Source organism: Lethenteron reissneri, chromosome 18 (assembly GCF_015708825.2).
Source record: "Lethenteron reissneri isolate LAM-NWPU_2019-01 chromosome 18, ASM1570882v1, whole genome shotgun sequence".
Classification (NCBI taxonomy): domain Eukaryota; kingdom Metazoa; phylum Chordata; class Hyperoartia; order Petromyzontiformes; family Petromyzontidae; genus Lethenteron; species Lethenteron reissneri.
Window position 1 is genome coordinate 3,693,061 of NC_083796.1, and position 207,821 is coordinate 3,900,881.

At 48.1% G+C, this 207,821-nt stretch overlaps 6 protein-coding genes and 2 long non-coding RNA genes across 11 annotated transcripts; 4 read left to right on the plus strand and 4 right to left on the minus strand.

The window, feature by feature from the left end:
* Positions 1 to 3,621: 3,621 nt before the first annotated feature.
* SKIC8 (SKI8 subunit of superkiller complex) lies at positions 3,622 to 11,284 on the plus strand. 3 transcript variants are annotated; one of them, XM_061553480.1, is made up of 11 exons: positions 3,622 to 3,685; positions 5,923 to 5,973; positions 7,279 to 7,306; positions 7,448 to 7,553; positions 8,597 to 8,769; positions 9,559 to 9,707; positions 9,819 to 9,912; positions 10,045 to 10,138; positions 10,520 to 10,612; positions 10,713 to 10,791; positions 10,966 to 11,284. In XM_061553480.1, exons 2-11 carry the CDS (start codon positions 5,962 to 5,964, stop codon positions 11,053 to 11,055), a joined length of 918 nt encoding a protein of 305 aa, XP_061409464.1. In that variant the 5' UTR covers positions 3,622 to 3,685; positions 5,923 to 5,961; the 3' UTR covers positions 11,056 to 11,284. The 3 variants fall into 3 exon arrangements, with proteins under 3 accessions (XP_061409464.1, XP_061409466.1, XP_061409465.1); XM_061553482.1 differs by lacking the exon at positions 3,622 to 3,685 and adding an exon at positions 5,227 to 5,288 and having other exon boundaries at positions 10,966 to 11,283; XM_061553481.1 differs by lacking the exon at positions 3,622 to 3,685 and adding an exon at positions 5,235 to 5,294 and having other exon boundaries at positions 10,966 to 11,280.
* A 118-nt stretch (positions 11,285 to 11,402) lies between these two features.
* LOC133343718 (dnaJ homolog subfamily A member 1-like) lies at positions 11,403 to 19,624 on the minus strand. The gene is made up of 9 exons (XM_061553479.1): positions 19,432 to 19,624; positions 17,439 to 17,599; positions 16,307 to 16,490; positions 15,657 to 15,761; positions 15,024 to 15,251; positions 14,391 to 14,505; positions 14,043 to 14,158; positions 12,734 to 12,834; positions 11,403 to 12,161 (listed from the first exon to the last, which is right to left on the minus strand). Exons 2-9 carry the CDS (start codon positions 17,568 to 17,570, stop codon positions 11,931 to 11,933), a joined length of 1,212 nt encoding a protein of 403 aa, XP_061409463.1. The 5' UTR covers positions 17,571 to 17,599; positions 19,432 to 19,624; the 3' UTR covers positions 11,403 to 11,930.
* LOC133343721 (uncharacterized) lies at positions 13,335 to 17,074 on the plus strand. Its single transcript, XR_009755281.1, has 3 exons — positions 13,335 to 13,907; positions 15,046 to 15,189; positions 16,345 to 17,074. It is a non-coding gene; the product is annotated as an uncharacterized LOC133343721 (long non-coding RNA).
* Positions 19,625 to 23,210: 3,586 nt separating the features above from the next.
* On the minus strand, positions 23,211 to 31,364 carry LOC133343720 (ras-related protein Rab-8A). Its single transcript, XM_061553483.1, has 8 exons — positions 31,173 to 31,364; positions 27,925 to 27,985; positions 27,642 to 27,702; positions 27,371 to 27,448; positions 26,513 to 26,602; positions 25,502 to 25,567; positions 25,351 to 25,401; positions 23,211 to 24,537 (listed from the first exon to the last, which is right to left on the minus strand). Exons 1-8 carry the CDS (start codon positions 31,294 to 31,296, stop codon positions 24,445 to 24,447), a joined length of 624 nt encoding a protein of 207 aa, XP_061409467.1. The 5' UTR covers positions 31,297 to 31,364; the 3' UTR covers positions 23,211 to 24,444.
* On the plus strand, positions 24,447 to 25,915 carry LOC133343723 (uncharacterized). The gene is made up of 3 exons (XR_009755282.1): positions 24,447 to 24,567; positions 25,004 to 25,044; positions 25,781 to 25,915. It is a non-coding gene; the product is annotated as an uncharacterized LOC133343723 (long non-coding RNA).
* A 6,521-nt stretch (positions 31,365 to 37,885) lies between the features above and the next one.
* LACTB (lactamase beta) lies at positions 37,886 to 45,823 on the plus strand. Its single transcript, XM_061553484.1, has 7 exons — positions 37,886 to 38,653; positions 40,202 to 40,268; positions 40,791 to 40,981; positions 41,821 to 42,169; positions 42,650 to 42,815; positions 43,259 to 43,397; positions 44,019 to 45,823. The coding sequence occupies exons 1-7, from the start codon at positions 38,117 to 38,119 to the stop codon at positions 44,421 to 44,423; spliced, it is 1,854 nt and encodes a 617-aa protein (XP_061409468.1). The 5' UTR covers positions 37,886 to 38,116; the 3' UTR covers positions 44,424 to 45,823.
* Positions 45,824 to 47,946: 2,123 nt separating this feature from the next.
* Positions 47,947 to 70,551, minus strand: LOC133343725 (tropomyosin alpha-1 chain-like). Of its 2 annotated transcripts, none has more exons than XM_061553486.1 (9): positions 69,960 to 70,551; positions 64,995 to 65,120; positions 60,461 to 60,594; positions 58,767 to 58,884; positions 57,877 to 57,947; positions 56,199 to 56,274; positions 52,628 to 52,690; positions 52,175 to 52,244; positions 47,947 to 49,981 (listed from the first exon to the last, which is right to left on the minus strand). In XM_061553486.1, exons 1-9 carry the CDS (start codon positions 70,071 to 70,073, stop codon positions 49,899 to 49,901), a joined length of 855 nt encoding a protein of 284 aa, XP_061409470.1. In that variant the 5' UTR covers positions 70,074 to 70,551; the 3' UTR covers positions 47,947 to 49,898. The 2 variants fall into 2 exon arrangements, with proteins under 2 accessions (XP_061409470.1, XP_061409469.1); XM_061553485.1 differs by lacking the exon at positions 56,199 to 56,274 and adding an exon at positions 55,163 to 55,238 and having other exon boundaries at positions 69,960 to 70,549.
* Positions 70,552 to 73,814: 3,263 nt separating this feature from the next.
* Positions 73,815 to 150,888, minus strand: TLN2 (talin 2). Its single transcript, XM_061553488.1, has 57 exons — positions 150,245 to 150,888; positions 122,700 to 122,867; positions 121,688 to 121,785; positions 120,781 to 120,910; positions 120,117 to 120,269; positions 119,351 to 119,493; positions 118,609 to 118,736; positions 118,223 to 118,286; positions 117,953 to 118,057; positions 117,661 to 117,816; positions 117,293 to 117,394; positions 117,061 to 117,137; positions 115,586 to 115,763; positions 114,874 to 114,987; positions 114,474 to 114,582; positions 113,804 to 114,012; positions 113,243 to 113,341; positions 111,170 to 111,337; positions 110,219 to 110,513; positions 109,457 to 109,623; positions 108,612 to 108,740; positions 108,097 to 108,210; positions 107,433 to 107,546; positions 105,245 to 105,379; positions 103,725 to 103,853; positions 102,316 to 102,418; positions 101,909 to 102,117; positions 101,015 to 101,134; positions 100,468 to 100,665; positions 99,986 to 100,125; positions 98,646 to 98,739; positions 97,875 to 97,964; positions 97,629 to 97,751; positions 97,031 to 97,174; positions 95,708 to 95,869; positions 95,452 to 95,592; positions 93,840 to 94,021; positions 93,591 to 93,723; positions 92,751 to 92,852; positions 92,096 to 92,266; positions 91,762 to 91,908; positions 91,470 to 91,571; positions 90,972 to 91,091; positions 89,971 to 90,117; positions 89,527 to 89,693; positions 88,862 to 89,045; positions 88,594 to 88,719; positions 88,150 to 88,266; positions 87,312 to 87,497; positions 85,013 to 85,120; positions 84,379 to 84,484; positions 82,868 to 82,992; positions 79,495 to 79,620; positions 79,289 to 79,351; positions 78,900 to 79,082; positions 77,081 to 77,206; positions 73,815 to 76,948 (listed from the first exon to the last, which is right to left on the minus strand). The coding sequence occupies exons 2-57, from the start codon at positions 122,833 to 122,835 to the stop codon at positions 76,820 to 76,822; spliced, it is 7,626 nt and encodes a 2,541-aa protein (XP_061409472.1). The 5' UTR covers positions 122,836 to 122,867; positions 150,245 to 150,888; the 3' UTR covers positions 73,815 to 76,819.
* Between the last annotated feature and the right edge of the window lie 56,933 nt (positions 150,889 to 207,821).

Below are 207,821 nucleotides of genomic sequence, written 5' to 3' on the forward strand. Positions count from 1 at the left end.
GGGGTTTGAAGGGGGGGTTTGAAGGGGGGAGTTTGAAGGGGGGGGGGGGTTTGAAGGGGGGGTTGAAGGGGGGAGTTTGAAGGGGGGGGGGGGTTTGAAGGGGGGGGGGTTTGAAGGGGGGGTTTGAAGGGGGGAGTTTGAAGGGAAGGGGGTTTGAAGGGGGGGGGGGTTTGAAGGGGGGGGGGGTTTGAAGGGGGGGTTTGAAGGGGGGGGGTTTGAAGGGGGGGGGGGGTTTGAAGGGGGGGGTTTGAAGGGGGGAGGTTTGAAGGGGGGCGTTTGAAGGGGGGGGAGTTTGAAGGGGGGGGTTTGAAGGGGGGGGGTTTGAAGGGGGGGGTTTGAAGGGGGGGGGGGGGGGTTGAAGGGGGGGGGGGGGGGTTTGAAGGGGGGAGTTTGAAGGGGGGGGTTTGAAGGGGGGGGGTTTGAAGGGGGGGGTTTGAAGGGGGGGGTTTGAAGGGGGGGGGGGTTGAAGGGGGGTTTGAAGGGGGGGGGTTTGAAGGGGGGGGGTTTGAAGGGGGGGGTTTGAAGGGGGGGTTTGAAGGGGGAGTTTGAAGGGGGGGGGGGTTTGAAGGGGGGTTGAAGGGGGAGTTTGAAGGGGGGGGGGGTTTGAAGGGGGGGGTTTGAAGGGGGGGTTTGAAGGGGGGGGGGGTTTGAAGGGGGGGGGGGGTTTGAAGGGGGGGGTTTGAAGGGGGGAGGTTTGAAGGGGGGCGTTTGAAGGGGGGGGGGTTTGAAGGGGGGTGTTGAAGGGGGGGGTTTGAAGGGGGGAGTTTGAAGGGGGGGGTTTGAAGGGGGAGTTTAAAGGGGGGGGGAGGTTTGAAGGGGGGGGGAGTTTGAAGGGGGGGGGGTTTGAAGGGGGGGGTTGAAGGGGGGGGGTTGAAGGGGGGAGGGGAGTTTGAAGGGGGGGGGTTTGAAGGGGGGGGTTTGAAGGGGGGGGGGTTGAAGGGGGGGGGGGGTTTGAAGGGGGGGGGGGTTTGAAGGGGGGGGGGTTTGAAGGGGTGGGGGGTTTGAAGGGGGGGGTTTGAAGGGGGAGGGTTTGAAGGGGGGGGGGTTGAAGGGGGGGGGGTTGAAGGGGGGGGGGGTTTGAAGGGGGGGGTTTGAAGGGGGGGGTTTGAAGGGGGGAGTTTGAAGGGGGGGGGGTTTGAAGGGGGGGTTGAAGGGGGGAGTTTGAAGGGGGGGGGGGTTTGAAGGGGGGGGTTTGAAGGGGGGGTTTGAAGGGGGGGGGGTTTGAAGGGGGGGGGGGTTTGAAGGGGGGGGTTTGAAGGGGGGAGGTTTGAAGGGGGGCGTTTGAAGGGGGGGGGGTTTGAAGGGGGGTGTTGAAGGGGGGGGTTTGAAGGGGGGAGTTTGAAGGGGGGGGTTTGAAGGGGGGAGTTTAAAGGGGGGGGGAGGTTTGAAGGGGGGGGGAGTTTGAAGGGGGGGGGGTTTGAAGGGGGGGGGTTGAAGGGGGGGGGTTGAAGGGGGGAGGGGAGTTTGAAGGGGGGGGGTTTGAAGGGGGGGGGGTTGAAGGGGGGAGTTTGAAGGGGGGGGGGTTTGAAGGGGGGGGGGGGGTTTGAAGGGGGGGGGGGTTTGAAGGGGTGGGGGGTTTGAAGGGGGGGGTTTGAAGGGGGGGGGGTTTGAAGGGGGGAGTTTGAAGGGGGGGGGGTTTGAAGGGGGGTGTTGAAGGGGGGGGTTTGAAGGGGGGAGTTTGAAGGGGGGGGGTTTGAAGGGGGGAGTTTAAAGGGGGGGGTTTGAAGGGGGGGGAGTTTGAAGGGGGGGGGGGTTTGAAGGGGGGGGGGTTTGAAGGGGGGGGTTTGAAGGGGGGGGGTTGAAGGGGGGAGGGGAGTTTGAAGGGGGGGGGTTTGAAGGGGGGGGGTTGAAGGGGGGAGGGGAGTTTGAAGGGGGGGGTTTGAAGGGGGGGGGGTTGAAGGGGGGAGTTTGAAGGGGGGGGGGGGTTTGAAGGGGGGGGGTTTGAAGGGGGGGGTTTGAAGGGGGGGGGTTGAAGGGGGGGGGGTTTGAAGGGGGGGGGGTTTGAAGGGGGGGGGGTTTGAAGGGGGGGGGGTTTGAAGGGGGGGTTGAAGGGGGGGTTTGAAGGGGGGGCGGGCAGTGACGTCACTGCGTGCTGAATTGGCACAAAAGGTCAACACAGATGCGGTCCGTTCCGCCTCCTGTGCCCCCTGGCACAATAGACGCAACAAGGGCATTCGTTGGTTGAAATTGTAAGCAAACCATGGACCGGTTGTGAACTTTTTTTTTTCGATTTAAAGCTTTCGTGACTGCAGGGATTCATCTTCTTGGTTATTTCGGTAATAAAAAGAAAACATAATAAAATAAATTTTATTATTTTATTATTTCCCTTCTACGTGACTTTACCGAAAGAACCAAGAAGACGTGTTTCAACTGTCAATGTCTCATCAGCATTCCATTCGGGCTCGCTTGAACCAATGCTGATGCATTGCCAGACGTGTATAGGCACAGATGCTCTCTGTTGGATATATTGGACCACAGTTCGACGCAAAACTTTAGGCTGTTCAGTAGTACATTGTGCAGTCTTCGCGAGTGTCGTTGTAGATTGTATAAGTACTGTACTGTAACTAAGCGAGCAGACGAGCCAGCCTGCTTACTTACTCAATGTTGACCTATGGACATTCCCTTTCCCCAAGTGTCCTGTCCCTTTTACGATTCACGCTTAACAGATTAGATCAAACCCATTAAGGAATGGATAAGAACATAATGTAGTTGTGATGCCGCCGCCGCGAAGCCGTTCGGCAGGCGCCAAATCCCCGACCTCACCACCACCAAGCAACGGAGCCGACCCCTCGTCTCCCTCACCTCACCTCACATGAACACACCCGCACTCATTTCCCCCCCCATAGAGCTCCGAGGGGAGGTCGCCTGGCCGACCGGTTTTTATCCGAGAAACCCTTATCGGGATCAACTCTCACGGTTTCCGGCGATCAGGGAATTGGATGACCTCCCCCGTGCTACGTTGCGCCGCGGCGCTGCGACCGGCCTTAATATTGTGTGGTCGCGGCGTGGGGCATTCGGCCACCGCGGTTGAGGCGCATTTCCCCCCACACACGCCAGTATCGACGGGGCAGGCAGAGGGAATAAGCATTGTGATGGAGGAGCATCATTAGAAAACACGCAGCGCATCTGAACTGCATAATCCGGCACCCCCGCACCGGCAGCGGAGGGACGGCATAATTACGCTCGGGTACGCAGGCACCATTGTTAGGGGAGTTAAAGGATAAGGCTATTAGTATAAATAATCGGGAGAGGGGAGGCGCGCGAGGAGCCATGCACAGCTTCCCACGACGGGCCTTTGTGATGGACACCGCCGCATGAACCTCGATGATGGGGGCCTGCGTGAGAAAAGGATTGATTGGAATTTGCGCCGTGCAGGTCGCTCATTTGATTAGCGGAACAAAGGCACCGCGGAGTTGCCTGGCCCGGGCGAGGGGGGCGCGTGCCATTGTTTGGAGTTCACGCCGCGCGGACAAAGGATTAATTAGCATAGCGAAGGCGCACGGTGCGTGGGAAGGGGGTAGGGGTCCGGGAATCAGGATAAATGGGGAGCGCAAGGGGGAAATCGCTCTCTTACTCCAGCGCCAGGCGACCAGACGCAGCTCCAGCCAGCGACCCGGACGTCCGTGAGACGCACCGAGGCACGCGGTGAGCACAAGGATCAGCGGACCGCCGTGGACACTTAACAGTGAGTAAGAAGGTGAATTAGAATCATAGCAGATAAATCGGGAATAGGTATAGAGGTATCAGCGTAGGCCAGCCTCGTCGACTCACTGATTTAACATCTAGTTCCAGGTAGCGGAAAATAAATCATTAATAGCGAAGCGTGGTCTCGCGTGATCTTGTCGTGCAGTGTGAGTGTGTGAGTGCGCGTGTGTACTCAGTGATTCTGTAGTGCTGCGGCTCGCCTAGGGGGAGCGCTGCGCAGAGCGGTGCGAGAGTGGGTGTTGCGTGTGTTCACTCCGTGTGCGATACAGGTGCGCGATCATAACTTGCGTAGTCGGTGTGGAGTTGGAGTGCACGGAGCGGTGTGTGTGTGCATACGTTCGTTACGTGTCGGATACGGATGCGCATTGGTAACGTGCCGCACAGGGCTATACTGCGAGCACGGCGTTTGATTGACGATGATGTGCGCACGTATGCGCGCAGGTGGGAGCGCGGCGCGAGGCTGTAACAGTAGGGGCGTCGCGTTCGAATGCCGGCGAAACCGTAGCGGGTAATAGGGAGGTGGGGTAACGTAAACGGAATAGGGGATGCAGGCGGGAGGGACCCCGGGGGCCAACGGCCTCCACATAGTGAATGAATAAAATTGGTGGTGCTCATCTGTTTTCACGCATGACGCATTTCTGAAAATTCCACATTCCCATGGGCGGGGTCGAGTTCGTCCGTAAAGCGTGCAATTTGCACAGCCCAGAAAATATGAGTCAATGCCGTAATTATAATCTATATTGGGGGGGGGGGACACATCCCCCCAATAATTCAAATATGCTCAAAATGTCCCCACCCCCCATGTATTGCTATAAAATAGATTTCTGTTTATGATTGTGGTTATACTTTATTAATCCCTAATATCTGCCATTACATACAATGAAACAAGAAAAGGTAAAAAAGAAAAAAACAAGATCAATGTAATACAATACACTATTTGACATTATTGTAAAAAATTAATAAAAAGTCCATCCTATGTGTTATAGAATTTTTTAATATTTTAGGCAGGAAATGGTAGGAAATTCGTTTTCAAATTTAGAATTTTTTTTCTGGGGGGGGGCCCCCAGACCCCCTGAAAGATGTGGTCGCCCCCTATGTTGACTCCATGGCTACGGCATTGAGATCAATTGTCAAGACTCCACGCCGATTTGCAGTGCATTTCATCACGTGCAGTAGCTTTGATGTTACCACAACACGCCATCGCTTCCTTCTGCCAGACACCCAACCTCCAAACGTCTTGCTCTGGTATCCCAACCATACTTTTACACCAATATTTTACCATCAGTTGGCTTTCACGCCATTACATTAAACGACTGATGAATTGACGAGTTAATCTAATACACGGCTTAATTTCTCAATTAATATTTTCCGAGTCGTTGGTAGAGCGGTAGTAGCAACAGCGAGAGATATACTCGATGTGGTGTGCTGGCTTCGGGAATATCGAGCCCTGAACACTGAATATCGATCAGCTGAATGGGATTGGTCCACGTGACCGCAAAATCACGCGGTGCGAGATCTCGCGAGACATTCTCGAAGTCTCGTGAGAGTTGGCGGCGTGGAGGTGGCAACGAAGTCGCCGCTTGGTAAATGTGCGAATTTTGTTTATATAAAAATACTATTGTGTTACTTCATTGGGCGCGCTAAGTTATTTGTTTAGCATATTAACTGTTTGGCGCCGTATTGTCGCGATGTTTGTTTGGATTTAATTTAAAACGCGGGTTACGTGTCAGTTGAGCTGGTCACTGTGGTGGGACTAGTGTAACTAGGCCCTCATTGAATTCCAGTTGACACTCGTGTAAATGTATCAATAAACAAGGAATATTTACAATATCTCCTTTTTTATATCGAGGAAAGCCTCGGCGAGTCTCAAGACTTGTATTCAGGAGGGCTCTGCTGCTACATTGGGGTACTTGGCCGATGCAGCTCGTATCGCTTGTTTAAGCCCCAACCAGCGGTAACAATTTCACATTCATTTGGGCGATTTTTTTTTACTGCACACATACCAAATTTACTTTACCACAAAGTGGTGCTCATGATATTAACCCAGAATGCAAGCCATACGCCTGGGTAAAGGGTTGCAATAGGTGTGTCTATGCGGTATTTTTAGTTGGCCCCATCCGCACACCTCCGATTAGCACGGTTGGCTACGTATGGTGAGAAAAAAGTCCAACATACATACGTATTTATAGACTTTGGTTAATTTGTGCTGTCTTACAGACTCGACCTGCCCGATAGAGTCACGTCATTCAGCCCAGCATGACCACGCAGGTAAAGGGGGGACCATGTTTTAATTTACAGTGGCACGACAATAGAGCGGTTTTGTTTCATGGATGAACAGGAAAGTCGATTTTTCAAAATGCACTTGTGTCTTTGGAACCCAGGTCTGTGGTTTGACCATTTATAGCTGCGTGACTTGATATTAACGTTCAAGACTTAAAGCCCCGAATCGGGTGGAATTCGCTTAATTTTAACTTTCAAACGAAGACCGCGCCTATATTTCAAGACGGCCCTATCTTGTTACCTTAGCAACAACACCCCCTCATCTACCCCTCGCACTTTCCGAAAGATGAACAGTCTGATCTTGATTTGAAGCTTTCGTGACTGCAGGAATCCATACTCTTTGGTTCTTTCGGTAAAGTCACGTAGGTATAAAATAAAATAAATCACGTTTCGGGCGCAACACAAGCGTCCGTCATCATTATACCTACGTGACTTTTCCGAAAGAACCAAAGAGTATTAACAGTCTGAGCAATATATGACATTACTGCAGTCCACTACATTTGTACACAGAGCAATACGAGTTCCTGTAGTACTACAGTATATTACATATAAATAAAAACAATAACTGCACTAAGTACAACAGTGTTACATACCAGAAAATGACATAAATGTATTACATAGTGCAAATTAGAGCAATAAACACATTAGTCCTGTAATACATTACAATAAATGTTAATTGCACTTACTGATAGAATTGACGTGTGGCTCCCTTAACTCTTGGCTGTGTGATTAGAACACTGTGTTTAGAGGTCGGTGGTTTTACCTCGCAGTGCGGCAGTTTAAACAATGGACATGTCTTAAATCCCTCTCCTCTGTCCACCCAGCAGTAGAAATGAACCACAGTCGGATGCCAGGTCCGTATGTGGTGGGATAATGTGTACTGATAACTTTTCCATCTGGCCATCGTTAAAGAGTAAGCCAACTAACCCTTTAAGAAGCGCTATCTAACGTTCGCGGTAGTAGACGACCTGCCTGTAATAGAATAAGCGAGCAATTGCAGGGCTGCACCTTTCTGTAATGTATGCTATACCCATGGACCAAATACTTCTGAGAGCCGATGTTTGAAAGCCTCAAATGGATCAGCATTGTGGATTGTGAAACTCACTTCAAGAGGTGATCACATGGGGGGAAATAATTCATTTTAGCTGCGACAATGGTCATTTGTTTGGCTTGGTGTGTAAAATCCTGACTGGTGCAATATATAGTATAGTGAGAGTACTGTAGTGATGGATGTTATTGCTCTTCAAAAAAATTGGTTCAATGTATATTTACATACTAATTTCCCCATTGCAGTACAGCATCCAGTTCAAGCAAGAACAAGGTGGGTTTATATTTTTTTCTGTACAATCATAATTCGAATGATATAATCGTATTTGCAATACACATTTTACACTGTGCTATACAAGTACAACAAAATTACATGGCAGTAGCCAAGTACAATGTTTACCGCTTTCCGCCGCAGCCCATGAGGATGCCATCTGGTCAGTGGCGTGGGGAAAGAACGAAAAGGACGGCACGGACAATATCATCACAGGCTCCGTGGATGACCACGTCAAGTGCTGGAAATGGTGCGCGATTCACAGGAAGAAAGAGAAGGCAGTCCAAGGGAGTTTAACTATGATGCACTGCCCTTGCTCTAAAACACAACCATGCCAATGTCTGGAGTGTCATAATAAAAGTCTGATAAAGCATTGCATTTTGGTAACACATTTATTGTTGAATGGATCATTTTTACAAGGCCAAATGCCCTTTCAACACAGTAAAATCACAGCAAGCCACTGACAAACCGGATTTTGCATTTAGCCACACCATGTTCGTTAAATAATAAAATAATTGCGGTCTCCACGACTCTCATTGGAGCACGTGTAAGCAGTCCCTACCACCCACCTTCTTGCATCCCATTAGTGAAAGGATTAGGATTTAGCACCCGTGTTTTTTTATTTTACAGTAATTGTAGAGTGTTTTTGCTTCGTGTTTTGTTTAAATCGGTGTTAGCATTTTTACTTTCCTTGGTTTTAATATTTTTGTCTATTGTTATTTTCAGGATTATGTTTATCATTTTTCTCCCTCTTAGTTTTTTTCATGTTTTCAGGTTTAGTTTATTTTTATCCCTCCACTTTCATATTGATTGCTTTTTGAAGCTATTTTGCACTAGTTATATAAGTCTTGGAACACAACATACTACAACGGTGAGGACTGTGCATCTCAGTACAATAATAAATGTAACAGTACTGGATAGTCATGTAGGTTATATTACATAACCTATATCACATTTTACTGTATTTGCAGTAGAATGCATGCACAATTCCTTTTTTTGTGTTTGTAATGTTAGGTGTAATGTAGTGTTCTTAGCAATATATTACAGAAGTTTTCATTGTAGCAGCTAGCTAGACGTTTTAGCTCGCTGGACCAGTATTCATATTAGCCTGGCTCGCCAATATGTTACTGTATTTGTTTGAAACAGCTCTAAGCCTTAATAGCCACAATAAAAAAAACTCTTGACAGGAAATATCTTTAATTCAATCCGTTTCTAGCTCTTTTCCCCAAGCTAAGTCCCATCTTAAGCCAACTAAGCCATTAACAGGGCATTTTTCCTCTGGTTGTCGTGCAGGGCGGATGATAAGCTGGAGCTGCAGTGGACATTGGAGGGCCACCAGTTGGGAGTGGTGTCTGTGGATATCAGCCCTACAGGGGCACTAGCAGCCTCCAGCTCCCTGGATGCAAACCTTCGCCTCTGGGACCTGGAGTGTGGCAGTGAGCTCAAAACGATCGATGCAGGACCAGGTCAGACACATTATTTAAGCTGGGACACTTCCTAACTGTTAATGTGTTCAACACTTCACGCAACTTTATTTGTTCGTAGGACAGTTAACATTTCACTTTACTGACAAGACAGTCCATGATAAATAAGCAGCATTGATCACATGCAACATGCACACATCGTACTTCTCAAAAGTCATATCATCTGAAATTGTGCAATTACCTTCCACAGACTTGTCTAGATTGGTCGACTGCCGCATGCTTGCTTGCTTGCAATTACATCCTCCACCATTTTTGCACTGTCTCTGCTTTATGAAGTGACATCTTTTCATGCTACTTCAAATAAATGAATTCATCCTGTTGTTTGAGTATATACCCTTCTAAGCAGGTATCTTTCTCGTTTGGTTACAGCACCATGTAAATGTAAAACAAATTATTTCGTGATACTGCATTGGCAGTAGTCCACAAGCACAAATAACAAAAACTCATCACATTTGTCAATAACACTTCACAGAGGCTAGAGGTAGCTTGTATTTTGTTAGCCAAGCAGGCGGCCTGTAGACTATAGGATATCCCAAGAATGGTACTACTCTTCCATACTCTTCCCCCTTGCTTCTGGGTCTCACACCATGAGTCAATCTTTTGCCACTTGTGTTGTCAGAATAACTGCTACACCTACACCCGTCCCTTTCTGTCAGTATTCTGCTACCATTGTATCAAAGGAAATTCAAGTTGGATAAATGTCAGGGTATCAGGATACTGTGTGCATCTTAGAAACAGGTAATTAATGATCTCTTTTCTTTTCCTTGACAGTGGATGCCTGGTCAGTAGCGTTTTCCCCAGACTCAAGGTTCTTGTCTACAGGCAGTCACATGGGGAAAATAAATATCTTCGGCATTGAAAGTGGCAAAAAGGAGTCCACTCTCGACACAAGAGGAAAATTCATTCTCAGCCTTGCCTACGTAAGCGTTGCCATCACTTCGTAACTTGAGGCACATTACAGTTTTCAAAATTACGTGTGGCCGATTCTCAGATGTTTTGAGTTCATAGATATGTTTTATCTCTTTTGCTAGAGTCCCGATGGTAAACACTTGGCTAGTGGTGCCATAGATGGCATCATAAACATTTTTGACATTTCAACTGGCAAACTTCTCCATACGCTAGAAGGTAAGGAGCACTTAACATTTTATGAGGCATATGCATATACTGCATAATTGTAAAAAAAAAATTGCTTGACCAATATTGAATGTTCTTTTTGCTAACAATGAAGTTATTTCCTTTTACCTTGGACACGTGGAGGCCATGCTATGCCCATTAGGTCTCTGACCTTTTCTCCGGACTCCCAACTTCTGATCACTGCCTCGGACGATGGTTACATCAAAATATATGATGTGTGAGTAGATCTTCAATTCACCTTCTTGTGAATGTTTACCTTCTATGTTTGGGAATATACAGAGGAGAATTTAGTGTGTCACACAAGGAGATCTTCTTGGCGGGACAATTATGAGATGCCATCGTTTTGTGAGCAACGTTTTAAACTCACCCTTAATTGTTGAACAATTAAAATGAACATTTTCATTGAATGGTTAATTTGATAAGTGTGGTATTGATTTTCTATCATCAAATATTGTGCGGGTTGTAGGAGCTTTTAGTAATGCTCACCCAAGCTCTGCCAGCATCACATGTATTGTATACAACAAACGGCAGTGGATACTAGCTAGTTGTGCAAGTGGAATTAAATGTGTGTAATTCAGAATTACGCAATTTCTTGCAGACAACATGCAAAATTGGCAGCGACTTTGAGCGGACATGCCTCTTGGGTTCTGAACGTGTCCTTTTGTCCTGACAATACCCACTTTGTGTCCAGGTGAGTTTGTTTCTATACAAGCTGAACATTTTATTTAAAAAATTTGGTTTATTTCCTCTGAAGCAAGCAAGCTTGCTTATTAACCAATTCTTTTTTACAGCTCTTCGGATAAAAGCGTAAAAGTGTGGGACTGTGGGTCCAGGACATGCGTGCACACATTTTTTGACCATCAGGACCAGGTAAACCTTTAAACACAAACCATTGTACCATTGCCCCTTTGTCCTAATCTGTAAATCACTGTGTATCTGCATCACCTCCTACTGCTTTGTCTAGTATCCATGGGTATTGCCAGTGACTTTGATTCTGGTTGCCCATGCATTTCTGCTGTGCCTTTTTACCACCCATTTCTGTAGGTGTGGGGTGTGAAGTACAACAGCACTGGCTCCAAGATCGTCTCTGTTTCTGACGACAGGGCAGTTCACATTTACGATTGCCCCATGTGATGACAAGGCACATTACAGCAACTGGCAGCGATCAAATGGACTAGACAAAGGTCTACAGTTGAGCTGTAAATGTAAAAAGTATTTTTCGATTTCGTGTATAAAAATGTAGACCTTCTGCAAGCATTGTTCTAATCCAAATTTGCTTTCACTCATTCCCTTTCCACTTCGTTTAATATTGTTGCGGCATGTATTTGAAATTCCTGGAACTGCTTCGATTATTGCATTAAAGTTTATATATTAAATTGTTTTAAAAATACTCTCAAAATATTGTCATATATTCACGGTTTACCGAACCTGGAAAGACATCCATAATGCATTTCATAAAACTATCGAAACGTCTCAATATGTCACATCAATTGTTTTATTGTGCTGCTGGTAACTTTTGAAGTCAACCTTATACAGATTAACCCACAACCAGTGTAATACGATTTACATTTGTGGGGACATTTTTGGAAATACAGAAATGGAATATCTACCTGAAGCTTTTCCAACACAAGGGTTTTTTTGTACAATTAAGGGCATATTGACACAAATTCAGATTGCACATTTACATAAAATACATTGAAAGTGAAGGATAGCCACACCCAGATGGGTTGAGAACCCGATAGAAATCACACTTGATGCATCCTAAATCTACACAAACGATCAAAGATATTAAGTTTTTTGTTGCTGGCATTTTGTACAAACCTGCTGAGAAAGTTATTTGCAAAGGGGCCTGTTGCCCAACTGTACAAAAGTGGTCATTGCTTTGCAAGTCTCAAACAAATGCACCAAAGTCAACCTGATCTGGGCTTGGTCGTGCCCCCACGTAAATCCGCTTCTATATTTGGAAGGCAACGGAGGGGGGCGAGTGCTGAACGTGGAAATAAAAGTGCTCATGAGGTCTGACATGGCATGCCACGTGGCTGATGGTAGTCTGCTTCATCGTCCTCCATGTACACCTGTCCGGCGTAGTGGCTGTGGTACCGCCCGTGTGCCGGGTCCAGCTCTGTAAGCACCACCACCTCGGTATCGTCTGACTGCACGTAGCGCTCACGCCGAGGCAGCAAGGCTTCCAGCTGCGGCAGTTTGTGCGCCGGCAAGAATCCCGCCAACGGGAACTTCACCTGCACGACCACGAGAAGACGAGAAACGTCAGTTGCTATGGTGCAAGAAATCGATGGTTATAGCGACAGTGTAATTGTGTTGTCATGATTGTAATTTGAAATGTGTCAAATTGCCTGACGTGACAAGGAGGTGGTGCGCCATTAATCCAGAAATTGTTGGTATATTACAGATTTGTGAAAATCCCAAACCTGTTATTTGCCCAGAAGAAGCATTACAACTCATGGGTGTGTCATGAACGTTTAAACGGACTTTCTAGGTACTCTGGTTTGCTCCCACATGCAGGACCATCCTAAAAAAATAATCGAGACTAGACGAAGCCTTCTTAAATCAATTTATCTCCGGTATATTATTTCATTTAGACCAAGAGTACATAGTGGACCCAAACATTAGTAAAGAGACAATGTATTTTTAACTAAACACCAATTGGCCAAGCTTGTTGAGAAAAATGGTTGGGTTTCCAAATTGTGTGATCAAGCCTGCATTTAAGTTAATCTTTACAAAAGTACTTTGCAATGAGTAGGTTTATTTGCAGTTGTGCCAACTTTAGTTTGTACAATATGTTGTCCCTTACACTGAATTGGATGATGAGGCGTCCTTTCTCAAATGGGTCACGATACAGAGGCATGCCTTCATTCAGTATGCACTTGACATCGCCATCTTTGATGACCTCACCTGTAAGGAAAGTGGGAAAATTAGCATTTGCAAGTGTTGCACAGGCGTAATGGCAGGGGCCAGAATATAAAAAAGTATTTTACGTTTTGTGGCAAGTACAACAAGTTACAATTGCCACAACAGAAATAACAATTCCATTGCAGATGCAACCTTGTATACTTGAAAAGCTTTCACGCATGGTGTAGTGACATGACGTCACTCCTGTGTTGGGACTACGAGTGTAGTGACATGAAGTCACTACTGTGTAGTGTCTGTACGAGTACTGTAGGCGGGATGTCACTGAGGTCGCGTCAGGCCTTGACACTGCGTGAACCCGACAGAACACGTGACCGGACGAAGGGGGGCCAGGGGCCCCAGTGGGGAGCTTGGTGGTCACGTGGTAAGGAGCCCGGACTTTCCCGAAGGATCGGGAAGGGGGGCGTTACCAAGGGTGGGGCTGGCCACACTGCAGCAGTTATAAGCAGGGTGTGAAGAGACAGAGTGGCTGTTCAACCCCGGGATGAAGATGCCATCAGCAGTCCTCTTATCTTTGTCCGTGACCAGGCAGCCCGTTAACCTGCCCTGGTCACGTTATATAGTATTCCCCCGAGTGTTAGTTAAATTAGGAACGGTGGTCACCACCTTATATATATAGTGTTCAAGTTGTTTGTTACGTTAATAAATAGTGTTGCCTCCAAGTTGGGTGTGCGCCTCAATCGAACCCATTACACATGCATAGGTTTAATGAAGGCCTAAAATAACATTTAATATGTAATTGAACAAGTACGCAGTATGCTAATTGTAATTTTTTTGAATAATGTTGCAACAACTAAGTTGAAAGCTTGCTGACAAGCTTTAGTGAATAAAAGCCTCTACAAGATAAATTAACTACAGTGACTAGCACACACCCTACCTCTAGTGATGTCAGATTAGTGGTGTTATTTGTACAAGTCGCCGTGTATTTGACAGCGGTGCACGATGGCTATTGGAAGAAGAGCTGAACGGTGCGAATTAGTGTTCCTGCCAGCGCCACGATTTTTTTCAGACTGAAAATGTGAGCACGTCGTTCTGCGTGATGCCGTGACCCAAACAAGGTGAGATCCGTTGAATTGGATGGATTTAACAATAAAGGGAAAACATAAATGTTAGACCACTGCAAAAAGCTGGCACATTGTGGTATTGGAATGTCTTAGCGCAAACTCATGACTGCATTAGATCAGTATACTGACCTTGATGAGACGTGATGAGGATTGTTCTGTTGTCGAGAGTCTTGATGGATCGCTGAAAACCACACAGTGCCTCAACTAGCTCAATTTCCATTTTCATCACCAGATCGTCTTCTCTCCTGCATAATAAATGGCACAGTGGCAATTAGAGTACATTGTGTATTGGGTTTGTAATAAGACAGTAAACTAGTGCAAATTGTAAAATATCACAAGATGCTGCTTTAACACAGACTAGATTTACAGAATCAACATTTGCCACTGTATTCCCTAAGAGCCATTTTAACATCTGAGTTAGTATTTTTATCGACTGTTTTGTGAAGAATGGTTATGAATGTCTGGTCTCCAATATACCTGTGAAACACAGGGTGTTCTTTTTGGTCGAGAACGATGACGATGTGCCCAGGTTCGAGGTCTGGATCCTGGTCGCCCTCGCCATACAATGTAATTTTCTGGCCATCCTTCATGCCTGCCAACATATTTCATGTTTTTATTAAGAAATTCCAGGGCACACATTTGGTTACAATGAATACGTTTAATTTATAGCAAGAGACAGAAATATCAATGCAGCACTCCATTAACCACACTTAATTAGCACAGATATTGGGGAAAAAAAATCGAGGGCATTAAAATAAAACAACCATTTAGGAACTTGATGACTATTGTAAACAGGAGGGATGTAATCATTCTGTGCCTCCATGATTAGATGAATCGCCACAATTCGATAAATACATGTTTTTGCTCTGGTAGGGCAGTGGAAAAGTGCTACCCCCAACTGTATAGATCACAAATCACTTGAAGGGATCTCAGGTAACTCTGTGATATCCGCTGCCATGGGCCTTCCCTAACACGAAGGGCTGCACTGCTCTGCACGAGATCTAAATGGATTCTTCATCTCATGACATTACACTGATAGTGCAATCAGGAAAATATTTGTATTCAAGTCAACATTTAAGAGAGATGTCAATTAACAAAACACAGCCTCACCCTTACTGATGTGCACCTCCAGGATCTTCTTCTCGCGAACGATCTTGCGCCCGTTGCAGTAGCGGCAGCGGTGCCGCGGGTTGATGCGCTCGCCATGGCCGTGGCACTCGGGACACACAGACTGGATCTGCTGCACCATGCCCAGCCCAATTTGCTGGATCTGCAGGTACATGCCTGTTCCCCGGCATGGCACACAGCGTTCCACCGCACCCTTGCGGCCCCCACGACCTGCCAGGCACGGCAACCACGCAAAACCCCCATTTGTTGTTAGAAACTCGGTGTGGCAGATCAGCTTCAACATTTATGTGTCAGGGTTAGAAAGGCTGGCATGTAAGATACTGCATACACAAGAATGCTTATTGTACCAAAATACTACTGTAGATGTACATTAAACCTTGTTTTTTTAATGGAGAAAATATGCTAGATCATATGCCTTAAAGCAGTTGCGAAATAATGAAATCACGAGTGACGCAATTTTGCAACATGGTGATTAAAATGGAATTCCAACAATAAAATGTTCACTTTCAGCTTATTTCATCCAAGTAGGGGTGGATTGGCCAATTTTTGCAAAAGAATGTAAATATTACTTGTTTCAATGGACAATCAAATGTCATGTGCTGGCCCCTGGCATACCTTCACACTTTGCACACAGCACATTTTTTTGAAGTGCCAGTTTTCTGGTTGAGCCATTGTACATCTCTTCCAAGCCCACAGACAACTGGTGTACAGCATTCTTGCCTGATGGAGACAAGAATGTCAGACAAAACTTTTAAACAAAGAGCTTAAACAAAGGGAAGAATCTAATAGCTGGTTACATACAACTCCTTAAGCAAATATTCATTTAACCTTAAACCATTCACAATGATAAATGAAAGGATTTTTTTAGTTAAAACATGTGATTCAACCTGATTTAAACCATGTGACAGCACACCAAGTAAATATTTCTCATTTTGCAAGTGAAAGATACAAATACACTCACATACTAGAGTATTTTATAAGTCGTATGCGCTTACACGCACTTTACACTCACGCAAATATTTATACACGCACACTTTGGTTTTACGTGCCAGATTGATTATTTGCTCAAACCAATGTATAATTTCAAAGCTGCTGCTTGGAATGACATAGGGGCATAATTCTGTGTGGTGAAGTAAGAAGTCACACATATGCCCAATTGCTACTTTGGCTCTAATCCTGAAATAAATGGAGGTGGCAACGCCACAAAATCTGCTGCGAGGTCTCATGCCCGCTTGTCCAATCGTGATGACCTTGACAAAATGTACCTCTCCTTTCCCTCTGCATGCGGGTGCCGCCATTGAAGAAGAGGTCAAATATGTCCATGGGGCTACTGAAGCCGTTGCCACTGTTGCTGCTGCCCCCCTTGAGGGCTTGCTCCCCTCCCATGTCATAAAGCTCTCGCTTCTTGGGGTCCAGCAGAACCTCGTATGCCTGGGAAATCTGTTTGAACTGTGTAAGCAAAAACAGAAGACAAGCCAACACACGCACGTTAGTGCCTGTCGGTATCTATTTTACAAGCCCATACGTGCAAGTTGCAGTGAGAATCCAAGCAAACTTTTGTATTCAATTTCATTAAATCTTATGATGGCTGGCAGCGCTCTAAATAGATGCCTATCTAGTGTGGCCAACTGCTGTACATTTACAGCTGACTTTTCAGCTACATGAGATTGCAACGACCCTTCTGCGTCACCAAACGCCATATAAAATATGATGTACCGTGTCACTCTATTGTAAAATTATGAAGTCACACATAGCTCTCAGAGTTCACGTATCACTATACAAAGTGCACATTCATATCTTGCTTAGCAGAGAGTGCTGAGGTTACTGGTCGCTGACCAAGGAGTTTTGCAGTTTTATTTTTGTCCTGGACAGTAAATATGTTGTCGAGAGCTGTGGCTATAATGTTGTTATGTGGTGGGTGAAGGATGTCCTCAGTGTCTGGTTTTTCACTCGGCATGTAACAATTCACCTCCAAAATTCAACATGTTATGTTATTATTTTATTTCACTATTATATTAAATATTTTCACCTACTTAATAGTCTAATTTGTATTTTTTCGTATGTATCGTCTCATTCGCTTTGAGCTGAAACCTAAAATTTGCATATCATTCATGTACATTTTATTTTCCTTTATTTCCCCTTTGTGTCTCAGTGCATTGTATTTTCTGAATATATTGAAGTGAATTCAGTTACTTTTTGTTAATAAGTGAAAAATAAATGCAAATTGGTATCCTTAATTTATTCTTACATGCGCAAATTGATGGGTGTGCTGTAAGCATATTAATCAATTTTAATGGTAGAATCGATGAAGATTATAGATACCTCCTTTGTACTCCACCTCTCAACAAATGGCGTGTTTGAGAAGAACAAGATGAACTAAAAAATGAAACTGCTCACTTTTTCGCCTTCATTGGGGTTTTTGTCGGGATGGTACTTTAAGGCGAGTTTGCGGTATGCTTTCTTGAGTTCCTCGTGAGTGGCGTTTGTATTCACGCCCAAGGTGTCATAATAAGCAGTCTCCTTCACCATGGTTGCTCAGGCTGAGGTTGATGAGGCACCTGTGGACACACGCAGTCACGTCATGACACAATGGCAAATACCACTGAAGGCGGCTTGTCATTATTACTATCAGAAAATTGTGAATAGTTCCTTGTTTCCGTGACAGGTAGGGTTTTGGACAGTAAACTAGTGTATTTCCCAGCACAATCCACTGCTGTCTGAGGGATTCCACAAGCTGTGTCGGTTGTGGGGGTTATTTGGCCATACATCAACACACTGATCAGTGCAGACAGTGTACGCGTGGGAGCATAGTACAGCATGACAATTAATGTTTCTTCACTGACCCCTGCTGCCCACCACGTAGCCCCCCCGCAGGCCTTTGACAACCTGTTTGTGAATGGTGGCCACCCATTCAAGCACTATCCAGGGTCAACCCTGCTTAGATTCTGAGGTCTGGCAAGATTTGCTGCATTATGGGTGACTTGGCCACAAACCCTCAACACTTGCTAATTACCATCAATTAAAGACTTAAAAGATATCCCTATAACTGTGCATTAAAAAAAATTACCATTCCAGTGTTTCAATGAATACAATCAATGACATCCTCTTATTACTGCAGGCTCTGAACAGGTAAAGCCTGTTTAATAAAGACCATACTAACGGGATCACACAAAGGGCAATGGACTAATACTGATAACCATATCACGTATTTAAAAGAGCATTTAAACTGAATCTCAATGGGTTATCTAACGATTACATAACTGAAAATCATTGTGTGTGGGCAGGCAGGGGAATGAAGCCATCGCTTATATAAACACCGGCATTTTTTTGTTTCCCGAAATGTGGATCTCGCAGGCTTTAACACACAGAGAGTAACCAATACCTCGCAGTGGATTCAATGGCAACGGATTGAAACGAGCTTCAGTTGTGTATCGATACGATCATCTCCTTGCATTTCACGTTGCACCACGGGTTATTTATTTGTGTGTGTGTGAGCAATCACCCCACACCACACCAGGCATTGCGAAATGGACCAGCCGAGAAGACGCAGAGCCGAACAGATGAAAAACAACTCAGGTTTAAGGTTGTTCTTGTTGTTGCTTAGCACAGCGTATCACGGCGTCTCAATTCATCACGATCTCGTTGGGTTTTAAAGTGGCTTTAAAGCCAACACGTGCGGCATCTTCTCGGCATTTTCTTCTTCTACCACCACCATCACAACCCACCAAGATCGTTGCAATTAAAATAGCCTCAGGACGTTCAGCATAATACACGGCACACCAAGTTCTGCTAAACATCTGCGGGGTACATTCCGTACTTAGTAGTCTATCACCACATCCCCGGTGATCAAACATTTGGGATTCGGAGCCAGTTTCGAACGCTCAGCCGAAACTGGGGACCGGCACTCGTCAGCCCGTCAACCCCTAAGGCTGATGCGATCATTATCAATCATTATAATCATCAATCAATCAATCAAATACGTGTGTTATAGAGCAATAATCCGTTTTAGTCGTGGGGGTAAATATTTCGAATCGTGGGATCGTTTGGCTAAGAGATGCAGCGTCGGCATGGGGGACGAGGAGGAAGGCCTTCATCCAATTGCGGATATTGACGATAATCAATCAACCTTTAGTATCGATACGCACGCACATTCGAGGCCACGTTTCAAACGGGCAAAACCTTTTTATCTCCTCGCACACGTCCCTCTGTTCACAGTACAACCACATAAGCGGTGGTGGCTAGAGGAGGAAGAGGAGGAGGAGGGTAATGGTTGTCAGCGGGTGTCGCCGGCCGGCCACGGGGTCCCGTCAACCGCCCATCGCTGACCGGGGCCGTCCGTCACTTTCCCCGTCGCCGCACACGACACGACACGAGAGAGAGAGACACTTACCGTCTCACAACAAGGGGAGAAGCCAGCGGTGGTAGAGCTGTTGCTGTTGTCGTGGTGGTGGTGGTGATGGTTGTGGTGGTGGAGGGGGGTGGTTGTGGTTGTTTCTGCCGGTGCCCGATTTTTTTTCGCCGCCGCTTCGTGTGACAGCCACGCGGGGTTTTGTCTTTGGAGGTAGTAGTGGTGGTAGTGGGGGGGGGGTTGTCCTGCCGCTCTGTCTTCACGAGAGAACGAGGGGGGGGTGGTGGTGAAGCAGAAGCTTCTGGAAGCCGGCACTGTGACGTCATAGGCGCCACGTGAAGCGACGGGAAAAAACGAGGCGGTGCTCCTCCCACGGCGCACGCAACGTTCGCCCCTTCACCCCCTAAAGATGCCCTTACAGCTGTTTAATTATAGACCACCCACCACCACCCACCACCACCACCCTACTCCTCTCGCTGTGTTGTAACCCACCGGTGGTGGTGGTGAGAGTTGACGCGTCTGTGCTGCCCATGTTCACAAAGCCCTCTGTGTGTGTCGTCTTGTCTGTGTTCCCCATTCACCAAGCCAGCGTGTGTACCACTGTGTCGTCTTGTCTGTGTTCCCCATTCACCAAGCCAGCGTGTGTACCACTGTGTCGTCTTGTCTGTGTTCCCCATTCACCAAGCCAGCGTGTGTACCACTTTGTAGTCTTGTCTGTGTTCCCCATTCACCAAGCCAGTGTGTGTACCACTGTATCGTATTGTCTGTTCCCATTCACCAAGCCAGTGGGTGTACCACTATGTAGTCTTGTCTGTGTTCCCCATTCACCAAGCCAGTGTGTGTACCACTGTGTCATCTTGTATGTTCCCCATTCACCAAGCCAGTGTGTGTACCACTGTGTCGTCTTGTCTGTGTTCCCCATTCACCAAGCCAGTGTGTGTACCATTGTGTTGTCTGTTCACCATTCACCAAGCCAGTGTGTGTACCATTGTGTTGTCTGTTCACCATTCACCAAGCCAGTGTGTGTACCACTGTGTCATCTTGTCTGTGCTCCCCATTCACCAAGCCAGTGTGTGTACCACTGTGTCGTCTTGTCTGTGCTCCCCATTCACCAAGCCAGTGTGTGTACCACTGTGTTGTCTGTTCCCCATTCACCAAGCCAGTGTGTGTACCATTGTGTTGTCTGTTCACCATTCACCAAGCCAGTGTGTGTACCACTGTGTCGTCTTGTCTGTGTTCCCCATTCACCAAGTCAGTGTGTGTACCACTGTGTTGTCTGTTCCCCATTCACCAAGCCAGTGTGTGTACCATTGTGTTGTCTGTTCACCATTCACCAAGCCAGTGTGTGTACCATTGTGTTGTCTGTTCACCATTCACCAAGCCAGTGTGTGTACCACTGTGTCGTCTTGTCTGTGCTCCCCATTCACCAAGCCAGTGTGTGTACCACTGTGTTGTCTGTTCCCCATTCACCAAGCCAGTGTGTGTACCATTGTGTTGTCTGTTCACCATTCACCAAGCCAGTGTGTGTACCACTGTGTCGTCTTGTCTGTGTTCCCCATTCACCAAGTCAGTGTGTGTACCACTGTGTTGTCTGTTCCCCATTCACCAAGCCAGTGTGTGTACCATTCTGTTGTCTGTTCACCATTCATCAAGCCAGTGTGTGTACCATTGTGTTGTCTGTTCACCATTCACCAAGCCAGTGTGTGTACCATTGTGTTGTCTGTTCACCATTCACCAAGCCAGTGTGTGTACCACTGTGTCGTCTTGTCTGTGCTCCCCATTCACCAAGCCAGTGTGTGTACCACTGTGTAGTCTTGTCTGTTCCCCATTCACCAAGCCAGTGTGTGTACCACTGTGTTGTCTGTTCCCCATTCACCAAGCCAGTGTGTGTACCATTGTGTTGTCTGTTCACCATTCACCAAGCCAGTGTGTGTACCACTGTGTCATGTTGTCTGTGCTCCCCATTCACCAAGCCAGTGTGTACCACTGTGTAGTCTTGTCTGTGCTCCCCATTCACCAAGCCAGTGTACCACTGTGTCGTCTTGTCTGTTCCCCATTCACCATGCTAGTGGGTGTACCACTGTGTCATCTTGTCTGTTCCCCATTCACCAAGCCAGTGTGTGTACCACTGTGTCGTCTTGTCTGTTCCCCATTCACCAAGCCAGTGTGTGTACCACTGTGTCATCTTGTATGTTCCCCATTCACCAAGCCAGTGTGTGTACCACTGTGTCATCTTGTATGTTCCCCATTCACCAAGCCAGTGTGTGTACCACTGTGTCGTCTTGTCTGTTCCCCATTCACCAAGCCAGTGTGTGTACCACTGTGTCATCTTGTATGTTCCCCATTCACCAAGCCAGTGTGTGTACCACTGTGTCATCTTGTCTGTTCCCCATTCACCAAGCCAGTGTGTGTACCACTGTGTCGTCTTGTCTGTTCCCCATTCACCAAGCCAGTGTGTGTACCACTGTGTCATCTTGTATGTTCCCCATTCACCAAGCCAGTGTGTGTACCACTGTGTCATCTTGTATGTTCCCCATTCACCAAGCCAGTGTGTGTACCACTGTGTAGTCTTGTCTGTGCTCCCCATTCACCAAGCCAGTGTGTTCCCCATTCACCAAGCCAGTGTGTGTACTAGTGTGTCGTTTTGTCTGTGTTCCCCATTCACCATGCTAGTGGGTGTACCACTGTATCGTCTCGTCTGTGTTCCCCATTCACCATGCCAGTGGGTGTACCACTGTGTAGTCTTGTCTATGCTCCCCATTCACCATGCTAGTGGGTGTACCACTGTATCGTCTTGTCTGTGTTCCCCATTCACCAAGCCAGTGTGTGTACCACTGTGTAGTCTTGTCTATGCTCCCCATTCACCAACCCAGTGTATTCCCCATTCACCAACCTAATGTGAACCAATGTGTCGTCTTGTCTGTGTTCTCCATTCTCCACATTAACATTCTGCACTGGCCAGCGTGGTAAAGTATGGTCAAGTAACCCTTCTGCACGACGTGGAGAGGCGAGGGAAGCCATCATCCAGCAGTGGATTTACACAGGGACTGTAAACGTGTGGTACTCGGGCATGCCGGAGTGATATGAAAAACGAAACCGAACGGCCTTTACCCACCAAGCCACAACGTAAAATAAAAATACCCGCACTGACCAACGTGACGGATCGCCAAACCCCTACGATTGGCGTTATAGTGGGCTAGGTGGCAGGCAGAACAAGCCTGTGTTGCAAAACCCATTGTGTGTATGTATGCCACATGGATTCTCCCCGCCTTCACGAACCCGCTATGACTTGAGTGAAGTACGTCAGAAACCCCACCACAGCACGGGGAGGGCCCTCATCCAGCAGTGGGTTTACGAAGGGGCTGTAGAATTATCGTCGGAGATATACTCACTCTCAAGGATCCATGGAATGCCAAACATGTCAAACACACGTGCGTAGTGGTCGACAACCTTAGCTGATCAATGGCATCAACACCTGTAGATGTTTGAGGAACTGAAATGTCCATGTGAATTATTCAAATACTGTACCTTACTTATTGATACTGAATGTACAATACTAGGGAACTATGGTTAGGGGATTTACCAAGAATACAGTATTAGGGTAGTGTACTTTAAATTTAAATATAATCGTGGGAAATGGCATGCAGTTAGGCTACCATGTACAATGGTCGATTAGTTTTTAGTTTCTGCAAACGAGTTAAACAGGAAACCACGCTGCATTCATTATTTGTGAATCACATGCTAGGAAAACTACATTTTTCAAGGGATTGTTGTTGAAACAGTTTCTACGTGGCTTTACTACTGACCACACTTTCTGGAAGTTTCTCATACGCATAACTTTATTAACATCTTTTTTTTAAAAAGAGACTTTACTAGTAACATCCTACAAAGATTACAGAACAGGAAGTGTGCTAATATTACATTAAAGATGCTTTACATGTGCTTTATATAAAAACAAAATAACAAAAGCCCCTTCACATTAATTTTGATGTTCAGTAAATTGACATTGTGCTCCTTTTCTGTTGCAGACCGCCAATATTATTTAAATAGCTCGATTGCAAACATTAAGTGAGCATGTTTACAAATCCAGTCATTAGCTTGACTCAGAATGACAGCTTGACAAGTCATTACACAATTAAGCTGCCTAATCTGAACCAAGTACACACAGCAGTCTTTTCCTAAGACAACACTTGGGATTAAATTGCCACCTATCTTTTTCATAAAACGTGTATTGAGTGGATGAATCCAAAACTGAGTGGTGCATTTCATGTGGTTTAATCCCACTAGAGTGGTTTTGTACCTGGCTACCACAACATTCATTTACAATGTATAATTGGATGTGCTCAGCTTTTGCAATGCGTGCAGTACAAAACTACGCAATTATTTTGAAGGCATGTGAAATGGCAAAGTGGTTACTCATTAGTCACTAAAATATCTAAATGGAATGTCAGTTTGTAAATACTACTTACGATATATACCATATTTAACAACTTGAAAGCATAAGAAAAATATCAATGTGCATTTTTAGCAAGACCAGGGAATCTTTACAATTATCTTTTACAAAATTCAAACATACACCTCGCGACATCAGAAATGATGCAATGTGCCTGACTGCCCAACTTGGGGGAGAGATACACGACAATCGCCTGCCGTTATACATTTTAGATTCACCCACGACCCCAGTGCATCACGTCAAGTGGACACAAACACAAAAATAATCATTTGGGGGGAAAGGGGACCTAAAATGTTGACAAAATTAGTGGTTAAATTATTAAACATTAAATTACATTTCAACCACTCAATTTGTGGGAAATATTTCTTTTTAAATGTTTGAAATGATTCATATGCATAAAGTAAAATAACAATTTGGTCCATGTTTTAATGTGTGTAGTTAATCGTATCCTCTGCTTTAAATTTCAGATAAAGGCTCAGCCCAATTAAAAAAACACAGCAGATGCTTAAAGGTGACGTTTGGATGATGCAGCCGTTCTTCATTGGAGTTAAAGTCCATTTTCCCAGCCGCTGCTGCTGTCATCATACATTGGGTGGGCCCTGTCACAGCAGGGCACACCTGAAGAAGCTGGTCTTTTTGCCCTGGGATGGAGCCGTGATCCGCACCGCGTTACTGTCAGGGGTGTTGTTTCCTTCCTGCGTAGCACAATGGACCGACAGTCGAAGGTAAAGGTACACATTTGCACGTGTTGTTTCAAAGTAGGTATGATCATAAATAAGTAACGAATTTAACAGCAACCTTTGCAAATGATAAATCCTGCAAACAGTTTAACGATATTATGCACAGTATAACTAAGAAAATAGCGTGATCCCTCCCTCTTAACCCAACAACAAAGCACGTCAAATATTCTTCATCAAATATAATTTTATTTTCCAAGAGTGCCAAGAATAGAGTTTTTAAATATTAAGTTGAGAATATACTTTCATTATGCCATATCTGATCGATGTTCAAAACACCATTCTAACCCTTCTTTAACCAAAGGCCGCAGTGAAATGGATCTTGATGCTGTATCCTGTTTTTGCATCCTGCTGTCTTTAAAATGTAGATGTATATTCCCTTTGTCAATGCATTACTGGATAAGGGCCTCTCCATGGTGTGCAGGTCATGGTGGTAAAAGGACCACACGTCACGAGTCACAGCAGGTTCGTGAAGGTCAGGGACATACATATCATACGAGGGATTTTGCTACTCAGCACGTAGCCCTACAGTTAATAAAAACACAGTTTTGTGCAGTGATCACCCACCCAGACTCAAACCTGTTTAGATTCTGAGATATTAATTATTTGGTGATTGATGAATGTGTTGAGTTTTTTATATATGAGATCAGGTAACGGTTACTGGTGATGTAGTCAAATGCCTCTTCACATAAATACACATTTACGTTCCCATGTTATACTGGAAACGATCAATCTTCAAAGAGAGATGATATATTTAACTTTCAAGCTTACCAGCTTTCTGTCCATTTTGGCTTTGATGTCTCTGGCCAGTGTGAAGAAAGCCTGCATTACAGACATTCAGAAGTAAACCATATTGAAAGAGCAGTCTTCACTTTTGTGCACTAGATGATACAATTGCAAATAAAAATTACAGCACGCTTACCTCCTCCACATTAATGCTGGCCTTGGCACTGGTCTCCATGAACTTGATTCCATATTCAATTGCCAGCTGCATGAACAATATGAAAAGAATCGTTACCATCAATGTGCAGAACCCATAAAATACTCCTCTGAACACTTATGATGAGGGCTCACTAGAGAAGACCACCTTATTTAATTAATGCATGTGTAGTGTAATAGCACCGGCTGGTGACCAGCAGTGGCAACTGCGGTGTACAAACAGTACACACGCCAGTGAGCATATACACGGGTGTGTCAACAGGGCGGAAGAACTGGGGCAAAGGTCATGGGGGGCCCCATCTGAAAGCCCCTGGAACCTGATAGTGGGTTCGAGAAGGGAGGCGCGGCCAGGGCGGAGCCAGGCCACGCTGCGAGGATAAAAGGGGTCGAGAGCGGGAGCTTGAGGTTGCTGGTTTGGGATTGGATCATCTCGTCGTTGTTGTCGTCTCATCGCCATCGTCGCTGCTGTCTGCGCTCGACATTGCGCTGCTAAATAGCCTGTTAACTGTCTCAGTCAGCGCTGCCGATGCTAAACAGCTAGTGTTGTGTCAAGGCTAGCAAGTAGAGTGTGTGCAGGTGAGATTGTGTGTGTTAATAAAAGGTGCCTCTACAAATATCGTTTCCGAAGTCACGACACTACACATGTTCTCATTGACTTAAAATTAAAATGTCATGCTGAAAATACTTGTTGCCAATATATTATAAATCCACAACAAGTCATTACATGCGTGCATTGCATGAAGTCAGAGGGAAGTGCAACTACGTTTGGAAAAGATATCAGCACAGCTAGATCAGAAACATAGGGAGACATAAATATGTAACATGGCAGCCAGGGTACTTGAGTTTCTAACCTCTAACATAATGTGGTGCAATCATAACTCATGCAATGCAATGTGGCTGCTTCATGTCAAGACTCAAGATTGGTTGTACAAAGTGATGTCATGCATGCAGAAGCCAAAGTGACCACATGCAAAAGCTCGGTATTAGAGCTTACCTTCTCGCCCCTTTCCCTGGTCACCTGTCTCCGCTCATTCATGTCACACTTGTTCCCTAGAATCATCTTCTCCACATCTGCTGATGCATGCTGTTTGAAATTGAACAAAATAATGAATCAAACATGCAGATACACGTTTCACATCCTTAATACAGACAATTGTGGCCAAGTTAAAGAGTCATCGTGATTTCTTGCTCAAGTCAGCATTCACTGATATAAATACTAACAATGTTCTAAAAGTGTTAAAAAAAATATTTACAGCTCATTTCAATCCCCTGCTGGATGAAAGCCCACCTCATATCATGTCACTCACAAAGACATTACAGACTAAAATTTCCCCAAATACAGTTGGGTATAATATTTTAGGATTTTGGTCCAGAAAAATTAAGGCTTAAAGGTTGACTGGTTATACTCAGAGTCGTTACCTTAACAGTCTACAATGCTTTTTCTCGTGCTAAATACATACAAATATACAATCCTCATCAGTAAACTGAATAATTTACCCCGTCTAGTGCAACACAACAGCTATTATTTTAGCTAGTAAGTGGGTATTAGCTGCTACCGGCTACTCACTAATAATCCGAGTAATACTTATGAATTCCAGAATTACTCTTTGGTTCTTTCGGTAAAGTCACATAAAAAGAAATGTTATTAAATATTATAATTTAATTTATTTCGACGTGAGTTGACCGAAAGAACCAAAGAGTAATTCCTGCAGTCATGAAAGCTTCGAATCTAGCTAATTCCAGAATCGTTCTATTCATTATTTGAAAATAGACAATTTTATAAAACTACGATTATTACATTTGTACAAAGAGGAACGTCACATAAAACACAAACGGTTGATGTCCATTATACCTCTTCAATATTTCTGATCCAGTTTTTGATGTTTTCAAATGACTTCTCATTGGTAATGTCATACACCAACATGATGCCCTAATGGAGACAAGAACAAAAACATATAATTTCACTCACAAGTGTCAGTTGCAGCATACACATACATAATATTTAAACAAGAGGTCCGTTTAATTTCCTGCAACTGTTAGTTACACAGCTGAACACTTGTGATGCAAGGGCATGTTGTTGCCGTTTACAAAAAATGAACGGAACAACAGCTGTGTGTACGTACCATAGCTCCCCGGTAGTAAGCTGTGGTGATCGTCCGAAACCTCTCTTGACCTGCTGTGTCCCTTTAAAAACGTCATAGTGTACGCATTAATAACAGTTATACTGTACATGTATTAATGTAGACAATATGTAGCCACCCTGTTTCACAAAGCAAAGCACTGTAATAGCCTTAGGAAATTTCAAAAGATGTGTAATATACCGAGATCTAATCTTGCAGAAAATCTTGGCAGCTTGTGAGGAGTGGTGAAAAATGTGTTCACTCAGAAAGCACGGAAGCCGCTTACCATATCTGAAGTTTGATTTTCTTTCCATCCAAGTCTACTGTTCTGATCTTAAAATCTATGCCTGCAAGAAACAATAGGGGTTAGGAGAAACTTAAGGTGAAGCAGATCTTGATAAAGCTATTCAACTAATCGTTGCAGCCACAGGGCATCTCATGGTTGAAAACGGTAATCAGATTACGAACTGTACATAGGAGTGACCATCTATGGCTCAGCTCAAATGCGTTTCTGGAAATAGCTTTCCTGCTACAGAAAAATGTTTGAATTGAAGGAGATCATTTGGGGTGTGCCTTCTCAAATAATCATTAGTGGCATGCATAGCTCCATGTAACACCCAGGCAACCTGACCCGTAAAACTTCCTGTCCAGAGCCGGAAAGCCACTTCCTGGAATTGTACTGTATGGTCCAAAATGCGGCAGATGAATACTGCGCACTGCAAGTGGCTCCTGTGTGCTTATCAAAAAGTGTACATGTGACTTATCGGTGAAATATTTTAAGGAATGTGAACAGCAACAATAATACAAAAGGTCTACCAATGCTAGCAGGGATTATCATTTTTAGTGGCTTTTGCCAATCAATTATAGAATAGTGGCCAGAAGATTGTTAGAAGTGGGGTTTCCCAAACTCGTATCCACTAGCAGAAACCAAATGACTGCACTTATTTAACTGCTGGATTAACAAAGACCTTGACTTAAAATAATACAACCACTATACTGCAAATACTGTCAGCAATTACAAGGATTCCACAACAGTAAACATCCAATAATAATGTTTACTCGTATACGTTAGAGGGAAGTATTAAATGATGACATTTCACAACTGCCTATTGACAATCGCAAATATAGGCAGAACTGTTAAATACAGTAGCATGATACTTTGAGAAGTGGACCTAAAGTCTCTTTCTAATAAAACATTGTGTTGGAGTAACTGAGAATTTTGAGGCAGGAATAAGCACACCATGTGTAATAATTTACTAATTGCGAGCCGCTCAAACAATAGTTTAGTCGGTTTAAGGATAGATGTCACTGCACTGAAGCTAAACCAAAATTGCTATTCAGATACCTTCCTAAAATATTTGTGCCAGTCCTTTCCACAAATACAGCGTGTAAGTATATCGTACATGTAGTGATGTAATGTTGACCCTCAATACACGTACAACATTCATATTTGCGATTCACAACTATGAGCATCGCAAGACGCTCGTCTGTTTACTGCCCTAAATCAGTGGTGTAAATTCCATATTCCTATGGCGGACACGAGTCGCACCATATTACAACCACCGTTGACATTACTCTTTGGTTCTTTCGGTAAAGTCACGTATAAAGAGAAAATAATAAATTAAATACTATTTTAATAATACTATTTTCTCTTTATACGTGACTTTACCGAAAGAACCAAAGAGTAATTCCTGCAGTCACGAAAGCTCCAACCACCGTTGACATCCTGTCGAGCACATTTACAATAAACCATACACAGAGATGCAATACATTATAGTCCTAACTTAAGCGTTTGTTGCCTTCGCCTGTTAATAAGTACATACACAAACGTGACAACACGTACAGCTATGCACACCTGTCAACCCCTAATCAGTGACTACCGTATTATAGACCAGTTCAGACCTCATTGGTCACCCCGTGCCCTTATAAATCTCAACGTTTACCCTACAAAGTCCCATCACAAGGGAGAAACACAAATAGGCAAAACATTGTTTTGCCCGTATTGAAACAGTTGTACGCCGTGTGGAGCTAAAAAAACTCAATTTCCCTGTACAAGAATACGGGTAACAAGTATGGGTTGATATGTATGGACATTACTACTATATTGAGCCAAGAATGTCTGTGTGTAACGCGCGTGACGTCACTCCACATGCCGAACCCCCCCTTCATTAATATTCATGAACGGATGGATTTTTACACTCACGCGGGTCGAGCGGAAATACAAATTTTTTTGCAAATTCGCTTTAAGTTTGACATTTCTTTATTATTAAAAGTTAATATAAGAAATAATTATACGCAGCAAAAAAGTAGATTTTGTGTCTTTATTTTTTCAGCACTTGAGACAAAAGGCAAGTCTAATTTATGCTTCTACATTATGGTAATATAGAAATTTCTCGGTGGTTTTCCAGATATTGTATCGAATTCCAATTGATTTCAACCCCAGCGACCGAAAGCAGAAGAGAATAAAGAGCAGTGAATTTTAACAAATTGAAGGTCAGTTACATACAGTGCTACAGTGACATGAAGTAAAGTGTTTGATGACAGAGTTTGTGCAAGATTCACTGCCATTAATACATTGCTACATTGAAATGAAGTGAAGTGTTTGATGACATAGTTTTGTGCAAGATTCACTGCCATTAATACAGTGCTACATTGAAATGAAGTGAAGTGTTTGATGAAATACTTTCGTGCAAGACTCACTGCCATTAATACAGTGCTACAGTGACATAAATGAAAGTGTTTGATGACAGAGTTTGTGCAAGATTCACTGCCATTAATAGTGCTACATTGAAATGCAGTGAAGTATTTGATGACATACTTTCGTGCAAGGTTCACTGCCATTAAATTTAGCCAAGATACAATTATACTCTGCCCAATTCTTTCGTAAATATTACAGCTTCCGTCCTAGGGCGGGCAAACAAGCTAGTGGTATATAGCAATGAATTAACCAAGCACTGCGAATTATTTTATGAACTACGGTTCCATGTCATGTAAATACATGTCTACAAGTGTGCGGACCACAGCTGTAAACATATAAGTATGACGCTGCTAAACACAAACTTGACCGCTACGCAAACTTAACAGACACGCTTCGGACAACAACACTAAGCCCTTGTAAAGCTTTTAGGGGACGACGAACACAATGCAAAGTTAAGCAATCGCGTCTCAATCACTCGTGATGTCAACACAATTGTACTGCAATCTTCAACGTTTCGGCAGCGACGTCGGTAGAGCGTTACGATGTCGCGTCCGCCGCAACTTTATCCTTTTAAATATCACGAAAACTAAAAAGGTGAAACTCGGTTGTCTGCCTGGGGGGGGGGGGATCGTTGTGTTGTTCACGACGATCCTCCTCGTTGCTTGTACGTCGCCTGCCTCTTGACTCTCGAGCAAAGAGGCGGCAGGGGCCTTTGCCCAACGCAGATCGAGGAGCAAGGCGGTGGTAGTGGGGGGGTGGGTGGTAGGGATACTCAACATCATCATCATCGTCGTCGTGCACCGACGCCGCCTGACCGCTCGAACTGCTTCACCCACCGATGGTGGAGATGAATGTGGAGTTGAAGGCGTCCTCGGAGAACCTGAAGAGCACGCAGGTCTTGCCCACGCCGCTGTCGCCGATGAGCAGCAGCTTGAACAGGTAGTCGTACGTCTTCGCCATCTTGCATCTCGCGCCGCCACCACCACCGCCGCTTCCTGCCGCCTGCGAGCGATGACGTCACTCCGGTGATTTTGGTGGAGGAGGCGCGGATGACGTCATCGCGCTCCGGACATTTATGACGTCACCGAGCGGTGCGAGACGAGGGGTTTGAATTTCTAGATTTGAAGCTTTCGTGACTGCAAGGATTTCATACTGTTAGGTTTTTTTCGGTAAAGTCACGTAGGTAAATAATAATAAAAATAAAATAAGAATAAATGATTAGATTTCTTAAAATGTATTATTATTTAGGTAAAAAATAATACATAATAAAATAACAATAAATTATTTGATTTATTTTCACTTTTTTTATTTTATTTTTTACCGACGTGACTTTACCGAAAAAACCTAAGAGTAGGAGGGTTTGAAAGTCAATCCCACCCCGCCATGACATCATCACGCTCTGCGCAATGGTCCCAGCGTGAGTAGCTCTTGATGACGTCACCACGCAAGCCCGACAAGACGGGTGAGCTGATTGCGGTGACGTCATCCACCAGGTTAACACGCTGACGCATTTGCGGCGCTGAAACGACGTCATGGATTGTGACAGGATGATGTCACGTTGCGCGTTGTTACTTTGTAATTATTCCCCTCCCTACTCTACAATTACAGGTGTGACCCTACATTTGTTTACTCTATAAGCCGCAGTGGCTGCATTTTTTTTATTAACTACTCACGACATGGGTAAAGATTCAATTTTGATCAGTTGTTAATTAGTGACGTCATTTAATTGCGCTCATTATCGAAGATCACAAGCCAGTGACGTCGTATGCTGTTTCATAGAACAGTAAATTGTGCGTGGTGACGTCACTGCTCGCAATTGTGCACGATGGCATCACTTATCCCTGGCTGTGCGTGATGACGCCACACTCTACGCTTGTGCGCGGTGACGTCATTGTATTTTATTTTCACGCCACGTGTGACGTCTGTCACGTGAAAAGCCACCCCATGAATAAGCAGGGAATTCCCAAACGCGTCTGACAAATTCATACAGAAGTTCTAGAAAACATAAGTGGATTTATTTTTTTACCCGGGTCCCTCTGGGTTTTCCCTCCGCGGTTAGAAGCATGCGTCTATATTGTTTGTTTCAGGTTATTTTGCTGCTGTAAATTTCCACATGATAAGCTCTTCTATGAGCAATCATTTGTGGCCAGGTAGCTTCTGAAAAAAATAGATTAGCTCAGAAGGCTTTACCTGGTAAGATAAAAACATGGTTTATTTGTTTTTATACGTATATTTTAAGTGATTTGTTTACCTTTTCAATACTTTGCACTGTGTTTTTGTAATGTTTGTTATAACGTTCTGACCTGCCCCAACTGGGCATTTTTGAAAAATTGCTTTATACCTCATTGGATTTCTCCAGTAGAAAGAAATATTCAGATTCTGACGTGATTGTTTCATATGTAATAAATGAGCAATACTTACTGGTCAATGTATACTATTCATGCAACGTTTATATAACGCGGATTCGAATTAAAGCACGCACATGGACATTGAAAAATAAAACTAAACAGCTGAAAAGTGCACGAAGAAACATGCATAAGTGCACGCTTGTATTTATACCAAGATACCAGATGATAAAACGCGTACATTATTGACTTGATTGGTAACAGGCGAGCATGGATAACTTGGCAATGCATACACCAATATAAATTGACAGCTACATCACTTGGGGCTACATGGTGGCCAACAGCAAATCTTATTTTTTTCATAATGAACCGGACTTCAATGTTGCGGCATTTATGCTCCCTGCCTTCACAAACCCGCACCGATCATCGTGGTGAAGTATGGTCAACCCATCCCCACGATTCGCACCCCGCACAACGTAGAGAACAACTTCACCAAGCAGTGGATAGGTTACGGCTGGTGATCTTTCTTCTCTCGCACGTGTTCCTGGAAAACATCACGGGCCGGCAAGCAAACAACACCGAAGTACAAATTCCTGATGAGTAACATGGTGTGCTCGCTCGTGAGACTGCTAAAAATACATTTGAAAAAACATCTAAACTAAGTTTCAGTTGCTTTCGGGTAAATGTTGTGATCAGCGAAAGGCCGTTTTGTTTTTTTGTGATTAATGTTGATCTGCTCCACAATCTCTGGAGATAGTCACGCTGCCCCCCCCCCCCCCCCAATCAAGACATGTTAAGGTCAAAAATAGTTTATATTCTTGGTTCTTTCGGTAAAGTCAATTGAGTAATTTACCGAAAGAACCAAGAATATGAATCCCTGCAGTCACGAAAGCTTAAAAAAACTAGTTTAGTTTTATTTGCACATTTAAGCGATTTGTTTAGCTTTCCTATACTTTTCACTCATATCGTGCTTTTGTATTGTTTGTTGTTGAAACGTTCTAACCCGTCCCTACTGGACTTGTGTAAAACAAAATAGATTCATAGCTCATCGGATTCCTCCCGGATAGTATCAATAAATATTCTGATTCTGAAGACCACTGCTCCAGGTTTAAAAGGCCGCAATGGAGAGAGAACACATGTTCACGCTTTCCTGCATTTGTTCACCCAGAAATGCCTCACTGGGTCTCATATGACTCTTTTTCAACAGGGCCCTGACAAATTTTAGCGAATATTGCTATGGATAATCCCAATTGAGTAATTTACGGGTATTTATTTTATTTTGGCAAATTTTGGACCATAGCAACACAATTGCCCCTACTCAGGCGTAGAGGTTACGGGATCTTTAAAATCCATCGTGAAGCAGACGACGCGTATAATTGTTTATGCTAAAAAACGCATGCAGTATTAACCAGGGCGGCCTCTGGAAATCGAACCGTGAACTTAGCTTGTGCTATTAACGGCATTCGTTTCAAGTTACGTGACGCTCGCCGTGCGCGTTAATATCTTCTCCTGCACGGTATCCGTGCCGCAGCCTACGTCCCATCTCCCCCCCCCCCCCCGTCGCTCCCCCCCTCCCCCGTCGCTTCCTCCCCCCCCCGTCGCTCCCCCCCCCGTCGCCCCCACCCCCGTCGCTTCCCCCCTCCCCCGTCGCTTCCTCCCCCCCCCGTCGCTCCCCCCCCCCGTCGCCCCCACCCCCGTCGCTTCCCCCCTCCCCCGTCGCCCCCCCCTCCCCCGTCGCTTCCCCCCCCCCGTCGCCCCCCCCGTCGCTTCCTCCCCCCCGTCGCCCCCCTCGTCGCTTCCCCCCTCCCCCGTCGCTTCCCCCCTCCCCCGTCGCTTCCCCCCCCCCCGTCGCTCCCCCCTCTCCCCCGTCGCTTCCTCCCCCCCCCCGTCGCTCCCCCCCCGTCGCCCCCACCCCCGTCGCTTCCCCCCTCCCCCGTCGCCCCCCCTCCCCCGTCGCCCCCCCCTCCCCCGTCGCTTCCTCCCCCCCCCGTCGCTCCCCCCCCCGTCGCCCCCACCCCCCTCGCTTCCCCCCTCCCCCGTCGCCCCCCCCCTCCCCCGTCGCTTCCCCCCCCCCCCCCGTCGCCCCCCCCCGTCGCTTCCTCCCCCCCGTCGCCCCCCCCGTCGCTCCCCCCCTCTCCCCCGTCGCTTCCCCCCTCCCCCGTCGCCCCCCCCCGTCGCTCCCCCCCCCCCGTCGCTTCCCCCCTCCCCCGTCGCTTCCCCCCTCCCCCGTCGCCCCCCCTCCCCCGTCGCTTCCCCCCCCCCCCGTCGCCCCCCCCGTCGCTCCCCCCTCTCCCCCGTCGCTTCCCTCCTCCCCCGTCGCCCCCACCCCCGTCGCTTCCCCCCTCCTCCGTCGCTTCCTCCCCCCCCCGTCGCCCCCACCCCCGTCGCTTCCCCCCTCCCCCGTCGCCCCCCCCTCCCCCTCCCCCGTCGCTTCCCCCCCCCCCCGTCGCCCCCCCCGTCGCTCCCCCCTCTCCCCCGTCGCTTCCCTCCTCCCCCGTCGCCCCCACCCCCGTCGCTTCCCCCCTCCTCCGTCGCTTCCTCCCCCCCCCCGTCGCCCCCACCCCCGTCGCTTCCCCCCCTCCCCCGTCGCCCCCCCCTCCCCCGTCGCTTCCCCCCCCCCCCCCGTCGCCCCCCCCGTCGCTTCCTCCCCCCCGTCGCCCCCCCCGTCGCTTCCCCCCTCCCCCGTCGCTTCCCCCCTCCCCCGTCGCTTCCCCCCCCCCCCGTCGCTCCCCCCTCTCCCCCGTCGCTCCCCCCTCTCCCCCGTCGCTTCCTCCCCCCCCCCGTCGCCCCCACCCCCGTCGCCCCCACCCCCGTCGCCCCCACCCCCGTCGCCCCCACCCCCGTCGCTTCCCCCCTCCACCGTCGCTTCCTCCCCCCCCCCGTCGCTCCCCCCCCCCGTCGCCCCCACCCCCGTCGCTTCCCCCCCTCCCCCGTCACCCCCCCCCTCCCCCGTCGCTTCCTCCCCCCCCCGTCGCTCCCCCCCCCCGTCGCCCCCACCCCCGTCGCTTCCCCCCTCCCCCGTCGCCCCCCCCCTCCCCCGTCGCTTCCCCCCCCCCCCGTCGCCCCCCCCGTCGCTTCCTCCCCCCCGTCGCCCCCCCCGTCGCTCCCCCCTCTCCCCCGTCGCTTCCCCCCTCCCCCGTCGCCCCCCCCCGTCGCTCCCCCCCCCCGTCGCTTCCCCCCTCCCCCGTCGCTTCCCCCCCTCCCCCGTCGCCCCCCCCTCCCCCGTCGCTTCCCCCCCCCCCGTCGCCCCCCCCGTCGCTCCCCCCTCTCCCCGTCGCTTCCCTCCTCCCCCGTCGCCCCCACCCCCGTCGCTTCCCCCCTCCTCCGTCGCTTCCTCCCCCCCCCCGTCGCCCCCACCCCCGTCGCTTCCCCCCTCCCCCGTCGCCCCCCCCTCCCCCGTCGCTTCCCCCCCCCCCCCCCGTCGCCCCCCCCCGTCGCTTCCTCCCCCCCGTCGCCCCCACCCCCGTCGCCCCCACCCCCGTCGCTTCCCCCCTCCACCGTCGCTTCCTCCCCCCCCCCGTCGCTCCCCCCCCCGTCGCCCCCACCCCCGTCGCTTCCCCCGTCACCCCCCCCCTCCCCCGTCGCTTCCTCCCCCCCCCGTCGCTCCCCCCCCCCGTCGCCCCCCACCCCCGTCGCTTCCCCCCCTCCCCCGTCGCCCCCCCCCTCCCCCGTCGCTTCCCCCCCCCCCCCGTCGCCCCCCCCGTCGCTTCCTCCCCCCCGTCGCCCCCCCCGTCGCTCCCCCCTCTCCCCCGTCGCTTCCCCCCCTCCCCCGTCGCCCCCCCCCGTCGCTCCCCCCCCCCGTCGCTTCCCCCCTCCCCCGTCGCTTCCCCCCTCCCCCGTCGCCCCCCCCTCCCCCGTCGCTTCCCCCCCCCCCCCGTCGCCCCCCCCGTCGCTCCCCCCTCTCCCCCGTCGCTTCCCTCCTCCCCCGTCGCCCCCACCCCCGTCGCTTCCCCCCTCCTCCGTCGCTTCCTCCCCCCCCCCGTCGCCCCCACCCCCGTCGCTTCCCCCCTCCCCCGTCGCCCCCCCCTCCCCCGTCGCTTCCCCCCCCCCCCGTCGCCCCCACCCCCGTCGCCCCCACCCCCGTCGCTCCCCCCCTCCCCCGTCGCTTCCTCCCCCCCCCGTCGCCCCCACCCCCGTCGCCCCCACCCCCGTCGCTTCCCCCCCTCCCCCGTCGCTTCCTCCCCCCCCCCGTCGCTCCCCCCCCCCGTCGCCCCCACCCCCGTCGCTTCCCCCCTCCCCCGTCGCTTCCTCCCCCCCCCGTCGCTCCCCCCCGTCGCCCCCACCCCCGTCGCTTCCCCCCCTCCCCCGTCGCTTCCTCCCCCCCCGTCGCTCCCCCCCCCGTCGCCCCCACCCCCGTCGCTTCCCCCCTCCCCCGTCGCCCCCCCCTCCCCCGTCGCTTCCTCCCCCCCCCCCGTCGCTCCCCCCCCCCGTCGCCCCCCACCCCCGTCGCTTCCCCCCTCCCCCGTCGCCCCCCCCCTCCCCCGTCGCTTCCCCCCCCTCCCCCGTCGCTTCCCCCCCCCCCGTCGCCCCCCCCGTCGCTTCCGCCCCCCCCGTCGCTCCCCCCCTCTCCCCCGTCGCTTCCCCCCCTCCCCCGTCGCCCCCACCCCCGTCGCTTCCCCCCTCCCCCGTCGCTTCCCTCCCCCCCCCGTCGCCCCCACCCCCGTCGCTTCCCCCCCACCCCCGTCGCTTCCCCCCTCCCCCGTCGCCCCCCCCTCCCCCGTCGCTTCCCCCCCCCCCCGTCGCCCCCCCCCCGTCGCTTCCCCCCTCCCCCGTCGCCCCCCCCTCCCCCGTCGCTTCCCCCCCCCCGTCGCCCCCCCGTCGCCCCCCCGTCGCTTCCCCCCTCCCCCGTCGCTCCCCCCCCCGTCGCTTCCTCCCCCCCCCCGTCGCCCCCACCCCCGTCGCTTCCCCCCTCCCCCGTCGCTTCCCCCTCCCCCGTCGCTTCCCCCCCCCCCGTCGCCCCCCCGTCGCCCCCCCCGTCGCTTCCCCCCCCGTCGCTTCCCCCCTCCCCCGTCGCTCCCCCCCCCCCCCTGTCGCTTCCCCCCCCCCCCTGTCGCTTCCCCCCCCCCCGTCGCTTCCCCCCCCCCCGTCGCTCCCCCCCCCATCGCCCCCCCCCCCGTCGCTCCCCCCCAGTCGCTCCCCCCCCCGTCGCTTCCCCCCGTCGCTCCCCCCCTCCCCTGTCGCCCCCCCCCCCCTCCCCAAATGCGTTCGAGCCCACGGGGTGAGAAGCGGCCCTGGCAAATGAAGAAGCTGCCCGTGCCATTGTGGGCTCACATCATCAGCAGGGGGCAGTGCACCAAAGCCCATTGTTGTACTGCACTTTGCTCGCTATGCCCCAGCGTCTTCACGAAGGGGCCTGCTCAGCGTCTCTGTGGCTACACTAGCCCTCCCTGAGCCCTGAGCCACCCGGCGAATCGTGTTCTTCACTCATCGCCACAATGCAGTGGCGTCTACCCGCTCGTTTGCTAAGTTTATCATTCAGCAAAGTCCGAGCGAAGCCAGGGCCGCCGCCGCTGCCTCTCGGTCTCTGCCCGCAGACTCCCTCTCTCTTCGGCTGCCATTCCAGGACAGACCGTGGCTTCAGCGCGGCCTGTGCGGTCTTTCCGCGGCTGCTGGCAACAAGAAGCCAGCGCTGTGTGTGCTACTCGACGGGCTCCTGGTGGCAGAGACGGAGTCGAGGGACCAGGGGCCGGCAGCTTGTGAAGGTGGCGGCCTGGCTGCTGGTGGGACTCGCTGTGGTGGGCTTCCCCGAGCACCTCCGTGATGGCCCTAGCCACCTCTCAGTTCTTCTCTCCGCGGTGAAATCTTCCAAGAGATGGAACGTCCACGACGATGAAGATGATGATGGTGGTGGTGGTGATGAAGAGAGGATGGGTCTCTTGCCTAGGACGGAGTGCGAGGGGAATTTGAAGAGAGACATGGGACCATGGGGCTCGGCTGTGTGGGCGAGCAGGGATCTACTCCAAAAGGTCAAGGTGAGCTAATTGTTGATGGCCCACAAGTTTCGCTTGTTTTGATTTTATACCGTCGCTTAAGTCCAGAAAAATCCTGAAGTATCTGTACAAAGTTGCGTGTGTGTATTTTTAAGAGGGTCCGAGTTCTGCCTGGGATCTCGGACTCCTTTATGAATTGCAGACACTAAAGTGTTGTTGTGTGGTGGCATGATACTAACACTGTTGGGCTCAATCCATCAGGCAGGTGCATTTCAAGTCGATGAGAGAGGACTATGGATTAGGGAGGCTTTAATCCAGCACAGGTCATTACATAATGATAACAATGATTAATGCTCTTTACTAAGGAAAGCCAAAGTAAGTCCCAAGACCCATTTTCAGGATAATCCTGCTTTGCGATGTTTGTGCCAAATTAACCAATTAGTGGTTGTTTGTGTGGAAGGAATCCATAGTATCCGGGGAAAACCCTGGCATACAATGCAAGGGATAACAATTCAATGGATGTGTACTGCCATCTCTTGGCCACCTTTGATTGAGCTCTTTGATCTACCTCCCGTTGCCTTAAAGGCGTTGAATGACAGCCATCCCGTTGCATAAATTGCCTGTGAGAGTGGCTTGGCCATGCTTTACACTACTTGTCAGTGAGAGTTGGTGAAGGGTTGACCGGTCAAAGTTCCACTCACCGCTGATGTTGGCAGTGGTAAGCGTTCAAACTCGGTTCGCTGAGTTCAGAGTTAAGTGTGCTATCTATTGCGCCACTACTCTTGCCCTACAGAATACGATTAGCACTCAAACACAGGCTCCAAAAATATATTGAGACTCATTGTGGCATTCCCGAATTCATTGCAATATACTGAAGACGGAACTATTATCAGCAATGGAAAGAAGAACCACGGAAATGAAAGAATGCTCAAACTGCTGAGAAAACTCAAATACTAAAGTGTATAAGTCTTCAATAAGGACTTTCCAAACACTGGTATACATGCAGCCTGTAAGAATCCTACTTACCATACTACCAGCTGTAGGAATAATCTGGTTGCCCAACGATCCATCAACCCTTCCTCCCAATAGCTGTATTTGCTGACATGCATCAGACTGCATCCATGATGAGTTGAATCAATTTAATAACAACATCAATTTTTGGATTTTGCCAATCCAATTGTTTGTTAAAACATGTTATTGGAACTCAGATTGGGAACTTGGTCGAATTCCATTAGTAAATGTGATTAAACTTTTGGATGTTCTTTATCAGTTTAAAAAAGCCTTCAAGATGATAATGGTGTATTTTTCAATCTGCATGGTACTTAGCAAATAATGATTTTTTTTCATTGAATGTTTTTAGCATTTACACAAAAACTACATTAAATGCTCAGACGTTTTCAGTAACAAGCTACAAAGTGATAGAATCTGGGTGAAGTTTGTTAAAACATTTTTTACAAGGTTGTATTCTACGCTAGAGGGCAGCTGAGTCGCATTTGTTTTGCAGTCACTGCCCAATCTCAAAAGGACAATAATAATGAATGTTCTAATGGTTTTCTCTTCTTCCCTTATTTGGACATGTTGGGTATTGAGGACGAAGTGGGAGCGCCTGGCATGGTTGTTGGAGTGTCGGTGAATGGAGAGGTTGTTTGGACTGAAGGTGACTGGAAATTCCACACAGTGTAACACAGCAGTATGACGTAAACCACATAGCCGAATAGTGTGTATTCCTCAGTACAAACTTTGTTAGACGTAGTCTACTTTATAAAAAAATTCAGCACAGTTTTCTCGTTTATTTTAGTTTCAAGCATTGCACGTAATATTATCCAATTTCCTGGCTACATAGCATAGCAAAAGCCTACATTTTCCCATGGTTAATGGAAATCTACATTTTAAAACTTAACATATTTTTACTGTCTCGTATTTATTTATTTTGTATCCTACAGTTTCGTTTTCCACATCCTAAATGTAATATAACATATCATGTGTATAATTTCCATACATTGTAATAATTTCTCACATCTGTAATTCGAAGCATGTATGATAAGCAAATATGAATCAATTTAATCAATGTCTGCTTGGATTATTACATGTCTAACAATGAGTTTTAATAATTTGGAGAAACTGAATCATGAGACTCTGTGCCTGATGCCCCTAATCTCCACCTTTCTTTGACTTCCAGGACTGGGCTTCGCTGACCTGGAGAACCGCCTGCCATGTCACGGAAATACGGTGATGCGCGTCGCAAGTGTGAGCAAGAGCCTGACAACGGCAGCTTTAGCGCGGCTGTGGGAGGCCGGAAAGGTTGATCTGGATGCACCCGTGCAGACCTATGTGCCTGACTTTCCCGAGAAGGAATTCCAGGGCCAAAAGGTGAGTCCTGACGTCACCAAAACTTTTCAGGAGTTTTTGCCACATTGTGGCCTTGTCTGGCATTGTGGAATGCCTAAAAGGCGTGGAACATTTCACCATCCCAGTAATTCGATAGTTTGTCATCAAGATGCGGCATCACAGTGCATGACTAAAGATACTTATTTGGTATGCTTCGTTCATTTGCCGAATGAAAATTTAAATAATTATCATAATTTCTGAAAATAATTGATTTATAATTGTGAGCCTAATCAAAGCTTATAATGAATGATGTGATGCATTGTTACATGCCTAATACATAATGTTATAAACTATAAATTAATGTTCTGGTAATTGGTTAGAGTTCCAGGCTTGCAACTAGGTGCAAGGATTGCAATTGAAAGGTTACATTTTAAAGTTATAGTGTGGGGCCGATTCAGGTCTTTAACCATCTGAGGTAAATAAAACGAGTTCCACTTTGCAAGCAGTCAGCAGTGGTTGTCCTGTGGATGGACTCACCCCTGCCATATGAAAATAGAATTTCCAACTCCTGGCTCAGGGTTGTTAATAGGATACAACTGCTGCACACATATATGAGATGACATTGTCATAATTTACAAATTATAATCGTTGTAAATTCTCTTCTGTAAAGCCAGGCTGGCTTTGTGCACTGTTGTCATGAATTTTTTTTTCATCCTTATGTCTGAAATTAAACTGCTGCTTTGTATTTTGGATGTGTGTTTTGTGTTAGCGACTATGCTGCAATTGTTTGGGGCATAGAATGGAGTCGCACATTTTGTGCTGCCAGTGTTTGAATTTGGATTGCAAGAGAAGTTAAGCCTAACTCGAGTTATTCTTGGCAGGTGACCATCACTCCTCGACAAATTTTGTCTCACTTCTCGGGGATTCGCCATTACGAAAAGGACCCACAGAAAGTCCGGGATGAAGAGGAAAAACGAAAAAAAGCCCGAAGTGGACAGAAAGTGGACAGGACCGAGAAGAAAGCAAGTTTGGCCAGCAAGAACAACTCGGAGGACAAGAAAAAGCAACTAGAAGGAAACCCTAAAGAAACAGACAAAGTGATAAATGCACCAAAACTCAGAGGCAATAGTCAGGAGTTTTCAAAAGAGGAATATTATCTGATGGAGAAATTTTCAAGTGTGAGCGACTCGCTGAAACTGTTTAAAAATGATCCCCTCGTATACAGACCAGGTAAGCATTTAGAAAAGATGTAGGATTTTTCAACTATCAAAACTTTCATAATAACTAGACAAGTCCATAGTGAAATAACTATGTAAAACAATAACCTATAGCATATACAAAGCAAAATGTATTATTAATTAATGTACATGTTCTTACTTTACTTTTTATGTCACCAGGTAAGGTTCACGAAGCTAAATAACTTTTTATAGGAGTAACTTGACAGCAAATGATAGCTCAACAAAGTGGCTTATCATGTGGAAATATATAGCAGCCAAATACTCCAAACGCACATTTCTAAATTGATTCTCACGTGCACAATTCAGTGCATGTAACGTAAGCGTAATCATTTCGATCGATGAACATCTGCATCATTAGAAGCCTAATGTGAAGTCGTTGACAAACAAATCAATGTTAAGCTTTTTTTGTTTTTTAGAGCCTGACACTTTTCCGAGCCATCTTTCCCATCGCCCCGTCCCGTGTTACGCCCAGGCACCGAGTTTCTCTACTCGACGCACGCTTTCACCCTGCTGAGCAGCGTGGTGGAGAGCTGCTCAGGTGACGACTTCGTGCAGCACATGCTCAAGATGTTCCGCCAGCTCGACATGCTGAATACTTTGGCCGATCTCAATGAGCCCATCATCTATAACCGCTCCAGGTGGGTCTCCCTGACCGTCAAGCCGGATGGGATGCAGGCGCACGCACTGCCTCGGGCATGGAGCTGACTGTGCTTTGGCCTTCACAGCTGTAGGAATTAAATTGCAATACAAATATAAAACGTTCATAGTTACCTACTTAGGCTGTTCGCGCCATGGTTTGTCTGATGTGCTTTTGACGACGTGAGTCGGGAGCTTCAGTGAATGTATCGTGAGCGTGAGAGTCGGGGTTTTAATTGATAAATATACATGTTGTGTGCCGAGTAATCGTGCATTATGCTTGAGGTTAAGTGTGTTAAGGGTCACTACTGACGATGCGCTCCCCAAATTTCACCAGGCTCACTGTTCATGAACTCTTGGAAGTGCTTGCACAAAGGATAGTAACATCTCATCCTGTGTTTTTTTGGAATCTGTGTTTATGTTCCACCATTCTCCTGCTTTGTAGGTATTACGTGTTTAACAAAAGGGGTCGGATTTTGAATGCACAGTATGTCGACAACTCGTACAAGTGGGCTGGGGGTGGCTTCCTCTCCACTGTGGGAGACCTGCTGAAGTTTGCCAACGCCATGCTTTACAGCTATCAGGTATCATCATGCACCCTAAGTCAGGGGTCAGCAACCATAACAAGAAGAGCCATTTTCGAATTTCTTTTAAAAAAATCACTATAGAGTTGCAATGCATGTAAATAACGTTAGGAAACAATCCTTAAAGAGCTGCTTCCGGTTCCGGAGCTGCAAGTTTCTGACCCCTGACCTAAGTCTTTCACACTGCAGTAGCTTTCATAATTTGTGTTGAAAATGTATTGGACGTACGAGTTTGTGGATGGCATAGTTTTGGGGAATTCCCCACATGCAAATCATCCCAATGTAGGATCGTGAAAATATTCTTGAAACGCAAGAGTTTTTCCTGGCTAAATTAATGAGGTATCATTACACGCTATCTTTTTAACTTCCAGATAGCATATCCCATAGCACAAAACATCTTATCTTGCTAATTGTTTTAACCAATTTATTGTTTCAAGCATCTTTAAAGTGGCCACCATTACGTGCAGCCATTCCTTTTCTGCTGCTGCATGAAAGCCTCACACCGACACCATTATCATCTTCAGTCCCATGCTGCTGCAATCCTCCAGAACACAGAAGCCCAAATTTCATCCATCCAGCTGCTCTCTGTCTCTCGCCCTGTGTTCCATTGCCCCGTTGCAGACGGAAGCCTCGGATGTAGATAACGGCCATCTGCCGGGCTACCTCAAGTCCACGACCATGCGTGCGCTTTGGTCACCTGTCCCCGGCAGCGAGATGTCTTGGGACCGGGACGGTGGATATGGCATGGGGTGGGGCGTGGTTGAGAGCCGGCAGGAGTGCGGCGCTTGCCGGCGCACTCGCCGCTACGCTTCGCAAACTGGCGGCGCCGTCGGGGCCAGCTCCGTGCTGCTCGTGCTCCCTGCCGAAGGGACGCCATCCCCTGAGCAAGGGCCGCACCTCCCGCGTGGCATCGCGGTGTGCATCCTGTGCAACCTGCAGTCAGTCGGCCTCAATGCTGCCGCTTTGCAGATAGCCCTCGAATTTGAGAGATGTGCTCAAATGACTGTGTGTGAGCATTGCCCATGAGCCAAGGAGACGTGAAAGTCACTTTGTGTAATGGACATTTGCGTTCAGGAGACCAGGGTTCAGTAGCCGGTTGTTTAAAGCAGCTTAGGTATATTTTTCCTCCCAGTGTTCTTTAAAACAGTGTTTGACTGAATGTGTAGCCAAAGGCAAATGGGGTTGAGGTCCGATAAAAGCATCGTTAGACGATGTGAAAAAGTGGATGCCTAGGGAGACATCTGTAGCGATTGGTACAAAGTAGCGGTGACTGTAGAAGGCGCTCTGATAATTGCTACCAGAGCCTGCAGTGCTAAGGCAATGGAGGAAAAAAAGTAAAGGGGAAAATTAACTGAAGGTGTTTTATGCAGGTCACTGCATTTTGCCATATGAAGGGAAACATTCAGATCGGCCATGTTACGAGTTGGCAACTGAGTAATTGACAGTATTAGCTTCATAATATTCAACTGTATATAGAAAATATTGCAGTTTTATGGTAGCATAGACATTTAGCAAATGGCTACCTAAGTGTGCCAAACAAAAAAACCTCGCCATTTGATGGCAATAAATGATAACGCAGGTGATGCACTCGTGGCCTAAAAGCTAAACACAAAAAGTAATTCTAAAGTAATGAGTTTTCTATTTAAAAGAGCATAGCTCCAGTGGCTTCCTAATATTAGAAGGAAGAGCGTTCCAGACGGCCGCAGAAGCGCAACTGAAAGCATGTGATGCAGTGACCGTCTTTGTTCGATGGTTAGCCAAAAGCAATGACCAGAGTTTACGTGATGGTTTATGCTCCTTTGTGGCAAGCACTTAGTGCTGAAAATTCGGGTTCACCTTTAGGAGGTGGTAATCTGGTTTATGTTATGTTGAACACAACGTAAGCCACTGATTTAATTGTTGTATTGCTACCGGTTATGAAACGGTGGCGCCATGTAGTGGAAACATGTTGCGTGTTCAAAGGGGAAGGAGTCAATTGCCCCTTTTGTTGTTTTAAAAGGCTTCTTGATTGCAGACATCGTTGATTTTTTTTTAAAGGCCATGGAACACCAGAGCCTTTATTTTCTAGATAATTGACCTCACCTGATTTTTCGTCACTTGCCAGTTTCCAAAGCCAATGTTCTTTGTCCTGTTACAAACTTACGCCACGGGTTTATTACAACAGTATTGTGCAACATGAGTAACTTGTGCTTTAAATTGTTACCAAACCATGTGAGCTGGGACGATCATAGCTGGCCCGTTGCCCATCGCCAATGAACCAACTACATATTCTCACAAGCAATAACATTTTATGCTGTGCATACCAAACCCTGCCTTTTATGGACTTTTGTATTGACTGCAATCTTTTTTTTATGGGCGGGGAGTTTAGATGGTTAAGAATCTTCCCAATTGTAAAATGTTCGAAAAATAAAACAATCCTTGGATAAGGTAGTGGATGTTTTTTTTTTACAAAAATTTTTACCGTCACCTAATTTTAAAATGGGATTCCTTCTGACTGTGTCATGCTTTGTGTGCCCACTGCTGAGATCAACTGATGGGGCACCGCTGCCCACCAACCTGTTTGGATGCAAGCGTGGAGCAGTGGTACAGTGGTTAACTTACTGAGTGACAAACCTGCTGACTTCAGTTAGATTCCTGGCCTTAAATAACATCAGTTGCAAGTGGTAACAAAACTTTTATCTGGGTGTCTCCTACTAGATACATGTGTGTAAAACATCACTACTAGGGGGAGACAAAGTATAAAGGCTAGGCGTGGTGCTAGCCACATCACCCCCTCGTGTTTCTGCGCCATGCCGACCTTAATAGGTGCTCGCGTACATGACTCGCCTCAACAATTTGTAAGGCTATAGACGGTATTTCCTGATGTGTGTGGGGGCGGGTATGTGGTACACCCTTGCTGTCGTGAGGAAATGCGGTAGTAATGCTTCCCTGGGCCCTGGCCCCTCGGCGGCCTGACCAAATAAGGCAAAACTGAAAGCCAGAGCATGACTCCCCAGCGGCACAGTGATCTGCGGAACATCAGTCTTTCTTGCGAACATAAACAGAAATGTATTTAAGAAAAAAAACTGTGCAGCCCGTAGCGGAAAGCTTAATGTACGAAAATATTTTTTCGTGTACCGGTTTTAAAACTTTCTTAGAATTGAGATAACAATACAGCCTTATAACTTTTAAAAGTAGTTTTTTGGTCATGGGTCGGTTGTTTTTTTTTACAAAAACAAGATGGGCTTCACATTGACTTGCCATAATTTGATAATGTTGGTGATTATTGACTGAGCCAGAGCAAAGTACATGCTGCTGCATATAGAGGCACTCGGAAACTGGGCTGAGAGATACTTCTTGGCTGCCGCTTCTCAATACGGGACCTGATTATCTCATCCGTCGGTCAACAATGTTAAACGCATTCCATCGAGATGTGCAAATCGGACCGGATGACAGCAGGACACTGGTGTCGAGAACCCAAGAGCGACACTGACCTCAAAAATGTTTTCCATTTTCATTGCTTTGAAGTTGCTTGCGAAAGCCTATGAAATGACGCGCTACCCATGACAGTTATGGTGCAATTCAATGAATGGTTTCAATAATTGATTATTATTTTAAATATTGAGGTGCGTGTGGGGGCCTCGAGTTCCTGGGTCACTTGAACCCATTCTAAACAATATATTTTAATAAAACATTCCTTATATGATTCGATGCATGTATTGTGAACTTAAAATGAAATTCATCATTGACTCAACGAACCGCAAATGACAGCTGGAATCTCTGGGTGAGGCTCCTTTAACGTGTAATCCTTCCTAATCTGCAGTTTGGCTGTAATCGATGCTCATGCCACTGCATCCAGGAAAACACCTGTACAATTATACCAAAGAGTATGTATGGATTCCTGCAGGTTCGAAAGCTTCAAATCAAGATTGAACCACCTGTACAATTACCCACGCCTGGCACGCGCCACGCCACTATTGTACAGATTGCAATAATCTACAGGGATGTTAAGTCCATTGCATGACTAATCTGGTTGTGCATCATACTACGGCGGGATGCTTCCAATGTTTACGTACGGGCAGGTTCGGCGTTTTCTTTGAACTGCAAATCCCTGCACAACCGGTGTCCGGATATGCAGTGCATCTTGGCACATGGTTCGTGAGAAAATTGTTACCATACTGGGTTTCTTTTAAACTAAACTTTTTATTTATTTAAGGCCCACTGAGATATATTTCTCTTATTCAGAAGCGACCTGGCCACAAATGATGGTTCAACGAAATGGCTTATTACGTGGGAATGTACAGCAGATAATTACTCGTCCAAATGCATGTTTCTAAATGTGGATAGAAAGCCCGGAGAACAGTCCACGTGACCGCAGGGAGAACACGCAAACTCTAGATATACAGCAGGCGTCAAGGGTTGGGAACGAACCCACGACCTCACGTATACCAGGCGAGGCAGTTCACATCTCGCCACAGGTCTATCTCTAAGCAGTTGCCAATTTACGTACGTATCGGGCTCGGTAAAATAATAACTCCCGTGTACAAAAAAACCTCGCAAAACAAAATAATTGCTGAGCTAATGTTTTCATGTGGTGCTCATGCAGACTTCTTTTAATCTTAAAACATTTGTTTGCATTGACAACACCAAAGAACACATCCAAGGCTACAATATGTGAATGCACAATACATTGTGATATTTCAGGTGACTTTATATTATTGCATAGTCCAGATACCTGACGGCTGCAGTTACGCAGATTGCATGTGCGGATGCATACAATTGTGTCAGTGCACATCAACACCGGTTGAACTCAAAACAGCTGTGAATTCAATGTAACGCACGCATGCCTTCCATTCAACTAAAGAGCCTTCATGGGCTGACCATCACGTGGCACGATGCAGTCTGTTCATTCAGAGCGTTTTGCTTGAGCCGTTTCGCAGGCAAGACGGTGAACTGTACGTTGCATCTCGAGGATTGTGGGGAAAAGCCAAGAGAGGCAACTGTATGTTGCGTATAAAGGATTGTGGGGGTGAAAGCATCGCAAATCAAAATAGTTTTACGTTTGATGACGCTGACAACTGGTAAGAGCTCGGAGCAATGTTGGTGATTTTGGATCAAAAGTTCGGATCATATCAAATATATATGTTTTATTCATTGCCCTTAGGCAGGTGATTGTTAATAACATGTGTGGTGTTTAACACCGTTAACTTACTGTTAATCTCAAACGGTTGCTGAAATGGTGAGCTAGTGACAGAAATAGAACTGTGGAATTTGGACAAACCAATGGGGCGCTATGTAGAGTACACTTACCAAATCGGTAACAGGTCGCCCCCTCTCATACAAGTTTATCAACTTTCATTATTCTGAGTAATTTAATTAAAGATTGAGTTTTTATCTAATTTGTCCTCTTGTGTTGTCTCAAAGTTAACAATTGCTTATAAATTGCATACACCGTCAACGTTCTTCTTTTTTGCAAACACTTCAATACAATATGTTAAGAATAACGGTCGTAATTGATGGATCATTGCATACCTATCCTTCAATATTAGGTATATAATGAGCAATCAATGAACATCATGTCAAAATTTGGAAATGCAATGATTTATGCATGAGAATTAATGATCCGCTATTTGACTATCTTTTGACTTCATGCCACGACAATACTGACAGGGTCGGTGACAATCTGGCAGCCAACTCGTGGCCCACATCCAACTGTCTCGGGCTATAGCCCATCCACTTCTGGGAGAGTAATTCCCAGTTCCAGACAATTTTATTTTTCATGTTATTGAGCCTTTTCATCCTCGACTTCCTCTCATCCGTGCTCCACTGGTGCTGCCATACATGAGGACATCAGCGTGTATGCAAATTATATATATTAAAAAAAAACTTCTATGCTAATAAAAACACAGAATAAAGAGAAACAATGCAAGTGAACAGATATGAGATTTTTTTTTACCATATGCTCCACATTACTAGACACAGTTTCCCTTTAATTTAAGACAAAAGTTGTAAGTGCATCTTATAATCCGGGGCCACTTCCTGGAGTCGTTCAGTAAAGCACTCGTTCATGTTGAAGCTTCTCTGCCTCTGGTCTGATTAAGGAGTGAGTCGAGGGTTGCTCTGGAGGGTCAAGACACAACAGTAGGTGAGTGTGTGACCATATTTGTTGAGCTTTAATGACACCTGGCACAAGTTTGGAGGGTGGAGGGGGTCTGTCTTAATTTCTGGAGTGTTTTACAATCTGAAGAATGCGGTCATTTAAACTCAATCATGACATTTCATTGAATTGCTTGAGGGAGATTTATTTAATGACTGTTACCCAGCCAGCTGACCCTAGCTACAGTCCACCACCGCTGGCCAACCGAGGCCAGCCAGCAAGTGGCCACAGTTGACAATGACACTGCTTTGAGGTGCGATGCGTGTTGCCCCGTGGCCCCCCCGGGGCTGCCGAACGCGTGCACTGCTGTGTGCGGTGTGTGTGGAGCCACGCGGGGATGAGGGGACGGCGACAGTGGCGCCCGTTCACATGTTGTTCAGCTCCAGCAGGGTCTGGTCCAGCACCTGGTTGATTCCCAAGTTCTCCTCCTTGGCTCTGGCCAGTTGCTCTGTTGACAGGGCATGAAGGTTAGGAGATCGTCACGCCACTGTCCGGTACATTTTCGAGTTTAGTACCGCGTTGTTTTGGGAGTATGTCCGACATTTACCTCCGCTTGCTCAGAGTCTCTTTAAGTCAGTGAATTGTGCAGCTCATTTACACAATCGAGGGACAAAGTGAGGTGCTCAATTCAGTTCGTCGAAGAAGCTCCCAGTATGTGGAAAGAAATGTTGGATATTGCTGCCAAAACTACACGTGGAGCAACTGAAAACACATCAGAGATCTATATAGCACGACAGCAAAAAAACAACAACCCTGCAGTAGATAGCCACACCGTTCAGTGCTTCTGCTGGCACATGTCTACTTCACAGAGCCCAAGGACAACAGAAACGTGCAGGAAATGGCACACAAATTAAACCGCCGTACGTTTAGTTGGAATGTTGCAACGTTTCTCAGCCCGTTGTCTACGACAGGACTTGGAAACGCTGCGGTTTGCTCTTTTGACTCTCTGACCTTGGGTGTCAACGTGACCGGTCCACTACCCTCTTATGAGTGGTGCAGGGAAATAAATGTTCATGAAATGTGTGGATCGGTTCACTGGCAACCATTTTCTTTGAGTCTCCCTGCCAACGACATAGGGGAGTGAGCAGTCGCGCCCGACTGCGTTCCTGTCTGCCCACCGACCTCCGCTCAACTGTTTGAGTTATCTGGCTGGAATGTTTCACAGACTCAGCCGTGGCCGCAGTCCATTTCCAGACAAATGTTTCACATCAGAAGGTGCGTGCCATTGTTCCGCTTCATCCAAATTAAGTCTAGATCACCCGATAGAGTGTCGAGTCAAATGCACACTAACAAATGGATATTCGCATTGGTGCTTATTTAATATGAAGCAAGCGTAAAGAAAAAAATAGTCTAGCGTTCAACTACGGGTCAAATGCACATGCCTGGCGTTTTTTTCTCACTGGTAGGAGCACAGCTTAGTGCAATATTTTAAGTATGGGCCCTGTCAGAACTTGCAACCTAATCCACTCTACCGAGGGGCTTGCCAGATATTTTTTTTTGCTTTTCGGAAACGGGTTTCCGTTTTGAATGTTCACACAAAGCCGGATGCTCGTGTGTCATAATTTGCAGTTTCCCCGGAAAACTACACACCCAAGCCTCTTCCCAGCGTTTAAGCTTCCGGTGGGATATTATTATTTTGAATGTACTGTACCTATAAAATATGTTATACCAACAAGCATCACTTTGTGGGAAGCCAACAGTAAATGACCTAAAGAAAAACTGGGGAATTTCCACCTCTGATTACCACGGTTGGCTACGTATGGTGCGAAAGAAGTTCAACATACGATAACTTTCCATCAAAGGATACGAGTATTGCCCCATGCTGCTCTGAGCAGGGTGAAACTTTGACCCCACATGGTACTATTTAGTATCTACTGACGAAAGATGTTGGAACACCACAAGCAGCTCCTTTCGTTACCCTCAACCACCTTAAAAAAAGAGTCTAACCACTCAAATTATAGTGTATGGTCGTAGAAGACTTTAGGCGTATTGTTCACTGTCTACTTAAATACATTATATATATAAACCCTCACGTTTGTCAATAACGACATTCCGGGCACTGGCCGTTCTTCATAGCACATAGAGAGGTAGATTCAGTCGACCTCAAGCTTCAGCAGCGGGAAGAACAGGGAAACTCTACCTCTCGGGCCTCTCTATGTGATGTTGAGAAGGGCCGTTGCCCGAAACGTCTCCTGTTATATATTTTTTCCTTTTAGGGCATTGGTATAAACGAATGTCTTCAGTTGTTTTGTTATATGCTGATTCTAGATTTGAAGTTTTCGTGACTGCAAGGATCCATACACTTTGGTTTTTTCGGTAAAGTCACGTAGGGTTTTTTTATTTTTTAACCTACGTGACTTTACCGAAAAAACCAAAGAGTATATGCTGCTTGTGCACCACTGCCAACGCAGTATCACCAAATAGTTTGTTTAAAAGCTAAGTGATGGTCACTTTAAAAGCTACGTCCAGGTGGTGCAGTGGTCGGCATGCCGACCAATTAGGTCCAGTGCCATTCATCAGCTGCACAAATGAGCAGCTCTACCACCCATTGTTTGCACGTGGACTGTGGACACCTTTGAGTCGTGATGATTCCACCGACCAAAAAAAAGTCATTGCCCATCTAAAAGTTCCCCACACTCACCTTCCAGGTCATCAATGCTGTTCTCCAATTTCACAACTGTCCGCTCCGCATACTCGGCCCGTTGCTCCACCTGCGCCGAGCACAGCATGGTGCACGAGACGGGTTAGACTCCGCTTACCGGTTCGCAACTCCAAAAATCGACGATGACAAACAAACACAACGGTGACCGACGAAACTGAACCAAACTCGGATCAAGTGGCACAGGCGAGGCGTCTCACGCGACGCACTTTGGAATCTTTTAGACACGACTTCTTAGACAGTGTGGTTTTTGTCGTGTTGTCACTTTGGATTGTATCAAAAGCATTTGGAAGCCTCATTGTTACACCAACAGGTTTTGCTCTTCTGTGTCTCAAGCAGTTGTTTTGTAATGTGCACCTCCTCAAAACGCACTTGGATTCAACCAGACAATTATCAGCAAACAACAGTCATTCTGTTTACAAATCAAATACTGGCCTCCTTCAGCTTCTCGCTCAGGACCTTTATCTCCTCCTCAAACTTGTCTTCTTTTTGGGAATACTGTGGAGGGAAAGACACACGCGCACACACAGATGAGCACTGCATACATGACTTACAGAAGCCCTAAATACTATTCCTGTTTGCGCTGGTGAATGTATAAGTGTACGGTTGAACAGCGGAGCTCCTGAGTAGCTAAATAATACGTATAGAGCAGCTGCGAATATGAACGCTCGTGACAAGTCAGGGGCTTGGCGTTCTTTTCTTAAATGAGCGAGATATTTTCACTGCTGCATGGTGATCATGGTCATGTTCGGTCTGAAATATCCCCGTGACAGTCTGAGAGAGGCGCAGGCTGAACAAGGCGAGGAGAGTCCGTGCTCATACGTCTTTGCCCCCTCGATGGGTTCCGTGCTCACTGAAGCCCACGCGGACAGCCGGGGAAAATTCAGATCGACGATGACTACGATCTCTCCCTGCTGTGGTCAGATCATCTCGCTTGTTTAACAAAAAGGTTGGTGTGCCCCAAATTGTAGTCAGCTTAACAACTGTGACAATCCGCGCGAATGGGATTCATGCAAAAGCTGTGCTGCCTGGTGGCCTTGAGCCTGGTTAATATTGGGACATTTGATACACAACACTTTACAGACTTGGTACCTGCCATAGGAACGTGGAATTTGTAAATCACTGACCGAGAACCAAAAATGGAGGTGAACACTACCCCACGCTCTAGGGTGGATGGAAGCAATTTGAATAAAAAAAAACCAAGCTTATCTGGACGCGCTTCGCGACTCCAAAACGTTTACCGGATAAACCCTCCGTTGAACACGCGACGTGCAGCCGATGCAATCTTGCCGTCTTATTTACGTTAACCTTTTATCTGCACCACTCAGCTATGCCTGGAACGCGTGTGTAACGGGTTGTGCCTTTTATTATTATTATTATTTCCTCATTGCTTAACGGCTGGGGAGGTCGGCAACATTTAGGTCAGTTACTCGTAGACTTACTTGTATTGTGAGGTAGGTGACAGCTGACCAATCCTCTGTGCCCCCCACCCCACCCCCAAATAGTGTCAGGTAATTTGCTGTGCACCCTCAATACTCTTTTATAGGCCAGGCCTTTGATGCTCAACGTGACCCCCCCTCCAGTAGCTACTTTCCTCAACCCCAACTTCAAAAGTGTCCCCAAGTGCGGTCATCTGTCGTCGGCTTGTTACGAAACTCCCACGATTGTACTCCGTGATGCAAAGGTGCATTTGTATTTGAGACGACTCACATAATGAATGGAGATAGAGTTGCATATGTAAACGTATGTATGCGCTTGAAATGTTTTGCACGGAATTCAAACCCGTAGTTGAGTGCTATCCTGCAGGCAAAATACAAATCCTGGCAGAAGCAATGAGAAATTAACTCCAATCATTCCATCACGTTACAGGAAATGCCGATTGAAACGTGTTTACGTTACCAATTATATATTTTACTGACCGAATGCAGAGTGAATTTTTTTTTCTTCTGGAATCATGTTGACGTGTTTCTTTCCTCGTGAAAGTCTCACTGGGGCCTCACGACTTCTCTTCTGTGGAGTGTTTTGTTTGTGTTGTTAAGCGAGTTTAATTTTATATGCTTTTGTGAATGTAATTTTTGTCAGCAGCCTTTTAAAAGTTAGAATGTTAAACGCTTTACATTCAAACAAACCCTCCCAAGTTCTGTTGGTCATTAGCGCTGGCAAAGACAGAGCCCTTCTAATAAGCTGCAAATTGTCCAAAGTTTTAGTAAATTGTTGGGGATAACTTATCCTGGAGGAAACATTTATTTAAGAATATATATTTTTTTAGTCTTCCTGTTGCAAAGCGTACGGCTGTTGGGTTCAATTTGGTGTTTATGCCTCACAGTGAGCCCACCCAGGCTATGCAGAGGTTGGGTTTGCCTCACTGTCATAAACTACACACTCGACAGTTGACAATACAGCATGTGTGCGTGTGCGTCCGTATGTAGCGTCTAAATGCCACCACATCTCAAGATGCCATGTGCAACAGCGCTTCCCAAAGTCCTGTCGCCTTCGATCGAGCGTTACACCGCTTGCAGCGATCCTCGCTATCGATCGGCGTTCGACGACTCGCACCGCTGTGGAGAGTGGCGGCACAATGTGAAAACCCACGCCGTGGCGAGGCGAAGAGATTTTCCGCACCCGGCCCATCGTCGCGGAACTCATTGGCCGGTCACTGCCCACAACTTGTCACTGGCTGCCAGCCAATTCTGCAGTCGACTCAAGATGGATATGTTCGGTTAAAGCTTACAGAGCCTAAGCGTAGTGCCTTTACAATAGCCTCTGTTGCTATAAATATGAACTTAAAGAGACCAATGTAAAATTGCCACTTGGAGCATTGGAGTTTGGCAAACGCTGCTGCATGAAACCCCGTGGGCGAAGCAAGAGTTTCAAATATAGACGAGAGAAATAAAACAAACAACCCCCAAAATCGGCAGCATGTGGGAACCAAGCAGGCCCGTCACAAGGATCCACGGTCATGCCTCTAACCTCCTCGTTCTGTGCCATGAGGGATTTCAGGTCGTTGGTCATGTTTTTCAGGTCCTCCTCAAGCGCCGAGCATTTGCTGTTGTGGTGGAGATGATGGGCGGGAGGGGGAGGGGGAGATTCGGTATGGGGAAGGGGAGAGGAGAGAAGAGGAGAGGAAGGGATGATGGGGGAGGGGAGGGAAGGGGAGGGAAGGGTTAAGAGCGAGGTAGGTTGAGGAAACAGGAATGGGAGAGGGCGGGAAGGGGGCCAAGGGAGATGCCGTGAAATAAACAGCGCGCAAGCAAGAGAGCGAGATGGGGGAATGGGGTCGTGGGAAGGCAACTCCATGGCTGCGCACAGCCTATAAATGCACACAGGCAAAAGCTCCCAAGAATGCAGGAAATTGTACACGTGATTAATGATGTGATTTGGGACTGAATATCCAGGTTTTCTAAAAATGCCTGTTAGTTCCACTTTGGTTTTCATGTAGCGAGGCACAGCGCGGGTAGCAGCAGGCGGGCACATGCAGCAGTGATCGTCATGACTGTCCTTGCAGCTCGGTTGCGCACTTAACGAGGAAGGGAGGTGCGAGGAGGGAGGGGTGGTCAAAAAGTTTTGAAAACGAGACATTGCTAAACCAAAACCAAAAAACGGCATGGCACCTGTTTGCGGTCACATCGACGCCACGTAACAACAACCGTGCACTTTTTTGGATGATTTTAGCAAGCTCGGAGTTGCCGCACTCCTTGTGTGCAGTTCTCAAAACCTTTTATAACGAATGCTCATTGGTACATATTCGTCCACCCACCCTCGAATGCCCGCAGTATTTCAGCAGCCCTTGAGAGTGAGTTCCAAATTTGATGACCGACGGACATTTTTAACGGACCATCTAGATCATCGACGTCTAGTTCTGCGCACGTTTTACAAAGTTCGCCATTTGCCTTCAAGAGCTGCTGCCCGAGATTGATCGTCGTCAGTTTTTGGGGTAAATGTTTTCGGTGGTGACGCGGTGACCAGGTTCCAGGCGGAGGTGCACGCCGACGCGAGGTTTCTCTACCTTCTCATCGGTCACCAAGAGGGACTTGACACTCTCAAGGGCAACTTGATGCTCCTCCTCCAGGCGTCGTGAGCGGCTGTTAGTGTGGGGTCCAGGGTCGCGCGTGGGGGTGGTACATGCAGGCATTTTTCCAAACCGTGATTTTCATAACAGACGCACGCACGCACACACACGCGCTCTCACACGTACATGCCACCGCGGTGGAAGAGGTGGTGGGAGCCGGTGAGATTATACGTTGGGGCTGCGGTGCGGTAAATATAGGCGGTTAAGTATACGGTGGCACAGAAGGGTCCGCGGTGACGTTACAAACAAGAGCAGAAGTTGGTGTTTAGACGTGCACGGTGTGCGCGCTGCGGTGAGTTAGTCGCACTTGACAAACAATTGCTCAAATTCTCACAAAAAATACATACAGTTAAACTCACCACATTCATAATTATCAACCCTGCCTTGCAACAGAAACACATATGCAGACTGAAGAAGGGCCATTGCTTGAAATGTTAACCTACTTTTTATTTTTCTGTTATAAGGCAGTGTAGATGGTGAACTTGGTGAGATTATTCTTGTTGATTTGTGCTCGGACACCACCACCAATGCAGTTCCTTTTTTATATTTGTTCAATTTGTCACCATACTTTCACAGCTAATAAATAACCAAAGCAGCCAGCAATGCCTCCCCCAGACTGGGTTGGCGTCGTGTTAACGATGAAGTCATTTCCCATTTTTCTAAATATGAGTTATTTGATTAATAAACAAGGAATGTTACTGGTGAGAGGTTCGACTTTTGGACGTTACAAAATATTGTCGGGCAAATTAATGGCCTAAGCACCACTGTAAGAGACTTCCAAAACAGAGGATTGTTTCTTAATTTTCATATCCTCCTTTCCATTAACTTAAAAATATATCTTTGATATATCTTGGATATTTTTTATATCGATATGTTTGATATATTTTAAATCTTTGATAAAAAAAATCATAAATTTGGAATGCATAATGCCATCAGCATCAGGAGTTTGTCCATTCGGAATGATTCCAAAATGTTGCATCGCCCCATGTTAAGAGAATGGCCCAAGGAAGGGTGATACCACAGAACTACTTCTGAAACGCCTTCATGTGATCTTTTTCCACACTTAGGGGCAATACATTTTTCAAACGTTAATTGAATTGGCAGTTGAAACCAACATTTAATTTGTTAGTTCTCAGAGAGTGAAAACGAAATTTGATAGCGAAGTTTTTTGTGGCTGTTGTGGTGTGTAAACTTGAAGAGACAAAGACGGCCGGGCGTGGTGATGACCACACCAACCCTCGCATCCCTTGCCAGCAATCGTAGGTGCTCGCTCATAGCACTTACCCCATCAGCCTACATAGAGGGATCTATGTATTTGTCTCCGAGTCCCTGTGTGACTTGGCTGAGATAAATAGCTCATGACACACGAGAACCAAGTTTTAATCGGTGGTGGCCAAAACCCAAATTTTAATTCAGGATCTCAGCAGCGGTGCCTGCACAGTCCTTGCACCCTTGAGCCATCTGACCACTTTCAGAACAGGAGCCTTGAAAGGGGGCCCTGGGCAGGTGTGAGGCTGTGATAGGGTTAGGGTTAGGAACCATCACAAAGCAACGGTTCTCTGGGTGGGGGGTGGGGGGTCAGAGCCTCCGGGTTGTGCGGTGGCTCAGGGCTTACGTTTCGGCGTGGTCGGCACGCTCTTCCGCCCGCTCCAGGTCGCTCTCCAGCACGATCAACTTACGGGCGACCTGCATCACCAGGACAAATGTTCTCAATGCATACGCGTGCAGCGCACATCTCGGTTTCTATGTATTTACACCATATATACCGTGCATACACTTGTATGGATATATGATATGTATACACGCCAGTGTCGTTGAGGAACGTCAAAGCCAGAAGGTGCAACTGTTTGGGTCGAGAATGATGTGTTTATCCTGGACATCTGCGTTGTTCCACTCTGTTAGCCAGCGTTCTTCCGGATCTGGGTGAGATTCAAACCCAGAAGGGGGATCGGGACTTGCGTTGGCTGCGAGGTGACGTTGTTAAGGCCTTGGTTGACGATGGGTAGGTGGGTTGTCTTTGGCAAGAAAACGTGTCAACTTATTTGCAGTTTGCATGTCTCTGCAGATATTTCGTGGCAGAATATTCACCAAAACAAGGAATCCAGGGGAATGGTGTCAGTGTTCCGGTAAGTGATGCACATTGTGTTATTTAATTGTGCATCAATAAGTTTTTGTGTAGGAGCTCCCGGACCAGAATGAAGCACAATACTCGGCCACCGAGTAGATCGGTGACTTTGCCTCGTTACTTTCCTTCGCTGTAGGTCTACGCAGGGCCTGAATTTCTCGCTCAGTATTTTCCGGGTCGCTGGTCGCCCGGGAGTAGAACACGCGATGAGCAGTGGCCACAGCCATAGCGAGATGTGTAATGGATGTGGTGGGCCGGGTGCGGAAACTATATTCGTGATTTGCTGACCCAGACAGACCCGGCTAGGAACGGAGCACTGGGCGCGAGCAGCAGCAAGCGACGTGAAACAGTGAGCGGCGTCGTCGTAATTGTCGTCTCACCTCCTCGTACTTGCGGTCGGCCTCCTCGGCGATGTGCTTCGCCTCCTTCAGCTGCACCTCTTGCACCTCCAGCTTCTCCTCGTCCTTCAGCGACTTCGTCTCGATCACCTTCATGCCCCTGCATGCAAGTGTCCCGTGTGGTCAGGGTTATTCGGCAGTTACAGTCTTCACCCAGTCAGAAGCAGGAATTTTTTGCCTTTGACTTTTTTGTTTCCGTCTAAAGCAGTCTGACGTGTAGGCCACCCGCAGTTGTTAAATGTCGGGTGTGAGGGACACGCGATTTCCCTCTGTCAATGTCAGGTGAGCCAATCAGTGAACTCGGTACGTATTTATATATAGATATACTGTAAAGACAATCACGATTTGTGTCTTTCTCAAGTCACTGCAGTCTTTAATATTGCTACTAAATTATATTAGTTTGTGTCTTAATTCAGACTATTTTAGTTATTTTTTTTTACCAAATTTGTCATGAACATTTTATCATCGAAAAAGCAGCATGTAAGATACAATGTCGACTTTGAATAAAATGGCCATAATTTTATTCATCTCAATGTTGAATGTAACACGTATTTATAAGTACGATTAGCATTTGTTTAAATCGATATAAACATAAAACACGTTTTTTTTTGTTGTTGAAAACATTGGTCAAAGTAATTTCCACGTAAAAAACCCTCAGATAATGTGGCATTTCCCCAGTGGCTCACGGCCAGCGACGGAGGCAAGAGAAGGAAGGCCCACAAGGGATCTTGGCGTTCCAAAGCAATTTGTGTCCGCAACCTTAACTCTTGTTGTGAAATCAAACAGCAGAGCGATTTGATCCTACAAGGAAGATTGGTGGCAACATGCACGATTGGCTGTTGAGTCACATGATGCCTTATAAGCCCTGAGCCTTTTGAATTATGGTCCCTCTCTCACAAACAAATGAAACATCTCCTTTTTGACCAGGGCCGGATGACGTTTGTTGGGGGTCTAGGGCTGTTATAGTTTTGAGGGGGGGGGGGGGCTCTGTTTATTACATTCCTTCCCTTGACTGCTTGATTTTATCAGCACACAAGCCCGATGCCCAGTACTCCATTGTTATTCACCGTTTCTCTACGAATTGGAAAGCTCGTCAAAGTTAACGTGAACAAAACTATTTTCATTCCGGCACATAATTAGTAGTAATGCACATGGCAGTGATGTGGCTCCAATTGGCAGGTTACGTATGTGATTTACCGTAAAGTTAAGCCAAAGCGATACCCAACCAACTCCAATGAGACAGTGGTGGAAATTCTACTTTTCTATGATGGGGGCCGGGGGGGACTTTACCCATGGGACAAGCGCTGTTGACTTGCACACCACATAATTGGTACACATTCTACCCCCATCCAGAACTAGAACTCGCAGCATTCCGAATGCGAGCCAACTTGCTGCACCGGCCAACAGGATTGCGTGGTCACTGTTACTGTGATCGGCTCATTGTTTTCTGCGTGGCGGTGCCACTCCAGCGAGGCTGCAGCCCCCTGAAGACCTCCTCCCTGCGTGAGTCCGGCCCCTGACCCGGTCCGTGACCCCGGCCCTGTGACCCCGGCCCGTGACCCCGGCCCGTGACCCCGGCCCCTGACCCGACCCGTGATCCCAGCCCGTGACCCCGGCCCATGACCCCGACCCGTGACCCCGGCCCGTGACCCCGACCCGTGACCCCGCACGCTCACCGGTTGCTCTCGTCGGACGCCTTCTCGGCCTCTTCGAGTTTCTGCAGCGCCACGGTGAGGCGCTCCTGGGTGCGATCCAGCTCCTCCTCCTTGAGCTGGCTCTGCCGGTTGAGCCCTGCCAGTTCCGCCTCGGCCTTCGAGTCAGACGCGAAGCGCCACCACCACAACAACGACAACAACGGCCGCCCGTCTTCTACGTTGAGTCTCTCTCCCAACGCTCTAGTCAGTCAGCAGCAGCCCTTTGTTGTCAATCAGCGTGGCTGGATGAGGGTCCCACCCCACATGCCCCTTGGGCCGCGGCAGTTACAGTTATGTGAACATGTTTCACCACACGTAGACTTTCGTGACCAATGGTATTCGTAATAAAGGTTTTTGGGTTAGATCGCGTAAGTAGACATGTGTCGAAAACTTGGCGTTTTGTTTACGTGACAAATCCCTTTACGAATTGGCTGTGTCGGGTGGTGGAGGGTTTCGACACATTTATACTTACGCGATCTAACCAAATAACCTTTATTATGAATGTTTCACCACGCCGGTCAACGCGGTTGGCACATGCAGGGAGCATGCTACACGTGGTGGTGGTGGTGCAACGATGTATTTTGCATCACCGATCAAGAGCCGTTGTGTGCACACTGATCACCCATCCTGGCACTATCCAGGCCGAAGCCTGCTTAGCTTCAGAGGTCTGACGAGTTTGGGTACATTCCAGGTGATCGGGCCACAGGTAGCTCGGCATGTACAGCACTGTACGCTAATGAGACAAGTAACCGTTCACCAGTCCGCCCTTTGCCACACGAGTCGATGGATTGTTGCAAAATTTGGTAACGATTCATTCGAGCCTCCCGTTTGAACAAATTTTCACATTTGCCAAATACTAGTTGACGAGTCGGCACACTTCCCAAAACAACAATTCCAACCCAGGTATTGCCACGGACGGCGAGCGGCACGCCTCCGGAATTTTCAGGTTCGGCAAAGCTGAATTAAGTGATAAAACCAGACGTATTATTTTATGGGGGCGGTTTTTGTGTGTAGCCATCGGTGACGTGACAGAGGGCCGTCAAATTTGGTCGACTTGGGAAGCCAGTTTAATCGCCGTTCTCTGACATGGCCATTATGAACCTCCCAAGAGCCAGCCAGCGGCCCTCTTCACGTGACCGCGTGTTGTTCCTACCGTCGCGATAACCCGAACCAACACACACGTCAATATTCATTATAAGTCACTGTTGCATCTTCAAACACCTGTATAAGACGGTGTTTAAATTAAAGCCGAACAACATCAGGTTTCCATGAGACAATTCGATAAGAGAACCTCCTAAAATGAATGACACTGATCGATCAATGTCCTAAAATAAAAAGCATGTAATTTTAGAGGCTTCCAAATGCTGTGCGCGTGGATCAAGGCTCCTTCGCGTGTTTAGTTTGGTCCAAGTTTGGTTGTTTTTATTCGTCTTATATTTTTCTGACCCAAAGTAAGGCTCTGCCAAGCATTGACAAAAGTGAAAATACCGTTCGTTACGCACGTGAACACACGCGCACGCACACGCGCACACGCACACGCGTGCGCACTAAAACGGCACGTGGACCGCGCGGGTTTGTGTTGTTCCAAGGTCATGTGTCCACAACCTGAGATCTTGCAAAATCAAACGCTGCAACTATTTGATCTCATCAGGTATATCGGTGAGAGCACGCATGCATGCCTGGTGAGTCACCCGATGCCTTATAAGCCCTGTGTGCCTTTTGCCTCGAGGCATCTATCTTATACACAATCACCGTGAACAAAAACACAACTGCCACAGGCAGGGGACAGGAGGTGAGTCAGATGATGAGTGTTAAACACATTCAGTCAACCACACGGTTACAAACACTCACTCACGCAAAGACAAAGATCCCCCCTGAACAGACATTTGGGGCAAGTGCTGCTAGCAAGTACATATAAAGGCGAGCTTAGCACATGAGGTGGCCAGCAGCACGCCCGGCCGCCTTTGTCTTCCCAATGCTGATGTTTACACACAGCACCAGGTAGTGTACACATTTAAGGCTGAGTCGACCTAGGGGAGGCTCAGGACTGGTTCAGATAATCATCAATTGTGTTAACCAGGGTTCGGAGCGCAGAGTGTGCTTGACCACGAGGCTGCCGTTCTCCGCTGACACATCCATACACACACATGTATAAGTGTACGTGCATGCATCCCCTGGAACATTTAAATCGCATTTCACTGTCACATCACATCTCAAACTGTGATCGCCACAAATCTCAATCTCATAGAGGGCATCTCTCTGGAGTCTCATCTGCGGTGCTCGCCATCTCACGACGCATCACAGGTGACACCGCCACGCTGAGTGTCACGTACAGAAGCTCACTTATCGGAGGCGGGCCGCTTACTCCGCATGAAGGTCTCGCGAGGAATTTTAGCCCCCCCACCCGCCCCCCCCCCCAAAAAAAGGAATGTAAAGCAGCATTGAGCTTCAAAGCGCAACTCTCCACCGCTTGCCTGCACTCCACGCATGCCCTTATAAAGGGCCCAGTCGTGCACTCGGTTGTTTATTAATTCAGGGGCGCAGCCGGAATTGCGGCACAAATATTTATGCACTCGAGCCGCACTAAAAGTGAAAAGTGGACAAAAAGTAATACCCCCCAAAAAGGGGGGATGGAGGGGGCCGGTCGAAGCACGAGTTAGGCAGGGCGAGGGTTTACATCCAAGGTGATGATCTGAGTTGGATTCCTGGCCACGGGCTGCGAATGTGATATTTGAACCAAGCCGGCGTGTGGTATTTGAACTGGTACTGGGCCCACCATCGCTCCTTCACCGACCCGGTATTGACGAGCGTGGTGAAGTATGATTATGATACAACAACCCTTGTAACTGGCACGGCGTGGGGAAGCCTTCATCCGGCAGTGGTTTTGACAAAGAACTGTACATTATTTACATTACTACAGTATTGTTATTATTATACGTAAACCCTGCTCACAATGCTTGTTGGAACGTGGGAACATCTCTAGGTGTGGGGCATTGTCACTCCAGATTCTTGCAATTCAACTGCTATTCTATTTAAATTAAGTGTAAGCGTCATCGAATGGCAAGTACGGAAGGGATTGTTCTGTAAACCCAACTACGCCTGCTCAGTGGAGCGAGCATCGTTCTCTCTCTAAGCAAACAATGTCAGGCTTTGGTCGGCATTCCTGCACATGCGGTGACTGGTGATATGCTCAGAGGCTCCTTTTCATTGTTCATAGACAGACAGGCAGACGGACAGATAGGAGGAGAGAAAGATAGACAGGAAGGCAGGTAGACAGGCATGCAATCAGGCAGGCAGACAGACAAGACCACGTGCGTGTCCTGCACCAGACACGGCAGAGATCTGTGGCTTGATTCTTTTCACTTTTGGCGTTGGAGAACTAACCACATCAGCCCGCGGAAGCGGTTTCACTCCTGTTGATTCTATCGTAGGAAAATTAAATCGACCGGGCCAAGCCACTTGCAGCAGGTCTGGATATGGCCATTTTGCAGCAGGGACATGAAAAGGGTTCCTCGGAGGCGGCTGATGCCACGGTCTGATAAACACTCTCGCTCCTGAATCCTAACCCAGCTTCATCCAAACCGGTTCCTGCAGACCACCCACCCCTTACCCTCCATCACCCCCTGTGTACCACCCTCTCGTTCACCCCTCACCTCCCGACGTCGGCACCCTCATCCGGTAATTACTGTCATTTCTAGTTTCTTCACACACACACAAAATCCGGCATGCATGCTTGAGCTACTGTATGTTCGGCGAACGTGTCTGGGTTCGGGAGTCTGTTTGAGCGATTGAAAAATGTTCGCTTTACAATCCCACGACCGCTTTGTGGGCCCTGCGTGTTTTGTCTACAGACTAAATATGAATCGCTTCACTTGTAGTCCGTGCAAGAGCAGGAACTGCTGTCACCTGGGATGGCAAAGCTTTAGTGGTGATCATTTATATGGCCAATAACGGCGAATCAAATAACGATTATGTTATTTATTCATCCAGGAAAGGCACACTGAGTCATAATTCAATATTCAGGGGGGTCCTCCATTCGAATGTTTGGCCAATTACTTGTGGATGAGTGTTTTACATCGTGTGGGAGGAGGGATGGAGCACCTGAAGAAAACCCACCACGCTTATTAGGGGATATCACTCAAAGCCAGGACAGATGGATTACGGTAAATCCATTACTGTGCTGACATCTCAACACTCGGCATTCCAAGGCAGCCTCCCATCCAAGTACTAACCAAGCTTACCCCTGAGGGCATTGGGCATGTTCAGGGTAATAGGGTCTATACCAGATGGGGGAAGATAGTTCACGCAAGCTTCTCAGGATAACCGGTCAAAGTGAGGAGCCCAGCACGGGTGCAATTCCCAAATTATCAACATTTCCAAACTTCATGAAAAAAATCCATCTTCACACATCACCTCATACTTCAAACAATAAGCAACCGTGGACTTTGCTGCTGCCCCCTAAAACCGGAGGCAGGGCCCTCCCTCCTCCCACCCTCATCGCCGCCTCAGGCCGCACCTCAGTAGCCTTCCTGTCAGCCTCCTGGAGTTTCTCCTCCAGTACCAACGCCTCCTCCTGAGCCTTGTCGCGCTCGTCCTCCGTGAGACGAAGTCGCTTCTCCAGCTGCAGCATCTCGTCCTCCATCTGCAGGGAGGGAGGACGGCGTGAGGGCGCGGGGGTAAGACGGCACGCGAAGTGGCGGGGGGGGGGGGGTGACAAATATTTATTTTCCATTATACAACCGAGCCGTGCCAAGCCAGGTCGGCGCGGCTCAGGGAGTACCGGGTTTGTTTCCACTGCAGAAGCCAAGGCATGCTTCGTGATGTCACATGCAACGAATGTGTGATTAGTTCCACCCCTGGCCCTGCTTGGCCCCAAACCAGATTCAGATGTCTCGTGAGGCCAGCGTATCACGGTTTGGTTCTGGTTAGGTATGGCAAATAGCCAGTGGAAAACCACCTGTTCCAGTGGAAAACCACCTGTTCCAGTGGAAAAGGAGTAAGAGAGGAAAAGAGACAGGGTAGGAGGATGCGGAGGTGATGGATGTGGCCTGTTGTATCGGTCATTTGGAACTTGGGAAGATGTCTTTCTTTGATTTCTCCTGCATCATCTAGTCTGGAAGCTAGAGCAGAAGTTGGTGCTATTTGAGGTGACAACATTTTAAATGGTACAAGGTTCTCCATATTGCTAACAAGTGTGAATTCACGTTCGATAAACTGACCTCATTTAACAACATATTTTAGAATATAATTTGCGTGTATTGGTATGGTGGTAATTCCGTAAACCAACGCTTTAAATGATGCAAGAGTTGGTGGAACACGTAAAATTGTGTAACTGACACACCTGTTCGGCTACAAGGTAGCTGAGATACAGCAGAACAGCGATGTGTTGTGACCTGTCTGTGTGTGTTTGACTGTGATTCTCATTGTACGCATGGTAGATGTTTCCGGATACTCTGGTTCATTCGCACACGCTCAACACCATCTAAAATAAGCAATTAGCCAAGCATCCCAATGCACGACCCTCCTGAAAAAGAGGCTTGGGACCCGGTGAGGCTTTACTGGGTAAATAAGAAATAAAGTAAAAGAAGAAATCGGGACCAACAAAAACTTTTACCACCCCTCTATCACAACTGCAAACGTAAAGAAAAAGCGAAATGATCTCAATGTATTCTTCAACTGCACGAGTTGAAGAATGGATATTTGAAAAAAATCTATTTTCACGAAATTAACCTAAGTATTTTACACACACACAGGACTCAACCGTATATTTTAAGCGCATAATTGAGTGCAATTAAAGACATCTTCGTCATCACCTCTCAAAATGGGCACGCTGTAAGGGTGAGATTCGCAGTGGGTTGGAGGCACTGTGCCCGACAGAAGCCATTTGAAAAAAACGGATGCCGAATAATCGATTCAACATTTATATTATATTTTTAAGCAATTTTCACACACTCATCAGCAACGCATCGTCCCCTCAACCTCTCCTCATTTCTAGACGGTGTGCGGCAGTCGATGTCGTGTCCACGAAGAGGCAGAAGCACTTTTAAATCATTTAGATTGAAAACTAAAAATTTGTACAACTACTTAGTTTATTTTCCTTCCTCCACACCTCCGATTAGCACGGTTGGCTATGTATGATGCGAAAGAAGTTTAACATACACTCTCCGCTCACGGCCGTGGCAGTCGGGTCCATTGTGTGTCAAGTAATGTTTCGGCCCATCTCCCTCCTTCATTCGCCACCATCACCGCCCTTCTTGTTAACAGTGGCGGCCACCTTTACAGCTGTGCGAAGTTCCTTGTTAAATATTGGCCGAGTGTGTGGAACATTGCTCGCATCATGTGGTCAACATGATGGTTATGGCTGTGGTAACAGAGATGCCGCGTCCGTGAACCGGCAATTTGAAGGCAAGCTTGGTGGGTTGCGACGTGGCCAGGGTAAGTGGACCTGTGTTTTTGCGTGGATCTTTGAGTGCAATCCCCCCGTGGGTTTCCTCCCATACACAAACCACTCATTGGAAAAAAAAGGATTTGGTGAAACATGCCAAAGCAGCACCCTCCTGCAAACGAGTCTTGGGACTCAGTGAGGCTTTCCTGCTTAAATAAATGACTAGTATTATTACTGTACATTATGCACACAGAACATGGGAGCATAGTTAATCTCTACAAAGAGTGTCTGAGGCTATGCAAAGGCTTCCTGTGACATTCAAGGTACTAATTCTACGCAGCACAGAGGAAGTAAAACTCAAGCACAGAATACTGAACACATGCACACACGCTGCATGCCTTGTCACACTCAATATAAACAAGTCAGAGTGTGTCCTCATGCTGAAACAAGCATTTGGGCATCGGTGAAAATTCCATTCATATAACGAGAACCAGTCAGCAGTCTATCCCGAGGATGGACAATATTGACGATGAACTTCGAAATGCCAATGGACATACGTTGTGCCTCTTGTAAGAACTTTCAATTGTCCGTCTGTGAATTCGTCCGTTGGTAACAGCAATAACTTGACAAATTTGCATCGCAAAGGGTCAATTTAGGACTCTCTCTGACCTCAAAAAACCAGGGAGTCACGGCATTGATGATTAACTACAATACGACTTATGGTTTTATGACCTTTGGCCGAAGTCATACAAATCTTGACAGAATAATGGCATCGTGCGTATCCTATGGGGGTTGAGAATATTCCTGTGATCTCTTCCCGTTCATCTGCTCTTTGAGTTGAGAATCGGGTAATTGAAGAAACATTCGGGAAACTTGGTCGGGTTAATGATAAATGAAGTCTATTCGTGGAAAGAATAGGGGAAGACTTTAGCATGAAATGTCAAGGGCATGTTCTTGTTATACCAGTGAAAGACTGGATAAAAAAAAAACTATAAATGACATGTGTGTTCCTCCAAACATTGTGGACTGGTACAAAATATATTTTGATTGTATCTTCTCGCAACTTCTTGACGGTTATTTTTCGTGAAATATTCTCACAGCAACTTTAAAAGTCTAAAGTTCACACAGAGACAACCCCAGCACTTGTCTTCAACAACAATGAAGAACATTCCGAACCACATTGCATTGGAAACATAATAATCGATTTTAGGGTTGGATACGCCCAAGATGCCCAGCAGATGGCAGCGCGGCAATGGAACATTGAATCTATCTGTGCGGAGCTTTGGTTTTCTCCAGATCCTCTGATTTCCTCCCACGTGAATTCAAACTCTCGTATTAAATTGAGATTGGCCAAACACCCGCATGCATGATCCCCCAAATCAGTTTTCTCCTGAAGACACAGTGAGTTCTCCTGGGTATTTAATGAGAAAACATCCGTGTGAGGTCGCAAGCACCGCAGCTACTACATCTATGATCAAATACAGAGGAGTTGCAGTTCGCGTTATCAGGAATATCCTGTCCAGACCGTGTTTGTCTCTTTCTGATGCTGAAGACGACAACCGATACTCAATTTGCAGTCGGCAGCACGCGCACACATCATCAGCGATCCATCATGCTCGTCGGCTGTTGGGCGAAGTGATGATGTTAGCGAGTGCCTATTAAGGCCAGATTTGAGGATCACACCCAGATACGTGAAAAGACGAATTATCCCCGCATACACCCACTGTTGGGACAAGTGTGGTTTTGGAACGGACCGCGGTCTTGTTCCCATCAGTGCTGCTGTTCACACACCGCGATCGTTATTTAGAAGAGGCCTAAATACCTCCGGCGTAAGCCGTGACCGAGGGGGCACACGCACGCATGAATACGCGCCACGTGCAACGATAAGACCGAGACAAAGACATCAAGGACAAGCTCCCAGCATAACCGACATACACTCTCGAGAGCACCTATTAAGGCCAGCACCACGCCCGGCCGCCTTTGTCTCCCCAGTGCCGATGTTTATACACCGCGCCAGGTACTCATTTAAGGCTGAGTCGACTTAGAGGAAACCCAGGACTGGTTGATATATAATCGTCGCCGATGTTGGCTGCGAGCAGGAATCGAACTCGGGTCGCCGGGTTCGTAGCGCGCTAACCGCTACGCTACCGCTCACACACAAACAGGTACACACGTACACAGGTACACGTACACACGCAAACAGGTACACACGCACACAGGTACACAGGCACACGCACACGTTGACACGTGCGGGTACCGACGGGTATATAATATACAGGTAAAAAACAAACACACAGGTACACTCTTGATTTGACGACCGAAACGTCGTGATTTATTTTAATTTTATTTTATACCGACGTGACTTTATCGAAAGAACCAAAGAGTATACACAGATACACATACACAAAGATCCCCCGTATAGCCCTTTACAGACTGTTAGGACAAGTGCTGTTGGCGAATATGTTTAAAGAGCCGCACGGTGCACAAGAGGATGGGTGGCCAAGACCACGCCCGACCACCTTTGTATCTCCCCAGTGACGATGGTTTACACGTCGCACAAGGTGCTCATTTAAGGCTGAGTCGACCTACGGGAGGTCTATATAATCGTCACTGATGTTGTCCGTGAGCGGGAATCGAACTCGGGTCGCCGGGTTGGTAGCGCGGCACGTTGACCGCTACACTACCGCTCCCCACCACACACACGGGTACACGTATACACACACAGGTACACACACACAGGACACAGGTACACACACACAGGTACACGCGCACAGGTACACGCGCACATGTACACACGCACAGGTACACGCGCACAGGTACACGCGCACAGGTACACGCGCACAGGTACACGCGCACAGGTACACGCGCACAGGTACACGCGCACAGGTACACGCGCACAGGTACACACACACACACACATGTACACGCGCACAGATACACGTATGCACACACAGGTACACACAGGTACACGTATACGCACAGGTACACGCGCACAGGTACACACACACAGGTACACACATACGCGCAGGTACACGCGTACATGTACACGCGCACATGTACACGCGCACAGGTACACGTATACACACGCGCACGTACCTGCTTGGCTTTCTCCTCGGCGACCTTCCTGTCCGCCTCCGCCTGCTCGGCGCGGTCGATGGCGTTCTCTTTCTCCATCTTCAGCATCTGCATCTTCTTCTTGATGGCCTCCATGTCTGCTGCGAGGGCTTTGGCGGTGGCGGCGAACGAGGTGACGAGACGCGTCTGCGCTTTTGGGGCGAGGTGCGGCGTGAGAGTGAAGATTGGGGCGAAGTGGGCGACAGGAGGAGGGGATGTCAAGCGGAGGTGGTGATGGAGGTGGTGGTGGAGGAAGATCGAGGGTCAAGGATGACGAGGGTGAAAGATAGTGGCGAGTGGAGGAGGCTGCTGAAGAGCCGAGAAGGACGAGTTACAGAACTTCAGAAGATAGCGAGATGTGAAAACCAACGGCGGATGGATAACCGGGCGGTGAGAGAAATGATTGACTAAAGGCGTGGGCCGAGGGTGCACGTGGATGGGAGGTGAGCACGACGTGAAGGCAAAAGGTGCAGGAAGACGAAGACGAAGAAGAGGAGGAGTAGGTGAAGGAGGAGAAGGAGCTTGGTGCTTTTCACCGGCTACTCCAGAGTGAGTGTCTGGACGTAGGGGTGGGACCGCAGCCGGGATAAGTACCCCGGCTCCGGCTGGGGGGGGGGGCGGAGAGGGGGGGGGGGGCATTCCCTGGGCAGTGACACAAGTTGCGTGGCGAACCTCTCTCCGTGTCTCCGAATTTTTTCTCTCCCTCTCTCTCTCTCCCATTTGTGTTCCGAACGGCGCTTTAACGCCAAATCGGGGCATATTCGCGTGGCGAGTGCCCCGTGTTGCAGTCACTGCGCTCGCCGCACCCCCCCCCCCCCACCAAAAAGCCTCATCGGCGTCATCATCTCCCGCAGTGGCTCCATCTCCTTGTTTGGAGTCGAACGTTCTCAGCTTGAGATGATCGCGACCGCTAGGTCCCTGGGTCCGTGACTCTACGCGCTTGAAGCGAGCGCTGCCCATTCTTGTCATCATCGGCCGTGATCAATCCACTGCTGGATGAAGGAGTAACCCCCCCCCCCCCCCCCCCCACTTGCCAACGCCAAGTCGTCTCCATCTCTCAGGGTCCTCTTGCGATGTAACGATATAACCAGGACCTGCACACGAGATTATATTGTCGCTCCATCTCCGCGATGGTTGAGATTCCTAGGGTGCTTTCCCTCCATTGCCTGCCACTCCGCCTCTAGTCTCGACCATCGATCATCATCACCTTCCGGCCATGCCGTGCCCTGCCCCAAGTCCCCGATGTCTTCACGGTTCATACGATGGCCATGATGCTGTGAACTTCGCTTTGTGCTCTGATGCGTTCCTCTCCCCGCCATGGCAAGTGGACAATTACTGGACATGTGACAAAGAGCTTCACAGCTTGTCGGATTCCTTCCGTGTTAATAAGGATTCTGATTCTGAAGTAAGAGGCACTGGTAAACAAAACAGAGCTGCCGTTTGCGAGCACCTATTAAGGATGGGACGGCGCATGAGGGGGTAGTGTGGTCAAATTCACGTTCGCTCGTCTTTGTAACCAGATACGAGACGTATCCAAAACGTGTTCCCTGTGTCAATAAACGTATAGAAGTCTGAAATCACACACACACACCTACCAGCGGGATAAGTCGCATCCCCTGGCGAAATACAGGAGGGAAAAAAAGTGCGTCTTATAATCCGGAAAATACGATATGCAGAGCGCAATACGCTAACCACAGCGCCACTGTTCCGCCCAGGAATGTACCATGTATGTGTATACAAGCATACACAAAGATCTCCCCACTGTGTATATGCTAAAAGTCCGTTAGCGAGGACCTTTAAAGGCCCGCACAGCCACGAGGGGATGGGTGGCCAACACCCACCACCATCGTCTTCCCGGTGCTGATGTTTATACCCCGTACCGGGTACTTATTTCAGGCCAAGTCGACCGAGGAGAGGCCCAGCTCATCATCAAAGTGGCAACCGTGATCGGGAATCGAACTCGGGCCGCTGGGTTTCGGAGCGCACTAACGCGCGAACCACTGCGCTCCCCTCCCAACAAACCCCGCACAGGCGCGCGGTGCTGGGTCGAGTTGAAACGCGCGCCGATAAAATTAACCCGTAAAACAATTTTCACTATAAATCCTTTATATGCGTGGCATCGGTTTTATTTTATTATTCATTTCTGTTTTTCTTGAGTAAGAGTTTCATTTGTATCACATTGGTATTTTAAATTAAATATGAAATTTTTTTTTCCTAAAAAGTCGAACATTTTGGGGAAATTTTTTCACGAAAATTGTCACGCACAACGAGTCTGTTTGCAAAATGTCAGCTCGATTGGATCACGGGAAGTGGGTTAAAAAACGAGCGAAAGATTTGCACGGTCCTAAGCAAGCAAGCGAACTTAATATAAAGGATTTAAAAATATATTCGCCTGTGCAGGACGCGGGGATCGATCCCGCGACCTTCGGCATGGGAAGCGAGGGCGCTACCAACTGCGCTACTCCACCACGGCCTGTGAAGGGGTTACGCTCTGGGCTCTTACACTCTGACGTTCAACCAAAGCCATGAATGCGTTCTATTTGAATATATGTAAAATAAAAAAATTTTGCCTAAAAAGTGTAAAATTTTGGGAATTTTTTTTCACGAACAATAATTATCTGGCACAACGAGTCTGTGTGGAAAATGTCAGCTCGATTGGATCACGGGAGTGGGTTAAAAAACGACCGAAAGATTTGCACGGTCCTAAGCAAGCAAGCAAGCACGCAAGCAAGCAAGCACGCGAACTTAATATAAAGGATTTAAAAAATTAACCCTGTAAAAACAAAGTTTTTCACTCTAAATCCTTTATATGCGTGGCGGCTAGAGTCCTCTCGTTCTCTGGCTTGAGATGGCTGCCACCTATGGGTCAGATGATTGCCTGCCACCATTAAGCAATTGGTAATTACATATCATTTTTCTCCCTAAAAAGTGTAAAATTTTGCAAAAAATTTTTTACGAACATTTATTGTCACGCAACGAGTCTGTGTGCAAAATGTCAGCTCGATTGGATCACGGGAAGTGGGTAAAAAAACGACCGAAAGATTTGCACGGTCGTAAGCAAGCAAGCAAGCACGCAAGCAAGCAAGCGAACTTAATATAAAGGATTTAAAAAGGGGGGGGGGGGGCGAGTCATAGAAAGCAGCGCTCCGACTCGAGGATTCACGGGTGCGGTGGTGGAAGTCGACGATGCACGCCCCGGGAGACGAGACACTTCGCAGACGGGGTGGACGGATCACGTGAAAAACGACGACACCCGAAGTTGTCTGTAGAAATATTTTTTGGGTCTTTCGGTAAAGTCACGTAGATAGGTTCAAATTAAAAGAACAAAAAAAAACACTAGTGTAGAAAGCAGCACGCCAAGTGGGTGGCAGAGCAGCGTTTAGGAGGTTCTCCCGTGCGAAGCGTTTCACCAGCACGAATCGGCAGTACTGATGGACATGGGGGTGCTTTTTCCTCCGAATGTGTTGACTGCAAGTGGATTGCCTTCCTCCTGCCTCCCCTCTTGGTCTCACACTTCGTAATTTGTCAGCTGTGATGCGGAATGAATTTGAGCTGCATAAAAGCACATCTGGACCAACTTTGGGCTTGGTTAAAGCAAAGTTCCGTCAATCTTTGTAAGACCCATTTGGAGTTGGATATATCTGGATCGACTCTGTGTCGGATCAGATTATAGTTGGATTCAAGCGACATCTGCATTAACTTCGATCCTGATCAACTCCCCGGATATTCGTGGGAGCGGGATCAGGTGCGGGGGGGGGGGGGGGGAGTCTTCCAAACCAAGCAAACATTTTTTTTAATACAGAAACATTTAATCAATAATTCAAGACGCACGCTATATTAATGGATAGCTTTATTATAAAGAGAAGATTTTGTTGTAAAAAAATGGCAGGAAAAAAAACCATGCTTGAGCACTGCGGCACACTGTGCAATTTAGCCGTGATGTTAAGTTAGGCGAATGGTTAAATTTATTGGGCATTACGGACAGGGAGCAGAAAACACATTTGACCGACTTCCCTTAGCAAGCACATCGAGATACGTTTTCTCTGAATGATACACAAAAACCATGTCGTTTAAAAGCCAAGAAGCCGCGGTGTGCGTCTTATGAAAGCCGTCACCGACACTACCCACGGATGATACACAAGTGCTGATATGCTTAACACAAGGCACTTTTGTTCCATATTGAGCGCGCCGCTAACAATGCGAGGAAACCGCGCTAAGTCGTTTGTTCCTAGACGGGAGGCGGAGCGATATCGCTCCTAAAACAAAATCCAGCAACAGAGCATCGCACAGCAAAGCAAAAACAGCCTAAGCCCAAACCCATTCCAAATACCTGCAACAACAGGAGGCCGTGATGGATTTGATGAAATCATGCAGACCATCAACAAAACTGAAACGATGTCTTGAGCGGTCAAATTCTTACTGGATTCCACCTACAATGGCAGCTTTGAAATCGATTGACGTTATCTAAAATAATGGCCTTGTTTTAAAAGTTACCCTCGACTCGGCTCTTCATTAGATTGGAAATTTCCAACTTGGGATAACTAATTATTCCATCAGTGGCATCTCAAGAGAATTCCACTCCGTCTCATCTGGCCCCCGTGCATATGGGGTGACCTCTTGCAAACTGAGACCATGGCTATTTTACACACACACAGACACATATCTACTCATCATACAACTTGTCCACTTACTTAACGTGCATCTCATGCTCTAGGTAGAGCCTTAAACAGTGCTTGGACGGGTGACCACTCAGCAGCGATGGGTTTGTTAGAGGCTGCGGGCGACGTGGTGTGCAACAGAGCAGTGCCACACGATGCATAGTTGCACTGTACATCTATGCTCCCGACCGTCAACCCCACACTAACCATCGTGGTGAGGTTATGGTCAAATAATCCACACAACTCGCATGGCATGTGGAGGACCCATCATCCAGCAGTGAATTTCCAAAAAAAGGTTTACGTATTCGTACAAAGGGTGTCTGTGCGTATGCATGGCGGGTCCAGCCGCAGTCAAATGTCTCCTCATATGGACCTTGGTAAACTCCAGCGGATTTGGCCTTTGTGGCAAAACCCAGGGCCCATTAACGGCCAGACGCCATGCGTCTCCCCCCTAGCTACACCCCACTACACCCAGCCACATCTCACTTGACCCAGCCACGTCCTGCACGCTTCAACCTCTGTCCACCAATCAACACGCCACGTGCATCTTCTGACGCACTTGCGGAGAAGTAGACCGGTAAACGCAAGGAAGGTTTAAAGCCGCGTTGCAAATAGCGAGGAAGGGGGACAGACGTTTAGGTTTCTGTTGTTTCGTTTAAGCGCAATCCCCTAAGCCACCTTATTCAAGAGCCAAAAGCTGCTACACCTCTTCCGAACGAGGATGAGCTCACGGGAGGGGCCTGCAAACCTCCCAGTTAAATCACCGTGCGCTGCTGGGATTGGACAGTAATGGCGACAACGGCAAAAACGAAATCTCAAGTAGCAACGAACTCGCGACGACTTAACATCTCAGCCAAGACAATCATGCTTGTTCCTTAACATCAATATAACACGTGACCGCACTCGGTACTGAAGACGGCCCCCACGTTGTGAAACCAAAACAGCCGCGGCTGCGGAAGCAGCTCACCCAAGGCCGTCGAGTCCATGACGGGGCGTCCCCATCGCGCTATGGGCACCTCTCACCAGCAGGATCAACTGAAAGTACCGCTGGGCTGACGTCGAACTGATTCACATTAAAGAGGTTTCGTCTTTTAAAGTTGCGATTATCTTTCCTTGCGAGTACAATTACCGTGAAACAAACAAAATGTTAGCTGTTACCAGTCTTTAAACCCCCGAAAAATATATTAATGTGAGATCGTTCATATATTTTTTTTCAAAAAGCCACATTCTGGCTTTGGCTAATGGACCACCTCCCACCATTAACGCTCTATTCTATTGAAATGCAACACCCGCACCCTCACATACACTGATATGTCACATCCCAAAGCACTGTCCGTGCGAACGAACATGCTTCCCTGATAAACCACGTCAAACAAGCCGCGCGCCGATTGCGAACTAAAGCTAAAGATTAGAAAACAATTACCTAGTGACCCACACACACACTTTGTAATTGTCAGGATTGTATAAAAAGAAAATGAAGCGAAAAATAACATCATAATCCATGTTTTTGGTAACTGTCAACTTTTTTTTTAAAGGATACAAAGTATTAAAAACAATCAAGAATAATAAACCTGTACATTATTTTTGTTTTATTGAAGATTAATATGTGCAATGAATGATTATTGTTCAAAATTATATTTTATTACGTGCACTTAAAACTCATGGCAGGGTGGGGTTGGTGGTTGAGGACAGGGCTAGAGGCCCAGGGTCATCCCTCGGCATATCGGCCACACCGGGGCAGAATGTACCATGACCGGGGCAACGTGCGGTACGAGTGGTGGAACAAAGCTGGGGGCCTTGGTGCCGAACCGCTCCGTCAAGAATCAAGAAATGACACGAGGCATTTGAACAACAAGGAATGAAAATCCCCATAAGACTACGTGATTGTATTCAAGAAACATTATCTAGGAGGCTACCGGAATGCAGGCTGCACTAAACACAGGGGCCAACCTCGGCTAATTGGTCACGAGGACAACAGGGTGGTAACAACATAGAAGGCAGCAATGGGGCGGCTGGGCAGGCCCTGTGGGCCAACGGACGGTTATTTGGCGGAGGCAGTGCCGAGTATCGATATATATTATATACGTGTTTTATTGTTAACAATTCTCATGGTCTTCCTGCAATTGCAAGTGGGCGAGCGGGCGGTTTGTGGTGGAACCCCGGCGGTTTCCGTCACTCCGAGCGCTACTGCGGGTCCTCCCGCAGCTCCGTGGGCAGGAACTTGTACTGCTGCTGCCGGATCTGCGCCAGCTTGCGCCGCGCCTCATCCAGCTCGCGCTCCTTCCGCAGCATCTCCTCCTGCGCCGCTATGATCTGGGCGAGTGGGCGGGCGGACGAGGAGAAACCGGCGTTAACGGAGAGGGTGCGCGCCGCTGATCGCACAACGCAAATCATTGCCGTTCCACCTTTGCTCACTCTCTCCTTCCCACGAGCGGAGGCACGCACCTGCGCGATGCCGCCCACGAACTTCTCCTTGACGACGACGTTCTCCTCCTCCTGGTCGAACGCAGCGGCTTTTTGTGCCGCCTTCACGAGGTTCTCCGATGCCCTCTTCACCGCGTTTCCCGCACCCTGCCAGACACGATACACGCGCGCGCGCACACACACACACTTGTAACTTGCTGTCTGAAATGTTCTGTGCTGTCAAATCAATCGTGAGGATTTCATGTGATGAGCAGCAATACGCGTACACACGTACAGCCGCTTCTGTCAATCCACACCACACTGCTGAATGAGGGCGTCCCCCATGCGGTGTGGGTCGCGAGGATTAACTGACCATACTTTCACCGTGCCGGTCAGTGCTGGTTGGAGAAGGCGTGGCGACAGAGGTCGCGGAACAGGCTCGGATATCACTCGCCACTAATGCTAGCCGTGGACGGGAATCAAACTCGGGGTACCAGGTTCATAGGGCAGTACACTAACCGGGATATTAAAGAGGTAAAGCGTTGTGTAATGTAACAAACGAAGATGACGCTTAACCGGGAGCGTGGTTCCCACAGCGCCTCTCTTTGTAATGCGACACCCTGGAATGTTCACCTGAATCTCGTGACATCTCTCCTCGCTTCGGAAACCTAAAAAGTGCAATTGTCTGCAGCCCGCACGGTGTAATGCGACGCCGTGGAACCTGGGCTCGATATCGGTTAAAATGTATGCGGGGAATAAAGCCGCACGCGGTCATCAGGTAACAAACTGATTAAAAGCTCTAGCAGGAGACGATAAATTCTTATGCGCTGAATGATAAATCTTTGTTCAAAACAGCCTTACAAAGTCCCAGAACCTTTTTCAGGATCCTAGTTGTGTGACTAGTTCCTTGTTGGGTATGTGTGGAGGCAGTGGGAGAGAAAATGGCAGAGCTTGAAGCGAACGCACACACACACACGAGAGAAGAACAACATCGCTACACCAGATAATATCCACATGGTCCAAATCGCAAAACAACTCGGGATTTGTGAAGCACCTGACATCTGACCATGAATCCACCGAGATGTGTCGTACACCACTTAACTATTTTTATTTTACCAGGTAAGGCCCACTGAGCGATATAGATAGCTCTTGTTCAGAAGAGACATGGCCACAAATGATAGCTCAACTCAGGGACTTATCACGTGGAAATTTATAGCAACCAAATACTTGAAACGCACATTTCTAAATGTGAAGTGAAAAACCAGAGGACTGGGAGAAAAATCCATGCAAGCACGGGTAGAGACGTGTAAACTACAAATATAGATTTCGATTTAAAGCTTTCGTGACTGCAGGGATTCATCTTCTTGGTTCTTTCGGTAAAGTCACGTAGAAGGGAAATAATCAAATAATAATAAAACATAATAAAATACAATTCTCACGACGTTTCGGCCACAACGCAAGCAGCCGTCCTCAGGTGAAGAACAGGGCTGATTTCAGACGCTGTCTTTCTGACAGCCCTGTTCTTCACCTGAGGACGGCTGCTTGCGTTGTGGCCGAAACGTCGTGGCCGAAACGTCGTGAGAATTGTAATTTATGTTTTATTTTTATTATTTTATTATTTCCCTTCTACGTGACTTTACCGAAAGAACCAAGAAGAGATAAAAATATAGAGCAGGCATCAGGGTTGGGATCGAAACCACAACACCTCCTGCATACCCCACGTGAGGGGTAGTTATAACATCTCGCCATCGGGGCACCGCCGACAAACACAACCGCCCCGCGGTACAAAGCGGAGAGGAGCGCGGTGTGCGCAGGCGGCGATGGGGGAAATGCTCGGTACGGCAGGGGGCGTCGCCGGTACCTGCAGCCGTCGCATGGCCTCCGAGTCGGGGGCAGCCTTCACTTTGCAGGCCACGAGCAGCTGGGCAGTAGAGGCTGCCACCTGCTTGGCGGACGAGATGAGCTTCTCCTCGCTGGCGTGGCCCTGCACCGCCGCGTTGGCCGCCTCGCACAGGTTGCTCGTGGCGGCTGCCACCATGCGGGCCTGGGACAGCAGGGGATGGATGGGCGGCCACGGGGGTCCCGTGCGCGGAGGTGGGGGGGGGTTAGAGAGGAGGGGTGTGGAGTGGGGGAGGAGATTGAGCAGCACGAGGAGGTTTGGTTTATGTTGGGCGAGGATGAGGCATGTGTATAAACAAAAAATAGGTAAGAAGACTTTCGATTCCTTGCTCGCGCAATTAAAAATCTCACCGCTGATATAAGTCCCTGGGACCATTGCCCATCGTCAACCGCGTTGGCAGGACTCGCTCCGACCTGCAAACCGACACGGCACAACCAGACACCTTCTTCAAGAACCATAGCAGCAGCAGCGCTGGCAATGATGAAACTATTCCGACTTTGGGCGGCTTCATTGCAGTCGCAAAGTGGGTGGCAGGTGATCCATCACCCGACCGTACCTTTCCCTGCGCCACCAGCTCCCGCTGCGCGGCCGACGCGGACTTGACAAGGGCGCTCGTGGCTGCTGCGATGGCCTTGGCCGCCTCCAGGATCTGCTCCTCAAAGTTGAGGCTCTCGTCAGCTTGCTATGGGGATGGGGGCGATCGGAGAGGTTGGGAGAAGCAGGGGGGGGACGGGATAGGAGAGAAAGGGATGCGGATTAGGAAAGAGAAGATTGGGAGGTGATGGTTTAGGGTTCATGGGATTGGATGGGCAAGTAAGAAGTAAGATGGGGGATAAGAAAGGGATGTGGGACAGCGGTGGGGAAGAGAGGGTGGAGACAGATGTCTGTGGCATTAAAAGAAACTGGAATCAATCGTCCGTTGCGGGTGCTCCACTAAAGTAATGTCAGCATCAAAGGGTAGGCGCGCTTTGGGTTACAAAATATTACGAGTTACATTCAGCGATGAGCATTGATTCATTGTCACAATTCATTTGCAAATACCGTTGATATGCCAAGTAATATTCACGAAATTGATATATCCAAGAAAGCATCAAAGAACCTGAAGACTGTATGAAAAAATAAGAAAAGGTTTTACCCTTTCTGCCAATAAAACACGTGTTAAGATGTTCAAACACTGAATAGAAACCGTTTGCAAGGAATCATGTCTGCATTAACCACACGTACTTGTGGTGAACATGCAAACAAAAACATGCTCTGATAATCATGGGACCTCCTTTGCCAGTACCAACATATGAGAATAGGTTTTCCCCTTTTTTCTGGCAACAAAACACGTGTGAAGATGTTAAAACACCAAACTGAAACCTTTCACAAGGAATCGTGTCTGCATTAGCCACAATGCTTGTGGTCAGAAGGCAAACAAAAAACACCGATAAAATATGCATTGTCCTTGAAACTGATTGGTCCACACCAGAGACAGCTTTCTTTTGAGCCTAGTCTCAAACGGTGTTAGACCTGACCATTCTGACCACAAGCGTTGTGGTTAATGCAGACATGATTCCTTGTAAAAGGTTTCAGTTTGGTGCTTTAACATCTTAACACCTGTTTTGTTGCCAGAAAAAGGGGAAAACCTTATTCTCATGCTCTGATAATTATAAATGCATTGTCCTTGAAACTGATTGGTCTACACCAGAGACAGCTTTCTAGTCTCACCAGTGTCAGACCAGAGAACGCCAAGAAGGCGTTCGCTTGAACCGGAGACTCCTGCAGTGTGCAGCGATTGGCCAACTCCAGTTTAAGGAGCGCTTTGTGTGCCAGAGGAAAAACCCCGAGTACCCGAGAAAACCCACCATGCACACAAAGAAGGGATCACATTCGAAGATCCACACAGACGGGCCAACACATGAACCCACTTGCTGTACTGCCATCTCACAAACCAGCACGTACAGGAGTTTTACGAATCCGCACGATTCACCAACCACCTCCCCCCTCCCAGCCTCCACTGTGATGCATCGCAGGGGCGTGCGCAAGCAAGACCGGGAAACTTGCGAATCATGAAAACAAAACGGGTTAAAACCGTCATCGCGACAACGCCGGCTACCTTGAAGCATGAGCAAGCTACTGTGACCATATGTTTGATATACAGTTGATTGTTACTGAAACAACCTTATACCAAACATATCAGACAGTGGCTTGCAAGAGAGATATCTTCGTTTCACACAATCCTCGCCCATTGCTGTTCAGTACAAGGTGGCTGGGTATCTTAGGCAGCGGTACACAGTGTAGTCTCCAACTTTACAACTCTTGCCCATTCTGGCCTCTCTATTTGTGTTATAAATAAGGGTCACTGCCCTAAATAGCAACTATTTTCTAATTTTCCTTTTAAGGCAGTATTATTATTATTTATTAATGTTTTTTGTGTGTGTACTTGTGCACCACTGCCAATGCAGCATCACCAAATAATTAATTTCATACAGTGTAGGATCAGAGCCAGCACCATTGGGAGCATGGGTTTAATCACGAGTGCCAGGCACCTGTGATTAAACTGGGATAAGTGTAGCGAATCGATGGTCTCAATATGGTCACCAATGACTACAGAAAACCCATCATGTTAAACTTCGTTTGTCACTCGGAGAATTTCACATTTCAGTTTGCCCAAAAACATTGCGACAACCACCACTCTTTTCAGGGCAAGTAAAAGGGTTGTTCGCTGACACAATGCGAGGTCTCATTGCTCACAGCGAGAGTTCTGAATGAAAACATCTTCATCTTGGGTCACCGTGATGCAGATAGCACACATTTTGAATATCCGTTGGGGAGAAAAAGCAACACAATTCAAACAACCAAATTAATAACGAAACAACCAAATTATTCACGCCATGCCTCTTGCAAACACAGCGAAGATGACACAAACACAATATAATTTGGATTCATAAAGAGTATAAATGTGACCGCACCTCAAGCCTATACAAATAAACAAAAATACTTAGGATAGAATTGTACAGGAGGGAATTGAGATAACATAACGGAACGAGTGAATGTATAAAGACATATTCTTGGGGCTTTTAGTAAAGCCACCTAGATAGGTTCAAAGAAAATAGCAAAAAATAACAAAAACTACGACATTTCGATCGCAACACAAGCGGTCGTCTTCGATCGCAACACAAGATCGAAACGTTGTATTATTTGTTACTTTTTGTTATTTTCTTTGAACCTATCTACGTGACTTTACCGAAAGACCCAAGAATATGAATTCCTGCAGTCATGAAAGCTTGATGTCAAAATTTTTTTCAAGATACTTCAAAGAGTAGTCAGTCAAAATAAACGGGAAGTCTGGAGCCCGGATGTGAACAGGGGCGACGGGACCACCGATCGTGGGCTGCAGGAGCCACCTCCAGCGAACCCATGGGACATGACGAGACCCAACAGGGAGAGGGACAGGAACGCTGGGCAGAGGTCACAAACGGGTTTTGATTCCTTACCCGTACCCGGCCGCACCAGGGTCGCAATCGGGTACCCGTACCCGGCCGTACCCGTACCCTACCCGATACCTGGCTACCCGTACCCGGCCGGGTATCGGGTAGGGTACGGGTACCCGATTGCGACCTCTGGGATGAAGCCATGTTGCAGGCGCGGGTGGGTTGATTCTAGGAACTTGAATTGTGAGAAGAGACAAGACGTTGGGAAATGAGTGACAAACGGTGACTCACCAGTGACTCACGGCCTACCCGTACCCGGCCGCACCAGGGTCGCAAACGGCTACCCGTACCCAGTCGGGTTACCCGTACCCAGTCGGGTACGGGTAGCCGGGTATCGGGTAGGGTACGCGTATCGGGTACCCGGTTGCGACCTCTGACGCTGGGTGGACGGGACTCGGCAGGTCACAACGGGGGGGGGGGGGGGGGACGGGGGGGGACATTGATGGGACGCACCCTGGGCTTGGCCCTCGGCTTCAGCTGCTCCAGTTTCTTGGCCGCAGCTTCGATAGCGGCCGCAGCACCCAGGAGCTCGGCCTCCGCAATCACCGTGGGGTCCTCGGGGTCAACCCACTCCGAGCCTGCGCACCGCCGGGTGGAGAGCGGGAGACAGAGGAGGCTCAAGAGGTGGAAACCGAAAAGCAGAGTGAGCGCAGTGCTGTTACGGTGGTTAATACACCCTCAGTATTAAACAATTTTTTATTTTGCCAGGTAAGGCCCACTGAGCTATGTAGCTCTTTTTCTGAAACGACCTGGTGAAAATTTATTGCAGCCAAATACTCTAAATGGATGTTTCTAAATGTGAAGGGAAAAACCGGAGGATCCGCAGCAGAGATCCACGCAACCACAGGGAGAACATGCAAACTCCAAATATACAAGCGTCAGGGTCGGGATCGAATCGACAACCTCCTGTATTCCAGGCGAGCTAGTTAACATCTCACCACCATGGTGCCCATTAATCAGGGCGGCCAATGGTCCAACCCATGTGAGACTAGGCTCTAAAAAAGCTGTCTCGGGTGTGGACCAATCAACTTCAAGGACAGTGCATACATTATCAGAGTTATGTTTTTTGTTTGCATTTCGACTGCAGGTATTGTGGTCAATGCAAACATGACTCCTTGTAAAAAAAAAAAAAGGTTTCAGTTTTGTTGCCAGATAAAAGGGTAAAAAACCAATTATCATATTCTGCTACTGGCAAATGAGGTTCCAATGGACTACAACTGTCAACCTGTGCAACAAGCGGTCACGCGTTTGCCACTGGGCCGCGTCACGGCCCACTGGGTCTCGGTGCGTGCGGTGCGCACGAGACACAAGCAGAGCTCTTGTGCAATCTTCTACTTCTTCGTCGTGTCTCCTGTCCAACCTATACAGTCTTTAAACCAATATTCTGCACAGGCCACCGCTTCTGGTATTGGCATTGCCAAATCTTAAGGAGTGCATTGTGGTGCTGCAGGGCATCTTGTGCAATGCTGCTGCACTACAATTGAGGAGGTCCCAAGTGTTCACGTTTATAGATGGATCTAACCTACAACCGGAGGCAAATCCAGCAAAATTCATGCTGATAAGTCTTTGAAAGTTGAAACTGGTCCAGGGTTAACCATGCTTCAAAAATACTGCCAGAAAACATTGGGGCAAAGAGGCCCAAGATGTTGATGGGAATGACATTTAATTTAATTTTGGTGATGGAATAATACATTTTTTTATGTTTACTTATTTAAATCTAATAATCATAATAATTTATATCAATGTGTCAATTCACGACTGAGTGAAGGCTTCCCCATACAATGTCAGTCATGAGGGGGGGGGGGGTTTCATTGTAATTCACCACCGCTGGTCAGTACGGTTTAGTTAAGAGTAGCCGTGGTGGGGGATCAATGTCAGGTTGATGGGTGCACAGCGCTGTGGACAATCCCACCCATGTTGCACGCAGTGACTTTGCACTCAGGAGCAGCAGCCAAATCACGCACCTTTCATGGCCTCGGCAGACTGAATGAGCTCGGAGACGGAGCCGGCCACCCGCTTCGACAGGTTGGTCAGCTGGTGTTTGTTGTCAGCCGTTGGTTTTTGAAGAACCTGAAAGTGGGTCAGGAAAGTGGATGGACACAATATGATTTGTATTGGATTAATATAGGTGATAAACAACACTCATGGTTGACGATGTTGACAATGCCATTGATGATGATGATTCTGATAATTCCACTCATTGTCCATCAGGGGTCAGCGGTGAATGTGTTGGCATGTGATGTTCCCCCTGCTGATTTGGGAACCACTGCTTAACATCATCACACCACACTTGTCTTGCCCACCCAAGTCAATGAATAAACTGTCACAATGTGACTCAAGAACCCATTCTTTCCTTGGCCCTCGTGGTGAGTGTAGATCCATAGCATTCATAATTGACAGAATTCATAACGGGGAAAAAAAACTACATGCAATATGAATCGGAAATAATGACTTTTGACACAATTGGATGCTTGTATAATTTGAAGCGACGAATGGTTACGTCCCAAATAAAGACGACAATAACGACGATGACGATGCCATGGCAGGCGAGGGGGAGGGGGGGGAGCCGTAGCCTTGCGGCTGGCGCAGTGGGCTCACCAGCAGCACGTGCTCCAGCAGGGCCTGGTAGCCGTTGGCGCACTCCTTGCCGTAGCGCAGGGATCGCGCTCGCACGTCGCTTGCCACCTCTGGGTGGAACGCGGCTTGCTGAGGGCAGAGACGCGCCAATACCAACACGGTGAGCGACACGCGACGACAGCGATCATGGGGATACAAGAGCCAAACGCGTTGCCCTGCGATGGTGGCAGGGGCTAGATTAGAGGCCGTCTCAGGAGGAGCTTCTTTAAAGGGTATATTGCGAACATTGGTTGTGAGGATTGTTCTCCTGACTTACCGGCGTCGAGCTGAAACAATAACAATTGGCAGGTTCTGAAACGCTCGGTACGCTTGACGATTCATATTTCGGCTGCGTCAGGCGGTGGAGGGTTTTTAACGACACAAATTAAGTCGGATTGTGACGTGGCCAAAACAAAAATCAATTCTGGATCATAATATCGGCTGTGAAAACCTGCGTGTTAAATGAAAAATACATCTACAAAAGCAAATACAACAAATGTCCAACTGCTTACACATGCAGATCCTGTATTATGGAAAAAATCCTGTGTTGTTATGCTAATGATTGATGTTTTATAAAAAAAATATTAAATCAATGTTATGACAGTTTCACAGGGGCACACGGTGCACCCGACAATAATTTAGTTGTGAGCTGGAGATCAAAATGCAAAGCGGAAACTGTAAGCAAGCACAGCTTAGAGGGAGCTCTCCGCAGCTCATCAGAGAGACCAGTGGGGTGCGAGTGGATTCAACGGAGCTTTAGGCAATTATACTTTTCATGTAGGCACAGCCCACTCGCCTTGTGCATTAAACACATGACGCCCACTTATTCAAGCACGTGTCAAACGCAGATGGTGTCTGTGTTGCCCTTACGCATACACACAGCGCGTTACAATCATATCCACTTGCACGCAAAAATACAAAAGATCCCCCTGGATATAGCCTTAAACAGCATGCTGGGGGGGAAGGGGGGACAAGTGCTATTATTGAGCACTTATTTAGACTGGCACGGGGTACAAGAGGAGATGGTGGCCAACACCACGCCAGGCTGCCTTTGTCACCTAGGTGCTCATGTTTCCACTCTGCATCAGGAAGTCATTCAAAGTGGATTCGACCTAGTAGAGGCCTAGAACCAGTGTCATCACACTCGCGTCACTTTTGGTCAGCCACTGCATAGAATTTAACGAAGGTGCACCGGGTTCGTAACACAGTGCCCTAACCTCTAGGACACTGCTCCCCAATCACACACATCCACACTCACTTATACTTACACACATACCCTCTCACATACATAAACACACACACACACAAGCATTTCTGTCACATGCCAAGCCAGAGTCCCTTGCTGATGCCCCCGTTAAATGTACACGGAGATGCAGCGCACAGCTGCTGTGTTTGCCTAGAGGCGTGCGAGCAGTACCCAGTCCATCTTGCCAGTGAGAGCGAGCGGAACACACGGGAGAGGCACAAACGGGAGGAGAGAGGAAGTTAATCACAGGCTCAGCAGGGCAGCACAACGGCGACAAGCAGCGCACAACTCTTGCGCTACAGACAGCGCAGGGGATCATCCAACACAGGGTCCTCAAAACCTTCCCGTACTCAAGTTCTCGCTTTCTTAGTTTGACTCAAAGCGTCCCATCGGTGTCATGCCATCTATGTTGAACTTCTTTCGCACCATACATAGCCAGCCGTGCTAATTGGAGGTGCGGGGGAAGGACAACAAACGAAACACAACAAGCAGTTCTAAAGATCAAAGTGTCCACTCGAGGCTCTCGCGAAGCAGTGCTTCACTGTGTTGGATAACGGCCCGAGGAAGGGGATTCTGATATCTCTTCAAGTGACCTTTTTGTCCGCTACAGAGAAATGTTGGTCGCGTCGTGATCGAACCGATATTGTTAATTATCAAAGTTCGAAATTTATCTAATGAATTGTAAAAGCCAAATTACTTATATCTTTTGTGCGACCATTGGTTAATGCCGAAAAACATTTAATACGATGTTTTTTTGAGGTCACTAGTGACCAGAATAAGACCATTAACTCGCTACACTTGAGAACCCAGTTTAATCACAGGTGGTCTCAAACCTGAATCTGCACCCAGGTTCTCCGAAGCAAGGGCTCAGCGATTTGACCTCGAGCTGCCCGGCAATCTACGCGTGTCGGCAAATGACGGGGGAGAAAAACACTCACTTCAATGACTACGCGGGAGCCGACATTTAATGTAGCCGAGCCGCACGCGCACACACACAGACAAACGCGCGCGGCGCGCCGGAGAGAATGCGTGTACCTTGCATGCGGCCAGCATCTCGGACACGGCCTTGCGGCTCAGGTTGGCGGTGGCGATGACGTCCTCCTGGCGGCACGAGTTTCCGGCAGCGACCGCCTTGGCTGTGGCAAGGGTGATGCCCTTCGTCATGCGGATGAAGTCCTCCGGTGACGCCGTCTTCTGGGGTGGCTCGCGCGTCTCGAACATCTGCCGGCGAGCGCCGCCACCACCACCACCACCGTCGTCGTCGTCGTGACGATGCGTTAGCAATGCAGAAGAACGACGTTGACAACGACGACGAACTGAACCGCGCAGAGCGTGCGACTTGCAATTGTAAATTCCCACGTTTCTACTCTCGCTCAAGTGTTAAATCAACCGACCTGATCCGTGAGAGATCTCCAGCCCATTTTCCACAACGACCTCATTCAAATTTGCATTAGTTCACGTTTTTTTGTGTATTGGGTTTTCTATAAAATGCGAAATGCCTCAGAGTCTTAAGAGCCTTGTTCAGGGACGTCCTCCATTATGACGTTCGGCCAATTCCATGAACGATGGGTGTGTTTTGGGAGAGGAATATGGAGTGCCTGAAGCAAACCCACGCGCATGCGAGGTTGTAACACTATAGGCGCAGCACAGATAAGCTGCGCTGCCATCTCGTGGCACTTCACAAGTGCAAGCCTAAAACAACCTTGCGTGACAATACCCCCGACATTCTCAGGCAGTCTCACATCCAAGGAATAACCAGCCTCAACCTTGCTCGGTTGCCGAGATCTGACGACATCTGATACAATCTCGGTGATTTGACACGATTGTGAGGCTACTGTGGGGTTTCAGCCGATGCTAGTGGCGGTGCCCGTACCATGACCTCCTGCTTGATGCACTCAATGGTTGCCTCTAGGGCGCGTGTGCCCTTGGTGGCCTCGTCCTCCACGGCCTTCACCGTCTTCAGCAGCGACGTCACGTTCGTCACCATGATCTGCTCGCAGATAAATAACAAACGACTGCTCCTTAAACCGTCTCTGTAAGGCCCTCATCCTGCAGCAGACTGACGAACGGCAGTATACACATCAGTTCTAGTATTATGATGGAATTCTACAACCAAATTACGTCTACACGATGAGACAAAGTATAAACGGTAAAAACAAGAAGGTAAAAAAAGTACACAAAAATAATAGATTCTCGAATGGAATTGCGATCCTGAAACATGACAACCGATAGGATTGCTGGTGGGGGTAAGCCACACAGCAGTACAATCGACGTGTGTGACACAGGTGGAGCGGTGCGGGCTGTGTGATTGGGTCACCTTGGCAGCTCCTTTCAGGTTGTGCATGGCCGGGTCGTCCGGTTGTTTTCCGGCGGCGGACTTTGTCGCGCTGATGAGGTCTCCCAGGGCCTTGGCCACATCCTTGACGGCATTAATGAGAACCACCTGCCAACCGACATACGACCACAATGATTATGTCGTCGTCACTTTGTGCCTTTTATCAGCAAACTATCAGCAACAACATCACCCCCCGCGCGTCACCACCACCACCCGCAGTCGGCTGGGACGGATGAACCGCGATTGGCACCTGGGTCTCAGGGTCCTCGGAGCCGAGGCTCGCGGCGCCCAGCTTCACGACGTCGGCGAGGCGGGTGATGGTCCCCACCGACGACTGTGCGGCCTGCGCCAGCTTCTCTTGCGTGGCGCCGGCGCCCGCCACCAACAGTTTCGTGTCCTCCACCAGCGCTTTGGCTGTCTTGAGGATTCCCTCCCTGCAGGGGATTGAGTTCGACCAGGGACCAAGGTCAGACAAGGTGTGTGAGCAACAGCAGCGGGAACTGCAGCAGCGGGCTACAAGCTGTTTCGGAAGCATTGATAAGCAAGTCGGTCAGTGGTCGGTGAATGGAGCCTACACGGCGGAGATCGTGAATTGAATTCTGGGACTGAGCCACCAGTGATTAATCCGGGTCCTTGCGTGCAGCGGGTTCAGCACGTGGCAGAACCATACATCGGCTGGGCGATCAACATGAAAGAAACGAGCGAGGATGAGTGGAACAAAGATTGGAAAAGAAGAAGAGCAGAGCAGACCTTTGGAGGCAACAGTGAAGCATTGAGGCAGCAAGAGCTAGAGCAGACGTGCTCCATTGGTCAAGAAAACCAAGGGATTTAAAGCAGAAGAAGAATTCACGAGACGGATTTCAACAAGTGGCCTCCAGAGAGGCAGCGGATCCAACCGCGCTGCCGTTGCTTTACCGGTGGTCGGCGAAGGACTCGTTGTTTTCAGCGTGCAGTGTGCCGGCGGTGGCGAACATGATGGTGGTGTCGAGGTCGGCCACGATTCCAGACACGGTGCTGGCGGCCGTGATACAGGCCTGTGTACCGCGATTCCCGGCCTGAAGTGACGCGAGCACCATCGACACCTGCGGGCGGCCGAGGCAGCAGTGATGGGAACATTTAGTCAGATAGAAAAAACGGAAAAATACAAACCATGGACAGGGAAATTCCTTTCGTGGTCATGTCAATGATGTCAACGATTTTCACGGTAATGATTCTGATGATGGTGTTGACCAGAATTATGAGGTGCTTGACAATGACCATAGTTATGATGGTGTTGATGACGATGCTGATGATGATAATGACCATAACATAAAAAATCCCAATGACGACGATGATGGCGCTGTGAACGATATAAAGTACCTTCTCGGAGACTTTGCGAGCACAGTCGATGAGGTCTCGCTTGGTGAAGCCGTCTGTGGGGCTGCACTGCAAGGCGCCTGCCTTCTGCACGAGCAGCACGCAAGAGTGGCCCAGATCCTGCACGCGGTGCTTGATCTGGTGGCCGACCTGGGAGGAGAAGAACACGGAGAACGATGCAGTCTAGCGCAGCAGCACTAATAACGCAACCAGTGACAATGACCAAGCTACCATTATCACCAGCACAACCAACACGATCACCCAAAGTAACATCCAGATCAACACAACCGCCATGATCAAACCCTGCTGCTACTCGCACCATCATCGCTGACAGGCCTGACTCGGATGAGAGACTCAAAAAGGCAAAACTAGTCCAAAATGTTCCTGTTTAAAGTTACTGGAAAATAATTTCTCTAAAGGCTCATTGGTCGATGAACTAAATATATATGTGGGGATGCGTACTGTGGTTTATTTGCTTATTCACTACCATCACTACCACTACAAGCAACACCTTCAACCGAAACACCATAAACACAAACACCAACGCCATCAATGTGAAATCAATCGCAAACATTAACTTAACCACCAAGTTGATCACCATCATGAACATGACACCACAACCAACTCAACAACCAGCTCAACTACCATCATCTCCAGCCATGTTATAGCTCGGGTAGAATGTGAGGGTCAGGGTAAGAGTCGTGTTTAGAATTGGGTTTGGGTCCGAGCCAGTGTCGGGGTAAGGGCTGGGGTCAGGATCGGTGTCAGGATCACGGTAAGCGTTGAGGTCAGGATGAGTGTTGGGGTCAGGGTAAGGGTTGGGTTGGGGTCAGGATAGGTGTCAGAGTAAGGGATAGGTTTGGGGTCAGGATTGGTGTCAGGGTCAGGGAAAGGATTGGGGTCAGGATTGGTGATAGGGTAAGGATCAGTGTCTCGATAAGGAAAAAGGTTGGAGTCGGGGTACAGGTTGGGGTCAGGGTTACAGCACGAGCGAGCGGCGATACCTCCTCGTTGTCGGCGGAAGCTGCAGCCGGCCGTCCCTGCTGCGCCAAGTTCCCGTACTCCGTGGTGAGCTGGCTGGCCAGCGATCCCAGATCCTCTGGCCGGCTCGAGGACTTGCTCACCTGGTGGAGAGCAGCAGGAATGTGTCACAATGATGGCGAGCGCAACAACCACCCCCCCATCCACAGGCCGGTGAAGTCAACCGTGTCAGTTTCTCAAACGCTGCGTCGGGTTTTGATATGTTGCACGTCTGTTTTTTTTAGATACCCCACAAACTTTAGAGGTCGTCATTGTACATTATTTTCATGTTCCAAGTACATTTTGAGATTGCGTAAAATTTTAAGAAAAGCTGTTTTAAAATGTTTCGATCTACTGCCGTGGTTTTACTTTTTTTTATTTATAAAAGTATCGATGTTTCAGATTAAATACCATCAAACATTAGAAATATTTTGTGTACATTTTTTAGATAACTCGTGTGTGAATCTGCGCGCGTTTCCCACCATCTCCTGCGCCGTGACGGCAATGGCCTTGGCCGTCTTCACCATGGTCGTTTGGTAATCCACAAACGAGTACTCGGGCGCCGGGGGCGTCCCCTCGTCCATCTACAAGCGCCACCGGAGACAACCCCAACCCGCACATCACATCCGCATCATACAGGACCAATCAACAACACGAGATTTCCCATAAAGCCCTCGTCTACGTTGGCGGAAAGAAACCTTGCCATGCCCCGGCTTGCTCTGGCATCGAGCAAGTGGAAGGCGCGAGTGTCGGGTGGCAGAGGGCGGCGCTCACCTTGCCGATGGCCTGCGAGATGGCATCCACCATTCCGCTGACCATGCCCAGCTCGCTCGCCGTCTCGTTCAGCGTGGCCGTCAGGTCGTCCACGGCCTCGCGCATCATCTGGCTCGCCTCCTGGATCGCCTCGTGGGCATTCAACGCCTGTGCCGGCCGGGCGGATGATTAATGACGAAGACAATCGATGACGCATTGCCGTGACCCTGGGTGTAAGCCACACACCCCTAACTGACCCGAGTCTTCAAGTGTAGCAGGTTGGTTAATAGCCCAAGTCTAGTCCAGTGACAACTGCACATTCAATCTCAGGGATGCTAAAAAATGGCGAACGTACCTTGGGGTTCCCTCCAGCCTCCTTGGCTGCATAGAGCAGCTGCAGCGCCGACTCCGCCAGGGTCTTCGTCTGGTCCAGGAGGTTCATCTGCTGCTGGTGGCTCAAGGACTTGGAGGCCATGCCCACCGCGGCGAAAACCAACGGGTCAAAGTAGCTCGCCATCTGGGACACCTGCGCGGCATCCGACGACGATGAAGGGGGAGCGGTGGGGGGGGGGAGGTGTTGAGGTAGTGGCAGGGGAAGGGATTGGGGGGTGGGGGTGGTGAGTCAGAAATCGTTGTTTAATTAACAGATGGATGTCCTGAAAAAAACATGATAATCCACAAAATCTCACTGTCCAGGAAGCAGGCTTCATTTGAGAATAGGCGGATTAAGAAAGTAACAGAAGCGAATTGTTGAGTTCATTGCTTGGCCACCTGTGGGGAGATGATACGAAGCTAACACTGCTGGATTGTTTTTTCCGCCTGAGGACGACCGCTTGTGTTGCGATCGAAACGTCGTGATATATATATATTTTTTCTACCTACGTGACTTTACCGAAAGAACCAAAGAGTATACTAACACAGGTTGTATATATAAAAAAATATATATATATCGGCGCGGTGTCAAGTTTTTTTCCAGGGTACGATTTCGAAGGGCACACAGCGAGCGGTACCTTGTGCCCGAGCTGCGAGGCCTCCCCTCGCGCCACCGTGGCCACGGGGTCGATGGTGTTGCTGATCTGCTGCACGGTCGAGATGAGCTGCTCCTGCAGGCCCTGCACGCGTCAAGACGACCGCCGACCACCGAACTCCGTCACGCACGCGTCTCCCCAACGGGATCGCAAACACGCGTTGAATGCTAAAAAAAGCCCTGTCGTGCGGCACGGGAGCCGCTGTGGAACTGTCTCGCAATTAAGTCGAATCAGCTCGCCAAGCCTCTGTGCAATGCCACCCCCTCTCCGTATGACAAAAGGCCACATGCAGAAACATCACTTGTGCCACTTACATGGGAAATGATGTCCAAGGGTTGGCAGTAGCGCACAACAAAGAAATGATCTCGCCACGTTTGTCATTAACAACACTGGCAACGACGAACACGATGATGGGCTAACATTTTCCACAAAGGTGCACGGCAACATTTTAAGACATAATACCGTAAGTGTAACCTCAAACTATGAGCTGTCAATATTTGTTGATGGGTGGGACGAGTGTACAGGATGGAGTAGTGCAGGTCACCGGAAGGACAGTTTAGGTGGCACCCAGCGGTTGGCGACTATGGGGAAGCCAAAGGGTGGCAGTGGTGGTGGTGGTGAGATGCACCACGAAGGTCCGGTATAGACTTCAAAACAACTAAAAGCTTTAGTGGAAAGCGATGATGAGGTGTGGTGGCATCAACGGCGCGTGCCACAATTACCTCTCAACCTTTACCTATTAAAAAAGCAATGCTATGGTTCAAAAATGTTTTTTTTTACGATGACGGGTGGCGTTTGCGGGATGGCTGTGCAGGACCCCACCTCAACAGAGACGCCCTCGCGCGGGGCGAGGCTCTGACTGGCGGCCGCCAGGCCGGCCTGGTCCAGCTCGCGGAGGCAGTCGTCTAGCACGGCGATGGCCTTGTCGCACTCCTTCTGCCCGGGGGCGCCATCCCTGCCCGCCAAGTGACAACACAGAACGCACGGTGAGTGCCGGACACTCAGGAACGTGACGATGTGAACAGTATGGCGGTGGCGGAGATGCAAGATCGAGCGCGCGGAGGGCAGCACCTGATGGAGGTGATGAGCTTCTTGATGGAGTCGGACACGGAGCGGGAATGGCCGGCCAGCTTGGACCAGGTCGGTGGGTCCTTGGGGTTTACGGCGAGCGAGCGCGCCGTGCCGATCAGTGCTGACGAGCTGTCCAGCATCGTCTTGCCGGCAGCCACAATGGGTTCTTGAGCACGGCGACCCTGAGAGGTGGGGGTGGTGGTGTCAAGTGGTGAATGCGTGGGGGCGGCAGTCGGACATTAGCACTCCACGGCAGAAAACCAGCTTCTCTTTATAACGTTTTGGGATTGTTACGGAGCATCTCATTGCCAGGTCACAGAAAATATTATTTAAAATTGGTTAATTAGTTCAATGGACCGTTGGGGCAAGGACTGTTAGCAAGATGCTCTTGAGGCTGGTATGGGCCATGAGAGGTTGGGTGAGGATGGCATATAAAACACTCGGGACTCAATTTAAGGCTGAGTCGACCTATTGGAGGTCCAGAACACGTTCTGATAGTAACTGCCACTCTGCTAGATGCAAATGCAACAGAAAAAAAAAATGCTCTTTTTGTGGAGATATGCGTGGAAGCTGAGTGCTAGGTTAACTGACATGAGGTTGAAAGTGATTTATCAATTTAAAGCTTTCGTGACTGCAGGGATTCATCTTCTTGGTTCTTTCGGTAAAGTCACGTAGAAGGAAAATAATAAAATAATAAAAATAAAACATAATAAAATAATTCTCACAACGTTTCGGCCACAACGCAAGCAGCCGTCTTCAGGTGGAGAACAGGTCTGTCGAAAGGACAGAGTCTGTTCTCCACCTGAAGACGGCTGCTTGCGTTGTGGCCAAAACGTCGTGAGAATTATTTTATTATGTTTTATTTTTATTATTTTATTATTTCCCTTCTACGTGACTTTACCGAAAGAACCAAGAAGACGAGTGATTCTTCACATTAGAACGCTAAAACATTTCGGTTAAATTATGCTCGGTGTCATCACACCAATTCCACATTCATAAAAGTTTGGCAAAGTATCTAAAACAGGTTTTCCAAGTTTACACAAGATGTCCGACTTGTGTAATCAACGTGAGTGATGTTTATTTTGTAACCATAAAAGGTCTCCGTTTTATCACCTTTGTGAAGAAAAAAGCCGCCTGTAAAAAATCAACCCCCCCACCCCCAACTCACACCCCAGTGATTGAATGATTCGGCCTTACGATTCTATTGGTCTTGTTTTTTCTGTCTCGTGTCTATTTTTCATTTGTACAGTTTTGTTTACTCCATTCATCTATGTGTAATATTACCAAATCGTTTGGACGACTCTTAAATAATAGATTCTCGCTCGCACGACTTGACACTGGTATTATAACCATGAGAATACATTTTAAATGCTGAACCGATGTATTGTTACAAGCCCAAGTGACAACCCTTCGCTCTGTGTGCCCATCAAACACGCGACATTCTTTAAAGCACTCCCATCCCACGCCTGTGAATTCCAACACCTGTATATCATCGGCGCCGTCTTGTCAGCGGCAAAGTCGATGCTGCTTCCGGGAGGGCACCGAGCGCCGCTTTAAAACCGCAGTGCCGCGTTTCGCAGACGCAGAAGGCCGGGGGGGAGAAAGCGTTCACCTCTTCGCTGATGGACGCGGGGATGCTGGAGAACTCGGGGTTGGAGGCGAACGTCGTCAAGTTCTCCACGGCCTCGATGAGCGGCACCGTGGAGGCACGGCACTTCTCCCGGTTCCCGTCCGAGAAATCTCCGTCCAGTGCCTGCGAGGTTACGAGAGGTCGATTCAGAGCCCTGGCCTTTCGAGTCATGGCGCCGAGGCGGCAGACGAGTGTGGAAGGCAGGCGGCCCGCAGCAGGTCGCACCGCACACACGCACCTTGATGGTCTTGACGAGGTTGGCAGTGCTGTTGGCCACCTCCTTTGCCGACTGCACAAAGTGCCGCTTGGCCACGGGGTTGGAGGTCTTGGACGATGCCAGGCGGCAGGCATTGCACAGCGCCGACGTGTGTTTCGCCACGATGGTAGCCGCCGACAGCACCTGCACGCGTGCGGCCATGGGTCACACGTGTGTGGCCACGATTAGCTTAGGCCCGTGTCTACCAAGCCTAACGTGACCGTGGGCACTGGCCAGAAACGTCACAACCAACGGCGTGTTTTGCTTTGTGTACAAAACGACGCAGAAATAGGTGATGGCCTAAGAATGTCATTAGTTCAATTTGATTACGTAATGTACTTTATCTAAAGTAAAAGTCCTTTAAACTAGTCATCTCTTTTTCTATGGAGACGTGGGTGAAACATATCAACCAAGTAACCATGTAATATATAATTAACGGTACCATTAAATTCAAACCTTGCACACAAAAAACAGACAACAAGTTGTACCCATCACACCACACTTGCTTCCCAACAAATGTTGGCACGCAGCTTTGACACATGTTGGTGGGTGGCACTGTGTTATTGTGTTAAATACATTACTGTACATTGTGTTTAATTTATTTATTATTCTCACTGTGGTTGGTGATTGAGCAGCAGCTGGGCTGGAGGGTGGCCTGTGGTGGTTAAATCAAAGATCCCTCCTTTTAGCCTGAAATAATTTAGGGGGGGCAAGTGCCGTTAACGAGCACCGATGAAGGATGGCACGAAACACGAGGCTGTGGGGTGGTCAGCACCACACCTGACCACCTTTGACTTCCTCGTGGCAATTTTGACACACTACACCAGGTACTCATTTGAGGCTGAGTTAACCTAGGGGAGGGCCCAAGAACGGTTCAGATAATCGTCACTGATATTGACCACAAGCGGGAATCGAACTCGGGTCGCCAGGTTCGTAGAACAGCACGCTAACCACTACACTACCGCTCCTCACAAAAGAGAAAGATCCCCTGGACAGCCTTTACAGACTGTAGGGGCAATTGCTGCTGGTGATCACTTATGAAGGCCAACACGGCACATGCGGGGGTGTGTCGCCAGCGCCATCCCTGGCCGCCTTTGTCTCACTAGTGGCAACGTAATCACACCACTCCAGGTACTAATTTGGGGCTGAGTCTACCTAGGGGAGGCCCGGACCAGTTCAGATACTCGTCACTTGTTTTGACCGTAAGTAGGAATCGAACCCGGGTCGCCTGCTACGAACCGCTACACTACCGCTCCTCGCACACACACACACACACGCGCACAAACACAATGGCGGGCCACTTACCTGAGACTGGTTGCTGGCGGGGTCCACCAGGTTCTGGCAGGCCATCTGGATGGCCTGGTTGGCGCGGGCAAACTGGCCCGGGTCCACAAGGCCCGGTTGTCCCGCCTGGCTGTTGGGGTCGGACACGCCGACGAGGTACGCGGACTGCGGAGCAGAAGCAACATTCACTCAGCGATCGGGGGTAGGATGAATGGGTGGGGGGGGAGATGGTTTGTGGCTTCTGGTAGACTTCACGAGTAGAAAATGGCAAATAGTTGAGAAAAAGTATTTAGACGTGTTCAAAATGAAGTTTAATGTCACAGTGAAATCTGAAGATGCAATGGCAAGTATACGAGATATTGGACAAAGTAGACCTCACTTATCCTCAAGACTTTTAAAGTTGGTTCTGCTTGCCACCTACAAACAAATTCCTTTTTGCATGTTTCTAATCTAGAGGAAATAGAATACCTCAGAGAAAACCCATCGTATATACGAAAATATAACACAAACTCAGGTGCAGAGATGAATTGCCAGAAGCAGCGGTGATGATAATGATAATTATGATAGTTATATTGTTGATTCAATATTCGTAGTGGTGCAAGCTTCACGGAGGAGTCACCTGTGAAGCGGCCTCTGTGAGCCCACAGAGGGCCTTGGAGGCCGAGCTGATGGCCTCCCCAAATGCAGGCAGGTTGCTCGTCTTAGCGTTCTGAGAGACTCCCTGCATGGCCTCACCCAGAACCTGCCGTGGGACGAGCAGCCGCAGACACCACCACCACCACATCAAGGATAGAACCACTTTCAAGGCATGGCTTTACCGACAGGTTAAACGAAAATGTTTTAAACAAGTGAGACGATTCCACACCTTGGAATTTTCCATCAAACTGTCGATGCACTCGAAGTAAGAGAGGTCGTTGACAGGCTCGCTTGGGTTGTCCAGCATGCCCTTGACCGTCTGAAACACATCCATTGCGCGGTCTCTCAACGACGACGACAACAAAAACACACGTTCAAAGCTCATCGCTCGTGTCGCAAACAAAAATTATGAGTGAACTGTGTGGTGACGGGCACTGCGAGGTTGACGCACACACGCACCGTCAAGTTACAAGCCTAGGCTGCAATTCACGGTTTGCTGAGCACAGGCCCAAAGGTGCCAAATGGCAAGTGGCCAAGAAATAAAGAGCACAATTTAAGTTGTCATAGATAACAGTTAATGTACCTTGAATTGAGCAAGGTTATACAAAGTCAGGAATAGAGATGATGGGAGGGTACGCCTCCCAATTCGAGGAGTGCGAGGAAAGAAGCAGATAGAGGAGTGACCAGCCGCATGGTAGTTGAACACGGTGTGTCTAAGGACGCAACAGTCTCTTATAGGGTGGAAATATCGGGGTGGTGGGGTGGGAGTGAACTAAATAGGAATAGGAACCACAGTAGCGGCGGTGACAGAAGATTATTTAGATTATTTGGCTGCTCTAAATTTCCATTTGATGAGCCACTTTGTTGAGCTATCATTTGTGGCAAGGTCGTTTCTGAAAAAGAAGCTAATAGCTCAGTGGGCTTTACCTGGAAATATAAAAGTAAGTTTAGTTTTATTTGTATATTTGAGTGATTTGCCGCACAGGGCGGCGGTCCCTACCTCGAGCTCGCGCAGGGCGTTGTCGCACTCGTTCTGGCCCGGTGCCTGCTGCGTGCACATGGTGATCAGCTGGTTGATGCTGTCCGTCACAGCACTGCGCAAAACACAAGGCATCGCACGGCAGCCGTTGTGAGACATATATACGTATGTAGGCATGATGACCGGAGTTTTGCGTGACGATTTACAGTCCTTGACGAAATTAGCAAGGTCAGCACTTGGTGTGTAATGAGTGCGACACGGGGGAAACCCGTACTCGCTCGTACACGGTTAAATGATGTCACCGTTTGGTGCATATTCTTGTTAACGTAGCCATGCATTTACATATATAGTGTTGGATTTACTTTTAATTTGATGCTGCTTCTCTCTTTATTGCTGTGCTCATTCTAAGGAAGGCACTGATTAATTGAGTGCCTTCATAGGCACTCAATAAATACACACAATCTCCAACGGTTAACTTCCATTTATGTGCCAGTTTTCCATGCCTATGTCTGGGTCAATTGGCCCTAACTTGGTTTAAATAAGTCTAGGTAACACTACTATAATTAATATGTAACGAGTGTTTGTTATACTCTGCATCCTCATATGGATATAAGGTTGGAAAGATGAATCACCAACCTAAAGTTTAGTTTCACATCGTTACTTTTTATTTCCTCTCACATAGCTTTAAGCAGCTCTTCAAGCGTTACGTTTTCATACGCTCAGTAAATTAGGCAATGTGTCTATTAGTAATAAACAAATATATAGTGCATGGACAGGCAGTCTTTTACTTCACGTAAAATCAAATCAAATGTTTTTGTCCATTGGCCTTTGGGTCTTCCAGACCAATGTCTTCCTGCAGCATTTGGTTTGAACTTCAGGGTCTCATTAGCATCAAATACGTTTATTTTAAACTGGAGTTATCTGCTGTCTGTTTAATACGTAAATTTATTTTCCATGCACCTCAACAGCAGCGTATTGAGAATCGTTAATTACCGCTGGGATGATTAGTCACTGAAGTTGCTTATCGACTACTTTTTTGTGGTCGACAACTCGGGGGCCCGTTAAAAAATGGCGGTCACCGCAACATCTTGCCTCTCGAAGGCAGGAAACCCCCTGCAAGTCACGGCGTGATGTAGCTGATGACGCCACTGACACTGCCAAGCCCCGCCAATCACCTCCCATCAAAGCGACACACGTGGAAACGGGGTGACGTGTTTTTGCCCCAACTATTTTCTGCTATCCGATGAATCCAGTAATTGAACCGATGACAGGTAGAGCATTTGATTACTTAAATAATTGGATATCCCAGCTCTATTTTTAGTAACCGAGTGAAGCGTGGACAGGTCTCGGTAGCTCCGCACCGTGCAGCAGCTGCCAGCTGGTTCTTGGCGTTCGGGGCGTTGGGGTCGACGCAGAGGGCCTTGGCTGCCAGCAGCAGCTTGGACGACGACATGGAGATACTCTTCAGGTTGCCCACCACCTGCACTTGGTCCTCCTTCGTCTGTGCGTCAGCATGAGAGACGAAGGCCCACACAAACCCCCATCGGCACGAGTGTTTTTGCTTGCAAGCCATGTTTTACAAAGGCCGATTGTCCATTGCCACAACCACTTTTATTAACGCTATCAATGTTCCTGCCAATTTTTCCTTTTGCTAAATATATTTTGGTTAAATCACCATCACAAGCCTTGTAAGGCCTAATAAACAACAAAAGCCTTGGACTAGTCCATTCTAGTCACACAAGCCTTGGCCTCGTGTGGGCTTTTAGCATCGTCACCGAGTAAGATACAAGAACCTCACTGCATTCGCCGACAAGCAGCACGGCTATGTGGGGGCAATACGCACCTTTGCCTGCCCGGCCATGTCGATTCCGGCATCCAAGAAGCGCGAGAAGTCGTTGCCGAACTTGCGCGAGGCGGAGGAGAGCTCCTGGCTGGAGCCGCGCGAGGCCTGCACCAGCTCGCTGGCCGACAGGTTGAGCCCAGCCGCCGCGTCGTTCAGGTTGCCCTGCGCCTCCTGGAAACTGCTGCCGCTGCGCGGGATCTGGCAGCAACAACGACGACGACGACGACACCGGTCAACGGTTAATAAAACAACGGTGCGGACGGAGGCACCATCAACGTCCAAAGGCTCGGAGAAGAGACTGCGGTCAAACAGTAAAGGGAACACCGTAACAGGGTCCACATGCATTACGGAGCATTAATTTTACATGCATTCGCAATAAATCTCGACTCGCTGCTACGGTAATGTGTGCCCTAATAAAAAAATAAATCAATGACCGTAAATGTGAAGCACGTTACATTTTTTTGACTGTCAAACGAACCCTAGAAGATTATAGCAAATAACGCCGCAATTTGATCCGGAAGGTTGTGCGAAGGTGATTTTTGCTCACCGTGTCGGACAGCAGCTTCTTGCTCTGGTCGGCGAGGCTACGCAGAGCCGTGTCGACGTCCTGCTGCCCGGGCAGGCAGCCTACGCACTTGCCCAGCGCGCCAGACACCGCCTTGGCCACCTGTGCCCCCCAGGCCCCACGGGAACACACACACAAGCCCGTTCGTCCAATAAGATTCCAGAAAGAGGCTGGAGGGGTGGAAGGAAGGACAGTGGTTAAGGAGCTACGGGCGTTGGCCCACTCCTCTGAACCAATGCTCCCTCCCACTACTCTGGGAAACGTGCCGTTTTCTCAAGCTACCCTGCTGTCAAGCTCTGCACAATTTACGGTTTACAACTCCTATGTATACGGCATTACACTCGCGTACACTTGGGGCTTCCTAATGGTCTCACGCTGACACTGGGAAATCTAAAGCATTTCCACAATTAGACAATGATTCTGTGATAGATAAGAAATCTTCCTATTTTCAATCCACTCTTTTGAATCACGCATAACACGGCCAATCTCACGCATTAGCTCTCTCGTAATGGGAGCGCTCGGACAATCAGTTGGTGTGGCGTCAATTCTTCCATGCTGCCCCCAAAGTCAAGAGAAATCTCCCTCATATCGTCCACCTCCCAGATTCTCCCCTCTTTCTAAATCCAAACTACATATTTAATTTTCCTTAACCGCTAAGATAGATTGTTGACTGGTGAACACATACACAACGAACACATAGCGGCAAACAAATTGTTGGAAAGATATCTCTCCCATGGACCGCATGCATATGGCTAATAAACATTCTGGAGAAGCCCATCTAATTTGAACCATTACTGTATAAACATGCGTACACTAACACATGCTATTTCATGTTTGTGCTCTCTCTCTCTCTGCCGAGCACTTCAAGCGTCGGACCTGGGCCAGCCTCTGCTGGTTGATGGGGTCCCCGGGCCGCACCACGGCCTTCTTCGCCTCCTGGATGAAGAGCGACGCCTTGTCCATGAGGTCGCGCGCAGACTCCAACACGGCCTCCTGCGTCGGCTTGTCGGCCGAGTTGGCGGCCAGGCCTCTCGCCGCTGCCGCCAGCTGCTTGAGGGCCTGCGCCGTGTCGCGCGCCGCGATGCCTGCGTCGGGGATACACACGCGTGCCGGGGGCGAGGCGCTCGCGGTTGCACACGGAGCGCCGAAAGCAACGCGGCACGGCCAGGCTGCGAGCGGGTGGCGGAGCAAGAATTTTTGTTGAACCGTGTCCGACACACGCGAATCCTGGCGCGTCGCGGTCTCGTCGTGCGTCGGGAGCGTGCGGGTGAGGTGGACCGCACCTGTGTAGTTCTCGTTGCCCTGGGAAGCTGCCGTCATCACCTGTGCCATGGAGGAGCCCACCGTCTTGGAGGTGGCTCCCAGGTCCTGCGCACACTTCTCCAGCTTTGGAGAAAAACAGAACAAATTAAGGGATGGGGAAACAAGTACACCTGATGCTGTTGCACTGCTGGTGCAGAGGTGCGAGGCTTCATGGGTAAAAATGTGATTAGGATGCCTTTTCCGCGAGAGATTTTTCTGCATCACCCAACCATTCTCTGCAAGGAATATATGCTAATAATCATGAATATGAAGTTACGTTAGCACCGCCCATGACAGAGACAAACATATAACCAAGCAATAAGAGTTAATGAATGTGATATGGTTACAATTTTTGTAAGCCTATTACTAGTTCTCGCTTAATACTGGTAACTGTGAAAGGTAGAAATGTCTCAATTACTACTGAATGATGTTGCCCTGGTAATGGTTTTGATATTAAATTAAACTCCAGCTATGATTTGAGTTTTCTTTGGGTCTTTCGGTAAAGTCACATAGATAGGTTCAAAGAAAATAACAAAAAAACTAGTAGAATATGAATAGAATATGGATTCCTGCAGTCACGAAAGCTTTAAGTCATTATTTCAGTTACTTTGCATATCAGTAAGCAACGACGAAGTGGCTCTTTCGCATGTACAAAGATAGGTCTCTCACTTTATGGTCCCACGTCGACTCTTGCTTCTTACTCATCATCAGCCATAATCTATCCACTGCTGGATGAAGAGCACTACAAGCCACTGCCAACCCTCATGCACAGATGGCGAAAGAAGTTCAACATACATACATGTTCACGCAATGCAAAAATCCATACAGCTCCGGCACAAGAGATGAGCCCATTGCCCTTTCTCTTCTGTGGATGTACCCTCGAGCGTTTTCCCTCCTTTGGCTGCTACGCTCGTAAATTAGCCTCGACCACCGGTCACCATCCCTTGTGGTAACGTGGACTGCCCAAGCCCACTTACTTTTCTTAAAATCCAATACGACGCATTTCGAATTTGATCAGCACATTTGGTTTGCTTAATAACCACATTCGCAGGGGCATTACACATTTACACCTCCCAGCGTCATTAAACATGTTTTGAAAAACACACATCAGACTGTGGCGGCCGTGGATACAGGCAATTGAATATTATTTCATGAGACAGAGGCTTCTGTGGAGGAGCATGGTGATGGGATGTCCGTAAGAAGAGTGGGGACTGCCCCTGCGCAACAGAAAGAGGTACGGAACCAGAAGAGCACTGTGGCGTGAAGCGGTGTGGCACGCAGGATGATGATCAGGGTTATTCCTTCAGGAAGTGGGGATCACCCCTCTGTGACAGGGAGGACTGCGGAGTTCGGTGAGCTGCGGGGTGTGGACAGGGCACGGCACCCGTACCGTCTCGCCGGGTAGTGGGTGAAGTTTCCCGTCGGCGGCCGCCACCTTCGCCTCCTGTAGCTCGGCCTCGAGCGAGCGGACGAGGTCAAGGGCCGAGTCGATCTCCAGTGTTCCGCACGCATCCTGGGCCTGGCACAACACAAACTAAACTATTTAAAACTATTTTTTTTTTACCAGAGAATGCCCACTGAGCTATATAGCTCTATTTCAGAAGCGACCTGACTACAAATGATAGCTCAACGAAGTGGCTTATCGGGGAAATTTATTGGAGCCAAATATTCCGAATGGATGTTTCTAAATGTGGAGGGAAAAATGAGAGGATTCGGAAAAGAATCCACAGGACCGTAGGGAGAATATGCAAACTCCAAATATACAGGAGTTGGGATCAAACTCACGAAGTCCTGCATACCTGGCGAGGTAGTTAACATCTCGCCACAGATGCATGAGGATACGGAACAAACACGGCAACATAATACTGGCACCGATAACTCAACTTCTACTGGCACATCCAAGCATAGTCAGCGCAAGGCCGCCACGTTACAGGTGGTTTTCTACAGGTCACGTTACGTGCCGAGCCGGAACCAAACCAAGAAACTGTGGCGTCGTGAGACATCTGAATCTGACGTGGGGTCATACAGGGCCAGGGGTAGGGACAATGATAAGTTGTCTGATACGAGTTGGCAAATTCCAAAAACATTATCACAGCGTAACCTATATGTGAACAGACTTTTGCGTTGCAAGTGATGGAGTGTAGATTTTAATTTGGTATTTCAACAATTCAATCACGAAATATCCCACAATGTACTCGCTGTCCATTTCAATTATGTAATTATGCAAAGGGCTAATGACAATTCGCCCTCTCGCGAAGCGGTCAGTCATCACGATTTGGAGTCAAGAATTGTTGTTGCTTTTTTACGTTGTGGTAAAAGTAGTACCTCTGGTGGCTGTCGCGATTACTTGAACAAATTACATCCAACATATACACATCGAAAATATTTAGCAATGAATGGAGTCTTCCACATTTCAATATCCGTATCGTGAATATAGACTCAATTGCAATGGCATCGTTACCTGCCCCATTATGGACATGGACACAAAGACAAAGATGCCCCCATATAGCCTGAACACTGTTGGGGCAAGTGCTGTTCGCACATATGAAGGCCAGGCACGGTACACGATGGGTTAGGGTGGCCAGCAGCATACCCGGCCGTGCGCACACACATGCACAGATGTGAACCCACAAACTCACACAAAACCTCTCTGTAAAACCTAGCCGTAAGTAAGTACTGACAGCATTCTCTCTAAATCAGCATGGCCTCATGCCTATATATGTCACATACGAGACAACAATCAGACAGAGGGGGAGGCAGCCGGCTGCCGCATAAACAACACTAAGCGGATTCCACAGCGTCGACATCACACGCGGCCCTGGGGGGGGCAGAACGTCGGGCGCGAGCGGTAGATTTACGATTCACGACGACGCCGCCGCCGCCACGGCCACCGCAGCGGCGTCTCCCCACCTTCTGTGCAGCTGTGCGCAGCTCGGCGAGGCAAGTGGCCAGGTTCTTGGCGCACTGGCCCAGCTGCATGGACGAGGCCTGGTCCGTCACGGTCGGAACCGACGCTTTGGCGGCTGCCACCATCTTAGTACCCGGCTGCAAAGGAGAGAGAGGGGAAACGGGGTAAAAAAAAACACGTCAGTGATCGAGTTGGTGTATCTGCAGTGGCCACCACGGACTTGGCCCTGTAGCGAAACCGCTCCCTCATCCGTACCCCGATAGTCCGCTCTTCCTCTTTATCTGAGCTCCCCAGTCCATCCAAGAAAGATTACAATTCAGTGCAACGTTTCATTACGACCCACGCCTCCGATTAGCATGGTTGCAAAATCAATTCAACATACACACGTACATACGACTTATCGGGCACTGAGGTATAGGTGAATATGTGAAAAGGTCACAAAAGCAAAGTTTATAGGGAATAATACCCATTTTCTATACTTTTTAGGTATAAGCAATTAAAAAATAACACTTAGTACCCAGGAACAAAAATTGTGTTACATAGTGAAATATATATATAATGTTACACCGTGCACAAATACTGCACTGGGTGGGAATGGTTAACTGGTCAGAGCGGATGTGATGGTCAAATATGCGACATTGCAAATGAAGCCTTCCCATTGGCCACGCTTTAAAGTGGTCAAGGTGTCACCCAGAAGTAGCAGCAAACTCTTACTATTATTAGGATGAGTCAACTTAGAGTAGTAGCAATTCTTTTATCTATTATCCGTGCTTATCCACGGATCGCCACATGGACAACAAGAGTAATTTTTCACAGACAATAATAATAGGATCTGCTCAGAAGACCCTCCGCATTATTATAGACAAAGAGGAGTTTGACGGCACAAGGCCATTTGGTGAAAGTGATCTCGGGCGGAGGAGAAACGTGGGTGGACAAATCTGCGTGTCCGGAAAGCCAGAGCATTCCTCAAGAGCCGTGACCGTCACCGCCCACTGGTTCAGTGGTAATGTGCTAAATTGAGTTGTTGTATTTATTGGTGGGCCCGTTTAGAACTGAACATGCACTGTACACATTGGCAGCAGTGAACGTGTGATGGGAAATTCACGATGCATTGCGAATTAGTTGAATGTGATATGTTGCCTGTATTTTTTACGTGATATAATTCTAACACGATTGCCCTAAGTTTGTTGGTGTAATCATAAGAGGAATATGTCTGAAAAAAAACCCCCATTTATTATTGTTACTAATACTTTACCAAACAACCTTAAAAATAGCTCATCTTAAAAAAATAAAACCAAAAGCAAGTCAAAAAAAGTAAAAATAACAAATGTTCTCTAATAACTAACACCGGCTATAGTTATAATAATGGACATAATTATAAATGATTATAATTGTCGAAAGTAACCAGAAGGGAAAAGTAATTGCCTCCAAGGAACAAGCGCAGACATAAACGTTGGACATTTACAGCAGCAGCAGCATACGAACACCAACCACTAACTCTAATTGAATAAACACTGGGGACGTGTAATTGCGATGAACAATGCACGTTGCGTAAACAAACGACCGGCCAGGGGCTACGGGAGGAGGAGGAGAGTGGCCTCATTCTCCAGAAAAACCGCTTGCCCTATAAGGCTCTGAAATAACAGCACATTCCGGATACTGCCACCTCTCCTCCTCCTCCACCTCCTGATGCTGCGATCATTGGCTTGGGCAAAATCCCAACACGGCGCCATCGTGCAAACACACATGCATGCGCGCGCGCACACACACGCACGTCAGAAATCAGAGCGCAGACAAAATGTTAATCTCCCACTCAAATTCTTCGGTGGTGTTGGTGTTTTCACAGAACCTGTTGGAGGCATGACTCGTAATAGTAATAACATTCTTGATTCATGAGTTGTAAGAATCGTTTTCATTGAGATGTTTGACCAATTCCAATAATGGGTGTTTGGCACGGAGGAGGAAACCTGAGTATACAGAGAAAACACACCAGCCATACAAAGGAATAACACTGAAAGCTTCAGACAGTTAGATTTAATGCACTGCTGTGCTGCCATCTCCTGGCCGCTTTGTAGCCTAAGCCTACAGTATTCCGAGGCAGTCACCCATCCGAGAACTGACCAGCCTCAAACCGAGGCCCAGTGAGATGGATTATGGGTATTTAGGGCGAGGTGGTCGTAGCGCTGGTACCTGCAGGAAGTTGTGACTGGCAGTGATGAGGGCCAGCTGTGCGCTGGGGCTGTCGGGCTGGCTCTGGCTCCCACGCCAACCCTGTACCAGCTGCGGGACATGGTCCGCCACGTTCTGTCCGCATGCACGCACACAGCCAAAGCAGCACACACAAGCCTATATGACGATCTCTCCAAGCACACATTAGCACATGCAGTTCTTTATTGCTACGTCTCTAGAATGCTCTGCTTCCTTTGAAACTGAGAAGAAAAAACCACTTGGCTGCTTTTAATAGGAAGCCATAATTGCTCTTTTAGAAAGGTTATGCACTGTCTATGATTTACTGTCTCTCTCTAAATAAAATAAAAAACGCCTCCTCTCCCCATGATGATCATGTTATCTTTTTGATGCTGTTGCTGCTGATGATTGTGGTGGTAGTACCAATTATATTGCTGTTGATAATTTAGCAGTTCCTGTTGGTGCTGCTGCTGGCAATGATGGTGGTGACAGTGGTGGAAATGATCATGAGTCTGTTGCTAATGACGATGACACTGCTGCTGTTATTGCTCCTGTTGCTGCCTTAAAATTTTTAACAACGATGATAACGTTTGCAGTGCGTCAGTAAAAATAATTGTTTTAAATACCGCAGGGGCCTGCGGCAATGTCGCGGCCTTCAAAACCTCACCTTGCTACAGCTGACGAGCTGCTGCTGATTGGCGGGGTTCTTGTTGGAGGCGGCCGCTTGCGTGGCGGCGGCGATGGCCTGGCTGGCGGCCGCCGCAGCCTGCCTCGCAGCCACCTGGCGGGGGGAAACACCCAAACGGCGACGACTAAAGAAAGATGCAACACGCAACAAAAACAACTTGGAGCACTCACGTCATCGAAACGTATCTAGGCTGTGCGTCGGTCATGCTGCTGCACTGCTGTGGTGACCACCAGAGCTGATGCTGTATTATAATGTGGGCATCTTCACCGTTTCCACACTTGTGAGCACCGTTTAAATACAAGCGGCTGCAACCCCGGATCTCAACACAGGATCTCAGCGGCGCAGGCCGAGTGCTCTGACCAAAAAGCCCAATGGCCAACTATCTGAAGAATTAACTTCAACAAATAAATGGATGAATCGGTACTCCTAATGAATTCTGTTGAGTTGTACGGAGTAGCAGCAGGAGACTGGCGAGGGCGCCTTGTGGTGCGCACCTCCAGCCGGTGCACCAGCTTCTTGCGGATGGCGTTCTGGGCGGCGATGTTGGTGGCGACGCGCAGCCCCTCCGCAGCCTCCTGCAGCCGCTGCTGCTGCTCCTCGCTCTCCGGGTTCGCAGCTGCGCCCTGCAGAGCGACCCCACCCACCCCCAGGAAAAAAAAACACAGGCGCACGCTGGTTATGCAATTGGCATGTCAAATTGTCACTGCTAACAGTGGCGAAGCATGTTTGTTGGGGCATAGGCCCTGGTGCAAGGAATTAATTGGGTCGCCCCCCCCCCCCATTTCCCGACCCCCACCCTACCAGATTTATCTCCCTCTCTTCGTAGCTTGGCGCTTGGGTGTTTGCTGAACCAAAGGCCTGGGTTAAATTGCACTGCTTGCACGCTCGATAACGTTTGCCAACCGATTCCTAAACAAATCTCAAATGTTTTCAGAAATTTTAATGGTCTGTTCCGTTCAGGAAAGTCACACCGCTAATCAAATGTGTCAGCAGTGGAAATTCCACACTCCTATAGTGGAGCCAGTCAAGCCAGAGGTCAATGTCCCACAAAGTGGTGTGCCACATCACCATGATCATCTTTAGCAATATGCGCAAAGCACTCTTTGATTACTCATGCATGAACAAGTATATTGTGAAATCTCTACAGTCAATATATTATATTGGAAAAATATACAATTTAGTAATGATTTAAAAAGTCGATTATAAAAAGGGACAGAATCTCAATCCTTAAAAAAAAAGTTTTATCTTCAGTCAATCTGTTATATGCATTATTTGTTGCTAAAATTGTATATTATATATCTAGTAATAGAAAAAAAAAAGTTCTCAAACATTTTCTGACCTTCGCAGCCTCGACCATCTTGGCGGTGGCATCAGCCAGGTACTTGGCGGCCGCGAGGAGTTTACGCGAGTTCTCCTGGTCTCCTTCGGCCTCCGCGTCCACCTTGATCGCGTTGATGAGGTCAGACGTGGCCTGGGCCAGCAGCCGAGCCTGCTTCACCATTTCACCTGCCCCCGAAAAAAACGCGACTCCCGTTCAATAAAAAAGAATGCGGGCATCCAAGCGAACACGACGTAAACACTCCAAACGACAGCCACGAGGTCCTCTCCAGGGGCCCCTCTTATACTGTCAGCGTGGCCTGGCCCCGCCCCCGGCCACGCGCCCTTCTGGAACCTACTAGCGGGTTCTCCATGTGCCCCTTCTGTGACCCTTCCCCGAGATCCCTCTTTTGTCTATCACGTGGCCCGCTGTCAGTCAGGGCTGCTGTAAGCTGCAGATCCCCTTCCCTGCCAGCAGCTAACGCTGTGCTGCTACTGTGACCGATTCTATGTCACTAAACATACATACCACAAAGATAAAACAATTATCTACATGTGACTAATCATTACATTCCTAAAAGGTAACACAAACTCACTCAAACAAAACAGGAAAGCCAAGGTGGACGCTGCAACCTTTTTGGAACAGCGCCACGCCCTGCCCCACCCCCCGATGGCGCTGGCTGCATTGGCAGGGCATTGCAGTGCAGAGGATAGGAAGGGTGGGTGTGTATGTGACTGATTGATTGGGTGAGTGGGTAGGTGGCTGGGTGCGTTGCAGGGTCACCTGCGTTGCCGGTTGAGCTGAAGATGCTCTCGGTGGCGGTGATGATGGTGTCGGTGGCGCAATCGTAGCGGCCCATGCCGTGCCCGCCCGACGCCAGCAGCTTGACGTGCTGCAGCAGCGCGTCGAGCGCCTGCGTGACGGCGCCAGCAGCGCCGCCGACCTGGCGGAGCAGCTCGTCGTCCTTGGTGGCCTCCTGCGACGAGCGCACGCAGCCCTCGACGGCACGTGCCACCAGCTTCCCCGACTCCATCAGCTGCTCTTGGCACACGGGCGAGTCCATGGTGGGGCCCACCACCTGTGCACCGCAGGACGATCGCTCTATTAGCAAAATGACCACCATCACGTGGTGACCACGCCACGTTTCGCCTGTTGGAACTTTCGCACAAATCGTCGATGCAAAAGATGTCGTCGCAAGGCACCCTGGAACTCAACTCGTCGATTCCCCGGTATGAGCAGCAACTCTACAGCTTTGTAGCTGGTGAAGCAACGTGTCGTTTCATTATTGTTGAATTACCGTTTGTCGTTGCTTTAAACAATATTTATTTCCATGCCTTAAATTACAGCTGGGCTATCCGAGTATTTCAGCAACAGATTACTGAACCATGCCATATGCTGGCTGTGTATACTCGGCGGTCATCGATTATAATTCTCACGTTCACAATACAAGCAACAAATAGTGTGTGCGAGATCAAACACTTACAATTCATGAAAGATATGTGTTGACCAGCTGAACCTGGTGAAAGCGACAGGCAGCGAGGACTGACCAATGGCACCGGTGATGAGCACTGGCTAATACGGCTGACGCGGATTAGTCACCGAAACTGCAAATGGGGACAGGCCAATGGGACCGAAAGCAGGGACAGGTTGCAGTGACCCGTGGCAGGGACTGGCTGCAGGGACTGATGAGAGGAGCCTCTGCTAGTGACTGGCAGAAGGCGTTGGTGGAGGCACCTTGGTGCAGGCAACGAGCTGGGACGTGGACAGCGCGCACTGCGTCGCCGCAGCGATCACTTGGTTTTGCAGGGCTTGGTCGTCCGCCTTCTGGGCAACCGTCTTGGCCTTGAGCACCAGGCCAGCGGCTGCATTGGCGACCGCTTTGGCCAGCTGGTTCAGCACGTCCTGGAGACACGCGGAGAACGTGGGACATGTGAGGGAGACAAGGGGGCAAGGAGGATAGCGGAGGGGAGGGGAACTTGAAACCTCTGCTGCGATGGCATAACATGTAACAGGCACACTCGAGTGAGCGTGTCACCACCTGTCTAATTCACTTCCCCCTCTTCGTAGCTTGGCGCTTCAGTGTCTGCGGCCCAAAGGCCTGGGTGAAATTGCACTGTCAGCACACTTAATGAAGCCAACCGATTCCTAAACACATCTCAAACGTTTTATGAAAAGTTATCGGTCCGTTCCGTGAAGTAAAGTCACACCCCTGATCAAATGTGTCTGTCGTGGAAATTCAACACCCCTGTAGTGGAGCCAGTCAAGCCATAGGACAATGACTATTGATGTCCCACAAAGTGGTCTGCACATCACCATTATCATCCGTAGACAAGCGAAATAGGCCCACTCACAGCGAGTGAGCGTGTCACAATTTATTTACCGTTTCATTTGTTTGTTGTTAGCTCAAGGTGGAATTGCGTGGGGAATTTCCCGCTGAGCTCTTCCCAATGGGATGGCAGGCGAGCAAGCAAAGTCAATAACAAACAGGCATGGGCAGAAAGCGTTTTATTTACATTTCAACCGCAATTTGGTGTTATGTAAGAAATATATAAAAACGGACAAAATGTTCGGCGAAAATATTCCACCGCTGTCACTGTCGTTAACACACACAGTCACATATTGCAACTGAAATATTTACTAAAATAATATATTTGTGCAATGGCCCTTATTCAGAGCACGTTGGTTTTTGTGATTTGATGATAAACACCATTGCACTTTTCTGACTGAGGGAAACCGCACAGTGTCACGACACTTTTTTTTCAGGAAGGTGCTAAATTGGGATGTTTGGTTATGTTTATCAATGTAGATTTATTCTAAAGTCAGGGAAAGAATTGAACAAGGTGTTGTCGGTTGGCTGGAAAAGACCATGAAGTAAAATTAAGACACCTAACATCAGAAAATTTCCTTAGATATTAAAAATAATGTAATACACTATAATTCCGTATAAAAATCGGTATATCTTTCAAATGTTTAGTTCTGCAAATTAAAAAAAACACTTACATTCACGGTGTACAGTACAAAAACACAAGTCCTTGATGCAGTGCAAGTAAAATGTAAACAGTCACAGGCCCACACCACAGCCTGGTGTAAATGATGATAACGATAGAGTCCTTTATGCAGCGAAGCCTTGCTGTGTTTCAACACTCCTTCCCACAGCCATACCCACAGTTTTTAAATCTACACGAGCACCGAGTGCAACGCTGTACTGCCAACTCTGGGCTGAACAGCCCCAAGCCTAATATATCTGGTAATAGTTTATAGTTTAGTTTATTCTAAAGCAGTCTCCCTTCCAAGTATTCACAATAACCTGAAACTTGAAATATAGATTTTTTTTTGTCGTTTGTTTTTGTTGCTATGCTAACACACCACGGATATCCCGTCCAAATAGCAGGGACCATCTGTGAAAAAATAAATAAACTCAACAATCTAAAATCATAAACTATTTTCTATTTTACCAGGTAAGGTCCACTGAGCTACATAGCTCTTTTTCAGAAGCAACCTGGCCACAAATGATAGCCCAATGAAGTGGCTTATTGTGTGGATATTTATAGCAGCCAAATACTCTTAACGTACGTTTCTAAATGTGAAGAGAAAAATCGAAGAACCCGGAGAAAATGAAACGCGACCACGGGAAGAACGTGCAAACTAAAAATATTCAGGCGTCAGTCGGGATTGAACTCACGACCTCCTGCATACCAGACGAGGTTGATAAAATCTCTGAAGACAGTGATTCTGTGATTCAGCCATCGGCGGTAAATATGTAGTTTGGTCGTGGAGTGTTGTTTGTGAATCTCACGGGCGCCTAACCTGGAACTGCTGGTCCACACCTTGCTGGCCAATCTGCTTGAGGAGGTTGTTGCTCGACCGCCCAACGGTGCTGGCCGCTGTGAGCACCGCCTGGCGAGGCTGCACACACCACATGGCATGCTGATCGCTCACCATTCACTCACGATCACTCGTCAGACGTAGATCACTCACCACGAACAGATCACTCAACATTCAAGCACCGTGTCTCGTGTGCCAAGACAAACTTGATCCTTCACCATTCGTACAAGGTACCGCGGGCCGCATGCTTAGCAATGACCCATGGATCATTCACCTTTCACACAGAATTGTGCAAACCCACCAGTCACCCACCAATGAGTCACCAACAGACAATAAAAGCATGCCCGAGCAAACGATAACTTTAAAAAGATAATCAAACTGAGCTCTCCAATGCTCTCATGCCGATATCTGGAGGGCAGAGAGATGCGTGTGTGCAATGGAAAGGAAGCCACGGGCACCGTGGTGACGTCACCGCCGTTTAGTGGTGAATGGTGGCTGTTGCTGTTGTGAAGGAGTATTGCCAGGAGAGTGGCGTGGCCTCACCTCTGTGGACGACGGCTGCACGGTCTTGAGCAGGTCGGAGATGCAGTCGATGAGGCCGCGCGCCGCTTGCAGCAGGGCCCTGCCATCGCCGCCCTCCTCCTCCGTGAGCGCCGCGAGCAGACGAACGCCGCGAGACATCTCCGTCAGGTTCGACGAGATCGTCACCACGGCGCAGCCCACCGCCGTGTAGTCCGTGTCGGCTGCGTCGCCTGCAGCCGGGAGGTGGTGGAGGCAGAGGATGAGTGGCAGGAGGAAGAGGATAGGAGTTACCAGAAAGATAATTAATGGATAAAATTTTATTACACAGCGGGCAGCAGCAGAGGTGGAAATGAATCACGGCAGTAGCAGCGGAGGTGGCATTTGAGCGATAAAATTGCGATGAATAGATCGATTGAGGAAATGAGTAAAAATATTTCAAATTGTAAAAGACCCAATAACAGCGGGTCTAATTTATAAGTTGGCCAAAAGACAGCTCTGGGCCAATTTTTTACAACAAAAAAATTAAAATCTCCACTTGTGGGAGTGTTTTATACCAAGACACAAATGGCCATTCCTGTATTTTTTTTTCAGTGAATGGAAAAGATGAATCCACAAGACCATGCATAGCAAGAAAGCCAGAACAGGCGACCCAACTGCTAAGGGTCGTGCGTGGGGAAGAGTAAACGCTGACCGGATGTAAGGTTGATGCAGGAGGCAGTGCTGGCATTTATAGCATCCACTTGTGAATGGATCTCATGCTTTGCCTGGTCCATCTTGTACTGACGCCAGGCCTTGGATGCCTGGAGGGATAAGGGTGGTGGGAGTGAAGATGGTGAACTTAAGGTCACGGGGCTACAACATCAAAAGAAAACAAACGCATTACTCTATGTGACACTGATGTAATGCTCTAATGCTATCTACACTTCTTACAAGAATAAATAACAAACATAAGCCAAAGCCTAAAAAGACCATGCCACCTCCAGTGACATCTCTACAGCGACCCTCAAAAATCCATCCATGGTACCACGTTTTCGGGGTATCACCTGCCCCTGCCCCCCCCATGCCAACCAAGCAATCGGGTGACCCCTGACCTTGTCTTGCCCGAGCGGGGGCAACGCGTCCATTTCATCCAGGCTGCTGCCGGCCTGCTGCACGGCCTGCATGCTTGACGTGATGGTGCCCATCAACGCTTGCTGATTTGTTGACTGTGTGGAAAGGGGAAGACACATGACACGCAGGTATAGATATAAGCAGGCTTCAGCAGCCATATCTCAAAAGTCAGAGCGCTGAGCCAGGCATTCTGTAGATTCTGGGTTCGAATTCGGGTTTCAGTCACCCGTCTTTAACCTGGGTTTCTGAAGTGTAGCGGAGGAGATGATGGTCTCAGCCTCACTAATAATTGGAGAAAAACGTCATTCCATTCAATATGATTTGTTTGCCTAATTTGTATAAATTTAAGATTTGTGAATAAAAATATATTAGTTTGACTGATACGCAAATAAAAATTATCTGTTGCAAGGCGTGTGGTTAAAACATATTTTTAAGAATCTCTTAAGTAGCTCTTCCATGGGCCATTCTCTCATATGGATTGATGTAGTCATCGTCAAGAGTTACAAATGCATCATTTAACCTGACGACACAATTGCATAGAAGATTTTTAATAATAAAGGTTAGAGAAAAGAACACTTAAAAAATGTATATATATGTCCTGGCAGGCAGATTCCAACAGAAAATAAACATCTGCATAATTCGCAAAATAAAACAAAAGAACAACATTTTCACCGACCCAAATCCACAGCTCACCATGGGTGGCAGATGCCCACGGTGCATCGCACCACTAGTGATGACCTTGTTAGCGCCGGGCATGACGCCACGGCCCAGGCTCTCGGGTCCACCGATGCCCCGCATTACTGCGGGCAGGGCCACGGAGCCGTGCTCCGCCATGCCCATGGGGTTGCAGTTTGTCTGGATGACGGTGGATCTGCATGCACGTACGCACGCCCAAGAAAACCGTCACCAACACGCACACACAACAAAAACCGTGCCGGTGATGTTACATGGCGCTTGTGCCAAGATTATGTGCACGGGACAGACCAGGTGCCATGGGTTGATTGATTTAGATGACTTTCAAAGAGAAAGATTCCCCATATAGCGAAAACAGACTCTTGGGGCAAGTGCTGTTAGCGAGCACCTATGAAGGCCGGCATTGCACACGAGCGGGTGGGTGGCCAGCACTACGCCCAACCGCCTTTGTCTCCCCAGTGGCGATGTTCTGACACACCGCATCAGGTACTCATTTGAAGCCGAGTCAACCTTGGGGCAGCCCAAGACCAGGTCAGCTAATCATAACTGGTGTTGGCCGTGAGCGGGAATCGAACCCGGGTCGCCGGGTTCGTAGCTCAGCGCGCTAACTGCTACACTACTGCTCCCTACTGAGATGACTGGCACACACGGAAACAAGCGTGCAAGCGTGTGTGTGCACGCGTCAACGAGCTGCCACCCAAGAGACGTCACCAGCTGCGCTCTCTCTCAACGAGCGACATGATGCGGAGGCACGGGCTGCGTCGACGGTGCCGCTTTTCGAAACCGCCGGCTCAGAGTGGTCCCTGCAGACTGTGCCGACGGCCTGTCCTCAAATTGGTGTTTGCACTCCATTTGGACGCGCGCGGCTATGAGGGGGCCCGGGAGAGATCACATTTATTTGTCATTGTGAATGAGAGCAGCGCTCGATCGGTAACCCTCAAAGGTCGCCGCTAACAGCCCAAGTTCCCCCCTAGGAGCGTAGTAAATTTAGGAAGCACTGGATTTGCAATTGAAAACGGTGGTGACGAGTCTGCAATGCGGCTACGCACTGCGACCACCGGGACCCTCTTACGCCCAACAAAGGAGAGTAGTTGTGTCTTGTATTGTACGCTGATCATTGTTGCTGCAGGACAGGCATCATGGGGCTTGACCGAAGGTTCAAATGGAATGACTCGCAGTCCCCCGACCCCCTACGCAAAAAGGACCCTTGAGCGGAACTCCGTGGAGGATGAACCAAATTATAAACGATGGCAATAGGGGTGGAAACAGACACCTAACTAAATGCACATGGCTGAAATCCCACAAGCGGCTGTTTTTAAAGAAGAAATTTAGGATAATCTCGATGCCAGGTCATCTCATCTTGAAATCAATAACTTGGCTGGAAACGTGCTCATTTGCGTTTTGCGCAGGTTTTGGTCGGCGTGGCCAGCGAAAAGCCGATGCTAAAACAAGCGCAAAGAGATCAAACGACGCACTTTTTTGGGGAGACCGAGTCCTCCAGCATGGTCGACTCTTCGTCTCCCTCGGTGCCGAAGCGATCCTTGCTTTTTTTCTGCAGACAAAAGAGGAAGTGGGGAGGCAGGATGTGGGGAGGAGGGTGGGTGAGCGATGCAGGAGAGGTTGCTGTATCGGATACAGTCTCATTGACTGTCCCAAAGCACCTTAACCGCAATGGATCAAGCTCCAGCGATTTGCTGCGCAGGATACCTTCTTGAGGATGATGTCGATGTAGCCAGCGATAAGCTGAGCAATCTGCTCCCCTTCTGTCGTCTGCACAGAGTAGTAGCCGTCACTGTAATCCCCAAAATCCTGCAGGGAAATGGAATCGATGTGATATATAAACGCGGCGAGCTCCACTGTGAATGACGTGGGCTCGAAAGCCATTGACAATTTCCCACAGGCAAGCACAGGAAGGTTTTGTCCCTGCATAACGAGACACTGCTAGCGCCGTCGTTGTGATGGTCACAAGGCTCACAATGTGGCCGCCTACCAGTCAAGCGACGGGCCGCGGCCTGCACAAGGATCGCGAGATGTGGGTCACAGGGTGACGTACGACTCGCAGCATACGCTCTCACCAAGGTGAAGCTCTTCGGCGAAGCGGCCCAACGTTTGACCGTGGTCAGCGGCCACTCCTGTATCACCTCCTTGGTCCTCTCATCCACGCGCATCACCGACTCTTTGGTGATGCCGAACAGCCGTGGCACCAGCTTGTTCTTGCCCTTCATCTTCTCCTGAAGGAGCAGGAGGAGATGGGACAGACAAGGGAGGTTGCTTAGCCGAGACCAGTCAAGCAGAGCAAGAGAACATTACTTTTCAGGCCTCCGAGTTGAAAGCGAGGGGTGGCGTCGTGTTCATGCCACCACTGACCTTGACGAGGAAGAAGGACACGCCGTAGGTCTTGAGCGATCGTGCCTGCCGTACGTAGCGCACCTTGGCCTCAATCTCCGTCATTGATTCGCATTTCTTGTGCTCCTGAGCCACGTTCCCGAGAACAAAAACACATGCACGGAAAAATACTTTGAAGATTAAAAAAACGGCACAAAACACGCTGGCTCAAAAGTGGTTTTACTACAAATGCGGCACGTGCAAGTTTTTCAATCGCGATAGAAAATTCTGAAAGGAGAGTTCAACGGGCACCTGAAAGAGCCTCTTTTCCGCTCCTCGCTGCTTCACGTACTCTTTTGGCAGGAATTCCTTCAAGCTGTAAAAGGAGACGAAATTTTACGAAGATGCTTTATTGCAGCCATACCGCTATTAAATATGTATGGCGCATTTATAGGGTATGTCAGGACATAAAGATTACTGCAAATTTATTAGCTTGTTCATCCTTTGATGTTCAGAATTTTTTTTTTGTTGCTACAAAACATAATAAAGTGAGATTCATTTTTAAACAACTCATATACGGTCGCTAATTAAAATCTTCTGCTGCTGCAGAAACCAGCGGGAGAGTCAGACACATCGCGACGTTTTAACTCTTGGTTAAGTGTGCGCGTGAATTCGCAAAGCAGTCGAGCGGAACTCACTCAAGGAATCCCGGTTTGTGTTTGAGCTCGTTGTGCGGCCCAAACTGAATCTGAGCCTGGTACCCGGCAAACTCGCACGCCATCTCAAACGACACGGGGTGCGAACCGTTGAGGATGTCATCCCGAGCCTGCAGAGAGAAGGAAAAACACGGCATGGAATCTCAGAGATTTCAGGAATAAATTTAGACATCCCTTGCTCGTACAACTTAACACGGCATAGGGGCTGAAACGAACGTAGATTGTGGTCTCGTTGGTGCTGCTGGTCGTTGTGAAAACAGTTGGTGGTAAAATATGCGCAAATAGCGATTGCTGTGCTGCTAATAATTAGTGGTGGAACATAGCCACTGATAGATACATTGAATGTAAGAATCACTGTTACACAATTCATATCTAGGATATATTTGGTTCAGTGGTGGTGGTAGTGGCAATGGTGGTGGTAATAGTGGTAGTGGTAGTGTTCCAGGTGTGGCACTAATGGTAGTGGTAATGATGGTGAGAGTGGTATAGTGACGATGGTGAGGAACTGATGTTGGTGTGAAGGCCGTCGTGCGAATGATAACAGGAATGATAACTAACGGTGGTAGCAATGATGGTGGTAATATTATTTGTGCCGGTAGTGTTCCGAGACCACGATTGGCCATAGCACTATTGCACAGAGCAGCAGTGCCGGGTACTCCAACACCAGCGGAGAGAACGGAGCGCCACACACTGGGGCACTCGGCTCCTCTGCTGGCGCCTGCACCTGCACGTAGAGAAGGTTGAGCTGCACGGGGTCACGCGAGTCCACGTTCTGGTCCGAGTAGAAGAACTTGCGTCGCAGCAGCAGAGTCTCGACGTCCTCCACGCCCTGCTCGCGCAGCGTGCGCCCGTGGTCCAGCCAGTTCACTGCACGCAGGAAGGAGGGGGGGGGGGGCAAAGGTCAAGTGTCTCCAGCGTCATGGGGAGCAGGGGTCACAACGAGCAGAAAAATAATGTCTAATGGGAAACAACGGCGCTAGCGATGGGCTATTCCCCAAGCGTGGGCTTGAATGAAGGGCTGGATTACTCCAATGGACCGGATCCCATTAGCAATATATAGGCAGATCTCAATTATTCGCACGGATGCTAGCGGTCCCCTTGTGAATAAGAGGAATATGACCCAATTTTGCGAATATTTGGAAGGCTGATTGTGTAATGTTGCAAAACCGACTTCTGCGCACGCAGGCATAGGCACACATCAATCAAGGCTGTATGTAACTGGTGAATGCCCAAGCCAACAATGACCGTCACAATACATAACCGGCAAATACGGATTGGAGGTGGGTAGTGGGTGCGCACAACTTCCAGAATTTGTACGTAAAATGTTATATGATTATAATTCTTAACAAATAAACAATTATAGAACACTTGAGTGAGAAAACATACTAGTTTAAGTTGTGATTCGTTGTTATGAGAACGGGCGGGCAGGGGTTGCCTGTGTATTTAGGCAATAAAATCGCGAGCGAGATGCGTCAATAGCGCAGCCTTACTGTCATCGTCGGTGTGGAGCTTCTGCTTGAGCTTCTCCATCTTCTTCTCGTCGCGCAGGAGTGAGCGGTCCTTCTTCAGCGTCCCCGTGCCATCCATCGCCTTCTCCTCCGCCACCTCTCGCACCAGCGAATACTCCTCGTAGTTGGTGATGCCTTCCGGGTGCGGTGGAAAACAACCGCGCGCGCACACACACGCACACGAAACAAACAGGGCGTTAAAAAGCAAATCCACAGGAGGTAATGTGATTCTTGAAGCAAGAAATTGAACCATTCAGCCGGTCTGATTGTATATAATGACCCCTATATTAAAAGGTGGATGAAGTGTTGGCCCGTGGTGGTTATAGTGCAATGCGCTATGAACCTGGCAATCGGATTTTTATTCCTCGCCACAGCTGACATCAGTGGCGAGTGATATCTGAATCGAAAATGGACCACCCCTTGACCAACCTGCACGGATCAGCTTAGCGAAGGATATCCAAACAACCCGTGACCAACACGATGCAGGGGAAGGCTTTCATCCATCAGTGGCTTGAAAAAGGGACATCATTTAGCAAATATTGTCATTTATCTTACATCAAAATTGTCGCTGTGTTAACTTAGTGACCAGTGGATGGTGGCATGCACGCAGAGAAATTGTGAGATTAACTGCTCCGTGAAAACGCACCGATCCTGGCGCAGACAGCGAGCAGCATATCCCCCACGGTCTTGGAGTCGTCCACCATTGCCGTCTTGATGGTGCCATCCAGCATGCGCACCTTGAGGGGTCGCTGCTTCTTGCGGTACTCGAGCAGATCCTGCGGAAGCGGAGGAGACGTGGCGGTGGAGGAGATGGCGAGGTGGAGCAGACGGGACGGCGTTATGCCGGCACACATGGCCTACTCTTTTTGAATGACCTTTATGGCATCTTGACTGTCTACTGCAAAGCCAAGGGTGCGTATTTTTTGGGGAGTACACCCGCCGTATTAACCTGCGCTATGTCTTCCAATGAATATTTATCACCGTGGCAGTTTTTTTCTCCCATCTTTGTTTAATGGACCAGACGATGAACACATTCATTTCAATCGTCAAACCTTTAAGTGGTGTGTTGGATGCCGAGAATACTCATGTCTGAATGTTTTAAGGTCACACAGCCCGACACGTGTGACCAATAATAATTCCCTTATAAGGCCGATTTTGTCTCAGAACTGCCGCAAATTACAGCATGCGTAAGTGCCGACTCTCAGGTGACACATACGAAGGGACCGCTTGAAAAACACAGCATTATGGAGAAGCACCCATTAAGCTATGCAAACCTCACTAAATATATATAAATAATGTACTATTGTCAACACAATTATTCAAAGATGCAGGAGTGGGGTCACTGGAGTATAAGTGAGAAAATGAGTGGATAAATCAGCGAGGGAATGATTTAGCACGCGAGTGAACGTGTGTCTGTGTGTACAAGTTAGACCTGTGTGTTCGCAGATCCCTCGGCAATTTGTTCATGCGTTTGACAGATGCTCAGATTTGCATAAAGTATAAGAGTGGGGCCCAAGTGGTTGTATGTGCCACGGATTCTGGCTCGTGCTTACGCCATCTCTCAGCATGTAGTAGTCGAGACTCCGGCCGGATTCCAGCCAAATCCCCTTCTTCGAGTCCTCGTCCGACAAGAAGAGGCCGTAGTCAGTAGCTGTGAACACACGCAGCCAGCACGACGGCCTTCCTCAACACGAAGCCAAACACACACAGCTGGATGGGTGATTGACTAAGTCGGTGATGTAGCAAGTGGGTCGGTGGATGAGTGGGTGAGTCAGTGATTTAGTGGATGGGTGGGTGTGTGGGTTGGTGGGTGAATGGATGCGTGTGTTTGAGTGGGTGGGTTTGGATGTGTAGTGTGCAAAGGGGTTGGGTGGGTGAGTGGATTGGCGATCAAGCGGGTGAGTGAGTAATTAAGCCAGTGAACGAGAATACAAGTGAGTGCATGAATATGTAATTAAGTTGGTGAGTGAGAGGCTAGATTGCTGGGTGAATGAGTGAGTGATTCAACAAGGGAGTGACGGAGTGAGTAACCGTGAGAGCGAATGCAGGAGTGGGGTGGCTGGAGCATAAGTCAGAAAATTGGTGGATAGATCAGCGAGGGAATTATTTAGCAAGCAAGTAAGTGAACATGTGTGTGTGCAAGTGCATGAGTGAGTAGAGTGGGCAGGTAGGTGGATGCTTGGGCGATTCACCCGCTAAGTGAATAAGTGGGCGATCGAGTGGGTGAGTGAGTGATTAAGCCAGTGAGCAATCTGACAAGCGAGAGCCTACGCAGCAAGTTATAATGCGAAAGTGTGAACAAATCGGGGAAAATGAGATGAAGACATTGAGAGTGCTAATGAGCAAACAGGTAAATAGAGGATGAGTGAGTTGGTGAGTAGGTAAAAGAGTAAGGGGTCCAGCTAGCCAGTGAACCATTACACAAGCGACCAAACAATTCAGCAATAGAATGAGGCCTTAAGTGAGCAAGCGATGGTTGAATGAGTCAGTCAGTGAATGAGCAAGCGGGTGAGCGAGCGGGTTGAGCGAGCAGGTGAGTGGGAAGAGCAAGCTGTGGAGACTCACGCTGGCCATCCTGTGCCTCCGGGACGCGCTCGCGAATAATGCGGCAAGCGTCGTACACGACCGTGGATGGCTCAAACTGCATCGTCTTCACCACGTTGCAGTGGCGCACACAGATCTTGAGCGAGAGTGCCACCATGATGGCTGCGTGTGCTCGCTACACCGCTCAATCTGAGCTCGCACAAACACACATGCAGACACACACACAAACACCCCCCCCACGTTTAGCCGTGGAAAATGTTGGGGCAATTTCTTTTCGCGATCTTCTATTTAGGCCGATATAAACGAAACTATTTTTTATTTCACCAGGTAAGGCCCACTGTGCTATGTAGCTATTTTTCAGAAGCGGCCTGGCCAAAAATGATAGCTCAACTAAGTAGCTTATCACATGACAATTGATACCAGCCAAATACTCTAAACCAAATACTCTCGACTATGTTGCATGAGGAGGTGGAAGGGCCGGTACCATGTGCAGCCATATTTATCTCACCAAACGTTGACGCACTGCACTAGGTACTTATTTAAGGCTGAGATCGACTTAGGGGAGCGTGCAGGACCAGTTTAATTATGACCCACCACAAACTCAGGTTGCCGGTTTGGTAGGGCAGTGCTTACCACTTTGCAATATCTCCCCACACACAGCAACAATAACCATCGCTTGGCGCCAAGTGGCAGTGATGTCACCAAGGCGCTCGTGCCAAGCTAGGTGCACCTCGAGGTCACTAGTCCACTTAAACCCAGGCAATATATCATTTATTTAATAAAGAACACATTCAGTGTACAGTGAGTGAATTTAGATAGATTTCCTTATTTGAGGTGGAATCAATTTATCCAAATTCTATGTGGAAACGTGATGAAAACACCACCACCACCACCAGTGATGATCATGTAAAAATAGCGCTTCTTAATGAGTCTCAGCACCTTCTGAGACATGAGCAGTGCAATAAGAATAACGCTTAATACAATACTACTACAGCCTTGGCTGTAGTAGGGGGAAAAAATGAGAAAAAAAACTGGATGGTCAAAACGCAATCAGATATTGGAAGTATAAATCTTTCACTTAAATTACATTAGAGTAAATACATCTATCAGCAAGGAGATACTAGATAACGAAGGAACAATCAAAAGTGCATTTTTTTTCAGAGTGGAAGGGAAGGAATTGACGTTCTGGCCAATAGGCATTCTTTCATCAGAGAGGGCAAATACAGCAAAGCAGGTTCAACACTAGGCATGTGGCGATGCATATAAGCGATTAAATTCCATTGTTACTTTTAGGATGCATGCATCACATGTGTGAGGATCCATGAATTACCATTCTTGAAAACCAAGTGAAAATTATATGCTAATATTCGGTATCAGAATATTTATTTGTTTAAAGTGGAGTAATCCAATGAGCTTCCAGTAGGAGCGGGTCAGAAAGCTACAACAATAAACAATAGTAAAACACGATAGGAGAAGTGTAGCAAAGGTAAACAAATTAATTTTAAAAAATACAGATAAAACTAACTATTTTGATCTTATCAGACAAAGCCCACTGAGGTATGAATTTGTTTTTCAGAAGCGACCTGGCCACAAATGATAGCTCAACAAAGTGGCTTATCATATGGAAATCTATAGTAGCAAAATTATCTAAATAATATAAATGCATGTTTATAAATGTGGAGGGAAAAGCCGGAGGACCCGGAGAAAAAATCAACACGACCACGGGGAAAGCATGCAAACTCCAAATATACAGCAGGCGTCAAGGGTCCGGATCGAACCCCCTGACCTCCTGCATACCAGATGAGGAAGAAATCATGGAACCAACATGGCGTCCCTTAAAGAAATAAAGTATATAAGTCACGAATTGTCACATGTCTATTTAATTATTGTATTAAAACACTACTTATTATGCGCATACACACAGAGACAGTGTGTATTGTGAAACAGCAAGCTGTCACTCAATACTAAGAAGCTTATCTAGGTTGGTCACACATGGTGAAGAGGAAATGTGGGTTTTTCAGTTGGAGTCAAGGCATAGAGTGGTCAAGCGTGAAAACAGTTATGGGCCCAGGAAATGTCTCCCCCCCACATTTCAGCGTATGTGCATGCCAGGTCACCACACGCTCTTAGCGCACACACGGAGAAAGAAATAGTCACGAAAATATTTTGCGATTATGACTTTATCGATCTAAACGCCATGTTTGTGTATTTTACAGTTCAAATATGTAGTCAAGTCGCAAAAAATAGGATAGAGCCCACAGAAACAAAATCGGCATTCATCGGTTTTGACCGGTTGCCAAATCCTGTACGGAACATTTCTAATTTCTGCACTTATCCTTCCAAAAAAACACCCAACAGTTAAAATCACTGTAACATCAGTTGTCAAGACAACCCCGACACAACAAGGTTCAAACACGTTATCAGGCCTCGGCAGCTTCACGAAGGGCTCTAGGCCTTACGGGGTCAACCGTGTAGCTTCCAGGTCAGCCGAGGTCTCCCACTTGGCCGTTTTGGCGGCACGACGACGCGAGAAGATATGGGGGAGGTGGCTGCCTTATTTGGAAATCTTAGGCATATGCAAGAGGTCCGGTGTCTAGATGGGAAGCTGGATTCACGTGTTAGCCAATGTTCCTGTTCCTCTGATATGTGGAGAAGATGTTCCCCCGATGCCCTCGTCATCGACAACGGTGGCAAACCGACCAGTAGTGTTCATCATCATCGTTATCATGTAGTTCAGATGGTGTTTCTTGAGCCTTTTTACAGAGCTATGCAAACTAAGTGCATGTTTATTTACAGAAATAACTGAGTTTTGAATACACAGCCCGCCAGCTTCCGCTTCAGTGTTATTCAAGGAAACCCTCCTTAAAAACACTTACAGTAAATACGACAATAATGTTACTTGGGAAAGCCTCGCCGAGTCTCAAGACTCGTACACGGGAAGGTCTCGCATTGTAATTTTTAGCCAATTAAATTCACGAGTATATTGGCATGTGGGAGGATAGCAGGGTACCCAGGAGAAAGTCCAAAGCGTGCGAGAGGGTAACGCTCAAAAACCCGCACACAGTCCAAGCCCAGGGAAACCTGCTTTTCCCATGCAGTCTCCCATATAAGTGCTCGCGAACCTGGCTGCCGCCTGCTTAGCTTCTGCGATCCGATAATATTGGCCGACTTGGCGTGGTTTGGTCATAGATATGATAACTATAGCAAATAGGGATCTAACGATGTGCCAAGATGGCAATGTTTATGATTCCCCGTGTGAAGGTGTTTATATTTTAGTGTTTGTTCAGATCGATTCACTTCATTGCTGCACTTTGTTTGCTTTGCCATTTTGGGTGACCGAGGGAATGCTTGCAAATGAGACTCGTTATGGTCTCTTGAGTTCTCACCTGGTTAAACGAAATACACCTCCGATTAGCACGGCTGAGTAAGTAACGTGCGAAAGGAGTTCAACGTACATACATACACCTGTCACAAATCGATACTTTTTTTGCAATTGTGGCAAATGCTGCACCTATAGTGGCCGCAGAGTTTACTTGGACCAATCACCTACATCACAACACACAAGATGCAAACAATGACCATCTGCACAATTCAATACCTTTATTGTGGCATTAAAGAATAATGCTCTATTTAAATATTTACGAATCATCATTGCATGTTGATTTTTTTTATTCAATTGAATCGCGATCCTGAATCGTGACAATTCATCGCACTGCCAATGGGAGGAAGATGGGCAGGAGTGGGGGGGTTAATGCAGCACTGTAGTTACGAGATTGACAAAACGGGCAGTGGCACCACGTGTACACAGGAGGCAGATACACGTTGGTCTTGCCTCACATGCCACTTCACACCACTTCCTCAAATTCCGCTAGGCTGCCCAGTCCACTCTCCGTCCACAATTGTGCCATTTATGGCGCGCACACACACACACACTGTGTTCTTATGTTTTGTTTAACCACTCCGGTTGCCACCCGCACCCTTCCCCTGCTTCCCAGGCCAGTCCTCCCAATGCAACGTGCAAGTGCCCGTGGGATCGGTCTCTCCGCACACACTTACAGCGAGCGGCTTGTGGAAAAAGCAAAGGGCTCGCGGCGATGATGGTCATGTGCATCAACAACATTGCGATGAGCGCCGGGCAATTCCCAAACAACAGGACGGAAGGTTCACAGGAGGTTCTCACGTGACCGACGATTCAATGCCTGGCCGCACAAATCCTGAACTCCTCCACCGATCCCGCAGGGCGTGAAGCGTGCCACTCCACCTCTAACCCATTTTTTTATTTATTGGCACCAGAGCCGATTCGCTCCCTGCCAGGTTTCTGGCCGATTTCATATCGTACAGGTTTATTGAAGCGCAGCAGGGCAACAGTTCCTCGCCATTTCGGGAAATATTATGTGCCGACGAGCAAACTTCGCTATATTTGCCCAGCTTACCCCAGGCCGATTACAAGGCCCAGGCTCACGCGCGTCACGCTGAACAGACGTGCTACTGTAATGGGCGGCTGGACGCGCACTGAGGGGCCGAATGGAAAAAAAACACAAGCGCCCCGTTATTTACGCATGATATTACGGAGAACGCCTGCTGCCAAAACTTGCCGCGATTGTTTATCTAGCGTCAGCGCGTGTGCGCCGAGCCGCATGGAGCGAGGCCAGGAAGCCCGAGTTTTATACCAAATAAAGCAATGGGCGGCTCAGTGGGGGCCGGCTTCGTCCCAGCCGCTCAACTCAAATTCCAAACATTTGCGCTCGCTTCTTTTTTTGGGAGGCGTTTTTTTTTTCTGTTCGTTCCTGTCCCTCGACGCCCATTTAACATTGTAATCATGGGACCTCCTTTGCCAGTACCAAAGAATGATAATAGGTTTTTTCCCCTTTTTTTGGCAACAAAACAGCTGTGTTAAGATGTTAAAACGCCAAACTGAAACCTTTCACAAGGAATTATGTCTGCATTAACCACAATGCTTGTGGTCAGAATGCAAACAAAAAAGATACTCTGATAATATATGCATTGTCCTTGAATCTAATTGGTCCACACCAGAGACAGCTTTCTAATGAGCCTCGTCTCAAACGGTGTTAGACCAGAGGACGCCAAAAGGCGTACAGCCCAAAGACAATGCACTATCAGAGTAATGAGAGATCGAGGTAAGCATCTACATTATGGGACCTCCTTTGCCAGTACCAAAGTATGATAATAGGTTTTTCCCCCTTTTTTTGTAACAGAACAGTTGTGTTAAGATGTTAAAACACCAAACTGAAACCTTCCACAGGGAATCATGTCTGCATTAACCACAATGCTTGTGGTCAGAATGCAAATAAAAAATACTGATAATATCTGGAATGTCCTTGAAACTGATTGGTCCACACCGGAGACAGCTTTCTTTTGAGCCTCGTCTTAAACAGTGTTAGACCAGAGGACGCCAAAAGGCGTACAGCCCAAAGACAATGCACTATCAGAGTAATGAGAGCTCGAGGTAAGCATCTACATTATGGGACCTCCTTTGCCAGTACCAAAGTATGATAATAGGTTTTTCCCCCTTTTTTTGTAACAGAACAGTTGTGTTAAGATGTTAAAACACCAAACTGAAACCTTCCACAAGGAATCATGTCTGCATTAACCACAATGCTTGTGGTCAGAATGCAAATAAAAAATACTGATAATATCTGGAATGTCCTTGAAACTGATTGGTCCACACCGGAGACAGCTTTCTTTTGAGCCTCGTCTTAAACAGTGTTAGACCAGAGGACGCCAAAAGGCGTACAGCCCAAAGACAAAGCACTATCAGAGTAATGAGAGCTCGGGGTGAGCATCTACATTATGGGACCTCCTTTGCCAGTACCAAAGTATGATGATAGGTTTTTTTCCCCTTTTTTTGTAACAAAACAGGTGTTAAGATGTTAAAACACCAAACTGAAACCTTTCATAAGGAATCATGTCTGCATTAACCACAATGCTTGTGGTCCGAATGCAAACAAAAAACACTCTGATAATATCTGGAATGTCCTTGAAACTGATTGGTCCACACCAGAGACAGCTTTCTTTTGAGCCTCGTCTCAAATGGTGCTAGACCAGAGAACGCCATTTTTAATGCGGACGACCCGCGGCCACGGTTTCAGACCACGGTGCGTCGCATACGAAATGGCAACGTTCTGCAATGAACGCGCTCCGATAGGAGGAGCAAAGACAAACACACAAAACTACACACCAAAAAAGGAATTTCGGTTTTTTGAATCGGTTAAAAACATTTCAAAACAAAAGCCTTTGGACACTGTTTTAGGAAACTGTGTTGACTTTCGGTTCGCATCGTATAGTCTTGTGATTCAGATGCTCACCACGGAGACACCGAGGAAAGCATTTGACGGGCCAATTCATGTTGCTGTGCCTTACGGCCCAAGAGGTGTTAACATCAGACCACACCACCGGTGTAAAGCCTCAGCACATCACAAGCATAAACTATCACCACTGTAAACTATGAGAGCCCATGTCCATTGTAAACTATCACAGCACACCATGAGTGTAATTTATCATAGCGATACTTCCACTGTAAACTGTAATAATATACCACCAGTGTCAACTATAAGAGCACACCACTGCTGTGAAGCCGGAAGGAAAAGATTATGAGTTTCAGAACTTTGAACGTCACCTTCCACCGTATGTGTGCGTTTTCTCCGGTTCCTCTGGTTTCCTCCCACAAGCCAATCACTCATTTACGAAAAGGAAAAAACATGCCAATGCGGGACCATCCTGAAAAAGCTATTCTGCGAGGTTGGCTTTAATACGATTATAAAACTTGTAAGACTCGATCACCAATGTACCAAAGTCTTGGTCTGACGTTTGCCAGCTGCTTAATTACTGATGACGATCTTCCACGAGCGCTTGACCATCACGACACGCTTAAAGTGGGCTCGACTTCAGCCAAACTTGCTGCGAGGAATTAATCTGCACGGATGATAAATTAGTTACGTAATGCAAAAATAAAAGTCAATTACGCGGCAAAACCTTCCCACAGCGCGTATCACAGCCTCGGGCACACATATTTGTGCGGGTTACCATGATCTCGGAGCATCCTCGGACTCTTCTGCGTCGCTCCACGAAAAAGGAATTAAACCCGGACGGCACAATAAATGCATGGCAAGAAACGGTGTACATTCCATGATTTCTCATTCTCACACCTGAACTACAGCATATGGATTGTATGCAGAACTCGTGGGTTGTATTATGGTTACCTACTAACTTTAGATGTGCCTTATCAGACGACCGCAAACATTTAGTAAGTAGCGGGGTAGAATTTTTTCTTGCATGGGAGACCAGTGGGTGGCAAAATTCACAAAGTGAGAGAAAAAAAATTAAGGGATTGCTACTCGGACAATTTCCGCGATTGTGCTGTATACCTCTTTCATGTGTTTACGGGTTGTACGGTGTGTTGTTTGGCACAATATCCCACTGTATCACTCCACATGCTGGGACCTAGTTCAAAATGTTTTACTCTCAAGCGCAGGGAGCTTCCTCGGGAAATAAGTTCCGAGCATGTGGAGAGAAACGAAGGACGTCGTGCTGAACGACGCGTGGCACAACTCCGAAGAGCGAACGGACTGCGTTGGCCAGTGCGGCACCAGCAAACAGACTTCGCCGAGCGGGCGATGATTTGTCATGAGAGGGCGAGTGATGGTGGTTTGCATTGACCGCACTCGCTTTTGTATTTATTCTAAAGAAACCCCAAAGTGGCTTTCCGCACACGGGCCGTGAGAATGACTATACAGCGCAAGCCATGCACTGTAGCACAAGAACAAGTGTCGCAAGATTTCGTGAGCTTTATTACTTACATCCTTTTACTCACAAACAGCCTCAGGTTCCCAGCACGTGCTGGAGAGGGCACAGAGCTGTCATTGGTCCGTACCAGGAATCCTGGAGGGCTTCGGCCATCGCTGCCCTGCCTCCAGGCTTGTGCTTTAAGCACTGACTTTGAGAAATAATGCTTCATTTGCCTGACTTCTGAGAATCCAAGGAATGAACCAGGGGAGAGCCCAGCTCAGAAAGGCAGCATCATTGGTCTTCATATTCAGCACTCCACCCCCGACTCCCGCCCCCCCACCCCTTTAACTCCCTCTAGTGAATAGGGGACAGTCTTCCATCCAGGTACTGTACCAACCAGACTCAACTCTGCTTGGCTTCCGAGCTCCGTGTGCAATCGTGAGATTCTACTCATGATGCACTGGTGTATACTCTGCCACAGCAGAAGCCGCTCCAGTCGCTCGTAAACTGTAATTGATTGCATACATAATTGGGCAATTTTAAAGCAATGCGTGAATAATTCCCATCATGTATTCACGAACTCATTTGTTTATGAACTGACAGCCTAAGTGGAGGGCGACTCCATAAAACCCACTCGGCGGCAAGGATTTTTCTCCTCGTTTAAAATTGGAGGAATTGTTACGCCGCGGATGCCTAAACGAGAGCCTGTGAATCAAGATGAGACGGCGGTAGAGCGGACGGGTACAAAAACACGCAGTAAATATCGATTTAAAGCTTTCGTGACTGCAGGGATTCATCTTCTTGGTTCTTTCGGTAAAGTCACGTAGAAGGGAAATAATAAAATAATAAAATAATTATCACGACGTTTCGGCCACAACGCAAGCAGCCGTCCTCAGGTGAAGAACAGGTCTGTCGGAAACACAGCTGCTTGCGTTGTGGCCGAAACGCCGTGAGAATTATTTTATTATGTTTTATTTTTATTATTTCCCTTCTACGTGACTTTACCGAAAGAACCAAGAAGACGCAGTAAATAATAATGCTTGCTCATGACTCGCGTAAGCAAGCAAGTGTTGTTGCACATCTTTTGCACCTCCAATTAGCACGGGTGGCTACAGTACGGTGCGAAAGAAGTTCTACATATATACATAGAGCCAGAGCAAGCAGCACGCCCCGTTGTCTCCCAAGATAGCGCGATTGTCCTTTTATTCAGTAAAAATAACTATTATTGTGATGTATTTAATTCAGAATCAGATTATTAATTTATCCTGGAGAAATTTTTAAGCTCTTTTTCACAGATGTCCAGTAGGGGCAGGTCAGAAAGTTACAAAGACAAACAACACAAAAAACAATAGGAGTGCAAAGTATGGGAAAGGTAAACAAACCACGAACATTACTTTCTCTAAACTATCACTGACCACTTGGTGAAGTATGGTCAAACAAGCCCCATGGCCGGACACAATGGTGTGGTGAATGAAGCCGTTATCTATCAGTGAATTTATAACAGTCTGCAATTCGTTTCATACGTCTGAATCTCTCTCTCATTCTATTGGGAGGGGAAGCGGTGATGCAGTGATGAACGCAATCGGCGCTGACGCCAGTTACCCGAGCTAAATTCCAAGCCAGGGCTGACATCAGTGGTGAGTGAAATCCGAACCAGTCCTGAAAACACCCATTCACCAACTTGCACTCACCAGGGTGGTGAATTGTGGTTAAACAAACCCTGTGGCCAACACACCAAGGAGTGGCCTTAATCCAGCAGTCAAGTGACAAGGGGGCAAAACATCTGATTCACAAAGGGAATAATCCAGATTTAGATTTTTTAAATTTAGCCATACTTTAGTTAACGGGCCAACACGCTTCAACAATACCCTGTTGTATATCAGCTGACAGTCTTTTTACATGCATCAAATGACGAGGTCTGTAACATCAGCGTCACAGCTTGGGCTGACAACACTCTACACAAAGTTACAGGACACAAGCAGGTTTCAGTGCTACCTCCCACTGCAGCGTAGTAAATGTTGAACGCAGTTCTGAGATACTCGCTTCTGCGGGACGTCAATTCACAACAAGGCCTGCACTACTCTGATGTCACACTTGGGATAATATTTTTGGAGATTATAACATTTTGCCAAAGTGGCGAGATGTTAACTCTCTCGCCGAGTATGCAGGAGGTCGTGGGTTCGATCAAGATCCTAATGCCTGTATATTTGGAGTTTGCATCTTCTCCCCATGATCACGTACATTTTTCTCACGGGTCCTCCAGTTTTTCCCTCCACAATTAGAAACGTGCGTTTAGGGTATTTGGCTGCTATAAATGTCTACATAAGACACTTGCTTGAGCTATCATTGTGGCCAGGTCGCTTCTAAAACGATCTGTACAGCTCAGTCGGCCTGACCTGGTAAAATAAAAATAGTTTATAGTTAAAAAAGAGTTTAATAGACACGGAATCTATATCAAATTGATGAGTCGATGCATCGTTACATACACGCCCACTCTCCAGGAACTCAGACCGCACGACCCCTGGTTGAAGCAACACAGGAGTGGCGAAGTCCCCTGCCACTGGCGATAGGCCTTATCTGGAGGGTAAGTGGTTAAATGTGACAGGGTGTGGAGGAGTGGGTGCCGAGAGGCCGGCATTGTCAACGTGTGGCAGGGATCGTACCAGCCGAGAGAAAACACTTATCGGTGGCATGCAGTGGTGGCAGTGGTGGTGGCTGATGGTGGTGCAACCACACTCCGTGGCGGTGTGATTGACCACACCCCACCCCTCACACAGCAGCAAGAGCACGTGTGACTTGACAAAGATTAGGATAACTTAATATCATTCAGAATTGATAGCAATACTGTATAATGTGTGTATAATTTGTCATTTATTGAGCATAATTGACCATACATCGCCCTGATGCCATGGCTTTCCCCTACTGCCCGTGAGCCATAGTGACCCTTTGCTGCCCCTGGTGAACCACAGCTACCGCTGTAAAAAGCTACCATTGCCCTTTGCAGCCCCGTGTGATAAACAGTGGCCCTCTGCTGCCCCTATGAACCATGGCTGCTACAACTACGGTTTAATTCCCTGGGAGCCAGAGGACCGCCAAACTCCAAACACTGTTTCCTGTTTGCTTTGACAGCAGCCGCAGCAGCAGCGTCCATTCAAGGGCTGTGCAAACTGCAGAGGCCGATTGTAGGCTGTGACAGAGTGACGGGGTTCACCAACGCCTGCTGTGAGTGAAGACAGACTACTTGTTTAATGCCAGGCCAAGAATCGTGCTGAGAGAAGTTGCGTAGTAGTGTTGTTGGAATCCATTCTGGTTGTGCAATTAATTAACTGGAGCCCCCCCCTCATTAGTATGTCACCCCTCTTTGTATCCTGGCACTTGGGTCCCTGTGGCCTGTGGGCTACGGTGAAGTTGCACCGCCCGCACCTCAATCGCTGTGCCACTGTTCGAGACGCGTCGACCTTGCAGTGAACGCGCAATGTTTCTCCCAACTCCTCTTCCCCGAAGAGGCATGAACCTCACTGTAAGCACCCTCCCCCCCATCACTCCCCTCTGCATGGGGCATGAACCTTACTGTACGTTTTTTATGGTCGGTCGGATTTAATATTAGAACAAAAAATTGGATTTGTGTCTCTATTAAACATTTATTGTGTGTAATGCGGGTTTAGCGAATAATTACCACGATGTCTGCTGCAAGTATAATCTGTCTGCAAAGGCGCAGGGGAATATTCAAGAATGTTATCGGTGCATTAGCTTTTATCTCAATGCTAGATCACTGCGAGGCATGCGTGGACACTCACAAGAAGTAAATGGACGCACGCAGAGAGGTACGCACACACAACCCACATGTGCTTATGGGTCAGAGCTCCCAGTGACTCACACAGAACATTGCCATTTATAATTAAACGGCCTGGGAGATGTTTACCAAATATCACGCGTAAACATACATCAAAAATACCCTTCGTGGGAATTGGCCTAACATGCCAAAAAAAACATTTTTAATGAAGACTCGGAGAGACTTTCCAGGCTGCATTTTTCAAATAGTTAAAATTTGATCGTGCGTTTCAGAATCGTGACTCCAAGCTCATGTTTTAATCCATCTTCCATTTCACAAGTAGGAGTCGAACATCGGCTTGCGGCTTTGACATCAGGGTGACGATGGCCCTGACATTTCGTGGGACGAGATAGGTCATCATCAAGCGCCACAAAAGCAAGGGTAATGCTGTTTGCGTATTAACGCGATGTTCCAGCGCTCGGATGCTCTCTCCAGACCGTCTCTTCTGATCGTCACGGAAGCCAACCTGCCCCATGCCACTCCTTTGTTCCACTAGTGAGCAGGGCCAAACAACGTACGTGCGATGAGAATATGAAACTGAGCAACTACATTATGTAAAAAAAATATTTGCTCATCTGTGAGTCAGTCTGTCGGTCACAGCACATATATGAGGAAGGTGCACTGTATAGTCAAATAAGGGCTCATTGGACCATGTCAGAGAATATTTATGAATACTGGTGAAATCCGATGAGCTATGAAGCTCTTTTTCACAGATGTCCTGTAGTAAACCACTGTAGAGAAAAATAGCAAAACTTCAACAACTCTCTCCTGAAGCCATTTCGCGTCTATCAGACCTTGATATTGGAATTTAGCTCCTGAAAATATTGCCATTTGCAAGAACAGCATATAATCGGGCTCATTCAGATTGAAAGGAAGTGGAGACCAAAGGAAATGATGAACTATGTACAACCTCTGACCCTTTGACCCTAGGTCTAAAAAATACCATGACCAAATGTTTTCACAATGACAATACTTATAAACTCTTTCCCTTCCTCTATTTTGTTTTTCAGCAACACCGCAGAGGACAAACGGAGTCGTTGGGAATGCTGCTTGGCAATGTACGGTTCCTGAAGAAGCTCTCGGTAAGTGGGGCGAAACGTCGTGCCGAAGAGCACTGCGGCATGACCCGAAAACCACGTTGAGAGGACAGCTCCACAGAACAACCACGGAAACCTACAAGGTTGTACTGAACGCGGAATTTTCACGAGCATTTTTCGGTGTAACAATATTTTTCTCAACTGTATTTTGTGAAATAAATTGCTGTTGGTTTTTTGTTGTTGCAAATGTTTGCCAGAATGTTTTCAGGCATCCCAAGGATGCAGTCTTATGACAAAGAAGCACCAGGAAAAGCATTGGGTTGCCCTTCTCTGTAACAAATATTGCGACAGCTTGCGATGGATTATTAAAGAAGTCCCTATTACATTATGCAGCAAATCGACAGCCGCAAAGACACTAGAGAGAGAGAGAGAGAGTCAAGGTACAGCAGCAAATCGCTGGCGTGTAAATAGGAATAAACGAACTTCAGCGTTATAAACAAAAAGTGCATGCTTAATAATGCATCTATTAATCATTTACTTTGATTCTTAAGCACAAGATACATACACCAAATAATGCGCATAATGATCACAGTTTTGAGATTCGTTCATGTCATGAATCAGCAACTAAAATGAAAGGAGGAATTTTTTTTCGAATTCGGTAAAAACAAAACTCTATTTCAAGAGTCACAATGCACGTGAATACAAAACAGTCCTTCATAAATAATGGCACTGAGCAGTCCTTAAAAAGCCGCATGCGACTATGGAGCCGCATGTTAACGACACCTGTTTTATGTTGTATGTGTAACAAAGCCACTGGAGGTGCTACCATTCACATACATGTAAATAAATATATATAGCGTGGTTCTAGAATCTTGATTCTCAACCCTGAATAATACATCACCGAAACGCAGAAATTGCAGGTACATTTTTTCACCCCCTACCAAAAAAACGAGTCTAAAACGAACAGGGCATACGATGGCTAACAATATACGCGACTCTGGGCACTGAAGCATTTCAAATGGAATCTTTCTGATGCAAGTATTATAGTCCCATTCCATCGCGCGGCAGTTGCGCAGTGGCACCTGCAGTTTCTCCGCCGTATTCTCCGACCCTAAATCGGCAATACCCCCACGCCTCCTTGGCCACAATAAACCCATCAATTCGTTTTCTTGGCCGGAGAGGCCCGTTTTGTTGCGTCCCATGAGTGAGTGAGTGAGCGAGCGGGCGGACAAGCGGGTTAGTGCGTCTTCAGTCCAGGCTCCCCAGGGCATGTGAAACAGGACATACTTGTTTTCCACCGTTAGGAATTCATTCCAGCGCGGAGGCTGCGGGACGCACATGTCCCGGGTGTGCCTGGAGCAAAGCCTCGTACCCATTTATGGCATCGGGAGGTCGAAAAAAATGAAGCCTTTAATTTTCACTGTGCGCGCCACACCGCATGCTCCGCTGTGTGCCGGGCCAAATGAAGATAACGTCTAAAAAATGAACGTGGTGTTTTTAAAATAAAAATACATTTTCGGAATCTTTCAAGGCTATGTGCGTATTTTACTCGTATTTATCTTCAGCCTAACTTTGCAGCCTTCTTCATTACATTCTTCAGTATTTTCCTATAATTCATATCATTTGGTGGTTATCATGAGTATGTCATCAGAACATCTGAGACGGTTGATACTTTCTCCACTTATATGTATGCGTTTATTTCTCCTACGCAATTTATTAAAAATAGTTTATGTCGCTTTGAATAACTTTGGAAAAGGGCGTCTCTACCCGTACGACTACCATAACTGGCCCTCCAACCAAATCAGTGTATACTACCTACAATGAGCTATGAGATAAGAAACGTGGACATTGACAATGGGCAAAAAAGCATGGAGAGGTCCATGGTTCTACCTACAGTGACAGACCAAATAACCCGTATAGCGTCCACTCAGGTGCAGTAGTGACACATTGATATATCACAACACTACAAGGGATATTGACAACTTGGGGAGGCCTTCATCCAGCAGTCGATAGATCAAGGCTGATGATAATAATTGTGATTACTTATTTATCCAGCAAAGCCACACAGTCGTACGACTCTTTTTGTGGAGGGTCCTGTAATGGGTTTTTATTTTAAGATGTTTTCTGTCAGTGGTTATACAAGTTGGAGGAAACCAGCGCAATCGTAGAAAGCTCACACATGCAAGGGGGTAACACCCACACAGATTCATCTTCTTCGTTTTTTCGGTAAAGTCACGTAGAAGGGAAGTAATAAAATAATAAAATAACACATAATAAAATAACACGTAATAAAATAATTCTCACGACGTTTCGGCTACAACGCAAGCAGCCGTCTTCAGGTGAAGAATGAGACACTGCCAAGCTAGGAGCTTATATATAAGCTGAGTTGGAGGTGGAAGAAGAGCGCCTTAACAAGATGTAAACAAATGCCGATTAGCCCACTTGCTGTACTGCCTTCTCCTGGCGCGCCAGGGTATGACACCTCCTCAACACCCATGGGTAAAGAGCTTCACAACATTTTGGTGATCCATCAACCCTCAGCCCCACGGTGCTGGATTACAGGCCAGGTGCATAGCCACCACCGCTCTGCTAATGATTATTTCGTACATGTTCCATTTGAAACTTGATACAGTGTATGTATAAATATAACATAAGTTTAAGAATCTATTTATAAAACAATTGTTTAAAGTAAAAACTGTAAGTATAAACATGTACACTTGTCAAACCCAGTTTGCTGACCCCCTCAGGAAACTTGTACGTGTCTTTTTTTAAGTTGGAAGTAAATAATCTGCTTCGGAACCACTACTTACATTTCCGTGAACCATAGTCATAACAGCTGCAGACATTCCACAAAGCCGAGCAACACTCTTATACGAGCTCTGCTACAATACTAGCAAAGAATAGCCGGTCTGGCCCTGCGATAAATGTACACAGCCTTGGCAAACTGCTTCACTTTGCCGATTCTTGAGGAATCTTTCAATATGGCACCCTAATAATAAGGCCACTCACACACTGTTACCACACTTGTCCAGGTGGATATGTCCAGCAGTGGATAGAAGGGGGTGGGGAGGCGTTTACAACCCAGCTGTTTTGTTTAAGGAGAGCATCTCTAAAAAAAACACCGTCCACAAGCGAAATTTGGCAAGAGTGGGCGAAAAAAAGGCGACGTTCGACAAGCAAGCGGAGGAGTAATCTCCTAATGTAATTCTTGAGTACAAATGTTTGTGCAAACGTCACGGGCAGTGGCTGATGTTTTTCAAGCAGAGATGCAGACGCAAGGATTTTCATCGGGAACTCCCGCCGCCCCCTCCTCCTCCTCGACTGATTTCGGTAGCAGAGCTGCAATAGTGCTGCTACGGATATTCATATAATTTCATTAACTGTGACTGTGGCAGTCTTCAATGAGTATATCCATCGCTGAATAATTTAACAATGGCTCCCCTCTTCTCCTTTGAAACAGGGGCTTTCCAGAGGGTCCCCGTGTACTGCTTTGTTAGATTAGGTACTTAAAATTTGCATGATCTATTTTGAAAATTATTATTGTTATTCTGCTTGTTTACCCGGGAAAGCCTAAATTAGTCTCTAGAATTTTTTTCAGGATGTTCCTGCATTGTTTTCGCAGCAGGGGCCGATGTTGTAATCGCAATTGTGTATATTTGCAGGTAAACCTTTAGCCATCCATTGGATGTTTGACCAATACCAAATACATTGTATGTTTATTTAATATTGGAGTAAAGTGGAGAACATAGGTGAAAACCCAGAAACAAATGCAAAAAAGGGGGAGAACATACAAACTCCCAACGGTAAGGTAGTAACCGAATAGGGAGTTAAACCCAGGCCCTTCTTTGCTGTGAGGCTTAGTGCTACTACTGGCACTACCCTGCAATGAGACAGGACGGCATGTCCAGTTACCCAGTAGTATGCTTAATGTAAATATGTAAAGCGATTAAATTCTCACAAGTCAGGGCAATTTAAGAAAATATTCTCTTCTGTCTCATTTGTACTGTCTCGTGTGTACTATCAGTCTGGTATGTTCCGTCTCATTCGTGTCGTTAACCTAAAGATACATTTTCATGTCATTTGCAATTCTTCCGGCGATCCGCCATCATGGCACCACAAGACCGTCACGGCACCGAAGTCTTGGCACATTGGGCCTATCGGAAACCTCGCCCCACACGAGTGAAAAAAAGGATGCCCACGGAAAAGTGAAAAAGGTCAACGCCCAGCGCATGCCTAGCAACGTGACCCATCGTCGGAAGGGCACGTCTACGCGAGGAAACAGCGCTGCGGCCAACGATCGCGTTTCTGAAAAAATAAACTAACAAGTTTTCCACCCAACACCATGCATTTATTTAAAACATTAGTTGATTATTTTGTACCATTCCATGGTGGTGATACATAACGCAGTAACGTCGAGAAAATGTAATTACGTCAACCTGAGCTGATTACCGCTGATACATGCGGAACGGATTTGGCAGGGCTACCGAAATCTCATTGGGTCCTCATGTTTTTCCGAAGCTGAAAAATGTCCTGTTCAGCCAATGATCTAAACAACAACAATGACAAAAAGGCAATAAACGGAAAATAATTTGGCACAGAAAATGTATCCCCAGGCTAAAAACTCAAAAATGAAACTGGCAGGACTTTCTAAATTGAGAGGATAATATAAGTTGAGGATCTTGTTTCATCCTGCCATAATGAAAATGAATGTATTTAAAACAGATTGCACCGACTCAATTGAAGCTCCACAGTTTACAAATGCAGCAGCAGCAGCAGCTTTAAAATTTCCCACATTCGATATGGCCAAGCTAGCTTAATATGAATCGCACTAATAAATTATTACTTGCTTAATTAACTCGAATTAACTCGATATGCATATGCCAAGCAAGAAACACCTGCAAAACCACAATTTATTCATATTGCTCCCCCACTATGAAAGCTAACATGACCCCTGCAGTTTAACAGGCTAAACATTACTGTGGCTTCCACTGACCTCCACTTATCCCCACATCGAACAACCACCAGGCACTACCTTTAACGGACATGAAAGTGCGTTGGCGTAAAGGCGATCCAATTTCACGCCGAGCAAAGTGTGTGGGAATGGCTTCGACCCCACAATCATCAAAAATTTTCCCAGTTGGGCAGCACTGCGGCAGGTCACTGGCCTTCACATTCGGAATTTTGGGAGTTTCAGTTCTAGTCGGGGAATTGACTTCGCCCATCATGCCTCGGGGGCAGATAAATGAGAATTAGTACCGCGAGCTATGGGAAAGTCAGCAGTTGTCTTTTTGGCGAGACTGGCGTCTGACACAGGAATGTGGCAAACGCACCCATCTCACCAGTGAGCACAAATTAGTCGTAAAATTCTTGATCGTTGAAAAGATTTTGTTTAATCTAAACAACCATCATATAACAAGCACTGTCTGCTCCTGCCACCGCACCCAAACTTAGAAAAAAGTCTACTCCACTGTAGCCGTAATGTAAACTCATGCCAACTTAACCATCAACGTATAGTAAATTAGACACTATTGCAAAGTAGAAATGCTACAAGAACTAAAATAAAAACCTTCAACTCGAACTTCTGGAACACAACGTACCGTTTCCTCCTGTTTTTGAAAGGGGCACAGGGCGAGACAACCTTGGGAGCACGGTGCAGTTTAGTGACAATCTTCGGCAGGAACATTGCACAGAACACAACTGTAAGAAAAAAAATCGGAACGGCTGCTTACAATTCGCGTTTGTACGCCCACATGGTCGGGGGCGTTAAGTGGTAACATGCTTAGCAGAACAGCGGCTGATGGGCTCAGCAGACCCAACCACAGTTCAGCAGCCCCGCTGAAAAAATAATATATATAAAATACTATTACCTCCGCAACAATACACTGTATACGAGGCATTTTTGCTTTTGAAGGTTGGTGGGTGTATGCATGGTGCAGATGGGAGACGTTATCGGCAACCATCAGACGATACTTCCAAATCGCCCTGAATGTGTCAGATCTTGAAAGATAAGCAGGGATGAGCCTGGTTCGGACTTGGGATGGGAGACTGCTTGGAAATGCCAGATGTTGTATGCTGTGGGCGATAATGTGGCGAGGATTCAGCAGTACAGTAATCAATTGAATCTATCTGTGCAGAGTTTAGAGTGCCATCCCCCTACATATGCATGGGTTTTCTCTGGGTACTCCGGTTTTCTCCAAGATGCCAAGGACATGTATTCATTTAATCGGCCCAAATATCCCAACTAAGTATCCACGTGAAAAGGATTCTTAAGACTGGGTGAGGCTTTCGTGTATAAAAAAAGACAATATATTATGATTACTGATACTAGCGTTGCGTTGCGAGCATATTGTAAACCACTGGTATCTGCGCTCCATCACAGGAGGAATGGAAAAAGCAAACGAACTCTCTCCCGAAGCCCTCTCGTCTCGGCTAACACTCCTCGACATTGGTATTTAGCTCCTGAACATATTTCCACATGCAAGAATTCAATTGATACTATACCCCCTCCTGACAACACAAGCGCCGAGCCAGACTCGCCAACTGAGGAACACTTCCCTGGAAATGTTCTCAAAAAGTGGGAAGATTCCGAAAGTAGGTCCTGGATAACGACGAGGGCCAGGCACCACCCACCCACTGCCACATCTCTCACCACACCGAGGGTAATTGCTATTTTCTATGTCAACAATTAATAAAGGGAACCCAGAAGTGGCAGCAAACAGAGTTTGCACACAACCAACACACAACCCAATTTTTTGGTCTGGGGGTGTGGGTGGGGGAGGGGAGGGTCAAACGCACCTCCCACCCACGACCCCACCCGTAAATGCCAACGCCAGAGTGGACAAACGACAATGATAAAAGTGGAAAAAAGTGGATTTTTTTTTGGAAAATAAAGTGAAACACCAGTTGCACAAAGAGGCAATGCTACGGTTAGTAGGCCTAGGGTCCATGGGAGGACTAGTGCTGAGGACCTGCTTGCCAGTTTGTTATGGTTAGGTATAGGGTTAAAGTCTGGCGAGCATTGTTTGATTGGGTTATAGGTTGTGCTCATGTCTAGTTGACGAGTTTGTCACCGTTATGGTTTGGCTAGTGTCTGGTTCACTGCTTTGTCACTGTTATGGGTATTGCTATTGTCTGGCTGGTTAGCTAATTTAGGTTGTAGACATGGCTAGCGTCTGGTTGGCTATAGATGGAACAAGACAGAACAGGGAACGATACAAGCAGACTGTTAAAACGAGACAATCAAAATTACCGATAGTTCATTTGAATCGCGACTCTGATTCGTAGCACACTATCGAATCGCTGAGAATCTTTACATGCCTACCGAGAACCATTCCACAGGCCGACATCCAGAAGCCTCATCCCACAAACAAACTCATCGGACACAGTCTCATACCTGCAGCATTGCCACCTATGGCAGGAGGAAAACAAAAGAAACAATTTCCCCTTGCTTTCTTTTATCAGGACCAGCTGCACAGGTTTAAACACAAACAGAATACAATCATTATTTATTAATGTTCTTTTTACGTTTAATCTACTCACTCCAGTAACTCCCAGAATTGTAATTCAGCACTATTTAAAGGCAGCCTATTATCCCAAGCAGTAGGCATGCTGTGCATTCAAGAGGGTGCCTTAATTAAGTTTCCTAACACAGCTACGTGGCCACCTGATCTAGCGTTAAGGGCAACCGAGCCGGCAAGCGAACGGGGGGCAGTCCTGCCAAGGTCCATCACGCAAAACAGCGTGGCTCGGTCCGCTGAGAAATTGGATGCCCCGGGGCAACTCTATAACAAGGGAACCCTCGGAGTAATTTAGCGCTCGATATCCACAACCGAAAATCGGGTCACGCAGAGGCCTTCTCTAAAAGGGCACAGTGCTGAGTCAACAGGATCGCAAATCTTCCGGGCAACCCAGTACTGAAGCAGCATGCAGATCGCTGCTCGCAGTACACACCGAGTGGGGAGACCTCTGTCCTGTACGTGGGCAAGTCACTTGAATCCACCATCTGTGTTGAAAAAATATAACAAATGCATTTATTAATACTGTCTAACAGTTGGAGTTTGCACCACGAGAAACAATGTCACTGCAGGTGCATGTGCAGTTTCGCCTCTGATCAGATCACCCTGCAGGTGCCCAATCTCGAAAGATCTCAGAAGTTCAGCCGAGCTGAGCCTGGCTAGTCCTTGGTTGGGAGACTGCCTGGGGACACCAGATATTGTAGACTTGGGTTGCAAGGTGGTAGTACAGCAAAGGTGCCCTGAGTGCTATCTCCTCGCACGTGTGGGTTTTCGCCAGGTACTGTCCTCAAGTTTCTTCCCACATGAAGCCATACTCATTAATGGGATCGACCAGACATCCCAATTCAGAAACCTCCTGATAAGAGTCTCTATAAAGCATTCCTGGATAAAGGGAATTATTATGAGTGTATTACTGTACGGTCCCGCCAGCAGTATACATGGGTAACACCACAATTAATTAATCGGCTGGTCATGAGTGGTGGCATAAACTATGGGGAACTCCCACCTCTTTTACCCACCTCTTCTAAGACATCTGGCCAGCGTGGAAGGGGAGCCTAAATACCATCTTGGAGGCCCTTCCACCAGCAGTGGGATGAGCAGGCACTTGCAACGCTGAACCTTACTGCATTACAGGCAGTGCTGTAACTTTTAGAAATCTTAGTATTATTAACAGCCAAGCCTCAAGAATAACAGAGAACAGCATTGAACCCTGTGTGTAGAAACAATCAGCAACTAGAAACGAGTACACAGTTTATTCAATACGTACATATGTAATGCATTTGGAAATGCAGTGGACGGGGAGAATACCTGGCGAACGGGGAGAAAGTATGGGCTTGACGTTCACATATAACAGGGACAGGCGGAGAACAGACACTGCGGACTTGCGTACCACCGCACCCACAGAAACCCAGCCACTCCGTCTTCCAAGGGAGGGCTTGTCACCCGACAGAGCAAGAACTGACAAGTACTGCTTCAGGCAATTTAACAAAAAATAATTACCACAAAAACACCGTGCCTCATACTGCATGGCATGTGAAAGCAAGAAATCGCTGTTCTTTTGCCATGTTCATAAAAATGCCACTCGCTTGCAGCTGACAGGTAAGAATCTTGCATGGCATCATCACGAGTCCGGGGAACTGTTAAATAGCGGGATTTTCTTTTTTTAGCGTCACAAGGTAAACTTAACGGGCTCTGCACGCAAGTTCAAAAGGGGGCCTATTTGCTCCGTTTTTAGACGAAAATGTCACTCTGTTATAACAAATGGAGTACTGTTGCCATACAAAATGAAGGGCGTGTGGTCTTTTGCCCCAAGTGGGGCGAAAAAGGACTTTTGTTGGCAAAGGAATTGGACCAGATGGGGTTTGAAAGAAACTTCTTTGCAAGGAAAACATTCTTACAAGCAAACCATTGAAACTATTAAAATAACATAATTATAACACCTTCAGACAAGTGGCAAGGTTACTCCTGCATTTCATGAAGGTGCGTAGGAAGAGGAGTGGCCTCCATTAGGATTTTTTTTAATGTCAGTCTTTATCGCTCAACACGGGACAATCTCACTCAATTTACCAATGTTCCCCATTCAAACATGAATCACTTAACAGTGTAGCCGTACAGCTCTTGATAAATAAATGCAGAACAGTGCTCTGTAGGGTTGTAGGAAAGTACTTAGACTGCACTTTCATAATTGCATGGCTTGCACATATTTTCTACTTCCTAACAGACCTCAAAAGCATGCACAAGTGGCTGGCATATGTTCCACAACAGTATGCCCGCCGCATGCAAACATAACTCACCTCTACCCTGCTAAAAATCAATGGAAATAAACATGTGCTCAATAAAAAAGAGACATTAAATACTTACAGCGGGATTGTAAAATTTGATCGGAATCACAATCTCCAAACAGCCTTCCTTGCTCAATGCGGTGCTTAATAATAATTTACGGAAGTTTGTCAATCCATCACTGGATGGAGGGCCGCGCATGGTCGTGTCGGCTACTTTATCATGCTGGCCAGTGTGGGGTTGGTGACAAGAGAGGGCCAGCGCCCGTTCAAATATCACTCGCCACTCAGGCGGCCCGCTTCGTACAGCGCATTGCACCACTGTGGCTGCCCATTGCTCTTCCATACCGTACCTGTGGAACATTAACGGTGTTGGCTTTCCGCAAAGTTACGAATCACGCGATTCTCACGTACATTCAATTTTTGGCGAGGGCAGTCACTCCCACCCGCCTCTCCTCTGTGACACCACCAATCGTATGTTGTGTCAGGGGGAGGAAAGGGATACTCAACAGTGGAGTTGTGAGCAGCAGCGGGGCCCCCCAAACTCCACCCCCCCCCACACACCCCCAAGGCATCAGCTGTGAAAGCAAGGCCATTAGGCCATCGGGCGCCGGCGCATTAGATGGTGTTCGAGCTGATAATCACATCAAACGTATCAATATGCATTACCGCAAATGGGCACGGATAGGCTTAGGGATTCCCTTTAAATATGACTTTGTGGTTAAATCAGTTTTACTTAGTCTAGTCTGTCATAATTTATTGTCAACGTGTGCACACAAGTGTATACATTGACCGATTTTGCACGTTTTACACTGCATATACGGTCATATCACCGTATGTATCCGTTACCCGATTACGCCTTGGCACAGATTGACGGTTTGCCGAGATATATTATCCATATATAGTTAAAAAAACATTTGTACTGAAAGAATGGCTATGTTTATACAGTATATATATAACGATGGCTATGGTCCCCCATGTAACCTTATACACTGTAGGAGTAAATGCCATAAGTGGGCACCTATTAAGGACATGACAGCAAACGAGGGGGGTTGTGCAGCCAGCATTATGCCCAACCACCTCTGCTCTCCCCAATGTTGATTATGAACACATCTCGTGAGGTACAGGACACATTTAAGAAGTATTCGACCCAAAGAGGACGAGGTACAGGTTGATATAAATTGTCACTGATGATGTCCATCACGGACAGGAGACGTCCCCAGCAAACTGGTAACAGAGTTCCGTGTAAATGCAATGCACCAGCGCTCATCACAGAATGGTGTAAATACGTATTGCAATGCATAAAGTATGAATTATAAACCAGTGTATGGTGCTGCATCTAATGTTCCCTGTGATTTTTTTCTATGCCTTAGAAAGTGCCTGTCACGGTCTGCTTTCGGAGGGGTCCTGGCTTTGGGAAATGTTGTCACTCTCCCCTTCAGGAGTGTTTTCCACGCGATAGACGTACCCAGCGGAATCCCACCGGGCACACGCCGGGATAACGCTCAAAGGTCCGCACCGATAGGTTCTTGAACCCACTTGTTGTACTACCATTTCCTGGCCATTTCGTCTGCAGCCCAAGGCAGTATTGTGAATTTAACAATCTGCGTGATCCAGCAATCCTTACCTCCACAAAGGTACAGAGATTCCAGGAGTAATGGAATGCACAATTATCATGCCTGACTTTAAGGGCCATCTGTGACCAGTTGTACTGTATACGACGCCTTCGGCGAAAAATCATCCCTGAGTTTGCATTCGTTCAGATACAAAACTAATGGAAACATAAGAATATAATGGAAACATTTCAATTGAGTTGCATTTAATGCAACCTTCCCTGATGTTAGTTCGCAAGGGCTTGTCCACTCCACTTCAAAGTGCTTGTATATCTAGTGGCATGATCATGCACACACAGCAGCAGCAGTAGCATCACATTATTATTTAATGAATTTAACACAAAACAAGGCACTCTTGGACAAAGTTGCCATACTATAAAATATGCAGTATACACAAGGCACAAAATATATAACACCGTAAGCATTTTCTCATGTGTATCTGTGTGCATGAGTCTATATCCACGTGATCATACAATTAGGTATGACCGTTAGTTACAAAGGTAAGACTGTGAGCAAATGTATACTTGTTCATGGAGATGTGTATGTATACAATATACCGTATAGGAGTACAATGCATGTGTTTTAGATATACGAGTAGAGCATGTGTATATCTACAAGTATAAAGTATAAGTGTTGTACGAGTGCCTGCAAGTATATTCAGATGCTAAGAGTTACGTGCATAGAGATGAGCCTGTGTAACAAGTATGTGTGTTTTAAACAGGTCCTGGGCCTCCCCTTGGTTGACTCAGCCTCAACTGAGTATCTGGTGCGGTAGGGCAGTAAACATCGCCACTGGGGAGACAAAGGCGGTCGGACAAGGTGCTAGCCACCAAATCCCTCGTGTGCCACTGTGCCGGCCTTCATAGGTGCTCGCTAACAGCACTTGCCCCAACAGTGTGTTGAGGCTATACGGGGGGAATCTTTGTCTTTGTAGAACTATAAGGGTTACTGTGCATGTGAGTGTGTAAGTTTATATTGGTATGTAAGTATGTTTGTTATTTCCACTGAGCCTGCAGGGTTCGATTGTACACTAGTCCTTGGGGAGACTTAAACGGTTGAAATAAGCATCTTGTAAAATAAAATAAAAATTCACTTGGAGAATAATTGAAATTACTGTCGAGAAGAACGGCAATTTCCAAACTAACCTAAACAAGTTGCGTACGTTCACGATTAAATGATATTGTCTTTGACATTCATTTGTGGTATTCACTATTGGTTTACCAACATTGCTGTTGCATTACAAGCATTTCACTGGTGCTGCTGATGTAATTTATTCTTGAGCAGGAAGCATTTAAAAATATACTAACTGGAACCAATAATTGCCATTGCAACATCCCGTTGTCAATCCACTGCTGAATGACAGCCTCCCCCATGCTCATGTTGGTCACGGGGAGTTTGTGTGACCATACTTCACCACGCCGGTCAATCCACTGCTGAATGACAGCCTCCCCCATGCTCATGTTGGTCACAGGGAGTTTGTGTGACCATACTTCACCACGCCGGTCAATCCACTGCTGAATGAAAGCCTCCCCCATGCTCATGTTGGTCACGGGGAGTTTGTGTGACCATACTTCACCATGCCGGTCAATGCGGATTAATGCAGTAATACTAGTGATTAATTACAGTAAAAATGTTGTCATGCCTATAAGTATAATTAAGTCAGAGGCTGCCTTGTGCCCGTCCATGACTACACAGCTACTTAGACCTTAGCCTAATGCGTCGTGCATTAACTAGCACCGGTTAGTGAATGATTGGGCCATCATCATACACAGCAAGAATGACACAAATTATCCAGCGTAACAATCTTTAAAATATCACCATACTTGTCAGAGAGGGACACGTTGGATGCAAAGACACACATTCCTGTTGAATGTAATGTTTGTAAACAGGAAATAATTTCCTCTAAGATTCCTGAGCCAGCCACAGAAATGTGAACACAACTTTGCTAACCTCTCTTGCGGCGGAGCAGCAACGCTGCAGTTTACATCAACATATCCGGCACACTGCTTCCCACACAGGCACACGTCAATCCACTACCGAATGACGGCCGTGGGGGATATTTGACCATACTTCCCCACGCTGGTCCGTGCCGGTTGACGAAGCTGGTCGAAGTGCTGGACGACAATCGATTCTGCTGCACTGCCCTCTACCGGCCACAACGCCTACTGCAGCCGTCTGTGCCACGGTGGTCACCCATGCAAGGCACTATCCAGGCTCGGCCCTGCTTAGCTTGAGAGATGGGAGGGAGGGGGGGCTCCACAAGCACGCAGCACGTCTCCACGATGTGGTCACGTTAACTAGAAGCACGCCATGTCAGCCTGACACAACACATGCTAGGTGCATTGCGTGTGTGTGTGAGGGGTGTAAAAGAGTAATGATTATCGCTCTGGTAATGTGTGGCTGGGGAGGAGCGGTGGGGCAGTGGTTAGCGCACCGTGCACTCTTCAAACTGCGCCTGGTCACGGCTAAGATCAGTGGCGAGCGCCATCTGAATCTGGTCCTATTGCAACCCTACCCCTCTCGCTGCCACGGCCAGCGTGGGTGAAGTATGGTCAAAACCCCTCACTGCAGTGTGACACGGCGTTCAATAGCCCCTTCATCCAGCAGTGGATTGACAAAACGTCTTCTCGGTAGACTCTTAAAGACGATTAAAAACTTGGCTCAGCTGTGATGCAACTCATGACTAACTACCTTACATCAAGTGCGCACTGCAGCAGGGCAAGGCATCGTGTGCTTTAGTGCAGGCACCTCCACGTGTTCGTGGTGGTGGTGGTTGTTGTTGTTGGTGGTGGCGGCGATGATGATAGTGCAAAAACACGACTCTTCGACAAGCGCGTTACATTATCGCACTCTGGGAGTGTATAAAGTTGTCGTTTTTGTGCAAACCGACCGCAGGAGGCCCCACCCAAAGTCATCGCTGGATGCAACAACATCACCACCACCTCCACCACCACCACTACCTCCACCACCTCCACCACTACCACCTCCACCACCAACAACACCACCACCACCACCAACACCACCACCACCAACATCACCACCACCTCCACCACCACCACTACCTCCACCACCACCACCTCCACCACCACCAACAACACCACCACCACCAACACCACCACCACCACCAACATCACCACCACCACCAACATCACCACCACCAACACCACCACCTCCACCACCTCCACCTCCACCACCACCACCTCCACAACCACCACCAACACCACCACCACCACCTCCACAACCACCACCAGCACCACCACCTCCTCCACCACCACCACCAGCACCACCACCACCAACACCACCACCTCCACAACCACCACCAGCACCACCAGCACCACCTCCACCACCATCACCACCACCATCACCAGCACCTCCACCACCGGCACCACCACCACCAGCACTTCCACCATCTCCACCATCACCACCTCCAGCACCACCACCAGCACCACCACATCCACCACCTCCACCACGAGCAGCGAACATTACGTGCAGATGTAACGGGCAATGAGTAGGACACATTCACACCCCCCGCCCTCTGCACTCACCGAGAAAGTTTTGAACACGAAATCCGGGGGGCGATCGGGAGGCTGGTCGAGGGCGAGTTGTTGTTGTTGGTGTCCACCTCCACCAGCTCCCTCCTCCTCCTCGTCGTCGTCGTCCTCGTGGGTCGAGCCAAACTCTGATCTCGGCCGTGTCTTGCCTCCCCTCGGGGTTGACGGCCGGCGATGGTTTGCAAAGCCGCGCCCTTTCCTCTCCTTCGGTCGGGCTTGGGTCCCAACACCACCACCCACCACCACCACCACCCACCACAACTACTACCTCCCCACCACTATCACCAACACCTCCACACACCGTGACCTACTCCTCCTCCAACAGCACTACGACCACCACGGCAGATAACCACCTCCACCACACCTCCACCACACCTACTCACCACCAACTACCTCCCGCAACACCAATACCTCCACCACCAAACAACCACTGTCTACCAGCACCACCAGCAGCAACAACAGCAACAACTACCAAACCCCGAGCTTGGCACAGGCGTGGTGGACAACAGTGGTGGTGGTGGTGGTGCGACAATTCGTCTGCTCCGTCTCGACTGCCACCAACCCTGTGTGCCCTGGGACTCAGCGGATCTCTCCTCCTCCTCCTCCCTTCGCTGTGCCCGCGCCTCTGCGGAGGAGGAGGAGGCGGGCGGGCGGAAGCGGATGATGACGCGACGGGGTTACGTGTGGCCGGGGGGAAGGGGGGATGGTGGTGATGGTGGTGGTGGTGATGGAGGGGAGAGAGAGGAGAGAGTGCGGGTGGGTGGGGGGGTCCCACCAACTCAGGATTTGGCTGGGGGACGTTCTTTAGTGAGCGCCACCCGTCCCCGTGTTCACGATGCAATTGCGGCTCTTGAAATGTTGTGGGCGGTGGAAGGGGGTTTATTTTATTTTTTGACCGAATTCGAAAATATGGCTCATGTTATTTTGGAAGTGCAGTTTACCATTGGAAGTCCAGTTTACCATGGAAGTTCAGTTTACCATGGAAGTCCGGTTTACCATGGAAGTCCAAGTCCAGTTTACCATGGAAGTCCAGTTTACCATGGAAGTCCAGTTTACCATGGAAGTCCAGTTTACCATGGAAGTGCAGTTTACCATGGAAGTCCAAGTCCAGTTTACCATGGAAGTCCAGTTTACCATGGAAGTGCAGTTTACCATGGAAGTGCAGTTTACCATGGAAGTCCAGTTTACCATGGAAGTCCAAGTCCAGTTTACCATGGAAGTCCAATTTACCATGGAAGTCCAGTTTACCATGGAAGTTCAGTTTACCATGGAAGTCCGGTTTACCATGGAAGTCCAATTTACCATGGAGTCCAGTTTACCATGGAAGTCCGGTTTACCATGGAAGTCCAATTCCAGTTTACCATGGAAGTCCAGTTACCATGGAAGTCCGGTTTACCATGGAAGTCCAAGTCCAGTTTACCATGGAAGTTCAGTTTACCATGGAAGTCCGGTTTACCATGGAAGCACAGTTTACCATGGAAGTCCAGTTTACGATGGAAGTCCAGTTTACCATGGAAGTCCGGTTTACTATGGAAGCACAGTTTACCATGGAAGTTCAGTTTACCTTGTAAATCCAGTTTACCATGGAAGTCCGGTTTACCATGGAAGTCCGGTTTACCATGGAAGCACAGTTTACCATGGAAGTCCAGTTTACCATGGAAGTCCGGTTTACCATGGAAGCACAGTTTACCATGGAAGTCCGGTTTACCATGGAAGTCCAAGTCCAGTTTACCATGGAAGTCCAGTTTACCATGGAAGTCTGGTTTACCATGGAAGCACAGTTTACCATGGAAGTCCAGTTTACCTTGTAAATCCAGTTTACCATGGAAGTCCGGTTTACCATGGAAGTCCAACTTTACCATGGAAGTTCAGTTTACCATGGAAGTCCGATTTACCATGGAAGTTCAGTTTACCTTGGAAGTCCAGTTTACCATGTAAATCCAGTTTACCATGGAAGTTCAGTTTACCATGGAAGTTCAGTTTACCATGGAAGTCCGGTTTACCATGGAAGCACAGTTTACCATGGAAGTCCGGTTTACCATGGAAGTCCAAGTCCAGTTTACCATGGAAGTCCAGTTTACCATGGAAGTCTGGTTTACCATGGAAGCACAGTTTACCATGGAAGTCCAGTTTACCTTGTAAATCCAGTTTACCATGGAAGTCCGGTTTACCATGGAAGTCCAACTTTACCATGGAAGTTCAGTTTACCATGGAAGTCCGATTTACCATGGAAGTTCAGTTTACCTTGGAAGTCCAGTTTACCATGTAAATCCAATTTACCGTGAAAGTCCAGTTTACCATGGAAGTCCAGTTTACCATGGAAGCACAGTTTACCATGGAAGTTCTGTTTACCATGGAAGTCCGGTTTGCCATGGAAGTTCAGTTTACCATGGAAGTCCAGTTTACCATGGAAGTCCAGTTTACCATGGAAGTTCAGTTTACCATGGAAGTCCAGTTTACCATGTAAATCCAGTTTACCATGGAAGTTCAGTTTACCATGGAAGTTCAGTTTACCATGGAAGTCCAGTTTACCATGGAAGTCCGGTTTACCATGGAAGCACAGTTTACCATGGAAGTCCGGTTTACCATGGAAGTCCAAGTCCAGTTTACCATGGAAGTCCAGTTTACCATGGAAGTCTGGTTTACCATGGAAGCACAGTTTACCATGGAAGTCCAGTTTACCTTGTAAATCCAGTTTACCATGGAAGTCCGGTTTACCATGGAAGTCCAACTTTACCATGGAAGTTCAGTTTACCATGGAAGTCCGATTTACCATGGAAGTTCAGTTTACCTTGGAAGTCCAGTTTACCATGTAAATCCAATTTACCGTGAAAGTCCAGTTTACCATGGAAGTCCAGTTTACCATGGAAGCACAGTTTACCATGGAAGTTCTGTTTACCATGGAAGTCCGGTTTGCCATGGAAGTTCAGTTTACCATGGAAGTCCAGTTTACCATGGAAGTCCAGTTTACCATGGAAGTTCAGTTTACCATGGAAGTCCAGTTTACCATGTAAATCCAGTTTACCATGGAAGTTCAGTTTACCATGGAAGTTCAGTTTACCATGGAAGTCCAGTTTACCATGGAAGTCCAGTTTACCATGTAAATCTAGTTTACCATGGAAGCACAGTTTACCATGGAAGTCCAGTTTACCTTTGGCAGGGGTCGGCAACCCGTGGCTCTGGAGCCGCATGCAGGTCTTTAAGGACTGCTTCGTGACGTTTTATTTGTTAAGGATCGTCTCGTATTCACATGGATTGCGGCTCATGAAATATTGAGAGGTTTTTTTGGTTGCCGACCCCTGGGCGAGAGGGAGGAGGTGGAATGGTGGTTGGGGTTGCATAGTCGGGTAGTGGTGGTGGATTGTGGTGGCACAGCTGCACATTATGTTTAATTTTGACCAGAGATTGATTTATCATGACATTTTCCGGAGCTCAGCCCCGGACGGCTCCTGATTAAATGAAGCTCTGATTTTTGGCTTTTATATGTTTATTTCCCCAGGGCATTACAGCCAAATAAATTGTTATACTATCCTAGGCTCCAGAGTCTACGCTCACCGCCTTCAACATGCACTGACTAGTGCAGTGAAGTACTGTATGGTCAAATAAGCCTCACGACGCACTTCATGGGATAGTCTTCATCCAGTTGTAGATTGACAAAGGACCGTACATGTATTTTGACCCTGAGGGGAAACTTGCCCTGACCATAGGGATGTGGAATTTACCCCCCACCCCCCACCCGCCGCCGGACTCAGAGATAAGCAAGGACAAAACTGATTAGAGTGGAGATGAAGTGTTGCTACATTGGCTGGGAAGGATGAGAGGAGAGAAACGCTAAGGGGTGACCTGGGTTCGGGTCCCAACTCAGAGATATCTCACAGGCTATACAGGAAGGTTAATAGGCCAGAATAGAACTGGTACCACCATATGTGATAGAAACATCTTATTGCTACTGATTTCTTTGTATGACCAGTAAGAGTGATTGTGGAATAATTGTTTTAATGATTATCACATCTAAATATAATAATACAAAATAATAATACAAAGTCTGGGCACTTCAGGTGGCTATGAAATGTAAAATATCTGATCTTGGTCCAAGGACATAATATTGGGATTAAGATTAAATCCCGCGGGGAAGGACGGTTGTGGATTTATCACTTTGTATCGATTTTAAGCTGACCATAAATGCATCGGTATATTTCAATGTGTATGTGTTGGATGTAAGGGGTTAAATTGACCCCTACAGGCACTATTGGCTGATGCAATCACCATAATGTTTAAATAGTAAGAAGTGATTCATGAATCGAATTGTGACCCTGAAAAGCAATACTGTAATTCATCAAATCGTTGCTGGGGGTGAGGAGAAAGTAAATTGTTACCCCTCTCTCATCATGTGAGGAGGGAAACCTTTTGACTTTTAAACATAAAACAGAGACATATACTGCCTTCTTCATTCACAAGTGTTTTAACACAACATATTTTAAAAGTAGCACTCTGAGGTGACCGGCTGGCTTAAAGGTCTGTGCTGGCACCGCAGGGATACTCGGGTTCAAATCCAGGCAGCTGCCTGTGATTATACCAGGAGCTCAACGCTTAGTTTGGTTTTACACTAAATTTGGCAGAATTACAGCTTTCAGAATTAAAATGATCAGCGAAACTGTCATTCGACAATCTATATATATAAAATCGCGAATCTGTCTGTCTGTGTGTGTGTGTGTCGCCGGACCATACGCACTTTCATTGGACGCCGGTTGCCCCTGCCAACGGCTAGCGACGCCTTCGCCGCTTTCATTGGACGGCGGTTGCCCCTGGCAACGGCTAGCGACGCCTTCGCCAAGGGCTGCAGTTTCATTGGACGGCGGTTGCCCCTGCCAACGGGTAGCGACGCCTTCGGCGCGGGGTGGACGCCATTTTGAATTAGCGTTAAAAATAGGCGCACGCATTAACACGCGACTCGCACGTAAATTCTTCAAAGTTTCACGTCCTCTTCACTCCCCTACCACCCCAATGTGTTCTATTACTATTATAGGCTCCGTAGATAATAACATAATAGCGATTAGACTGTATTATTGTTGCGCTGGGGGTGGAGGGGGGGAAACGCCACCCGTACCCTGCCTCTGCCGGGTGGCCAATTTAGGCGAGGCCGGAGGCTCTGCACGCTACTAGGCCTCCACACCCACCACGCGACTCTGAGGTAAATTCATCACACTTTCACGTACTCTTCACTCCCCCCCCAACACAATGTGCGCGATTAATATTACTTTTAAACCCAACGCGCCAAGAATCTATTCTTTTAATTGTGACTGTACAAATTGTCATTAAGCTGGGTGAGCGTACTGCCAGTCTATAATGTACACTGTAGCCTGCTTATTAAATTGCCTCAGTGTACTAGCAGTCTATAATGTAGACTGTAGCCTGCTTATTACGCTCGGTGAGCGTACTGCCACTCTATCATGTACACTCTAGCCTGCTTATCAAGCTGAGTGGGTCTACTGGCAGTCTACAATGTAGACTGTAGCCTGGTTATTATAATCGATTCTTTAAATGTTCTTTGTACAAATAGTCATTAAGCTGCTTCAGCGTACTGGCCGTCTATAATGTAGACTGTAGCCTGCTTATTCAGCTGGGTGCGTGTACTGCCAGTCTATCATGTACACTGTAGCCTGGTTATGAAGTAAAGTTAGTCAATTTTTAACACGTACGCTTTAGCAAACATTCTTCATAAACAACGTTCGGACCTGGGCCTCCCCTAGGTCGACTCAGCCTCAAACGACAAACTGGTGTCGTGTGTGAACATCCTCACTGGGGAGACAAAGGCGGCCGGGCGTGGTGAATCCAAGTACCCGGGCAAAGCCGGGTAGTAAAGCTAGTAAAATATATATCATTGTAGCCAGGCAGGTGGGAAAGTGCTGCCCCCTAGTGTGGACACAAGGTCACTGAAATATATTTCAAACGCAGTTCTATGATGTCTTCTTCCGCGGACCGTTCTCAAACACGGGGTGATGCACTGCGAGATTTACAAATGGAGTCTTCACCTTACGACATGATGCCAGTAGCACAATTAGAATATAACTGGCGAAAACAGATAAATGCATTCATAACTCTGACCCTGCTCAAGTTTATTGTGGATTAAAAATCAAAACAGCACCCAATTCAGAAGAGCATCAGGGCAGTGTTCATATCCATTGGCAGCTCTGAGCGAGTGAAAATTCCATAAAGCGATGACAGGGGCATTACTTTAAAACCTGCATGCATTGTGAATTGTGCTTTATGACTTTACAATTATTAAGACAATTTAAACTGACATTTCAGGAAGTTGACCTTTCCCCAGAGCAGAGATGCAAGGCTGGCATACAACCACACCGATAGTTGTTATTTTTATACTGTATTATAAAAATTGTGTTGTATTCTCCCATTATTTTTTAATAGCCTTGGTCTTTGCCCTCCCTTAAAGAATTACCACATTGAGTGCTCACCTGGTTAAATAAATGATTGCATTTTTTTTACCAAGACTCAAGGGCGTTCTCGTGATGCATCGTAACGTTAAATAAATTATAACAACCATTTTACGCTGTAGAGGAGAAAGACATTTTCCCCAGGATTTCAAAATCAATTTCCAGTCTCGCTTCCTCTTTTATACCACCCTACAAATAAAGAAACTGACTGGCTAGTACAAGAAAAAAAACGACTTGAAATTTAACTTTTGACCGGTAATATTATGAAATCCGAACCCTTGGCACAAAGCCAATGACAAATTCCGGAAGTAGTGATGCAACTTTATTACCGCTCTATGCACCTAAGTCAGATTTTGGCAGGAGTAAAGGAACGATGCTAGGGCTGAGTCATTCACATTAATGTGGTGCACCTTAGTTTCAAGCACTGGAATGTACCCACGCTGATGGGCATGGGTGCTCTCTTCTTAAGTACAGGTAGTCCCCGACTTACGATGGTCCGACTTACGATATTTCGATCTTACGATGGCGATATCGATATGACAAAATTGTTAAATATTTTTAATTTCGCGCGGCAGGCAAACTCAGCAGCGTACGAGGTACGATGCTGGACGTTGGGACGCTGCCGGAATGTCCGCATCTCCTGCCTTGTGTGGTGATGCCTCTCACTCTCACCAGCGGTCGACTGAGTTAAGTGGTCACGGTGTTAGCGCGTGTATTTTTTTCTGTGTTTTTGTGTTTCAGAATCTTGGTGAGTACAGTACAATATGATACGTTACGATACGTTCAATGCATGTATGATACGTAGCTTTAGCGATTTCATTTTAGGGTTACCACGATACGATACATACGTTCAATGCATGTTAAAAGTTTTTATAGCAGATAGGATTGTTTCCTGAAAAAACTTTCTATGAAATTGCAGTTCATATAGGTAGGCTAAGAATTTACCTTATTTTTTTACTTTAAATTTTACTGTGCAATACAGTATTCTAATTAATAAATACATACGGTATATAGTTTATACAGTACGGTACTGTAAATTGCTCTGTTTTGCTAAATTATCACCATTCTTTAAGACTCCTGGGTAAGCTAGGCCATTTTCGACTTACGATATTTTCGTCTTACGATGGGGTCGTCGTAACGCATCTCCATCGTAAGTCGGGGACTACCTGTATTTTGGAATTGCAACATTAAACATTTCCTGCTGTGTATGTTTTCGTCGTCGAGCTGTATGTTTATCCGATGTGTTTTCAGGTTGTATCGTGTGTTCTATGGCACGATGTCTGACGTTTCACTCCACTTGCAGGGACCTTCATGGTGCGAAACTTTAGACATCATACCAAACGTTTTGCTCCACGAATCTCCGAGCACATGGAGTGAAACGTTTGACATCGCGCCGAACAACATGCATTACTACCTGATAACACGTGAGAGAAATATCAACTCTTTGAACCCTAGTAACCCTAGTAACCACACAGAGGTCGAGTTTACAAGGGGTGATCGATAAGTTTGTTGTCTGACTAACCGAGATGAAACTGGATTGCAGTATGTTTCTATACAGTCCTATTGAAGTACAATGCACTTGGCTCACTGATGTTCCAAAAGAGAACTCTTTGGCTCACTTCTGAACCCGCTCATTCATAGCACGCGACACTTCATTGTCACTACAAAACCACTTTCCCCGCAAGTGGTTCTTGCATATGGATGGCAATAAGAGCCAGGAACTGGTGATTATGGATTTTTCTCTCTCCAAATTTCTCTACTAGTTTCTCAGATATTTTCACCAGATAACGAGAAGGCCAGATTTGGTGTAATGGTTCACACGCTGGACTTACAACGCAAAGGTCGCTGGTTCAATCTCCCGGCCCAGCTCTTGAATGAACGGTGTCAAGTTTCTGAAATCTCCCTGCCTGTGTCCATCCAGCAGTATAAACGGGTACAACACAGGTGAGGGACACTGTCGCAAGTGGTTGGATAACGCGTGGGTACCCCAACCTTTTTTCAAGACGTCTGTCCAGCGTTGGAAGAATAGGCCAAATACCCTCTAGAAGGCCTCTCTAGAGCTTCCTCTCGTGGAGGCCCTTCCGCAGCAGTGGTGAGAATAAGCGGTTGCAGGGCTAAACTTGACCTTTTTTTTACATTTCTCCTATATGTACCGCAGCTGTGCTTAGTAAGCATATTCGATTTTTGCGTGTGACACCGTGCACGCCCCCCCCCTCCCCCCTGGGGAGGATTTGGTCGACAGGGAGAGGCGCACGGCGAGCTTGGCAGGACAAGGCCATTCTCAGCTGCAAAGGAAACCGTTCGTTGTCCGCACCTTCAGAATCGGAAGGATCTCAACATACCCACAACAAAAGCGTGTGCCTGGGCTCCTTGACCCACGGGTTAAGAGAGGAAATCCTGGTCTCCAGACACACATGCGTCATCCACATCAGCACTTTTTATTGTTACGCGTTGCATTATAATCATTGTTGTATGAATATTAGTATTGGCCTAAGAATATTAATAACATTATTGGGTCTATACAGTACTAACAATGATGTGATTAAGCTGAACCAGAATTATATTTAATATGAGATCTCTGATGCACTGAAGCCTGTACGGTGCTTGGTGGGTGACCACCATGCAACATGTGCTGCTGTGGGACTACTTTGTAAGCAGCAAAGGGCTGTCCAGCAAAATTAGCTGTTGTACTACACTTATGTGATCCCCACCTTTAGCATTCCACACTGACCAGCATGGTGAAGTTTGGTAAAATAATCCACGCAATCCACATGGTGCGAGGAGGCCTTCATCCAGCAGTGGAGTGGCAAAGGCCTGGACATTGAGAATACGTAATTTAAAATCAGATGGAGCCATGGTAAGCTAGTACTTGGGACCGTCCTCAGGATACTCAGGATGTAATGTGCTGGGTGTGGTGGTGGCGGCGGTTATGATGTGTGGACATTATCGAGCGATACATACGTTGGAGTGACACGCAAAGGTCAGCGACAAAGGGGACAACCTAAAGCCAGATCGTGGGAAACTAACAGCAGAACTTGAAGGTTGGGTGTCAAAATCACAACGCCGATGGGATCTAGCATCAGGAAGGAAGTGATGGCGAGCTGTGGCGGTATTGAGAATGGCAGTGCCTTTGATGACCTCTTGACCATGCAGGATTCAAGAGTTCTTTCCTCGCTGAAGGGTTTCTCCAGACACTCCAGTTTCCTGTCACACACACCCATCTACACACAAACACTAACAAACTAGAGCAATTTTCCTACAAGTCTCAATACAGGAACATCGCGAGAATGAGTCTTGAGACTCAGTGAGGTTTTCCTAAATAAGTCAATTAATTTCAAACGTTATACGCAAGATGCAGCACCTCCAGCGGATGGAAGGTGGCAGCAGCACAACATGCAGTGGTTGTTCCTCGAAATCAATTCACGATTCGCTGGCTCTACAACGTTGCCGATTCCAAGACACAGGCGAACAGGGGATACAAATGGGAACACAACTTAACAATTGGGTGGTGCGAAGGAAAATCCATATTCCACAATGTTATTGTAAATGATACGTGCCACGGTGGTGAAATATTGACTCCCTCGTCTGGTATGCAGGAGGTCGGTGGGTTCGACCCCGATGCTGATCCTGACGCCTGTACATTTTGAGTTTGCATCTCTCTCAGCATTGTAAATCAAGTTACAGGACATAAGTAGGTTTCATTGCTACTCCCCACTCTAGCGTAGTAATGTTGAACGCAGTTCTGTAACATACCCTATTTCGGGATGTTAATTAACAACAAGGGCTGTACTACTCTGATATCACAATCTTAGGTTTTTTCGGTAAAGTCACGTAGGTAAAAATAAAATTAAAATTAATAAAAGTAGTAATATAAATAAAATTAAATAATAATGTGATTTCTTATTTTATTTCTATTATTAATTTTATTCATTTTAATTAGTTTTTTACCTACGTGACTTTACCGAGAAAACCTAAGATTATGATTCCTTGCAGTCACGAAAGCTTCACATCTAGAATCTGATATCACACTTGAGATAACATTTGTGGAGAATATAACATCTCGCCACGGTGGCGAAATGTTAGTTCTCTCGCCTGGTATGCAGGAGGTCGTGCATTCGATCCCGACCCTGACGCCTGCTGTATATGTGGCGTGTGCATGCTCTCCGCGTGGTCGCGTGGATTTTCTCCGAATCCTCCGGGTTTTTTCTCCACATTTAGAAACGTGAGTTGAGAGTATTTTGCTGCTATGAATTTCCGCACGAGCCAGTTATTTGAGCTACCGTTTGTGGTCTGGTCGCTTCTGAACAAGAGCTACGTGACTCAGTTGGCCTTACCTGGTAAAATAAAAAATAGCGAATAGTTAACACGTGGCATAACTTGTAAGTCAGATGTTTAGTGTGCAACTTGCTGCTTTGCAACAGGGTCTGGCAAAAATAAAATAAGTAAAGGCGAGGTGTGGTGGCATTAACGGCATTTGTCGTCATAACCTATTTAATTATCACAATAGCTGTGCCTATTGAAACAGTGGGAAATGCATTGCAGAGCACGATCATACATTGATACTGGTAGGAACCTCCTGGTTACACCAGCCCACAGGGGATTATTGTGTCCGTCCGTCAGAGGTCGCAAACGGGTTTTTATTCGATAATTGATTTTTTACCTTTCTATCTGGCAACAAAACTGACACCTTTTTTTATAAGGAGTCATGTTTACATAGACCATAATACCTGCAGTCATAATGCAAACAAAAAACATAACTCTGATAATGTGCACTGTCCTTGAAGTTGATTGGTCCACACCCGAGACAGCTTTTTTGTTGTTGCCAGATAGAAGGGTAAAAAAACAATTATCATATTTTTTACTGGCAAATGAGGTTCCAATGGGGGTTTGATTCCTTACCCGTACCCGGCCGCACCAGGATCGCAAACGGGTACCCGTACCTGGCCGGGTACGGATAGCCGGGTATCGGGTAGGGTACGGGTATCAGGTACCCGATTGCGACCTCTGATGTCCGTCCGTCGTGCATCCAAAAATGGGAGGGGTGGGGCTTGGGTGGAGAGGGGCTGGGTGAGGAGGGTGGGGAGGGGTTGGATGAGGAGGGTGGGGAGGGGCTAGGTGGGGAGGGTGGGGAGGGACTGGGTGGGGAGGGTGGGGCTGGGTGGGGAGGGGCTGGTCACCCCGTGGTGCCCTTAGAAAACTCAACGTTGAACCTACTCACGCCGGCTTGTGCCCGCCCTCACAGTCGGGCATATTTGCGGAATACACCACGCCGCCGTTGACCCTGTCCATTGCCTGAGCAACCCAACGTTCCTACCAGCTCCCTCCGCAGGAATGTGTTGTAACCTTAACAGTGACATCATTGTCATGTGGATGTACTGGCACCACAACAGGAATGTGTAATTTTAACGAATGACATCGGGCCGCCAATTGATGTGATTGCCACAGAGATCTCGTTAGAATCAGGCAAGACCCTCACTTTTAATATAAATAATATAAACACACACATGCAAATCTCATTCACACTTCTGTGAAGAGTAGGAATTAAATTTTTTTTTAAATACAGCTCAAGCCTTCCGTAAATCACTTGACTCCTGTGTGCTCTCTCCCACTGAGACCACGCCCCCTTTCAAAACGGACGCTCCCTTGGTGCCGGCCCACGGCCCAGGGACCACCCAACTTTGCCAATGGTTCCTCAGTGATTGCGAGATGCTATTTGCATGAATGACGCCACGTGAAATTAATCATTAGATTTTTTTTCTGTATTCGTGACTGTGAACATCGGTACGAGTGACACAAAGGCTGTCGGGCGTGGTGTTGACCCAACCACCCGCAAATGGGCCATGCTGGTTTTTCATTGGCGCTCGCTAACAACTCTTGCCCCAACAGTTTGTTAAAGGTTATACGGGGGATCTTTGTACACAGTCATTTAATGTGTATATATATATTGATATGTACATGTATGCACGCGTCTTCCGAGACACACCCTGAGAAGCATATGTGGGAGATATGATGAGACAGAAGGATACATGGCGAGCCATAGCGTCACTGTAATAAGCCGATTATATATTGTAATTGACTATTCATAACCACATGCTTGTTCTGTATGACAATAAGGCGAGCAAGTTTGACTATTTGAGAACAAATACATTCATTTCCCTGCTTATAATCTCTCCACCGCCCTCCATTAAAGCCAATAAATGAGTGTACCATCGACGATGTTTAATTAACTAAGGGTACTGCCGAAACGCACGCGGGCCGTTATTACGGTAATTGTCTCCGGCTGTGTACGCCTACGCTGTGATATACGCGATGGGTTAAAGTGACACAGTGGGTTTGCGTGTTCTGCTTTACAATGGCACACCTGACTTCACAACCATCACAATTAGCGCACCGCACGGACAACTTTGGCGAGAGCTCTTGGTTCACTCTCGGGCGGTCGTGACTCAGCCCATCGTTCCTCCGGGGTCGGTAAAGTGTGCAGCAATTAGTGGGGGAAGTCCTCTAGTGGGAAGTTTGGCTGGAGATGCAGCCCCCCCACAACTTAACAATTGGGTGGTGCGAAGCCCCCCCCCTCGCCCCCCCCTCGCCCCCCCCTCGCCCCCCTCGTCAGAGCATTGTAGAATTTCCATCACGAGAGGCTCCGGGGATCATCGTCGAAGATGAACGTCATCCCACGTTCGTTTATGAGGTGGCCAGGAGATGGCAGTACGTCAGTATATTCTTGAATCTATCTGTGTGGAGATTTGAGCGTTTTCCCTTTGTATGTGTCGTTGGATTTCTCCTGGATATTCCGATGTCCTACCACATGATGACTATGGCCAAGAATTGTTGTTGTTGTAACTTTCTGACCCGCCCCGACTGGACACCTACGAAAAAGAGCTTCATAGCTCATCGGATTCCTCCAGTATATTGTAAAGATTATGATCCCAATATAGGACTCTCCTGAAGACGAGTCTTGATGTCCAGTGGTTGTAGCGGCAGCAGTTACGGTGACAATGTTTTTATTGGTGGTGATAAATATAATCACAGCAGCGGCAGCGATAATAGTTGTGATGACGTACCGCAGGTGATAATGATCATGGGCACGATGATGATACGGCGTAACACCTTTTGACTCACTGTGAATGTGATGTGGATAACATTTTTCAGGCATATCATCATCAGCATCATCGCTTTTTGTTTCGTGTTTTGAAAATACAATGGACACCTGCGAAATATTACGGGATCTTTGTCCCTTTTCCACCTATCCCTCATTCTCAGTGGTAACTCTTTGTATAATCGAAGCAAGCCCAGTGCGTGCGTGCATGTGCGTGTGTTGCACGTGCGCGTTTGTGTGTTCACCCCTTATACATTCAAGATATCCTGCAGTGGGCAGAGTCAAATTACTTGTTTCCACGGCTTCCTGTCCGTGATTTTTTTCTGTTTGTGCCACAAGGTGCAAGTTGGCGGAAACTTACCTGCAGCAAATCAGCCAAGAATTACTTTATATTGCTAATTCGTGTGTAATGTCTCCCCCCCCCCTATTTATTTAGTCCTCGTAGTACAGCAGTGCCGAGTTATTGTATGCGAGATTGGAGGTTAGGGAGTTTAATTAGGTGGACGATTGCGTGGAAGCCTTCACCCCCTCCCACGAGAGATGTCTGATGTATTCATTAAAGGACTTTCACAGTCGTTAATCGTTAAGCCCTGCCGCTGATCATATTACAATCAGTATGCGCACATTCGCAATGTTTCTCACCTTCGGCATGAAACATTCATATGCACGGTAGCTTTCTATGCACAGTGTATCTATATACATAAATAAAGACCTTCAGCTGTATGTATGTCTCAAAAACCTCAAGGGTGCTTCCTGACAAGGTAGAACGCTGACATTTGGTATATAGCTTTTAGGACACAAACAACAGGAAAAACCAGGAAATCCGAGATTTTTCATTTTAAGGCCCCAAAATCTCGATTTTAAGTGCCAAATAAACATGTTTGTGCGTGTCATTTAGAAACCGTTCAAAATATACGAATGTTTTTTTCGTTTGATAGAGCGTTAAACAGCAAGTCAATTTTAATCATAAACTATTGTTTTATCTTTTATTGTTTTTGAGATATTTAGAATTGAAGCGGTTTTGAATGCAAAAATACGAATATTATGATGTTCAAATCTGAATAATTCGAAACGGTAAAAGATAGGATTTTACCCTCACAGAGTGTTAAGTTAATAACTCTTTGTTCTTTCGAAAAAATAAGAACGGAATCTTAAAATTGAGTGGTTTCCGATGGGTATGTAATTAAATATAATAAGTTGAATCAAGTCGTCAAAACATTTTCTGCGGAAAATACACTGTTTTGAAGTAGTTGTTGTCTGATCGTAGATACAAATTGTAAAAAAATCATATCAGGTTAACTATTATACTTATTGAAAACGTTTACCTGGCGAAGACATGCTTTATGAACAAGTAGACATTTCAAGCCAGAACATATCTGTCAAATGTCAGGGTTTAAGTCCGCTCTTGCATGTTCCCTGCATTTTCCTTGATTCGATCATTTTTTCCCACACTCAGCTCAAAAGTAAGGGAATAGGAAACGACTAATAATGTACCTAAGACCCCCAAAGGATGGGCACCATGAAAATGTTCAGTCACGATTTTTTACTACCTAAGTCAGAGGTCATCGATAGTCCATAGATCATCATCAATACACTCGACTCTACACTATCATTTACTTAATCGCTACAGAAGGCTGGCTCAAAGATGGACAAATTAAATCTAACATGAGTGGGGTGGTAGTTGCACACATCTTTCATCCAGCGTCGTGTTGGCAAGGGTTGGTAGATCACATGCATGCTGTGCAGAGGTCGCAAACAGGGTTTGATTCCTTACCCGTACCCGGCCGCACCAGGGTCGCAAATGGGTACCCGTACCGGTTACGGGTAGCCGGGTATCGGGTAGGGTACGGGTATCGGGTACCCGGTTGCGACCTCTGATGCTGTGATACTCCCTGTGGGTATTGAGGCGCTATACCCTAGCTTGCCAGGAGAAGGCGGAAGAGCAAATTTAGACCCCACATGTTCCATCTGTATGGCATAGGCGTGTTGCCCCCTCGCACGCGCATGGGATTTCTCTGGTTCCTCCGGTGTCCTCCCACACGTAAACACTGATTAATTAACGACAACACCTCTATATATAATTAGGACTGCAGAGATTGGGGTGTAGGGGGATTTGGCGTCGGCTCATTGCGTGGCTGTCTTCCCCACATCTCTGTGGTTCCTCCTCATGCCTTGTTTTATCTCTCTTCAAGAGTGAGTGAATACTCTGAGATGCGTTACAAGTTGAAATAATTATTTCTGTTATGATGTACAACACTGTGAAAGCTGTAGCGTCCATCAGAAGGAGCCGATGGCAAGCACATTGGATGTGACCTTGACCTCAATATAAATCAATGCAAGTGCAAATCACCAGCATCACTTCAGTGACGCGTGGTGCCTAACGCGTGTGTTGAGTTGCAAACTGAGTTTATGTCACGCCGAGAATGAATGTAACATGAAGTCAAAATGACCAGATTTAGCATTCTTAATTTCGCCGCACAATATTTATTAATGAGTTAATAAGCCCGCACATGCCCCAAGTGACATTGCAGGCTGAGCTATAGCCTTGTTTCATTCGGTCTGCCTTAGCAGAGACAGAGGCAAAACAATCACTCATTTCCCCGTCCGACAATTACTCATCCTCCCAGAGCTCCTTTGATAATGCATTATGGAATTTGACACTGTTTCGATGGTGTATGTGCATACACTGACAAGTCGCGCTCACGCGTGACTCGTTTCTCAGCTATAAATTAACAGGAATTGAAAACTGCCGATAGCAAGCACGTAGACACGCTGGTTTTTTTTTTAACAGCTGGGAATCTAATCAATCTCTTCCCACCTGAGCCTTGCGAGTGTTAATCCGCATGCATATCTGCAGGCCGGCGTCTGCATAAGTAAGCATTCGTTCTGTTCTCTTCCTCGCCTTCGTGGGTTCTGTGCCTCCTTAAGCCGCCTGCAAATGTCGGGAAATTACAGCCTGATGATGATGACTGCGGACCTCTTATTGCTGCAGCCCAAGTGTCACTTGACAAAAGAAAGGTCGGTGAGGAGGTGGCTGCATGACTCGAGGGGGGGGCGGGGGGGGTCACTGAGCCGGCACTGCCGAGACCTTGAATCTGGGTTGCAGGCGCCCGTGATTAAACCACCTCGGTTCTCAAGGACAGTGGGTTGATGGTCTCAACCTGGCCAACATTAACCGCTGAGCTGCATCGGCTTCCGGTTGCCGAACGAATATATTTTGAGGTCGCACTCATTACACACACAAAGTGCTTGCCACAAATGAACCACAGCACCTTGTTGATCTCGTCGAGGAGCATAAACCATCACGTGACTGCATCGCGCGCCTTCAGATGCGCTTCTGCGGCCGTCTGGAACGCTCTTCCTTCCGATATTAGGAAGCCACTGGAGCTATGCCACTTTTAAATCTAGATTGAAAACTAATTTCTTTAGAACTGCTTTTTGTGTTTAGTTTGTTCTCCTTCCCACGCACCTCTGATTAGCATGGTTGGCTATGTACGGTGCGAAAGAAGTTCAACATGCATGCCAAAAATTCTTTGAAATTGTCACTTAATTCGGCAAAATTCTTGCACTGATAAATAAAATATCGTTTTAACTGCCATGCAACAAACACCAATCGCACAGTAGAAGTAGGTGCGTCAACAACTATGTAAAGATAACAAGGCCACTGGAATGGTTTTTCAGGGGAAGTTTAATTAAATGTGTTGCGCAGCTGTGACGCGATGCCCATAGCACACCAGGAATACAATTTGTAAAAAGACAGGAAGATGCTTGTGCGTGCCATCTTGCTGTCACGAGAATTCGTGACGGCAAGATGGTTCACAAACACAAATAATAACAACAAACTAAACACATTCGTCAATAATAACACTGTGTGGCCTTAAAAGGAAACATTTAGAACAGGTAACGTTTCGGACAGTGGCCCTTCACAGCACACATATTCAAACAAATGACAGGCTCTGATACACTCCATGAAAATGTGAAATCAACCGTATATGCATGCGAGTTTTTTTTTACAGTATTTTCTTTTACCCCCATTCTGCTTAACGCAATTAACATAGAAAGTGAATTGGGACTGAGAACGTGTACGGACGGGCTGATATTGTTGACGTTGAATGGCATAACTCATCACGATCGCCTCGCACGCATCTGCTGGTCGGTAAACAGGGAAAGATGAAACTCGAAGGGCCGAACAGAACACCACTAAAAACTCACCGGTAAGGCGCAACCCGTTTAGGCGGTCTACATTTTGCCGGTGGAATCGAACACAAATATGCAGAGACGCTCGTGCGCTGAAAAACACGCAAATGTCCGTGTGAACGTATATGCACAGGTTGGGTAGGCACTGAATTTTTTTTACTATTTCATTGCTTATCTTGCCTACAACACCACACCGATTTTTGTATTTGCTTTTGGGGAGCCGTGTGGTGTGTTTCCTGGCAGTTGGGTTTAGAGATTTTTTTGTTCAAGGTCAAGGGTGAAGCCGTGCAATTGCCTTCCACTAGAAGCCGCTACTATATAGTAGGGGCCAAATTTAGCCGACACTTGCATGCTGACCAGACGTCTTAAAAGAAGTGGAAGTACCCACACTTTGACCCACCACGCGCCACTTGCCAATCAATCAATGAATCGACGGTGCCGTACTCGTGCTGCGGGGTGAACAGGAGTGGGACGGATTTAAGAAACGTGTTCATTATTTCAACTGTTACGCCGGGAGGTGGAATCGAACCACGCCACCGCGGTAGTATTCCCTCTATAGCTGTGGTTCTTCAGGGGGGGGGGGGACTTTCACCGATACAACATCATCAGTGCGAGTACTACCATCCACTTAAAGCCATTGGGGGTTTGACAGCACGATGGGTTGTTTTTCACATGTGTGTATTGTCGGGGCTGCACGTCAGGGGGTCGTGGTGCTAAAGGCCACCAGGGGCCGCCTGTGCCCCGCGGGGCCTTGCAACGAAGACCACCGTCCTGCAGCGTGCGTGGTTATTGTTGTGTGATAACACGTGAAGTGTCCTCGCACGGAATGTGTCCCGGGCATAGCAAACAAGCAGCCTCTGGCTCCCTTGAAAAACAACAACAACCTCCACACACGCTGATGTAAATCAAGCATGCCTTCTCGCCTTGCCCGTGTTTCCCCGAGCCCCTATCACGAAAGCCAACGACATCACTGCCGAGTGTATCAATTTTTCTTCTCGGCCCGGCCCTCATTGGAATGCGTGGGGAGTTGTTATGTGGAAGGTTCTTGGGGGTCAGGAGTCACGATAAGTCTTGCGGTGTCGTGTTAACAGTTCCCGCCCCCCCTCACCTGCCCTGCTCCGTGATGAACACATCTCTTATGACGATGCTGCTGGTGGTGGTGGTGATGATGATAATGATCTTCCCCTCTCTTGGGAGACACCACAACTACATTCAGGGGCCTCCCCTCCTTTTACTTCCCCCCCCCTCCCTCTGCCCTCGCACTCGCTTCCACTCCGGCGGGAGGAGGTGGCTGAAACCACTCCGAATAGGTCACCGCTGTTAAACAAAGGAGTGACATTTTAATTATGTCGCGACTGCAAAGCACAACTCACGGTAATCGTCATTAGCATTGCATAAGCATACAAACCCGCTCATTAGCGAATCCCGTTGTGGCCGCACGCCGAAATATTGTTGAGTTGACACGCGCTTATAACTTGCGAGCCAGCCCTGCGGATGCGGCGTTTTGTGGATTGTGCAAAGATTATCACTTAGTAGTAATTGTTACAAAAATGGATAATAATTACCCAAAGACAGTGTTTCCAGGAGAGTCCCTGCAATTGGGATGTTTGGCCGATTCCACGAATGAGTGTTTGGCGTGTTGGAGAACCCCGGAGTTGGTATCCACGCATGCCCCAGATAGAAATACGCAATCCAGTGAGCGGAACAAATCTATTTGTGGACCAAATCCATTGTTACACAGCCACCTCGCAGTCCTTGCTGCAGGTATAACAAGGGATACCCACCTCGATTTAAAGCTTTCGTGACTGCAGGGATTCATCTTCTTGGTTCTTTCGGTAAAGTCACGTAGAATGGAAATAATACAATAATAAAAATATGATGTTTTATATTTATTATTTTATTATTTCCATTCTACGTGACTTTACCGAAAGAACCAAGGAGATGGATACCCACCTGTTGAAGGTAGTACAGTAAGTAGGGTGCTGACCTATGTACAATGAACACCTGTGACCAAATCACCCTTAAACGCGACCGATGCTTGAAGGATCTCAGAAAATGAGCAGGGTTATAGAGCCCGGTGCTTGCTTGCTGGGAAGACACAGTGGGTGCTAAGTGTTGCAGGCGCGAGGCTGTGAGATGACCAGGAGATGGCAATGCCTTCCTCGTTTGCATGGCGGGTTGGTCACGGGCACTGTACTATGCTTCACTCCCACATGAAGCCAAACGCTCATTAATGCTCCTGGGCAAACACCCCACGGATTGGCAGGAGCCTGCTGTAAAAGTCTCGAGACTCGGCGATGCATGCCTCGGTGTACCGTACATTTACGCACGCTACCGCGCCCGCGTTGATATTCCTTGCAGAGAACACGGCGAGGATGCGTTTTTTTTGTTATTGTCGAGCACTCCTGTCTGTACGTCGGCTCATCAGTAGGCGGAGGGGGGCCCGTGTGTCGTAACATCATCACCACTCGGCCAGCATCGCACATTATCGTTGTTAGGGCGCGCGCCTGTTTGTTTGTGGCCGTATTCTCTTTTTCGCGAAGCGCCCTGCCCACGTATTCCGTCTCCATCCGAGAACCTCCTCCCCTATCCCTACCTCCTCTCTAGGCGGGGGGGGGGGGGGGGGGCACCTCGGGCTTGCTGGAGGCAAAGTGAAAATTCTCTCTCTTCCTCGCTCGCTCGCTCACTCTCAGCGAATCCGTGTATGCATGGATAATCCTGAGCACACACACACTCAATAAAGATTTTTACACGGGTTTTACTGTCACATTTCATGACTCCTGGCTCTGACATTTAGACATCTGCGGCGTCATCGCAGATGATCGCGCACCGCCGGTAGAGCCTCTTTATTCTTTGCAAAATTATGTTCTCTTTATATTTTTATTCGTCCTTTAAACAAACGATATATTATTTTTATTCGCGTTTTAAATTCTCAAAATGTTTTGTGTCTCTCAATATTTTGGTCCGTGTTTTAATGTTTTGCTTGTCTGGAAATCGCTCCCAACGGCTCTCTGCCCCTTTTCAAGTCCAGGCGAAAGATCTTCATCTTCTGCTTTCATCATCAGCCACGATCTATCCACTGTTGAACGATGATGGCCTCCCCAAGTAATTTCAATGTCTCATCATGCAGCAATCCATCTAGCTCCGGCACACAAGCTGTTTACGTCGACCCATCTCCTGAGTAGATGTACTTTCAGGTGCATCCCCTCCTTTGGCTGATCATTTCATGAATAAAATATTACATGGCGTATGTCAGTTATCAAATAACCGTGCCGTCTTGGGACGACGTACAGATTTCTCAGAACAGCTACTTCCCAAAAAAATTTGAAGACGATTCTGGGAAAACCGCAAGGATTGGCAACCCTAGCGGAGAGCAGCATCCGCTTGTTTGATAACTCGCGACGTGGCGGCGGTATATATATATAGGGATATTTAACATAAAATAAAAACCCGTGTAAAAAGTGTCCGTGATTTACCTTCGCTCAGGGGTCCCCTCGCACAGCGAAGGCAGCGAGTTGCACTGCGTGGCTGTGAATCAGGGCACAGCCGCACAATAAATGTCACGCGGGGGGGGGGGGGAACGGGGGAATGACAGCGGTCTTTAGTCTTTACAAAACACAACCTGAACTCAAAATAACGGCTCCACTGAGTAAATCACGCAATGTTTCACTGGGGACGTCCGGGGGACGTTTTAGCGACGTCGCTGGCATCGCTCTGCGAAATACCCACGATAAGTTGCTTTGCAAAAAGTTTTGTCAGTGGCCCCTACGTCGTGTGCGGCTAACGTTGCCACCCTGTGAGCTACAAACAACCCCCCTCCCTACCCCCCGAAGAAGAATATCTCACAATACCTGGAGCGGAATGTGAACACCAGCATTGTGGGGAGACAAAGACGGCCTGGCGTGTTTCTTGGCCACACCATCTCACCGTGCATGTCCCATACTGGTCTCAATGCAGGTTTGCTAAGCCTATTTCATTCAATCCAACACATACGTCGAAACTTTACAGACATCTGTCAATCCATTGCTTGGTGGAAGCCTCTCCATGCCGTGTCGGCCACGAGGGTTGTTTGACCGGACTTTGCCAGGCTGGTCAGTGCAGGTTGGTGAAGGTCGGTTGGAGGGGGAGCCAGGAATGATTCAGATATCACTCGTCACTGATGTCGGCTGTGCCTGGTAATCCAATTCCAGCTCTATGGTTCACCGTTTCACCCATCTTGAAATCTGGAAGCTATGAACATGAAATCGCAGGTGTATATTTAATAAATGTGTGCGTGATACAAGTGCCGGATTAAGCTAGTGCGCGGCTTGTCGCGTAAGTTATAAAGGGGTCCTGAAAAAATAAAAACCATAAATATGAAAACACATACATCTTTAACTTGCATAGTAAAGTAATTGTATTTTTTCATTTGCTATGCAGCCAGATAATGCGACAAATCGCTAACCTTAAACACCCAGTCGTTCATAACGGTTTAAGGCAGTATAGTTCTAAAGTAATAGAGCAAGTGCAGAATCACTGAACCGGAATTGACAGCTTGAAAGCATTTAGCGCGGGGCCCTTGAAAGTGCATATGCTCCTGTTGCTACTAGGATAATCCGGCACTGCGTGGTGGTACGTGTCTGTGTGTTCAGTTGTCTGTGAGACACACAACTCACTGAAAGCGGTGACTACATTTCGCCCGCCGCGTTGCGTCAACGGACGGAAATTAGCGTCGCCCACCAGCCCTGAAATGAAATGCATCTCCGATTATGTCTGAAACAGTCACGCATTATGACTGCCCTAAATTTGAGCCGGTCTTGTGGAAAATTGGAGAGTTTGTATGTGTGTGTGTAATGGTGGCGGGCTATATGTATCTTCGTGTGTGTATGTTTGGGGTGGGGGGGGGGTAGATGGGTGGTTTGGTACGGGCGCCAAAATGAGAAAGTCAATTTGATGTCCGCACGGTAATAAGATATGCAATCGGCGAAATGTTTCAGCGACCAAAGCTCAATTAAAATATCACGTCGGATTGAGCGGGACAGTAATGGAATCGATACCGGAGGGAACTGATCGACATTGCACGCTCTCAGGGGCTGTTCATTCCTACAGACCACTAATTCATTCACTAGCTCCGTGCGCCTCTCGTCCCTGCTACACAAGCATTCAAACGACTATGAACCATGATACAAACTTGGAGATGGCTGGGTGTATCACAGGTCAAAGCACTGAGCCAGCAACACTGAGAACTTGGGTTCGAATACCTTTGGGTGTCAGAACAGTTTAAATGAGGATCGTATTTGCCGAGGGTAGGCCAGCCAAGTGGCTCCGTGGGCTCACATCGTGTTAGAGTACTGGGCTGATACTGTTGTGGGCTTGGATTCCAATCCAGGTTTCAGCCACAGCCAATTAAATCGTATTGTTTTGTGTGGAGAGTTGATGGCTTCAGCCCGGTCACCAATGGCTTTATTAAATGTGGTTTGACGCTTGATGTAGCCTCGTCCAACATTGGGAATTAAACATCTTGGTTTTATAGACACGTGACAAACATTACATACAGGGAATATACAAAAGTATGCTCCTGGTGTGGATAAAGAGGCCTTAACAACCCACGAAGAATCACGTTACGTGTTCAAAAGCTCTGACCTAACACCCAGTGATGATTATCTAAACCTGTCCTGGGCCTCGCCTAGGTCGACTCAGCCAATACATGAGGACCTGGTGCGATGTGTAGACATCGCCACTGGGGATACAAAGGCGACCGGGCGTGTTGCTGGCCACGCACCCCTCGTGTGCCGTGCCAGCCTTCATAGGTGCTCGCTAACAGCACTTGCCCCAAAAGTATGTTAAGGCTATTTGGGGGATCTTTGTTTTGTTTTGCAGTGATACGTATTCTATTGCAACCTTGTTCTTTATTTCACTAATGCGTCATTATTATCATAATCATTACGGTAATTGTATTATGAGGTGAAAACGCATTGAGACAAAATTATATGTTGTAAAGTGCAAACAAAAAATTAACCACATGTCAAGAGTTCTCTATACCTTATAACAAAACAGGAGTTGACAGGACAGCAATGGATGATTAAATACACCTGTGTGGACATTTTGAGTGTTATCCCATCATACGCATCGTGGATTTATCCAAGTACTCAGATTTTCCTCCCACATGCCAAACCATTATTACTGGATTTGAAGCTTTCGTGACTGCAAGGATTCATATTCTTGGGTTTTTTCGGTAAAGTCACGTAGGTAAAAAATTAAAATTAAAATTAATAAAAGTAAAATAAAAATAAAAAAAGTAAAAAATTAAAATTAATAAAAGTAAAATAAAAAAAAGTAAAATATTTTGCTTTTATTAATTTAAAATTTTTACCTACGTGAAAAAACCCAAGAAAATTATCACTGGAATTGGCCAAATATCTGTAGAGGAGTAGAGGAGAGTGGTGGCGTCGTGTGCGCTGTCCGGTGCGGTGACCTCACGGACGTGGGGTCGCACGCGCTGGGCAGTGCACGTGACATCACCCCTCCGAGGGTATATAAGGGAGACCCCGTAACGTAAGCGGGGTCACTGGAGGAACGGGGATAGTGGAAGGGGTAAAGAGGGAACCAGGGATAGTGATAAGTGTTAATAAACCCTGGCGGAAGCCCCTAACTCAACCTCCGTCTCCGAGTACCTCCGTCTACGATACAACAACTGGTGTCAGAAGTTTACACCGTCGCCAACATGTTTAAAGCGGGCGCACGGCGTAAGAACCCACCGGCACATGACTTGGAGGGTGCCGAAGGCGGAGAGGAGGCTCCAGCAGTGACCCCGGAGCCCGGGACCCCGGTGACGGTCCCCATGGAGACGAGCGGGCCGGAGCGGGAGGAGTCGGCTGCGGGGAGTGCCAGCTCACCGCCGCCGCCAGAGACGGAGAGCGTCCCCGCAGCTCTGCTGCAGCAGCTCCTGCAGGCGGTGGGGCAGCTGACCGCCAGGTTGGCCGAGGTGGAGGCGCGGACGCAGCCAACCGCCCCGCACGCGGGACGGGAGCAACTGTCAACTGCCAACGTTGAAAGCGCCGCAGTTTTCCCAGCGACCGCTCCACCGGAAATGGCCGCCATGTTGGCTGCGACGCAATCCGTGGCGGCCATGTTGGCTCGGGAGCCGTATGCGGCCGCTGCTACGGCTGCGACGCGGAGGCTGGCGGACATTGTTGCTGCGACGCCGCAAGTCGGCGCCATGGCTGCCATGGCGACCGCGACGCCGCGTCTCTCCACCGACGCGGCCGGGATTTCTCGGCACGCCGCTCCTGCGAGACCAGCCGCCGGCGACGACGCGGCTCTACATCAAGCTGCGCCCGCCGGGGGGGCCCAGGGTAAGTACGCGCGTGCCGTCCTCGCCGGGCCGCCGGGGTGGGCAGCGGCGGCTGCTGCTGCCCCGTACATCGCTGTGCCGCCGGAATGGGCCGCGGGTGCTGCCGCGGCTCAACCTGTCCCTGCGCTCACGGGGCCGGCCACCGGCGATGCCGCGGCTCTGCACCTCGCCGTGCCTGCGTCCCTTCTCAGGGATGACGCCGCGGCTGCGTGTTATTCCGCCGCGTCTTCGGCGTGGCCCATGGAGGCTGCAACGCCGTGGTGCCTCGCCGCGTCGCGAGAGGTTGCCGCGGCTGCGGCCGCTGTCCCGCACCTCGCTGCGCCGGCGGGGAGGGCCGCGGGGGCCACCGCGGCTCCGTGTTTTACCGCCGCGTCTTCGGCGTGGCCCGGGGAGGCCGCAACGCCGTGGTGCCTCGCCGCATCGTGAGAGGTTGCCGCGGCTACGGCCGCTGTCCCGCACCTCGCTGCGCCGGCGGGGTGGGCCGCGGGGGCCGCTGCAGGCCCGAATTATACCGCCGCGTCTTCGGCGTGGCCCGTTGAGGCTGCAACGCCGTGGTCCCTCGCCGCGTCGCGGGACGACGCCGTGGCTTCGTACGCCGCCGCTGACAGGTGGGTCGCGAAAGCGCAGGCGCCTTCACACCTCGCTGCATCTACGGCGTGGCCCATGGGGGCCGCAACTCAGCCACACTTCGCTGCGTCTACGGCGTGGCCCATGGGGGCCGCAACTCAGCCACACTTCGCTGCACCTACGGCGTGGCCCATGGGGGCCGCAACTCAGCCACACTTCGCTGCGCCTACGGCGTGGCCCATGGGGGCCGCAACTCAGCCACAATTCGCTGCGCCTACGGCGTGGCCCATGGGGGCCGCAGCACCACCGCACCTTTCCGCGTCTTCGGCGTGGCCCGCGGGAGCCGCAATGCTGCCACCGCCGCAACACGTCGCGTCTGCTGGGTGGCCCGCAGGTGCCGCTTGGCTTCCACACCTCGCGGCGCCGCGCGGCCAATGGCAGCGCAGGTTACCCGACGTTGCGCCGTTTGTCGCGCCTTCCAGGACCGGTTCGACGCGGCATACATGTCGGTCGGCTGGTCCATGGAGGAGGCCTTGCCGGCGCTTCCGACCTGCTTGGACGAAAGGGCTCTGCAGGCCTTCAAGTCCATCCATCCGGCCAATCGGGCTACACTCCCGGCGGCCTATATCCAAATGGCCAACGTTTTTGAGCCGCCGTCCACCGCGCAGCTAAAGTTTTCATTGCGGCGGCGGGAGGAGGGGGAACTGCCGCTGGCCTTCCGCTGCTCGCTCCTGGCCCTGGCGCAGGCTGCATACCCTGACCTGTACGGCAGGGCACTTGATTCTATGGCCTTGGGGAAGCTGCTTGACCTGGCAAGGGAGCTAGGAATTGCTCTGTCGATCAACAATGATCGGCAGATCACATCCTTGGCGGTCGCAGAAAACATTCAGGCGCACCTCTCCCTCCGCCAACGGCCTCAGATGGCGGCGTGTGCGGGGGTCCTGGCGCTGGACCGGGGGGCCACCTCTCAGGGGGTGGACACTCTCGCGGCCCTGGCGATGCCCGATCGTCGAGGAAGGGGGTGGTCGCCGTCCGGAGCAGCGGGGGCGGCCGGGACCTTCCCGTCCACAGGAGGCGGACACGGTGGCCTGCTTCCGCTGTGGTCAGCGGGGCCACATTGAGCGGGGCTGCCGGAATGCCCCGGGGGCCTTTGGAAAAGGGACTCCACCTTCTCCCAGACCCTCCTTGGCATCGGGTTCGGGGCCCCAGGCGAGTCGCGACGCATCATCTGCGCGGCCGCTCCCTTCACCTCATGCATCTAGCGGGGCTAGGGCCCATCGTCATGGGGTTGTCCTCGAAGGGTCGGGTGCACCATCGTCATCACCCCCTCAATGGCCCAGACAGACCCGCCACTGGGATGCGCTTGCGCATAGGATGGTGGCGGCAGCTGCCGGCTCCTCAGCGGTGGCAGGATATGTGCAAGGGGTGCACGTTCGCCTCCTGGTGGATACGGGGGCGTCGGCCACCATTATTTCTGAGGCCATTTTTGGGCTGCTACCCCGCAGCGTGGGTCCGTTAAGGCCGGTTCGCGGGGCTTGTGTCGCCGCGAACAGCGGCAGTTTGGGCATCTTGGGCCACGTTGTAGCGTCGGTTCGGGTTGACGAGATTGAGTTGGCCAGGCCGATTTTGGTCTCCAGGACCTTGGCAGTGCCATGCCTCTTGGGGACCGACTTTTTGTCTAGGATGCCCATCCGAATTCTCGTTGACCAGGGCTGTGTGGAAATGCCATCAGGGAGGCGGCTGCAATTCCTACAATCACCTACCGTCCTGTCTCCCTTGGTCGCCGGTGTACGGGCCTTGAATAAAGTGCCGGTGACCGTACCACCGGCGTCACAAATCCTGATACCCCTTAGGTTGCGCAAACCGCTCGAAATGGGCTCCACGGAGACGGGTATCCTCCTGTCCCCGTCAAGCTACTTTTCAAGAACGAAGGGGTTGGTGGGCGCCTTGACAGCCGTGTCGGGGGGCCAGGACCTTTTTTTGCAGGTCCTCAATTCGGGACCCTTGCCGGTCGTAGTCCCGGCCGGCGCCGTCCTGGCACACGCAACCCCGGCTCCTCCACCCGAGAGCGCTGCCCCGGATGGAGGGGTCGTGGCGGGCGTGATGCGCACGGGGGACCCCGACGCATCATGGATCGCCACGTTGTGCGACGAGAATGCCTCGTTGTCCTCCGGGGAACGTCGGCAACTCCGCGACCTCATCGAGCGGTTCACCGATGTGTTCAGCCAAAGTAAGTTTGATCTGGGTCGCACTACTCTTTTGGACCACCACATAGACACGGGCGACGCGGCCCCTATTCGACTTAATTCCCACCGCTTTAGCCCAGCGGAAAAAGATCATGTCCGCTCGGCTGTCGAGGAAATGTTGGCGGCGGACATCATCTCCCCATCTACTAGCCCTTGGGGTGCCCCCATTGTGCTAGTCAAGAAACGGGACGGGAGTCTCCGGTTCTGCGTCGATTTTCGTAGATTGAACAAGATCTCGGTGGCTGATGCATATCCATTGCCTCGCATGGATGATTCCTTGGACGCCCTCTCGGGCGAGCGGTTCTTTTCGACTTTAGATTTGCTCTCCGGCTTCTGGCAATTGCCACTGGATGAGGCCTCTAGACCCAAAACAGCGTTCCGCACGCCCCAGGGGTTGTTCGAGTTCAATCGGCTTCCTATGGGTCTCCATTCGGCCCCGGCCACCTTCCAGCGTCTCATGGAGATGGTCTTGGCGGGGCTGCAGTGGGAGTCTTGTCTAATCTACTTGGATGACGTTATTGTTTTTGGCCGTACGTTTGGCGAGCACTTGCAACGCCTTGAGGCGGTGTTCGTCAAAGTGCGTGCTGCTGGCTTGAAATTCAAACCCCAGAAATGCCACTTGCTACAACCATCGGTGAGGTATTTGGGACACATTGTTAGCACGTCAGGTGTCGCCACGGACCCGGATAAAACGGCTTGTGTCCGGACGTGGCCGACTCCCACATCTGTTGCGGAGGTGCGTAGCTTCGTTGGCTTCGCATCGTACTATCGCCGGTTTGTCCGCGATTTTGCGACAATTGCGAAGCCACTGCACGCCCTTTCCGCCAAAGGCCAAAGGTTTCACTGGGGCGCGGAGGAGGAGGCGGCTTTTGCGGCGCTTCGCACGGCCTTGGCGGATGCGCCGTCCTTGGGGTACCCGGATTTTACGAAACCCTTCCTGCTCGATACCGATGCCAGCGACACGGGAATTGGGGCTGTCCTGGCCCAGGTGGTCGACGGGGTTGAGAGGGTGGTAGCCTATGGCAGTCGCGTTCTGTCCTCGACGGAACAGCGATATTGTGTGACCCGGAGGGAGCTTTTGGCCATAGTTTATTTTGTTCAGTTGTATAGACCATATTTGTACGGTAGGCTGTTTACGGTCCGAACCGACCACGCGGCCCTGCAATATTCGCTGAAGATTAGTCAGCCCTCGGGTCAGCTGTCTCGCTGGCTCGAAGTGCTCCAGGATTACCCTTTTGATGTAATCCATAGGAAAGGGACACAGCATGGAAATGCGGACGGTTTATCCCGATTGCCGGCAGGCGGCAGGTGTGCTTGCGCCCTGGGCTCTAGCCGTTGCAAGGCCCCAGGGGACGCCGCGGCCCAGTTGGTCGCGTCGGCCGAGGCGGACACCCCTCCAGGTGCGGCGTCGACCGCGGATTTCGGCCTTGGACTTCCCCGGGAGGTATGGTCCGGCTTGCAGATGGAGGATTCCACTCTGCTGAAGCTACGGCGCCGTGTCGGACATAACGCCCGGAGCTTAGCTTCGTCGGCTGCCCCGGCGATCGCCGTGCATGACGGACTACTCATGCGTTGGGATGCCCAATTGGAATGCTATTGTGTGGTTGTGCCCACTAGCCTGCGTGGTAAATTAACCCGAGCCATTCACGAGAAGCTTATGCACCTTGGCTACCACAAGACCTTATTGACCCTTAAGCGGGACTATTACTGGCCGGGTGTTGAGGGTGACGTAGCACTGATTTTGAAGGGTTGCCACGACTGCGCGCGGAGGAAGGCCCCAGTTGTCCAGGACCGGGCCCCGCTGCAGTCCATCCGGGTTTCTCACGTTAATGAGCTCGTGGCGCTCGACATTTTGGGGCCATTCCCTGCATCCCAACGGGGCCACAAATACCTCTTGGTGGGCGTTGAGTACCTCACACGTTGGCCCATGGCATGGCCTTTGGTCGATCAGTTGGCCTCTTCTATCACCGAGGCCTTCGTCCAGGGGTACGTGTTTGACAAGGGCGCGCCGGAACAATTGTTGACTGACCAGGGGCGGAATTTCTCGTCTAGGTTGCTCAAGGAGGTGTGTGACCTCCTTGGCACCAAGAAAATCCGCACCTCGCCCTACCAACCCCAGTCAGACGGGATGGTAGAGCGCTTGAACCGCACCCTTACGTCCATGCTGTGCCACCAGGTGAACACGTCCCAGTCAGACTGGGACCTGTTCGTCCCGGGGGTCTTGGCGGCGTATCGGTTGGCCCCTCATGCCTCCACGGGATTTTCACCTTTTTATTTGATGTACGGTAGGGAACCGGAGCCCCCGGTGCACGTCCAGATGGACGTTGGCTCCTCCAAGAAGGGGTCGGCGGTGCCGACCCCTTTGAAGGTTGCGCTTGACCGGCTGCGCGAGGCGCGACAGGCCGCTGCCGAGAATTCCGCAAGCCGGCAGGCGGCTAATGAGCGGCTGCCCAAACACCAGGCAGCTGGCCTCCCGTGGGTAGCGGGTCAAAAAGCGTGGCTGCATTGTCCCCAGGTCCCCGTTGGCACATCGGCCAAATTGCATCGCCCTTGGCAGGGACCCGTGGAGGTTGTGGAGGTCCGCCGGCCGCAATGCGTCCGGATTCGATTCGGTCGCAGGCAGTGGATAGTGCACCCGTCCCGGCTCAAACGTTATATTCCATCTACCCTGGGGGATCCACCCCCAATTCCGGAGCGGCCGGCTGAGGATGTATCCGGCGTGCCTGACCGGCCGGGTCTCGTTGACGGAGGTGACGTCCGACCTGTGTGTGTGCCCCCAGGCCCCTCCCGAGTGAGGCCGACAGAGACCCCCCGGTCACCGGAGGCCACGGCGGTGGGTCTGTTGCCCGCTGACGGGCCACCTGCACGGGTGGCGGACACCGCACGAGGGAGCGGGCCAGCAGCGCATACCCGCTCGAGGGGGATGCGGCTCCGGTGACGGCCCTGATGGCCGTTCAGCGGGCCCAGCCCCTGGCGCCCGTTCGGCGCTATCCGGCGGATGAGGCCTTCGGGCTCTATTTGTTTTGTTTTTTGTTGTTACTGTTCTGCTTGAAGGGCCGTGCTGCCCTAAGGTTGAGTTTTCTAGCAGCCGGGTTTACCTTCAGGCACATGAACTCGTGATTATTCGGTCTTCGGTCCGGTGTGGGGCCCCGCTTGCGGGTTGATTGCAGCCGGGTCGGCTGTTTTTTTTCACGGGGGGGGGGTGATGTAGAGGAGTAGAGGAGAGTGGTGGCGTCGTGTGCGCTGTCCGGTGCGGTGACCTCACGGGACGTGGGGTCGCACGCGCTGGGCAGTGCACGTGACATCACCCCTCCGAGGGTATATAAGGGAGACCCTGTAACGTAAGCGGGGTCACTGGAGGAACGGGGATAGTGGAAGGGGTAAAGAGGGAACCAGGGATAGTGATAAGTGTTAATAAACCCTGGCGGAAACCCCTAACTCAACCTCCGTCTCCGAGTACCTCCGTCTACGATACAACATATCCATATGATTGGCAGGGCCCACCAGAGGAGACTCGGTGGGGCTTTCCTGGGTAAAGGGCATTATCATTATAAAATTCACCCCATACGCTGTGGTACATCAATTACAAAGGAGAGTCAACGATGCCCGAATGTGTGTTAATCTCTCCTGCAGATGTGAGAGGTGCTGATCTGAGAGCAGAAAATAACGATGAATATTAGAAATGTCTACCCGTTTTGCATAAGGGTCGGTGTCGAGGATTGGTGGATTGTGCAAATTTACGATACTCTCAAAACTCGCCGGGCTGATAGGTGGCTATGCGATGCCAGTGACATCAAGTGGACTCATGAATCCATCTGTGTGGACCTCCCGGTGTTCTCTCCTTGTTTGCCTGGGTTTTCTCTGGGTAAACCGATTTCCTCCTCCATGTGTAAATCCTTCATTGCAGCAACGGAATTGATCAAACATCCCAATGCAGGACCCTGGTGGGGTCGGCTTTGTGGAAAACCAACATTGATTGTGCTCTGAATTGACTCTTCCCTGTCATAGGAGTATTCAATGTCCGCCACTGTATCAAGCAAAAAAGAAAGAACTTTGACATTTTAAATATATATTTATCACAAAATATGAAACCCCCACAATTTAAGCACGAATCGCAATATTACGTTAACGGCTGAACAAATTAGACGTAAAATTATTCCAAATTGCAAAATAAATCACGGCCTTGCGAATGACACCTTATTATATAGTGCGTCGCACACCTCTAACGCGCCACGTTGCGTAAATCTTGAAATAATTGCGCGGATATTCCTCTCTGCTCGTTGTAGCGCGTAAAACACTTAGATATACCGCTTACGTATTTTACATCTCTGTGAATTGTGATCCGCTTTTACATATTTCTCGGCTCGTACCGGGCTGGGGGATGGGTAGTTGGGGGGAGAGGCGACGGTGGGGGCACGGGGGTTGCTGTGGCGAACGAGGCACGGTCCGCTCCCTCCCGTCAGTGTGCGATTTACATAATCATTATCGCCGCCCGCTGGAATGCGGTGACCCCTTTCTCGGTGCCAGTGGCTCCAAGGAGGCAAGGAGCCGCGCCATGAATTATGTATCGCGCTGCGCCACGCGTCCTGTAAATGAGCGCCAAGCGTGTGCAGGTGAAGTCGCGTCCATTTGCCTGACAAGGAGGATGAGAGAGAGAGAGAGAGGAGGAGGAAAGAGTGGGAGAGAAAGAGGGGAAGAGGAGCGTGTGTGGGTCCCAATACATCCTTTGCTTTACTCCTGCCTGTCCGTGTGAGCGAATGTGACTGGTCATGATCTCGTGGCTAATGAGGTGGGTGTCTTCACGAGCGGATGGGTGGGGGAGAAGGTCAGGAGAGAAATTGCGAGGTAGACGTCGAGAGAGAGAGAGTTAAAGATGCACACCGCGCGAGGTGCAGAGGGACAGGGAGAAAGCGAGACACGGCAGGAGAGAAGGAATCCCAGAGATACACACAGACATGGAGTGACGCTTACAGACACAGAGACGCAGGCAGAGAAACAAAGACAGAGAGACACCAGAAAAACAGACATCCAGAAAGACAGGGAGAAACAAACACAATGAGACGGGCACACACAGACACAGAGCATGAGACGTCGATCATTTCAGGGCCCCAAAGAGCGTCACTCCTTGCACACATCCAAGCGCTGCACGGCGTAAAGACAACACTGGCTGCCTGGCTGTCATAGCTTGTCCTCGTTTTATCCAGACTGCCACAATTTCCACCCAATAATCCTTCACCCTGCGCACTCGCACGTGTCAAACCCGGGAGAGCACCGCGGCGCCACATTGGCTCTGATTTCTCTGGATCTACAGACTTTCGTTTATTCCCTGCGTGAGTAATCATCCACAGAGGGCATTTGAAAAAGGACGGATGGCCTCTGCCTGGCCGGGTTTGCGGTAGCGAGGCCCTGCGCGCGTGCACGTCAGCATCTAAACAAGTTCGGTATCACCGCCGCACGTCTCAATGCGGCCATATATATGCGCGAGCATCTAAGGGCTCATGCAATATTTACAGGCACGAGCACAAAAGGGAATTAATCACTGCGACAAGAGGCCGGGGAGATGCACGCATGACAATGATTGACGCCGAGCGCGATGGTCCGTTTTGCGGTAATTGAATGCGAATTCAATTGCTGGTGCGGCATAGAAATTACAATTACCCCAAAACCAGAAACTGATCCTGGGAAAAGTGCCAACATCGTCGAGACGACTCCAGACCATTATGGGTCCACCGAGCGGCGGTTAACGCAGCCGAGAACGCGCATTCCCCGAGAGATGATCGTGGCAATCGCCAGCATCAATACAAACACAGCTCGCTCTTCTCTCTCGTGTGACTTCCCGCTCCTCTACGCTCCTCAGAGATCTCCAGCAGAGGAGTTGAGGGCTACTCTGAAGGGTTTAGAGCTAGGCTGAGAGGTTGACGACTGGGCTGAGGCGTTGAGGGTTGGGCTGAGGGCTGGGCTGAAGGGTTTGAGGGCTACTCTGCTACTCTAAGGGGTTGAGGGCTCCTCTAAGGGATTGAGGGCTGGGCTGAGGGGTTGACTGCTGGGCTGAGGGGTTGACTGCTGGGCTGAGGTATTGACGACTAGGCTGAGGAATTCAGGGATATTCTAAGGGATTGAGGGCTACTCTAAGGGTGTGTGAGCTGGGCTGAGCGGAGAGCGATATTTTGGCCGTTAAGGTTAAAGTTCCGTATCTGGTGGCTCCCGTCTGTAGCCCAGGGATTTGGAGGTGAGGATTGATGGACCGCGCAGATTCGAGAAACTCACACACTTGGATATGATGCGAGGTGTCCAGGAGATAGCAGTGAGTTCATGAACTAGTCTGTACAGATTCTCAGTGGCCACCATTTAATGCACAAAAACACCCCATCATATTATATTTGGTTTTCACTTACATCTGCTTAATTCAGCTCTGCGTGATTTAACATTTTGGATTGATTGGCATGACGCAGGGCATGTGGAAGGGCTGTACTACCTAGTCTGGACAAGAGGCCATTACACGAAATTCAGAAATTATTTTGGAATCTTATCTTTTAGGACCATGTACGACACAAGGTGTACAGCTAGCTGTTAGAGTTCATATAGAATTGTGCTCGTCTCATAACAACAATCATAACAATCTCACAATTTGCCTACCTTTGGCTGAGCATTTTCTGCGAAAGGTAAACGAAAGGAGAAAAACGACAACAAATCTGCCGTGAAGATAACCTCAACGTGCCCACGAATGCCACTCAACGCCATTCACTGTCAGCTCCATTACCTCGCCGCCACGCCAAACCTCCTGCCCCCCCCCACTCTCTCGCACGCTCTCAGGATCGGGGGCCATTGTTTCGTGAAATCCCAACAGTGGCGAGCGTCTGATCGGGAAGTCCCGCGGCGCGTGACCGCCCCTCCACGTGCGACGGGTGACTGGCGCACGCCGATATTCCTACTCAATCTCCGCTCGCTGCCACAGATCGCTCTGCTTCGCTGCTCCTTAAGAGACGGTCGCCCCCCCCCCCCCCCGTTTTCAATCACGTTTTATGATTTTTTTTTGCAACCGGTCGCTAGAACGAAAAATCTTCATGCATAGAGAGAGAGAGAGAAAGAGAGAGAGAGATAGGAGGGAAGGGGTCAAATGGGAGCCGAGAGGCTGGGCTGAAATCCTCCCCCCCATGAAATGTGCAGACATACCCACGCATACGCACATCACATACAAAGGTGTCCGCTACAGCCGGACAAACTGTTGGGGAAAGTTCTGTTAGCGAGTACCGATGAAGGCCGGCACGGCACATTGGGTGGGGTGGTGTGGCCAGTACCACGCCTGGCCGCCTTTGTCTCTCCAGTGGCGACGTTTACACACCACACCAGGTACTCATTTGAGGCTGAGTCGACCTAGGGGAGGCCCAGGACCGGTTCAGATAATCGTCACTGATGTTGGCCGTGAGCGGGAACCAAACCCGGGTCGCCGGGTTCAAAGCGCAGCGCGCTAACCGCTAATACTACCACTCCCCACCATTCACAAACATACGACTACGCACCGATTACATAAAACTAATACGATACTAAAACAATGAACGAAAATCCCACCCACCCGCTGTATTGACATCGTCATTGGATTTCAGTTTGACCGAAACGAATTATCTGCCGGGGACGTTGGTGTCTCATTTCTCTGCTGTATACTAAAGTGACAGGCCTTAGCGCGCGCTTTGCATTAACGATGGACGTGATCTTCTTGGTTCTTTCGGTAAAGTCACCGAAAGAACCAAGAAGATGAATCCCTGCAGTCACGAAAGCTTTACATCGAGATGGGCGTGATGTTCGCAGGGGAGGGGGTGGGGGGGCCACCGGTTCGTGGCACATTACCTAAGACGCGAGAGTCACTTAATTGGAGAGGGCTCGCTCGGGAGAGGCGCGCTGCTGGGGAGAGGTGCTCTGCACGTGCCCTCCCGTCGGTTCGCACTGGCGGACGCGCGCACGTGCGCCGCGTCGCTCGACGCAGGAGCGCATCGATGTTTTCGGGAGACGCAGCCGGACTGTTTTTGTTCAGCGCGATGTTCGACGTTTCACTTCCGCGTGCTGAGAACTTCGTCAGATGTTTAAACCTTCCTGAAGATGCTTGAAGCTTCCTAAACCGGTCATTGATGACGGAGACTTGTGTTGCCTCCGAAACGTCGTGATTTATTATTTTATTTCCATTATTACTTTTATTAACTTTTAATTGTATTTATTTTTTACCTACGTGACTTTACCGAAAAAAACCTAAGAGTATGCACTGAGACCATCAAATACATCGACTACATACGAGAGCTCAGCTTAATTACTGGCGGCTGAGGTCCGGATTCGAACCCAGATTGTCAACGGCTTGCTGGCTTCGTGTCTCTGACATTGCATCGGCTCCCTGAACTCGCCTCCGATTTTTTTTCTCAGCCGTTACCGTGGCCTTTGCGTCACTAGGTACTCCCACGACTCTACTAACGCGATGTCATACGGCTCTTCCAAGACTCGTTCAGACTTCTCCATGGAGCCGTTTATTACGATCATCAACATCCGATCGAGCCGAGCCCCCTCCCGTCCCAATCTCTGCCTGCGCAGTGCCGCTCCAAAGCAGCGCTCATACATTCATGACTCTCACGTCCAGCGAGTGAGGCATGAAACTCGCTACGTGGCTCTAACACAAGTTCAAGTTAATGTATTAGGTATAGCCCTGTGAGCCATTCGGCTCTTGACTCGGGTGCAACCGCAACAAACAAAAAACAAAAACATGAACAAAAAACATCTTAAAGTGAATATGTGACTGAGTGCAAATAGAAAATCCCCCCACACATAGCCCCGTGTCGCAAAAAATACAAATTCCTGATATGTATGTAGCTAATCGTAATTATAATAATTTCATGTCGTGCATTTACCCTAGAAAGCCTCACTGAGTTTCAGAACTGTTTTTCATCCGGAAAAACATCCATGCATTTGCGGGTATACTACTCAAAAGTCCACACGGCTAAATTCAGGAACCCACTTGTTGTACTCCAGTGACGATTCTAATTTGGATTCACGTTACAGAGAGTCTGGATATGCGCCTGCATCGCAGAATTCTGAACAAAAAGCGGCTTTGTGACAACAACACAAACTGTCTGTGTGAGACATACATCGACTTCCTGTCCTGCCTTGGAACAGGACACCTCATAGCTCTGCAGACAGCCTCTAATCGAGTCAGAGCCCATCCACAAAACTCGTTGGACTCGACGAGAGCTGGATCAAAATCGTCCACATTGCACCACCACTCTCCAACGCCGTCCCTCCCCTCTTCCCCTGCCCCCGTCACTTCTCTCTCCCTCCCACTCGCGCCCTCAAATAGCTAGATGTCCAGGCATTAATTCTGATCGTGATCTCGCCTCTAAATTAACGCAGCCTCAACCCCGTACATGGCTTATCTGTCATGTCAATTAATCAACGGAATGGTCTGCGCAATGTTACGGGCGCTGTGGGGTTTCAAGATGTCACTGACCGCCTGGTAAAGCACTATTTTTCTATCTTCATTCGGGAAGGCTTCATTGACCCTCGAATAGTTTTTTTGTTGCTTGCATGGAGACAGACATTGTGGAATGTGCGTTTGTTGGTGAACGAGGGGAAGACCTAAAGCCAGATGGTGGAATACTGTGAGGGCAGACTTGGGCAAGAGGGTGTCATCTATGCAATAGCTGAGTGACCTAGCAGAAGGATCGAATGTCGAGGTGTAGTGGCGTCAACGGGATTGGCAATGATGACCTCTTGACCTTGATGGTTTATCAGCGCATTGTGAGTGCGACTCAAGTGCCTGTCTTGACGTCTACATTCCTACAAATGCCTCCCACCCTGCAACACCACTACCAGCCGAGCACATTTCCAGAAGACGTGTTTCCAAGAATGCACAACTGGTCTGGTATTTTTGGAAATATTGAGCTGAAGGACCACAATGGGCTAAATATTGATTATTCCCAACCCCCCGGAGTTACACACTCTTTACTGCCATGGGATCCCTACCAGCATCTGCCGCATGCACCTGTATTCAAAGGCCAGATGATGGGTAATTCAGAGTGAATTAAGCGGAGGCGCGAGACGGCTCGTGGATAGGACCAGGCCAGTGTGAAAGACGAAAGGTGCACTCTTAATTGGGTCTCGGCAATATCCGCCGTGCGCAGCCACAATTCGGCATCCTCGCAATTATATCGAACGTGACAGCTCCTCATTGCCTCCTCGTACACAGGCGCAGCTCATCAGCGATTGACTATTAGGCTTTGTGGATGATACTTCAAGAAACTGGCTGGATGGAATTGGCCGTGCGGCTCGGGGGGTGAGAGTGCAGGGCTGGTAACCGATGGGATTTTAGTCGCTTGCAATAAATCAAGGTTCTCGATCGTAGCGTGGTGAATAATGTGTGTGCGAAATGTAAAACATCACGTAGCACCCGATTTATTTATTTATTTATTTGGCTAAATTGCAGCTCTGAGGATTATCACGAATATTATTCTGCCGCAAGGCATGTCGAAATGTGCGCTCATTATTAGGGGTGTGGATGAAAAAGAGTGTAGTTCCGGCATATCCACTTCCACTGGCTTTTTAGCACGAGGTGAGACATTGCTGTGCGCGAGCTCCGCATGGATACTTCGTTTCGTGACGCCGACCGAGAGCAGTCGGAATAACAGTGGGAGAGAGACGGTGCCGCGCTTAGAGCTTGGCGAGTTCAAATCCTGTTTGAGGCTCGATAGATGATAAAGTTTGACTTTTGAAGAAGCCAACATTTATTATCCTACCCGTCATGTGAATGTGGAATTTCTACAACTGTCACACGGCCGTGAACAATGAGATGATTAATGTACTTAATTGCTTTTACTGGAAGAACACGGCTTGGAGTGGCCACGTGTCAAATGCATGTTTTAGTATACCAAGCATGAACAAGTCTATTACATATACACACACATCATCATTGTGCACAATTTGTGGGAGCGATGGTGCGGCGGTAAGCGCGCTGCCACTCTGAACCAGAACAACCTGAGCTTGATTGGGCCACGGTTAGCATCCGCGGCAAGTGATATCTAAGCCGGCCTTGGGCATCCTCCCTCCTTGCGAGCAACACGCAACGGGGAGGTCTTCATCCAGCAGCGGATTGACACGGAGATGTACATTTACATTTCTAGTATTATTATTGGCACGTTATCCCGCAAGCGACTGTTTTTATTTGTACCGACCGTGGTTATTATTTTATGCTAATGCCCAAGCCGTGAGATGTTATCTGTCTTTAGAGGTCTTTTAATTTGCACCTTGTCGGATCTTCGCCGGGGCTCCGCGACTGAGCTGATAACTCTGAAATTATGAGACTGTCATTGCGCATTAGGGCACCCTAATGATTGCGACAACCTTGGCAGAGGCGAGAATAATCTTTGTTCAACGTGTATGCTCTACACGCCCATACCACGATCCCGCTTTTGCACGGGACAGCCCCTCCGAAGAGTCTCTAGCAGAGATGGGTACCAGGACCGGGTTGTTATTTGCAGGAGGTTTTAGAACGGGGTCAGAGAGCTGCGTTCTAGACTGAAAGCACCCAAAATATATGCAGGGGTTTGGTCAAGGCCGGATTAAGTTTGGTGGGGGCCCAGGGCTGTTATAGTTTTTTTGGGGGGTGGGGTGGAGGGGTTCTTTGTTTATTCAATTCCTTCCATTGACTTTTTTACAGCACCCATGCCCGAAATTTCCATTGTCATTCACATTGGCTATACAGTATCGGTTCTAGTTTTTAAATCTTATAGACGAATTGTAAGACTTAATTAAAGGTAACGTGAACAAGACTGTTTTAATTTCGGCACGTAACTGGCAGTAATATGCAGTGACGCTGTGGCTTTAATTACCAAATTATCCAAAGGATGTATCATCGTGCAACAGTATTACGTGTCTACAATTATAAAGCGATACATATTTATCGAGGTCCCTATATATCCGAGGCCCTTGTTTGCAACCGCTAAATCCCCAGCCTCAATCGGGCCCTGGCTTTGGCCATGTCACTCAGAAACCAGAGGGGACTTCCCAACACCATGCAGCAGGGCCCAGGGGAAAGAAACGAGGAACGAGGAAGATTTGGTCGGCTAAGAACCCGCTGGATGACAAACGCCGTAACGGCCAACGTTGTGCAGATCACAATAGACTCTGCGACAGGTGAAAGAGAGTCCATGGCGAATAAATCAGCGGGTGCTTCCACGACCTCCATAGTTTAGGGACTGATGATGGTAATGATGATGATGATGACTCAGAAAAGAAGCATCTGGCCTTTTGCTTGCAGGTACAAGTGGAGAATGCGAGGAATTTAATGGCAGGACAAGGTGAGTGATTTGGAATTGCAGCATAGAACGTCGCAGAAAAGCGTCGTAGATGTATTCAGGAGGGATGTGACGCCGTGGGGCACGTGCCCAGGATGTATGAGGGCAGGCTACCGAGACAGGCATCGGAGCGGCAACCCAGAATGCAGCGAGCAACAAGAAGACCTCAAGCCACATGGTGGGATAGTGTCAGAGAGGATGTGAGTTGAGCATCTTAAATATTGAATGGAAATAAAATGTATAAAATATTACACGAGCAACGATACTCACAATATTTAGCAAAACGGACGATACAGTTATTGTGGATTTTATATCGTGCAAAATATCGTAGTGTTGACCATATCGTGGCAACCCAATGATGTGCAACGTCATTACATTGAAAACTCACGTCTTTCGAACTACTTTTTGTGTTTAGTGTATTGTCCTTCCCTCGTACCTCCGATTAGCACGGTTGGCTACGTACGCCACGGTGCGAAATAATTTCAACATGAACACGGGTACATACATTGCCCACAGCCGCCAGTGAGGAGCGATATTGGTCATAATTCTCTCAATACACGTGGCAACGTACGGGTAATATGTTTGTAACCGTGGCGATCTTGTCGGGTGGTGGATGGGTTAACGACAATCATTTTGACGTAAAACCCGCTGGCACGCGAACTCACGCCGAGTTTAATTGCGGTACCTGGTCATTGCCTATATTCACACTTGACCCAATAGCAGGCTTTTACACGTACAATATATAGCGTACTTTTCTCGTTTGCCTAGGACAAGATAAACTCATTATTACGCAAAAAATATAAATTAAAATGTATAATGCGCATTTCATCCTTGGATCCCAATGCACAATGCATGAAAATCAGGACACACGAACAGAAGCAGGATAACCGACCAAACTAAAGAGGGAAGGCCACTTTCAATAGATGGGGTTTTCAAAGCAGATTTCAATCTAGCTACCGCCTACGATTGCCTGATTTCAAGTGGCAAGGCGTTCCATGGCTTGGGTGCCAAGCTAACAAAAGCTCCATCACCAAAAGAGCACAACATAGACCTGGTAGGGCTGAGCAGTTGGAGATGCGAATATGTTAAGGACCTTGATGGAATATACACATGTATTAGTTCCTGCAAGCGGGAAACACTGATCGCCCCCAGTATAAACCTTGTTGCTGTACTGCATTGTTTAAAGTGCCCCCCCCCCCCCCGACGCGGCGTGGACTCGCTTTATCCGACAGGTGTGATTGGTTCTGGCAGGTCGAGACGTACCGTGGAGATGCCGCGAGGGGGCGCTAAGTGGCCGCAACTCAGAGGTCGCAAACGGGTTTTGATTCCTTACCCGTACCCGGCCGGACCAGGGTCGCAAACGTGTACCCGTACCCGGCCGTACCCGTACCCTACCCGTACCCTGCCGGGTATACGGGTAGGGTACGGGTATCGGGAACCTGATTGCGACCTCTGGGATGAAGCCATGTTGCAGGCGCGGGTGGGTTGATTCTAGGAACTTGAATTGTGAGAAGTGACAAGACGTTGGGAAACGAGTGACAAACAGTTACTCACCAGTAACTCACGGCCTACCCGTACCCGTACCCGGCCGCACCAGGGTACGGGTATCGGGTACCCGGTTGCGACCTCTGCCGCAGCTCTGCGAACTGCGATTCCACAGCGGTTCGGGAGACATCCGATCCAAGAACTCAACACGTTGGTCAAAATAATAATAGGGTTTTCCCTTTCTTCTGGCAAACAAAACTGCAACTTTTTTACGAGGAATCGTGTCTGCATTAACCACAATACTTGTGGTCAGAATGCAAACAAAAAGCATACTCTGATAATATATGCATTGTCCTTGAAACTGATTGGTCCACACCAGAGACAGCTTTCTTTTGAGCCTCGTCTCAAACGGTGTTAGACCAGAGGACGCCAAAAGGCGTACAGCTGTAATAGTAACACTATGGCCTTAAGATGAAGGAACAAAACACCCCACATATAATATTATGGGCGACGTCTCGGGCCGTAGACCTTCACAGCACAGACATCGCTCCAAAATATATGTGCTATAAAGAAGGGCCATTGCCCGAAACGTCAAAAGCCACACACGCACACAGTGTTTACTGACGATTGCGTTGTGTCAAAACAAAGTGGGTATTTGTGCGTGTGCACCACCGCCAACGCAGCAGCAGCAGCAGCAAACAGCAAACACTTTTTCTTCTTGGTTTTTTCGGTAAAGACACGTAGAAGGGAAATAATAAAAGAATAAAAATTAAACAAAATAAAATTATTTTATGTTTTATTTTTATTATTTAAAACTTAATAAAATTATTTTATTATGTTTTATTTTTATTATTTTATTATTTCCCTTCTACGTGACTTTACCGGAAGAACCAAGAAGATGAATCCCTGCAGTCACGAAAGCTTTAAATCGAAATAAAAGCAAACACTTTGTTAAAGGTGATCCAGCGCTGGTGACGTCATGGTTTTGGGGCTGCAGGGGGTTGATCAGCAAGGTCCTCGATCCCGCCGCAGCGCAAATCAAATCCCCTCGCCACCTCTCCTGACGAGTCATTGACGAGTGTGCAACGCAGCAGGGTCCGTCTTGGTGCCATGACCTTCATGACAATCACACACACGCACGCACACACGCACGTGCAAGCACACACACACACGCGCACCTATTGTACGCTCAAGGAACTCTCACAGCCATTCATCATAATCGGCAATGATGGTGCGTGTGTGTGTAATGGGATGGGTGTATGCGTATATATGAAAAAAAACGCACACATTTTACACACACACACACTGAGCATATACATACTTAATTCATACACATGACATCATCACAATGTCATACATCCATTACACATATACACACACCCATCGTATCCCACACATTTTCATATATCACGCTCTCACATACACACTTCTATTGCGCTACAAAATCCATTATCTTACAAAAATACACAATCATCACACATTACACACTCTTCACACGCACAACTATCACACTCAGACGCCCAGCACATAAAACAATTTGTCACACGCACAATCTCATTAGTCACAGGCACACAAACACCATACACCCATCACACACACACACGATTCACACACGCGTGCGCACACCTATTTGCTCTGAACAAGCAACTCTTATTTTTCGCGAGACGGCTTATAAACCAAAAAAACAACCATCAACAGCTGGTGGCAGGTACACAACTCGAAAAGGCAAGGGCATGCGTTTACAAAGCAGCCTCCTCTATTGATTCCTTCAGCCGCCAGCCCAGTGCTGATGAAGCATCTCACGCGCTGTGCAGAGCGGTCTCCCCACGGGACATTGCCGGCGATGTTCCGTGGGGAGTGGTCGAGTGATGGTGTAGCTGTGGGCCCGACACGGACGTTACGCAGGGGGTAGCTGTTGAGCGTTCAGCCCCAGCAAGCAATGGGGTGATAAATTGAACGTTTGAAATCGTTCATAATTGGAGTGCACACGACTTGGAGTTGCACCCAGGGCTTGGCATCCGACGGGATGACTTAAAGCCAGATTGTAGTGATGATGATGATGATGAGAGTGTTGGAGAGGTACTTGAATATTTTGTTGACTTTCGATGTAAAGCTTTTGTGACTGCAGGGATTCATCTTCTTGGTTCTTTCGGTAAAGTTAGACCTGTTCTTCACCTGAGGACGGCTGCTTGCGTTGTGGCCGAAACGTCGTGAGAATTATTTTATTATGTTTTATTTTTATTACTTTATTATTTCCATTCTACGTGACTTTACCGAAAGAACCAAGAAGATATTTTGTTGACTTTAACAAGCGGGTGACCTGAAGCGAGATGATGATGAGAGTGTTCGGGTGGTCCTTGAAGGATGTGGTTGGTTGTGTAACATGGATACATCCAAAGGTCAGATGCTGATGATGGTGATGATGTTGAAACTGTAAGAACATACCTGGCTGGGCAGGTAGAGGGAAGTTTGCAACTGCTTTGGTGGTTGAGTAGAAGGAAGGAAGCGATGGTGGGGCATGACGTCCTCAACAGGATTGGCCATGGTGACTTCTTGATCTTGACGATACGCATTAGTAGATCGTCTAATTGTAGGTATGGTAATAAAAATAAGCCTGTGGCATGATTGAAAAGAGCTGACCACTGTGTGCCGATTTTGTTGCCCAAAATTGTAATTAGCTTTAAACTATCATGGATCTTTAAGCAAACGTACAATTCACCATTGGAACCTCATTTGCCAGTAAAAATATGATATCACATTTGCCAGTAAAAATATGATATCATATTTTTACTGGCAAATGAGGTTCCAATGGTGTAAATGCTTACCCCGAGCTCTCATACTCTGATGGTGCATTGTCTTTGAGTTGTGCGCCTTTTGGCATCATCTGGTCCAACCCATGTGAGACTAGGCTCTAAGGAAAGCTGTCTCGGGTGTGGACCAATCAACTTCAAGGACAGTGCACATTATCAGAGTTATGTTTTTTGTTTGCATTATGACTGCAGGTATTGTGGTCTATGTAAACATGACTCCTTGTAAAAAAAGGTGTCAGTTTTGTTGCCAGATAGAAGGGTAAAAAAACTATTATCAGACGTACAATTGTTTAATGGAATTATCTTTCCTCTTGGTGAAGGTCTCCTGCAAATAATGCGTTTCAAATAATTATATACAGTATGTTTAAATTCTGAAATCACAACACCCCCAGTGTGCATACAATGCTTCATTGAGCATGGTGTGAAAACAGGCGTCAATGTGTCATATCTGCATATTAACATGTGCTCGTAAGGCGCCTGTAACGAAATTAAAAAGTAATAAAAATATAACAATAAATAATATTATTAATGAATGAATCAATGGATTGATTGTATGCAAAACGCGCTGTGCAGGCAAGATCATGCGTGGCTATTTTAAATGCACGCTCTTTGTAAAGCTATAATCAAAAATAATTACTCAAGAAAGTCTTAGATGGCTCTCAAACATATTCTTCCAAGAGCTTATTCTTGAGACACTGACACACGAATTCTTGAGTTGGATTTGTATCTGACATTGGAGAGGAAACCAGAGGACCGGGATAAAAGGCATGCATATGAGGGCACAACAATCACTTGTCTGCATTTGTCAAACTTTGTCCACTAAAACGCAAATCGAGTGATGATTTTATTGTGCGTGGCTGATGGTTTGTACCGCGGTGTAGAAATTTGGACTGCGATAGGGCAACATGTTAGGAATGTTGGTACCGCTGTGCATTAATTATACGGCGCATCAAAATTATTTGGTAATGCATAGGCAGTGGTTCACTGCGTGGGCAGCAGTGCACGAGCACAAATAACATTAAATTAATCACATTCGTGAATACCCCTGTGGACTTAAAAGGAAATAAAGGATTTAAAAACAAAGTTTTTAAATCCTTTATATGCGTGGCGGCTAGAGTACTCTCGTCCTCTGGCTTGAGATGGCTGCCACCTATGGGTCAGATGATTGCCTGCCACCATTAGGCAATTGGTAATTAAATATAATTTATTTTTTCTAAAAAGTGTAACATTTTGGGAAAAAAATTTCACGAAAATAAATTGTCACGCACAACGAGTCTGTGTGCAACATGTCAGCTCGATTGGATCACGGGAAGTGGGTTAAAAAACGACCGAAAGATTTGCACGGTCGTAAGCGCGCAAGCAAGTGAACATAATATACATTATTTTAAAAACATGTAATAGGCAATGTTCGAGCAATGGTCCTTCTTCATATCAGGCACTTATCCAGGAATCCCTCACTACAGTGGTAGATCCGAAATAGGGAGGAGGGTTATGCCCCCCCATCCCCCAAACCATTAAATTAGCTATTTTATGGATATACATACGAGAGAAAGTAGATAGGATATTTTGTATTTTAAAGGAAACTTCCGTCTGCATAACCGAGTCCCAATACTCGTATTTCAAAAGGGTGCTGCATGTTGGATATCTGACCAGTTCGTGTTGAGTATGTTGTGTTTTTAAGGAAACTCGAGCGCGCTGTTCCAAGGGACTACCACTGTGTCGCACACAGATTAATTAATTTGTCCTTCCATCTCCTGGCCACCACACATCACATCCCAGCAGGCTTTTTTTTCGTGGGGTTTCACAAATCTCCGCGTGATTCCACCAAAGCCTAAAGCACCTCGTACTCCCATGCACCCCACCTCCTTCCCTATTAAAATCATAACCAGGCTTAAACCTGCTTAGCGTTTGAGATCCTGCAAGATCAGCACATTCAGGGAGATTTGCTCTTCGACAAAGATTTTGCGAGTTCACAGCACGAGGAACGAGAGCGGAGGTGGAGATGGTGGCGATGATGATCCCAATGCATTTTCATTTCATTTCCCCCTCTAATTGGCTCTGCATGGGGTGGGGAGTGGTGGGGGGTTGGGGGGGAGCGGTGGGCGGGGAGACACGACGTGGGAACTGAGAAAACCTGAGAAAATGACTCTCATCCCTGCCGCGCCTCACGCCACGACGCTCCCCCGCCGCTTCCCGTCTGCCCCGCATCCTCCAGCCTCGCACACCCCGTGGTATTGTGAGTGTCCCGATTCTTGCGCACGAGTGATTCTGGTAATTGGCCTCGAGTAGTGGGTGCTACCCAGAGCTAATTTCACCCGCCAACTAATCATCCAGATACGCTACCGGAGCAACGCATCCCGGAATTTGTGGCGTTTGCGGGAGGCGGGGGTGGGGAAGGAAGAAAGCTCCACGTGTCCTGCTCATGGACATCTCTATGATCTTCTCACAGTGAAAGTATCCACGCTTGGCCAATGTAAGATTATCAAGCACCTTACATTGTAGAGATTTCAAAAACTATATATGTAGTAATTTTGTCAGTCTGTCAGTCGCAGCGCTTGATTGAGTACTGGGGGTGCCGCGGTGGCGACATGTTCACGCCATCGCCTGGTATGCAGGAGTCCGTGAGTTCAAATCCCAACCCTGGCGATGCCAGTATATTCGTAGTCCGCGTGTTTTCCCCCGTGGTCGAGTGGATTTCCCGTACTGAGATATTTAACAATTCTCTCGGTGTTTGGCATTCGGGAGGAAATCGGAATCCGGAATGTCCAGAATGTCTAGAGAAAGCCCAAGCAGGAGAGAGCTTTATGACCATCTTCTGGCCGCCTCACATCCCTGTGGGTTTGGTGGTGGTGGGGAGCGGGTGAGGTCCCACAAATCCTCTACGCGAACCGCCAGTCCTTGCTTCTAGGACGCTGTATCACAGACGCGCAGCACCTAGTTTGCTCGCCTCGGCGCGCCGTTTCGGCCCTCGGGGTGGCGTTTGTGAGCGCGATGAGCTGGGATTTGGCAAATTAAACAAACCCCCCCAAAACTCATCATCCGCTATCAAAGAAAATCAACCGTCTCTTAAGTAAATTGTTCGTTTACTCGGCCCGGCAGAGACGCAGTGCAAGCCGGGCAGCTTCTAAGCGCCCCCTAATTGTGATACAGTGGCTGTTTGTGGGCCTAATGCCCATTCATTAGTCAGGAGCTCTCGGATTACGTTTATAATTTGAAAAAAATAATCCGTGGCTGGCAGCATCTCCGAAAAATGGCCTGCAGAGAAAGAGAGAACCCTTCCTGCAAATTAATGCCAACGCGCGTCCAGAGTCCATCACGGTGCGTAATTAAATGGCGAGTTAATTACGACAAAGGGTGCCTTTACGTATTACGGGGGAAATATTACACAATCCTTCCTCTGCCATCCCTGCCCAGCGCCTCCTCCACACGTGGGCCCCTCACCGTCTCTCATCGCCTGTTCCCGCCTGTCGTGTCGCCTGCGACGGCGAAAGCAGCATAAGAAGACTTTGGTGCGCGCTGCGCTACGAACCTGGCGACCCGGGTTCGATACCGACGATTATCTGAACCGGTCCTGGGCCTTCCCTAGGTCGACTCAGCCTCAAATGAGTACCTGGTGCGATATTGAGTAAACATCGCACCAGGTACTCATTTGAGGCTGATGTTGAGTAAACATCGCCGGTGGGGGAGACAAAGGCGGCCGGGCGTGGTTCTGGCCACCCACCCCCTCGTACGGTGCAGTAACAGCTATACATTTCGATTTAAAGCTTTCGTGACTGCAGGGATTCATATTCTTGGATCTTTCGGTAAAGTCACGTAGAAGGAAAATAATAAAATAATAAAAAATAAAACAATATAATTCTCGTTGTGATAATTTTATTGTTAAAATTGTATTATTTTATTATTTCCCTTCTACGTGACTTTACCGAAAGATCCAATAATATAACGACTATACAGTATATACACGTACTACCGATCCTTGTACATTACACGTACACATATTACACATACACACACACACGTGATTTCTTTCATTCGCAGGGTTGTAATGATGGCACATAATGGCCTTGGCAACATTTGTCAAAGTCTCAGTGAAATTTGCAGTGTGTGGCTTTTCATGTCGCGGCGCGTGCTTCCGCTGCGCTTGCGTTTACAATGTCAAATAATGACTCCGTGTGCGTAACGCACGGCCACGACAACAGACTGCAGGCCCCCCAGTACGCCCCGACCAAACATAGAGAACAATTCCAAAATAGGGAACAATGATTGCTCCGAGTCGTAATATCTGACTCAATTAGCACGTGCGCTTTAATTAAATCCCACTGCGGCGCAATCGTGAATTCATGAAGGATCCACTCACACATACATCCACCCACTCGCTCACACACACACGCGCACACGCTTACCCACCCACCCCATTCAACCAGTCACCCATCCTCCCCCACCCACTCAACCACACACTCATCCACTCATACATCTATTCAATCACACACTCATCAACTACGCACCCACCCACCTAGCCACAAACTAAACACTAACTCAATCACTAACTCACCCTTTAAACTTCTTACCGACGTCGTCGCCCTCTCCCCCTCATCGTCACTCACACTCACCCACAGATTCGCTCACCCATTCATCCATCCATTCACCCACCTACTTATTCACCCACCCACTCACTCACCCACAGGCTCGCCCGTTCATCCATTCACCCTCGCACTCACTCACAGACTCATTCAGATAGGCACCCACTCACATACTAATTTGCCCACTCACCAATCCTCCAACTAATTCAACCAGTCGTTCACCCACTCACCCTCCCTCTCACCCATCCACTCACCCTAAGAGCCACTCATTCACCCACTCACCCTCTTATTCACCCACAAACTCACCCCCCACTCACCCCCTCACCCCACCGAGAAGACAATGGGACTGAGGGGCACGTCGTGCTGAGATGGAGCCCGCGCTCGGCTCAGCGGGCGCCGTAATGATCACACACCCGGCGGCTGGAGGGACCCATTAATTATCCCTAAAACGGGTGTGACTAATTGATGTAAATGAGGACTGAACGCAGAACCAATTCTGTCATTGGTTTAAATATATACGGAATGGAGTTTGTGTGTGTGTGTGACACCTCAAATGCAACTGTAATATTCGTGCACCAATATCACGAGGGATATATCGATGGGTTTTGTTGTTGTTTCTACTTGCTTAATCTGTTTGATTCATTATTATTATTTTGATCCCAACATTTCGGTGCGCTGTCCATTCCAGCGCTTGTCACTTCATTGTGCACCGTGTCAAGATCCCGTTCCCCCGTTTTTTTTCTAGAGATATTTGAATCTCTTTTACCGAAAATCAATTTAAATTCTCCAGCTTGCCGAACTGGGTTTTTATTTTTCTACTTCATACGTTAACCGTGACATTTTAAAGATTACCATTTTTTTCTCTCGTCCAAACCAGAAAGGCCCATTGAGGACGAAAGTATAACATTTCAAGAGCGACCCGGTAGACGTGAATATAACAATGATGAGTAAACGGGATGAGCATGCGACACTTAGGCTGACCAGCAGCGTGGGTCAACACAGACTTGGGTCCCGAGACCCTCAAAACCCTCTCTTCCACGTCTCGCCGTAATGAGTGATTCATGGGGCCGTGAATGTGGCTGAAATGTGCAAGAGTGGGCTCCCCCCAACCCCCCTACTCCACCGCCACCTCTTTCTCTAAAGGTCTCTTTCTCCTGTCTCTGCTATTATCTGCCTGGCGCTATCGACTGTGAGCCCGAGTCTTATTTTCTCGCATCAATAATGAAAGACGCGCACAAGCTGAGTGGCTTTTTTTTATTCTGCCATAAAGGCGAGCCGAGCAATAAGGAGCCGTGCGCGCGTGAAGCCACGCCAGAGCACCGCATCATCCTCCGCTTTGGCCCCAGGTGTTGTCGTCGTCGTCTTTGTGTGCAATAAGACTTGACCGGCGCTAAACGCTCACGCAACTATAGGATTTGCTGCGGAAAATGAATGAAAGCAAATCCTTGGCGTTGGGTGTAGAGGGAGAGGGCGGGTAAGGAAGGAGGGAGGCAGGGAAGCAGCGAGCAGCGAAGGAGACGCGGACATTGGCGGTGCACGAAAGCACGGATTAGGTTTTAGCTCCAATCTCGCGAGAATATTAGAACTGAGAGATGGTGCCCTGGAGTCTGCGAGTGCGGTGGTGGTTTGTAACGTTTGCCCGAAATCGACTCATCAGGGCCCGTGCACCGTGGTAATGGGGCAGGACAGAGCGGCGTCTTTGTCTTCTTCACCCACTGCGGGCTTCTCTGGCTGCAGGTAGCGGGAGTGGTGGGGGGTGGGTGGGGGGCAGCCAGGAGGGAGGCTGGATCCACTCGCACATGGGGTGGGCACTGGCTGTTTTTTTTCCACTGGCACATCTGAGCCGAGTCAGAATGGGGCCGTTATGGTTCGGGTGGTTTTCCACTTTATTTGCCATTTAAACCAAACGGTCATACTGTATCGTGATATTCTGGCCTCGCAAGACATCTCAATCTTGCTTTGGGGCCAAGCAGGCTCAGGGGGGCAGGGCTAACGACGTGTTTATTGTGTCTGACGTCAGTCATTATACTGTGAGGACACAGAATCACATGACATGGTTCGGGTTCTACATTGGGGGAAAAAAAACTGGCATTTCTTGACCTGTGTTGTGTTGACTCGGCATCGCCCTGGCAAAGCACGGTTGCATCGTGAACGACGAGAGCCAGAGACGCCGAGTTGGTCGTTGGGTGGTGATCATCTCTCCGTTTGTGGTTCTGGGCCGTGAGCAGAAAGCCTCACAACTCGACATCAGGGACCATTTATCACCCGAGGAAAGCCACTGCCAATCCTCCACATATCGGTAGTTGTCTTGATGGAACGTGAGGGATCGATGGTCCTTAGCCATTTTCTGACCAGGATTTCACTCCGTAACCTTGAGATCGTGAGTTGGAAATTCTGACACTTTGCCACGTGGGCAGATAGGTACATTAATAAATGTGTTTGTCAATGAGTAGTTTGCATGCAGGAGGAACCCAGAAACAAACCAACGGGGGAAAAAAACACGGACGATGAGATAACACTCGAGGCTCTGCACAGATGGCTTCAATAATCCATTGCTGTACTCTCATCTCCTGACCACCTCCTAACCCACGCCGACAACATCCGGATGACTAGCTGGGGTCGGTGAGAGGGTTATTCCTCGCGGCTGGTTAGCTAGCTGGTTAAGTCTTCTTGGTTCTTTCGGTAAAGTCACGTAGAAGGGAAATAATAAAAATAAAACATAATAACATACAATGTGAGAATTGTATTTTATTATGGTTTTTTTTTTATAATACAATGTGAGAATTTTATTTAATTGGTTAATTTTTATTATTTTATTATTTCCCTTCTACATGACTTTACCGAAAGAACCAAGAAGATGAATCCCTGCAGTCACGAAAGCTTTAAATCGAAATTTAGCTGGTGAAGGTTACGGTCAGTGGGAGGGCTAGCCGTAGTGTGATTGTCTAGTTGGTGAGGGTTAGGATTAGAACTCGGATTTGATTGACTCGTATGGTCCACCCCCAATGCGTTTCACCTCCTCATCCACCCACCCACGGTTGAGCACGACATTTCAGTTTCTCTGGCCGCTTCTACGCTTCTGGCCGCTTTCCATCATTGCAAGCATACGTAGCCACCGCCGTGGCCCTTTAATGAATTAAACATATGCGAACCCTGTGGAAATTGATTTGCATGTTAAGTGGTCGGAGAATCATTGATGCTTGAGCAGGAATTTTCGCGTATGGAACGTCACGTAATCCACGCGTGCTAATTACACTTAGAGCTACACCTAACGAGGGCCGAATGCGCTAACGCGCAAATTGATCGCCATACAACCGAGCATGAAATATATTGATTTTTTTTAACAAAGCTATTCCACAATTAGAATCGAATCCAACGCACTCCTTTGTTTCGCCAGCTCGGTGTTCACGCAAGTACAATTTTCGCGAGAAAAAAGGGGGAGGGGGGGATTCAGAAGGAGTCTTCACAGAATAAAAAAAATATATATGCTCGTTAAGGTTCATCCTTTACAAATATTGCGTCACACCACCCTCGCCGCTGACAAACAGATCGGCATTGAGAATGAATCGTTCTCAATCCGCTGTAAAAGCACGGCCTTTCACACCGCCGCTCTCTTATCGTCGCATTATTTGAGGGCTTTGCTCAAGAATAAACCCATAACCTTTGCCCCGTGTTTGCATTAAGCTCCATTTTATCTGCCGACCGAAGGATACGAGCACAATGGATATTTCTGGTCGAGAGGGTGAGACACACACACAGAGGGGGGAGAGAGCCCCCAGAATAGATTGTTCACCACATTGCGCGGCGCGTCTGCAGCGGCTGGGGTAATAAGCACAAAACAACGCGTGTCATGCCTTGCGATGCGCCGTAGGGCTTTTCTGGTTTATGTTTAATAATAATCCAATTTATCACATTTTGTCGAGGAAACTTTAAACGAGCTCGCGTCGCGCCCGTAGCAAGTCAGCGGAAAGCTTCTAATGAAGCTGCGTGGTAGCCGTGCTTAATTGGGCTGAATCCTGAGACCTGAAGCATAATAGAGGTCCTCCAACGCTCTCTTCTACATCTTTCTCTCAATCTTTCTCTCCTTTGTATTGTTACTCCGACTGCTGCTGCTGCTGGAGTGCCTTGCTTTTATATTTAAAAAAAGAAAGAACATCCACTCATGCCCACGAGGAATAACGTTTTGAAAAGTGTCGCGCCAAGAATCACACTTGCGCCGACTCGTTTCATGTAGCCTCTACACGTGTCATTTGTACTTGAAGAGACATCACAAGGAGGGCACTTAAAGGATAGAGTTCTAATGACGTTAGTTTAGATTATTTTTTACGCATATTTCTTGCCAGCATATGCAGCATACGGCTGCATGGGCCATGCATAAGGGAGGCCACATCTCAGCTCTGAATAATGTTGTATAATGTTCTGAACAGCCCTTTGTCAATCCACTGGTGGATGAAGGCTTGCTCATGCACTGTCATGATGGGTTGTTTGACCATACTTCGCCATGCTGGTTTGTGCGGGTTGGCGAAGGTTGTTGAAAGGTGTGGGGGGGGGGGGGCAGGACCTATTCAGATATCCCTCGTTAAAGATGTTTGCCGTGCGAAGTTCAGGTCACCAGGGTTCACAGCACAGCGCGTTAATCAGTGCGCCACCACTCCGCTCTGTAAGCTCTTAAGAGGATGTTAAATACTCAACACAGCTGACTTGCTCAATTGTATGAAGAGTAAAGACACTGCCTGTGGAGGATAAGAGGCCTAATTCAGAGGTGGCTAGCGGGCTTCCGAGTCTAATACCGCGTCTGTGCCTCGAGCCGACACTGCGGAGATGTTGGGTTGAATTGGGTTTGAGTCACTCATGGTTTAGACTGGGTTCTCAAGTATGTCGGGTTCATGGTCTCAGCCTGATCACCGATGATTACAAGCAGGCCCCGTCATATTAAATATAAGCTTGTCGCCTAATACAGCTTATTCCAACTCTGAGATTTAAAAAAAGCACATTTGATTGACCGGTGACGATCACAGTTTGCAAGACATGTAAAACATGTGCCCTTAGTGTGGATAAAGTGAGGAAATGTAGACGTCGATTTGTGAAGTCAACTCCTGGGGACTGGTTTCTTTCATGGATACCACTCACCACTTGACGTTAGCCATGGGCCGGGAATCGAACTCAGGTCACTGGGTTTATAAAGCATTGCGCAATTCACGTCGCTCACCTCCCCCCCCCCCTCCGGTAATAATCAGTGAAATAATCTGTAACGATTACACGTAATAATGCTTCCACAGATGCATGTCTTACACGCGCAAGCTTCAGCAAAAGAACGAGCAACGACACATTGACATGTCCTATGTACGTAAGGGGTTAATTTTTTTTATTTTTACGTAATTTTTTTTTTATATCAAGTCTCGCGAAGACGACGTACAGTATTAAACACGAAGCTTGGTGTATAGCTGTCATTCACCCTTCTGCATCACACGACCGTAAGGTTTCTAAATCCACCTTCAGCCCAACGCGCCTGCACGCACAGCGAGCCGTGATAGCGAACGGGGAAGGTCCCCACGTGGATTCTTGGAAGTGGGCAACGTCGAGCCGTCCTTTGGAAGGAGCCTCCTCTCTCTCTCCGGGCCGGATCAACGCAACAACAACGAGCCGGATTAATTATTCGAGGAAATACAAACCACCTCCGGCTCAACTTGAATCGCCGACGCAGATCATAATTGTGAATTAAGTAGATTCTGGGAATTTCGATTTAAAGCTTTCGTGACTGCAGGGATTCATCTTCGGTAAAGTCACGTAGAATGGAAATAATAAAATTATAAAAATAAAACATAAAATAATTCTCACGACGTTTCGGCCACAACGCAAGCAGCCGTCCTCAGGTGGAGAGCAGGTCTGTCGAGTAGACAGAGAATTATTTTATTATGTTTTATTTTTATTATTTTATTATTTCCATTCTACGTGACTTTACCGAAAGAACCAAGAAGATAGATTCTGGGAAGTATTTTTTATTTTTTTTACAAAATATCCAAATTAAAATCCAGTGTAACTGTTTAAGCATTATAGGCGTACACATTATATATATAAACTTTGGATCCAATTACAAAAATTACGGGGGAAAAGTTTTAATGGAATTTGGTAAATGATAGTTGGGAACTTTGCAGTAGGTGGGTTTTTCTGGTGCTTCTCTCCATACTGTCCGACGGAATACCAACATTGCATTGCTGTTACAAGGCAGCGGATACCTGATCATTGGCTGTAAAGGCTTCACCACCGTCCTGATTAACGCCGACTAATTCTACAGCTGAAAACAAATATGAGCGAACATTTATGGTAATAACCTTTCATCAGAGCAGAGTGGGAAGAAGAGACAATATTTTACTCTGCAAGTCTGACGCCTCCAAAATTCCAAATTCCAAGTCACGCGATCTTCCACCGATACCAATTCCCCGTGACGTTGGCCGATTTAAACTTGTACATTTAAGTAACGAAGCAATATTTGTCAATGAGGACATTTGGTACAAGTTCCCTTTTCAGCACGGGTTTCTGTGACACTGCAAGTGCAGTCCCTTATGTTCCTCTTCTAGCCGAATACCTCTGAACAAAATGACTCAATCGCCTAATACTTGAACGGGACGCATAGATTGGCTGAGCCAGTCTCGTGAATAAACGTCTCCAAATCGAACGGATTCCCGCCGGTCAGAATTAAGCCGCCAATTCGTTTTTTTTTCTTTCCCCGGGGCGATTCGGATTTCTTTTCGTTGTTATTGTCCCGCGTTTGGGGGCACCGCAGCGCCGATGAACGCGCGACGCACGCGGCTGCGTGACGCGGCTCGTGTGGCAGAAAGGCAAGGGGGGGGGGGGTAACACCAGAATGCACTTTGTATAAAACGTATCACGTAACGTTTGTAATGTCTGTATACACAATACACACATAGCAGCCACCTACAGCACTTATTTTCGTTTTACTCCCCCGCCCCGTACCGCCCCACCCACCCTTCAAATTTACATCCTTTAAATATCGTTATCGATTTACAGGAAAATAAAATAAAAACGCACATCAATCTACATGCACCGCCACCTGCATCTCCAGCAGAGCGCATGCGCCGAATACACGCGCCGACATTTAGTGCTGTCAAAGCGGCTCCGTTCCATCACAGGAGGATCATCCCCCCTTCCTTCATGGCCGTTATTCTTGCAGACGGTTTGCGATAATCATCAATTGATTACGTCAAGTATAACGTTGCCACTCCAGCAAATATACCGTGTAGAGGAATTCTGAAACAATACATGTACTTGTTTTTTTTACCCCTGTCGTCGTCTGTTAAATGTTCAGCCGAAATGTCTTTCCCAAGAGCGGCGTTCACACAAAGCGGGCATCTCGAGTGCTCAATTTGGAAACGATCCGCTTGTGTCAATTTTCACTTAATTTGGCAACAATGTCATTACGACTGACACGTAACTGACGTCTCCACAGCAGCACGGGTCGGGGGTTGCAGCGGCATCCTCTGGTGTCGACAAAGAGCTCCCTTGGAACCTCACAAGTAGTTCTGGATAATTGGTTCTTTACCCTTCTATCTGGCAACAAAACTGACACCTTTTTGCAAGGAGTCATGTTTGCATAGACCGCAATACCTGCAGTCATAAATACAAACAAAAGACATAACTCTGATAATGTGCACTGTCCTTGAAGTTGATTGGTCCACACCCGAGACAGCTTTCCTTCGAGCCTAGTCTCATATGGGTTGGACCAGATGACGCCAAAAGGCGCATTTTGGCGTCATCTGGTCCAACCCATATGAGACTAGGCTCGAAGGAAAGCTGTCTCGGGTGTGGACCAATCAACTTCAAGGACAGTGCACATTATCAGAGTTATGTCTTTTGTTTGTATTTATGACTGCAGGTATTGCGGTCTATGCAAACATGACTCCTTGCAAAAAGGTGTCAGTTTTGTTGCCAGATAGAAGGGTAAAGAACCAATTATCATATTTTTACTGGCAAATGAGGTCCCCATAGTGTAGTTCTGGATAATCACCTCCTATGGGTTATTCTCAAACACCGGTTGATGCATGGAGTGGTGCAAGAGTTCCTGACGAACATTTTTTTCTGCACGAGTGGAATACAATTGAGAGAAAACAGATCTTGCCGTGCCGGCCAACCCGGTCTTCTTTTGGGAAACATTTAACATAATTTACCTTTAACGTTTAATTTCATTTACATGTTACTATTTGTACACGCTTACGACGGGAGCAGAAACCCCTCGTGCCTTCTCTTTCATACGAGGGCTTATCGGCCGAATGTTGCATCTTATGAGAGTGCAATATCGCATTGCAGCGTTCCACGGAAGGGGAATAACAGGCGGATAAAAAAAACAAAAATAACAACTTGGGTTTTGGACCGCACTGTTTCCGGGCGGCGTCGGCGGGCGGATGGGGGGGGGGGCACTCCTGCCCCATGTTAGCGGAGCCACGTTGGCACGCGGCACGGC

What these genes read in the sequence shown, in the direction of transcription:
- SKIC8 (XM_061553480.1), top strand. An exon ending in CACGTCAAGTGCTGGAAATG is followed by an intron (nt 7,554 to 8,596) that starts GTGCGCGATTCA and finishes GTTGTCGTGCAG; the next exon opens with GGCGGATGATAAGCTGGAGC. An exon ending in ACTTCTCCATACGCTAGAAG is followed by an intron (nt 9,913 to 10,044) that starts GTAAGGAGCACT and finishes GGACACGTGGAG; the next exon opens with GCCATGCTATGCCCATTAGG.
- LOC133343718 (XM_061553479.1), bottom strand. Translation starts at nt 17,570, where the DNA reads ATGGTGAAGGAGACTGCTTATTATGACACCTTGGGCGTGAATACAAAC. An exon ending in GCTGTGTGCAAAGTGTGAAG is followed by an intron (nt 15,252 to 15,656) that starts GTATGCCAGGGG and finishes CGTGCCTGGCAG; the next exon opens with GTCGTGGGGGCCGCAAGGGT. An exon ending in CCTCATCACGTCTCATCAAG is followed by an intron (nt 12,835 to 14,042) that starts GTCAGTATACTG and finishes CTTTCCTTACAG; the next exon opens with GTGAGGTCATCAAAGATGGC.
- LOC133343720 (XM_061553483.1), bottom strand. Translation starts at nt 31,296, where the DNA reads ATGGCGAAGACGTACGACTACCTGTTCAAGCTGCTGCTCATCGGCGAC. An exon ending in AAAATCAAACTTCAGATATG is followed by an intron (nt 27,703 to 27,924) that starts GTAAGCGGCTTC and finishes ACGTTTTTAAAG; the next exon opens with GGACACAGCAGGTCAAGAGA. An exon ending in GGATCAGAAATATTGAAGAG is followed by an intron (nt 26,603 to 27,370) that starts GTATAATGGACA and finishes AATTTCAAACAG; the next exon opens with CATGCATCAGCAGATGTGGA.
- LACTB (XM_061553484.1), top strand. Translation starts at nt 38,117, where the DNA reads ATGCAGTGGCGTCTACCCGCTCGTTTGCTAAGTTTATCATTCAGCAAA. An exon ending in ATCTACTCCAAAAGGTCAAG is followed by an intron (nt 38,654 to 40,201) that starts GTGAGCTAATTG and finishes TTGGGTATTGAG; the next exon opens with GACGAAGTGGGAGCGCCTGG. An exon ending in ATCATCTATAACCGCTCCAG is followed by an intron (nt 42,816 to 43,258) that starts GTGGGTCTCCCT and finishes CCTGCTTTGTAG; the next exon opens with GTATTACGTGTTTAACAAAA.
- LOC133343725 (XM_061553486.1), bottom strand. Translation starts at nt 70,073, where the DNA reads ATGGAGGCCATCAAGAAGAAGATGCAGATGCTGAAGATGGAGAAAGAG. An exon ending in CGTGCCGACCACGCCGAAAC is followed by an intron (nt 56,275 to 57,876) that starts GTAAGCCCTGAG and finishes CCACACTAACAG; the next exon opens with CCGCTCACGACGCCTGGAGG. An exon ending in CAGCATTGATGACCTGGAAG is followed by an intron (nt 49,982 to 52,174) that starts GTGAGTGTGGGG and finishes CCCTGTCAACAG; the next exon opens with AGCAACTGGCCAGAGCCAAG.
- TLN2 (XM_061553488.1), bottom strand. Translation starts at nt 122,835, where the DNA reads ATGGTGGCACTCTCGCTCAAGATCTGTGTGCGCCACTGCAACGTGGTG. An exon ending in CTCGCAAAGTCTCCGAGAAG is followed by an intron (nt 89,694 to 89,970) that starts GTACTTTATATC and finishes GGCCGCCCGCAG; the next exon opens with GTGTCGATGGTGCTCGCGTC. An exon ending in AGCCGAGGGCCAAGCCCAGG is followed by an intron (nt 79,621 to 82,867) that starts GTGCGTCCCATC and finishes CCATCCCCATAG; the next exon opens with CAAGCTGACGAGAGCCTCAA.